Below are 288,358 nucleotides of genomic sequence, written 5' to 3' on the forward strand. Positions count from 1 at the left end.
GTTGCTTGACTGGCCCAGATCGATGTTAGCCCAATGAAAGGGTTCGGTCAGGAGCACAAGGGGGAACGTCTTCTGAAAGATGTTGTCAGTTCAATTAACCAACTAGCCTCTTCTAGCGCGTCCTCCTCCTCACACTACAGCGTCTCTCCTCTCACACTATGGACTACACAAAATGGCTTCCTGACCCCTGCCCTTTTATAGTCTACCCACACAGAGTCCAGTAGGGTCCAGAAGGTTCTGGAAAGCCTAAGGTTATCCTATGGGGCAGTCTAAGATGTGGCAGTTGGAAACAGTTAGGGCCCTCCATTTTGTGATTTACAGCAGTTTCCTGACAGAACAGGCCTCTGGGCCTGAGGTAAAAGATTATGGGGGGAAAAAGTACACCTATCCCCTTGACCAACACCTAAAAAAAAGTAGTGGACACAAAAATATTAAGGGGATGTGGGGCAAAAAGGGGACAAAATAAAGAATAATGAGGAGGGACTACGCAAAAAATCCAGACAGGTCTAACAGGCACCAATTGATGATCCCGTTGAAGGGGATTTCTGGGGAACATTAGAGACCATGGTAAATACCTTATTAGAACCTATAGTACAAAAAATATGTGGGGTGGAATCAAGGTTACTGAATTTAGAATTGTTGCTGGCTAACTTATTGAAAGTCACAGATATAGCGGATTTACAAAAGTTCAAAACCCAAGCTTGGATTGTGGATGTTGGAGTGGGAGGGAATAGTGGCAAGGAAGATGATAATGTGCCAGTTTTAGCAAATAGAAGGCCCCATGTTGCAGGAGGCCTAAATATTCCTAGGGCGGATACGAGAGATAAAACAGATTTAAGACAATATTCCGATGTCAGAAGTACCTCTCCTTTGCCCCAGTTAAACCTAAGGTTAGAGGAGGGGTCTTGCGTGCCTCTGAGTTCATCAACTATCGTTCTCCCGCCAGAAGCTACTCCATATGTAGTTATTCTGGGGCATGTTCCTGCCCTCCCACCATGAAAGAGTGAAAATTATGGGCAATTTTTGAATAAAATAGTGCACTGGGTTTCCCAGAACACCTTAGATGGAACCAATCTAACTAATCATATAATTATGGCACGCCGGGTTAGTTGGGTTGGTAGATCCAGTAAACAAGGGACGGGTGACTGCATTATCATTCATTTTGACAACCCCTACACTGCAGGCCGAATACTCTCAAGGGGTCTCAGTCTACAGTCAACAATGGGCACTGTAATTCGATTATTACCTCTGGGGTTCTTCTATAGGCTATTACCGCGGAGGGGTCCGGTGAGACCTGGCATGGAGGAAGATTATCAGGGGGATGGCTGGTCAAGGCCAAGACCCTTATATTACCCCGCTTTCTCAATGACACCGCAGATACTATCAAACAGGCAAAATGACACCGGGTATAGAGTGCCAGTACATAATAGATATGAAACTTTGTCAGGCATGGAGGTCTGCGATTGACTCGGGGAAACAGTAACTTCAGGAGGGGGAAAGGTTACATTAGGAGTTGATAAGGCCGAGCAACAAAGGGGGAGTCTGAATAATCTTATCTCTTGGAATGTAGCAGGGTTAGCTGCCAAGCTAGGGGACCCTAGATGGATAGCCTATGTAAAGCAATTTTCGAGAATCTGCTTACAAGAAACTTGGTCGGTGGAATGTGACCTCTTCTTGGAAGGCTATAAGGCTTATTTTGTCCCAGCTATTGCAACCAATAGGGGGAGACCAAGGGGGGGAATGGTCATCTATGTCTCCGTAGCTGTTGCATTTAAAATTTATATAGTCCCCACTTCACATCTAGGTATCCTTGTATTAACAATAGGTAGGGGGACCTGCACTGTGGGACTAGTAAATTTTTATAATTCAATCTCATCCTGCCCCGATGAAAGTAATATATCGGCTTTGAGTGTTTTTATTAATAACTCTATGAGTCATAGCCTACATAACCTTATGGTTGTAGGTGATTTTAATATTCATCCATGCGTTAACCCGTTACTGTCATGCATTTCCAAGCTGAGCTGTCCTCGAATGCATGGATTTCATTTTGAGCACTCGGGTGAAGGGGATCGGCTAAATGATATGATTAATGATCTAGATCTGATATCTACTATGGCTATGTCGGATCCGCATATTAGAATTATGGTACCCACGTTTAAGGGTCACGGGAAAGGGACTTTTATTGATTTTGTCTTAATTTCATCTTTAATGCAATCAATGGTATGTACTTTTTTAATTACTGAGAATGAATTTAGTGACCACAATCCTCTAGCTCTGCAATTAACCGGCCCTTGGGTAGTTAAAATAGGGGAAATCCCTAAATCGGGCCTATTGCGCCCAACTGAAGGAAAACACAGATTGAGATGGTCGCAAGTAACCCCGGAACTGATTTGTTATAATATTAAAGCTGCATGTGTGGATGAAATAGCCTTCTGCACTCAGGGGGGGCATCCACCTACAAAGATGTTAGTGGCCTTTCAGGCTATTACAGAAAAGGTGACTGAGTTGTTATCTGCACCAGTCAAGAAACAAATAAGTGTGGGCCCCAGATGGTTTGATCATCATTTCTCAAAGACAGCAAAAAGGCTGAGGGAAGTCTTAGCTATCAAACCCAGAGTTTGAGCTGACGTTACAGCGTGTCGTAGTGAATATAAAGCAGCTTTAGCTACACGAAAGGGAGCCTTAAGGGATAAAGCGTGGGGGGAGTTATTGAACCCTGAAACCCTCAGCAATAGCTCAAAGTTTTGGAGCTTGCTAAATAAACCACTTTTTGATCAAGAGTCCGGGGGAGGCCTTGAATGTTATGTATCTAAGGAGGATGGGAGGCCCACTATGAGCGGATGTATGCCTGTTCCCCTGAGCAGAATGACAGGCCGTCATCCGGTTCTACTGTTGTAGAAATAAAATTTGGGAGGGGTGAAATATTGGCAGGTATTGTAGGCTTAACAGCCAGCAAAACCCCTGGTCCCGATGGATCCCCCCAGACCTTTTTAAGGATGACCCCTCCTTTTGGGCTCCAATATTGGAGTCCGTTTTTTAACGCTGCGGCACAACACGGCTGCCCTCAGTCTTGGGCGACCTCTACTATAGTCCCCGTTTTTAAAATAGGGGACAAAAGCAGCCCGCACTGTTACAGAATCATATCACTTATAGATTCTGTGGTGTAGGTAGTGGGGATTGGTTCTCCTGCAGAGGCTCACATTATGGGCAGAGGACAATAAGATCATGTCTGATATACAGTATGGGTTCTGTAGGGGGCGATCTACCACTGCTCAGTGCCTCAATCTTTTCTTGATATTGAGTAAGTATACAGTGGCCCACCAGGGGACTATTCACCTTGCTTTCATGGACTTGTCCTCAGCTTTTGACTGTGTCAACAGGAAGAAGCTTTGGCAGTCCATGAGGGCAAAGGGGGTTGAGTGCGGTATTGTAGATTTCGTAGAAGACATACATAGGTCCACCAGAGTAAACGTCAGGTTCTCCCAGGACCTGAGTGTCACAAAGGATTTTAATATCAAAAAGGGAGTCCGTCAAGTCTGTATTTTGGCTCCCTTTTTGTTTAATTTTTATATTAATGGCCTAGATAGCGTCTTGAGGGGGTTGGGGGCTGATTGTCCCAGAGTGGGATGTCGTGGAATTCCAGTCCTGTTGTATACGGACGATGCGGTCCTCATATCCAGGACAGAAAGGGGACTACAAGCACTTTTAACTGCCTTTGATGCTTTTATGACAGACAGGGATTTAACAATGAATAATTTTAAATCCTACCTTATGCAGGTAGGGCGCCCTCCAAAAAAGAATTTTCAATTTAAGTTAGGAGACGCTAAAATTCCCCTAACTAGCACGTTCTTGTATCTTGGAGTCCTTTTTTATAATAAGCTGAAATGGGGCCCTCACATTCTGAAAAAGAAAGGGGACGTTGCCAGGGTGAATGCAGCAATTTTCAACTTTGCAACCAAAATTGGGGGAAAAGCCTACTGGTGCAATGCTGCAAGTTTATAAGGCTAAATCGGTGGACACTGCAACTTATGGCAGCGAAATATGGGGGTATAACATGGGAGATTGTTTACAAATTGCAGAGAACGTTTTCTTGTAACATTTACAGTGTGTCCCACGAGGAACATCAAACTTAGCTGTTCATGAGGAACTGGGGATCCAGTATGTTTGCGATGTATTATCCCTGCGCCCTCTGACCTGCTGGTTAAAAACGTGGTTAAACTCTGATATCCCCTTGACCCACATGATTTTAAAAGACTGCCTGTTATTGGACAACTCGTCTGCAGTACCGTGGTTGAACTATATCAGGAAAGGCCTTGTAGGTCTAGGGCGGGGTGAGTTATTTAATAACCCTGAATGTATCAATAAGGGGGATGTGGAGGCAATCAAAACGGCCTTACCTAGAAAGGAAACTGACAAGGGAAGCTAAAGAGGTACAGCAACCCAGCATTCAGGCATATATTATGTTAAAAACAACACCAAATACTGAGCTTTATCCTTTGGGTACCTTGTCCACGCACGAGAAATTCTTACTTACTAGGTTTCGTATGAACTTGTTTCATCACATGCTTGTAAGGCCAAAATGTCTTGTTTTTAATAAAGCGGCAGCTCCCTGCGGCTGCGACGGAAAGTCTCCACAGGATATGCTGCATTTTATGTTTTTATGTAAATTGTATGAATTCCCACGTAAACGCTATCTGGTCCCTCTTTTTAAAAAAACTTAATTTCTGTCAGCTTCTGCCAGCCATGATGTACCTACAATTACTGAACGGAGATTGCATACTTTTTATATTAGAATTTTTAAAATCAGTTGTTAAGTCCAGGAAGTTTATGGACTTGTAGTGAATTCTTTTTAAAATTTTAACTTATTATTTATTAATTGTATGCTGCTATGGAGGTCACTTCAAGAATGCACTGTCACTTTTTATTGCTGTCTCAATGTATTGTAATGATTTTTTATTTAGTGTTCTAAATTATTTATTGATTGGTTTTTTGCTGCTGACATTATCTTCCACAATGAATTTTTATTATGATGTATTTGTTTGTGTAACTTTTATGGTTTGTAATTCAAAACCGAATAAAGTTTCCTGAAATGAAATGAAACTAGTTCTTCAACCCTGAACACAGTAAGCGATTTCAGCTACCTCTCTCAAACTTCCCAAATCTATTGCAGGGTTTCCCAAAGTACCTTCTTAATGCTGGTGGTAGTAGGGGGCTAGCGCTAACAGGGCAGACATCACAAAGTGAGGCCCTACTCTCACCCTTTCTGAAGGAGGTAAACTTCTTTTTTTTTATTATTTCAAGTTATTATATAAAGCAATACAGTCATGGCATTCAGTACAATAATACACAAATTTAGAAATCACATTTCATATTCGATAGCAATAACAGGAATAGGAAATAAAAAAGAGATTTCAGAATATTTTAAATAGACCGAAGGAAAAAAAAACAGCGGGATAACATGATACAAAGTGAAAGAACCTGGAAAGTAACCTAAGCTGTTATGGGGCAGAAAAAATAAAAGGAGGACTACATTAAAAAACCTCGACAAAACATTTCATAATACTGCCACTGATCGCAATGGGCCGGTGAGAACATTTTAATCACACTCATTATTTAATCCATTCCTCCACCGGAACCCACATCTTAGAGGCCAACTTCCGCCTCCGCCTACCCTTTAATGAATATACTGAAAATTCCAGCTTATAAATTGCGAGCAATTTAGCTCTCCAGTTCATGAATGTCGGTGCCTCATGGGAAAGCCATTGTGAGGTTATACACAGCCGAATCATAGACATAGCAATAAACAAAAACGCAGAGGTATACCATGAGTTACCAATTATCCCTGAGCCGTCATGACCCATTATCACCATCTCTGGGGTCAAGGTACACCGAATCTTAAGTGTAGAATTAATAAAATGCTCTATGTCTGATAGAAAGTCAGACAGACTCAGACAGGAATAGAACATATGAATTGCATCTGATGCAAACAACCCGCACCTTGGACAATGGTCCCCCTTTCCACTGCCCCATTTTGCAATTTATGCAGGCGTATAATACAAGTCGAACATCGCCATATAGCTTTGGGTCCAGAGACTTCCAGACACCAAAACCTCCCTAGAAAACTCCAGGGCCAAATTTAAATCAACACCAGTCTTCCCCAATTTGCCTGCCCTCCTTAATCCTTGCGCACTCAAATCATCTGGATAACTGGAAAGTAAATACCGATAAACCATTCCCATTCTGGCTTTCTTTTGGATGAGTTCAAATAGAGCTAATTTATCAAATAATGAGGCAGTTCCATCAAGATATTTATACAAGAAACTTCGGACCTGAAGATATTTAAGAAAATCATGAGTATGTAGCTGGAATTTATCCTTCAAGGACGAAAAAGATAAAAACAAACCATCCCCAACTAAGTCCCCTATAACCCGCAGCCCATGAACTTGCCATCTATACATTGTCTGATCCTGAAAAAATAGGAGGGCGAAGTCGGGCAGCTTTAAATGGAGTATATAGATTATGCATAGACAATTTCTGCCGAATTTTCTGCCAAATTAAGAACATAGCTATAATTACTTTAAATCTGGTTCTTTTAAAGTAACTCGGATCCAAGTCGTCAACTAAAATCCTCTTGGCAGCAGTACCTAGGCCAATCTCAAAAATAGTAGGGCGATTGCATAACGGGACTTCAATACTATCCCCTAGAAGCGGCACTCCCAAAAATTGAATTGCTGACCAATAATATAATACCAGGTTTGGTACCGCCCAACAGCCTCGGTCCCGAGGGAAGCACATCCACTTGGCTGCCCTATGAGAGAGTCGATATCCCCACAAAAACCTGTAGCAGATCCTATCTGACTTTGTCAGACTGCTTTGCGAGAATTCTAAGGGTATTGTCCTAAAGAGATATAATAACTTCGGTAGTATTGACATTTTAAGGACACTACAACGACCATAAAGGGAAAGATGTAAATGGTCCAATCGTTCTAATTTAGTATTTACTGCATCTATTACCGAAAAATTATTTAAATCCGGAATAGCTTCAACTGCCGCCGTAATCCTCACCCCAAGGTACGTTGCTTCGCTAACAACTGGGGCCTCAGAGTGTGGCATATCTGATGTTTGAACGACCTGGGTTTTGGCCACGTTTACCTTATATCCGGAGACTGCGCCAAACTGCTCAGCAGATGCCTTAAGGTAACGAAATGCAGAAGAAACGTCCGATGTTAAGACAAATATATTGTCTGCATAGGCCAAGGCCCGGCACTCTGTATCCCCAACTCTTATGGGTGCAATGCTCCGGTGCCCTTCAATTTTGCTCAAAAACGGATCTATGTATAGGGCAAACAGCAAGGGTGAACAGGTACAGCCTTGCCTATCGCCCCTGCTAATATTAAAATACCCGTGCTCTTGGCCTGAAATACGGAGTGCTGCTTCTGGAGAGGCATACAATGGCCGAATAGCCTGGATATATTTAGTACTGAAGCCCTTCCACCGGAGCACAGCCCACAAGAACCCCCAGGAGACCCTATCAAACGCCTTCTCTGCGTCCAATAGGATAACCCTGAGGAGAGAGGTCGTGACCTGAGCCCAATCCAGTAAGGCAATAACACCCCGGACATAGTCCGCTGTGTCCCTGCCCGGATAAACCCCTGTTGACGCAGGGATACCAATGGAGCGATTACCTCAACTAGCCTGGATGCTAATATTTTTGAAAATATTTTAGAGTCACTGTTGATGAGAGAAATTATTTGAAAGGATGATGGGCTCAGCTCCGGCTTTCCCTTTTTTTAACAAAACAATTGTAGTCTGCCGCCATGAATCAGGGACCGTTCCTTTCTGTGCAGCCCTAAGAACAATAAGAAGATCCTGCTGAATCTCAGTTAAGAATATCTTAAAAAACTCCAACGGCACCGCATCTGGGCCTGTGGCCTTGCCATTAGCTAAAGCTTTGACAGCTAACACCACCTCCTCCCATGATATAGGGACCGATCACAATTTGTTCTGTTCAAATGAAATCTTCGAGGTATTCTGCCCCGATAGGAAGGCCTTGATCTCTGACTCTACCTGAGCACTCTCAATATCTTCTGAATAAAGTGCGCCATAATATTTTTGGAAGACAGCATTCACTCCCTCCTGGGTATCCTGCACAATCCCATTTTCATCCTGAATTCTAGCGACACAGCTCTGTACACTTTTCTGATGGAGCCTCTTCGCCAGTACCCTACCAGAATTTTCCCCATACTCGAACATCATTGGGCGATATTGAAGGTACTTAGTGGCAAGGTCCAGGCCGAAAGACTCCAAAAGCTTAGATTTAATTATAGCGACAGCCTGCTGGCAGTCTTCAACATCCTGGCCATTCTTGATTTTGGAAACTAATTCTAATTCTGCTAATCTAAGTTCCTCAAAACGACCATTCAACTGCTCTTGCCCTTGCTTCGACCGAAACGAAGAAAACTTTTAGTCTCTCCATGAACTGCAGCCTTTAGAGCATCCCAGACCACATGATCCGGGGCTGTACCCCTATTAATATCTAGAAATTCAATTAGCCATTTTTTCATATGTGCCTGATAAGCCTCGTCAAACAAAAGCTTCCTTTCAAAAGACCACTGCCTGGGAACATTCCTGATGCGGGGCCAAGAACACTCGACAATTGAAGATCTGATAGGATCCTAGGTGAGACAGAGACAGAAGAGATTTCAGCAAGCTGATCTGAAACGAGAAAATAGTCAAGCCTGACCAATTTATTATGGGGAGCTGAGTAGTACGTGTATCCATCGTCTATTTCATTATGTCGATGCCACAGATCCATCACCCCATGTTCTTGTACTAAGGCCTGAAGTGCCTTAAACACTAACTGGATAAATTAATATTCAAATCCTGACAAATAAGGAGTGGAAAGGGCCAGGTAGCTAGTTCTACATTTAGATATTTAAATACTTCAGGGCCATCGGTGTTAGGACAATAGATAGTACAAATAGTTAGCGACCTTTGACCCACTAGTATATCAGCTATAATCCATCTGCCCATTTTATCTTCTCAAACCTTTTTGCCAACCCCGACTCCTCTATTCTAAAGAATGGCCACCCCTCTGATCATAGAGGTCTGTTTGGAACTCGCTATTAAATCATAGCCTGGCAGCTTCAAACAATCATGCCTCCCCCATGGTATGTGTGTCTCCTGTATGCATAATACGTCCACATTCATAGAATGTACAATTTTGGAGAATAATGCCCTCTTTTTAGGATCATTAAGACCACATATATTCCAAGAACAAAAAACAAGTCTATCCTGCCCCCATCAAATCTAAAAAAAAATTGCCTAGGTTGTATTTTTTCCAAATTTGCAAACAAAATAACCATTATGCGGCAACATAAATCAAGAACTGAAGCCATCACTGCAACATCTTTCCAGTACCAGTGTCCTGTGAACCCTCTAGAACCCCCAACCCACTCCAGCCCTACCTCCAAAACATCGCCCACCCTCAACCCACCCAACACTTACAACACCCTTAGGTGGCAACAGGACCTTGGTCCATGTGATGGGAAGAGCTGGTTGCACATTCTCCCCCGGACTCCCTCACCCCCACAATCATAGGAGCTTGGGACTAGAGACAATTATATTCACAAAGGCTCGTAGACCACAAGGAAAGAAAAAACTTGTAAAGAAAATTTCAGAGTATATAACCCGAGCAATCACCCTTGCCTTTCCCCATCTCTAGCCCCTAGGCCCTCATAAGACTATTAAGTTTAGACACCTTCAAAAAAAAACACAAGGATCCTTAGCTATATAGTGCCCAAATATTCCTTAGCCTGAATTTCGGACAAGAAAAATCTTGTCTGTCCCTGATGGATAATTTTCAACTTGGACGGGAATAGCAAAAACGCTTGTGCACCCTTTGCCTGGAACGGGGATAACAACTGTCGGAGCTGCCACCTCCGCTCAACTGCGGCAGGACCAAAGTCTGGCCGAACAGAAAAATCACAGTCTTTCCCCCGCCTCTTTCTATCGGGCCTTGCTGAGTCGTATATCTTCTCTCTTGCCACGAAGTTATTAAGGCATATCAATATTGCACGATGTTTATCCCCTGATGTTCCGGACTTTTGACCCAGCTTGAAGGGAGATCGTTGAGCTTGCAGCACCTCCAGCTGCCAGTTCCACTGCTTTACTTCAGGAAAAGCCTCGGCAAACCACTCCACCACAAATTGCCTCACATCACTGCCTTCACGACCCTCAGGAACCCCTAGGATCTGGCGGTTATTTCTTCTGGCCCTATTTTCCAAGTCAGACAACTTCCAAAGAATATCCTCCTTCTGTGCACCCATCAAATCAGTTGCGCATTTTTGCGATTCTAAGGCATCCTCTAGATTAGAGATCCTCTCCTCGGCCTCTCATATTCTAGTTGCAATATCAGTACAGGTTTTAGCAACTCTGCGAATAGAGTTCTGGACTCTGCTGCAGACCCCCTGAGTACGAACATTTTCCTGTCGTGCCTCATCCTGATGCACCATGATCGTCTAATAAATAATCGCAAGTATGACTTCTCTGGGTGGCAGATCCGACTGATTAGGTAACATTGTAGAGCCGGCAGCTATCCCACCCCCCCATAACCATGGTGGGCAGAAAAAGAGTTGTCACCAAATGATAACCCCGGAATTTCAGGACCCTCTCTCACAGGATCCCGAGAGTTTGGGGCATTAATTTTGCGTAGTGTGAAGGGGCTCACTAAGAACCTCATTCAGCCGCCAATCTCCGGCGTCACTGCCATCGTCAGTCCATTCAGGATCATGGTCATCCTCTTCATCCAAAGATGAGCCAGTATGTTCCGAGAGAGAAAAAAAGTTATCCCCGTCAAGTTCCTTGGAGGATTCACTATCTTCAGCAGCATAATGAATTGTAGGATTAATTGCTTTTATAGCCAGACTGTTGGCTACAGGAAGGGAAAGCACAGGACTTGAAGCATTCTCATTTCACTGGACTACGTCTCCCATAGTTCTGTTCACTGGAATACTTGAACCAGATAGCAAAATTCCAATTCCTGAATTATCTTTATGCGCACTGTTCACAATAGACCCCTGTTGCTCAGCCACAGATCTCTCCCCAGAGCATCCCTGCACCAAAAGCCCATTGTCAGCCGCTAGAGAGCATGGTATAACTGAAGGTAAATGCCCACCTGTTTGTAGCCCTCCGGCAGTATTTGCAGGACCCGGAGATACTTGGTCGACTGCCCTGACTGCCCCGATCTCAACAGGAGTTTGCACTTTTGAAGACAGATTTATAAAGAGACCCGGCACTGTCTGTTTGCCCTTACCAGTTCCTTTGGAGTTAGGGCCATTGCAGGCGGCGCCTCCTTCTGCAGCCACATTTTCGCCTCCCCGTCCTGGCTGCGACGGTCCTCCTGCATTAGTCTGGACATCTGAACTGTTCGCGGACGCCGCGGCAGCGGCCGCCGTCGCAGATCCAGACCTCGCGGCAGCCACGGCGGCCGTTTTAGACATGACCTTTGGGGCCATGCTTCCATGCTTACACCTCCCGAAGCCGTACACACCAGGGACAGAGCACCGAAGAGCCGCCGCCAGACGCAGAACTGAGGGACACCAAAGCCAGTAGGTACTACAGGATTCCAATTCCTTGGTGGACGAGCAAAGAATCGCCCTTATCATGCCACTGCTTTTCGTCAGTTACACTGCAAGAAGAGGTAACTTGTAAATAACACTTTAGAGGCCCATTGAGGGGGATAATTGATCCAGGAGAGAAAACACCAGCTCACACGGCCAGACCCTCGGCCGCCATCTTGCCTCCTGAAGGAGGTAAACTTCAATTGTAGGATTATCAGACTGAAAGAAAACACAGAGGTGGGTAATCGAAGACTGAGACCAGACCACCATGACAAAAGCAACTAGCCGTAGTAGATTCTAAGCAATCTGGGGAACTAGCAAAAACTAGTACATTTCTTTAAAAAAAATGTAAACAAAACTTACAAAAACCTTGAGTCAGGACTGGATTCAGGAGTCAGAACTAAGTAGAAGCTTAGGTTACTCCATTATGCATAGATTTTGTAAGCAACACAACACAAGGCCTGATTCACAAAAGTAAAGTAAGTTATACTTTTGACGTTACTTCACTCTTGCAATGTAATGTTACGACTAGTAGTAACTTTGCAAGTAGTAAGTAACCCATATCACTTTAAACTTAGTTACTATTACTACTAGTTAGTTATTACTCTTAAAGTCACTACTCCAGAAGTTACTGGTGGTAGTACAGTTACACTGCAAGAGTAAGTTTACACAAAAAGTGTAACTTTACCTTTGTAAATCAGGCCACATAGTGTATACTAATCTAATTCTGCCTATCCTGGCACAAACATTGTTCTAAATAAGACTCTGCACTATGATGATGATATCCCTTGCATGCCTGAGTGGGTAAATAGGGCTGTCACGGTCTATTGTTTAGTTAAGAAGATCCTGTAACAGTGAGTTGGCATCACTTTCACCACATCCACCCCTCCTAGTGTGTGATCCATCTATGATCTACATTAATAAGTCACACCTCAAAAGATCACAGGCAGATTCGGCCCCAGCCACATTAGAAGCGGTGTGGTGTGCACGATAGTGCACTTTGTCCCATTCTTTGCGCATCAGCGGGCGGCCCAACTCCATCTCCCATCGGACCTGCGCCTTGGTGCGCTGTGTATGTGGACGCGTTATAATTAGGGCGTAGAGTTCAGAAATAAGCCTGCGGTCATCTTTCTTACAGACAACCCAGCGCTCTAGTTTCGTCATGGGGCGGGACATGTCCGCCACGTTAGAAGGCAGCGTGACCCAGTGCGCGACCTGTGAGTAAGGGAAGGCATCGGACTCGCGCAGCGCAAAGTATTCTCGACGGAGAGAGGAGAACGGGATCAGCCCCTCCAGATGAAAGAAGTGGCCCACCCTCTTACATCCCAGCTCCCTTCAGCGCTGAAACACCGGTGAGGCGCATCCCGGGGGAAACTCCGGGTTGTCCACTATAGGCGTCAGAGATGACGGAAAGGTGGTCCAACCCCGCCTGCGTGCCAGCCGATCCCAAGCGTCCATCGTTGGAGAGGTGACCGGCGATGAGTATAAGCCCCAATGCCCTGTGTTTACGTGGGAGCCACAGTTCGCGCCAAAGGTTGCGGCCCGCCACCGTCTGGTCCATGAATAGCCAGTGTTTGCTGGACATTGGTCTGTTCCATTCAAGGATAAAGCGCAGGCAAGAAGCCTGACAGTATGCCTCTACACAAGGGAGGCCCATGTCACCCTCGTCTCGGGGGGCCGTAGCCCGGGAGAACGCTACTCGGGGACGCTTATGATTCCACAAAAACGTGGTGAGCAATCTATGCAATTTCTTCAGTGCTCCTGGCGGGGGGCGCAAGGGCAACATCTGAAAGAGATAGAGGATGCGCTGGAGGATCGTCATCTTTATCGCCGCCAGTCGGCCGAACCAGGACAGCTGCATCCGGGACCAATCCGACACAGATTTGGCCGTCTGTTCAACAGGAGCCTGTAATTGAGGGAAACAGTCTGCGGAATCGTGGGTGCTAAACGCATTCCCAGGTATGGGATGTCCGTGTGAACCCACTGGAAATCAAAGTCCCTCTGAAGGTCTCGAACATCCTCCGCCGGCACTGAGAGGTTGAGGATTTGAGATTTGAGGAAGTTGACCTTGAAGCCAGCCACCGCTCCGAACTCCCGGAGCTTGCGAGAGAGGTGCCGCAAAGAAGAATGAGGTTGGCTGAGCAACAGGATCACGTCATCAGCGTAAAGGCTCACTTTGTGATCTTCAGCACCAAAGCGGATCCCATGTATGGCCGCATTGTCCCGGAGGCGTTGAGCAAATGGCTCCATGTAGAGCGCGAAGAGCAAGGGCGACAGGGGGCAACCCTGTCGCGTCCCGCGTGTGATGGAAAAATGCTCCGATCGGCATCCATTAGCCCGCACTGCCGCTCTAGGGGAGTCATAGAGGCAGCGCACCCAGTGTCTCCCAGCCCAAAGGTTTTCAGGACTGCGAACAGGTATGACCAGTCGACTCGGTCAAACGCCTTCTCGGCGTCTATAGAGAGGAAGAAGGCCTGCGTACGAGAACGGTGCACCGAGTCCATCAGGTGTAGGAGCCTCTTGGTGTTCTCACCCCCCTGTCGCGTAGGGACGAATCCCACCTGATCGGGCTCAATGATTCCGTCCATGAACGGGCTAAGGCGCGCGGCCAGGATACCGGAGAACAATTTCATGTCAATATTGAGGAGCGAGATGGGGCGGTACGAACCGCACTCCTTGGCATCCTTTCCCGCCTTGGGGATGACCGTGATGACCGCCTCGGCCATAGAGGGAGTCACCCTCCCCATCTCCCTAAAGGAATTGAAGAGGCGCGTTAAGAAGGGTGCCAGCACCCCACAAAACTTCTTGTAAAAAGTGGCAGAGAAGCCATCCGGCCCCGGTGACTTGGCCGTCTTCAAGCGCAAAATAGCAGAGATAACCTCTTCAATGCGTATCTCCGCGTCGAGAGACGCTGCAGAGCTCTGGGAGAGGGCGTGATTCTGCAAGTCGCCAGGTAGGCCTGGACCTGACCGGGTTCGGGGGGCTCACATGTATACAGCGTGTGATAAAAGCGTTGAAAGATCGCCGCTATGCGATCATCCGCAGTCTGTTCTACAGCCTGTGCGTCCCTAATAGCCAGGATGGCCACCTGCTGCGTGCGGGACCTCAAGCGGTGCGCCAGCATCCTGCCCCCTTTATCGCCGCTAAGATAGAACTTGTGGCATAAGCGCAAGAGTGCGTATTCGGCGCGGTCAAGGTCCAGATGTTTAAGCATGCGCCTTTTTGTCTCAAGCTCTCTCCAGACCCGTTGTGCCCCCGTTCGCATGTTGATAGCCTCCAACTCCTGCACATCACGCTCAAGCTCTTCCCGCTTCTCCTTGCGCAGTTTAGCCAGCGACGCCGAGACCGCTATACAGTCGCCCCTCACCACTAATTTAAGCGCTTCCCATACCGAGCTCAGTGACATGCCATCCACATCGTTAGTAGCGAGGTAATGTGTGATCCTGTCTCGCAGGCGCTCCACCACTGAGGCGGAATTGAGGAGAGAGTCGCGCAGACGCCAGCCCCCGGATGAGCGCAAGCCGCCGCCCCCCGCCACCCGCACAGAGATAAGAGCGTGATCGGATAAAGAGCGCGGGGCTATCTCCGCCGAAGAGAGCTGGGGCATTGGGGAAGCAGAAGCAAGGAAGTGGTCCAGGCGCGCGTAGGTCTTGTGGGCCGCAGAGTAATAGGTGTAATCGCGCTCTAAAGGGTGCAAGGTATGCCAAACATCATGGAGCCCCCCTTCCTGTAGCCACAGCAGACCCCCTTTGGATATGGCCCCAGTTTGGTGCGAGCGCGCTTCTGACCTATCGAGGGACGAGTCCATAACCATATTCAAATCACCCCCTACCAGTACCCAGGGGTCAGGAGATACTAGAGCATCCGCAAGAGCTGAGGTCAGGAAGGGTTCCTGCTGTACATTGAGAGCATAGAGGGAGCCCACTGTAAGGCGTGTGTCGCCCCACTGGATCCTGATAGCTAGAAAGCGGCCCTTGATATCCACCACCTGAGCTAATATCTTGCAGTGAGCTTTCGCGCTGATCAGTATCGCTACTCCCTGTTTCTTAGTAGTGCAAGAGGACCACATTTGAATTGGAAAACGTCTATCTTTCATTCTCTTGGTATCCTTGGAGAGGAGATGCGTTTCTTGCAACAAACAGATATCACTCTCCGCTCCCTCCAATAGTGACAAAATCGCCACACGCTTAACTGGGCTGTTAAGGCCCCGTACATTCAAACTAACAATTTTCAGATCCTTCCCCATCGTAAAAGCAAAACACAGATAGCTCCACTAAGGCTGGGCACACCACAACTGGACAGCAGATCATTCAGATTCAAAATGGAGGCATTTAACGGCTGATGCGAAGTCCCTCCCTCCCCAAGCCCCCCAACCCAACTTCCCACCACTCCGCCCCCCAGGAACCACCCCAGAAACAAAACCCCCAACAGTCTGACAGCACCATCCCGCTTAGTAGACAAGAGGAGGGAACAATAGTCCGTCACAGAAGTCCAAAGGGCTGGGGGCATGGACTTTACCCCACCAGCCACCCAGATCCTGATACAGGACAGTATTTTCGGAGAACGTGGCACTACATTACCCATCAAAGTCCATACTTCAGGTCCCTCCGACGCCAGCAATCATCCTGCAGAGATCAAGCGTCCAAAGACAGAGATCAGGACCCCTCCGGAGTCTCCGTCACCTTCGCCACAGAGGCCACTGCCGCCCCTCTCTCCTTTAAGCTAATGGATAAATCCGGACCTGAGGGTTTCGCTGGTTTGCCCACTGTCTGCCACTCCGCGGACCGACGACGCCGACGTGATGGGGAGGATGAGGCCTCCGTCTGGGCCTCCGCACCCTCCAGTCCCAACAGTTCACGAGCCGCCTCCAGGGATCGCACTTGGATCAACTTGCCCTTCCACTTGAAGAACAGTCGGAAAGGATGCCCCCAGGAGTAGGGGACCCCTTGTTCGGGTAGGAAGGTGGTGATCGGCCGAAAGACTCTCCGCTTGGCCAGGGTGGACGCCGCAAGGTCTTGGTATAGTACTGGGCGATGGTCACGGAACAGAAGAGGAGTGTGCTCGCGTGCTTTCTTCAGAATCCGTTCCTTAAGCTGAAAATCGTGGACACATACCAAGATATCAGGGGGAGGTGCATTGGATCCACGTGGGAGGCCGACTCTATGGACTCTGTCCATCTGAATCCCCCGGAGGTCTTCCTCTTGCAGGACATGGCGAAAGAGGCTATCGACATATTCCCGCAGGTCTGTCCCCTCTCCTTTCCACGGGACAGCTCTGATCCTGATGAGATCTATTCTCTAGATCCTCCGCATACGCCTGCAGGTCTAGGTTCTGCTCCGTGAGGCGTAGGACATCGTGTTGAAGCTGATGAATATCCTCGGCCGTCCCTAGGTCGTGCTCCTCCAGAGTTGCGACTCTGTCTCCAATGGCGTCAACATCCCTCCTCACCTCCCTTAGATCTGAGGCCAGCTGAGTCCTCAACTCCTGGATATCTTCCTTTATGGCCGTGAAGAGCTCTCGCATAAAGGCTTTGGTGGCAGGGGCTTCATTGTCATCTGGACTGTGGTGCTTATCGGCCACTGGCGCAGGCCGCAGCGGCGAGCTCTTCAGAACCCCATCTTTTGGGGGTTTATCCTTTTTAGGCCTGGTCGACGCCATGATGCTTCCTCGCCGCCGGAGCCCCCAGGCAACAGTCGTTGCCCCTCGGCAATAGTCGGTGCGCTGTCACCTCCTCCCGTCTGGCGCACCAAGGTTGCGGTTGAGGCAAGGCACCCGGAGGTTGCTTCGTGTGGCGGCCCCCTCTGTTCGAACACCACAGTCACAGGGCCAAACTCGTTAGGGGCCTCCCGCCAACGATGCCGCGCTGTTTCTTCAGGCCCGCCGGCTCCTCATCTCCGCCGCTAGGCCGGGGCGTCTCGGCGCAAGCCCGGGCGGGAGGGACTCAAATGTAGGCCCAGGGCCCTCTGTCGTAGGCAGGGCCCGGGGTAGCACGCTGTCCGGGGGACCACCAAGTGTATGGCGCGCTGTGGTCGCAGGCTTCGCTCACCGCATGGCTGCCCACCAGAGTCACCTCGCCGGCATTTCAGGCGCTAATCGCTCCCTCTTCACGGGTCTTGGGGACAGGCAGGTCTTTCTTTTGGGGCCGAGCCCTGACCCCCAGGTTCACGGGGCTGCGGACGTGCAGTGCGGTGCCCCCTGAGCTCGTCCCGCTCCCCACGCGGTGATCCGCTTACCCGGCTCCTCGGGATCTACTCGATCTCCCCCGGTGTTAGTCCGGGCAGCACCGCCTGGCCGCACCACTCGCGGGCCAGGGAAACGTGGGTGCACTATCAGGACCCCCGGCAGCGGTCCACCAGCTGTAGTGCGGCGCTGCGATGTCCGTCAGCTCTCTGCACGGGCCTTCTTGATTCCGGCCCTTCGCGCTGGGGAGTCCAGCAGCAGCCCGCCGGAAGCAGGCACCGGCAACACAAGACGCGACCCCGGTCGCGCGCCAATGGAAGGCCGCGCCCAGCAAGCCGATCTCGTTGCCTCCAAGCAGCCGCTCGCCTCGTGGAGAACTTCCAGGCAGTGTCCGGGCGCCCGGCAGCGGCCGCGGACCTCGGACAGGGAGCTCTGCAGGGCTAAAAACAATGCTATAGAGAAAGCGGCGTCGGAGGTAACGAGTAAGACGTCTTACTCCGCCGCCATCTTGGCCACGCCCCCCGTTTTATTTATTTTATTCTCACTACTGCGTCATTTGTCACTTCCACCACCCTCAATCCCGCCCTGCCACACCGCACCACTGCACTTACCTGTACGGGCAGCCACTGTGTTTACAGTAGTTCAGGAAGTTCTTAAAAACATGCCTGAGCCCAGCAGATAAATAGGACACACACAAACTACATAGAAAAAGAAGAAAATTCAAAACAAACTGGCTACTGGCTGAAATTCAGTGCGGATTCTTTCAAAGCAATACGATTACCCTGCCTTAAAATCCCAGCCACAAACTAGGGCTGGTTCATTTAGACCACTGCAGGCGATCCATCAAACCTAACAGGGAAACAGAGGTCTCATCTTTGTAAACCAGATTGCCTGCCATATTTAGGATTCTCAGCCTGCTCTTGGTATATTTTCGAGGAAAGCATTTTGACCAGATAGCAGGAACACTTTCATTAAAAATGAACGAAAAAAGTTCAGCCATGTCATTGCTTCCTACTTGGCATTCTTCTTTGTTTTCCAGAAATTCCCATAGCAGGAATTCGTTTCAGAAAAAAAAGCACTGTTCTTGAGGTGAAGTGAGTTTTTGTCTCGCATGAGGGGCATTGGTAATTTTCCCTGCTCTAGTCGTACGCACCCTAGGAGAGAGAATAAAAGTCTTTCGAGGGCCACTCTAAATTCTGCCTTTCAACTCCCCCTCACTGAAAAAGGTACAAAATCCTATATGAAGGTAATGTAGTAAACTACTTTGATGAGCTTAATAGACATCATTGTTCCATAGCAAAGAAGTATTCAATGATTGAAGACATATTGAAAGTAAAAATTGTAACCAAACGACTACAATTGAATTTACTTTCATTTTCCTGTGCTATTTAAATCGAGTTATGTCTAAGATGTAAGTGACTCAGAAACAGAGTGTATAAAATAGATGTAAAATTAAAAGAAATATTGGAGAAATTGCAAAATTCCCACAGCAATTGCTGTGATGTAAAACCAATCAGTCTTTTTAGAGAAGCAGCAACATAAATATGGGCTTCCCAAGGGAGAGAAAACTTGATTTTTCTAGCTCAATATATTAATCAGGTGCAGAGAGCTACTTAATACACCGATGTAAGCTTCATTTTTATAAAGAGTTTGGTCGAACAACCAAATCTGCAAGATTTCAACTTCATAGCGAATTATTTACACCACTTTAGCAGACTACTTCTCGTTATGGATTAACAAATATATATTCTGCATGGGCGTCAGGGATATGTTTTTAATCACTTTGTGTTTGACATTCATAGGAGATGTTGGTAGTGCTCACTTTCGGATATTTAAAGCTTCCCAATGTCTACATTTCTTTATTAAGTAGCATAATTATGTAATGTAAAATAAATGCATGTTAAGTGAGGAAAACGCATTTCCAATGTTGAAGAGGGAATCTGGGCCAGAGGGTGTTTTTTCTTTCTTATATTTATGGATATGAAGCTTCTGGAGAGAAGAGGAAATGGACATTTCACATAAAAAGGTAAACTTAAGATTTTAACTTTGTGTGAAGTATTTCTTTTTATTGAAAGTTGGAAGAAGGTCATTTTTCACTAAAAAAATAATAATTGAAAAAATAATATTTGCAGAGTTATGAAGAGTAGACAGCCTATAAACAAGGAATATCTTATTTTAACAAACTACTAGTATAAAGAGGGATCAATGAACTGAACATCGTTGTAAAGGAAAGCCTGTTAGAAATAAACAGAGAAAAAACTAAAGTCATGACCATAAGTCACCATTTGCGAGCACAACAACAATTTAAGCTAGGCAACATGAGCCTGGAGGGAGTCACAAACTACAAATAACTTGATCTACATATAGACAGCCGATTCGATTTTAAACCACATACCAATAATTTTATCAAGAAAGGAAATGGGTTGATATATGCTTTCTGCACCATAGAGAAGAGCTTAAGTGGTCCATCGTTTAAACCATTATTAACTATCATAAAAGCGAAATTCTTGCTGACCTTAGCTGCTACTGAAGTCCAATATGGCAAAGAAGCAGCAATCCTTGAGAAAATGCAAATAAAGACATACAAAACAGTTTTTAGTCTACCGTGAAATTCTTCTCCAGCACAGATCCGCTTAGAATTTAGAGTACTACAGCAACACTTAACATGAAGGCACGCGACAATGAAACTATGATAAAAAATCTGGTCAAACCGTCAGAACCCTCTTAATAGTGCCATTTGGAAAGCTCAGGAGAATAATCCTCGTTCAGCCTATAACAAGTACCTGCAGCTATCAATAAAGTCAACGAAGGTAACAGATCTTTGGCAACTGAACTTACTGTACACAACATTTCGACAAACATTGAATAAAGAAGTTTTTCTCGCTAATGGAAGACAAAACTATATTCAAAAAGTGCTGTCACCCATGGAAGGTACTGAAATCATATTCGATTTTACAATCTGCAGCATACCTGAGTATAACATACTCCATACACTTAAAAAAGAAACTGTGAGCAATACGCCTTGGGTCACTACCAACTAATGCTGATCAACCAACCTGGAAAATTAATGGCCCTCCATCTTGCACACTATGTGGTGCACCAAAGCAGGACTTTGTTAATTTAATCTGCATATGTGCCATTTTAAAACAAAATCAGCTTTTATTGCTAAAAAACCTTTTAACACTAGGGGCATTCGTACCTGCAGATCTGCCATAGTAAAGTGTCTAGATCCAAACAAACTGCAACATAACTGCAATCTGGTAAAATTCTTGCTTTTATACAGGAAATTAATCTGAACTAATATCTCAATAAGCATAATAGCACTTTATGAATGAATGAATGAATGATGACATTTATAAAGCACTGGCTTTCACTCCAATTGAGCATCTTGGTGCTAGGAACGGGTAGTCTGAGTGTCAGGGAGAGTGGTCTCTAAAGTCGCCGCGGTCAGATCAAGGATAGGGCCAAACTATCTGGAACTGTCAAGATCCAAGTTTTCAGTTTTTTCTTAAACATAGACTCCGTCTGTATAAGTCTCATTTTGGTGGGTAAATGGTTCCAGGCTTTTTTTCCCCAGTACCACAATAGATTTTCCTCCTCTGAACTTCAAACGGAAATGGGGGAGTACTAATAGATTTTCCTTGGAAGATCTCAAATTGCGTGTAGGTATATAAGCTTTCAATCAAGTACTGAGTTATTTGGGGCCATTTTGATTTACAGCTCTGAATGTTATCACAAGGATTCTGAAGAGAATTATCTTGTGTATTGGTAGCCAGTGAAGAATTTGGAGGGCAACAGAGGCAGATGACCTCTTTGGTAAATTAAGTACCATTCGGGCTGTTGCATTTTCTACAGTCTGTAACTTTTTCAGAGTACTTTTCTTCACTCCTGCATAGAGACTGTTACAATAATCTAGTTGTGATAGGATCAAGGCCACCGCCACAGATTTGCGAGCTGTGGCTGGAAGGAGGTCAAAGAATTTCTTCAGAATTTTTATCCAATAAAAACAAGTTTCTGCTACCGACAGAGCCTGCCGATGAAAGGAGAGGGAGGTGTCAAATCGGACTCCTAGGTTTTTGGCAGTGTCCACTGTGTTAGGAGGTGGGGCTGCGTCTGTAGGCCACCACATTTTGGGTGAAAAGTTATTACTTTTACGCAGCAACAGAATCTCCGTCTTTTGGCTGTTACACTTAAGATGATTGGACTTCATCCACTGGAAGACTGCGTAGAGACATTTTTGGAAATGTTCTTCTGCTGCTGTGGAACCTTTATCCAGGGTAAGAATGAGCTGTGTATCATCAGCGTGGGACACCGTCTCAATATCAAAAGATGATAAAAGGTCTAACAGGGGCTCCATATTTATTTTGAAAAGTGTAGGGCTAAAAATTGAGCCCTGGGGCACACCTGAAAGCAGCTGCTTCTCTGTTGGAGTATAATTGCAGAGTGTTACTGATTGTCTTCTGTTTCCCAGGAATGATATTAACCAAGCCAATGCTTTCTGTGAGATACCTGCTCTTTTTAGCTGTTTACCCAGAACCGCATGGGAAACAGTATCAAATGCGGCTGAGAGATCCAACAAAACCAGCACCGCCATCTTTCCTTGATCTAGTGCTAATTTTTGCGTTTCCGCAGAATGTAGTAGTGCTGACTCGGTTGAATATCCGGCCCTGAAACCTCATTGCCTGAGGTGTAACACGTTGTTAAAAAGTAGAAAATCATTCAATTGCCTATTTACAAGTTTCTCCGTTATCTTGCTTAAGCAGGGCAGTAGGGAGATGGGTCTAAGATTGGTCAGGGTAGTTTGATCAGGGAGATTTTTCTTTAGAAGTGGTTTAACCAAAGCAATTTTCCAACTGTCTGGTACTACAGCCTGTCTAAGTGAGGAGTTGATGACCTGATTAATAATAGGATTAATAGTGCCAATTAGTGCATGTAGAATTTTGGGGGGACAAGGATCACCTGGAGAGACTGATTTGCATGGCAGGATAGCCTGTCTGGACTGTTCCAGGGTAATTTCAACAAAATGATTTAACATTGGTCTATCATCTAAATTCTGATTTAATCTTCTGTAGATGGTGTATCTGTTAACTTAAAATCATTTTTAAGGTCACTGACTTTTTCCTCAAAGTAGTCTGCTATCAGGTCACATAGTTATTGTGACTGGGGAATTTCCTGATTGAACATCTTAGTGTGGGTAAAAGATTCTACAATTTAAAAAATCTTTTTTTGGTCAGACGCTGCCTGCTGAATGAGATTAGTGTTGTGACCTTTCTTTTCATGTTTGATCTTCCTATGATATTCTTTCAGCACTGCTCTGAAGATAGTAGGATCATTGTTATTGTATTGCACTCTCCATTTTCAATTGAGCTTCCTTCATTTACCTTGTCGCTCTTTAAGCTGAGGGGTAAACCAAGGGGCTGAGGTTTTCCCCAGGGAGGCTCTACTAAGTGTGGCATTTTGTTGGCTAACATAGCTGCCAATCAGTGAAAATATTAAAAAAGAGGAAAAGCCCTTGACACATTTGTTCAAACATTTTCTCTTCTGCCTGTAAACGTATCTTTGCTGACCATCAGTTTTCAATATGTATATTATACTTGTGACAAAATTGTCCAGACATGACTTTCTGTACTGTAAACATATTACTGATGACCAATGATTTTAATATGTATATTATATTTTTACAACATGTCTGGTTTTATCAAAATATTGTTATGGTTTTAATTAACTTAACAATAAAGATTCATTCATACTAGTATAATGAGAAGTCATTCACATGCCTCTAACTGTTATTAGAACAATGGAATGCTGAGAGCTCCACTGAAGACAATGGAGCAGCAGCGGCCTATATTAACTGGTATAGGCGTACTGCTCTCAACATTTCAAAGTCCTAATACACAGCATCTGCCTTTATCTTTCCCCTGCCTCTTGAAAAGATATTAATTTAGGCAGAGGAAAGCGAAAGCTAGAGGCCACGCAGGAGGACACAGGCAGTCTTCACCCTTCCCTCCTAAAGTAGCTAAGTTTCACTAGGGCTTCAGAAGGAGAGAGAAGTGAATGCTGCTCATCCTCTCGTCCTCCCTGGCTTGGGTGAACTACAAAAACAGCTCAGGCAAGCTGTGGAGAACCTGAGGCTGACTTCAGGCCCCTTTCACAGCTCTTGCTGTGAGTGCTCAACAGCGAACAGCAGTGCCCCCCGCATACACTGTTAGCTGAAGAACGTTAGCTGAAGAACATTCAGAGTAAGAGCTGTGAAACAAAGGCTTTGGAGTCTGAGGGGGATTCTAACCTCCTCAAGCTCTGAGATGTCTTTGTGTTTTTAATTGGAATATTCTGCCCTCATGGGACGGGATGTTCTAATAGCTTTTATAGCCTGCCATAGCTGGGCTATACCAACCGTTAAAGGCCCGCTCCCTATTTAAGGATTCTGGACTTTTACTTTATAGTCAGTTGAGCTTGTTTTATGAGCTGGGCTGCCCTGCTCATAGAACAAGCTGAAATGACTTTCGAAACAAAGCCTATAAGCAGAAATCAAAGAAAACTATGTAACAAGGTTACATTTTTTTGTGAGATTCAGGATTTTTCTTACATCTAGTTCAGCTTGTTCTATCAACCAGGCAAACCTATCTGAACTATAACCAAAGTAGAGGGAGTGGCCAAGATGGTGGCAGAGTAGGAGCCTTTTTGCGGAGCTCCGCCACCCGAGGCCGGAAAACAGTGGTTCCAGTGACCATGTGAGGTGTCGAATGGAGAAAATCCATGTTGGGAGTCCCAGATGACACGCTGCAGACTGACCTGGAGACCACTGGAGCCAGACAGGAATACTGAAATGCCCTGCAGTCATAATTGAGTGGCCCGGGCTGGGGTGAAAGCCAGTCCTGGCAGCAGAAGCTTGGTTCAAGGCGGTGCCTCAGGTATGAGCGGAATCTGTAGGTTTCACCAAGGGCTTAGGCTCGGGATCGGAGCTGAGCCCTCTGGAAACTGAGGGCCCACCAAGAGGGCGAAGATGGAGCTCTAGAGAGTAGGAGAAGACAGTGCCTCAGTGGGGCACCAGACTCGAAGCTGCAGCAGTCCCGGGCAGGCATAGAGGAGGAGCCTGATACTGTAATGACTGCCTTCATCTGCTCCTGAGAATGCAGGCCTAGTGACCTGAGGCCAGATAAGATGAGGAGTAACCGAGGTGTCGGAGCACACCGGGAAATACAGTAAGAGGGGGTGCAGCCTTGGGGCACATCACACAGGCTCTGTGAGACTAGGTGGGTGGGGATTGCTTTGGCCTGCCGGATGTGGGGTGCACGCATCGGCTTGCAAACAGCCAATGGCCAGCTGTGGGTCCCAGGATCGTTTGCTTGGATCTGGTTGGCTTATACCTTCCTGAGATGGTATCCCACCAACGCAAAGAGGGAGGCAAACATCAAAGACCTCTTGCAAAAAACGGGATTCAGAAAAGCTAATGGAAATAACCCTGATCTACCATCCACACACATGCAGGTGAGAAATACGGATCCGATCTGAAATGAGATTGAAGAGCCTGTCACTCACCAATTTCTGAAGCACTTATTTGGCACATTACGGGAAGAATTTTCAGGACTATAACAGGAGGTTGCTGCTGACATAAAGCAGGTCTGAGCTGACATCACTGAGCTGGGCTACTGAGTGGACTCCCTGGAGAGGGCCAGCAACCATGGAGCGGAGGAATTTAATGACCACGCACAGTAGCTGCTTGACCTGCGGTACTGCAATGAAGACCTTTGTCTGCACCTAGAGTACCTTGAAAGAAGGACCGATGCTCCAATATCTGCATCAAGGGAGTGCCACTTAAAGCGGATGCCAGGAAACTGGAGGAATTCATGACGCTGCTCTTCCGACATGTCGCCCCGACATTTGGCGGCAAGGAGGTTACCCTTGAACGCACCCATCGAGCCGAACGTCCAGCAGCAGGCCCAAGTCAGCCACAAGATATACTCACTTGCCTTCACTTCTACAGCAAAAATAATTCATTACGGCTGCATTGCAGGACATGGCAGTTGTGTCATATGAGAGCCTGCAAGTGGGCATATATAAAAACCACTCCCCCTCACACTCCAGAGGCTCAGAACCCTGAAGCCAGCTACCGCCTATCTCAGAGACAAAGGCATCCGCTATCAATGGCGGCATCCCTTCCGGCTGATCTTTATCTGGAACAAAGAGACACATGCAGTATTGGCCCTGAATGAAGCACAGGCTGTGTTGGGAGTCGAACTGGATACAGGAAGAATTCTGAACTGGTCAACCAGAGAAGCACTGACTTTGCAGTCACCGAAACTGAGAAGGCGACACCAGACGGAGAAGGATACACGTTCACGGCCCTCTGCAATGAAAAGCCAAAAGGAACGAGAAGCTCTCTTTGGACAGCTGCAAGACACAAAAACCGTGGAGAGCCCTCGAAGGAGTGACCCCAAGGTCAAAATAAACTGACTGCACCATCTCTACTTGCGTGTCAACTACAGACAAAGGGATGGGTCATGATCTTGGGCACTTCGGGCAGAGCCCCACTCTACACTACTAGTCTTTGACTATGGGGATGCCCCGTTGCCTGCCTCATGGACCCTTACACCACGGTGACTCTGTTGCCTATTTTTGGGCTGTTTCTTTGTTGTTGATCTCCCTACTGCCATTGTACTGTCTTGGTCTTCCTCTCTTCCTTTATCTCCTGTACCTCTTAAATGCATACCTCTTCCTGATTGACACTGGGGGCTTGAATGTTTGTCCCAGACACCTGGGGAACGTGCCATCTACTTGCACTACTAATACTATAAAAAGGAGCCAGGGGGATGATCAGGAGTCTTCTTTTTTCAGACTAGTCACACTGACCTGCCCAGCTGGCCAGGGACGCTGCTGGGGTGCCACACACATGGGAATAACGCTGAGGCCACTTAAGTGTCCTGCCCTTCCCAAAGCATTCTACAGTTGGGGACCTTACATAAGCTGGGCTCCTTTTATCTCCCTCATGTCTGACGCTTCCCTCCCTTGGTGTGGGGCACTAGGGGGTGGCTTTCTGATCCCTTTGGGGAGAGGGTCGGAATCACAGCACTCTTACACCCATTTGATCTCCAATGGTTCCCCTTAGGGCTTGTGCGTGAGCCTCAATGCATGAGGCCCTAACTCACCTGTGAGGCAGCGCGCACTCCTAACTCTGCTTAGAGACTCCCCCTGTGACATATGCTTCTTACAGGAAACACACCTAATATGTGCTGACTGGAAAAGTCTCCGGTCAAGATGGTTTGATCACCAGTATCTTTCTTTCATGCCAGGGAAAAAGGTGGGAGTGGCTGTCCTATTTTGGAATCAACAGATGAGAACCTTATAGTGGGGGAGAATTTATTGTAGTGAGCGACCACCATACTAAGGGGGGGCCATTCTGGGGCACTTCCGGACTTCACGAGACAGTGACTGACTGAGGTAGGACAGGTAGACATCTGGCGTTTACACAATCCCACTGCTAGGGAACACACATTCTTCTCAGCTGTGTATCAAACCTATGTCCATATAGATCTCTTCCTGACGTCCTTGCATCACACTAGCAACACTAGATGCCAAAATAGGGACAGCGGCACTCTCTGACCATTCTCCTATTACTCTCATCCTACAGTGGACTGGGGTCCAGAACCGTGAGAAGATGTGCAGACTAAACTACAAACTGCTCACATACCACTTGAATATCAAAAAGGTACAAGTGTGCAAAGAGACTTACTTAGACACCAACGATAATGGCCTTACCCCTGTCCCCTTGGTGTGGGTCACTTTGAAAGCAGTGATCCAGGGTCAGTTTATAACAAGAGCAGCTAGCTAGAACAGGGACAGGAGGGGCAAACGGGAACAGCTGGAGGGCCAGATCAGGGAAATGGAGGGGATACATCAGCGTATGGGCTCGGTCCAATCTAGACATCAACATACCACTGCACGAAACATTTAAAAGCATTGGACTTCGACCAGGCTGAGTATTTGCCCCCTGTTATGAAGGGGAACAAGGCCAGGAAACTCCTGGCACACCAAATCAGAACCGAAAGAACGAAATGCTGTATCACAGAGATCGAAGGTTCTCAAGGAGAGAAAATACAAACGGATGACCTTATAGCTGGTGAACACTTTTATACCACCCGCTACTCTGCTGACCCTCTTGACGAGGAAGCGCCAGTAATCTCCCTTAGAGGCTTAGAGGCTGCTAAAATGATGCAGAAATTCAAACGGATGAAGTAATGCGGGCCATTCGAGTACTTGCTTCAGGTAAAGCACCCAGGACAAATGGCTTTTCCTCTGATTTCCATAAATTTTTCTCACTTAGCCTTGTCCGACTGCTTACGCGGCTTTTCAACTCATTCAGTGGTGCCAAAGCCATTGTCCCTTCCATGCGCATGGCTACGGTTGTGGTCATACCTAGGCCGAGTAAGGACCCGACGCAATGTGCCTCATACTGCCCCATCTCCCTGCTAACTGTTGATTTGAAAATATTTACCTGAATTCTGCCTGTCCGACTAGTGCCATTCATGCAAGGTCTGGTGGATCCACACTAGTTTGGCTTTATACTGGAATGCAGTTGCATTGATGGGACCAGGCAAATGTGTCACCTTTTCGACAAGGCCCATCTCTCCCAAACGCTGGCTTTACTTTTATCGGTGGATGTCGAAAAGGCATTTGATCGGGTCCACTGGGCCTACTTGTGACTGGTGCCAGCCAGGTTCAGCCTAGGTACAAGGTTTTTTAATTGGGTGTGTTGTACATACAAGGAACTGGAGGAAAAGATCAAAGTGAACAACGTTAATTCTCGCTCCTTTAAGATCTTGAGAGGCACCCGGCAGGGGTGTCCTCTGTCACCCTTATTATTCGTTCTATATATGTTCCCTTTAAGGAACGTATCCGCCAACAAGGCAAAATCACCGGGATCTACATGGGTGACAGAAAACATAAGATCTCTCTCTATGTTGACAATGTCATGCTTTTCCTTACTCAGGAGTTCACATCCCTACAACCCCTCCCCTTATACGGGATATTGAAGAATTTGGCTTGGTGTTTGGCTTCAAAATAATATTACAAAAACACAAGCTCTCAGCTTGACTATGCCGAAGAGGGCGGAGTTTCCATTTGTGTGCCTCCAGATGGCATCACTTATCTAGGTTTGCAGATATTCCCTACGATTGAATGGATGGTCTGTGAGAACTACGCTGCCCTCTTGATTAATACTCAAACAGAACTAGAAACCTGGAGGCGACTTATGCTGGCCTGGCTGGGAAGGATGGCCGCAATCAAAATGACTTTACTTCCCGCCTCTTGTATGTGATGCAGACCCTTCTATTGCAGCCTCCCCCTCAGGTATTGGCTTAACTGCATCACCTGCTAGTAGACTTTGTTTAGGGTTGAAAGAGGGCCAGAATGGCATGCCTCTAAACATACTTGAAACAGGAAGATGGACGGCTAGGTGTTCCATGCCTAAAGCAATATTACCAGGCAGCCCAGCTGCGCTATATAGTGGAATGGTAGAGGCTTACATCAGAGAAACACTGGTGCTTCATCGACCGCGCAATTGCTGGCATCCATGTGTGGAAACTACCCTGGCTACCGAAACGACTTTGCCCAGCTGGGGTCTACGTCTCACCAGTTTAGAGAGCTACGATGAGCATTTTGGACAAAGTGGAAGAACTCCATAGCCTGTACATTCCTTTATAGGCCACCCAGAGATTCCCCTTGCCAGGGAGGAAAATAGATATATCAAATGGCAGCAAGCCAATTGTAAGAGGATGGATGACATCTTTGACACAGAGGGGATAATGGATTTTCCCCAACTCTCCTCTGACAATGGCTTGTCAAGAGAAGCCTACTGGCAATGTCTGGCCTTGTGGAACTGGGTCATGCAACTAGGGGTGGGCGACAAATTTTGTTCCGCTGGTCGAAATTGCGATAATTTGACATTTTCGCGTTCCGCGGAAAGCATGACAATGTCAAAATTTCCACAATCCGCATCTTACCGGAAATATTTGTCTTGTTTGCGGTGTAAAAAAATACATTCCTGCGCGCGCGCGATCGCCTCACCTGAATCCCCACGTTCGCTGACAAGTTTTCCGATTCGGTCTCGCACTCCACGAGATGTTAAAATATTGTTGCCATTTGCGCTATCTCGCAAGAGTTTGCGCCCACATTAACGGCATTTGTCGCGCGATCACGTCATTCGTCGCACGATCAAGTCTTTCTTCCCGCGATCATGCACCGCGAGAGTATGAGATGATTGAGTTCTCAAACACGTCATTCTCCACCGCGAGCGAGAGCATGAGGACGTGGACACGTCATATCGAACGCGACAAGGAGCGAGAGAACCCGGACATGTCCTATCCAACGTGACAGGGAGCGAGAGAACGCGATCGCATCATTTTGGACGTGCCGGCGGAAGTAATGTGATGCTCGAGAACTCTAACATGTGAAATTTTCAATTTGGAGAAGAATATCAGCTCTAGCAGCATGAAACCTTCTGCAAATGATGATTTGGATGAAAAAACTCCTCAGATTGACATTTGGCAGTCCTTTTTTAAAAAGGTAGGGAGAGGGAGGAAGTGCCACAGAATCTCCAACTTCCTGTTCCTGTCCAGCAGGCTCCTCCCAGATCTTTGTCTATTTCCTGGTCATTCTGCCTTTGGATTTTGAGCTGGAACGATCACTCTTTTTGTCTGCTGCATCTTTAAAATTGGATTTGAGGATTTTCGAATTGGATATTTTACAAGTAAGTGGTTGTTGTGTCTGTTTGATTGGGGGCATTGCAGTTGTTGCAACTACAATTTAATTTTGGTAACGATCATTCCTTTTTTTTTAAATGTTGTGGTTAGTAGTAGTGAGTAGTAGACCCGAGCTAGTCATAGCCTCATGGGTGTGTGCATGATGAAGCAACTGTTCCTTTGGTGTTATTTGAATGTATTTCATTTTCAAGCATCATTTAGGGCCTGGATGACATTGGATTGAGTTGGTGATTGTGTTTTTTTGGGGTGGGCTTTCTGTTGTTGGCCTGGCCTTGTGGCTGGTGGCCATTTAGAAGCCTAGGCCTGCAAGCTTGTCTGCCCTTGTCTGCCAACAGGCCTGCTTTCATCCAGTAGGCTCAGAGCAGGTAGCCACAGCTTTATTAATCAAGTGTTTCTGTGTGGTCTGTTGAATTTAGACATCATTTAGGGCATGGATGGCATTGGATTGAGTTGGGAAGTGTGTTTTTTGGTGGTGGGCTTTCTGATGTTGTTGGGCCTGGCCATGCGGCTGGTGGCCATTTTGAAGCCTAGGCCTGCAAGCTTTTCTGGCCTTGTCTCTGCCAAGACGCCTGCTTTCATCCAGTAGGCTCAGAGCAGATAGCCACAGCTTTAATAATCAAGTGTTTCTATGTGGTCTGTTGAATTTAGACATCATTTAGGGCATGGATGGCATTGGATTGAGTTGGGAAGTGTGTGTTTTGGTGGTGGGCTTTCTGATGTTGTTGGGCCTGGCCATGTGGCTGGTGGCCATTTTGAAGCCTAGGCCTGCAAGCTTGTCTGGCCTTGTCTCTACCAACAGGCCTGCTTTCATCCAGTAGGCTCAGAGTAGGTAGCCACAGCTTTATTAATCAAGTGTTTCTATGTGGTCTGTTGAATTTAGACATCATTTAGGGCATGGATGGCATTGGATTGAGTTGGGAAGTGTGTTTTTTTTGGGGTGGGCTTTCTGATGTTGGGTGTCTTAAAGACATGCCTTTGTTGTGTGTGTCTGGTGTGTATTGGTATGCAACGCACCCTCCAGACCTTTTTGGGGCCTGTGAATTTTCGTATTTGCATGTTGTTGCATTAAAAAGGCAGAACAGTGTGATTTAGCATGCATCCTTTGCCTGGCTTTTATAGGCCTTTTGTCAGCTCCTGGTGTTTCTCAGGCCCCCTGCTTGTTGCTTGTGATTTTTTGATTGTCCATGTGGCTGGTGGCCTTTCTTTGTGTTGGGAGGTATTAGTGTCCTGCTTTTGCCATATATGCCTGCATGCTTTTCCTATTGGCTTACTGCTTCCATCCATCCACCCATTTTGTCAGCAGCAGCTCCATGAATGATGTGATGCTCTAATAATTTAATGGCAAATAGGGTCCACCCCATTTCCATTACATTTTTAAATTGGTGGGTCTTATTCTCTTTTCTATCCTTCCTGAGAGTGTAGTGTGTCTATACACAGTAGTATAACATAGCCCTTGTTGACAAAGTCTCAGAAATGGCTAGACTATATCTTTTGTACAGTAGTAAGTAGCTGAACCACAACAACAAATGCAACATTTCACTGATGTTCTTCCCCTGGCTTATTTGCTTTTAGGTGCACAAAAAGCCAGAGGAGGAGGTGTCATCATCATCACCCGTTGTACTGCCAGCCAGACAGAAGTCCTGCTGCTCATCACGTCCACGTGTGAACACAACTTTTTGTGCATCTGCGTCCTAGCTGACATCTGAAGAAGATGGCCCCAAAGAAAGGTACCAGGTCCAGTACCAAGAAAGTTGTTGGTGAGAAGAAGGAACAGAAAAAGGAAGTGCCATTAACCACGACTGGTGTGCCGGCCAATGTTTTTTGATGTAATATATGACGTCATCAGCAGTGGATTGCGGGCACGCGAGTTATAGTTAGCTGAACTAACTATAAGGGGGAATTTCAATTGTTTTGTATGAGTGAAATGTCCAGCTAACTATAACATGTGTGAAACCTATGGTTTTTTCAGTGAATTTCTAAGGTTTTTTAAATGCTAATTCCTAAATATAACGTGGCTAAAACCTATGGTTTTTTCAGTGAATATATTTATAAACATATATATATCTGTAGCAGCCGGTAGAGGGAATGCTGCGGGGGGTGGGATGGGGCGGGGGAGGAGCAGGGTGGGGGTTGTAAACTACAGCATACGGCCGAACAGAGGTAAGTAAGCAAATAAATAAATAAAATGAATTTCATTGTGCGCGCTGCATTGCAAAATGGTGGGCTATAGAGCGCAAGTCTCTGCTGTCCTTGTAGAATGGAGTTAGAGACTATCTAAGGCTAAATAAACTTTGTAGGATCTGATTATAAGTAGGCTTTGATGGACGCACTAATTATTAAATTGGATACAAATCTGACACTGAATTGTTTGGAATTTATCAGATACCTAATTATAACATTTGGGAAACAAAATGCAAAACAACACAACTCTAATGTGTGGGTGTATCGAAAAGGTTGTCCATGCAGCAAAGTTTATGCGCATTGAGAAGAGCCGCCCTGGTGGAGGCTTCTCTGAAGGCACAGAGATCTCCACCTGGCAGGAAGATGCCTGTGATGGGTGTGCAGCAGTCTGCCAGGGCAGCGGAGTACAACTTTCCGCTGTCCTAGCAGAATGTAGTTGAGCCCTCCTAGGGATGGATAAGCTCCATCAAACAAGATTATGAGTAGGCCCTGTTGGATGCGCCAAGTATTGCATTGGGTACAAATCCAACACTGAGGTGTTCGGAATTTATCCATTCATATTTAAACATGGGAATTTTGATTCTTACCTAACCAAAATCTAAACTGGCTGGGTCTAAACTGGGGTGACATGGTGAGCAAAAAAATAATACATTTAACCTAGATCTCTTGACTGGGGGTGAATGTTTGATTTGTTCCACATTCTGTCCATCATTTGTGTGTCTATTGCTTTTTCATTTGTGTGTCTTTTGCTTCCTCACCAAAATCTGCATGTCCCAGTAACTATCAGGCCTTTTCCCACTGTAACTTTTGGTAGGATTGAAGGGCCACATGAATCAAAATAAAAAACGGTCGCATACGGTCAGATTCTCACATTTGGGATGCATCATTCCAAATGCAAAACTTGCAATTTAAGGAATCTCTAATTTGCGACTACTTAAATTGTGATTGCATTTAAGGAATCACAAATTGAGATTCCTTAAATGCAATGCATTAAAGTAAAAAATTTAGCGATTTCGGTAATAGGAGTCGCAAATTACCATCAATTTCTCCTTGATGGTAAAGTGCATTTTTCAAAGTTCCATTTTACACACACACACATGCCCTTAGGGCATTTGTGTGTGCACCATGTACTCATATACTGATTTCAGGGGTGCAACAGGGTAACCTTTTGGAACCTGTGCACCCTTTAAATTGCATGCGCAATTTGCGAGTACCTATTGGAACTCGCAAATTGCAAATGTAATTCCCATTCATTCCTAGGGCCCTCTAGGCCCATAGGAATGAATGGGAAGACATTCCTTAACTGCAACTCGCAATTTGCGAGTCTCAATTAGGAATGTTTAGAAATTGCTATTTTCTTTGCGATTTCTGCATGCATAGGCTTTTGCAATTCCTTATTTGCGATTCCTTAATATTCACAATTAAGGAATCGCAAAAGCCTACTCTGATGCATGTGCCCCGAAATGCTGAAATGTAATGGTGCATGCAATCATTATCGCACCTGGTAATTACCAGGTGTGACAGAATATTGCACCACTTGTAATTGTTGTGCTCAAGAATCACAATTTAACATCCCACTTGTAATAATGTCCTTATTCTTGGAGTGCTTTAGGCATACTCCAAAATTCCAGGAGTAAAGGCAGGAGTACACCAAGAGATATTCCCACCAACATGTTTGCAAATCGGGCTCTCAATCTGTAGGTTGACAGAAAGAGGCTACAGAACGATGATTTGCTGTTTTAGGAAACACCTGTGGGAAAGGTGACACAGCCACAGTCAGGTAGAATAACAGTTGCTGTAGCCTACACTATAAACTCAAGTATTGAAAATTAAATTACCCTTTTCTATAGAAAGCGCATCCAATGTAAATATTTTGTTTAATAATAGAACTGTTTAGAAAGTAATCCCAAGCTTGATTTGAATTCATCGTTTCCGTTTCGCAAACAATTTAACATCAAGCTGTTATTTACTAAAGTAACTTTTCTTAAGCAACTAAATGCTGGCTGTAGCAATCTTGAATTTAAATGTTAATTGATTCTAATTAGCTTTTAAGGAACTATAATTAGGGACATAAGATTTCAGTCATGAAGTCTGCCTGGCAAAGGCGTTTGGTGTAATTTGGAATAATTTGCTTATCGGGCATCCGAGGTCATTCAGACAGAAAGCGTCAAGTTAAATTTCACAGTTCAGCAAAGCAAACAGGCACACGCATACATTTCATAAATACACGTTTCTGCCAATGCAATCCAGCCTGTTATGTATGCTTGTCCAATTTCGCACTCAGGTAAGCTGTTCCAGAATTCTGTGATACAGTGGGTTGAACAATAAAACAAACAACGTATGATATTTATTGAGTCTGACGTACTGACACATGCATGCTGCCACCTGCACCATTTATTTACCCAGAAATATTTCCTCATAACGATGTGTGTTTATACATTATCAGCTAAAACCCAGTTGTCTTAGTTTTTGCTTCTATTAAAGCAAAAAACACTCAAGGATACAAACGTGATACCGTCGATGTCGAACCATATTGAACAACTGCATTGGAATTTGAAAAAAAGTTTATTCTGGAGCTGAAATCCATGCAGTACAGCTGAAGCAAGACAAATATCTATACATACAAATTGATGCTAAACAAGGATTCCAGAACCAGCATATCATGGCCATGTTCCTATTAAGGGGTCATAGGAGTAAATAAAAAAATATACAGCAGCGGCTCCTCCGCTAAGGCGAAAGAGCGTCACCCCACTGCTCAAAATCCACTGTTCTCTGAACAGTGTAAAAAAGGAAAAATAAAATGATAATACCGTGTAAAAATAAAATGATATTAGCGTAACGTTATTATCATTTTATTTTTACTACGGACTACTGAGACAGGTTAGGCCGGGGTAAGGCTGGGGTCACAGGGAAGAGGAGTGTTTGATGCACCATAAGTGTGCATGACAGTTTGGCTGGCCGTCTTGTGCATGGGTTGTGCCCCTTGGTGACAACCAATGCAAAAAAACATGCAATTATTGTGGTAATGAGTTCAGCACGTTATTCCTAATTATATGTTGAAACTATAAACCAGGAACCAATACCCAGAGGCAGCTGGAATCCCACTGCAGGGCAGTTCCTCTTGATATAGCAGGATATGCCAATTACTACTCCCGATTTTCAAGGAATATTGAAAGCCTGGACTATATTTCCTCAGCCCTGTTATGCTATATATAGCTTCACACATTGCTTAATGCTTTTAACTTCTCACTGCAGAGAGCTTTAGGGGTCTGGAAGTTCTATTGCTACTGATTGTGTAACATATACTTTAAGTTGGCTTTGGGACAGCGTCCTACTCAGTATACATGGATTTCAGCGTTATTTTAGCTCTCTGTTCCTGATTCAATAGATTATCTTCTTATTCTTGTGTCTCTCTCCACTGAAGTATTTTTATCTCATCGTGTATTTATTTGGGCCTAACAAAGCAAGCAAAAAACATTAGGCTTTCTAAAGTCAATTGTTAAATGTTGAATCCACACCCTAGTTATGATTTGCCTGCGGTAAGTAAAAGCACAATCACAATGATTTGACACTGTTTCCTTCCACTTTCAACAGAAGGAGACATTCAAGGGCATCTGATCTCTTCACAATAATCGAATATCTTGAGATTGAGGTGGCATATGGAAGACTTGTATCTGACTCAATGGACAGCTAGTAAAGGCTTATGTTAAGGCATCAGGGAACAGCAAGCATTTTTGTCTGACTCAAGAAAGGTCCAGTAAAGGCTTAAGACATATCAGCTTACTACAGCAAACATGTATGTGGGACTTAAAGGACCTCCAGGAGAAGGCCGGTGGCAGCTGTACATTCGCTGGGGCCCTTACACTCTTGGGCTCACAGACACCTAACCAGGTGATCTGCTACTGGATATACAATTCAATAAAACCAGCACATTTATAAATAATATTATACATAAAAAACAATGTCTAAAATTAAAAATGTTAAAATGCTCTTTAAGTTTGAAGGGATTTAAAACAGAAGACTGAAAATTAAATTTGCAACCTTAGCTTGATTTATGGGAGCAGCACATGTACAGTCAACAAAATCTAGTACGGATGATGGATTACCTCAATTGAAGCATTGATATGAGCAGATAAAAAGAGAGCATAGATTTGGTGCAAAAATGACTATGTAATATTTTAAATTCTAACATATTGCATCATAGAAATGAAAATACATTTTGACAATCTCTGATTACAACTAAAACGTTGATTTTTGAACTATTTTTGGGTGTTAAGTAAAATATTATGTAACTATTGCAATTGTTTGAGGTATAGGTGTTTCTGCATTTTTTATATTGTTTTGAGGTTCAAATCATAGCAATAGCTTAGGTCGGTTTCCCTGGATTCCAGTAGTGATTCAATTGGGATCTACAGCTTAAGCTAGTGCAGCCTGCTACAGCAGCAAACACTTATGTCGGATTTAAGGGAGCCTGGTAACGGTTCCAACAGCAGCTTTCTACAGCAAGAATTTTTGTCTGACTCAAATGACCTTTACCATTGATCTTTTACCAAATGTGAAGTTTACCACTCACATTTCAGGTGAGTGGATTTCCAGGTAAGTACCACGCAGGTAAGTATTTGTACTTTTACTATTCAATTCTTTACCATGCAGGTATAAATACATTTTTTAACATAAGTTTTTATGTTATTGAAAAAAAGTGGTTTAGATGGAGACAAAGGGAGGATAGAGTGATTGCAGGGTAAAGGGTTGGATATAGATAAAGGGATGTAAATGTGATTTTAGGATTTAGGAAAGGTTAGATGTGAGAAATTGGGTTGTTGGTTGAGTGGGGTGTTAACAATGTCAAGCAACAGTCACAATCCCTGTCAGGGTGAACCACAATATTCACTACATTAACCTGTGTTTAACCTTCTGGTAGCTTGGCACAAAAGCAGGCAGACTTAACTTAGCGGCGATGTGCAAAGTGTTTATGCAGCACACAAACACTAATAAAGTGAAAACTCAACACAACAAAAAACCCTCACCAATTTAGAACAATTGTTTACATTTTGACATATCCTGTGACACCAAAATATCAAACATCTGATTAGTAGAACCAGAGTTATGAATTTTTAAAGTTTAAAGTAAAAAGTAGGGACTAAAAGATCAAAGCACCAACCATGTACATTTACTCATGTGAGACCGAGCCAAAGTCCAAAAATATGAGCAACCGCAATGAAGCATGAGTTGGATCCAAAGAGTAGATTGGGCCCCGTTTGCACTTAGCTTCAAACTTAGAAGACATTTGAAGAAAAATGTCCAGAGAAGGTAAGGCAAGGCTGCAGGCTTTGTCTTGGGAGAGAGCGTGGTCATCGGAGAGCAGGTGGATGAAGTCGCAGTGAAGATTTCTTTATTAGGACTTAATCCCTTTTTTTTGGGAAGTCAAAAATTGCCAGCATGCTGAGGCTGGAGGCTGCAGCCAGCAAGAGTTCTATGAGGCCAGATACCCCTTTGGCAGGGGAACACTGAACAGGATTTGCTGCTGCGGAGAAGAACATAGTGAGAGCTTCTGTGAAGTTAGGTTGACCGCCAAATGCACCTTAGGTGGATCGATGAGCAAATTGGTCCTATTCTCCTCTCGCTTCTCAGAGCAGTTTTTGTCCAAACTTTTTGAAATCACAACTTTTGGATTTTGAATATCTGAGCACCTTTAGCACCACGATAAATGGTCCACGACTGGAGGGGCAACACTTGTGGAGCTATGACACACTCAGTCAGGGTCCAGGTGCTTGTTCAAGGTAGTTTGAACCTTTTCTGTCCCTGAGGCTTTGATCGGGAGGCAAACCAATTAACCCATGGAGTCACTGAGGGTTCAAGGACGGCTTAAGGCAGCAAATCATTCATCAGATGTATGCAGCAGGCCACAGCAGCAGGCAGTCCTCTGAGAGTCCCTCCACTGGTCCAGAAAGTCAACTGATGAGTGGATATGAGGCACCTATTTTCATACCTGGTACATCCTTTGAAGTATAAGAATTTTCTAGAGAATTTCCTTCGAAGTGCTTGAAGCTTTCTGATTCTCCTGCTCTGGCTTGAAGCTGGCTTCATGATCAATGTAGGGGTGGCAAGTCCTTTATGTGAAGGCACAGCCCAGCCTATCCAGTTGCAAGTGGGGCTGTTCCCAGTTCCTTCCTCACATCCTGCCAGTCCATGGTCCATCCAGTCACACATAAGTCCTCTATTATGTCGCTGTTTGGGAGAAATAAACAAAGTCCAACTGCTAACTACACCCAGTCATATGACCCAGGAACAGACTGCAGGCACCAAATAGTTAGGGCAGGAATATGCAAACTTTCAAAAAGTGCAATTTTCAAAACTGTAACTTGAGATCGACTTTACCATTAAAGAGGTTTTAATTACAATTTCGAAGACACCAAACATTACATTTTTACCTGTTTCTGATCAAAATCTAGCACTTATTAATTGTAAGAAGGCAATCGAATGTTATCATGTTTCAGAGGTAGACTTCGCAGTACTGAAAAACTAATTTAGGGTTTTTTCGCTGGGAAACATCCTTTACAACGAAACTTTTACAACGCAGTGCTTTTACAACGCAGCTTGTTGGAATAGTAAATTAAACTATTCACTATCCAGCACCCCAAAGCGCTATGCATTGTAAAGGTTTGCGTTGTAAAAACTGCGTTGTAACAGCATGCGTGGTAAAAGCATGCGTTGTAACGTCATACATCCTTTTTCGCTACTAGGACATGTAACAGTAGAGGTAAAGGAAGCTAAAGTAAAATCTAGGTTTAAGGGGTTGGTAGAGGTAAATAGAGTAAAGCTTAGTTTTAGAGATTATGGGTGGGTGGACATAAAGGGGGGTAAGTGTGATTTCAAGGTTCAGGGAAGGGAAGAGGTAAAGGTAGGTTAGGCATAAAAAATGGGAACTGGGTTTAAATAAATCACTATTTATCCCCAAAACAATAAATATGTGTGTGAACACATACACCCACACACTATATATACATATATACATATATGCAAAACCACAACGCTTCTTCCGGAGTGCTGGAACCCAAGGAAGTTGGCGCAGATGCCGGCGAAGCAGTCCGGTTAATCTAACATGTGTAATAAAACTGCATACTTGATATCTGGATCCCTTTGCCTTTTTGCCTGAGAGCGCAAGACAAACTTTTCTTGTTCTTTGGATATATATACATATATATATATATATTACCTACTGGCGGTCGCCAGTAGGTATATATAGTTAGGATTTTTTCTCTATGGGATTTTTGAAAATTCTATGTCTAATAACTTTGGCGTTTGTGGACGGAATTGGCTGAAATTTTCAGGAAAATGGCACATTTTGTTTCTGAGCAGCCCCTGAAAATTGGGGGGGGTTCGTCCAGGGGGGGTCGAGAAAAAAGGGGGGTCCAAAAACATGTTTTTAACATTGAGTTTTCCATAGGGCGGTTGGCCTCACTTTTAGCCCGAACAGCTGAATGGATTTGCACGAAACTTGGCAAAATTATAGGGACTGGTAGCCCGATGTGCCTTTTGTAGGTCTCAATATATGTGCTCCAGTGGATTTTGAGAAATTAACGTTTAAAAAAAGATATATATCTGTAACAGCGGACCGGGCAGCGCTCCGGTTTGCGGACTTTTCGCGCAACGGAGCTTTGTGAAGCGAAGCTGATTGGTTCTCCGGCGTCTGTAAACATTCCAAACAGTCCGTAGCGGCCGCCATCTTGTCTCTCGGTAGGATCGAGAGACAAGAGGAGGCCAAAGCGAAGGGGCAAATGACCATAAGGGGGCATAGTAGATTCTCGCTGACCCCCTAGGTTTGATATGGAGGTTTTAAAAGGGCCCCGCGGGGCAAAAAAAATAAATAATAATAATCGAACGGCTGAATGGATTTGCACGAAACTTGGCAAAATTGTAGCGACTGGTAGCCCGATGTGCCTTTGCTAGGTCTCAATATATGTGCTCCAGTGGATTTTGAGAAATTAACGTTCAAAAAAAGATATATATCTGTAACAGCGCTCCGCTTCGTGTACTTTTCGCGTTACGGAGCTTTGCGAAGCTGATTGGTTCTTCGGCGTCTGTAAACATTCCAAACAGTCCGTAGCGGCCGCCATCTTGTCTCTCGGTAGGATCGAGAGACAAGAGGAGGCCAAAGCGAAGGGGCAAATGACCATAAGGGGGCATAGTAGATCCTCCCTGACCCCCTAGGTTTGATGTGGAGGCTTTAAAAGGGTCTCGTAGGGCAAAAAAAAAATATATCGTTTTTTTAGTTTTTTTGCGTGGAGTGCGCCCGGTTCGCGAACCGGGAAGCGCCCCAGGGAGCGTACTTTCTTGAAAATTAGTGAAAAAAGTTAGAGTAAAATAATAATTGTGAGTGATCAGATGTAGGGTAGCTCTGAGAAGAGCTTTTGGGTTTATGGTACATTTAGGTACTTATAAGTAGGTACCAATGCACATTCTTAAATTCAGAATGAAAATTCTGTTGCCCTCATCTGAGAAGTGAACTCCATCTCCTCTGTAGATATCTTGCATGTAGTAACGCAAGTTATTGTTGTACAGGGAGCCCATTCCATGGTCTCTCATGTAAGCTGAAACAGATTTGTTTACATGCTTCCTCGATTTCTCAATTTGTGGACAAAATTGGTTCGACCACCTCCATTTTTGTCTTTGGCATATATTTGAATATACCAAGGCAGTCTGAGGAAAAAGTGCCATCAATTGCTCAAAGGTGTCCTTTAAAAGCATTTCCAGACCTACCCCAGTCAAAGTGCCCAAATCATTACCTCCACAGTGCACAATTAACAGGTCAGGTTTTGGCAAATGCATAAAGGTTTTCACCAATGGTATCAATTGGTGACATTTTAATCCTCTGTGGCCAAACCACTTAATTTCCACATCTTGTAAATTGAGGTTAGGTAAATTCCTGTTTTCAGCGTACCTCTGAGCCCAATAGATGTAACTATGTCCAACAATCCAGACAGAAAACATGGCGAGAGAAGGTTCTCCTGCAGTCAGATGAAGTGTGGCAATGAAATGGCAGTTGAAAAAATGAGAGTGTAAAATGAAAAAAACTGAGGAGTTTCTGTGTTAATGAAGCAGTAAGAGTGATTGGTGGATTTTGATTGCTGAAAACAGAAAGTTAGGGTGCATGGATGAGTTCGTTGAAAGATGTATTTTGAGTGGCGAAGAAAAAATCATTAAATGAAAGATTGCACTGGATATGCAGGTGCACTGAGAGTTCAGAGTTCAATTGCAACATTGTTGTGTGAACTTGGAAACACCAGAGGTCTTGCAAGAGGTGGTTGCTATGCAGAAAAAGCAGAGAGGGGGCAGAGGGGGGAAGGGTTTTGATTTGAAAAAAAGTGAGGGAAGAGTTTTGATTGGGTGACATGAGAGATATGTGTGAAGAATTACAGCATTTTTGTGCTTTTGATAGCTGCAGACTCTGGAGTGCATACCTTTTGCTCTGCTGAAGACAAATTGGTGTGTTTCTGAGACTGTTTTGAAACTCAAAGTATTTGCTAAGGTGAGAAAAGATTTCTTTAATTTAGATAGAAAATAGTGTGCTTTAAGGAGAAAAGTATGAAGAAAGTTGTGTTTTTCAAATGTTGCTTTGTCTCAAGTGTTTTACAAATAGATTTTGTTTCTTTGAGAAATTGTAATTGGAGAAAATGTGAAGTATTAGTACTGACAGGGTGTTATTGTGCATAGGAGCTGTGGAGTGTTTTCAAATTATGACTTGTAAATCGTTTTTGAGAAAAAGCAATGGTTTTAATATTGATGACAAGGACATAATGGTGTCTGCTTCTTTATAAGGTAATTGAGAGTCTCTGATGTTATTTTTCCCATTCAATGTAAGAAGTTTGTCTGTGGAGCAAATTGCTTGTAAATATGCTCCCACCTGTGCATGGCAAATTTAGATTTTGAATGTTTGCGTTACATAGGCATGTTAAAGGTGACTGAAACATGCTGCAAAGGCAATCAAAAAACGCTTTTATGTGTCTTAAGGACATTTTAAGTCATTTCCCCATGTGCAGTGTTTTCAAATTATGAGTTGAAAATCGTTTTTGAGGTAAAGGAATGTTTTCAAAATTTATGTGCGCCATATGCCCCCAAATTTCTTTTTCAGGGGTGCAGCAGGGTGTTCTTGAGACACCCCTGCACCCTCGGAAAAATTCGTAATTTGCGATGAGGTAATTGCTAATCGAAAATTGCACCTTCATTCCTATGGGCCTCCTGCTGCATGGAAATGAATGGGTAATTTGTAATTAGCAAATAGCTCATCGCAAACTAGGAATGGTAAAGAATCGCTATTTATTCCTTAAAGTTCGCTATTTAGGAAATGCAAAAAACTTTGATGATACATATGGCGGTTCATCTCTAACAAGATAAGAAGCATAGGGATAGATTTATGATGACTGGCGCATCACCAGGGATGTGTTAGTCATTCTGTGCCGCTGTTCCGTCACCTATGGTGTGCTGCATTTACAATGCGGCGCATCATGGGGCAAAAACAGCACAGATGCGTGACGTATCTGTGCCGTAAAGGTGGCGCATTGCTGGAGTTGTATCGCAAGTGTGATGAAGCTCCAGCAAGGCTCAGGGGTGCCCCTGTCGCAGGGTTTCTGTTCTCACACAGAACTGTGGACAGAGGATTGGAACCTCGGCGAATTAGGGTGCCCCAAAACTCACCTTAGTAATCAAAAACCCCTTAGCAAGCTAGGTACAGTGTCACATTGGATATAACAAACTCTCAATGTTTAGACAATCCAGAATATGAACTTATAGTACCTCAGGATACGTGGAACTCATGAAAAGTCGGTCGTTATATATTTCTTAGAAACCAGAACATGGAGTTAAGAAGAACACATGTGTATTTGAAATGTTTATTTACTAATGCCGTCTTCTCAGGCGTAGTATCTTAGATAATACAAGTACACATATTATCAGTAGCAAAATTACCAGCATAGTTACTAGTACATAAGAAGCGAATGGTGACAGTATGTTAACATGCTGTAAATGAATAGGAGTTAGCAACACTTATAAGCAGCCGCGGGCCGTGGAGGGAGTTACGGTGGGGCAGGGAGGCGGGGAGGGGGAGGGGCATGGTGGAGAGGGCTCCACCCTGCCCCTCCCCCTCCCCGCCTCCCTGCCCCACCGTAACTCCCTCCACGGCCCGCGGCTGCTTATATCTCACCCTCCCTAATACACATATTATATTATTTGCTAAGAAGGTCTCTTTGTGTTGGTTTAGGGCGTGCCCATACTTTAGTGTCTTAGATTTGAAGGAATCACATCAGCATACACCAGCTCTCTCTTCATGTGAACCGCATCAAGTGTTGTGTATGTGTGTTCGGCAAAGCAATATAAAACCCGCCTCATGCCCAGAATTGGCAGAAGCTGCACTTATGTTATGAGTATGAAGTCGTGGAGATCAGACCTCATAACAATTCTGTATCGTGTTGTTCTTGAAACTTCAGCACTCGCTGTACAGATATAGTTTAACAAGTAAAGCAGATAGTAGAGCAATAACATATTATTCTCATGTAAATCACGATGAACTATTAGGTTGAAAGCTAAAGCAACAACTAAGTGTCGTGTGCAGAAGTTGCAATAAAGGAAAAATGGCGTTTAAACCGGTAATGAGCCCATGCTAACTTAAGACGGTGTAAAGATATCCAGGATCTACATGACACCTCCCCATGATACGGAAACGAACTGAATAAGATAATAGAAGTGCCATCTCATGAGAGCAGATTGCAACTTTATATGTGCACGGTCCGCAAGGTAAAACATTAAAAACTAGCAAAATTTAATGCTAAAGAAAAATAAAACAGCCAACTACTTTATCGAGGCTTAAGCCAATTGGCAAGCTAAATAATAAAAACTTGACAAATAAGTCAATGAATTGTCAATGAAATGCTAGTACTCAGCATATCAAACATGAAAAAGGTCTATGACATAACTGTGTATGCAAAATAAGCTGCAACAGCCTCTAATAGGAAGTCACCGTCTTCATCCGAAAAGAGTTCAGCCATCCAATTTAAAAGCGGAAAAGAACATACGTGCTCTCCCAGCACCGGATCCTCTATCACCATCAGAGGACAGCTCGGTGGGTTTTCAAGAAAGCTCTGTTCCAAGAAAGACTGTGTTGCCGCCAGTAAATTCCAGGGACCAATTAGTCCATGCACCAATGCCACAGCCATAATCCTTTCGCCAGGACAAACCAACTCGTGAGTAATGATAGGACTCATCAGCTGATTAAAGTCGACGTCAGGAGAAACCGGTCCGCAGAGACACAAATCAATGGCCCAATCGAAATCACAGGTCAGGCAGTGAAATACAGGCTGGACACAGGTGAAGTAGGAGAATCGAAAAGATAATCCATATGCCGTGCTTAATATCGCCAACGGCATTGTGCCATAATATTCAAGCATGCGATTGCGGAACAGCGTCAGCAGCTGCAGGGCGGGAGCTTGCACAGGAGGGACATCCATATTTAAAAATTTAAAAAAGCACAAGAGCGTCCGTTGGTAATGCAAGTAAAAATGGGAATCCACCAAGCACAGTGGAAAAAATAGAATGAAAGAAAGCAGGGATGACTCCAAAGATTTTCTCAAATGAAGTCACGAGACCACTGGTAACAACTTTAAAAAAGTGCGCCAGGCCCTTTGTGGAGGACGCGTTAAAGATAGTCCGAACCATGTCGTTGAAATGCAAAGGCGAATCAGTATTTAAAAGGGTCTGCACCTCTGTACGGGTGTTCGCTATGTGAAGCACGAAAGTTTCACGGGCCGAACTCAAGGCCACCTCTCTCTGAGACAAAAGAGCTCTTATTCTTGCCATGCCGTTGAAATGTGCTCCCAAGGTTGGTATTTGTGGCCAGATTGAAAACTCCCTATGTTCATGTGTGGGAGGAAATAGAACATTTCTGCAGGAAATAACCCGTTCACTTACTGTTACGATAAAAGGAATACTTTTAATTAACCCAGAACAATCTTCATTATTGAGCATCAAATAACTACCATTTTCCAACAACTTGAACGTGGGGATGATAGCAGGAACTGGCGTGCCTTGCTACACGCAAGCCATATTTGGTCGGTGTTTGTTGCATGAACCGTGTAACTGTATGTGCGTACACATTAGTGAATGATCTGGTGTCTCAGTGCATTCCTCTCCATTCAGATAAACTTCTTGATCATCTTTGAAAATCTGTATGTGTATGGAAGCGACCAGACCTCATGAAGAAAACCACTACCTAAAGGTTCATAACGACCTATTGGTATATATTTCATACAATTTGAAAACTTATATAAAGCAAAAGGCAGCGTTATTAAACCGTGGATAAGGCACGTTGCCAAAGCAGCCAACCTTTTGGATTTATACTGGAAATGTTAAAGGAAGAATTACGGAGTAGGGCCTGTAAATCTTTAATGGACAACCGAGTAAAATTACTCCAACCATCATATTCCTCTAACTCCGGGATAGTAGGGGTGTTTAATTTTTTAGAAGTAGCCAATCCAAAGCATTTGGTCTGGGAAATTGTTTCATTCACAAACAACATATGATTTGGGATGAGACATGCACGGTGCAAAGCCTCAGTGCCTTGTACCTGCCAGGTTCGTGAACCCCAAACTGATGTAGATCCTGGATATCTTTACACTGTGTTAAGTTAGCATGGGCTCATTACTGGTTTAAACGCCATTTTTCCTTTTTTGCAACTTCTGCACAAGACACTTAGTTGTTGCTTTAGCTTTCAGCCTACCTGCGTCAAGATCTATGCCTGCTTCAAGCAGGCGCAGGGTTTTGATGCAGCTTTGTCCTATCTGATTGTAAATGCGGCACACTGTGGGTGGCAGAGCAGCGGTGCACGTTAACTGGTGCATCCCTGGGGATGTGCTAGTTAATATAAATCTGCCCCTTTACATTTAATTATGTGCAGGGGACACAGAGTCGGTGAGGTTTATCCAAGGTTAAGAAGAGATGAGTCCTGTTCAGTGAAAAATTGGAGATAGGCTTCACCTCCTCTGCTCCTCAGCATCGTTGGACATGGTTAAATAATAGCTGCAAAATGTTACTCTTGTTAAACAATTTTACTATTATAATCTCTGAGATTTGTCTCTTACTGTGCAACATCTCATTGTTGTTATCTTTCTTTAAAGATAAAGACAACATCAACATGAGCGACAATCAGCAATCAGTTGATTTCGACCTCATCATTGAACTCGTAATTGAAACATCAGTGGATGTTGATCCCTTGGATGATTTCAATCCTGAGGATGAAGAAGAACGTGATGAGGATGCAGATTTGTCAGAATTGTATGACATAGGATGGGAAGCTGACGTGCTTGAGCCTATGGAACTATAAACATTTATTTTATAAATTTATAATGAATAAAAAGTAAATATGTAAACCGTTTAATTTAAAAATAAAGACACCTTCAAAAACAGGTTATGTGTAGTGTCTTCAATAAAATATTAAAATATGGTCATAAACTTAGATCAGATTCATATATAAAACAGCACAGGTAAAATGAATATAAATTCCATTTCTTTTCTGCTATTTCTGTATTCTAAATTTGCCATGTACAAAAAATTCTTCTATGTAAAAATGTTAAGTAGTGTGTTAAGTTTTTGATGACTGTTATTAATTTACTGTTGGGTAATAGTGGTTAATAACATTTTTTATTATATTTTACCACAGATTCAACTGCAGATTATTTCAAGATTTCAAGAGAAGACAGAATTGAAGGATATGTGGGAGGACATTTCCCATGAAAAGAGCCTCAGCAAGAAGTTGTACAGTTTCAGTCTGAAGATGTTGTCGCATCGAGAAATCGGAGCTTACGAATGTTCTGACCGGTTGTCTTCAGCAAGTTTCTATGCCAAGTCCAGGAGTATCGTTTGGGCGAGTGTTGGTCTTGCTGCAACGCGTAATCGAGTTCTGAAACCTGTGCGGGAAATTGAGTATTTGGCGGAAAAGGAGCCAAACAGTACCGACATTTTGAAGAGCAACATGTTGGATACATATTATCCAAATCGAAGCAGTCACCTCGAGAATGTTTGTCTGTATGAGGTTCTGCAAAATTACATATTCAAGAGGAACATCAAAGAAGATACTGAGAAAGGAGTGTATGCTGTAATAGGAAGTGAGGGATGTCTGGTCAAGCAAAGAAAATGCCACTTGATAAACCATCGAAAATTGAGTGGCGAATCTCCTGAAAAAAAGGAGTTTTTCTATTTAGCACTTTTGCAACTTTTTAAGCCTTGGCGTGCAGAAGAGGAACTGCTTGGAGATTTCCTTTGTTACGAAGACTCATTCAATGCTGCGAAGGAGACCATAGAATGTCCTGCTTTTCCCAAATATGTAGAAATGTTGAATGTGGAAATTGAGCAGGAAGCAACGATTGCAGCCGAGATTGCCAGAGACAGTTCTCAGGACAGTCAGAGTTCTGCTTCATTGAGTCAGGATCCACTAGGAGGACCTCTTATCGAAAATGAAGCTGCCACTGCTATGAATGAAGTGGAAAGAGCCATGGCACATGCTCAGGAGGATGCGGTTAACGTAGAAGAGTTGGAAAGACAACTCAACGTTGAGCAGAGGAAAATATATGACGAACTTACCATGCAAATTGATCATGGATTAAGTCATGACAAGAAAGAGTGCTCATGTACGTCGTTGAAGCCTGTCCGACTGTATGTGAGTGGAGAAGCGGGAACTGGAAAAAGTTTCCTTATTAAAGCAATTTCATGTTATTTGCAGGAAAGGACAGAGTCATCGCTGTCTTGTGTTGTCACCGCTCCAACTGGACTGGCAGCACATAACATTAAAGGGATTACTTTACATCGTTTACTGATGCTGCCAGTGGAGCATGACAACAAATTAGAATATCACAAGCTATCTGGAGATGCTTGTTTTGAAGTTTCAAGAGTCTTGAGGAAAATGAAACTTCTTATCATTGACGAAGTAAGCATGGTTTCCAATGTCATGCTTGCCTTTGTGCATTTGAGAATGCAAGAAGTTCTCAAAACAGAGTATGATGTGTTATTTGGTGGCAAACACATCATTGTTTTCGGAGATCTACTGTAGCTGACACCAGTGAAAGGGCAACCTGTGTTCAAAATGCTCACGCATGAAGATACCAGGAAGTGCTTAGGGAGCATTGGCAACGTCAATATATGGTTAAACTTCAATTATGCTGAACTGCATGAAAATATGCGTCAGGCAAAGGATGAAGTTTACAAGACTATTCTACAAGATGTTAGAATTGGAAAAGTGACCGAGCATGGGAAAGAAGCTTTACATGCACGATTACTGACAAATTTATATCCAGACGAAGATGTTGTGCCTGAGAATATTTTTCAGAAAGTTACTGAGAAAAAATCTGGAATATGTTTGATGCCAACTCTTGCAGAATGTGCCAAATTCAACAACAAAATGTTGCATTTAGAAAAGCAAGAGATTGTGAAACTGGAAGCTATTGACAGAGTAGAGCATATGGGATCAACAATTATTTTGTCTGAGAATCTGAAAACAAAATTGGATTCATTAGAGAAGAGTATATCTAAAACTGCGGGTTTTGAAAAGACTCTGAATGTGTGCTTGAACTGCCGTATAATTTTAAGAAGGAATTTACATGTTGAAAGAGGTCTGGTAAATGGATCAATGGGTAATGTTGTTGATTTTGTGAAATACAGAAATAGAGATGGAATTGAATTTTTAAAAATTAAATTTGATGGCATTGAGGAAGTACAGCTAATTGCTCGTTGTTCTGCTAGATTTTTGCTTGTAAAAGACTTATATGTTCGTCGTAAGCAGTTTCCTGTTTGCTTGGCATATGCGGTGACAATCCATAAATCGCAAGGTTTAAGTGTAGACTGTGCATTGGTGAATATTGGCAGTTCTGTGTTCAAGGAGGGTATGGCATATGTGGCATTGTCACGAGTTAGAACTTTATCGGGATTGTACTTGATTGAGTGTGATGTCACAAACATTTGTGCGGATCTAGATTGTGTTAAGGAATACAATAGGTTAAGAAGAGAGTATGCGCCACATTTGCCTCAGTATCCTTTGTTTGAGAAACAATGTGGTAGGCCGGAAACGAAGAAATGTGACCAATACTGGGGAGGTTGTAGCAAAAAGACGAAAAGTTGATGAACCTGAAATTATAAGCAGAAACAAAAAGGATTCTGTTGAAGATGTTTTTGGTTTTCAATTTGAAAACAGTTCTGGTGTCAACTGCTATGCTAATGTAGTGGTTAATGTTTTGTTTTCTCTAGAAAATGTAAAAGAAGAGATTGTGGTCAATTCTGATCAAAGATTTTGCAGTTTGTTAAATTCTGTGTTAGAGAAATGTAGCACTGATAGAACAAACATAGAAAGTGTGTCTGAAATTCGAAATCTGTTAGACAGATGTTCAGGCCAAACACAATTCTCTCAAAATAGTCAGCAAGATTGTCAGGAGTTTTTAATGTATATGCTTGATGTATTGCATGATGAAGGTGTAGATGTAGATCACCTGTTTGGGCTTTCTTATCAATGGCAGCATGACTGCGAGAACTGTAGGGTATCAAGTACTACTAGTGTAGACTCAGAAAGATTTATATATTTAACTTTGCCAGACAGTAAATCAGTCTCTTTTAATAAGCTAGTAAAAGCAGCTGATCACAACATGGAGTGTAGCCAATGTAAATCTGAAATGATGTCCACATTATTTATACGAACATATGGCCAGTATGTCATTTTAATGTTCCAACGATGTAGGCCTGATGGAACAAAATTGACAACTTTAATTAAAAATGTTGTGGCTTCACAGTTGTCAATATCAGGAAGGACTTTTGTAACTGTAGCAATTATATATCATGATGGTCCTTCAATAACATCAGGACATTATACAGCTTATTTAAAGTGTAGAAATGGCTGGTCATTCTGCAATGATTCTGTTTTAATTTTCAAAAACAAATTGCCGTATGACCTTAAAAACTCTTACCTGGTGTTTTTAAAACCAAAATTTTAGGGAAAGAATCTCGGGATGTGCTCTGAGGAATTTCAAGAAGTTCTAATGGCTCCTACACGATTTGGCCTTGAGGATAAGTGTAGTACAGAGACATAACTTCTTACCATAACACTGGACGTCATGGAGAAATACGTGCACTTTGAATGAGTTCAGAAAAACTGTTTCTTTTTATAAGCTAATTGAAGTAGCCAATCAAAACATGGAGTAGAGGGAATGTAAGTCTGCAATGCTGTCTACTGTTTTACATTGCTTTGTCATTAAAAGTGATGTAGAGAATTAAATAATTGTACTAGTCATAAAGGTAGTGTAAGTCTGCTTCATAGTAAGCAGTATCAGTGTGATAGGAAATGTAGAACATGATTGAGCAAGAAGGGGAAGATATTACTAGTCCAGGATTGTGAAAATGATCTTCAACATTTTAATTGTGAAAGTTGCGGAAATACAACATGACGGGATTGGCTTAAAAGAATTCTAAGAGTTATAAATGGCTCGGACACGATTTGGCCTTGTGGAAACGTGTGGTAGAGAGCGAGAAGTCATTTATTGTATGTAACATGTTTTTGAAAACGATGGAGGTTTTCTTTCAGAAAGTGGCGGGTTGAAAGTAATAACAGCACAACAGAGTGTAAGCTGTTCATAGGACATCCTTGGCCGTCATGGAAAGTAAGTTTACTTTAAGGAGTTCTGAATTCTGATTTGTTATGTTGTATGGGTTTTTTAAACACAATCATTTTGATTGTGTTTTTTTTTCCCCGCTGTTATATGATGAATACCTTCAAGTCACTGTTTTAGTGAAATTTGATACATTCTGAGAACAGCAAAAATAAACCATTTAACATGTATAATTAATTCTGTTCTGTTTGCATTTATGATGTACATGTAGAACTGTGTAGGAGGCATGGAGAAGGTGAGGCTTCTGTAAGTGTCAAAGTTGTTGCATACAGTGCTCATATTCTACGTAGTCTTTTATATTTCATTACTTTCACTGTTTCTGACTAATCTAAAAATTTTTTTTTAAAAAGAACAGTAAGTATAAGGGAAGGAAACAGACAGTTATGTTAAAAGAAACACAGCTATAGGGAATAAACTAGGGATACTGTTACCCGCAATCCTCTGCTGATGATGTCACTGAGCATGTCATGAATGATGTAATATGTGACATCATCAGCAGTGGATTACGGGTAATAGTATCTCTAGTTTACTCCCCTATAACTGTCTTTCTTTTAAAATAACTGTCTGTTTCCTTCCCTTATACTTACTGTTCTTTTTTTTAAAAAAATTTTTGGGGTTCGCTTCCGGTTCGCGTACCGGGGAGCGAACTGGGAAGCAAACTAAGAGAAATAGAGGTTGGCACAGTTCCAAATATTGTACCAATTTTTTAATAACGGGGAGGTAGTTCTGAAAAGAACTTTTTTTTTAATTGTTTTAGTTGTTTTATATTTTTTTTATTTTTTTTATGAACATTTTTTTACTTTTTTTGAATTTTTCTGAACAGTTTTATATTTTTTGGGGGATTTTTTCGGAGGGGGCAACGAAAACGATTCATTGTAAAGGGCTCAACAGGAGCAACAAAACAAAAAAAAAGAATTTATTGTTTGGGGCGTTTCGGACAAACATGAGCATGATTGTCAATAGCTCTGTTGATCAGAGTGATGCTACTTTCTCCGTAGCAAATGAATCCACTGCAATGTACGCAGACTTGTTTTACTTCACGAAATCTCGTTTGTATATTTGGCACCATCTCCCTGCCCTCTGGTCCCGTTACTTCCGGTACAACAGATCTTCTGGCCATAATAGGGAGATTATCTAGGTCGTTACGAAACTGTGCAGCACTGTAGTTGTTAGGATGCCACCTAGTCATATGGCGATGCATTGTGTAGTTTCCGAAACTGTATTTTTTGTCGGTCCCTCTGGACAGTCTATCTTGACATATAAGGCAAGTTACGTATCTTGCATTTACTTTTTTCTGACCTTTGGGAATTTAAAAAAATTGCCAAATGAAGTTTTCTTTCCGGTGAGACGTCCTGGGCTCCTCAGGCAAAAAGTGCCTCTCTTCGTGCTCGTCGTCCTGTTCCTCTTCTTCCTCTTCTTGCTGAATTATAACTTTAGCAGGTGGTCCACTCTTCCTTGGATGTGGTGGAGGTGGTGGGGAAGCACCAGCTGAAGCTACTAAAGAAGCCATTGCTCACTGGTAACAAAGGGTCTTTCTCTCACAATGATGAAAGTCAGAGTGAGGAAAGAAGGAGGGATTTTCATCATTTGGGAAAAACAATAGTTCCCAACCAATGAAAAGTGTTCATTTTAGATTATATGACCTAGTCTTACATCATTAGGAAACCAAAAGTGAAATGAACCAATGAAAAGTGTTATTACCAAGTCACATGACCTGCTGTGTTTACGTTACGCGCTTTGCAGGGCCTCCCGGTTTGCTTCCAGAAACCTGCGCTTTGCGACTCGGTAAGCGTACCAGTTCGCTAACGTAGCACGTCATATGACGTATCACGCGACAACGCGAAACGTCATGCGGACGGGAGGTGTCACGATGTTGTTTTCTAACGCGGCAGTTGCGGTAAAGAAACGTTTACCGGCTTGCGGTCTATTTCGCGGCATCAAGGTCAGCTAACGGGAAGCTTCCCGATTCGCGAAGCGGGAACGAAGAAAAAAAACATATTGAAAAAAAAAGTTATTAATAAACATAAAATATATTTTTGGATTTAAAGAAGAATACATTTTACAGCTACAGATATTAGCTGTTAAAAAACCAATGAAATTCACTGAAAAAACCATAGGTTATAGACCATATATAGTTAGGAATTAGCATTTACAAAACCTTGAAAATTCACTGAAAAAACCATAGGTTATAGACCATATATAGTTAGGAATTAGCATTTAAAAAACCTTATTTTACTCACACAAAACCATTGAAATTCCATATATAGTTAGTTGCACTAACTATATATCGCGCACCCGCAATCCACTGCTGATGATGTCACATATTACATCATTCATGACATGGTCAGTGACATCACTGATGACATCACTGATGACAACATCCAGTGATTATGTGTTCGCGGACGTTACGCGTTACGGAGCTTTGTGAAGCGAAGCTGATTGGTTCTCTGGCGTCTGTGAACATTCCAAACAGTCCGTAGCGGCCGCCATCTTGTCTCTCGGTAGGATCGAGAGACAAGCGGAGGCCAAAGCGAGGGGGCAAATGACCATAAGGGGGCATAGTAGATCCTCCCTGACCCTCTAGGTTTGATGTGGAGGTTTTAAAAGGGCCCCGCGGGGCAAAAAAAAAAAATAATAATAATAATCGAACGGCTGAATGGATTTGCACGAAACTTGGTAAAATATTAGGGACTGGTAGCCCGATGTGCCTTTGCTAGGTCTCAATATATGTGCTCCAGTGGATTTTGAGAAATTAACGTTCAAAAAAAGATATATATCTGTAACAGCGCTCCGCTTCGCGTAACGGAGGTTTGCGAAGCTGATTGGTTCTCCGGCGTCTGTAAACATTGCAAACAGTCCGTAGCGGCCGCCATCTTGTCTCTCGGTAGGATCGAGAGACAAGAGGAGGCCAAAGCGAAGGGGCAAATGACCATAAGGGGGCATAGTAGATCCTCCTTGACCTCTTAGGTTTGATGTGGAGGTTTTAAAAGGGCCCCGCGGGGCAAAAAAAATAATAATAATAATAATCGAACGGCTGAATGGATTTGCACGAAACTTGGCAAAATTGTAGGGACTGGTAGCTCGATGTGCCTTTGCTAGGTCTCAATATATGTGCTTCAGTGGATTATGAGAAATTAACGTTCAAAAACAAGATATATATCTGTAACAGCGCTCCGCTTCGCGGAGATAAAATTATCTCTGTATTACCTAGCTGTTGCTAACACCAGTTAGCGACGGCTAGTAGGAGATAGCGACCATCTTGGGCCCCACTTTGCATGTGAGTGATATTTATCACTAATGACTTGCAAAGTGGGCATGCCAAGATGTTAGCGACTGGAAACAGTCGCTAACATCGCTATCTCCTATTACCAACTTTTGGAAATATTCGCGATAAGCGCGAATATCTCCAAAAGCTACCACCTGCCCTGAGCAGTTCTTAGCCATGTTATCCAATGGGAGGTGGATAACATGGCTAAGAGCATTAGCTCGATAATGCATGAATATCGCTGAGTTTTCAGCGATATTAATGCATTGCGGTCGTTTTTTATCGTATTTGCGATAAACCTTGATAATAGCAAGGTTTATCTGCGATAATTTCTGAAGATGCTTAGCGGTAAAAAATTTGTTGCTAAGCATCGTTAGGGATAAATATCGCTTAACTTTGGTAATATGCCCCAACGTCTGTTAACGTTCGATTCGAAGGAAATCAGGAAGTGTTGAAAAACATTGTCTGCGCCATCTTGCCTTTTTTCAAATGCCACACTTTTGTCGTGCACGGCAGTCATTTTAGATGCCTTGACCAGACGCACTCTCTGCACGCTGTCGATCCTTAGCATGGCTCCCCACCCTCGCAAGCATCTCCCCCAGGCAGTGGTCACCCCCGCTCTCTGTCTTATGCATCGGTAATAAACCACCCCCCATCTGCGCTGCTGTTCCCTGAGAATGATGGAGCGAGATAGAAAACAGAAATCTGTTTAAACTCGTGAAGTCACACTTCCATAAATAAATTAATTATGCTAACAATTTGTGCTATGTGTATGCTAATTCAATCTAGTTTAAAGTTGCATTTTCACAAAAGACACGTGGGAAACTAACATGTGTGCTCATAAATGTGCATTATGTTGCATTCTTATGTATGTGGAAAATAATAAATTAATCTTGTCTATTGTCATGTCATAACTAATAGCAGCTGTTTTTAAAATAATGGCATGTGCTTATTTTGCTTTCCTTGTCTATGTGATGTCATTTCTACTATTCTAGGTGCACATAAGGTTTTATGGATTCATGAAGACTGGTAGATATAAAATGCTGCTTTATTTGTGCTTTACTGCTAGGTAATTTAGACTAATGGGTTAATTATTAGCAATGATGGGAGGCAACAGAACAAACTGTATTTCTTTCATTAATTATTCTTTGTGTTTGTTTATATAATAGTTTTACAAGTGAAGCTTAGAGATGGCTGCAGAAAATTAGTACCCTTTTAAAAGTGGCGCAGGGAAGGTGGCGCAGAAAATTGACGCTCTTTGAAAAGAGGCCTAATGATGAAAATGGCTCACGTGAAAATAATTCTGAAAGGATGGAAAAGGCCTCTGAGCTTTTATTTTGAAAGGTTTTGGATTGAACTGCTAAAAAGATGACTCTTTGGAGAAATTTGCTAACGTTTGCTAACGTGCCACGGGAGTTTAGAGCTGACAGGCTCAAGGTTAAAAGGAAGCTTTAGCTACAAAATGTAGCAGCCTAAGGAAGAACTGCCAAGACTTCTAAATGAACAATGAACTAGTGAATTTGCCCGGGCATGTAAGAAGGAGGTGTCACAGTTTACTGTGGTACGAGGTGGCTCAGCCAATGAAGAACTAGAATTCGTCTGCTGGAATGTGAAAAATAGTTAGCTCAGCTTAATTTAGGGTATAAGAATAGGTTCAGAGAACAGATAGTTGGCTTACACTCGAGAAATCTGGAGGACGATGTTATGCTGATGGACTTTACACGTGAGGAAAGAAATTTTTATTAATTACTTTATTACTAGGTGATGAGGGTAGAGACAGAGAGATAGTTAGGATTTTGGAAATGCTTAATTTTACTTATTCCTGCTAATGAATAATAATTCTTGATTTATGCTCTTTTTATTAATACTGAATAAATCTTTCTTTATGACTTTTTCTAATGCTTGTTTAATAAAATACCAAAACCTAAGTTTTTCTAGATGTGTTTAAATAAACTTTCTAAAATGACAAGCTGGTCTTGATTATTGTAGATAGTTTAAACAACTATATTTAGATCTTATCGCCTCATGATTCAGTCGCTCTATTGTTGTTATGGGCCTAGTGTTGTAGTGTAAGTTTTGTGGTAGTAGATAGTGTCATTTGTGCAATATTTTGGTGAGAGCGCTGGATCAATTTCTGGTAGCAGAGGATGGTTTATATATGTTGTTTTTGACATACATGTTACATGCATGATACTTATATGTTGGTAAAATCATAGGATTAAGTTTTAACACATGTTGAGTTTGTTTATTTTGTGCTATGTGTGTACCGGTACAAAAACTGTGTGATGAGAAGGTAGTCATGCAGAATATCTGATCTGTTTCTGTGATATCGCCGAGTATCACTGTTGGTATCGCCGTGTACCAGAAGTATTGTCGCCGTGCAATACAGTGTTGTCGCCGTGCAACACAGTTTTAGGGCTAGGTGTGAATCTTGTATAGTGAGGGTTTTCTAAGAAATTAGAGCAGCATGAGAATAGGGACAAAGCGCCTTCCATAAAACTCACTGTGATAAGAGTATTAGTTATATTCGAGCTTGAGTGAAGGGCAGAGTAATGTCGGTGCATGATTATCTATAAACAGGTTAGAGTCCTGTACGGGTACATGTTTTATATCTATAAACAGGTTAGAGTCCTGTACGGATAACGGTGTTATTTTGCTAACGGTGCATGATTTCTATAAACAGGTGAGAGTCCTGTACGGATTTCATGTGTGAATGAAGTTAGGGAATTTTCAGTGTGAAAGTGCGTGATTGTTTTGTAAGGTATGTTCAAGTGGAACTCTTAGAACTGTCACTTCGCGGTGCGTTCAGAGGAAAATGAGTTCATATTTTTACGTGTTAGAAGGGTAGGGTAAGAGTTGCTCTACTGACAATTGAAAATTATCCTTAGTGAGAATAGCGCCGACTATTCCGAAGTGTGGATACTTGAATGTATGTAAACTATCCTAATTAGAGAAGCAGACAGATGAGTTTCGTTTTATGTATTCACTAAAATGTACCAAAAGTAATTCTAAGGTACTTAGGAATGTTCTAGGTAAAGTCTGTACCATTCTAAGACTTTCTAAAAAGTTGTGCAGTGTTTAAATACATTTAAAAGCTCTGCACGCTAATAAAATTCAATTCAAAAGTGTTCAGCATAGTTGAAAAGTATAAAAAGGTGAACTGTACTATTTTAAAACATTCAGGAGCATTTTAAAATGTTCTGTGTTAATTAGGCTATAATTAAAGTATTCCACGTTGTTAAACATTTTTAAATAAGTAAAAGGCGATTAGTATCCATTTTAAAAATATTCCACGTTTTAAAAATAATAATAAATTGATCTCCCTAGTTTAAAACGATTAAAATGTGCCCCGATCGAAAATTGTAAGGGAGGGGCTGTTTTAGGAGTGAGAACGTGTAAGGAGAGAGCCTGCAACTGCAGCAGCTGCTTACGTCAAAACAACCGCGCTCTGATTCGTTGAGGCCTAAGGCTCGTCATAGGGAGAAGACGCCCTGATTGGCTAAAGACGTCAGGAGTGTCTGAGCAAAGCCGCGCTCTGATTGGGCTAGAGCGTCGAGTTATAATTCAGTGAAATAGTTGATATATGTCACCACAAATATTCTGATAGTTTTATAAAATAAATTGCCCTTGATTTAATTTCTGCCTTGGATTAGGATTTTAATAAAAACGAAGCGTGATACATGAGCGTGAGGAGACATAGACTGTGGTACAAGTGTTTCCCTCGATATAATAACTCTGTTGTTAAAAGAGGAGTAATAAAGCTGATGCATGTGAAAAGCATAGCGCAATGTGCTAAAATCATATTTCATAAGGGAGGGGCTGTTTGCGAGTGAGCGCGCGAAAGGAGAGACCTGTAGAAGCAGCGCCGAGTGTGTAAAAGCCGCCGCGCTGCCATTGGCTAGAACGCCGTCGCGTCATAGGCAGACCCGCGCTGTGATTGGGCGAGGCTCCGTGAGCTGTGCTCTGATTGGATGAGGCTTCGTGGGTAAATGTCCCCGTATAAAATGATTGTTGTTGCTTATGATGGGTAGTTTCGAGATGTGTACTGGCCTCGGGCGTGGCATATACAAAGTGGAGCGCATGTGGAGGGAAACTGACTGCGGCTGTAAAGAGTGCTCGTCATAGAGGGAGACGCCCTTGTTTGGGCGCGTCATCACAAGGCCGCGCACCCATTGGTTGTTGACGCGTAGCGTCACACAAAGGCCGCCACCTCATTGGTTGAGGCTTCGTGAGCCTCGAGGTCGTCTAGGCTTGATTAAGGAAGGCTCCGTGAGCCGCGCTGTGATTGGGCGAGGCTTTCCCAAGTATAGACAAGGATCTGACTGTGACGTGTGCTGTCATGAGCTGTGACATGATTGGTCAGAGCTCCGTGTGTCATTTCCTCTTCTTCTTTTAGAGGGAGTGCTGGTGAGCGCTAATAGTGAAATCGCGCTACGCCTCCTGAACATAAATTTTCTTTAGGAGGCTTGGTTGAGGGAGATTTGTTTGTAGTTGCTCGAGAAGAGCCTTATCCTGATTGGCTCAGACGGCGCAGTGTCATAGAAGGGCTGCGACCGGATTGGTTAAGGCTCTAGCAGGCATTCTGGTTGGCTGAGCGCTGTGCAGCCATATGCTGATTAGTCAAAACACTCGTGATGATGCATATTGTTTACTTTTTACTGAAGATTTAGATTTTCCACATTATAAATGCCCAAAGCTTCATTTTAAGCTTCATTTTATTAATTGTTTTGGATATTTACAACACATTTTGCTATTAATTAGTGAATAAATATAACAGATATATTAGGATAATAGCATCAAAGGTGATTAAAGTGAGGACATTAATTATTAATTAATACAATATTAAGTAGTAGTGCAACATAATTAAATAAATAAATATTTCCAAGCATTTTACTAGTTACTGTAATTATTGGTGTAATTAGGAAGTTTGCGCTGTGTTCAAGGTAGCAGCAAGACATTATATGTAAATTACTTGTTTGTCAAAAGTAAGATTTTATTTACTAAATTATGGTATTTCAATTGATAGTTTTATAAAAGTAATTTATTAGCATTGAAACAAGCATGTTTGTAAAGAGTCATGAGAAAAGCAATTTAAGCAAGTAAATCAAAGTTTAAGAAAGTATTTTGAAGTTTAACATTTCTAAAACTTAAGTCCCTAGCTAAGCTAAATAAATGGAAAATAGAATAAAGTTCTTTGAGGATTCTTACGTGCTCAACACAATGTCCGACAGCACTTCACCCTCATCGGAAAGTCAGAAAGCAGCAGCCAGCCCATCCCTAGGGGCATGACTTTTTATACCTTTCTACGCTAACTAAACTACGCAAAGGAAAGTTTTCAGAAATCTTCGACGTCCCATTGGCTGAGAGTGACAAGTGACATGTCACCCACATTTCAAATCTTCCATTAGGTCACTTTTCTTAAGGACCATTGTCTTTTCCGAATGCAACCAGGAGCTTCCTAGGTTTGCAACAAATGTACAATAATGTTCTCGCTGCGTCCATTTGACTTCCGCGGATGCCAAGTTAAGGCTGACAAAATGTTCTTTTTCGACCTTGGCCACGTCCGACAGAATGATGATAGCACGTCAGTTTTTGCTTTGTGAATGCAGCTTTTGACGAACACTTTATTTCAGAATGGGCGTCTCGTGACTTTTGCAGAAGTAAATTTCAGCTTTTAGCAACTCGAGCAAACTAGGCCCAAAAGCAGGCAACTTATGCTTTCTAGTATAAAACAAACACAAGAAAAGTATTAATGTAAGAAATAATGTAAATTCTGTATCCACCCCAGGATTTACTAATTAATTAACCCACCCGATTAGTCAAATGTTACCTAGCATATGCAAACAAATAAAGCAGCGTTTATATCTACCAGTCTTCATAAATCCATGAGACTTATGTGCACCTAGAATAGTAGAAATGACATCACATAGACAAGGAAAAGCAAAATAAGCACATGCTTCTTTTAAGTTTGCAGCAGTTAGTAATGACAAATACGAAAACAATAAATTATTTTATTATTTTGCACGAACAAAAAGATGCAACAATTATGCACGTTTATGAGCACACATGTTAGTTCCCCCCATGTGTAAAGTTTAATCTAAGTTGTATTAGCACGACATATCACAAATCATTAATATTATTATTCATGTTATGGAAATGTGACTTCGCGAGTTTAAACAAAATTTTGTTTTCTATCTCGCTCCATCAACTCCCTCATCTGGTGATTAACAAATCACCACACCAGTACCCAAAATTTTTGTAATTTAAACTTCCGAGAAAATGATTCAAATTCATTTGTGTCAGTAAATTCTAAAAACCAGTATCTGCAAAATCCTCAGAATTTGCATAACGTTCTCTATGTAATTCCTGTAACTCAATCTCCCTTTCTTCTTCTTTTCTAAGTTTATAGATCCTTTTCTTCTCTTTCAACTGCTTCTTTCTTTTATGCAACAAACAACCTATTTTGGTCAAAATAAAAATGAATACTATTATAATCAAAGGTGCCAAACTCTTGCCAAGAATTGAACTCCCAATGTCATGAAACCAATTTCTAATTGCTTGAAATCTTTTTGAAAGTTTCTCTGTGAAATCATCTTCTTCTAAAGGAATTATTTCCGAATGCATTTGTGTAATATTCTTGATGTACATTTCAATATTCTTACTTTCATCAGGTGTATATATGTGCAACAATGTTGCACATGTAAGATGCCACAGACTCCTCCCTCTTTTGCTAGGAGTATGTCTAAAGCAAGGCGATCTTGAATTACCATGGATCTAATTGCAATAACTTCAACATTCACTAATTGGAATCCATCAGCTGTATCAGTTGACAATCTATCAACTATAGTGGACAATTTTCTGATTCTCCCTGCATTTAGGGTTATACCAACAAAAGGTATTACTGCTTGAAAAATATCTCCCAGAACTTCAGTAAAAGTTTCTCTTTTAACTCTATTTACATAATTATGAATTTTAAACAATCCTTCTGAATCTCTGTCAACATGAAACACTTTAGGAAAAACAATTCCCACATAACAAGTTCCATACCAGTGGTCTGGAAGGTTGTAGTAGGCTTTGTCACCACAAACAAAATAAATCCCAGGAAAGATTGGATCCTTTCCACCTTTGAATCCCCAACCTCCCAGTATCTTCACAGTTACTTGCACCTACAAAGTAATTATCAAAAAGTGTGTTATCTCTTCTAATGCAAAGCTTTCCACTAACTGGTTTGTCTACGTGAATTGCAATATTTTCAAGCATTTTGCCATTTAACTTTTCATCCTCTTTCTGCCAGAATCTTGATTTAGTCTGCTTGACTAATTCATTCCTTTTGTAAATTGCTCTTCTCTCCTCAACCATATTCAAAAATTTCTTTCCTTCAGCACTTAATTTGCAAGTTAGATTATTCTTATAAGCATACTCATATGTGAGTTCATTAGTAACAAGGAAAAATTCTCTCATTTGTTTTGCTTTCTTATGCTTATTTAAAGCATTTTCAATCTTAATATTTGCGAAAATCTCGTCAAAATCTGAATAGTAATATTCTAAGCGTCCTGTTTGATAAAATAAGCTAGTTAACACACTACATGTTACACCATAAGTGAGAGGAAGCATATTATATGTTACTCCCTCAGAAACAGAAGCAGGTAACTTAACGCAGATGTAGCAGTCTTTTGCATCCATTACCTTAACATATTCACTCAATAGCTTTGTGAATGTATTACTTGAAAAATCACTAATTGATTTATCTTGATGAATGTTAGGCTGATGATCAATAACTTTTGCAGATGTACTATGTTTAGTTTGGCTAACCAAAGCTTTGCTTGTTATGTTAACTTTGTGTAATTCTCTGTTCATCTCCAAAGGGATAATCACAGCTAAAACTAACCAGAGCAGAATTAAAATGAGCAGACACACCAGAGTCATCTTACAGCATCTCTTAAAAACAGAACACCTTGAAGTGCTCTCCTTAACATAAGGCATTTTTGGTTAGTTTAGCCTCAAAATAAAACAAAATAAAACAAAAATTTTAAAATCTAAATTTATATTTACACCCCCCTTTTAAAATATTTTTTTTTTTTTTTTTTTTTTTTTTAAAAACCCTAAACAAGATTTCTTCGACCTTATGTCATACATAAGTTTTCTTCAACTAAACAGTTTTTCTTCGACCTTGTGTCAACTAACTAATTTTCTTCAGCCTTTTGCCAAATTAATATTTCTGTACTTCAATCATTGTCACTAATTTCTTGGATTTCGTCTTCTTCTTCACTACTACCATATATGTCAATAACAGGTGGAATTATTAAATAAGTCCACTCAGGAGACTTGTATTTCTGGTTTGGTCTTATTATTCTTTTTCCTTTTCTCGACACCACTTCAATTTTCCTTCCAACTCCAACTTCCTTTCCAGGACTCTTTTGACTACTGATTTCTTCAACTTGCTCTTTTGGTTTCTTGATCAACCTGACTCTCAATCTTCCACCAGGCCAGTAGTCTGCTTTTCTCACGTACTTTTTTCTTGGTTCAGAATTATTTGATTCTGACTTCCAAGTCCTTTTCTTTCTGTTTCCACTTTCACCATCCGCGTCGCTTTCTTCAGTTTCGTAGTCTGAAATTTCAATTGACTCAGGAACTTCTCTATTCGGCAATTTCACTCCTTCAGGAACTTCACTTTGTTTTCGATCACTGGTACTTGGTAATTCGTCTTCCTCCTCTTCTTCAATTACCCCCAACTTCCCAGATTTTGGATTTCTGTTCCTTACTCCAGAGTTTATTTTCTGCCTTTCGATACTCTCCTGGTCTAAAACTTCTTTTTGTTCTGTTTCTTTGTCTTCGATGGAGACAATTGAATCCTCAGTTATCTTTCCCTTTATCAGATTCTCTTCACCTTCAGAATCTATTTCAATGATTTCCAAGTCTTTTCTTGTCAAATTTCCATTCACTGGCACAGTTTCCAGATGTCGACTTTCTTGTCGATCTTCAGAATCTGGATTTATTTCACCTTCTGTTTTGCCTTCTGCTTCAGAATCAGAATCATCTGTGGTATCACTTTCAACATCAGAATTCTCAGGAGTTGGTACTGGAATAGTATGACTAGGATGAATCCAGCGTTTCAATCCTCTGCACTTTACAGCATTAGTAGTGATCAAAATTATTTGCCTAGGCTTCTGCCATCTAGGAGCTAGACAATTTCTTCTCCGATGTACTTTCGTTCTGACCCAATCGCCAGGTCTCAGATCATGTGTCAAAACTTTTTCATTTGATTGTGCTTCAGTTCCCACCTGATTAGACACAGAAGTTACCATATCAGATAACCTTTTACAGTAATCCAAAATAGCACTGTCATTTATGCTCAACAGTTTACCTACAGGTACAAAAGCTTGCCTCATAACTCTTCCCATTAAAATTTCATGAGGACTCAAACCTGTCTTTTTATCTGGTGTACTTCTTAATGACATCAAAACAAGTGGAAGAGCATCAGTCCACTTTACACCTGTTTCAAGACACATTTTTCCAATTCTGTTTTTAATTGTTCCATTAATTTGTTCAACCACCCCAGATGCCTCTGGTCTGTATGCACAGTGTATTTTCTGCTCAATACTCAAAGCTTCGCAAATTAATTTCATCAGTTTGTTATCAAAATGGCTTCCTCCATCACTCTCAATAGTGACTGGAAAACCGTACCTTGGGATGATTTCTCTGAGCATCAGTTTTGCCACTGTAATTGAATCACAATGTCGTGTAGGGAAAGCCTCTACCCATCTTGAAAATAAGCAAACAATTACAAGAACATATTTCAAACAATTGTGTAAAGGCATTTCGATGAAATCCATTTGTAACCTGGTAAAGGGACCCCCCTCTCGACCAATTATTCCTGTCCCCACCACTGATTTTCTGTTTGGATTCATTTGTTGGCATGACAAACACCTTTGACAAAAAGATTCTGCAATAGTTCTGAACTTAGTATTGAACCATGTTTCTCTGAAAAGTCTAACCATAGAATCTCTTCCAAGATGTGCTGGACCATGATATAATCTAGCCATATCAGCAATCAAGCAATTTGGTAAGACCACTCTACCATCTTTGTAAACCCACACTCCATCTTCTTCACGTGGTCTACAATCTGATCTTAACCACAAGTCTTTCTCTTCATCATCTGCTTCATTTTGTAAATCTCTAATCTCATGCCATGTTTCTACAACTGTTGTTAGCATTAATGAATTTGAATCAGTTTCTTTACTCCTTTCCCGATTGTATGAATAATTTTTTCTTGCGCAGTATTTAGCCGTTTCATCTGCAAAGGCATTGCCCTTGGAGATATAATCAATTCCTTTAGTGTGCGCTGCACACTTAACAATAGCGATTTCTTTCGGCAATTGTATTGCTTCAATTAATCTCCTAATGAAAACTGCATTTTTAATTGGTGACCCTGCTGATGTCATGTATCCTCTCTGTGACCAGAGTTGTCCATAATCATGCACAACTCCATACCCATACTGACTATCAGTAATGATGGTAACTCTTATATCTTTTGATATTTCACATGCACGAATCAAAGCAATCAATTCAGCCACTTGTGCTGAACGAACTCCTTCAAGACATGATGCTTCTTCGACATCTTTAACTGTACAAACTGAATATGAAGCTTTCAAGACACCTCCTTCGGATCTTAAGCATGAGCCATCTACAAAATAGACAAAATCCGATTCAGACAAAGGTCTGTCCTTGATGTCTTTTCTTGGTTTAGTGCAGAATTCCATGACATCTAAACATTCATGTTCTGATTCAATGTCATCAACGATTTCAGAATCAGGCAGTAATGTAGAATGATTCAGATTCAAACATCTTGAAATCGAAACATTATCTGCTCCTAGTATGATTTTCTCATACTTTGTCAATCTGCTACTTGTCAAATGTTGAGTTTTACCTCTTGTCAGCAATATCTCTACTGAATGAGGTACAAAAACTTTCACAGGAAATCCCATAATGATCCCCTCACTTTGTTCGAAACTAATACTTGTAGCTGCAACTGCTTTTAAGCAACCTGGTAATGCTTTTGCAATGGGATCAAGAACTGCAGAGAAGTATGCAATAGGTTTCTTAAGATTTCCATGTCTCTGAATCAACACAGATAATGCACATCCTTCTCTCTCACTGCAATACAGTTCGAAATCTTTCTCATAATTTGGCATACCTAAAGCAGGAGCTTGGCATAAGCTCTTTTTCAGGTTTTCAAAAGAATCCATCTCAGCATCATTGAGAATAATTGGATCTTTTACATCTGACTTTGTCAGTCTTTGTAGTGGTTTTGCAATTACTGAGAATCCACTTATCCATTGTCGACAGTAACCAACCATTCCCAAGAACATTCTGACCTGTCTCTGTGTTCTTGGAGGTAACATTGCTTGAATCATTTTTATTCTCTCAATTGTTACTTTTCTTTTTCCCTTTGCAATTCTGTGACCAAGATATTTTACTTCTTGTTTGCAAAACTGTAGTTTTGCTGGGGACACTTTATGTCCTTCTTCTGCAAGGCGATTTAACAGAATTATTGTGTCTGTCACACAATTTTCTTTTGTCTTAGCAGCTATCAACAAATCATCAATATACTGCACTAACGTAGACCTACCAGGTAAGTCTAGGTTTTCTAATGATCTTTTTAACAGTTCATTAAAGATTGAAGGACTCTCTGTATAGCCCTGAGGGATTCTACACCATCCGAGGGTCTTACCTTGGAATCTGAAAGCAAAGATTTCATAACTGTCTGGATGTAAAGGAACCGTAAAGAAAGCATTGCAAAGATCAATGACTGTGTACCATTCAGCATCATGTGGGATTTGGTACAGAATTACTGCTGGATTTGGAACCACAGGACAACATGGAACGACAATTTGATTAACTTTTCTCAAATCTTGTACAATTCTAAATGTTCCATTTGACTTTTTAACTCCCATAATTGGTGAATTACAAGGACTACTCTCCATTTCCTTTAATACGCCTGCAGAAATTGATGGTTGCTAAGGGTAACCAAGGTAATATGTTGGTTGCTAAGGGTTACTAAGGTGTTATGGTATGGAAATAGGATCGATGTTTTAACACATGTTGAGTTTGTTATTCGTGCTATCTGTAAGCTATACCGGTATAGATTGTGTGGCGAGAAATTAGTCACGCAAATCATCTGTTCTGTTTGTAGTGATATCGCCGAGTATCACAAGAGGTATCGCCGTGTACCATAGTGTTGTCGCCGTGCAGCACAGTTTTAGGGCTAGGTGTGAATCTTGTATAGTGAGGGTTTTCTAAGAAATTAGAGCAGCATGAGAATAGGGACAAAGCGCCTTCCATAAAACTCACTGTGATAAAAGTATTAGTTATATCCGAGCTTGAGTGAAGGGTAAAGTAGCGTCGGTGCATGATTATCTATAAACAGGTTAGAGTCCTGTACGGGTACATGTTTTATATCTAAAAACAGGTGAGAGCCCTGTACGGATAACGTCGTTATTTTGCTAACGGTGCATGATTTCTATAAACAGGTGAGAGTCCTGTACGGATTTCATGTGTGTTCGAAATTAGGGAATTTTCCGTGTGAAAGTGCGAGTTTGATTTGTATTTTATGTTCAAGTGGAACTCTTAGAACTGTCACTTCGCGGTGCGTTCAGAGGAAAGCGAGTTCATAATTATACGTGTTAGAAGGGTGGGGTAAGGGTTACTCTACCGACAATTGAAAATTATCCTTAGTGTGAATAGCGCCGTCTATTCCGAAGTGTGGATACTTGAATGTATGTAAACTATCCTAAATAGTGAAACAAACAGATGAGTCCTTATTGTCATTGTTAATAATTAATTTACACTGAAAAGTGTTCTTAAAATGGCGCTGTGAAAAGATTTTGTGAAGGAGGAGTAAGCGCCAGGAGTGAGAAACGAGAAACCGCAGCTGCTGTGTACGTCACAGAGCCGCGCTGGGATTGGGTGACCTACGTCACAAACTGTACTCTGATTGGCTCTTGAGTCTCTGACGATCTATAGGCTAATTGGTTCTTCAGGAAAACTCCAAATTTATTGGTTGAGCAGAAAAGTGACGTAGCTCAACTGTCATTGGCTTGTTGGTGTGTTTCGCGCACGGATTGGTTGTTTTGCGGAACATCCCGGAAATATTTTACAAACGATTTTGTGAATTATATTTAACTCTTAAAAATGAGTTATCATTTTAAACATGTTGAGAAAAAGCCAACATTATTTCAGAAGTTTAAAAATTTATTTTCACCTGACAAGAAAATCGAAACGCGAGGTGGTAAACTACTTCATAAGTATAAAACACCTGCAGCGTACATGGAAGGTGAATATGGATATCATACTGTCTTATGGTTTGATAGTTGGAAACGCTATACTAAGAACGACGGTGTTTTAACTTGGCCTGATGATGGTTCATTTAATGTAAAAGTCTTGAGAAATTTACGAGAGAAAATGAATGCTCTTGTTCCAAAACCGAGACCAACTCAATTTGAAGCTTTAGTTGAGTGGGAAGATGAGATGTATCAGTTACAAAGAGAAGCTAGTGGAATTAAAAGACCGTCTAAAAATCCACCTTGGAGAAGGGATACTCATGAAGACAGGTTGCGAATGTGGAGACAGGGAAACATGAGTGAAGGATTGTATTTAATTCAGGAAATGGTAATGGGTACTCCTGCTGGGAAATCTATGGAAAATGAATCTGAAGATGCAGTTATGGAAGAAATATATACTACAGCTAGAAAGAATCAACCTTTGAGACCTCCTAGATCATGGTCTACTCCGGTGGTTTCTACTGAAACTTCACCGAGTGCACCTCCAATTAGTGAAGCTCCTAAACTTTATCCAAATAATTGTGAAATCATTGAAACTCCTAGAAGACCAGAATTTGATAATGCTCGAAATGAAGGTAGAAATTTTACAATGGCTCCAAGGGCAAGAGAAGCTCCAAAAGATTATACCAGAGAGGCAAGAAATGTTGAAGATGTCGATTCTAATGAATATTTAAGATCTAAAGAAGAATTAATTAGAAGAATGACAAAAGGCATGGAAGCTGTGACAGTTCCAGTAACGATTGGTCCTGTTCAGCCTGTATTTGACCAAAAAGAATCAAGCAAAACAGGTTTAACTATTCCTTTAAATGCAGAAATTCAAAGGGTAGCTGAAAAATTTTATTCAGACTTATCTGAAATAAACTCTTCTAGATCAAGAATGCCTGATTTAACCTTTAATGAGGATTTATCTCCAAAAACACCAATGGGTGCTACATCAGATATAGGGAGTCCTGAAGTCAGGATAACTACACCAAAACTTGATGTGGCTAAATTAAAAGCGAATATCGAAGAATTAATAATCGGAACAATCGGTCCAGATAGTTTAAATTACTATCGAGATGATGAACTACTGTTCATTTGCAAAAGTATTCAGTGGAAAACAAAAAATAAATATGATCAATTAGAGGATCTAGCAGCGGAACTTGAAATCGATGTGAGCAAACAAAAGAATTTTGCTAAACATTACAGATTAGACTTTTCAGAAAGTGACATTGAGAGTTTGAACTCAATGGGAAGAATACTACATATAAAAGATTTGATTGTTTATATCAAAAAGCTAGGAGAACTCAATAAGTGGAGAGTGAAATGGACGAAAAAGAAGGAAGATGAAAGATTGGAGAAATTGTCAAAACAATTTCCAATGAGAGAAATTGCAGGTGGAGGATATGTTCATGTCCCTTGGTCAAGACAGGACATACTGTTGTTTACAAATGACTTTCCAAAATTGAGGGAAAAACCAGTGGAATGGTACAGACAAGTGGATAGATTTATCAAAGTGTCAAAGGTTCTGTGGATTGATTTAGATGGATTTTTTGACATTGTCGTTCCATCAGATCTTTGGACAGAATGCAAAATATCAATTAGTTGGCCAAAAACAGAACCTGAGCGAATCAAAGAAACAGGTGCTCCAAATCCACTTGTAATGGATTTTTATGAAAAGGTGATTGTTTGGATGAAAAACAAAATTCCACCCAAAGAAGTTGATTGGGTTAAAATAGAAAGAACAGAACAGGAAACAAAAGAATCAGTTCATTCTTTTTATGAAAGACTACTGTTAATCTTTAAACAATACAGTGGTTATGAAAAACTAGATGAAAAAGATATGAGTCATTTTGTCTATAGATTTGTTTATGGACTAAAACCTGAAATTGGAGACATGATCAGAAATAGCATTGTAGGATGGCAATCACTTTCTGTGGATGATATTCTGAGAAAAGCTAAATATTGCAGTGATGAATTAGAAGTGAGACAGAAGAAGCTCAAGGAAAAAGCAATGTGGGCTCAGGTAAAAGTGGCTGAGCAACAGATTGCCAGCATGGGTAATAAGAACACAAATTTTGTTCAAACTGGAAATACAAACCAGATACAAGGAAAGTTTAAAGGTAATAATTTCACAAGGAAATTTAGCCCAAAGGTTGAGGAGTTGAAACAAAGATTACCTTGTTTTAATTGTGGCGAAATTGGACATTGGAGAGACGAGTGTCCTCATCCCCCTAAAAACTTAAAGAATCCCTTATTGAATCCACAGATGCAGAATGGTGTTGACCTGCAGCGACAGCTACAGATGCAACAGGGGTTAAACGAGTTAAACATACAACGACAGTTGCAGCAACAGCAACAACAACAGGTGAATAATCGTCAGGATCAATTGCCACAACCACCTTTTCCGAATTGTGGGGGAGTTCAAAAATATAATCCAAACGTGGGATTTCAGGGAAATGAACAGGTAATAAAACCACAAAAACAGCAAAAACAGCAAAGGGTTCAAATGCAAAATGCTTCACAACAGTTTTTATTAACAGAAAGTCAAGACAGTGATTCTGATGATTATTGCTGACGGTGCCCGGGAGAGGAGGAAGAGTGTGTTGTTGGAGCCACTCTTGAGGTTGACCAGTCTGGTCCTTTTGTAAACGGGAAAGTTAATGATGTAGACATCACTTTTCTAGTGGACACTGGTGCTACCCGTTCTACTGTTAGATCAGTGGAAATTGAAAACCTACCTCTCTCTGGGGATATCATCCAAGTTGTCGGAGTAAGTAATCAACAAATTAAAACTAACTTGAATCACACCCTGTGCCCGCCCGACACCTCCCTTTCGCCCTATTCACTACCGCACCCTCTGACACTCCTTTTCCTCTGTGTCCGATTGTCCAGGCCGGTCCTAGGCTATCAGATAGCCCTGCAGATGTAGTTTATGGCCCCAGCTGTAAAGAATCACCCCTCTTCAAAGGAGTTATAGTAGATCAAGGCCCACACTCGATGAGATCCGTCACAGCAGACGCGTTCCTATTATCTGAAAACCATCCTGTATTGTGATTGGGGAGGGGACCGAGCCTGGAGCGGAAGATTCCAGGGATGACTCTTTGTACATCAAAGTTTTTACAATTATGTGTCACATTAAAAATATATAGCACTCCAACAAAGTAGTAAGATTATAAAACTTTAATAACTTATAAATATATACAAGAAAACAAAAACAGTAATAACATATAAACATTTTTAGGGAAAAACAACGAAGTAGCGGTCGGCTGTGCGAATAGTCCCAACGCAGCACAACGTCCAGATTTCACTGATTTCGGAATCCGGCGTGGGGCGTCGCGGGGGTGGGTCATCAGTAGCAAACTGTTGTGCGAATAGTTCCAAGGCAGCAGAACGATGGCACCAAGGTGATGTCCAGTAAGTTGCCGCACTGGTTTTGGTATCCTACAATGCTGCTCCGAATAACGGCGTGGGGCGCCCCGGGGGAGGCGGCGTGAACGGGCCTCTCCAGGTGGAGTCTCGTCTGTTGTAGTGGGGCGCCCCTTTACCGTTTCAGTTGCCATTCCGTCCGCTTTTGGTCCACTGTGTCAAAAGCCGCAATTCAGCTGAGTTGCGCCCACTCTTGCGGTGCAGCGATAGGCGGCTGTCACAGGACTCTCAAAATGGCGGCAGGCTGTTTCCTTTTTGGGCCTGGTCCACTGAAATGGCCCTGGGACACCTTGGAAATCGGACGCTTGTCTGCTAGGTCTTGGACCCCATTCTCGAAAGCGTCCCCTCCGCCTTGAGGATTCATCAAAAGTTTTGGGGGCCCCCGACTCCTGCAGGCTTCTGGTGGGGAGCGGCTGCCATGATTGCTCGCGGAATGACTACGACGGAGCCACGAGATGGTGGTGCTTTCATGGTGACGCCAGCTTCAGTCTGAAACATCCAGAAACAAGGTGGGGCTTTCATCGTTTGGGAAAAAAAAAAAGTTTGCATCCAATGAAAAGTGTTGTTTTTAGGTCATATGATCAAGCCTTCCATCATTAGGAAACCAAAAGTAAAATGAACCAATGAAAAGTTTTATAAACAAGTCACATGACCTGTTATGCGGCATAGGGTATAAAATGCGGAGAAAATACGTTGGCACGTGAGGCGGCGTCAGTAGCGGACCGATGTGCGAATAGGCCGAAGGCAACACAACGCGCCAAGATCCGGATGGCACCGAGGTGGTGTCCAGCAGGTTGCAGCACTGGTGTGGCCATCCTACAATGCTGAAAGTCGGCGTGGGGCGCCCTGTTGGCCTGTGAGTTCGCGTCAGTAGCGGACCGATGTGCGAATAGGCCGAAGGCAGCACAACGCGCCAAGATCCGGATGGCACCGAGGTGGTGTCTAGTAAGGTGCACTGGTGTGGCCATCCTACAATGTTGAAAGTCGGCGTGGGGCGCCCCGTTGGCCTGTGAGATGGCGTCAGTAGCGGACCGATATGCGAATGGGGCCAAAGGCAGCGCAACAATGTTTTCTGAATAGAAGACACCACAAGGCGCTGAGATGCCAAGATCCGGATGGCACCGAGGTGGTGTCTAGCAAGTTGTGGCACTGGTGTGGCCATCCTACAATGGTAAAAGTCGGCGTGGGGCGCCCTGTTGGCCTGTGATATGGCGTCAGTAGCGGACCGATGTGCGAATGGGGCCAAAGGCAGCGCAACAATATTTTCTGTATGGAAGATACCACTAGGCGTTGAGATGCCAAGATCCGGATGGCACCGAGGTGATGTCTAGCAAGTTGCCACACTGGTGTGGCCATCCTACAATGCTGAAAGTCGGCGTGGGGCGCCCCGTTGGCCTGTGAGATGGCGTCAGTAGCGGACCGATGTGTGAATAGGCCGGAACCAGCACAAGGTGCCAAGATCCGGATGGCACCGTGGTGGTTTCATAGTTGAGAGGCACTTCATCTGCAGTGGGGCGCCGAGATCCGGATGGCACCGAGGTGATGTCTAGCAAGTTGCTGTACTGGTGTGGTCATCCTACAATGCTGAAACTCGGCGTGGGGCGCCCCATTAGCCTGTGAGATGGCGTCAGTAGCGGACCGATGTGCGAATGGGGCAAAGGTAGCGCAAGAATATTTTCTGAAGAGAAGACACCAGAAGGCGCTGAGATTCGGTTACCACCGAGGTGATGTCTAGCAAGTTGCCGCACTGGTGTGGCCATCCTACAATACTGCTCCGAATAACGGCGTGGGGTGCCCGAAGGGGGGGGGGGGCGGCGTGAACGGGCCTTCCTAGGTGGAGGCTCGTCTGCTGTAGTGGGGCGCCCCTTTACCGTTTCAGTTGCCATTCAGCTGAGTTTCGGCCGCTCTTGATGCTACAGCGACAGGCGGCTGCAACAGGACTCTCAAAATGGCGGCCTGTTCTTTGGATTTGGGCCTGGTCTACTAAAATGGCCCTGGGACACTTTAGAACTCGGACGCTCGATTTTTTTTTTTCCTTTCCTGTACATGCAAAAAAAGGTAAATTCCCGGTATGTTACACGCTTCATCTGCCACGATGTACTCTCCAGAGGAACCGAAAAAAAATATAGTTATGGTAACTATACCATGCATCGTCATATGGAGAGGTGGCACCAATTAATTATAGTGCTGCATAAAAGAGAGATTTGGAGGAGAACCCCCGACCGGCCAGTACATTCATCAAAGAAGTGGCACTGACAGCATCAGAGGCAAGGGAAATGGTCCCAAATATTTAGAACTTTGGAAAGATTAAAATGACATGTTTAGATTGTGGCAAATTAATTTCATGTGGACAGATGAGTGTTACTCTAATAAATACAGCATATGAACATCATCATAGTCGATGGTTGGTAGAGACATTTTGACTATATCCTGGACCTGCCCGTCCTCGCCCAAAATGGCGCCGGAATAAATGGGACTCGTAACTCCTTGTTGTGTACTGGTTGCAGAACCTTGAAATCACGAGATACGTATGCAATTTTGAAGCATATGGCGGGCGGGGACGAGAATTGATTGAATATTTCGACATCTCTATTGATATTAAGTTCTGATGTGTTATTGATTACTGTACTATTGAAAGTTCGAATTAACGTCACCCATGGTACTTGCCCGCAAATGTATATCTAGATAATTTTATTGTAACTGGCCCTGTCGTATTTTAATTATAAAATGTACATCCACCGATTCCGCAACTGTTAGACACCTTAGTTCTTGCAACCTAATGGCCCGCCCGTTACGTTCCTCTACAGTGTAAATGTCTACTCATCATATACGATTACAGTTTGCTCCGTGGCCGGCCCACGTGGTTATAGGCTCGTATTTGTATAATGACATTTTCACAATAAAGGTTTTTAAAAGAAAACATGGTAGTAGTATATACATTGGTAAAGTTTTTAATAATAGTCACTGTTTTAGAATCATTAAAAGGCAAGTGAAATAAAGCAGACCAATTACATGAAGGGTAAAAGGTATAATACGCAGGAACGCAGTAAAGATAAATGGTCAAGGGCTGTTGTGTTTTCTACTCCTGCAACATAAAGTGATCGATAAGAATCTCATATTCAGGCGTATCGGCGACTAAGACAGCAGGTCGACCCTCTTTTGCTCAACGGCTCCGTCATGGGACGAAGAAACGCTCTTTTTCTCGAAAAAAGAATATATTTTACTTGCAGGACAGTTGTAAATTTTCCGGGAAAGTACATTATCCTGGAACATTATAACATATATTTAAGAAAAAATAATGTTCGGAAGTAATAAAAAGCGTAATTTTTAGGTCATATGACCAAGCCTTTCATCATTAGAATAAGAAAAGTAAAATGAACCAATGAAAAGTTTTATTAACAAGTCACATGACTTGTTATGCTTACGTTACGCGCTGCGCGTCGCTCCCCGGATGACTTCCGGATGCGCTAACGCGGCGCGTCATATGACGCATTACGCGACAACGCAGGTCCAGAATATAGTCAAAATGTCTCCACCAACCAGCAGTCGGAACACAACCCCTTTCAGCAGGCTAAATAGTTCTGTTAAATGACAACAGAAGGGACAGGCAACAAGAACCATCAGTCAAAGAGGGGAGGGCTAGTTCTTCTCTACCGGGTTACATTGGGGCGCTACCGGAACTGATCGAATTGGTAGTCTACAGTGTTTCTGGATGTTTCAGACTGAAGCTGGGGTTAGCATGAGAGCACCACCATTTCGTAGCTCCGTCGTGGCCATTCCGCAACCAATCATGGCAGCCGCTCTTTATCGTTATTTTGGGCGGGGTGGGTGGCGGAGCCGAGCTGTTTTGCAGCCATCATTGTGTGGAGTTCAGTTCATCTCACTAGTTTTGTATTTGTCATGAAGGGTTGTTCCTAATGTTTCTATTTTAGCGAGGTCAAAAAGAGATCCCATTAGTGGCCTACTGATTTTGCTCGATTCCTTTTCTTTTTTTTTTACACGATTTTTCGTTATCTGCAAAGACTAAACAGAGTATTGCGACTCTGTGTTTGTTTGTAAATAGAGAATGAACCAAAGAGAACCAATTCTAAAACAGTAAATGCTTGGATAACAATCAATCAAATGGAAAGAGAAGCAGGCACGACGTATTACAACGGGGGCAAAGGCCTACGTTAACTACCTTTCACTATCTGCAAAGAGAGAGTACTCCTAATAGAAATGAGGGGGGGGGGGCACCATTCAAAGCAGATCAGTGTGCATAAACACGAAAATGTTTTCACTTACCACGTACTTGACATTCGACAGCTTATGATATTTGCTATTAAAAAACCATTGAAATTCACTAAAAAAAACATAGGTTATAGACCATATATAGTTAGGAATTAGCATTTACAAAACCTTGAAAATTCACTGAAAAAACCATAGGTTATAGACCATATATAGTTAGGAATTAGCATTTAAAAAACCTTATTTTACTCACACAAAACCATTGAAATTCCATATATAGTTAGTTGCACTAACTATATATCGCACACCCGCAATCCACTGCTGATGATGTCACATATTACATCATTCATGACATGGTCAGTGACATCACTGATGACATCACTGATGACATCTCAAATGACATCACTGATGACATCACTGATGACATCTCAAATGACATCACTGATGACATCACTGATGACATCTCATTTGACATTACTGATCACATCACTGATGACATCATTCATGTGATGATACGATGAACCTCTTCAGACTCTAATATAACCTTAGATACACTCAGTGTAAACAGACACTCACAGACTGTCACTCATCCATGGAGTTACTCACACACCTAGTCAGTCTTGCAAAGAATCAATCACACCTCCATTTCCTCAACTATATAGTTATACCCACCTTACTTATTGAAACATATACTAACACATATTTACTCTCTTATACAATCCCTGATACAAGTTCACAATGATCCATACAGCCACTCACACATTCACTGGCTCTTATGCACAGTTATTTATATATGTCAACTCTCACATGTACTGTGTTTTACATATGTACTTACTTTGACATGTAGCACTGAGATATCCATTCACTCACCAATACACTCATGCACACAGTCAACCGCCCATACAGCTGTTTCCACGTGCACTTTTGAACCCATACATCTAGTGAATCAACTGCTCACACATCTATGCACAGAGTCATACACCTCCCAGCCACCCACACACACACTCAGTCTCCCATACAAATACTTGGGCAACCAATCAATAACCCATATAGTTAGTCATATAGCTAATGATCAACACATGCAGCAGATTACAGAACAACAGACACAATGATGCACAAATTAAAACAGTTTAGTCACTAACCCACGCACTCAGTGAGACACATTTAATCACTCACTCATACAGTCAGTCATGCACCTACTAAATCCTTCATCCAGACACTTATACATCCACTCATTCTTCAATATGTAAGACATATTTTAACTTTACAGAAACATACAGTCACTGGATGTTGTCATCAGTGATGTCATCAGTGATGTCATTTGAGATGTCATCAGTGATGTCACTGACCATGTCATGAATGATGTAATATGTGACATCATCAGCAGTGGATTGCGGGTGCACGATATATAGTTAGCGCAACTAACTATATATGGAATTTCAATGGTTTTGTGTGAGTAAAATAAGGTTTTTTAAATGCTAATTCCTAACTATATATGGTCTATAACCTATGGTTTTTTCAGTGAATATATATATATATATATATATATATATATATATATATATATATATATATTACCTACTGGCGGTCGCCAGTAGGTAGTTATAGTTAGGACCTAGTTACCATAGGAATTATATTCCCAATAACTTTGGCGCCAATTGAGGAATCTTCGCGAAATTGTCAAAACTAACTCCTATGTCGAAAGTTTGGGGGTGATTCCTCAAGGGGGGCCGAGAATAAAGGGGGGTCCCAAAACGTGTTTCCTTTACGTTTTTTCCATAGGAAACTTTAGACAGGGCTACAGGTCGAACGGGTGAACGGAATTACCCCAAATTTGGCAGGGAGAAAGGTCTTAGTCTAGAAATCACTCTTTTATTAATTTGGTGTAAATTCGTTCAGTAGTTTTGGAGAAATATTGAAATTTACAGATATCGATAGTTGGGAATGCTGCCATCTGATTGGCTGAGCACGAGCTTGCTGCTGATTGGCTGCGAGCGATTGCAACTAGGAAGTGTTGGCTGCCATTTTGTGATTCCGTTGAAGCGAGTAAGGGGAAAAAAGTGGGAAGAGAAGGGTAAGAGCACTGTAACCTCTGTGGGGTGTTTAGGGTGTGCTATGGAGGGGGTGCAATGTGAAGTATTCACCCTTACCAGTGTGAAAGTGGTGGGCTACGGAAATTAAGTGAGGTATTGCGTAGAGTCTGATTATGCTAAGGTGAGCTGGTACAGGACTCGGCGATTAAAGCGTGAGCTCAAATTGTGTGTCTTATGCTGTGAAGTCATGTGCCGTGGCTGCTGCACTACACTTGTGGAAGTAGTGTCAGCATGTGTTTATAACTACTAGGACAAACTACTGACCCGTACTGGTCTGAAAGTTCAGGGGTATGTAAAATATGTGAGGTACTGTCTAGAGTATCTTGCTGCTAAGCGGAGCTGCTGTCGGACACGGGGATGAAAGCGTGAGTCCAAACTGTGTGTCATATGCTGTGAAGTCATGTGCTCTGGCCGCTGTGCCACATCTGTCCAAGTAGTGTCAGCATGTAGTTAAAGCTACTCGGAGGAACTTTTGTTTCGAACATTGTAACTTGTGTATGGTGCTTAGGGAATGTTATACAGGGAGTGTGAAGGTACATTCATACGAATCAAATCAATTCGGTATTTGTGAAGTACAAACTACTCACTCCTATGGGTGTGATGGCACTGGGGGCGCAAGCTGAGCTGTTAAAGGAGTCGGGGTAAAGTTGCTGAACTACTGACCCCTACCGGTCTGAAAGTGCTGGGTATGGAAATTAAGTGAAGTATTGCCTAGAGTGTCATGCTGGTAAATTGAGCTGCTGCTGGACTCGGGGATGAAACCATGAGTCCAAACTGTGTGTCCTATGCTGTGAAGTCATGTACTCTGGGCGCTGTGCTACACCTGTCCAACTTGTATATGGTGCTTAGGTGGTGTTGTATAGGGAGTGCGAAGGTAAACCAATACAGTAGTATTTTGTAAAGCACAAACTACTGACCCCTATGGGTGAGTAGAGCCGGTGATCAAACGGCGAGCTCTGTGCTGCAAAGTGAGATGGTGTGGCCGCTGCGCCACAGCTGTGCAGAGAATACATTTTAGTGAGGGTCCGGGAGTTGCCGTTACCTGGCCCTAAAATAATGGGGCTAAGTTGTAAGTTATAGGGTGGCTCTAAAAAGATCCCTTGTGTTCATTAGTTGGAGCTACATATAAGTGCGGATGCAGAGCTTCAAGGTATTCAGGAAAACTCGATTTCCCTGATCTGTGAAGTGTACTCCATCACTTCTGTAGATATCAGCCTTATCAAAACTTGATTTTTCAATCTGGGGACAACATTGTTTTGACCATTTCCACTTCTGTCTTTGGCATGTATTGGAATATACAAAGACAGTTTGAGGCAAAAGTAACATCAGTTGTCCAGAGGTGTCTTTCATAAGCATTTCCAAACCTACGCCAGTCAATGTGCCTAGGTCGTTTCCACCACAGTGCACAATTATGAGGTCAGGGTGTTGGAGATGCAAACAGGTTTTAACCAAAGGGAACAATTGGTGCCACTTCAATCCTTTCTGTGGAAACCATTTAATGTCCACGTTTTGTAAACCTAGGTCTAAGTCAATACATCTCTGTTCTGCATACATCTTACACCATAAAACATAGCTATGTCCAATGATCTACACTTGCATTTTGAAGGTGTGGCTGAAAGGTATGGAAAGATGTCTGTAGCTCATGCAGTTCCTTTGTAGAATAAGAGATATGTTTAAAGATGGGGAACTAGTTTTTTTACATACAAAACAATACCTGATTGAGAGATGAAAAGCATTGTTTTTTAAAAGTAGGGTGCACATTTGTTTTGTGGAAAAGCATGTTTGTGATTGGTTAAGAAAAAGCAGTTTGAACGTGGAGTATATATTATAGGAAAAAGATTGCTCAACTCAACCACACCTGCTACTTGCATTTTGAAGGCACTGTTTGAACTTAAAACAAGCGTGAACTTTTAACCTGCGCGTGCCGTTATATGGTCGAGAAAATATTGCAAAATAATATAGTTAGGTTTAATAAAAATTATGACATTTTAACCTGCACATGTTGTAGAATGTTCTAGAAAGTGTGTTGATAGAATATGTTGCACTGCTGACTTCGATGTGTCGTTGAATATGAAAAAAACTGTTTATATGGAAAATTTTTAAAAAAATTAACAGAGAGAAGTTTTGAAACGTAAAAGAATCAAGGAAGTATTCTAATTTGTTTGTTACATGTATTTATGTGTGGAGGAACAAAATAATAGAAACAGCACCAGGAAGAGGAAGAAGCAGGGAGTGGGGGGGCGGGGGAGATGGGCACAATGGTACACATGTACAATGAAGTACAACACAAGTATAGACAAAGAATGGAAAATATGAAACACAACAACACGGTTTTACCATGAACAGTGATCTCGGAATCTATTAGACCGCTGATAACCTGTAAGAAAGAAAACATGGGGACACATTTTTGCTCATCATCAGAGATCACTGTTCATGGTAAAACCGTGAGTTTTTTCACACACGACCATAGGTGAGGGTACGCCTTAGCTCGCGTATACAACCATGGTCTCACTATCCACAAGGTCCTGATGAATGCTTAGCATATTGTGCTAATACAAGCTGAAACATGTTCATATCGACCATTTTTTAGATTCTACCGGATCTTCCAGCCCCATTGTTCAGTTGGGATTGATCCGTCACCTGTTTTTATTAGTACCCATATTACCCAAAAAAAAAGAGTTTTTCAGGGTATATTTGGTTACTTTTTAAATTTGCACCACTTGACTTGCACAAAATCACAACCTGCTCCGCTGCAACTGCAGGCGTTGTAGCACACCGGAGCGGCACTCGGCTGATCCGGTGGGGACCCAATGATGAAGCATGTCTCCAACCAGGTTGGAGAGTGAGGGTCCTTCTCAAAACATTTGTGTGTTTCTTTCAGTGTGTTTATAAACAGTCATTCTTCTATTGTTTTTTAATATAACTCCCTGGGGGACTAAGAGTGCCTTTTTTCCCTCTCTCTCTTGTTGTCGGAAGTAACCTAGCAGCGTGCAGCTGCGAGAGCTTTCTAGCTTCTCTTTTGATCCAACGTGATCAACAATACGAGCTTTGTGTAAGCAACGGTATGGAGAATTTCGGCCTTTCATTTTCAAATGCAGAGGTGGACGCCCTGTTGGAGGACCCAAATCTGTTTGCTGATCCCTCAATAGCGCAAACGATATCCCAGACCACCGAATGGGACAAGCTGACTGAACAGAAGAGAAGTAGGATTAGGACAATCCTGCATGGCACGATTTTAGCATCCTATTTACGGAACAATGTTGCTCCAAAGGGTTTGTTGGTGACTAATGCACCTCGCATCTTCTTGGATGACATACAATTTAGGAAGGACTGGGCCCAGATTGCGTGGCACTGTACCCGCGACTGGATAGTCCTAATAATTAAGACCGCCCTTAGACTATCAGAGGCGATTCTAGTTGAGATACAGCTCACTGAAACCCATTTTAAGGCCACAATAACAGGGTACAAGAAACGTCTAGACGAGCTCAACAAAGAAATGAATGAGTATAAGGACTCTTTGGCCCAGTCTAAAACCCAACAATTCCAAAAAGACCTAGCCAAGTGGTCCTTTGACAAGGTATACCCCTATGTGAGTGCAACCTATACTCCTCCAACAAAGAGGTTTGGTAACACAGATGGTTCTGATAATGACTCCATAACCAGTGACTCTAGTGGGGGTAGTGCCAAATCACGCCAGAGAGGCAAAGGCAGGAATAAGAAACAATCCAACTTCACACAGAACTGGCAACAATTCCCCCAACCAGGGCTGGCCAACTTCCCAGGGGGCTATCACCCGGCTCATTATCATCCTATGATGGGCTGGAACCCCCCCCCCACCATTTGCACCATCAGGCTTCCACCAAAATATGTACCGCCCGCCTTTTTTATCACAGGGCCGGAGGGGCCGTGGCAGGGCGAAAGGGAACAACCAAGTACACTGGGAAGAAGACGAAAAGGTGGGAGACAACACCCGCATCAAAACTCAGGAGCGATGAGCAGGCCCGAGCAACCAATGAGCCTGGTAACCAATCTTTCTCAGATAGTTCTCACTGAAACAGAGAGTGCGCTCCTTGAAAAGGGCCTGGGATTTGTTCCTACGGCCCGTTTGGATTGTTTCAAGTTGCACTGTGAGCTGTCAGAATTTTTTCGTAAGCTCAAACTCAAGAGCTTCTTCGAACGCCAAACATCAGGAGATGATGAAAACACAAAGGGCGACACAGGGCTACGCCTTAAATCCACCTTTGTCCCTCAACCACACTGTGTACCACCAGAAATCCAGGCTTTCGAGCTAGCGGTTTTTAATGAGATCGAAGCCTTTGAGGATAAGGTTCCTTTTAAGAATTTGACGGCTGGGTCATCAAACCGGCAGACAAAGGCGGTGGGATTGTACTACAGGATGCAGACGCCTATGACAAAGAATGCCGACGTCTCCTTTCAGATACAACCAGCTACACTCCCCTCACACAAGATCCAACTACGTGTCTTCAGGCAACTATTCAAGAACTAGTCGGAGAGGCTGAAAGTCTTGGATATATCACTAAAAATGAGTCAGACTTCCTCACGACTAACAAGGGTATTTTTACACCTTACCAAAGACACACAAAAATCACCAACCTCCCGGCAGGCCAATTGTTTCAGGTATTGGCTCACTGTTAGAGCCTCTATCTCGCTACTGCGACTTCTTTCTAAAACCTCTCATACAGGCAACAAGCACTTACCTTAAGGATACCAAGAGCCTTTTGGCTCTTCTACAGGATATGGAACTGGAGGAGGACTCTATTTTCCTCGTTTCATTGGACATAGAAAGCCTGTATACATGTATTCCCCAAGACGATACCATCAAGGTCTTGGAAACCACACTGGAAGAAGCTATCTGGGAATACGTGACTCCAAAAGAATTTGTGATCTCATGTGTGTCCCTCGCTTTAAAACGAAACTTCTTCGAATGCAAAGGTGACCTCTTCTTACAATCTAGAGGGACTTCCATGGGCAGTACTTTTGCCCCGAGTGTCGCAGGATTATACGTATTTAACTTTGAGAAGATGCACATCCTAGCCGAGGACAATCCCTACCTTTTCCATCTGAATTTTTGGAGACGTTGCATTGATGATATCATTATCATCTGGCAGGGGCCGGAATAGAAGTTGCTTGAGTTTTTTACCTGTATAAATACCTGCGATCCTAACTTGAAATTCACACATTCATATCACAAGGATGAGATCGTGTTTCTGGATGTAGTGATATCGAGAGTAGGAAATACTCTACAGACTAGGACACACCACAAACTCATAGCCAAAAATAACTTGCTTCACTTTATCAGTTACCAACCCCGCCCCCTCCGAGAGAACCTGCCCTACGGGCAATACCTGAGACTACGACGAAACTGTTCTGAAGTGGCTACTTTCAAGGATCAAGCAAGTGACCTGACACGGAAACTGGAAGCAAGGGGGTACCCTGAAAGAATTCTGAAGAAAAGCTGTAAACGAGCCCTAAACCAGAACAGGGAAGCCCTGTTAGAGGACAAAGTCAAAAAGGAGGGAGAAATACCATTGACTTGTGTCACTACCTACAATAGCGCATCCCACATGGTTGCGAAAACCATTCGAAAACATTGGAAGATACTTGAGAGCAACGACCACCAATGGGAGTTACCACTGTTCTCATACAAAAGAGCAAGGAGCATCAAGGACTCCCTCATGCATACTCGCCCTAAAACTCAATCCTCAGACCAGGACAGAACTATTACTGAGGCATGGGGCCTACCACCTGTCACAGGACACTATCCCTGTGGATCATGTAGCGTTTGCCATTTGACGAAGCCCACAAAACAACTCAATCTTGAGTTGGGATCCATTTGGCACCAACGTTCTCACACTAATTGCAACTCAACGAACGTTGTCTATTTAATCACTTGTCCCTGTGGCTTACGCTACGTGGGAATGACATCAAGGAAAATAAAACAACGGGTGTGTGAACACCGGAGTAACATTAGATGTAGGAAAGTGTGCACTAAGCTGACTGAGCATTTTCTAGCTTTTGGCCATACCACCAATGACTTGTCCTGGACGATAATTGAGCAGCTTAAATCAGGTCCCCATGTACAACAAGCCCTTTTTGAAAGGGAACAAAGGTGGATTTATAGTTTGTCGACCATCCGTCAAGGGCTTAATGACAATATTCCGTTGGGCTCTGTCCTCAAATGAATCTTTACCTTATGAGTTGGTTTGTTTTCTACTGTAGCATACCTTATGGACCTATAAATAGGATCTACTAATCAAAGAAAATAGGCTCTTTATCACCCCTTGAGTTGATGGGCTAGTCCGGCTTCTCTTGTACCCTGCAGTCAAACTTGACAGAACAATAGGATGGGGCCGCCTAGTAAGCACCACGATACATCATACCCCCCTTGGGTTAATATGCGCAGAAAAATTTCTTTAACGCTTTTGACATCGATTTTGACATCACTTGACAGATAGTCCCTCCCCTAGGATTGCCAGTGATTTATAACTGTGTATAGCAGTGGCTATTCGCAATGGCATTGGTTTAACAACAGGGTTGACATACTGTCCCAGCAAACTATTACCATTGTTGGTTTCACATTGGTCGTTTACTCATTGGAGGGTCACTGAACAAAGTTGACTGATAATACTTTATTAGCTGACAATGATTACAATACGACGATCTAGGTCAGCGCTCTAGTTTAATATCTCAGTTTTTCACGCGTAATGACGTCTCTACCAACGCCGGCACACGTGACACGGAATGTTGTGCTTTTCTTCCGGGTTCTGCCGTGAGACCGGTAATATTCGGAGCCAGACGAGCATGACTAGGCGCCAGGAGGAGTCCCGTAACTTTGGAAGTAAGTGCGGTTTGTTTGTTACGGGGGATATGCTCTCTCGATAACTCGTAGACGATAAACGTCGTTTTGTTTACTTCACAGAACTTCCAGTCGGGCCTCCGGTCTGTGCTCCATGAAGTAACTTCTGTATTTGACTCAAGTACCGTATTTTCTGGCGTATAAGATGACTTTTTAACCCTTGAACATCTTTTCAAAAGTTGGGGGTCGTCTTATACGCCGGTGTCATTTAATAAGCAAGTGAATATAGCCCAAACTCTACATTTTAAAAGGAAAAGTAGGGGGTCGTCCTATACGCCCAGTCGTCTTATACGCCAGAAAATACGGTAAGCCCTTTTTCTCCATTGCCGAAAGCTTTGTATACACTGCTCTGCCTTAAAGTTGAGGGCGACCTTCTGCCTTACAGAATTGTGGCGCATAGGTTGATTTTCTTTCTCTTAATGGGCTATAGACATAGGGGTCTAACCGCCACTACTTATACGAGACAGTAACCAGTTGGCTGTTTTGTTCTCCATTTTACCTCACCAGAAGGGTACGAGGACAACGATATCTACCATTAAACAGTGGTGGGTAGTTTGGTTGGAATCTGGGCAGGAATGAGCTGACCTGTTACCAATTGCTTCACAAAGAATAGCGGTTCTGTTTAGGACGTGCATTTTTAATATTAAGAGACACTCGATGTTGATATTTCTAAAACCGCATAAGTAAGAGAAAGATAGTAATGATATACTGATGATGAGCAAAAATGTGTCCCCATGTTTTCTTTCTTACAGGTTATCAGCGGTCTAATAGATTCCAAGATCACTGTTCATGGTAAAACCGTGAGTTTTTTCACACACGACCATAGGTTAGGGTACGCATTAACGCGAGTATACCGCCATGGTCTCACTATCCACAAGGTCCTGATGAATGCTTTGCATATTGTGCTAATACAAGCTGAAACATGTTCATGTCGACCATTTTTTAGATTCTACCGGATCTTCCAGCCCCATTGTTCAGTTGGGATTGATCCGTCACCTGTTTTTATTAGTACCCATATTACCCAAAATAAAGAGTTTTTCAGGGTATATTTGGTTACTTTTTAAATTTGCACCACTTGACTTGCACAAAATCACAACCTGCTCCGCTGCAACTGCAGGCGTCGTAGCACAACGGAACGGCACCTGGCTGATCCGGTGGGGACCCAATGATGAAGCATGTCTCCAACCAGGTTGGAGAGTGAGGGTCCTTCTCAAAACATTTGTGTGTTTCTTTCAGTGTGTTTATAAACAGTCATTCTTCTGTTGTTTTTGAATATAACTCCCTGGGGGACTAAGAGTGCCTTTTTTCCCTCTCTCTCTTGTTGTCTGAAGTATCCCACTTTACAACCTCGTCTGCTACGGCCCATGTGCCAGGCCACACCAGAACACAGAGACACACTTACCGCCCTTCCTGCACACGGACTAGTCCGAGACACCCCGTTTACCTTGCCAGATAGGCACACCCCTGCGGTGACCTGTGTACACCGGACCAGCACACGTGTGTTGTGCTTGCAGGCGGATGCGTGCGCAGCTACATGTTCAGGGTCACTGCCAATGCTGAGGTGACATGGTAACGTCTGCTGCAGACAGCACACTGTGATGTTGCTGGGCCTGTGCCTATCATGCTAACACAATGATCACACAGACACACTTGCTCAGATGCGGGTTGGGGGGCGTTGGTGGTCTTCGTGTTGTTGTGATGAGTCTTATTGCCCTCATGGGTATCCCTGGATCGTGCTCATTGACTCAATGGCACGTGTGGGTGTTCTGGTGTGGCTTTTGGCTATGTTTCTTTTCATGCTGCAGGTAGTCGTCCTGCTTAACACCAGGAGAAAGCAAGTATAAAATTCCTGGTGGTAACGTGGGTTATCACCGTAATTAATTTCGCTTTGCAGTTGTGAAAATTGTGATGTAATTTTTTCGTGTGCAGAACATTATACAAACTGGGCAGTGTATCCCGTCAAGATGGAGCACCTGACACACTATTCCTAATCAATATAAATACAATGAGACTTCTTCATTGATTTTGTGTGTCCACTGTAAGTGGAGGCACTACCTATGTGCAATTTCATACAGGACTTTAGTACTTTGAATAAATTGCAAAGGTGCACCTCGTGTGTTTTTGCACAGGACGGCTATTTTGCATTTCGTTATCAGCACTTTAATGCAACTAAAGATGAGATAGATCTAACACCGTATTCAGAAGTTGGTGCAAACTGCAGAGATCAGCAGTATTCCCACAATAAGTGCTTCAAAATTTAACTCTATGGTGGATACCAGCAAATAACAGTAATAAGAACAAGAAAGAGTCACACAGAAGTTAAGAAAACAACCGAAAAGGCTAATATTTTTTTTTGTCAAACTTTTTTTTAATTAACATATATAAACCATAAACTATTTTAAAATTTTCTTTTTTTATTAATATATATATATATATAAAAAAGTAAACCAATAAACAAAATTTAACAAACATAATAGAAAAGAACAAGGTGGAAGAGTGCTGTGGGGACCATGGATGTTGACGACCAAGCCTGGAAAATAAAGCACGAAATAAGGACGTGTGTAATGCACATATCAAAGGACTGAGAGAGAGAAACAGAGAAGGATAAACAAGCCAGAGAGAAAAAGAGAGGGAAGGAAAGAAAGGGAGTGAGAAAGGGAGAAGGGAGAGAGAGATTGAAGGAAAGGAATGAAGAGAGTGAGAGAGAGAAGAGAGGGAAGTGAGAGAGAGAGAGACTGTCACCTCTGCGCATCCATGAGCAAATAATTACCTGGTGCCAGCGGAGTGTGCAGCTGTGGGCCGAGTTCACGTGCCCGTCAAAACCCCGCCGATCTCAGATGTGTTGCTGAGTCCTGAGTCCTGAATGGCGGAGACCACATCAGATACTCTGCCGATCTCAGATGTGTTGCTGAGTCCTGAGTCATGAATGGCATAGACCACATCAGATTCTGCGCGTGTCTTACAGATGTCACTGAGTCCTGAATGGCAGAGACCACATCAGCTTCTTCGCGGATCTCCCAGATGTCGCTGAGTCCTGAATGATGGAGACCACTACAGCTTCTCCGCGGCTCGGCAGATCTCACACATGTTGCTGAGTCCTGAGTCGTCAATGGCGGAGACCTCAGGGTTTGGTGCCGCTAAGCCTGTGGAACTCAAGTTCGTGCCACGTGGTGGTAGGCTACTGATGGCCGCATGAGTTTGGGGTGGCACTAACCCTATGCATATGAAGTCCGCACCAAGGGAATGGTAGGCCGCTCACGGCCATACAGCTGAGGGTGCGACTAAACTTCTGCTCAACTTTTCATGGACTCTTTATGGTTGAGACCCGTAGAGCGTTCGCCAGCACTGGCAACAAAGGATGTGACGTTGTCGATCTATTTTATTTGCGTGGTCACATGGCCTGTGCCGGATGGGTGTGGTGTGTGTGCAAAATAGCCCTCAGGGAGTGGTCGTGAGATGTTGAGAACTAGACCACTGACCTGCACACCAACAGCGAGTACACCTGCGACAGGTAGCCATGTGGGGCCAACATTGGAACGTAATGGGAGTGGTGTGGTGTGGTGTACGATGGAAGAGGGCAAGGATAGACACAATAATGTGGACGCCTCGTAGTACTGCGTCAGAGAGTTGAGCAGAATGGCCGCAGCTGTCCCTCTGCAAGCCTGGCTCCGAACTGTTCATAACTCACACTATATAAATATTGAAAAAACATTTTGTTATTCAGTCCATCAGCTGGCATCTGTCCGAGGCATTTGTGAAAACATAGCATAGTTATTTCAGTGAGTGATACCACTTTGACGCTCCCTCTATCCACATTAGCAGGTAACGTACCCTCTTCGCTCATTATCATCAAACCCCCAACAACCTTCTTGGGCCAGGAAATGTCCCTGTGCGGTTGAAGAAAGAAGAATCTTAGTCATGTATAGATTTACATATAAAAAAATTATTTAAAGAAAAGAACTACAAATTAGACTGAAGGAGTCTGGTGCTGTGGTTGCTGCCACGAAGTTGGGGTCACTATCGTTCAGGACTCAGGACACAGTTACACATGTGGGATTGGTTTGTGTTAAATAGGGTAGTGGTACCAGAAGCATTGAGTCTGTATGAGCCTGTGAAGATGGTTGATGTGGAAGGGTCGCACTGGAAGAAATGTGTCCTGCCTACTGGAGTGCGTCATGTAGAATCGGAACTGTATCAAATTGTGAGGCCTGCTGACCATAGTGTAGGCCAGAGGTAGTGATGAGGAAGGGCCCACAGGCATGTGCATACGTTGGTGGCCCCACTGGCCTGAGTAGTGCTGGTTCAGTGGCACCACTTGTCGGCACACTTTAATCTGTAAATACTCCTCACTAATCAAAGGGTGTGAGGTGTTGTGGTCGCTGCCATGAAGTTGGGGTCACTATAATTCAGGACTCACGACATATTTGTTTTAAAGAAGGTTAGTGGAACTACGTGTCGCCGGCCTTGCATAACAAAATATGTCTCACTGATCGAAGGGAGTGTGGTGCTGTGGTCACTGCCACAGACTTGGGGTCAGTGCGATTCAGGACTCAGGACATAGTTACACATGTGGGATCGGCTTGTGTTGAATAAAGTTAGTGGCACCACATGTCGTCGCTGTTGCATATGTTAATATGCGTCACTGTTTGAAGGGAGTCTGCTGCTGTAGTTGTCTCACGGAGTTGGGGGTCACTGTTATTCAGGACTCAGGACACAGTTACACATGTGGGATCGGCTTGACTTGAACAGAGTTAGTGGCACCACGTGTTGCTGGTCTTCCACAATGTAGGTCAGAGGTAGCGGTGAGCAAGGGCCCATAGCCATGTGCATACATTGGTGGCCCCACCGGCCTGCCTAGTACAGGTTCAGTGGCACCACGTGTTGCTGGCCTTCCATAAGCAAATATCCTTCACTAATTGAAGGGAGTCTGGTGTTGTGGACGCTGCCATGAAATTGGGGTCGCTGCCATTCAGGACTCAGGAACCAGTTACACATGTGTGATTGGCTTGCGTTGAACAGGGTTATTTGTCACCACTTGTTGCCGGTCTTCCACAGTGTAGACCGGAGGCAGCGGCCAGCAAAGGCTCACAGGCAGATGACGTTGAATTGAGCTGCACAGATTGGGAGCATTTGGTCTTCTTAACCCATTATAGTCTCTTACAAAATTTACTTTGCTACTAATCTTGAATTGTGAACCGTGTAACACCAGTGTAGGGTGCAGGTAGCGGTCAGGATGGGCGCACAGCCACGTGGTGTTGAGTTGAGCTGCACAGTTGAGGCGTGATCCCGGTGGGCCACACTGGGAGCAACATGTCTTGCAAACTGGACTGCGTCATCTGCAATGGCCACTGCATCTGAATTGTGAGCAGTGCTGTCCGCAGTGTAGATCGAAGGCAGTAGTTAGCATAGACATTGAGGAATGATTTTTGTCACTTCTTGACAAAATCCGAGGACGTACAATACGATTCTCTGTGAAATTAATAAATCAAGGCTGTATTCAAATTATGAATCCTGCTGCCCACAGTGTAGATCGAAGGCAGTAGTCAGTACAGACATAAGTCTGCGGTGCTGTGCCGCTGTGTTCGTAGTGGGCTTGTGTGGAGGAGGCCCACGGTCATGGCTGCGGGCACGTGCCAGGGTGAGTGCCTCCGCTCTGCAGACTTGTAGGTCTTCCCAGAAGTCAACCACTCCCAGGGCCTGGCCTATTTATTCATATTCCTACGCTGGAGTGGCGTACGTAGGATCAGCCCACACCTCTTCCGTTTCTAGGGGGGGAAAACACAGCTACGTGACCAAGATCTTCCCCACTGTTTGAGGTAAAATGGTTGCGTCCACTGTGCACTACAGTTCAAGTATCAATAGTATATCTTCACATGGAGAGGTTTGTGGTTTGCATAGTGAGGTCTGTGCAGCACATCAGCATTACACTTGGCATTGTGTGCATTAATATTGATGGGTGACTTGCCTTCTTCATATATAGTTTGTTGCCACATCTCCCAACATTCAGCTATGGTGCGGCTGAGGGGCCATGGTATTTTGGGAAGGTCCGTTGTCCTGTTTGGCGCTGCCTCGGTGGTAGTAGCGGGGGTGGTCCGGGGGAAGGTTCTGGTGGTGGTGGTGCTGGGTGTTGTGGTCTTGTTGGGTGTCGGAGCTGTATGATCAGTAGCTCTATCATGTATCGGTCTTTAGATGTGGCTGTAAGTTGGGTCTAATTCATGCAGTAGATAGTCGACCTCCTTACACCAGTAAAAGGTTGATGTTAATTTGTTACTGGTAAGTCAGCTTATCGCCTGCTTTTTGGATCTCATTGCAGATTTGGCTGGTTGTTGCAAATAAGTAGTCCACCCAGCACTGAGATATAACAAGTTTTTGGTATTAGGAGATCTAAACATACACTTCGATGAGACCGACAACAAAGAAGTAAATGCAATTTGTAAGGACCTTCTCGCACTAAATCTGACACAAAAAGTTGAGTCACAAACACATCAGGGGGCCACATTTTAGACCCGATGTTTGCCAATTGCACTGAGATTGAAAAAGGGACCAGGTCTCAACCTGATCGCATCGGGAGCAAGATGGCGGCTGTGTGAGGTAGCCGCGGAGTAGCAGTACGGGTGCGGCGCAGTAACCTCTCTCCCCCCATCGAGGTAGTGACTTACCGGGCTGAAAGGGAGATGCGATGACCGAGCGGGATGGCGGCGGAGTGATGCAGCCGCGGAGCAGCAGTGCAGGCTCGGAGCTGTAGCTGGGAGTTGCGCTGATGAACAGCGGTCTTTGGCGGTTCGGAGTGGCGGGCTTTGGTGCGGGGCGGACCGCAGACGGGATCCTGAGGCTGCTGCCCGTGGCTGCCCTGGCGTTCTGGAGCCGACGCCTGCAGCGCTGGGGGCGTGTCAGGAGCCGGCAGAAGCGGGCCGAGCGGAGTGAGGGGAGAGCAGCAGGAGGAGCATCTATACTTAGAAAACTGCAACAAAGACTGCATTCAGCCATCACTGCATTAATAATGGCCCCGAAAGCGACAGCAGGAGCAGCGGCAAAGGCAGCAGCTGCTGCAAAGAAGAAAGCCCAGGCAGCACAGGCAGCACAATCAACACAGGCAAAACAGACTGTACAAATGGTTGAAGCTGCAGCCACAAGTATGGAGCAAGCACAGCATGAGACAGCAAACTTATCTCCGTCCTCAGTGATCCCGAATATAGGTGGAAATGTTGAAACGGCGGCGCAAACCAAGAGAGGAAAATTGGCGGCACAGAGTTTACGGCAATCCCCCTCTATTTCGGAGCTGCTGATTCGTGGGGGTATGCACCAAAAGAACGCTGAAGTGACAGTGCGGCAGCCCTTAGTCCAGGAGTCAGTGACACAAAAATTTAAGGAGGTTAAAGAAGCAGGTATGGATCCTGCACTTACCCCCCTTCCGGATGAAGTAGAGGAGCTGACAAATGAGACGCTGCCTGCTGCTGTGCTGGCTGAAGAAACAGTTGAAATCGAGGAACAAGCGGTAGCTGACGGACTCTTGGTGCTTGCAGGTACAGATAAACAACCTGGTGGGGCTGCACCTGAAAGCGTGGGGTCTGTTGAACTCATTTCGTACATCGTACAATCAGTGCCTGTGCACCCCCCGCAGTCAAGTAACCAGCTGGAGATGACTTTGGGTCAAGCTATAAGGATTGAAGAAGGTGCGGGTAGAGTGAAGGAGAAGGAGATTACACAATTATGTCCTCCTCTAGCTCAGATGTCTCTCACTGGTGAAAGGTATATAGAACAAGAGAAGGACAAAGATAGTAGCGAATGTTTCTTCTCAGTATCAGAAGATGCAGAATGGTCTGATGAGGCGAGGTCCTCTGAGGGGGAAAGTATTTCAGGTTCCGATAGCGATTTGGAACAGAACCCCCCCCAGCACGGCTAAAAGACTTGTTGCCCATGGAAGCGCCCATACACAACCCATGTGTGATCTGGCCTGGGATCATTCTTCTGCTACACCCCTCCAGGGAAGTCCTAATACCGAGGCCCCAGCATCCTATCCTCCATTACTAGATGTTATCTACCAGACCATCCTTACGCACAGGGAAGAAGCTAGACAGGATACCCGGAAAGCACAGGCAGCTATGCGTAAGATGCAGGGTGTCGTTAGAAAACTGTCTAAAGCATACACTAATGTGGGGGATAGGGTCACTAACTTGGAGGAACGGATTGTGGCAACTGAAGCGGAAGCCGCTGCGGCACCATCTAAGGTAGACTCCCAGAGCGCTCAGGTTGTTGACATTCAGTGGAAACTGGAGGATATGGAAAATCGGTTAAGGCGCAACAACCTGCGCATCCTGGGAGTTCCGGAAGGGGCAGAGGGATCGGACATCAGAGTCTTTATGATCAATCTTTTTAAGGCAGCATTCCCCGAACTATCGGAGTGGAACTGGGAGGCGGAAATGCAAAGAATACATCGCACACCGTTTAGACCTCGCCTGGGAACTGGAAATAGTGACAAGCCGAGGGCAGTCCTGATCTTTTTTGGAAACTTTGTTCTTCGACAGCTTGTCTCCGAAAAGGCTCGCCCTGATGCAAAAAGATCTAGCGAGGGTGTGACCTTTTTTGTGAGACCGTATTTCTGTCACGCAACGGTCGAGACTCCGCCAGCTGATCAAGCCTCTACAGGACAAACATCTTCAAGTCTACTTAGTGAATCCAGCATAGTTAAAGATAATTAAGGATGGAAGGACTCTCTACTTCTCGTCAGAAGTAAAAGCAAGGGAGTTTTGGGATTTTTTGTAACTTAAATAAATAAGCTCGTATATCAGAGGGTTCAGTTGCCGAGGGGTTTAAAGAGGAGAAAAAGAGAAAAGAGTAAGGGGGGAAAAAGGGGAAAAAAAAGGAAAAAAAGAAATGCATATTGTGATTGCTCCTCTTTTTCCTTGTATAGATTTGTCCGGTTAGATAGCATGACTTTTTTTTTCTTTTTTTTTTATATAGGGATTTAGAAGGTTAAAAAACGATTTATGCTTAGGGCTGGTTAATTTATTTATTTTTGTCTACTTTGTCTTTTAGCCTAGCTTTAGATTCCACTTTTCTTTCTGGGTTTTTTTCATCTACTCTTGCTGGGGGGGTATGGGTGGGGGTAAGATATGGTTCACTTGATTGTTTAGGTTTATCTAACTGCTGCACCGCTGATTCGTGCTGCTACACTCAACCATCATCAGCTCAGACCTAGGTCTGAGTGCTTCCAGAGGGAGGGGGGGTAGCAAGGGGGGAAGGGGGCAGGAGGGCAGCTCGAGGTATGAGGGGGGTCACGGGTTGGGGGGGTGAGGGGGGGAAAGCAAAATAAAATGAGAATTTATGATACAGTGATTTCTGTAGTTTTTGTATTTTTAGGAAATGAAGCAAATGTTGCGGAAACAAACTTTTCCCTGTATTTACGGCAGGCAAGAGTAAGGCGCTTTTCTTACAATGGGTATGTCGAGCCTTAGTGTATATTCAATAAATATGGGCGGGTTGAACGACTGGAGGAAGAGAGCAAGATTGGCACAGTTTGTCAAAACTGAACCTATCGACATTCTTTGCATACAGGAAACCCACCTACCATGGGCTAAGAAGCAACTCCTTAGGCTTGAGGGCTTTAATATATTGGCATGCTCCACTCAAACCTCAACAGTAAGAGGGGTTGTGATTTTGGGGAAAACTATGCTGGGGATGGCGAAACGTGCTAAGTCTGATGCACATGGCAGATGGGTCCTGGCGGAGCTGGAGTGCGGCCTTACAATTTGCGGTATTTATGGTTCAAATCATGATGACCCAGAGGTCTTTGAAGTATTGGAAGTGGAATTGGCTACATGGGCAGCCCCCATCCTCGTGTGCGGGGACCTCAATATTTCTATAGATCTTTCTGCAGGGAGCCCGTATGTAGGTAGAAAACCCAGGGTATCTGCAGCTCTTCGGTCTATGATGATATCTCATGGCTTAACGGATGTCTGGGGGGCAAAAGAGCCTAACGACCCTTGCTACACATATTTTTCCTGTCCCCATCAGAGGTATAGCAAGCTGGATTACTTTCTTATTTCTTCCACGGAAATTAGTAAGATTAGTATTAGGAAACTCCCCAAGGTCCTTTCGGATCATAATCCGCTGGCAATCCTATATAATGGCATAGCATTGGTTAGGAGTCACAGGGCTTGGACATTCAATCGAAAACTCCTGTCAGACGCACAGTTTGTGGAATATATGCAAAAATGGACCATAGAATACTTCGATGCCAATCGATTTAGCGCATCAAGAAACGTTGTGTGGGATTCATATAAGGCAGCATTGAGGGGGGAGGTCATTAGTTACACTGCCAACTCCAGGAAAAAAGCTCAAGCCAATAGGAACAGGCTCATGGCAGATCTAGTAAAGGCAGAGGAACAGCACTGCCAAGCTCTAAGTCAAGGAAAGGAAGGCAAAGAGAGTCAAACCAGTATCTGCCTAATCAAAGCGGAAATACAAAAACAACTGGCAGAGAAAGCGGCAGCAGAATACTGGACATATAGGAGGAGAGTATATGAGACCGGTGAGCAGGTGGGGAAGGAGTTGGCGTTAAGGGTCAGGCAAGATTATACTAAGAACATAATAACTAGCATTCGAGAGAATGGACAGGAGGTTGTGGAACCTCAGGGTATCCTTGCAGTGTTTGCAAATTTCTATCAGACCCTCTAAAGGGAAGAATCGACTGGGGAGCGCCCACTTGGTAGATATCCGGACAATGGGCCCAGAGTGGGATCAGAGGACAGAGCAGATTTGGAGCTGGACATAACATTGGAAGAGATCCGCGGGGCGCTGTCTGAACTGGCCCCCAGAAAGGCCGCCGGGCCAGACAGCATCCCCCTGGAGTTGTATAAGTGTCTCTCGGTGGTGCTGGCTCCAATTTTGCTGGATCTATTTAATGGCATTATGGGTACGGGTAGGATTCCGGAAACATGGAAAGACACTACCATCATAGTCTTTCATAAAAAGGGAAAGCCAAGGGAGAATCCGGGGTCCTACAGGCCCATATCTCTGATTAACTCAGACAATAAGCTGTATGCAAAGATCTTGGCCGCACGGTTAGGGAGGATCATTGGGGGGCTCGTCTCGCCCTGGCAGCATGGGTTCATCCCCGGCCGGGGAACGACGGACCACGTTAGGAGAGCAATCTTATTGTTTGAAGCCCATGCTGCCAGGGGGAGAAGGGTCGCCATGATCCTCCTCGATGCGGAAAAAGCATTCGATCGTGTCAGGTGGCTATATTTGTGGGACGTCCTGACAGACAGAGGCATTGGCCCAAAATTCCAGATGGCTATGGAGGCTATGTACCGAGACCCAACGGCCCGCATTCAGTTGATGGGTCAGTGCTCTGATAGGATTCGGATTAGCAGGGGTACCCGCCAGGGCTGCCCCTGCTCACCAATCCTGTTTGCACAATACATCGATCCACTGATTTGGCAAATTCTAGGGAACGTGGGAATCTTGCCAGTAGTAACCAATGGTTTTGAAAGCAAAATATTGGCCTATGCCGATGATCTGGCAGTCACTACTCCAGAGCCAGTTGAGGCCATGCGGATATTGGTGGAAGTCACCAGGGAATTTGGCAAGTACTCGGGGTACCGACTGAATGAGTCAAAAACTCAGGTGATTTGCTCAAATGAGGTCATTAAAGCTGATGAAAGATACGTAGACTCTGCGACTTATCTTGGGGTAGTCATTAACGCAGAGACAGGCTCTATAGTTCAGGATAACTATGCTCCACTCTTAAAAAAAATCGAGGCAGAGTTGAAGCGGATAGATTCACTGCATTTATCTTTGAGGACCAATGTGCTAAAGATGACTATGTTACCCAAGCTCCTCTATTTGTTTAGATGCATACCTTTTTTAATTGAGGAAGGGTTATTAAAAAAGTTCAAGTCTATTTTTAACAGTTTTCTCTGGCAGTATGGTAAAGTCAGGAGGGCAGCTAGGTATATGACTCTCCCACAGGAACGTGGAGGTCTAGCAGCCCCTAACATAAGATTCTATCATTGGGCTTGCTTGTTGACCCAGATGTCTATATTATTTATGCCAGCACCCAGTAGAAGGCATTCGTATGACCCGACATCTGATCTATATGAACCTCCATCAATTTACGAACTATTGATGGGCAAGGAGGCGGTAGGGGCTCTGTTGAGAAAAACTAGCCGCAGATTTTTTAAAAAATCCCGGCATAAATGATTGCTCAGTGCCTGGGATCTATGGAAAAAGCTGCAGAAATTGCTTCATATGCCCAAGATCAATGAGTATACCCCGTTGTGGAATTCAGGGCATCTCGCAAATTTGAGCGTGGATGGGGGCTGGCAACAATGGGAACTACTGGGTATTCGGACGGTTGGAGATGTAATGCCAAATGGCAGCATATTGAGCTTTAACAGGCTTCAGGAGAAGTTCGGTCTGACCAACGGCCAAACTTTTAAATATCTCCAGATCTCCCAAACACTTAAAACTGTTGCCTCAGAAATAGCTCCTGGCCCACCTTGCCCAATGCTGGGATATCTGATAAGAGGAGGAGATAAGATAAGGAATATATATCAAGCCCTTATAGAAAGAATACCAGATGACCTCGAGAAGCACGAGGCTGCTTGGGCAGACAGACTACAAGATCCTGACACCGATCTTGATAAAGCTCTGGGGCTCGATAAACAAATATTGCGCTCCTCAAATCTGAAGGCTCAACATTTTAAAACATTATTCAATCTGTACTATACTCCCTCTAAACTTTATGACTGGGGTATGAGGAGTGATAGCAATTGTCCCAGGTGCCAGAAAGGCCCTGGAGATCTTTTACACATGTTCTCTAACTGTGAGAAGCTCAGTCTGATAAAAAATGAGATTGAGAAATTTTTGGAGGGGCTGCTAGGCATAAAGATGAGCCTATCCCCGACGGTGATGATTTTTGGGAGTGACAGCGATACGGCTCTAGTCAACAGGGAAACAGAGGCTTTTATTTTTCTGGCCGTGGCGGTATTACGCATTTTACTCGCAGCTGCCTGGAAAGATTCTAATGTCCCAACATTTCAAATGTGGTTGTCCAGACTTCTTGGTATACACAATATTGAATCCACCCTATATCTTTATAAGGGTAAGAAAACACGGGATTTCGGCAATAAGATGTGGGATCCCCTAAAAATTTGGAGGGATGGGCAGTTATAATTTAATGAGGCTGGGCCCACTCTTAGCTATATTTATTTATAATGTATGTGTAAATATGTATTTATTTGTATATATATTGTATGAATATATTCTAGCCCGTATCTCTGTTTTATAGAACTATTTTTACCAAGTAATACATCTTCGTTAATACTATGTGTATTTATTGTAAAGAAAACATTCTCTTCTGCTGCATCTGTTTTGTATCAATGAATTCTCAATAAAAAAAAATAAAAAAAAAAGAGATTGAAATAGGAACGCCATGGCCAGTTCCGTGGTCCGATCACTATTTAGTCCCTTTTACTTTGTTCTCTCAGAGGAGTAAAACACTATATCATAGACAAACAATAACTACCAGAAAGTGGGTTAAATTCAACTCCACCTCGTTCTCACAAACTCTTGAGAAACAGAAACCAATGTTGGACATAGACATTAATATAGCTAATGACCAGATAGAGGCTTGAATTACAGACGCTCTAGATGAAGTTGCACCCTAAGGCAACTGCCCCTAGGTACAATGACGAACTAAGAATGGCTAGGAAAATATGTAAAAAAGCCAAGCGAACCTGGAGGAAAAATTACTGTAGTAAATCCAAAGAAGATTATAAAAAGGAACTGAAAGCCTATCATTCACTGATTAAGAAAACCAGATGTGAGTTTTACACAGATAAAATAGACAAAGCTAACAATTCACATAAAGAAATGTTCATCATTCTAAAATCCCTTAAAATCCAAAAGAGAAGATAGCCGATATACCAGACACTAAAGAAATCTGCAACGAGATAGCAGAATTCTTCTCAAACAAAGTAACTAAAATACACAAGGCTTTTTTGGCTGAGGCACGGCTGGGTACTACCATTCACGCTGCCAAAACGGCGGCCTCAGTTAAAGTAACCCTGGAGAACTTTTCACTACCGGAAGGCATGGAACTAAAAACCATAATAAAAGGAATAAAATCCGGTTCGCCCAGAGACCCGGCGCGACCTGAGAAAATGATGGAGGGGATGGATACAATCCTACCTTACATCATCCTCCGCTTCTTCCAGTCGGGAATAGTCCCTAAGAAATGGAAGCAGGCCATTGTTAGACCACTCAAGAAGAAACCTAAACTAGACTACACCAGACTAGAAAATCTGCGCCCATTCTCACTACTCCCATTTGTGGCTAAAATCGCAGAAAAAAATCACAAATAAACAGCTAGTTGACCACATTAACATGAACACCCTGTTACACCCTCACAATCAATTTTTTGAACCGCACACTCAACAGAATCAGCACTATTAATGGTGACAGAGGCTCTGAGGAAACATGTGGATGAGTGGCAAACAGCCGCCCTGATCCTATTGGATCTCAGCGCGGCATTTGACATCGTCTATCATCCACTACTACTTCAGAGGCTAGAGACCTGCGGCATTAGGAGTAATGCCCTGAACTGGCTGACTTCGTTCCTAGCCGAACAGAGCTTCCAAGTGGCCCACGCACACACCTGTCGGATAGCTACCCTTCTCTCTCAAGGGGTTCCAAAGGGATCAATTTTAAGCCCCACACTCTTTAATCTGTATGTGGGACCACTGGCAGACTGTGTAGAGAAACACGAGGTGTCAATAGTGTCCTACGCTGACGACACACAACTAATTGTAATGCTATCCCAAAACAAAGATCAGGCAGCTACCCGCTTTGCAAACTGTCTAGAAGAAGTGGCTGTCAAACCACTGCCTCCGGTTAAATGGTAATAAAACTGAGGTATTAGTGGTAGGGAAGACACCCACCATCTGGCCATCTGCTTGGTGGCCAGAAGTACAAGGCCAAGTCCCCCACCCAAAATTAGAGGTGAAAAACCTTGGAATCTGGATAGACTCCAAACTATCATTTGACAATCAAATCCAGAAGGTATCGGGAAAATGCTATGGTGCTATAAAAATCCTTAGGAAAGTTATAGATCTACAACCAGCCAAAGCCAGAAAGACCATAGTCCACACAGTTATCACCTCACAATTGGACTATGGAAATGTACTGTAGTTAGGGGCCTCAAAAAAAGGCCTAGCCAAACAACAGAGGGCGCAAAATGCTGCGGCATGTCTGGTTCTCAGTCTCCCCAGGAGAACGAACACTCGGAAGACTCTTGACACCCTAAATTGGTTGCCAGTGGAAGAAAGAGCCATGTTCAAGGCGATGTGCTATTGCCATTGCATCCTCTCACACAAAGGCCCCAGATACCTGCAACCATTGCTGACTAAATATATCCCCCGACGTAACCTAAGGTCCATGGACATGGCTTTAGTGAAGGTGCCTAGAATTGTTAAAGCCCATACAGGAGCCCGTTCTTTCAGGTACTTGGTGGCCAAAATCTGGAACACTCTACCGTTCTCCACAAGATCGGAACCCAGTGAAAGTGTGTTCAGGAAACAGCTGAAGACGTGGCTGATCTCCAATACATATGAGGGAGGAGTGTAGGACCCACTCAAAAACGATAGGCACTCATCTGATGATGTCTTAGCGCGGGGACACACCGTTGGTGTAACCATGCGCTCTACAAATGAATAAATAAATAAATACAATTGGGAGGTGGTGTTTTCGTGTTTTTTTACACGGGAACGCCTACTATGCATATCATTAGCGTTATTTGTGGCTCTCGTTTGTGGCGATTTTGTTGGCGGAAGGTATCGATGGACGAGTGGTGAGATTTGCAGTTTTCACCAGGTTGAGAATGGGATGATAATTAAAAAACACAGAAAAATGATTTAATGAACTTTATAATTAGAAATTAGCATTCAAAAAACCTATGAAATTCACTGAAAAAACCATAGGTTTCAGGTACGTTATAGTTAGAAATTAGCATTTAAAAAAACGTTGAAATTCACTTAAAAAACCTTAGGTTTTACAGATGTTATAGTTAGGAATTAGCATTTAAAAAACCTTAGACATTCAGAGAAAAAACTGTGGGTTTTAGGGACGTTATGGTTAGTTGGACATTTCCCTCATATAAAACGATAGAAATTCCACTGTTATAGTTAGTTGAGCTAACTATAACTCGCACCCCCGCAATGCACTGCTGATGACGTCACATATTTCATCATTCATGACATAGTCAGTGACATCACTGACGACATCTCAAATGACATCACTGATGACATCACTGATGACATTATCACGTGAAAATCTGATTCACCTCCTCACACCTTAATACAACCTTTGATACACCCACTCTAACATATAGACTACCATTTTCAAAATAATAGAGACACCAATACCAGTTACTACGTAAGCTCTCAATGATTTCTGGAGTACACACACATCCACTCATTCACCCATACAGTCACTCATACATGCAGTGACTCATCAGTACAACACTATTATAGGCACTCATACACCTATTACATTACAAATAGCAAATAGCATTGTCCCGGGGGTTGGCACCCCGGGACACTACAGGACCCGGCCCTAGGGGGTTGCTGTCCCCAGGGCCATAAAGGGCTCCACAAGGCGGGGCCACGCGGCCCCCCCTCCATAGAAGTGCAAAGCCGCGGGAAGGTGGTGATCCCCGGGGCTTGGGGGTACATACCGGACCCCCAAATTTAAATATACACTGCTCCGGGGAGGTGGTGGTCCCCGGGGCATGTGGGGGGGCTAGTGCCCTACCCACACATTTAAAAAAAAATTTAAACTGAGCCCCAGGGAGGTGGTGATCCCTGGGGCTGCTTGGGGCTGCGTTCCCCCTCAAATAAATAATCTTGCCCAAGAGAGATGGTGGTCCCCAGGGCAGCGTGGGGGGGGGTTGGGGCCCCCCTAACTATTTTGTATACTAAGGTCAGGTTAATACAACTGAAGAGTTACCTTCTCAGAGTCTATATAAAGAGTTCCATTTGTGTCGGCGGGGCACAAAGAGGATGTTGCTAGTGTGAGTGGCAGGTCGTGTATTGGGAAAGGTCTTTGCTGTAGCCCAAAGAGCTGATTGCTACTGGAGCTTCATGTTGATTGATCCTCATGGGTGGTTGCTATCAGTATGATATGTAGTTCTTGCTTTGCTGGACATTAGGGATAGTCACTATCGGTGCCAAAAACAGGTCCTGCTGGAGCTGTGCATTGGCAGCCATCATGGGTTGACAATTCCTAGCACAAAAAGGTTAAGAGGAGCACAAAACAACTGTAATTTCAACTTTTCTTAAGTTGGAGTTCACACTGATGCCATCCAAGGGTCCAGGACCTGGACCACATCTCTTGGGAATCCAGACTCCCTCCAACAAAGGCCAGCAGCAGGGCTAAGGCAGGTCCAGTTGATGCTGGTGAGCTAAGCAGTGGCCGGACAGCTACTGAAAGCTTGTTGTGCCCCTGTAGCTCACACGGGACATGAGCCAGCTAACCCTTGGAGTCAGTCAAGGTAGCCTGGGTTCATGACAAGCAGGTCCAATCTATTTTTTTCAGTCAGCAGGGCAGCCCCACCTCCTCAGAGAGCAGGGCAGCCCTTCCTCTGAATGTTCCACAGATCCAGGTAGTACTGAATGTCCCATTTGTATATCTGATGCTGGACTTTATTTGGGGAAATTCCCTGACCTACCCCAGAACTGGTGCTGGTCAGTTCTCCCCCTTTTCCTGGTCGTGGCTTCAAACTGTCTATGGTGACAAAGTCAAGGGCTGTCCTGTTGTCAGGTTATTTTGTGTATGCATTAGGCAGGGCACTTTGAAGTGTAATTAGATCCGTGTATAGCTCCTCCCCAGCCATTTTGTTGCAAAGACCTTCTCCTACCACACATAGGCAGCCTTTGTCTCACTGTTTGGGAGCAATAAACAGCCCACAACAGCAGAGCCATTCACAGTCATGTGACCGAGAACACTGGCAATAGAGCACAGTTGGTTTGGGCAGAAAAAAGTCCAAATTTCTAAAAGTGGCATTTTCAAAATTGTATCTTAAAATCCGACGTAACCTTCAAAGAGGATTTTATATTATAATTCGTTTGAATGTAAACATCATATTTTTTATCATTTTCCCAAGTAAAATGAGCACTTATTAAGTGTGATAAGGCAACCCAGTCTTGGTCTATGGAAGAAATAGCCTTAAAATTTCAGGACATGTAAAACGTAAACCCACATGTCCTACTTTTTAAATACCGTGGACCCTGGGGTGTTTACGACATTCCATAGGGATGGCTTGTAAGTATTAAAAAGGAAGGCTCAAGCCTGGGAAAAGGTTTATTTTGCCAGGTTGAAATGGCAGTTAATAACTGCACTTGTGTTGCAGTGGCAGGTCCAAGACATGTTTTACAGTGCTACTTTGGTGGGTTGCAATATGAGTGCTGTTGCCCCCTAGTAGCATTTATTCTACATGCCCTGAGTACAGATAGTGTGATTTATTAGGGACGTAAGTGAATTAAATGTATCAAATAATTGGAGGCCAATGTTGCCATGTTTTAAAGAAAGAGTACAAGTACTTTAGCATCGGTTAACATGGGTAAAAAGGAAACAGAGTCCTAATGTCAATAAAAATTAGGTTAGCAGCATAAGGGAGTGAAAGCAAAAGAAAGGTTTGCGGGAATACCAAAAATATATGTGAGGCATAACATTTATAATACCACAAATTTGTGGTAAAGATCTATGATGTAATGCAATGGGTGTGTTGGACCTGTCAGCCTTCGGGTGGTCTTCCCCCAATTGTTTTGCCTTGCTCCTCCTATATATGATGAAATCTTTTTTGTTGGCCTTAGATCTCTGTACACTTTACCACTGCTAACCAGTGCTAAAGTGCTTATGCTATCACGTTTAAACATGGTAAAATTAGCTTACATTCATTTGGCACATTTATTTTACTTGAAAGCCCCTATTAAAGTGCTACTATATATACGATATGCACTATATGTACCTAGTGACTATAAATTAAATGCTACTACTTGGTTTGCTGCAGTTATAGTGTCACTCATGCAAGTAACCATTTTTAAAACATGTCTCAGTCCTGCCATAGAAGCCAGTGTGTACAGTTTTAAACAGCTATTTCTACCGGGCAATATAAATCTTTTTTTTATTACATATAAGTCATCCCTAAGGCATGCCCTAAAGAGCCCATGCGGCAGGGTGAACATGTACTTTTAAGTTTTACATGTTCTGATAGTAAAAAACTCTGAAATTCGTTTTCACTACTGCAAGGCATACCTCGCCCATGGAATAACACTAGGTTACCCTATTATATTTAATAAGTGATAGTGCTTGATTGGGTGCAGGTAGGTAATTCATGTTTGTGTCTGAGGAATTGTAATTTAAAATCGTCTTTACTGATAAAGTCTGATTTTAAATCACAATTTTGAAAATGCTACTTTTAGAAAGTTAGAATTTTCTTGTCCCAACCATTTGGTCCCTATAACTTGATCCTTTGTCACATGACAAGGTTTCAGTTGGCAGTTGGCTATTGTGTATCCCTCACAGACAGCATCACAATAGATGGTCTGGTTTTTGGCAGGATAGGCCATCTCTATCAGGATGGGGTGGAACTGTCACCTGGCATACTTGCACTTCAAAGGGACTGGCCCTGCTCAAACACAAAGGACTTCAAAATAGTCTAGTGTGTCCTCAGGTAGACTGGAACCAGGGCAGAGAGGCAGGAAATCCCATACACCTTTGTAGGGGGAAAAGTCTAAAGTTTCTGCTACTTAAAAGTGGGAACCAAATGTAAAAATGGGCTCCTCAGACCCACTCTTCAATACACTCCTGGACCTGTGGATACTAAAGAAGGACACCCTGCTGCCCAGCTGCCTGAGGCCTATCCCGCTTGATGAGAAGAAAAACTGGACCTGTTTCCTTCATCCCAGGATGAAGTGACTCCAAGGGTCAGCTGAATGATCTCTTGTTCTGAGCTACAGGGACACAATATGCTCCAGAGGACTCCCCTCAACTGCCTAGCTGACCTTCACACTGGTTGAGACTTCAGAAAAAGAAAATCTACAACCATGTTTTCTCCTTAATGGGCCCCTGAAATCAGACGGAACCCTTCAATTACATCATTCAAAAAGAGAAGTCAAATTGCTTTTGGTGAAAAAATTTGTACCCTAGGACCCACTGACTCATTTATCTATATACTAATTTGATGCAATGTCTTCAACCAGGGTTATCACTCTCCGTCTACGTCCTGGTTTGTCAACTTTTCCTGATTTGCCACGGGTATTGTTAGTATTTGTATTTCTTGGCTGTCCTGTTTCTTCCTGTCTAACCATTTCTAAAGTGCTCTGGTACTCTTCCAAGGACGAGTTTGCAGTATATAAAACTTTATAAATAAAAATATTTTTTTTCACATTTGTTTAATGGGTTGTAATTTTTAATGTGCAATTAATTTATTGTAATTACTGATTTATAATTTGGTAGCTGGCTGTTGGGCTTGTAGGATATTAGGACAGAAGTTAAGTGAATTGTTGTTTTTATTTAAATAATTTTATGATAGGTAAATGTGTAATTGTTTCTTAATTATGTAAATACTGTAATATATTTTAATTACTGAAGTTATTTTTGTATGGTTTAAATATAATTTATAATTTAGGAGCAGTTAGTAGAGTTTGTAGGGGCATAGTCTGGAACCCTATTTAAATGATACTATTTTTTTTTATTAATTTCCACATTATATAAATATTTAATTGGTAATTTAATATGTACACTATTTAATGGATTGATTGCTCTTCTAAGTAATTAAGTGCATTTTCAAAATTTTTATGTATTTTATGTATATAGTTCAATTGTAAATGAATTATGTAGCAGCGTGTTTAGATATTTTTAGGGGAATAGGGTTAGGTTAGAATAGGAATAGTAAACCTAAGCCTTCTAAAGTCCAACACTTTCCATGCTTTTGCTTATGTTAGAGTGGAAATAGTAAATGCATGTGTAATTCTGATTACGTTGGAGTTAATATAGTGAATTTAAATCCTCTGAAATAGAATAATGTCGTTATTGTTGCTTAGAATGAAGTGAGAATAGAAAATCTAACCCCACCAAAGTCCAAAACTGTCTCTACTGTTGCTTAAATTGTAGTAGGAGCAATACATCTAAACCTTTCAAAGTTTAATTCTCTTCTTGATGTTGCTTACATTGCAGAGGGAATAGTAATTGTCACCCCTCAAAAGTCCAACACTTTTCATGTTGCTTAGACTGGATTTGGAATAATAAATATAGCTCTTCTGATGTCCAACACTTTCTCTACTATTGCTTACATTGGAGTGGCAATACTACATCTAGTCCCTCCAAAGTCCAACACTTCAACTAATGTTGCTTAGATTGGAGTGGGAATAATACATCTAAATCTTCCAAAATCCAACATTTGCCAGTGGATGTAGACGGGACTAGCAAGGTGCTCTGAAGGAGTCAGGCATGTAAAAAGTGTGCACACGAGCAGGTGTCTAAAAAAGGCAGTACACCCATAAAGTAGAACTTATATGTTTGCTGAGATGAAGAAAAAGAAAACATAAACCCACTGCTGTATCAAAGAAAAGAAGTAACCAATCTCTTGGAACAGTGCCATGCCCATAAATCCCTGCGTGCCTGAATTAATATTCACATATTCCCCAATGGATGCTCCCAATGGCCAAGGTGGTATCATACTGCAAGTGGTTGTTGGGACTATAAGAGTCAGCAATGCAGCCCCAAAGAGCCTACACTGTCAAGAGATATTTAGATTTTTTGTGATTCTAAATCTTCCAGGAGGAAGAAACCCAGGGCCTCATTTATAAGGCCCCTTGTGGCACTTTTACGCCACTGAAGCGTCACTTTTTTTGATGTTCCAGTGGCGCAATGTGTCGCAGCATATTTACAAGGCCACGTAAAGCCAATGTTTTCATTTCTCCTTGATTTTTTCCTCTTTCTACGTTTGCTGCATCCTGCAGCACACATAGAAAGAGGAATGCACCTGATATGATTAATTTTGTGTAGAAAGGAGTACCTTCCTTGACAAAACAATCGGCCCCACAATGTAGGCGCCCTGGCACCATAGTGCAAGGGTGCCCACGTTGGCGCATGGCAGCCCACTGTGCACCAGCACAGGGGAAAAGAATAGGAATGTGCTGTATCTAATTGATAAAGCGCATTCCTGCCCTTTTGTTTTGATGTAGGGCAGTGCAGCAAGATTAATTACAACAGTGCTCTGCACCAAACTTTCATAAATGAGGCCCCCAGTATCTACTGATTGACGTGGAAACTCCCAACCAGAATTTTCCACAGCTGAACACTGCAATCTGTACATGACAAATGCGTCTCATGATTTGCTTGATTAAAGAACATTATAATAACTTTACTTGAAATAATGCAGAGGTTTCAGTGTGGCTAAGAAATTGAAAAAAGACTGTTTACTTACTATAACAAAACTCTTAAGTACTCTTCTAAGTAGGACATTAAAGGTCATAGTTGCATGTAGGAAAAATAGCTTTACAATCAAGAAGTTTGTTGAGACCATGTACCTGTTTTACCTAGCATCTAAAGTTTGCATCCCTTCCATAAAGGCAATTTCTCGTTTGATGTTGCGGAAGATTCCCACAAAGCTTCCTTATTAAAAAACACAGAGAAGCAACATATATGTATCTATATCTATCTATCTATATATCTATATATATATATATATATATATATATAGATATATATATATATATATATATATATATATATATCTATATATATATATATATATATATATATTCACTGAAAAAACCATAGGTTATAGACCATATATAGTTAGGAATTAGCATTTAAAAAACCTTATTTTACTCACACAAAACCATTGAAATTCCATATATAGTTAGTTGCACTAACTATACATCGCGCACCCGCAATCCACTGCTGATGATGTCACATATTACATCATTCATGACATGGTCAGTGACATCACTGATGACATCACTGATGACATCATCCAGTGACTGTGTGTTTCTGTAAAGTTTAAATATGTTTTACATATTGAAGAATGAGTAGATGTATAACTGTCTGGACGAAGGATTTAGTAGGTGCATGACTGAATGTATGAGTGAGTGATTAAATGTGTCTCACTGAGTGCATGGGTTAGTGACTAAACTGTCTTAATTTGTGCATCATTATGTCTGTTGTTCTGTAAACTGCTGCATGTGTTGATCAGTAGCTATATGATTAACTATATGGGTTATTGATTGATTGTCCAAGTATTTGTATGGGAGACTGAGTGTGTGTGTGGCTGGCTGGGAGGTGTGTGACTCTGTGCAGATCAATGTGTACTTGTATCAATGATTGTATAAGAAAGTAAGTATGTGTTAGTATATGTTTGAAAATGTAAGGTGCTCTATGTTTAACTGTATAGACAAGAAAATGGAAGTGTGATTGATTCTTTACAGGACTGACTAGGTGTGTGAGTAACTCCATGGATGAGTGGCAGAGTGTGAGTGTCTGTATAGGTGTATGAGTGCATATGATAGTGTTGTAAAGATGAGTGATTGTATGTATGAATGATTGTATGGGTGAATGAGTGAATGTGTGTGTAGACGTAGGAATCAGTGAGTACGTATGTAGTAACTAGTATTGGTGTGTCAATGGTTTCAAAAATTATACTCTGTATTTAACACCGGGTGAAACAGAGGTTATATTAAAATGTGAGGAGATGCATTGTATTGTCACATGAATGATATCATCAGTGATGTGGTCATTGATGTCAAATGAGATGTCATCAGTGATGTCATCAGTGATGTCATTTGAGATGTCATCAGTGATGTCATCAGTGATGTCACTGACCATGTCATGAATGATGTAATATGTGACATCATCAGCAGTGGATTGCGGGTGCGCGATATATAGTTAGTGAAACTAACTATATATGGAATTTCAATGGTTTTGTGTGAGTAAAATAAGGTTTTTTAAATGCTAATTCCTAACTATATATGGTCTATAACCTATGGTTTTTTCAGTGAATTTTCAAGGTTTTGTAAATGCTAATTCCTAACTATATATGGTCTATAACCTATGGTTTTTTCAGTGAATTTCAATGGTTTTTTAATAGCAAATATCATAAGCTGTCGAATGTCAAGTACGTGGTAAGTGAAAACATTTTCGTGTTTATGCACACTGATCTGCTTTGAATGGTGCCCCCCCCCCTCATTTCTATTAGGAGTACTCTCTCTTTGCACATAGTGAAGGGTAGTTAACGCAGGCCTTTGCCCCCGTTGTAATACGTCGTGCCTGCTACTCTCTCCATTTGATTGATTGTTATCCAAGTATTTACTGTTTTAGAATTGGTTCTCTTTGGTTCATTCTCTATTTACAAACAAACACAGAGTCGCAATACTCTGTTTAGTCTTTGCAGATAACGAAAAATCGTGTAAAAAAAAAAAGAAAAGGAATCGAGCAAAATCAGTAGGCCACTAATGGGATCTCTTTTTGACCTCGCTAAAATAGAAACATTAGGAACAACCCCTCATTACAAAACTAGTGAAATGAACTGAACTCCACACAATGATGGCTGCAAAACAGCTCGGCTCCGCCACCCACCCCGCCCAAAATAACGATAAAGAGCGGCTGCCATGATTGGTTGCGGAATGGCCACGACGGAGCTACGAAATGGTGCTGCTCTCATGCTAACCCCAGCTTCAGTCTGAAACATCCAGAAACACTGTAGACTACCAATTCGATCAGTTCCGGTAGCGCCCCAATGTAACCCGGTAGAGAAGAACTAGCCCTCCCCTCTTTGACTAATGGTTCTTGTTGCCTGTCCCTTCTGTTGTCATTTAACAGAACTATTTAGCCTGCTGAAAGGGGTTGTGTTCCGACCGCTGGTTGGTGCAGACATTTTGACTATATTCTGGACCTGCGTTGTCGCGTAATGCGTCATATGACGCGCCGCGTTAGCGCATCCGGAAGTCATCCGGGGCGCGACGCGCAGCGCGTAACGTAAGCATAACAGGTCATGTGACTTGTTAATAAAACCTTTCATTGGTTCATTTTACTTTTCTTATTCTAATGATGAAAGGCTTGGTCATATGACCTAAAAATTACGCTTTTTATTACTTCCGAACATTATTTTTTCTTAAATATATGTTATAATGTTCCAGGCTAATGTACTTTCCCGGAAAATTTACAACTGTCCTGCAAGTAAAATATATTCTTTTTTCGAGAGAAAGAGCGTTTCTTCGTCCCATGACGGAGCCGTTGAGCAAAAGAGGGTCGACCTGCTGTCTTAGTCGCCGATACGCCGGAATATGAGATTCTTATCGATCACTTTATGTTGCAGGAATAGAAAACACAACAGCCCTTGACCATTTATCTTTACTGCGTTCCTTCGTATTATACCTTTTACCCTTCATGTAATTGGTCTGCTTTATTTCACTTGCCTTTTAATGATTCTAAAACAGTGACTATTATTAAAAACTTTACCAATGTATATACTACTACCATGTTTTCTTTTAAAAACCTTTATTGTGAAAATTTCATTATACAAATACGGGCCTATAACCACGTGGGCCGGCCACGAAGCAAACTGTAATCGTATATGATGAGTAGACATTTACACTGTAGAGGAACGTAACGGGCGGGCCATTAGGTTGCAAGAACTAAGGTGTCTAACAGTTACGGAATCGGTGGACGTACATTTTATAATTAAAATACGACAGGGCCAGTTACAATAAAATTATCTAGATATACATTTGCGGGCAAGTACCATGGGTGACGTTAATTCGAACTTTCAATAGTACAGTAATCAATAACACATCAGAACTTAATATCAATAGGGATGTCGAAATATTCAATCAATTCTCGTCCCCGCCCGCCATGTGCTTCAAAACTGCATACGTATCTCGTGATTTCAAGGTTCTGCAACCAGTACACAACAAGGAGTTACGAGTCCCATTTATTCCGGCGCCATTTTGGGCGAGGACGGGCAGGTCCAGGATATAGTCAAAATGTCTCTACCAACCATCGACTATGATGATGTTCATATGCTGTATTTATTAGAGTAACACTCATCTGTCCACATGAAATTAATTTGCCACAATCTAAACATGTCATTTTAATCTTTCCAAAGTTCTTCTAAATATTTGGGACCGTTTCCCTTGCCTCTGATGCTGTCAGTGCTACTTCTTTGATGAATGTACTAGCAGGTCAGGGGTTCTCCTCCAAATCTCTCTTTTATGCAGCACTATAATTAATTGGTGCCACCTCTCCATATGACGATGCATGGTATAGTTACCATAACTATATTTTTTTTCGGTTCCTCTGGAGAGTTCATCGTGGCAGATGAAGCGTGTAACGTACCGGGCATTTACCTTTTTTTGCATGTACAGGAAAGGAAAAAAAAATCGAGCGTCCGAGTTCTAAGGTGTCCCAGGGCCATTTTAGTGGACCAGGCCCAAATCCAAAGAACAGGCCGCCATTTTGAGAGTCCTGTTGCAGCCGCCTGTCGCTGTAGCATCAAGAGCAGCCGAAACTCAGCTGAATGGCAACTGAAACGGTAAAGGGGCGCCCCACTACAGCAGACGAGCCTCCACCTAGGAAGGCCCGTTCACGCCGCCTCCCCCCCCCCCTTCGGGCACCCCACGCCGTTATTCGGAGCAGTATTGTAGGATGGCCACACCAGTGCGGCAACTTGCTAGACATCACCTCGGTGGTAACCGAATCTCAGCGCCTTGTGGTGTCTCCTCTTCAGAAAATATTCTTGCGCTACCTTTGCCCCATTCACACATCGGTCCGCTACTGACGCCATCTCACAGGCTAATGGGGCGCCCCACGCCGAGTTTCAGCATTGTAGGATGACCACACCAGTACAGCAACTTGCTAGACATCACCTCGGTGCCATCCGGATCTTGGCATCTCAACGCCATGTGGTATCTTCCATACAGAAAATATTGTTGCGCTGCCTTTGGCCCCATTCGCACATCGGTCCGCAACTGACACCATCTCACAGGCCAACAGGGCGCCCCACGCCGACTTTTACCATTGTAGGATGGCCACACCAGTACAGCAACTTGCTAGACATCACCTCGTTGCCATCCGGATCTTGGCATCTCAGCGCCTTGTGGTGTCAGTCAGAAACTGTTGTTGCGCTGCCTTTGGCCCCATTCGCACATCGGTCCGCTACTGACGCCATCTCACATGCCAACGGGGCGCCCCATGCCGACTTTCAACATTGTAGGCTGGCCACACCAGTACAGCAACTTGCTAGACACCACCTCGGTGCCATCCGGATCTTGGCATCTCAGCGCCTAGTGGTGTCTTCTATTCAGGAAATATTGTTGCGCTGCCTTTGGCCCCATTTGCACATCGGTCCGCTACTCACGCCATCTCACAGGCCAACAGGGCGCCCCACGCCGACTTTCAACATTGTAGGATGGCCACACCAGTGCGGCAACTTACTAGACACCACCTCGGTGCCATCCGGATCTTGGCGCGTTGTGCTGCCTTCGGCCTATTCGCACATCGGTCCGCTACTGACGCAAACTCACAGGCCAACGGGGCGCCCCACGCCGACTTTCAGCATTGTAAGATGGCCACACCAGTGCTGCAACTTGCTGGACACCACCTCGGTGCCATCCGGATCTTGGCGCGTTGTGTTGCCTTCGGCCTATTCGCACATCGGTCCGCTACTGACGCCGCCTCACGTGCCAACGTATTTTCTCCGCATTTTATACCCTATGCCGCATAACAGGTCATGTGACTTGTTTATAAAACTTTTCATTGGTTCATTTTACTTTTGGTTTCCTAATGATGGAAGGCTTGATCATATGACCTAAAAACAACACTTTTCATTGGATGAAAACTTTTTTTTTTCCCAAACGATGAAAGCCCCACCTTGTTTCTGGATGTTTCAGACTGAAGCTGGCGTCAGCATGAGAGCACCACCATCTCGTAGCTCCGTCGTGGTCATTCCGCGAGCAATCATGGCAGCCGCTCCCCACCAGAAGCCTACAGGAGTCGGGGGCCCCCAAAACTTTTGATGAATCCTCAAGGCGGAGGGGACGCTTTCGAGAATGGGGTCCAAGACCTAGCAGACTAGCGTCCGATTTCCAAGGTGTCCCAGGGCCATTTCAGTGGACCAGGCCCAAAAAGGAAACAGCCTGCCGCCATTTTGAGAGTCCTGTGACAGCCGCCTATCGCTGCACCGCAAGAGTGGGCGCAGCCGCCTATCGCTGCACCGCAAGAGTGGGCGCAACTCAGCTGAATTGCGGCTTTTGACACAGTGGACCAAAAGCGGACGGAATGGCAACTGAAACGGTAAAGGGGCGCCCCACTACAACAGATGAGACTCCACCTGGAGAGGCCCGTTCACGCCGCCTCCCCCGGGGCGCCCCACGCCGTTATTCGGAGCAGCATTGTAGGATACCAAAACCAGTGCGCCAACTTACTGGACATCACCTTGGTGCCATCGTTCTGCTGCCTTGGAACTATTCGCACAACAGTTTGCTACTGATGACCCACCCCCCGCGACGCCCCACGCCAGAAATCTGGTCGTTGTGCTGCGCTGGGACTATTCGCACAGCCGACCGCTACTTCGTTGTTTTTCCCTAAAAATGTTTATATGTTATTACTGTTTTTGTTTTCTTGTATATATTTATAAGTTATTAAAGTTTTATAATCTTACTACTTTGTTGGAGTGCTATATATTTTTAATGTGACACATAATTGTAAAAACTTTGATGTACAAAGAGTCATCCCTGGAATCTTCCGCTTCAGGCTCGGTCCCCTCCCCAATCACAATACAGGATGGTTTTCAGATAATAGGAACGCGTCTGCTGTGACGGATCTCATCGAGTGTGGGCCTTGATCTACTATAACTCCTTTGAAGAGGGGTGATTCTTTACAGCTGGGGCCATAAACTACATCTGCAGGGCTAGCTGATACCCTAGGACCGGCCTGGACAATCGGACACAGAGGAAAAGGAGTGTCAGAGGGTGCGGTAGTGAATAGGGCGAAAGGGAGGTGTCGGGCGGGCACAGGGTGTGATTCTCAGGGAAGAGCAGCGCAGATGGGGGGTGGTTTATTACCCATGCATAAGACAGAGAGCGGGGGTGACCACTGCCTGGGGGAGATGCTTGCGAGGGTGGGGAGCCATGCTAAGGATCGACAGCGTGCACAGAGTGGGTCTGGTCAAGGCATCTAAAATGACTGCCGTGCACGACAAAAGTGTGGCATTTGAAAAAAGGCAAGATGGCGCAGACAATGTTTTTCAACACTTCCTGATTTCCTTCGAATCGAACGTTAACAGACGTTGGGGCATATTACCAAAGTTAAGCGATATTTATCCCTAACGATGCTTAGCAACGATTTTTTTACCGCTAAGCATCGTCAGAAATTATCGCAGATAAACCTTGCTATTATCAAGGTTTATCGCAAATACGATAAAAAACTACCCAATGCATTAATATCGCTGAAAACTCAGCGATATTCATGCATTACCGAGCTAATGCTCTTAGCCATGTTATCCACCTCCCATTGGATGACATGGCTAAGAACTGCTCAGGGCAGTTGCTAGCTTTTGGAGATATTCGCGCTTATCGCGAATATTTCCAAAAGTTGATAATAGGAGATAGCGATGTTAGCGACTGTTTCCAGTCGCTAACATCTTGGCATCCCCACTTTGCATGTCATTAGTGATAAATATCACTCACATGCAAAGTGGGGCCCAAGATGGTCGCTATCTCCTACTAGCCGTCGCTAACTGGTGTTAGCAACAGCTAGGTAATACAGATATAATTTTATCTCCGCGAAGCGGAGCGCTGTTACAGATATATATCTTGTTTTTGAACGTTAATTTCTCAAAATCCACTGAAGCACATATATTGACACCTAGCAAAGGCACATCGGGCTACCAGTCCCTAATATTTTACCAAGTTTCGTGCAAATCCATTCAGCCGTTCGATTATTATTATTATTTTTTTTTTTGCCCCGCGGGGCCCTTTTAAAACCTCCACATCAAACCTAGGGGGTCAGCGAGGATCTACTATGCCCCTTTATGGTCATTTGCCCCTTCGCTTTGGCCTCCTCTTGTCTCTCGATCCTACCGAGAGACAAGATGGCGGCCGCTACGGACTGTTTGCAATGTTTACAGACGCCGGAGAACCAATCAGCTTCGCAAACCTCCGTTACGCGAAGCGGAGCGCTGTTACAGATATATATCTTTTTTTGAACGTTAATTTCTCAAAATCCACTGGAGCACATATATTGAGACCTAGCAAAGGCACATCGGGCTACCAGTCCCTAATATTTTACCAAGTTTTGTGCAAATCCATTCAGCCGTTCGATTATTATTATTATTTTTTTTTTTTGCCCCGCGGGGCCCTTTTAAAACCTCCACATCAAACCTAGGGGGTCAGCGAGGATCTACTATGCCCCCTTATGGTCATTTGCCCCTTCGCTTTGGCCTCCTCTTGTCTCTCGATCCTACCGAGAGACAAGATGGCGGCCGCTACGGACTGTTTGGAATGTTCACAGACGCCGGAGAACCAATCAGCTTCGCTTCACAAAGCTCCGTACCGCGAAAAGTCCGCGAACCGGAGCGCTGCCCGGTCCGCTGTTACAGATATACATCTTTTTTTGAACGTTAATTTCTCAAAATCCACTGAAGCACATATATTGAGACCTAGCAAAGGCACATCGGGCTACCAGTCCCTACAATTTTGCCAAGTTTCGTGCAAATCCATTCAGCCGTTCGGGCTAAAAGTGAGGCCAACCGCCCTATGGAAAACTCAATGTTAAAAACACGTTTTGGGACCCCCCTTTTTTCTCGGCCCCCCCTTGACGAACCCCCCCCCAAATTTTCAAGGGCTGCTCAGAAACAAAATGTGCCATTTTCCTGAAAATTTCAGCCAATTCCGTCCACAAACGCCAAAGTTATTAGACATAGAATTTTCAAAAATCCCATAGAGAAAAAATCCTAACTATATATACCTACTGGCGATATTAATGCATTGCGGTCGTTTTTTATCGTATTTGCGATAAACCTTGATAATAGCAAGGTTTATCTGCGATAATTTCTGACGATGCTTAGCGGTAAAAAATTCGTTGCTAAGCATCGTTAGGGATAAATATCGCTTAACTTTGGTAATATGCCCCAACGTCTGTTAACGTTCGATTCGAAGGAAATCAGGAAGTGTTGAAAAACATTGTCTGCGCCATCTTGCCTTTTTTCAAATGCCACACTTTTGTCGTGCACGGCAGTCATTTTAGATGCCTTGACCAGACCCACTCTCTGCACGCTGTCGATCCTTAGCATGGCTCCTCACCCTCGCAAGCATCTCCCCCAGGCTGTGGTCACCCCCGCTCTCTGTCTTATGCATGGGTAATAAACCACCCCCCATCTGCGCTGCTCTTCCCTGAGAATCACACCCTGTCCCGCCCGACACCTCCCTTTCGCCCTATTCACTACCGCACCCTCTGACACTCCTTTTCCTCTGTGTCCGATTGTCCAGGCCGGTCCTAGGGTATCAGCTAGCCCTGCAGATGTAGTTTATGGCCCCAGCTGTAAAGAATCACCCCTCTTCAAAGGAGTTATAGTAGATCAAGGCCCACACTCGATGAGATCCGTCACAGCAGACGCGTTCCTATTATCTGAAAACCATCCTGTATTGTGATTGGGGAGGGGACCGAGCCTGAAGCGGAAGATTCCAGGGATGACTCTTTGTACATCAAAGTTTTTACAATTATGTGTCACATTAAAAATATATAGCACTCCAACAAAGTAGTAAGATTATAAAACTTTAATAAGTTATAAATATATACAAGAAAACAAAAACAGTAATAACATATAAACATTTTTAGGGAAAAACAACGAAGTAGCGGTCGGCTGTGCGAATAGTCCCAACGCAGCACAACGTCCAGATTTCTGGACGGCACCCAGGTGATGTTGCCTGGGTGCCGCACTGATTTCGGCATCCGGCGTGGGGCGTCGCGGGGGGTGGGTCATCAGTAGCAAACTGTTGTGCGAATAGTTCCAAGGCAGCAGAACGATGGCACCAAGGTGATGTCCAGTAAGTTGCCGCACTGGTTTTGGTATCCTACAATGCTGCTCCGAATAACGGCGTGGGGCGCCCCGGGGGAGGCGGCGTGAACGGGCCTCTCCAGGTGGAGTCTCGTCTGTTGTAGTGGGGCGCCCCTTTACCGTTTCAGTTGCCATTCCGTCCGCTTTTGGTCCACTGTGTCAAAAGCCGCAATTTAGCTGAGTTGCGCCCACTCTTGCGGTGCAGCGAAAGGCGGCTGTCACAGGACTCTCAAAATGGCGGCAGGCTGTTTCCTTTTTGGCCCTGGTCCACTGAAATGGCCCTGGGACACCTTGGAAATCGGACGCTTGTCTGCTAGGTCTTGGACCCCATTCTCGAAAGCGTCCCCTCCGCCTTGAGGATTCATCAAAAGTTTTGGGGGCCCCCGACTCCTGCAGGCTTCTGGTGGGGAGCGGCTGCCATGATTGCTCGCGGAATGACCACGACGGAGCCACGAGATGGTGGTGCTTTCATGGTGACGCCAGCTTCAGTCTGAAACATCCAGAAACAAGGTGGGGCTTTCATCGTTTGGGAAAAAAAAAAAGTTTTCATCCAATGAAAAGTGTTGTTTTTAGGTCATATGATCAAGCCTTCCATCATTAGGAAACCAAAAGTAAAATGAACCAATGAAAAGTTTTATAAACAAGTCACATGACCTGTTATGCGGCATAGGGTATAAAATGCGGAGAAAATAAGTTGGCACGTGAGGCGGCGTCAGTAGCGGACCGATGTGCGAATAGGCCGAAGGCAACGCAACGCGCAAAGATCCGGATGGCACCGAGGTGGTGTCCAGCAAGTTGCAGCACTGGTGTGGCCATCCTACAATGCTGAAAGTCGGCGTGGGGCGCCCTGTTGGCCTGTGAGTTCGCGTCAGTAGCGGACCGATGTGCGAATAGGCCGAAGGCAGCACAACGCGCCAAGATCCGGATGGCACCGAGGTGGTGTCTAGCAAGTTGTTGCACTGGTGTGGCCATCCTACAATGTTGAAAGTCGGCGTGGGGCGCCCCGTTGGCCTGTGAGATGGGGTCAGTAGCGGACCGATGTGCGAATGGGGCCAAAGGCAGCGCAACAATATTTTCTGAATAGAAGACACCACAAGGCGCTGAGATGCCAAGATCCGGATGGCACCGAGGGGGTGTCTAGCAAGTTGTGGCACTGGTGTGGCCATCGTACAATGGTAAAAGTCGGCGTGGGGCGCCCTGTTGGCCTGTGAGATGGTGTCAGTAGCGGACCGATGTGCGAATGGGGCCAAAGGCAGCGCAACAATATTTTCTGTATGGAAGATACCACTAGGCGTTGAGATGCCAAGATCCGGATGGCACCAAGGTGGTGTCCAGCAAGTTGCCGCACTGGTGTGGCCATCCTACAATGCTGCGCCGAAAGTCGGCGTGGGGTGCCCCGTTGGCCTGTGAGGTGGCGTCAGTAGCGGACCGATGTGTGAATAGGCCGGAACCAGCACAAGGCGCCAAGATCCGGATGGCACTGTGGTGGTTTCATAGTTGAGAGGCACTTCATCTGCAGTGGGGCGCCGAGATCCGGATGGCACCGAGGTGATGTCTAGCAAATTGCTGTACTGGTGTGGTCATCCTACAATGCTGAAACTCGGCGTGGGGCGCCCCATTAGCCTGTGAGATGGCGTCAGTAGCGGACCGATGTGCGAATGGGGCCAAAGGCAGCGCAACAATATTTTCTGAAGAGAAGACACCACAAGGCGCTGAGATTCGGTTACCACCGAGGTGATGTCTAGCAAGTTGCCGCACTGGTGTGGCCATCCTACAATACTGCTCCGAATAACGGTGTGGGGTGCCCGAAGGGGGGGGGGGAGGCGGCGTGAACGGGCCTTCCTAGGTGGAGGCTCGTCTGCTGTAGTGGGGCGCCCCTTTACCGTTTCAGTTGCCATTCAGCTGAGTTTCGGCTGCTCTTGATGCTACAGCGACAGGCGGCTGCAACAGGACTCTCAAAATGGCGGCCTGTTCTTTGGATTTGGGCCTGGTCCACTAAAATGGCCCTGGGACACCTTAGAACTTGGACGCTCGATTTTTTTTTCCTTTCCTGTACATGCAAAAAAAGGTAAATGCCCGGTACGTTACACGCTTCATCTGCCACGATGTACTCTCCAGAGGAACCGAAAAAAAATATAGTTATGGTAACTATACCATGCATCGTCATATGGAGAGGTGGCACCAATTAATTATAGTGCTGCATAAAAGAGAGATTTGGAGGAGAACCCCCGACCTGCCAGTACATTCATCAAAGAAGTGGCACTGACAGCATCAGAGGCAAGGGAAACGGTCCCAAATATTTAGAAGAACTTTGGAAAGATTAAAATGACATGTTTAGATTGTGGCAAATTAATTTCATGTGGACAGATGAGTGTTACTCTAATAAATACAGCATATGAACATCATCATAGTCGATGGTTGGTAGAGACATTTTGACTATATCCTGGACCTGCCCGTCCTCGCCCAAAATGGCGCCGGAATAAATGGGACTCGTAACTCCTTGTTGTGTACTGGTTGCAGAACCTTGAAATCACGAGATACGTATGCAGTTTTGAAGCACATGGCGGGCGGGGACGAGAATTGATTGAATATTTCGACATCCCTATTGATATTAAGTTCTGATGTGTTATTGATTACTGTACTATTGAAAGTTCGAATTAACGTCACCCATGGTACTTGCCCGCAAATGTATATCTAGATAATGTTATTGTAACTGGCCCTGTCGTATTTTAATTATAAAATGTACGTCCACCGATTCCGCAACTGTTAGACACCTTAGTTCTTGCAACCTAATGGCCCGCCCGTTACGTTCCTCTACAGTGTAAATGTCTACTCATCATATACGATTACAGTTTGCTCCGTGGCCGGCCCACGTGGTTATAGGCTCGTATTTGTATAATGAAATTTTCACAATAAAGGTTTTTAAAAGAAAACATGGTAGTAGTATATACATTGGTAAAGTTTTTAATAATAGTCACTGTTTTAGAATCATTAAAAGGCAAGTGAAATAAAGCAGACCAATTACATGAAGGGTAAAAGGTATAATACGCAGGAACGCAGTAAAGATAAATGGTCAAGGGCTGTTGTGTTTTCTACTCCTGCAACATAAAGTGATCGATAAGAATCTCATATTCAGGCGTATCGGCGACTAAGACAGCAGGTCGACCCTCTTTTGCTCAACGGCTCCGTCATGGGACGAAGAAACGCTCTTTTTCTCGAAAAAAGAATATATTTTACTTGCAGGACAGTTGTAAATTTTCCGGGAAAGTACATTAGCCTGGAACATTATAACATATATTTAAGAAAAAATAATGTTCGGAAGTAATAAAAAGCGTAATTTTTAGGTCATATGACCAAGCCTTTCATCATTAGAATAAGAAAAGTAAAATTAACCAATGAAAAGTTTTATTAACAAGTCACATGACTTGTTATGCTTACGTTACACGCTGCGCGTCGCGCCCCGGATGACTTCCGGATGCGCTAACGCGGCGCGTCATATGACGCATTACGCGACAACGCAGGTCCAGAATATAGTCAAAATGTCTCCACCAACCAGCGGTCGGAACACAACCCCTTTCAGCAGGCTAAATAGTTCTGTTAAATGACAACAGAAGGGACAGGCAACAAGAACCATCAGTCAAAGAGGGGAGGGCTAGTTCTTCTCTACCGGGTTACATTGGGGCGCTACCGGAACTGATCGAATTGGTAGTCTACAGTGTTTCTGGATGTTTCAGACTGAAGCTGGGGTTAGCATGAGAGCACCACCATTTCGTAGCTCCGTCGTGGCCATTCCGCAACCAATCATGGCAGCCGCTCTTTATCGTTATTTTGGGCGGGGTGGGTGGCGGAGCCGAGCTGTTTTGCAGCCATCATTGTGTGGAGTTCAGTTCATCTCACTAGTTTCGTATTTGTCATGAGGGGTTGTTCCTAATGTTTCTATTTTAGCGAGGTCAAAAAGAGATCCCATTAGTGGCCTACTGATTTTGCTCGATTCCTTTTCTTTTTTTTACACGATTTTTCGTTATCTGCAAAGACTAAACAGAGTATTGCGAGTCTGTGTTTGTTTGTAAATAGAGAATGAACCAAAGAGAACCAATTCTAAAACAGTAAATGCTTGGATAACAATCAATCAAATGGAGAGAGAAGCAGGCACGACGTATTACAACAGGGGCAAAGGCCTGCGTTAACTACCTTTCACTATCTGCAAAGAGAGAGTACTCCTAATAGAAATGAGTGGGGGGGCACCATTCAAAGCAGATCAGTGTGCATAAACACGAAAATGTTTTCACTTACCACGTACTTGACATTCGACAGCTTATGATATTTGCTATTAAAAAACCATTGAAATTCACTGAAAAAACCATAGGTTATAGACCATATATAGTTAGGAATTAGCATTTACAAAACCTTGAAAATTCACTGAAAAAACCATAGGTTATACACTATATATAGTTAGGAATTAGCATTTACAAAACCTTGAAAATTCACTGAAAAAACCATAGGTTATAGACCATATATAGTTAGGAATTAGCATTTAAAAAACCTTATTTTACTCACACAAAACCATTGAAATTCCATATATAGTTAGTTGCACTAACAATATATCGCGCACCCGCAATCCACTGCTGATGATGTCACATATTACATCATTCATGACATGGTCAGTGACATCACTGATGACATCACTGATGACATCTCAAATGACATCACTGATGACATCACTGATGACATCTCATTTGACATCAATGACCACATCACTGATGATATCATTCATGTGACAATACAATGCATCTGCTCACACTTTAATATAACCTCTGTTACACCCAGTGTTAAATACAGAGTATAATTTTTTAAACCATTGACACACCAATACTAGTTACTACATACGCACTCACTGATTCCTACGTCTACACACACATTCACTCATTCACCCATACAATCATTCATACATACAATCACTCATCTTTACAACACTATCATATGCACTCATACACCTATACAGACACTCACACTCTGCCACTCATCCATGGAGTTACTCACACACCTAGTCAGTCCTGTAAAGAATCAATCACACTTCCATTTTCTATTTTTTCCATTTTCCATTTAAACATAGAGTGCCTTACATTTTCAAACATATACTAACACATACTTACTCTCTTATACAATCATTGATACAAGTACACATTGATCTGCACAGAGTCACACATCTCCCAGCCAGCCACGCACACACTCAGTCTCCCATACAAATACTTGGACAATCAATAAATAACCCATATAGTTACTCATATAGCTACTGATCAACACATGCATCAGTTTACAGAACAACAGACATAATGATGCACAAATTAAGACAGTTTAGTCACTAACCCATGCACTCAGTGAGACACATTTAATCACTCACTCATACAGTCAGTCACGCACCTAAATCCTTCATCCAGACACTTATACATCTACTCATTCTTCAATATGTAAAACATATTTAAACTTTACAGAAACACACAGTCAATGGATGATGTCATCAGTGATGTCATCAGTGATGTCATTTGAGATGTCATCAGTGATGTCATCAGTGATGTCACTGACCATGTCATGAATGATGTAATATGTGACATCATCAGCAGTGGATTGCGGGTGCGCGATATATAGTTAGTGCAACTAACTATATATGGAATTTCAATGGTTTTTTGTGAGTAAAATAAGGTTTTTTAAATGCTAATTCCTAACTATATATGGTCTATAACCTATGGTTTTTTCAGTGAATATATATACATGTATATATATATATATATATATACATATATATATTACCTACTGGCGGTCGCCAGTAGGTAGTTATAGTTAGGACCTAGTTTCCATAGGAAATCCGCAACATTCTATTGGGAATAACTTTGGCGTTGATGGACGGAATTGGCTAAATTTCTCCAAGTTAATTTCCATAGGGCGGTTGGACTCACTTTTAGCCCGAACGGCTGAAAGGATTTCCACCAAACTTGGCAAAATTGTAGGGACTGGTAGTCCGATGTGCCTTTGCTATGTCTCAAGATATGTGCTCCAGTGGATTTTGAGTAATTTAGGTTCAAAAAAATATATATATCTATATGCGTGCCCCGGTACGCGCACCGGGGCGCACTCCAGCGCGCTACGCGAGTTCACGAGCAGAAAGCTGATTGGCTCTCGGGTGTCTGTTAACATTCCAAACAGTCCGGATCAGCCGCCATCTTGTGTCTCGGTAGGATCGAGACACAAGAGGTGGCAAAAACAAAGGGGGAAATGACCAAAAGGGGGCAGGGTAGACCCCCCTGACCCCCTAGGTTTGATGTGGGGGCCCGGTTCCCGGGGGGAGCCCCCGGTACGCGCACCGGGGAGCGTACCGGGGAGCGTACCATGGGGAAAACCCAGTGAAACAATAAAATAATAATTTAAAGTGCTTAGAGGTAGGGTAGCTCTGAATAGAGTTGTTGTGTTGTGTGGGTGATTTAAGTACCAACATGTAGGTACCAATGCAGAGTCTTAAATTCAATGTACACCGTCTCCTCTGTAGATAATTTGCATGTAGTTACAGAAGTTATTGTGGTATATGGAATCTATACCATAATCTGTCAGGAAAGCGGATGTGTTGTGTGGGTGATTTAAGTACCAACATGTAGGTACCAATGGAGAGTCTTAAATTCAATGTAGACCGTCTCCTCTGTAGATAATTTGCATGTTGTTACAGAAGTTATTGTGGTATATGGAATCTATACCATAATCTGTCAGGAAAGCAGAAACAACATGGAGGCAGGAGATGAAAAAGAGATGTCAAATACACATTGGAGATAATATAGTGGGAGAAAGGAAGTAACTATGAGGAAAATTACTATGTAACACAAAAAAGTTGCACAGTATACTATAAGTCTCATTTTATATTATAATCATTTTGGTACTATTTCATGAAGTACCTATAAAAATGAATAATGTCTCGAACAATTTTTAATTATTAAATATACATTTATTGTTCTGATTTTTCAAAATTTAAAAGAATTTCCAACATTAGATCATCTGGAATCTCCTCATTTTGATTCCATGATTCTATGCTTTCAACACAGTCAATTAATTCTTGGTCCAGAGACTGATCCATAAATTCTAAGTCATCAATATCTTCCTCAGGATTTTTCTCAACCACAATTTTGAAAGAAATATTAATTGTGTCTTGTTTTCCTTCCATTTTCTTGCTGTAAATTGCATACAAAATAACTATATCAGTAGAGTTAGGGGACTGTTGGATTTAAGTTCAGACAGGTACCTCTGAGTTTTTAACAGTGAAGTTATCTTTGGGCAGTGTATGGTATCAGGCAGGAAGTAGAAATATAAAAAAGTGCATGTGATGAAGCCTAAGTAAATTCATAATTATAGCAGAGAAGCCTAACTCAATCCATAACTATAACAGAGAAGCCTATCTCAATCTATAACTATAACAGAGGGACAGTAAATAACTATCAGAAAACGTTTTTACAAATTAACTTAAAGTGCCCCTTACAAATTAACAACTTACCTTATAGAAAGCTGTTGAAGTTTTATGAGAATATCCTTTAAAGATGTACCTCAGCTAGTTGTAGTCAAAATGGCCGTATTTCCCTCTCATTTTTCATTTATATTCATGTACATAACCAATCAAATATCAGGAAATAAAAGTAGAAAATGAAAGTAACATTTTAATTGGTTCTAAATTCTAACACTTTATATGTGTTTTTGTCATGTAATTTACCTCAGGATATTTAGACAGGGCTACAGCCCAAATGGCTCAATGGAATTCCACCAAATTTGGGAAAATGGTAGGGACTGGTATGTAGTAGGGCCTATTCTATATTTGGTGAAAGTCTCTCCAGTGGTTTTTATGTAAATTAACTTTCAAAATGTTTTGGGAGCGCTTACCGGTGCGAGCCCCGGTACGTGCACCGGCAGCGCTACGGGAGTCCTCCATCTTGTGTTTCGGAAGAATTGAGACACAAGATGGAGAATAAACAACATTGGGAATGGGCAAAAGGGGGCACGGGAGACACTCCCTGACCCCCTAGGTTTTCTGAGGGGGGCTTAGGAGGCCCATATAGGCCACCCAAATTTTTTATTTTTTTTTATTTTCGCGGGGGGAGCGCCCGGTACGCGCACCGGAAAGCGTACCGGGGAGCGCACCGGAAAGCGTACCAGGGAGCGTACATTGGTGAAAAACAGTGAAAAAAGTTAGAGTAAACTAATCATTTTGAGTGATCAGAGGTAGGGTAGTCCTGAAAAGAGCTTTTGGGTTCTGTGGCTGATTTAGGTACCTACAAGTAGGTTCCAATTCACAGTCTTAAATTCAGGAGGAATATTCTATTCCCCTCATCTGAGAAGTGCACACCATCTCCTCTGTAGATATCTTGCATGTTGTAACGCAAGTTATTGTTGTATATTAAACCCATTCCATAGTCTCTCATGTAAGCAGAAACAGATTTATTCACATGTTTCGGTGCTTTCTCAAATTGTGGACAAAATTGGTTAGACCACTTCCATTTCTGTCTTTGGCATATATTGGAATATACCAAGGCAGTTTGTGGAAAAAGTGTCATCAATTGCCCAAAGGTGGCCTTTAAAAGCATTTCCAGACCTACCCCAGTCAAAGTGCCTAGGTCATTTCCACCACAGTGCAAAATTATGAGGTTAGGGTGTGGCAGATGGTAAAAGGTTTTCACCAATGGTATCAATTGATGACATCTCAATCCTCTTTGGCCAATCCACTTGATGTCTAAATTCGGTAAATCAAGGTTGTGAAAATTTCTGATAGCTGCATACCTTTGAGCCCAGTGGATGTAGCTATGTCCAATAATCCAGACAGAATACATGGTGAGAGGATGTTCTGGTGCAGTCAGATGAAGTGTGGGAATGAAATGGCAGTTGGAACAGTGGGAGTTTTCAAAAAAAATAACTGTGGAGTTTCAGTGCTCTTGAATCACAAGCAATGATTGCTGGATTCAGATAGTTGAAAACTGAAAGTTAGGGTGCATGGTTCTGTTCTGTGAAAGAAGTAATTTGAATGGTTAAGAAAAAGTCATTTAAAGAAACATTGCACCGGATAAGCTGGTGTATTGAGAGGTCAAACATCCTTGCTGAGTTCATTTGCAACATTGTAGAATAAACTTTTAAACCTGAGAGCTCAGTGAGGAGGGAGTTGCTATGGTAACAGGTAGAAAGGGCTGAGGGGGGGAAGGGTGTTGGTTTGAAAATAGAGAGGGAAGAGTTTTAATTGGTTAACATGAGGGATATATGTGTACAATTAGAGTTTTTCTGTGCCATTCATGGTTGTAGTGCCTGGAGTGCATGCCTTTTGCTCTGCTAAAGAAATATTGGTGTGTGTGTCTGACCCTGTTCTCAATCTCCCAAAGCATTTGTAAAGGTGAGTAATGATTCATTTAATATAGATAGAGACTTGTATACTTTATAGAGAAGAAGATCCGTTCCCTCACTCAGTCTCTCGTACCATCACTGTCTCTGTCCCCTCACTCTGTCACTACTCTTTCGTCATGCTCACTCCCTACAACTCACCCACACTCCCTCACTTACCTTTCTTTGCTGCTTCACTCAGACCCTTTCAGTCACTCCTTCCTTTACTCTCTCTGTCCTTTCTCTCTGTCACTCCCCATGTCTTACCCTTATTCACTTTTATCCACCCTCTTTCACCCCTCTTTACTTACACTCACTGCTCTTTTCTCACCCTCCCTCATCGCTGTTCCTTTACTCCGGTTCCGCCACGACCCCTCATTCCCCATCCTTTACTGTCATTCCTTTTACTTTCAACACCCACTCACATTCTCCCAGTACCTCTGCTTTAGTCTTTTTCCTCTCTCTTCCCTTCTTTCGCTCCCTTATTCATTTTCCTTTTCTCACTTACACCCTATTACACCTTCTCTCTGTCTTACTATGTAATAAACAGTCCCTCTGTGTTGCTCCCTCTAGCTCTCTTTCTCTTAACATCACTCTCTCTGTGTCCTTCCCTCATGCTCACTCTTTCTTTCTTTGTTTTTATTTTTTTTTGGGTGCGCGCCCGGTACGCGTACCGGTGCGCGTACCCTGGAGAAAAATGTAGCTTTTTTTTCATAAATTTGAGGTAGTTCTAAAAATAACTGTTTTTTTATTCTTTTTGTTGTTTTATATTTTTTTTGTTTTTTTGATTTTTTTTAACTTTTTTTGGCTTTTATGAACAATTTTATATTTTTTTGTAATTTGTATGGGGAGAAACAAAAACAGGGAATTGTAAATGGCTCAACTGGAGCAAAAAAAATCAGGAAAAAAATTAGGGTTTTTTTCTGCAGATGGGGTTCTCTCCTGCACGGTTGATTAGGTTTATACTTTTCTCGCCATACGAAATTGTAGTCCCGCAGTAGATACAAACAATTTTAAAATCTCCAAACTGGGTTTGGATGTTTGGGACCACCTCCCTTGCCTCTGGACCCGATGGAGTAGGTTGTTTGCTTGTTGAGGTTCTGGAAGAAGATTGGGGAAGGTTTCTGGATAGTTCTCTCACCTCTGCCGCAGAATAGTTGTTGGGATGCCTGCGTTGCATGTGGCGAATCATGGTGTAATTACCAAAAGAATACTTTTTTGTAGGGTTCCCCCTGGAAAGTTCAGTGCCACAGATCAGACAAGTCACTTTTGCTGCATTGACTTTCTTTTGGCCTCTTGGGAATTTAAAAAACTCCCACACAATGTGCTCTCTCGGTTTATAAGGGGGATTGTCTTCAGGCAGGAACCTCCTCTCCTCCTCCTCCTCTTCTTCTTCACCACCAACGTGGTGTTGTGGTGGTCCTTGTGGTGGTGGTGGCGGTGGTGCAGATGCTCCTGCTGCTGCTGCTACTGTAGCCATTTCTGAATGAATGGAAACAGGTCTTCCTCACTCAAAGAACAAAGTGAGAATGAGGAAAAAAGGTGGGGGCTTTCATCATTTGGAAAACAAAACTGTTCTGAACCAATCAAAAGTGTTATTTTCAGGTCACATGACCCGGGCTTTCATCATTTGGAAACCAAAAGTGTTCTGAACCAATGGAAAGTGTTATTTTCAGGTCACATGACCCGACGCGCTTACTCTACGCGCCACGGGGCACGCCCGGGGGCGCTTACGTTGCGCGATCTTATGCGCTCGGGCGCTTCCGGGTGCGCTTACGGCGTGCGCCATAAGACGCATCACGCGGCTACGCGATACGTCATGATGCTGTTTTCGTTCGCGGCAATAGCGCTAACGGGACTCTCACCAGTACGCGCACCGGGGCGCACCGCAAGATTGCGCTTACCGGTGCGCTCACCGGTACGCCCACCGGGATCGCTCTAGGCCAAAAAATAAAAAAATAAATAAACATGAACAATATACATAAAAAAAATAGTATTACATAAATATACAATATAGGATTCATTATAAAAAATATTATATTTCATAGCTATAGAAATTAGCTATTAAAAAACCTATGAAATTCACTGAAAAAACCATAGGTTTCACACCAGTTATAGTTAGGAATTGGCATTTAAATACCCTATTAAATTCACTGAAAAAACCATAGGTTTCACACCAGTTATAGTTAGCTGGAAATTTTACTGACATAAAACCATTGAAATTCCCACGTTATAGTTAGTTGGACTCACTATAACTCACGCGCCCGCAATGCACTGCTGATGATGCCACATATTACACCATTCATGACATGGTTAGTGACATCACTGATGACTTCACTGATGACTTCTCAAATGACATCACTGATGACATCACTGATGACATCTCAAATGACATTGCGGGCGCGCGAGTTATAGTGAGTCCAACTAACTATAATGTGGGAATTTCAATGGTTTTATGTCAGTAAAATTTCCAGCTACCCATAACTGGTGTGAAACCTATGGTTTTTTCAGTGAATTTAATAGGTTTTTTAAATGCTAATTCCTAACTATGACTGGTGTGAAACCTATGGGTTTTTCAGTGAATATATATATATATATATATATATATATATATATATATATATATATATATATATATATATACATATATATATATATATATATATATATATATATATATATATATATATATATATATATATATGTGTTCTAGTGACATAGATTTCATTTTATGCTTTTAACCCATTTGGGAAAAGTAATTCCTTACAATGATGCCTAGACCTGGAGTACCTAGCAGGACACACTGGTATTTCTGTGAATATGATCAGTGTTATTTCTTGTTGCAATAATTTATATTGCACTCTACTAGTTTCCATACCACATTTCTATTTCCTATCAACATGCCTTCATTTAATCATTTCCTGATGTTTTTTGGTCCCATTATGTCCCTTTGAATTGCTATGACTATGCTTTGTGTACTGTGTACTGTTATTTAATGGAATATTTAGTAGTAAATTCAGAATCTATCAATTATCAGTTCATTACTTATTCGGATACAAGAGATATCCATCAAAGTACAAAATAAAACCAGGACAGTACATACATGATTGAGAAGTTAAAATCAATAAGTGTGATAGACATGTTACTGTGAATACACAAAGTTATATACATAGTGCAAAAAATCAATTTGGCAAAACAGTCATAGACCTACAATTTAATTATTAATTCAGAGGTAATAAAATGTCAAGCATACAAACAAACAAGACTCTCTATACCGTATTCATAGAGGTGCAAAGCAGACAGCCAGTCTCAGGATGGTACTCACACGAAAAGTTAAATTTTCCCCATCGAGCATAACAATCTCCCTGTATGCTTCCCTAAAGTCAGTAATGTCATGGACCTTAGGGAAAGGGATCAGCAGCTGCTTACAATATATTTGATAAAAGTCACAGAAAAAAAAGTGTAGCATAGATTGGCTGCTGCGGTTACCACAAGGACATTGCACTTGCTCAAGATTAGTATTAAAACCTAGTGGAAAACAGAGAAAATATTTTAGGGTGCCAGCCCTAAGACAAAAGAACAGGCTTCATTCCCAGCGCTTGGTCACCTTTAAGAGATAACTAGCCGGACGTTTTGTGGGGGGGCCATCTGCACTTGCCATGGTTATATAGCGGGCAACCAAGGGTTTCAGAATTTCTTGGTCACGTCTCATGTTGCCATAATAAGCGTACAAGCCCCCCTCCATGTTCTTTTTGTTATTGCCTGCCATATTTCCTGGGTCTGTAAAAATGTGGGGCAAATTTGCAAGGCTCAGGCTAGCCTTAACAGCCGCCAGCCATGGTATGTCTCCACCCTTATTACATTTAAGACAATCAACTATGATATCTCTGGTCAACGTGGCTGCAGGATTTTGCCATACTTTCATCCAGAAGATCACTGGGCGGGTCTTAATGTAGTCCTCAATGAACGGTAATTTTCACTCATGATGGCAAACAAAGAAGGAAGAACTGATCGGTGCCCCCAAAACTCTCTGACAAAATCTATTTTCTTCTACCTGAATATTGTTACATCTTACATAGCCCCAAATTTCCGCTCCGTATGTTGCGGTCGGTAGGCACGGAGTTTTGTATATTTTCAAAAGGGGTAGCACTACCTCAGTTCTTCTTGGTCGAGGGAGGGGCAAAATCGAGTTAATAGCTTTAAAAAATGTACTCCTGCTATGTGCTAAATGGGCAGCCCATGAACCATTGTCTGCAAATACCAAGCCCAATTATGGGAAAGTGTTTGTGCATAATAGTTTTCCAGAGCCAGAATTAATTACATTTACAGAATATATTTTGGGGCAGCAACTCATTGAAAATGATTTTTTTAAATTGTGCACAGGTCCAGTTTATTCATAAAATCAACAAACCCCCCAACTAAAGGGTGCAGTGTACGCAGATTGTACGCATCATCTGTGTACAATAAGACGGGTAGTACTTTACCATTAATCATTGGGACATCCTTAGTCAATCTGGACAGATCATTGTTCAGCATGTTGATATATAAAATGAAAAGCAGAGGGGCCAGAACGCATCCCTGCCTGACCCCTCTGCCAATCGCGATATTCCCAGATACTTGCCCGTCCCTGCTAATCCTCACCCTAGCGCCCAGATCCTTATGTAAGTAGGCTAAAAAGTGTACTAAAGCCAAGTCCAGCCCATAATTTAAAAGACAATGCCAGAGACACGATCAACTTAGAAAATCGAATGCTGAGGTAAGGTCCATAAAGGCCAGGTAAATCGGGGACTGACGAACTACAGTATATTTACCAATTATCAGAATTAAGTTAAGGTATTGCTCTACAGTTCCCAATTTACTTCTGAAACCCAACTGACATTTATCTAAAATATATTCATCCTCAGCCCAACTCCTGATTTTATTAAATAAAACCCGCCCAAGTATCTTTAGTGTGTTATCTATCAAGAAATCGGTTGATGGCAACTAGGGTTAGACCTGTCTCCCTTTTTGAAGATTGTGACTATAATACAAGATGACCATGTGCTGGGGGTTTAGGAGTTTGTTATATTGTTAAAACCGTTAAGCAAAAGCGGAGCCCAGAATTCTGGCTCATGCTTGATAAGATCGATGTACAGCCCATTTGGGCCAGGGGCCTTGTTACCTAAACTTTGATCAATGGCATCCTCAACTTCGGTTAAAGATATCTCAACACGTGTGGCGGTTTGAAGATCTATGTGAAACTCATTCTGAGTAGGGGCTATGTATATTTTAGAAAAGTGAGCTACCCAGGCTTCACTTGTTATATTACAGCTCAGAGGTGTTAAGTTATTACCCAAAGATCTTATGTCTTTAACAGATTGCCAGAACCCATTTGTATTGTTTAAATTTGCAGCAGTGGCCAATATTATCCCATTGATATTTTAAGATCTCATCTTTCCTCTGTTTAACCACTTTATTGTAATGTTTCTTCAGTGATCCCACAAGACTTACATCCCTAGGTGTTGATGACAAGGCAGTCACTGTTAAACCACTTGATATTGTGATTACTCGTAGTCATGGGTTTTAAGATGATTTGTTTAACGCCTGTGCAAGAATGCACAAAAGCTGCTACTACCCCAGAATTAACGTCCATAGACGATAAACAGGTATCGACAAGTGAACAATAAGATGTTACCATGTTCTGAAGCACAATACTATTGTCCTTACCTTTATAAATGAGTCTCAAATTGTCAGTTGAGGATATTAAATTACTTGCTCCTGGTTCTACAACAGGGTAAACTCTAGGAATGACCCTAAACATAACCAAAGTTGGGTTATGGTCCCCGAATACGGTGGGTATAACCTCCGCTCTAACTAAAATATCTTCCAGCATGGCTGATATAAAAACTTAATCAATTATTAAAGCGCAGCCACGACCTCTAAACGTTGGTATTAATTGGCTGTCATTTTTGTTTATAGCTGCAATGTCCATCGCATTTAGTAACTCATAATTTAACAAGTATTCAAACTAATTCCAACCCCCTTCTACACAGATTTACGTGTGGTACATGAACAGTATTTGACATGGTCGCCCTGAAATTTGAACATTAAAATCTTCTCCTAAGCAGATTCCAGCTAATTTGGGGGTCCCGGATGTAATTTGTATATTTGTCACAAAATTAAGAAGATTGTCAACAATCATGTTTGGTACATTTAAAAAATCATTGTTATAAAAGTTAATAAAACAAATGGAAACCCCCGTGTGTATATCAAAGCTTGGAAATTAGGACTATTTGTGGGAATGATTTTAATACTGCCACCAGACTGAGTATTGATCCAAATAGAAAGGCCACCCAAAGGTCGCCCATATGTAGGAACGAGTGCACTAGTATTAAAACATTGAAAATCCTCAAGGTATACATCTCCTGGGGCCCATGTCTCCTGGAACATTAAAATGTTGAATTTATTTACCAGGTTAACCCAATCCTCATTATTTACTGTGGAGGCTAGGCCGGCAATATTCCAGCTTAGCACTGCAAGTTATGATGGAGGGGCTAAGAAGCATTGCTTAGCAAGGGGACCAATACTGATCTAATGGGGGGCCGGTTTGATGAGCGAAGGGATCTGAGGCAGTCAATCTAGTGCATCTAAGTCAGAAAGGGGGGTAAACCTATTTCACGACAAAAATGAGGAGATAACTGGTGTCTCATCGCTATTAGTGGGTTTATAGAAGTAACCAAGGAGCAAAGACCAGATGTCAGTAGGTGAAGAATTGTTATGCTCTCTTAGGCTTAATATAGATTTTACTAGAGCGGGCTGGCGGAAATTAACAACAATGCAGTCTCCTTCTATGGTCTTATTAGAAGGACCAACCCAGCCAACCCTGCGCACCATCAGAATATCATTGATGTTATACATACTAAACCCCTTGTGTTTTGCCAGCCAATTAACACTCTTGTTACGCAGTTGATCCCAAGACTCTAACTTATTTTTTTGTATAGGGGGCGCCCCTGCTAAAACCAAAACATAAGGACAGGTCTCCGGTGGTAGGCTTAGAACATCTTTTCTTGGGTGAATGGGCCCGCCATGAGTTTTACTGAGGGCAGTGTCCATATTCTGGGACTTATGTACTTGGCTGGTGTTATTTGCAAGGGCTATACTGGGAAGAGTGACAGCTCGTCAACTAGACGGCTGTGTATACTAGAAGTACCCACATGTGAGTTATTCCCCTTATGGACAGTAGACCCAGGAAGAATACATTCTTTGACTTTACGGCAAATGTCACAAGACCCAGTTAGCGTAGGCTGCACAGCAGTAGAAATTGGTTGTAAGGTACTACAAGTACTAGAGGTAAGTCCCTTCTGAGCCTGTGATTTGTCAGACAAGTTGGATCCATTATTAGGCAAGCTAGACTTGTTAACAAGTGATTCTAAATGATCCAGGCGCTTCCAGAGTAAAGCAAAGTTCCTATCGACAAGTTCATTAACACGCTCAGACACGGTGTCTCCAATGATGTTGATAGCAGTGTCTCCCAATGTGAAGTTATTAAAACGTGATGATATAGACTCCGTCTGAGTTTCGGTATGGGTTGGGTAATTAGGCATGGTAGTCAATTTTAAAACAGCAGGAGCACCAACAGTTACTGTGTCAGTCACTATATCAACTGTAGCCACTGAATTGACTGTTTCCCTTTTCCTTTTTGCCCCTGAAATTTCTGGATTCGGGGATATGGTCGCGTTTTCACCCGTATACTTATGGCTATTATGTAACAGGCTATTAGCAGTAATTGCAATCACCCTATAGCCCCCGATTGATTTGTTATCCTTAAAATTCAGAGGAGGGGTTGCTCATTTTCCTCACAGCAACTCTAGTTTGGACACACAGGCTCTACACAAAGCAAAAAAAGACTTTCATTTTCTTTGATTTCGGCAAAGGAGGGAACTATGGGATTATTTGCAGTAGAGCACACAGTACACGCTGCAAATGTTTATGGGGTAACTGGGAACATTTAACCCGATCGATTAGGCAGGATCCAGAAGTCACACCCACCCACAAGCTGGTGGCAGGCATAAATAGGGCACCCGCAGTACCCTACTAAGAAAACATTCTTGACCTGAGAAGGTTCGGAAGATTTCTGAATCTACCATCCTGAATGTTTGGAACTGCTCTCCCTCCTGTACCCAGGACAAAGTAGTGGACTCTAAGGGTCCTAAGGCTAACCTCCAATTCAAGCTACTCGGACACAAAAAGCTAGAATAGGTTTTTCCTGCAACTGACCAGGTGACCAGTTCCAATGGGACCTGCCATTAACTCTGCTTATGGCTTCTGTTGGAGTAAGGAGCTGCAGGATAACAGGACTGTCTAATGAAACCAATAGCCAGATTGTCAACAAGGTACTTTTAAGATACTCATTGTCTGCTGCAGTTTGGGCTTTACTATTCTACTAGAAGTGATGTGTACCCATTCAGCCAAATCAAGTCTGCAATCAATGGGTTAAAGTGAAGGAGGAGTTTCAGCACTTCCTTTGTCAAAAACATCCTGAAAGGAGTTGTAGCAGGCCAGTAGTTCCACAGAATTTTCTTCAATGGCAACAATCACATGTTCTGTCCCATGAGCAACATCGCTGGCTACAGAAGAGGTTGGTGTAAAGTCAGGTATATCCACCTGTAAACATTGCTCTCTACAGTATGGAGATATGAAGAGCGTGGATCAGGAGCACCAAAGAGTGTCAGGATCATGGATTGTAAGCCAGGGTATGCCTTCCAAACCCCTGAACTGTGGGGTATCAATGACATCAAAGGCAATAACCCCTTGATGGGCCTGATCTAGACAGCAGAATAGTATATCCATTGTTTTCAATGTTATTAGGCCAGGAGATAATTCAGTGCCATCTATTGCTCTTACCATTTCTGGTTTTGTCTTTCTTCTTAACTGCAGGGCAACTAATGGAATGAGTAAATTGAGCATCAATAAAATAAAATTTCCTTTAGTTCCCAAATGAACCATGCCATCAACTCAGACTTCTTTTTGGAAAAAGAGTAAGACTCCTGATAAAGTTACATGTTGGCAAGATTGTGGGAGAGAATGTCTTCCATAACCTCCTGACCTGACCCTTCCTCTATGGCCAGAAGACAGAGCTTCTTAAAGAAGCAGGTGTCTTGCCCTTCCCACAGTATAAGCATAGTTTCTCTTTTAGACTGCGTTATTTTTCTTCTTTACCTGGAAACTATTTCCATTGGTTCTTCCTCTGATTTTTTCTTTCTTTATGAAAGATGGAAGTGAAGATCACCTCAACATGAGAAAGGGTGATTTTCAAATCACTCCTTAGACCTCTATAGAATACAGAAGCTCACTTCTGCTCTGGCCACCCAGACTGTACAACTGGATGACTGAAATTACTTAAGTTTGTTAAAATATCCCAAGACCCTAATTTTAAGTCCATAAGCTCATCATTTACAGACTGCAAGACCAGTCAGCAGTCAAATATAGAGAATTTGCCCATTTACTTGAACAAGTGATACAGCCACAGAGACTGCATTCACTGATAAGTAGGAAATCAAAAAAGCCATCCACGTTTGGTTGTCGGAAAATGAAAAGGGTCTACATAGTAAATGAAGCTGAATTTGTGTCACAAATTGATGGAACTTCTTGGCTTATCCAGAATATCATTTGAGAGTGATCAAGGGCATAGGTGTAATAACAACCACAACTGTGTTCAGTACACTTGTTCCCACATCAGGTGATGGGAAAGTGACAGAAGTACTAGCCCCTGGATTCTGGACATTAAACATTCCTGGATCACTCTGTGAGGGCAGAAGGGGAAGCCTAGCGTTTCACTGGTCAAACTATTTTGAAGTGGGACATTCTAAACTCAGGAAGCTCCTAAATTGGTTTGAACCTTGTCTAAGGTCTGAGGGATAGAAACCAATGTGATGAGTAGACTATCGATTCTGCCTGTGCATACATGAAATCTAGGCCAGTTTTGTCAGTAAACTGGATTACTTACGCAAGTGCAGAACAGTAGCCAAAGAAAGCCCTACCTAGATGTGGTAACCATGAATGAGAACAGTGGCAAACCACAACAAGTTGAAGGGGAGGGGAGTTGAGAAGTGAATTCCAGGGAGGAGAACCTGCAAATGTTGACAAAGGATTAAACCCTGTTTTGGCAGATAAGATGCAAACAGTACTGGGCATGAGGGTCAATACATTCTCCAATCTCAAATTCTAAGATTTATAGGCCTACTTATGAGATTTAACGTGGTTGTTGGTGGAGCACCTTTGAGGGAAAGGAGGTGGGATGTGAAGAAAGGACTCTGAGCTGAGACCCTGTAAAGGAAGGGCAGAGTTAGCACATCAATGTTCATATATACAATTAAAGAACTTCCAATACTATAAACAAACATTTGTTCCACCTGAGAGCACTCTGTAGAAACACTCTAAATTTATCTCTGGAATGTCCTGTAAAACAGGATGTTGTCATGAAGCTGCAACCACAGCTTAGGGTAAACCAGATCCTTCACTGGATCAGTTATTGTTTACCCTGTATCAACTACTGTTGTGGTTCAAATCCCAAATATTATCTCAAGTAAGGTTTTAACTTCAGGCAGGGCAATATTTTCTATAGCACCAATTACTGACAAGAGTTACTTGGGTCTAAATTCCTTATGATATCCCAAAAGGAGGTATATTCAAACTGCACAGGGGTGTCTCATTATCCAGTGCGGCGGGCCCTCCAGTTGAGTTTAAGTTGGCCATGTAATATACTAAAGGATGATTTTACTGCTCTCTTAGAGCACACAAAACAAAGCTTTGCACAATCTCTTCTCCGAAGACATACTCTGTACAAAAAGTGTGAAAATACATCGAGTGGTGCCTCAAAGCAGAGATCATACTCAATAACTGACAGGAACAGGTGGGTTCACTCTTTATAGACAGGCCCCACACAAGATGGCAGTTGCCTGATTATATGATTATATGAATAGATGGGGCCTCCCTTGGGTACGCAGGAATGGGTGGTGCCTTCCTTTGGCTGCTGGGAATGGGCAAAATCTCCCGTTAATAGACAGGCCCTGCCCAATATGGCTGTTCTGGATGCAAAGCATAGCAAGACAACATTTGACCCAAGAATAAGGGGCAAGGAAGTGGAAGTGTCTGAAGCCCCAGTGTGTTCTTTTGCAAATGGTTGCCTTGTAAGATGGAAGCAGCTTGCTCCAGGCCTGCACAGTGCTTTTGTAAATACAATTAGGTCCTGACAGGAGTGATCTGAACATAGATTACAAAACTCGTCCCTTCAACATACTGCAAAGAGAAGTCTGACATCAAAAGTGATAGGCAACCTCTTGTAATCCAATCACTGTTACACCTAAATGATCATGAGCTGAACAAAGAAGATTATTAAGGAAAGGCCATTGAATCAGGTAGAGGAAAGTCACATATACAACAAAGCCATCCAATCTTGAACAAGTAGAATTCCAAAAGCCCACTATAAGTAACTGTAATGTATTGAAAACAATAGCACTGGTTAACAGAAAGCTAAAGCTGTTTGTAGTTGACACCTATTGTTATTCTTGCCAAAACCAAATATCATCATATTCAAATACAGTCTTTTATTTTGAAAATATATAAACACTCATGAGACCTAATAATGCAGCACCTGGAAACACAAATGCACTTTAAGCAAGCAGTCACAAATCTATTTTTTTTAGTCTTTGCATAGCAAAATGGGTTTTCTCAATCTTCAATAAGAAACAGAGAACATGTACATAATGGCCATGAGAAATGAAAGCTGAAAACACAAACAGCTTCGATTTGTGCTATATACAGGTACAGAAAACATCACTACTTTCCAGCACAGGTAGCAGATGGCATTGCCATACCTGACAGCTTTGGATTGGTATTCCCCCAGACTTTTGGTCTGCACTCCCTGATTTTTGCTCACATTAGGACTCTGGGCACTTTACACCTGCTAGCCAGTAGCAACATGCTTGTGCTTTCTCCTTTGAACATGGTAAAATAGGCATACATCTAATTGGCACCTTTAATTTACTATTTACTTGTATTGTCACTTGACTGCATTGATACTGGGCAGAAAGATTGCCATTTTACATACACACGTTTCTTAAGTAGCCTTCTTTTCCTACACAGTGACTTTTGACACATAATTGCTTGCATGACCTTGCAGGATTAGTTTCTCTGAAACCACATTGCTTACAATTCCACTTTGTAAGTACACTATCACAACACCTTAAATATTTAGTACAAGGTCTTAACACAAATTGTGCAAATGTTGTTGTTTGTTATTCATCCATCAGATGCCATAGCTTTCAGAAGAGGATAAACAATGACGGCCTGGCTGGGGCTTCGACACAGAAGCATGTAGATTGTTATTATAAGTACAAACTAATATCCATTTTAAAATCAGAGGAGCACGTTGCTGACACTCAATATCAGAGTCTTAGTTCAGCTGATTCCTGTTTTCACTCTGAGAGGAGGGATGTCCAACTTGTGACCAAGAAGGGGCTTGCCTATGCTTACCTTCAGGCAATGGAGAGTAAGATCATCCAGTAGGGGACTTTGGCATAATAACAAACCATGGACACTAGGTTAAGGGGGGTTTACTGATAGAATATCGATGTATAAAATATCGATGTCAAAAATATTGAAAAAAATATATTGACTCCCATACCTACACAGGTAAGTACAAAAATATAGAATCAAAAATATTGATGTTAAACATGTAGATGTAAAAAATATTGATAAAAAATATATATAACAATAAATAATATATTAAATATTAATATTAATGTTAACAAAAGAAACGACATTTAATATACATGTTTGCAAAATATTACAAATAAACTTAATTAAAAAAAAGAAACAGACACACATAATTTACACATATATATTTACCTTAAAATAAATAATAAACTATTATATCCAATTTATTTTAAAGCTTTACAATTATATAAAAAAAAATATATACATATATATACATATATATATATATATATATATATATATATATATATATATATATATATATATATATATATACCGGTTTGGCTCCCAGTTTGCAGACCCCTGGCGCTCCAATCTCCGGTGCTGTACTCCTCAGCCGAGCCAAGCCTTAAAATATTCTGCACACCTCTTCCATAGAAGAATTGAGTACGCACTCACAAAGTTCTTTTGCTTTTCCCAAGGTTTTATTTTGTCATAGTTTCCAGCATAAATCAGACAAAATGATTCCCTTGGGTCGTGTACAGAAGAAGCTTGGAATTAGCTATAACCACAATCAAATATAAACACATTAACTAAAGAAATTGATCAAAAATGAAGTTACATAACAATTTATTGAGACAATAAAAAGACAATTTATAATTACACAGGAAAAAATGTTAAAAAACAATTGAAACAATTAAAATACTATATACTTTTGTGACCAGCACAAAAATGAAGGACAGACAGAACTCAATTGTAAAACATACAAATTAGAGATTACAGAGCGTACATTCACAATTAAAATTTCAACAACCCCTGGTTTTATAACCTTACAATCTTATATACACCGGGGGGGAAAAAAGATGAATTGTACAGAAAATTGCGTCGACGCGTTTCGGTGGTTTGCGTATTATTATGTGCCACCTTTATCAAGACTATTGGTTTGTTGTCTGTCGTGTTACTGGATCCTTATGGTTGTCCTACAATAGATATACATACAATTAATTGACTGAATTGAGAGAACACTATACTTTACAGTAATTCACAGGTACAATGTCTAGCCTATTAATAAATGGTATTACTTAATGGCTGCTCTTTATACGTGAGTTATGTATTCTATTACTTCACAATTTTCTCTACATGCAAACTCTCTGGAACACAGGGTCCCTAGGTAGTTGGAACTTAATCTGGTTATGATATTTGAGACTTCTCTAGTAAAGACCTAGATTTCGACACAATGGTAGACACTGTTAGCCTAGTAGGCGTAGCTGGGTGGGGGCAGATACTAACGTCCTAAATTTCGACACAATGCTAGATACTGTAAGCCTTGTAGGCGTAGCTGGGTGGGGGCAGATACTAAAGTGGCATACTCTCCCTAAGTCAGAAGCAAGATTGTGCTTATGGGGTACTCTCTCTACTCTCTTGCTAATTGTAGAGTATTAGTCTATGCAAAATAGAAGAAGGCATAGACTTCACATCTGTATGTGAATGTATCGGCTGTATCTCTATTACTAAAGTTCAAAGAGACTCAAAAAAGCTTCGTAGTAGGTAAACACATTTAAAATTGTGTTTCGCTACTCAAGTTCTGCTTTTACCTGTTTGGTGGGATTCCTTATTATGTAGAAGATAAAAATTCTTTCAAGATGTGAGGAGATATTCTTATTGGGCGGTAACTATCTGGAGAGAAAAGAATATAAAACGGCTAAAATAAGTAGGAGGTGGAAAAAATCCTATGTCCTTAATATTAATTTAAACTGATTACTTGACATACCTGGAGGTTACTGATGATTCTCCTATCCAATAAGGATTAGAAATTTTTTTTAAAATCTGTAAATCTTCAGACACTTCTATGTCACTACTCTTTAGTTGTTCTTAACTTGTAGCGGGGATGAATATCAAGATCAATGGCGGTTGGCTTCAATGATCAAAACGAGTCTCTCTTGGGGGAAAAAAATGAAAGAGAAGGGAGTACTTTTAGACCTCAATTATATGAGACGGAGTAGATGGTTGTGGAAATGCGCATGGACTACAAATTTACCAATAGCGTCATCTTACCTATAATGATCAAAAAGAGATCTCGCAGTCGAAGGAATAATAAAGGCGCGGTGAGCTGCCTTTACTTTTGTGAGCGTTGGGGTAGTTTCTTAAAAAATGGTATAATCGTATCCCCTAGAGGAGAAGGGTAGAACAATAGTTCAATTTTAGTTCGTTAGATGGTGTGGCCTCTTCAAAAGTTCCCTTCCGAACTCGGTCTTACCTGCTGCAGCAAAAGCGTCCGTTCGTATCAGGTCTTCGTTTTCAAATGAAAGATTCTTAGTGAATCGCGGGCTTTGTTTAAATACACCCCTTTGTGCTGTGATTGGATAAAGCTGAAGTATTAAATGGTCCAATCATATGTGAGTGCTGTTGAAGCTGCCTATTTGCATGTTTGGGCTTACTAAGCGCTCTATTCTATTGGCTATCAGGAGGTTAAGGGGTGTGTTTCTTTGAAAGTTTAATACAGTTTCCAATGAGGTCCTCAAGGCGGTGGGAAATGTTCACGCTCATTTTAAGCTTAATGAACGTTCTATTCTATTAGCTATTAGGTGGTTGAAGGGTGTGTTTCTTTGAAATCTTAACACACTTGAGTACTTGGTACTTGGACTTGTGTTTCTGTAAATAGATTAAACATGGGAATAGAACACTTTTTAGTCTGCTAAAGGGATGGGGGCTATATTGAAAAAAATTTTACGTATTAAAGTTGTATATTATTGTTGATCCTATGTTATGGAGCTGAAAGGCAGGGAAGAAATTAGCTAATCACTAGATGGATATGTTTGTGATTGTTTAATCGGACATGAAAAATTGTCGCACGATATGGGTAAAGGACTTACTAAATTCCTGCTGATAATAAAGAATTCCTGGGAGATAAGAAAAACCAAAGGTTGGAGACTAGGCAGGAATTGGTGGATTATTATGCATAAGGCTCCCATGTATTATAAGGCCTGTTCCCTCGTCCCAGGGAATGGGACTGTGTGGATGTTGTTGGCGGATCCCAGTTTTAGGATTAAAAATCGTTGGGGGTTTATTCAGTATTCTTCACAGACATTTGGCCCAATCCTCTCTAGTATTAAGGCCCTTGTCTATTGTGTTAAGGTAGCAGAAATACCATTGCTCTCTTCTTTTTCTAAGTCTGTCTCCATCTCCCCCTCTTCTATTTTGTCTCACTTTCTCTAATATGAACCATCTAATGTCATCACAGGAATGTTTCTTTTCCTTGTAATGTTCTGTTAGGGGTGCATTGATTTTGGAGGTACGTATCGCTGACTTGTGTTCTAGAACTCTGATACGCAATTCTCTACCTGTTTCGCCTACGTAACCTAGATTGCATGGGCAAAGCAGCAAGTATATTACATTCTGGCTGCGACAGTTGTTAAAAGTAGTAGGTTTAAGGTTCTTGCCATTGTGTTCGAGTTTACTCCCTACAATGCATTGTGGACAAATGGAACATGTTCCACATTTGAAATTGCCTGAAGCAAGGTTTCCTGACAGAGTTAGTTGTTGTTCTTTTGCGATGGGATAGGTGTGAACTAGACTGTTTTTTATGGTCTTATTGCGACGGAATGAGAATAGGGGTTTGTCCAGTTGGATCTCCCTGTTTTGATTCAGTATTTTCCAGTTTTTGTTGACGATATTTTTAATTTGATTGCTCAAATGGGAATATTGTGTAACAAAAACAATCCTGTCTAGTGTAGGGTTTTTATTAGATTTCCTTTCGGGGTCCAAGAGACTGTCTCGGTCATAGAACCGTGCACGTTTCAGTGCATTTTTGATCAGTTTCTTTGGGTAACCTCTATTTTCCAGTTTAAGTTTGGTGTTCTCCGCGTGTTTATAGAAGTCATTCAAGTTGGTACAATTCCTACGGAGGCGTAGGAATTCCCCGAATGGTACGTTATCTTTTTGGGATTTGGGATGATTGCTGGAATATAGCAAGAGGGTGTTTTTGTCCGTAGGTTTCGTGTATAGTTCCACCTTAAGGATTCCCTCCTCTTCTTTAATGATGATATCTAGGAAGGTAACTTGTTGGTTACTGTGGTGGCCTGTAAATTTAAGATTGGGATCCCCCAAATTCAGCCACTCCAAAAAGTTAGAGAGGGTCTCACTGGCACCGCTCCAGATGAAAATGATATCATCTATATAGCGGTGCCAGCAAGAGATGTTTTCGAAAAAGGGGGCCATCTCATTATATATATGTTTCTCCTCGAAATTGCTCACATACAGGCAGGCCAGGCTGGGGGCACATGTGGCCCCCATACTGGTCCCCTTCACCTGTAAATAGAGATCGTCCTTGAAAAGAAAATAATTTTTCTTGAGGATCAAATATATGCATGACATTATAAAGTAGTCGTTACCTCCCTTGAGATCCTCCTGTTCTAGGATCGATGCTATTACTTGTATGGTGTCGTTCTGAGGGATATTGGTGTAAAGGGCTTCGATATCCAAGGTGACCAGGAACTGGGTCGCCTTGTTGAACCCTCTACCTTCAAACGTAGTAATCGCGTGGGTGGTATCTTTCAAGTAGGATCTCTGTTTTTTAACTATAGGTTGGAGGAAGAAATCTACGTACTGGCTTAAAGGTTCTAAAATGGAGCCAATACCGCTGATGATGGGTCTCATTGGTGGATTATCTAACCGTTTGTGTATTTTAGGGAGGCCATATATCGCTGGAATGACTGGATGGTTATTCAAAAGGAATTTATATTCGTTATCACTTATGTGGCCCTCTTCTCTCCCTTTGTTTAACAGTTCTGAGACTTCTAATTTTAGCGTATTTAAATCTGTCAGTCTGGCTTTTTTGTAATGTTCCTCTATATTGAGGAGATCTCTGATGTTCTGATCATAGTGATTGGTGTTATAAACAACCACTCCTCCCCCTTTGTCTGCCGGTTTAATGGTGAGCTCCTCACTGTTCTGCAGATTTGTTAGTGCTGCTCTTTGGTCTTGAGTTAAGTTGTTGTTTAATTTATTTTTGGCTGTTTTATCATATAGGGATTTAATCTCCATTTCTACCATATGTTCAAAGATCTCTACCTTTTTGTCCAATTGGTTAAGGTTAGGGAAGAATGTTGACTTAGGTTTAAGTCCTGTTACGCTCTCAGGGGGGTTGTAGTCTCGGTTTTCAAAAAAATGGTTAAGTCTGACCTTTCTAAAAAAGTTTTTTAAGTCACTTTCTAGGTTAAAAAGGGGATAGAGAGTGGTAGGGGCGAAGCTAAACCCTTTCTGTAGAACTTCTTCTTCTGTATCTAATAGAACCCTACTTGAGAGATTTATGATAGGGAATTCTTTTACCGCCAGTATTGCTTGTTCCTGGTGGTAATGTATTCTTTTGTATTGCTCTGAGGTGGATGGTTCGGGGGAGCATCCTGGCGATTGTAGCCTCTGAAGTTTCTGTTGCCCCGATATGGGCGTCTCCCTAAAAAAGGTTCCCTTTCAAAATTGCGGCCGGGTCTATTTTCCTGTGCTCTTTCTGGTTCTTCCTCGCTGCCTGATCCTGAAGTTTCTGAGAATGTAATTCTCCTATTTTCTCCTCCCCTAGAATATATAGGTCTATGTTGGTAAGGTCTATCACTCCGGGGTTCGTTTTTATTTGAGAAATAGTCTTTATTTGTGTAGGGATAAACTGCTTCTAATGAGTATTTCTCTACATCTTTTTTGAATTTTCTCAGTTTTTTGTTCGTTAAGTACTCCCTATATCCATCTACATCATGTTTTATTTCTTCTAATTTCTTTTTGGCGTCTTCAAGTGCTGGTGACTGTAGCACTTGTGCTTCCATTTTTTCTATTTCCTTACTCTCTATTTCTATTATTTCTTGTGCTGTTTCTATGATAAGTATGAGCCAATCTCTGCTACAACGATTGGCTATCATAGTCCAAGTTTCTATGAACTTCGGATATTCCACAAAAAGGCCTGGCTCATTTCTGACTTGAAGTCCAATTGGAATCACCCCTTCTTTAAGGTAGTCTATCAAGAATTCAGCGTGAAGTTCTGTTCTGATTAGTTTCTTTTTTGTGTTCAGGATCTTCACTAGTTGCTCATGGCTACTGTTATTAAGACTTTTATTGCTGCCACCTTTAGGATTGAGGCTCATGAGTCTATTATATTGGTCTTCAGAAAACCCGAAGGTTTTTAGTTTATCCATAATAAACAGCAGTTGTGGATAAACAACTTGCTAGAACTCTATGTTCTGGGTAAAGTGAGACTGACGCCTCTCCAACCAACTGGTTGTGCAGATATGTTATGAAAAGAGAGAGGAACCCCTTGAAGGAAACAAGGGAATTGGGGTGTTAAACCTAAATCAGACAAAATGATTCCCTTGGGTCGTGTACAGAAGAAGCTTGGAATTAGCTATAACCACAATCAAATATAAACACATTAACTAAAGAAATTGATCAAAAATGAAGTTACATAACAATTTATTGAGACAATAAAAAGACAATTTATAATTACACAGGAAAAAATGTTAAAAAACAATTGAAACAATTAAAATACTATATACTTTTGTGACCAGCACAAAAATGAAGGACAGACAGAACTCAATTGTAAAACATACAAATTAGAGATTACAGAGCGTACATTCACAATTAAAATTTCAACAACCCCTGGTTTTATAACCTTACAATCTTATATACACCGGGGGGGAAAAAAGATGAATTGTACAGAAAATTGCGTCGACGCGTTTCGGTGGTTTGCGTATTATTATGTGCCACCTTTATCAAGACTATTGGTTTGTTGTCTGTCGTGTTACTGGATCCTTATGGTTGTCCTACAATAGATATACATACAATTAATTGACTGAATTGAGAGAACACTATACTTTACAGTAATTCACAGGTACAATGTCTAGCCTATTAATAAATGGTATTACTTAATGGCTGCTCTTTATACGTGAGTTATGTATTCTATTACTTCACAATTTTCTCTACATGCAAACTCTCTGGAACACAGGGTCCCTAGGTAGTTGGAACTTAATCTGGTTATGATATTTGAGACTTCTCTAGTAAAGACCTAGATTTCGACACAATGGTAGACACTGTTAGCCTAGTAGGCGTAGCTGGGTGGGGGCAGATACTAACGTCCTAAATTTCGACACAATGCTAGATACTGTAAGCCTTGTAGGCGTAGCTGGGTGGGGGCAGATACTAAAGTGGCATACTCTCCCTAAGTCAGAAGCAAGATTGTGCTTATGGGGTACTCTCTCTACTCTCTTGCTAATTGTAGAGTATTAGTCTATGCAAAATAGAAGAAGGCATAGACTTCACATCTGTATGTGAATGTATCGGCTGTATCTCTATTACTAAAGTTCAAAGAGACTCAAAAAAGCTTCGTAGTAGGTAAACACATTTAAAATTGTGTTTCGCTACTCAAGTTCTGCTTTTACCTGTTTGGTGGGATTCCTTATTATGTAGAAGATAAAAATTCTTTCAAGATGTGAGGAGATATTCTTATTGGGCGGTAACTATCTGGAGAGAAAAGAATATAAAACGGCTAAAATAAGTAGGAGGTGGAAAAAATCCTATGTCCTTAATATTAATTTAAACTGATTACTTGACATACCTGGAGGTTACTGATGATTCTCCTATCCAATAAGGATTAGAAAATTTTTTTAAAATCTGTAAATCTTCAGACACTTCTATGTCACTACTCTTTAGTTGTTCTTAACTTGTAGCGGGGATGAATATCAAGATCAATGGCGGTTGGCTTCAATGATCAAAACGAGTCTCTCTATTGTGAATGTACGCTCTGTAATCTCTAATTTGTATGTTTTACAATTGAGTTCTGTCTGTCCTTCATTTTTGTGCTGGTCACAAAAGTATATAGTATTTTAATTGTTTCAATTGTTTTTTAACATTTTTTCCTGTGTAATTATAAATTGTCTTTTTATTGTCTCAATAAATTGTTATGTAACTTCATTTTTGATCAATTTCTTTAGTTAATGTGTTTATATTTGATTGTGGTTATAGCTAATTCCAAGCTTCTTCTGTACACAACCCAAGGGAATCATTTTGTCTGATTTAGGTTTAACACCCCAATTCCCTTGTTTCCTTCAAGGGGTTCCTCTCTCTTTTCATAACATAGTTTCCAGCATATCAGTAAATAAATCCGACGCGTTTCGCTACAAACCTGTAGCTTGCTCACGGTTAATACTTAGATATTTTAGAGCCCCTCCTATTTCTACGAGGGATCCGCCAAAACACTCTCTTCTCCATGCATCACTTCCTCTTTCGCAATGCCGGAAGTGACCTGGGAAATGTAGTTTTTTACATATATTTTGACTACAAATTTCAAATTCCTCACAATAGATATAATCTATGTACATATATTTTTACGATTTCATATTAACACTGCGATCTCTCCTTGCATTTTCTGGGTTGACATCCATACCATCTTTAGGGGAGGCCAGTTTTGGGCTCCTTTTTCAATGTATTTATAAACTACGATAGATAACCGTATTGTGATGTACACATATTATAATCAAAAACATTTTGGCCCTCCAGTGGGCTTACTAACCGTTTTAGATATAGATAGGATAAGAACCAAAGCTTGTTTATTTCTTGAAGCTGAGGTGTGCCGAAGCAGTGTACCATGAGCTCACGACAACATAGGGTTCTGTCTCCATTCTGAGTTGAACTGGGACGTCCATTGTTGTGCAGATAAAATAAAAACTGGACTCCCACCACAAGTAGCAGAACAAGCAGGAGCCCTCCAAAAACATTTTCCAACATGGAGTGTATGAAAGATGGAATAACTCCAAAATATGTCTGAAAGGAGCTAACCAGATCAGAACCGATACATTTAAAAAAGTGCACTATTCCTTTCATATCAGACCTGTTAAAGATTCAATGGAGTGGTGTCTGTATTTCAGACAAGGGCCTTGAACCTGGAGATCAAACACCTCTCTGGCTGAAGTTAAAGCCACTTCCTTTAGAAAAAGCATGGCTTTCAGTGTGCTCAGAGAATCAATCCGTATATGGAAACATTTATCGAAGGTCATAGCACTGCCTCCCTAACTCTGCGGGCAGGTGGAAACATTACTAATGTACAACAAGTCACTATGGAATTAACCGTCACTAGATAAGCAGTGCCCTGTTCCATTCCCCAGGAACCATGGTCATTGAGCATCAAATGGCTCCCATTCAAGAGCAGCATGAACACAGGTTGAATCATGGTAGCAGGAGAGCCCTTCAGATAACACAACAAGTTCATTACCTAAGCACTGCATGCCCCGTGGAAAGAAATATCTTTTCAAACTAAGGATCTGCTTAATACATCTTCACCTTCGAGCCACTAAGAAGAACTTATGTGTGCCCGTTCTTGCATCTAAACCTGACCAGTAATTCCCAATCCTCATGCACATATCCTTCCCCTAGTGCTTCATATCTGCCTGCTGTTGGTATTGGAGACAATATTGGAACGTCGTGACCTGTAGGGTGATGTAGCCATGGATTATCCAGTCAGTGGCTGGTGTCTTAGCCACAGTGAAAGGTAACTGGTCTTATTTTTCAGTGTGCAACATGGTATATATGGTATATTTCTCATCTCTGTGTGCCATTACTATCTGTCTTTCAGTTAGGTTGAATGCAGAAAACGGACTTGAACTCAGTTTATTCTGGAAATACTCTGCAACAAAGCTGATCTTCACATTTGCTAAAATGAAACACCATTCTATCAGTCATGAAGAAAAACAAAACACTTGAACTTTGCTTCGCTGTTTGTGTCATATTAACTGAAGTGGCAAAAACAATTTGATGTTAATTTTACAAAACTTAATGGTCTGATCTTGATAACTCATGGAGCCTGCCACTGCAACCTCTCTTAGCCACAAACGTGCATGAGCTGGAGTATTTGCTGTTGTTACAATACAATTTATTGTTTTGCCTATTATTTTTAATTTACCTCATTATCTGCCTGTAGAAGATTTTAAGTCCACACATTATTCTAAATCTTCCTTGTCTGCTATCAATAGTCTTACTGCACTAGATGTTAAAACCATCGACTTACATTCTTCAAAGGATATTATTTGACGAATATACTAGGCTATTGTTTTGGGTATGTTGACGCTATGGATGCTGGGGATCACTATGTTCATATGCAATTATCTTCTTGCCAAAGGAATAATGTACCATCATATTTCTTTGATATATGGAAGTTCTTGTATTTTATTTTATGGAACAGATAATTTCCAATATTATTATCCGAATTATGATTGAATCTTTTCAGAGATTTTTCTGATGAAACTTAAATCGACATGCTAAAGCTAAACTGCTCAAATGACTGGATATTTCTATAGGCTGACTCTATTATTATTTGTGACTTATGCACATCGACACAAGCTAGCCTGTGATTTGGAACGAGTAGAAAATAAATATATGGATTCAGTAGAAGAAAGCAATAGAGATATCAAGACTAAGGCTGCAAATTATTTGAAAGTTTCAACTTGGACACAACACGAAGAAGAACATACAATAGTAGGAAATACGGCTGCCCTAACTCTAGTTTGGCAACATAAAGGTAAATTCTGCATATTCATGAGAAGATCTACGACTGACACAAATTTTGTAGGTACTCGTGAATGTGACCATATATTTGAAATTCATGGACACTGGAAACGCTATTTAGAAGGAGTTGATCCTGTATTTCCTGGATTATATGACATGTGTGGGGAAATGCCTTTAATCACTGGCGTAGCTAGGGGGGGCGGTGGGGGCGGTCCGCCCCAGGTAGCACCATTTTGCGGGCGGCAGCCGACTGCGGCGGCCTTTATTATTTGGGGTCACTGACAGTAGTGATGTTCACCCAACACCCCCCACACCTACCTACAAGTGTGGCTGTGACTCCCTGAGCAGCACTGTCTGCATACGTGCAGTTATAAAAGTGCAAGCGCACCTGCTTGCAAATGTTGCAGTTACGCACCTCCCGGTGCGTGGTGTACCGTGTTTGATTTCTGGATGACAGGAGTGCTATAGGAAGCGATAATGTAAATAAAGCAGCTGTTACCCAGTAACACTGAAAGGCATTCAGTAAGTCGAACAGTCATGCATTTTCATTATGTCCATTAGGCAGCGCTCTTTACCCTGCGCACACTGCTGCAGTGCTCAACATTGCAGTTTAACCTTTCGTCCTAAGACTCTTCCTGTGTACTCTGTTTGGGAAGATAACAAGTAGGCCCTACAGTGGTATTAGCCCGAGGCAGCGGTTCACACAATTGCGAATGCTTAGAACTTCACGGGCCGGAAAGACAGCACAGTAGGTTACTGCACCTATTTCAAAGACGGATGGAAAATATATATATGTTCATAGTTACAGTTACAAGGACACTGCAACGTTCAGAGGTCGATAAATCGAGTAAATTGTGGTAGGGTGATTTAAATATTTGCAATGTACAGCGCTATGAAGGTACACGGGTGTGATAGTAAGCCCCATTTAGAAAATACAATGTATTATTAATACCACCGTACACAAAAATGGTGAGTTTTATCCTGTGTTTTAATACCCCTCACCTAAGGACTTCATCGACTTAGGGGGTGATTTGGTATTGATTATAAAATGACGATCTGTCTTTATGACGTCATCCCCAACCACTCCCCCCGTTTCCTCTCCCCACCTCGTACCACGGCCGTTTAGGATATCATTGCTTCTATGATGGCACTGTAAGACTGCTGCGTGCAGTCACCTAACTGGACCCACAGTCTTGCCCCGTGTATATGGGTTCCAGGGCCGTCAATCTAGTAGCGCGCGAAAGCGCTACCAGTGACGGCCCTGGACATCATTTTTGGCCAGCCCCTGCGCAGTGCTGCTAAAATACAGCAGTGACGCATGCCACCACCACGGGGATCAAGTGTAGTCTCGAGAGTGGTGGGCGATTTGCAGCAGAACCCCTACAGCAGGGGCCCTGCCACCACTGTGGAGTCTGTACAGGAGGAGAGGTAAGACTCTAAACGTCGCACCCATGCCTGGGGCCGACCTGGTGCCTCAGACTCGGAACACACCATCACTGGAGGGACCTTAGATGGCGTCCAGAGTTACAACAAAGCAGGTGCCCTCCGGTCAAAGTTCCTGGAGACCACCTGGGTTTAATGCTTTGCCTGGTGCCCCTGGGACAGGGGGTCTGAGGTCCTGTGAGAGAGCAGAGTCTGCTGCATACTGTATTAAAATGTCAAATGTAAAATTTGGCCCGTCATCTTACATGGTAGGGGTCCACATAAATTGCCTGCACTACATTGGGGTTCAATTTTGGGCAACAAAGGCTTTTCGGGTGGAAGTATGGGGTAAGGAAAATTGGGGCGTCATGGGGAGTTGTTTGTTGACATGCGTTTTTGTGTACTACACAATGTCCACAGGCTCCTTTTTCAGTTCTTGTGCCGCATCACACCTGCAGTCCATACCCAAAGTCACTATTGACGGCGCTCCCATTGCCCCTGGTTGGATTGGATTAATGATCACTTGCTACCCCCTTATGCCTCCCCTTTAGCTGATGTCTCTGAATGCAACTGGCTTGCTGGACCGTACTAAGCACTCCACTGTTTTGTGCTATGCCAAGTGTTTCCAGCGAGCCCTTCTTATGCTGCATAAGACTCACCTTTTGGGCACTCAGTGCACCTTCTTCTTTGGACTGTGAGGGCAGTAGTGATATTTGGAGACCGAGGTGATTGCTGGTGACGGGAAGTAAGACCTGAGGGGCGAGTAAATGTGAGAGCGAAGAGAACGTAAGAGAAAGATGAGTGACGAGAGTCAGTGTGGAAGTAAAAAACACTGGAACATTTTAGTTGAAATTCGGAAGGTCCTACATGTGGAGATGAGAATTAAGGTTAAAAATACAACTCGCCTGGTGGTATCTCTTCCTCGTAAGGAGTCTGTTGGTCTGCAAAGGGAAATCTGTCACATCCTAAACCAGTGCCCTGGGCCCCTCGGAGTAGTCACACAATGCCTGCAATATTGTACGTCCTGGGCCTATCCCCCAGGCGTGTGCTTTGCTGCTAGACAAGATCAGAACGGGATGAGCAGCCTCAGCCTTTTGAAGACCTTAACAGAGTGTGTAAGGGAAGTGAAATCTCTTGCAGTGAAAAAGCACCAGGGCTCACATATAAAGGAGTGTACTTAGTGTGCAGTGCGCGCGCAGCACAGCCTGTTTTGTATTGCACAGCTAGAGCAGTGAGACTTCCTGATGCACCCCTTAGCTTTGCTTCTTTGAAATAGGTACATACTGTGATAAATTGAATTTACCAAGAACGTGATAACAAAGGCTTTTATCCAGAGAATTTTGGTAATCTCTGGTCCATGACGTTGAGATAAGACTAGGGAACCTTTTAGCCATTTGAAAGTCCTTATTTTCCTTTCTTTAGTCTCCTGCTGAAGTTCCATCTATTGTACCCTAACCCTCTCTCACTTCTAAACAGTTTCTCCTCTCAACAATTCATTGTCTTTCTTTGACCTTCACCTAGCTCTTACCTAGTGTTATGTCCATCTTTTCCTTTTTTCCTTTTCACATAATCCCACACCTCTTTTGACTCTGGTTTTTATCTTACATTCACCACTCTTTCCCTCATATCTATCTTTTTGAGTTTCCTTTCACCTTAAAATCTTCCCCTTTGCCCAAGTTTCCCATTCCGGTGTGTCCTATACCTCACACACAACATAACCACATCACCCCAGCATTGATGCTCTGCCTTTATATTCTGAAGCAGTTAAAGAACCAGTTCCCGTTTTTTTGTGTTCCATACATACAACCTTCCATTGTAGAGGCACTTTCTACTTATAAGAAATGGTCACACACTACTCATGAGAAATCTGTGATCTAGAAATGCTGCCTGCTCCTACTAAATTAATTCCAGGTATTGGAAGCATGGATTAAAGCTCTGATAGTTATGGTCCTCCTCCTATGAAATTAGATAGCCTTTGAATTTCCATACCTTTGTCCTATACAGCAGCAGTATGGACTTAACTTAAGGGAGGCTGTCAGCTTAAGGTATCTCTCGTCCGGTTGTTGGATATGGGTGACAGTTGGAAGGACCTCGTGTTTTGCTTTCACCTGCAGTGGAGTAGAGCGTGGCATCATAACTTAAAACCTGCCAATCCACTGCCGCTGCTCTCGCCATCCTTTTTCTCCAGCACCCCCACCCCCCGGCTACCTGCCATGGTCGGCAATCTGAGGGATAGCCCCGGGCGCCAGAAGCTCTTGCTACGCCACTGCCTTTAATAGATTACCTGGAAGATGGTATAGAACCTCTTTAATGGGAATAGTTTTTACAAAAATGTATAATGTGTGACAAATTGATAAATCAATAAAAGAACAGCATGGGAGATTGAAAAGAGGTGCCCGTGCAACTAAAATTGTAGGAGACATTTGTGGTGCTTTAATATCTGCAAGAGTGGTATTAAATTCAAACAAAATTAGAAACCTTTCTACTGTAGTTGATAAACTAGCTACAAATGCACATGTAGGATTCATGACTATTGATGCTGAAATGGTTTCAATCCGTTCTATGGTTTTGCAGAACAGACTTGCTTCAAACACCCTTCTCGCGAAGGAGGGTGGAGCCTGTCCAATGTTTAAGGTTTAACAATGTTGCACATAAATACCTGACAAGAGTAAGGACTTAGGGGGTTACATCAAGAATATTACTGATCTAAAACCAGTGTTCTCCAAAGTCAGTCCTGGAAGGCCGGATCCATGCCATTTTTTAAGATAACTCCATTTATCTAAATGGGGATATGTTAAAAATCTGGCATGGGTCTTGGTCTCCAGGACTGACTTTGGAGAACCCTGTTATAGACAAACACCTGAAAGGGCTAAAAACTGACGGTGCCTAGGAATCAATAGGCACAGGATGTCCTGCTGCTCGCAGATGGTTGGGTAACATTGAAAGTGGAATTTTGGGAAAACTCTTGAGACCCATTGTGGTAATTGTTCTTTGTGTACTGCTGGTGTTTGCGACTCTCGTAGTGTGCAGACATATGGAATGAGAGGGGGTGAAAAGGGAAAGACTAGATGTTGAATTGGAGGAAAGACAAAGACCAACTCCAATGTAACTTTATTCAGAGTCATAAAAGAAAAACATAAAAACAATTGTATATAGAAAAGAAAGACAAAAAAATGTAAAAAAACAGGAAGAGTACAATTCATTGTAGGTTACACTTATGTACAATGTAAATGTGAGCTCCTCTTTTAAAAATTTGCATCCAATTCATTTTGCTTTTATATTCTATGATATAAACATAGGGACATCTTATTAAAAAGACATAATTACCAATTTGTAATTACTTGTTACTTTAAAGACATTCCCTGAGTTTCTTCCTTTGTTGTTTCCATTATTAATATACATGTACTCTGTTTTCATATTTGCTTCCGCATTGCTCAGCCTCCCACTATAGTTCCTTTCTCCTTTGTACGTGTACTTTTTATGTTGATCTAATATGTTTTTTCTAGCATAAAAAACGGCCCATAGGAACGATAACTTTCTGCAGCACAGTTCCAATGTTGGCAACGATTGTAAAAACAGGTATGCAGGGCGACATTGTACAAAGGACATTTGTCTAATGAGCCGGAAAACATATCTCTTTCTCTGTTCACTATAAAATTTGCAAAAAAGTACGATGTGAATTGTATTCTGAGGCATTCTATAGTCCCAGGGGCAATTTGAGAGGTGTGTCGGCCTGCCATTCATATTCAGAAGGTAATTCATCTGTAAAATAAATCTAATCCTAAACATGTTAAAATAAACCTATAACGAGCTTTTAAAATAAATTTAAGATATGGCTGTATATTAAAAGTAGTTAAAATTAATTGTTTTTTAGGAGGCTAGGTTTAAGAATTTCAGAAGTCAATTTTAGGGTTTCCAGATGTGCCATTGTTTCCATTTTTGAAAAAATTCTGCTAACCATATCCTAATGATTCTGGTTTCTCAAAGTACTCTGGATGAGCCATGTCACTAAAGAACCTCTGTATGTACGCCAACCATGTGGAGGGCCAGAACGAGGAGCGTCACTTCCTGGTGGCGACAACACTTCCGCCCTGCATCTACTCATTGCAGGTGAGCGGTCTAGTGCTCCCTCACCACCAGTATATAATGGCGGCATGGCGGAAGCGCAGCGGACGAGCGCAGCGGGAGCGCCGACTTCGCGCCAAAGTCGCGCACAAGTCAAGCCCGTCTGCGCCCGTCCGCGGCCGACCGGGCCCAGGGCCCCGTCGTAATGTCCATTTTATAACATACTCTGCTGGGGAGCTCACCACTCTTCAGGATCACTGGCCGCTATCAGAGTCAACCCGATGCCACATCGCCTCACTAGGACTTACCCCCTCTCCCTTGACTCCTTCGTCTCCCCCCCCTGCACTTCTCCCACCGCCTCCCTCTTTACTTGGTTCCCTCCCTCCCACTCCTTCTTTATCCATCATTTTGCTCAATACCAGGTCAGCGGTCAAATACCACCAAGAACTGTTTGTCCTGCTTGATTCTGAAAAGCCCGACCTACTGCTCCTGACCGAAACCTGGTTTTGTGACTCTGCCTTACCTGCTCTTTTGGCTGCTCTCCCCCCTTCCTATGTCGCTTTACGCGCTGACCGCCCAGTAGTCAGGACTGGTGGCGGAGTAGCCTTAATTGCCCGCTCGGATTATAATTTTCAATTTTTGCCCTCCCCCCCCATCGCCCCCACGGCACACCTTGTAGTTCGCTCTTTCTCTTTTACTCCTCCGATTACTTGTCTTCTAATGTACCGTCCACCCCAGCCCTCGCCTCTGTTCCTGTCTGCATTTCAAGACCTATTGGCCACCTTGGTGGTCAACCACGCCTCCGTCTTGGTGTCAGGCGATTTTAATTACTGGCCTTCGGACCCTTCAGAGTGTACCCCTTCTAAACAATTTACTGAATCCCTCCAGTCCCTGAATTTTGTCCCTCACATACTTGTCCCCACACATTCCCATGGTCATACATTAGACCAGGTCTGGTCCCTAAACCTCTCTGTCTCCCCCGTGACTGTATCTCCCTGCCCTTGGTCTGACCATGCCCTCATTTCCTTTTCTCTTCTTCTCAACCCCGCCACTAAGGTTCCGCTCGCCAAAAACACCTGGGCACGGAATTGGAATCGGGTTGATTTTCCTACACTGACCTCCCTGCTTCTGAAGTCCTCTCCCAATCTTTCAGGCCTATCTTCCAATCTCCAAGCCACTGCTATTAACACCTGGCTTGCTGAAAGCTGCGACTCGGTCGCCCCATTACGCCGTATTTCAACTCGACGACTCAAGGACTCCAATAGGTGGTTCAGTGACGACCTAAAGGAACAGAAATTGGCTGTACGGCAAGCTGAGAGGCAGTGGAGAAGAAATTACTGTCCTTTACTGAAAAACCAATACTCCTCACTGTTAACAGAGTACAAAAAAGCCATTTTAGTCACTAAAACTATGTATTTCTCCGCAAAAATCCAGTCAGCCGAAAATAAACCTAGGGAGATTTTTACCATAGTCAACGACCTAGCCTACTCTGATAGGGCTTCCCCCCAACTTCCGCCTACCCAGGCCCTGTGTGACCAATTAAATTCTTTTTTTTTGGATAAGATTGCAATCATTAAGGCAAACATTCCCCCGCCCTCTTCTACGTTCGTTGACCCTCTTCCCCCCACTGTTCAGTCCCGTCTCACTTCTATTCCTCCCTTCACTAAAGATCTATTTTTAGAGATGCTGCCTAAAGTCAAATCTGGCTCTCCAGCAGACATCTGCCCGGCAAGAATTCTACAACAGATTTACTCTGCCTGCCCCCAGCCCCCAATCACATTCCTCAATAGCTCTCTCGCTCAGGGAGTCGTGACCCCCGCATTCAAATCAGCCACAATTGTGCCCATTTTGAAGAAGTCTGGCGCTGACCCGTCCACTCTAGCCAACTATCGCCCCATTTCCCTACTGCCCTATTTGGGGAAGGTGCTTGAGCGCCATGTCACCTCGGTACTCAGCGCCCATGTAGAGGCAAATGGAGGCTTGGCGTCTCGTCAGGCCGGCTTCCGTCCCAGGCACTCTACCGAATCCGTCGTGGTGTCGGTCCTGGACAACCTCAGGGATGGCATGGACCAAAATAAACATCAGGCGCTGGTGCTCCTCGATCTCTCCGCCACTTTTGACACGGTGGACCATACCATCTTGCTTTCACGTGTCAGAGCGGCGGGAATCGAGGGCTCAGCCCTGGTCTGGCTATCGTCCTTCCTGAGGGACCGCACCCAGGCGGTTCGGATGGGGGATTTCACGACTACTCCACTCCACGTCACTTGTGGTGTTCCCCAGGGTTCCTCACTTTCTCCTTTACTCTTCAACTTATACATCTTTCCTTTAATTTCTGCGCTCCAGCAGCTGGAGGTCACCGTATATAATTATGCGGATGACCTCCAGCTCATCTTCAGTCTTTCCTCTTCTCTTCACTCTATTTCTAATTTCCAGTCTATCATGATTTTCATCAGGGACTGGATGAACCACAACCATCTCAAACTGAACCCGGACAAAACCGAGTTGGTTCTCACAGGTGGTTCTTCCAGTCCCTGGAACTCTCTGTTCTGGCCCCCTTCTTTTGGTCCTTCCCCCACTCCTTCCTCCACAGTCAAAACCCTGGGTGTTAAAGTAAATAACCAACTCACTTTACACTCACAAATCAGCTCCGTTGTCTCCTCCTGTTTCCTTATTCTCCGCACTATTCGCACTGTTTCTCGTTTCTTTTCCCCTCTGGCACTCAAACTGATCATGTCCGCCCTGGTGATTTCGCGGCTGGATTACGCTAATGCCCTATACAACGGCATCCCTGCGTACAGCCTGCGGAAGCTCCAGATGGTTCAGAACCAAGCGGCACGATTGGTGTTTGGTCTTGCGCGTTTTCATCACTCTACCCCCCTTCTCAAGGAACTTCATTGGCTCCCCGTTAAGGAACGTTCCCTTTTTAAAACTGGCTGTATGATTTTTCAGGTTCGCCAGGGCTATGCTCCCGCCTTCATTTCCTCTCTGATTAAAGAATATGCTCCAGTCAGAGAGCTTCGTTCATCGTCCAAATCCCTCCTTCAAATTCCCCGCTACAAACGGAAAAAGTGGGGAGGAGCCAATTTTTCAACTCTGGCTCCTACCTTCTGGAACTCCCTCCCCGGCCATTTACGATCTGCCTCCCATTATTCCTCTTTCCGCAAAGACCTTAAAACGTTTTTGTTTAAACAAGCCTTTCCTCTGTAAATTGTGCCTCATGACTATTTCTTGGGCCAGCCATCCACAGCTCCGTTTTGCTTGACCTTGTCTTACAGCGCCAAGAAACCGCAGGGTGTATGCTGCGCTCTAAAAATGTTTTAAATTCAATTCAAATTCATGTGATTTATGAGTAAGAGGCAGATTTTAAGCAGTCCAGATTTTGTGCCACGGCAAAACTGGTTCCAACTGAATCGTGTCTGCCACAAAGGGAGCACTGAGTTCAGTGTGGGATATATATACTGAGGTACTTTTAGGAGTTGGCGAAAGGTATCTTAAAAAATAATTTTCTATTATTTGCACACCTTCACATTTCTTTTAACCCCATATAAAGCCATAATGGGGCACTTTGCTTTATAAATCTTCAACATCATTTCAGGAGGGTTTGAGCTCAATCGTATTGCAAAAGTTTTGAGAGCCCAACAGGCCTTACTGATTAATTTCTGTCTATTGTCAATAGCATTATTCCATAGACAGGCTGCATCAAATAGAACCCCTAAATAGGAAAAGGAATCTGTGAACCCAATTTTTGTTTCAGTTATGGTTATCCCTACATTTTGGGGCCGATTCCGGTCCGGTAAAATAATCCGGCGTACGAATCGTATTCGTAGCCGATTCCGTACGAATGGGAAACTACCGTCCGACCAGCGAATTCCGCTACGATTTGCTACGACCCGTACGAATGACATTCGTTTACCCGTACGAATAAGCCTCGTGCAGACCACCGTACGATTCGTTATCAGTCCGTACAAACTCACTATTCCGATTCGGAACGAAATGCCTGAGCGAGATACGTACGGGCCAAAGTATTCACGCTTCAACATTGATTCGTACGGAACATTCGCCTCACTACAAGCTCCACCAATACATACTACACGCACACCCCTTGGCCAAGCCTACGCGTACCCCCCCACCCGCCAACTGTCCGTACCACTCACTCGCACGCACAAGTACGACACGCACACCCCTCGGCCAAGCCTACGCGAACCCCCCACCCGCCAACGGCCCGTACCACTCACTCGCACGCACAAGTACGACACGCACACCCCTCGGCCAAGCCTACGCGAACCCCCCCACCCGCCAACGGTCCGTACCACTCACTCGCACGCACAAGTACGACACGCACACCCCTCGGCCAAGCCTACGCGAACCCCCCCACCCGCCAACGGTCCGTACTACTCACTCGCACGCACAAGTACGACACGCACATACCTCGGCCAAGCCTACGCGAACCCCCCCACCCGCCAACGGTCCGTACTACTCACTCGCACGCACAAGTACGACACGCACACCCCTCGGCCAAGCCTACGCGAACCCCCGCACCCGCCAACGGCCCGTACCACTCACTCGCACGCACAAGTACGACACGCACACCCCTCGGCCAAGCCTACGCGAACCCCCCTACCCGCCAACGGTCCGTACTACTCAAACGCACGCACAAGTACCACACGCACCGCACGCACACATAACGCCAACACCAAAACGACCACAAGGACCTCGCTAACGAGTCGCACTACCACACTGGACATGTCTCCTGTGTACACACCTTTGACAATCAATGTCCTGGTCACAGCCAAACAGCCAAACAGAGGACAACACCAACACCCACCCCATATAACACCCACCCCAACAATTCAAATTAAGCCACACCCACCATTTGACCAATAAAAGGGACCTCACATACAACCCATCATCCTTTGCAACATACCCATTCTTGCGAGGAAATTGAGAGCACACAAACTATTGCAGCCACACACCTTCACACATACACCCTATCTCATCTACACCCACACCACCCCCTTCACATTCTGACCCAAACACCCTCATTCATACACACCATCAACCCCTCAATCACATACACTACACACCATGACCACACACAAGAATCCAAAATTCACTAACCCGGAGATGGAGATGCTTACTGATGAAGTCATCAGAGTCGAGCCGCAGCTGTTTGGCGCATTGGTCAGACAGACCAGCCAGGCAGAAAGAACACGCCTGTGGGAGAGGATTGTAGACCGGGTCAATGCTGTTGCACCCATCAGGCGCACCAGGGATGAATGCCAGGCCAGGTGGTACGATCTGCGGAGGATGGTGAAGAAGAAGATGGCACAGGATTAAGCCAATGCACACCACACTGGAGGCGGTGGTCCCCGCAGACCTCCTGTATACCAGCCCTGGGAGGAGAAGGTCATGGTCCTACTGCCAGCGGTGGGAGTACATGGAATAGAAGGAGCCATTGAGTCTGGTGAGTGTACAAAAAACACAAGTTACATGGGTAGACTAACAACAGTGCCCAGCAGCATGGGGTGGGTGGCCATGAGTCCAAGCAGTACACTACCAAATGGTGGTAGTTGGAAGGGGGAGGCACATAGGGTGCAATGTGTAGGGTAAGAGGCTGCTCTCATGCCATATGTCCCAGGGACACACACAAGCATAATGACCAATGCACAGGGATAGGTAAATATCACACAAGATACTACACCACAGCTTCTAAATATTTACTATTTGCTGACACACCTTACAGAGATGCATAATTTTGTGACAAAGTAAGGCAGTGTAGCTAGAGAGCAAGCACAATCTACCTGTCTCCATCCCTGTCTCGCCCTCTGTCTCTGTCTCCCTCTCCCTCAGTCGCCCTCTCCCTCTGTCTCCCTCTGTCTCTGTCTCCTTCTCCCTCTGTCTCCCTCTCCCTCTGTCGGCCTCTGTCTCTGTCTCCCTCTGTCTCTGTCGCCCTCTCCCTCGGTTGCCCTCTCCCTCTGTCTCCCTCTCCCTCTGTCGGCCTCTGTCTCTGTCTCCCTCTGTCTCTGTCTCCCTCTCCCTCTGTCTCCCTCTCCCTCTGTCGGCCTCTGTCTCTGTCTCCCTCTGTCTCTGTCGCCCTCTCCCTCGGTTGCCCTTTCCCTCTTTCTCCCTCTGTCTCTGTCTCCCTCTGTCTCCCTCTCCCTCTCCCTCTGTCTCTATCAGTCAGTGTTCGTCACTCTGTCACCTCAACGCACATCCCTGGGGCACACACACAGTTGCACACAAGCACTGCACAGGCCTCACAAACTCCATAGAGCAGAATGTTAAGGGATGTCTCACAAGTACCAGCAAACATCTGCTATGTGCCTGTAAGACACCCACCATTTGCTGTCAACACTGTACTGTGTCAGGACACACATCTCAGAAAGCTCTGCAGTACACAATGGGCACAGGTGTAGGCAGCACAAGTCCCTCCTGTGCTCATTGCAAACACAAACACCAGGACAAGGTCACACATCCTGTGCACCAACACAAATCCACCATTATGGCAGCATGCCACATGAGGGGACAGCCATATCATGAACAATGGACGCTTGCAATTCACAAACAAAGTAATAGCATGGCCTGTTGTACACACCCCTTACAGAAACTCATCCCCGGGGGACAGGCGTTGTATTGCAACACTGTCCCAATTGCCATGTACCACAACAAAACACGTACTCATATGAATATGCATACAACTCATACATGCACATAACAGAAGCTCCAGTCCATTGTGCCTCTCTAAAAAAGCACGTGCCCCATCTCATTACCTTTGTGGATACACATAAGTACCAACATGGACATGGGTATTGACAAGGTGATGCGTCTTAGAGAAGTGCCAAGTTCTAAAGCCATGATCTAGAAGTGGGTGTACAGGTCCAGCGGTGTTGGCATTGTTTGGCCAGCATGGAACAGCAAAAGACATCCAAAGTAGTAGCTGACATGCTAAATAATGATGCTCTGTCTCTTACATCAACATGCTGTATCTAAACTCTGTGCATGCTTGACGCACACATAAGAATTTTCACCGTATCCAGGATGTTGTGTGAAACTTACAAATGCTTTACACGTGTGGTGCCGGCAACACAAGACACAGCAATGGCTGTGTCAGTCATTGTCAAGAGATTGGAAGAATGTAAATACCCCATCGTACAATTGTTTTTTCCACCACTAAATACACAACTGTACAATGTCAACAATGTATAGCTTGTGGAACAGTGATGCTGATAATGGATAACCAAACCACATGTCACTTGATATTGCCTTAACAGTGTCTGTCTCTCCCACACACAGGGCAACGTGCGGATCTCCCCCCCAGCCAGGGGGGCCAAGGATCCCAGTCCCAGGCTCAGCAGGACCCAGACCCCACCGGCAGCGCCGTCCCTCAACGCACTGTGGATGACCCCAACCAACCTGGCTCCTCTGGATCCCAAACCCCTGCAGCAACTGTACCAGCTACATCTCTGCCAACCACCGGACCTATTCCCACCACATCCCAGCAGACAGGTCAGAGCCCTGCCCATGATTCACAAGAGAGCCAGTCTGAAAATGAGGGACACCCTTTGTCGGGCGCCCCTGAGGTTGGTGACAACCTCCACCCTCCCAGCACTCGGGGGGCCCGTCGATCGGATGTGCCCACAAGCGCAGGCCGTGCTCATGTGGGTCAGGGTGGTGGGAGTGGCGCAAGGCGGAGGCGAGAATCTGGCCAGTCAGCTGCAGGGACCGGTATGGCTGAACTCAGTAACATCCTTGAGGCATACCGGCGGGACACCAGTGAGGTAAGCCAGCTTGCAGAGACCCTCAACCAGCTCAGAGAACAGCAGGCAGAGCAAATAGCCAGGCAAGAGCTGCATTATGGACGGGTGGAGGCACACCAGGCTCAGCTCTTGATGGTGCATAGGGACATTGTCCATGTGCTACGTCAAATGGCTGCCAACATGCAGCCCCCTCCCTGTGTCACAAGGCCAGCAACATCACGGCAAAGTGCAACACCAGCCACAGGGAGGGAGGAGAGGGAGGAGGAGGAACCCTCTGACGTAGCGTCCCATGCACCGTCCATGCCTGCACATGAGGCTCCCCCAAGGAAGGTGGGTCGTCCACGGCGAAGACGTTGAGGGCCTGTGGCCCATGGACTTCTCCCAGGACACTGGACCTGGCATATAGCCCCTGGGTGCAACAGCATCCCCTATGAGACTCTCCCACATGGACTTGCTGGTCACAGTCTGCCCAATGATGTCAGGCACTGTGGCCTGGACTCTGTTGACTGAAACTGTAAGGCATCTCATCTCCAGCTGTGAATTTTGGATTCCCCCCTTTCTGTACAGCACCTATTCACGTTTCATGCACAAGATCACCCAATAAATAATGTAAACATCATACGCATTTGGTGAGTAATCTTTGAAACAGCATACATGTATATGTGTCAGCAAATGTCAAAAATGCAAGGTATACAACAAACAGCAGTCATCCACACACTTGGATCAGAATCTGAGTGAGGACACACATTGGTCAGAAATTTCCACAAACTACATACATGGATGGTAAGACACACCTGTGTGGGACAGTCAATGCTGGAGGGGGGATTGAATCCCAATACTGCTAGCACAGGCAGGCCCAGGAGAGTCACTTTGAGGAGTACATGTCAGTGTCACAAAAGTAGTAGTCCATGTAGGGAGTACCTACAACTGTGTCCTCAGGTATGTGAGCTACCATCAGCATGATGCATTACTGTGTATGTGATTAATGCCGCACAGGATAACGGTGGCAGGACAGACTGTGGGCAATGGGCTGGAGCACTCTAGACAAGCACACCTGATTAGGTGACCTACCCCTATGGAGCTACAAGTACTATACTACTGTAATGGGAGCAACGCATACAGAACAACGACACACATCAGAAAAATACCTACCCCTGAACGGCCAAATCACCCCACACCCAAGAGACAGGGTCATGGTGTGTGTCCCATGTGCCAACTTGACTGACTGTGACAGCAATGTTGAAGTGGTGTGAGCATGTTGTGTCCTGGCACGTGACTGTAAGCTAACAGTTTACTGATCTAGTGGTGTTGACAAGCTAACACTGTACAATATCGTGCCTATGTAAGGTGTGTGTGTGTGTTGGACACGGCACATGACCTGGTGGTACGTAGACCCAATGTCATGTGAATCTGCATAGTCGTGCCAATATGTGTTGCACACACACGCATAGCAGCAGCTATGGCTGAGTACAAAGCATTTTTATAGCACGACGGTGAATGTCTGGTGTTGTCTGTGTGTAGGGTGGCAGGAGCATGCTCTATTAATGGATGGAAGGAGGGTCATCCTGTAGGTGTCTGTGTTCCTGGATAGTGTGCGCTGCATGTTGGCTGTGTATGCAGCTGCAGCAATGAGTGAAGACATGACGGCAGGAGGGGTGTGACTAATTGCTAAACAAACACATAACACAAGGGCACCCGCAATGCACAAAGTGACATGTGGATGTGAAGGCAGGGGTGTCTGCCTCACTCAGGATCACTGACAACAAAATGGCACAGTAATCACCACACATCACAGTCACTGGATCAGGGCCCTTACGGTCAAGTGGGGCACAAGACACACAGCGTCAGCAGGTGTATACAAGAGCTAGTGTGTTCAAATCCAAACTGCACCAACAAAGACATCTACCTCACACACAACATAGTATTCTAGCCTTCACCCACCCCATGCGTGTGGTCAATATACAGTTACACACCTAACAAGCATGAGGTAACTACGTTCAAAATAATATATGTGCACATTAGACGGACATGTGTGTTGAGCCACAAGCAGGCACTATATTCTGTAGGAGTCAGACGTCATGCACAACATGATAATTTACATTGTGAGCCCATGGAGCTTTCACAAACATACATGTGCATTGTCAATAAGTCCAATTTACACTAATCATGATGTCACCTGTAATGGCGCTTTACGAATACCTACAAGGCTGTCAACGACTGGCCATACCTTTCTTCATCAGAGTGGTGTGATGCTCTAAGGGTTCCACCTCCAAATAGCCCATTGGTCTGAGTACAAACAACAGACACAAAAGGGTGATCAGGCGAGGGAAGGAGAGGATGGGAACTGCTGGGAGGGAGACCTGAAACAGAGGCAAATAAGCATTAGGACAACATTCTCATGTCACAGACACTTCAATAACCTCATTAGCTACACTGTACCAGTCACACCTGTGAAGTGTACTGTCTGGTGAAAAATAATGATGATTAATCATGCCATCACATGAGATACGATGCTGTGACACAGACACATATAAACTGGGACAGTCTGTCATCCATTAGAGTCATGTGTAACGCTCACAAGTGAGCACCCATGCAAAAAGATCTATGTAGTATAAACACATTCCCAGGCACAGATGAGGTGGACCTCAGTAACAAATGGAAAGATATGGAAATCCAACTACCGCTAACTCTAAAGTCTGTATCTGATATTGGTTAGCCATAAGGGCCATGTAGGCTAACTTGAGCTAATCCACTACAGCTGTTAGTTTCACATATGATGAGGAAGCTAATGATCGACATGCAATGAAGGCACTCTGTAGCCAGTCTTTTGGTGTGTCAAGTATGCATCACAATGCTAAACATGATATGCATGTACAATAAATATTAAGTGCAAGTGATGTCCATCCAAGCTACATAATCAGACCCTACCATAGCACAGTAATGGTGCCGGCGACCAGAGATTCATGTCAATGACCGCACTCCACTGGTGCAACACAAAAATTCACATATGCATCTTTCACACTTTTTACTTAGTCATGCTAAACATACATGGCATCATGTGCATCTAAACATCACTGCTACTCACTGTGAAGGCTGGCGTAGCAGTATTCTCAAGCAGCACTGAGGTAACGACATGACAGTGACATGATATACTGCTGCAAGGGGCAATGCATCCATGTTAACTGATTCACAGGACAGTTGTCTTAAGATGTGGAACATACACTGGGCAACACGGACACCACATGGTATCATGGTAATCACACTGGACTGCCCCACAAGCTGGAGGTGAGGATCCAGTCACATTCTAATGCACACAGTGAGGCTGCAATCCCCCACAGAGTCCGTGGTTGTGACCTCTGACACAATGTCATGCCATGGTATGTGCAATGTTGCTGTGGCAATGTCTACACACATTGATGCATTCACCAGAGTATCAAAGTACAACAGATGACAGAAGGGGTGACTATCCTGTCATGGGAGTGGCCATACATGTCATAAGGTACATAATGGAGTAGCATGTATGCAAGGTGACACTACATGCACATGAACATGTACCACACGTTTCGACACATACCAACGCTAAACAGCCTCATATGAGTCCTTACCCAAATTGACTTCTCCACATGTCGAAGCATGCTCCGTTGATGTGGCTGACGTTGCAATCATAATGAGCAGTAGCAGGATGACCACGATGTACCCCAACGGACAACAGGCAGGGCGAGCTGTGGATGAGAGTGGCACACAAGGGGTCAAGTTCTGTATAATGTCATTTTGTCAATGTCTGTTGAATAGCCAGGTGTAGTATGACAACTGTACATTCCAAGTGCACACATAGCACGTATGTGTGTAGCATTACAACTGAACATGTGACACAGCACAACACACATCCAAGTGATCTTGCTTACAGTCTGTTGCATACACAGCATGCTACCCATGCAACTCTATAGTCCATCTTTTACATAAAAGATGAAATGACTCACCATCATGAAAAGAAGTTGCGGATGAGGTGACCGCGGATATCATCTTCACCCTCCTCGTCACTGGCATCCTGGCCAAGGCCTTCATCCTCAACGGGCGGATGTTCCAGCTCATCAGGATCCAGGTAGAGTGGCACAGCCTTCTCCACTGCCATGTTGTGTAGCATGCAGCACACGGTGAAGATGTCACACACCTTGCGTGGGCTGTATTGGAGGGCTCCGCCTGTCTTGTCCAGGCACCTGAACCAGCTCTTCAGGAGTCCGAAGGTCCGTTCGATCACCTGCCTGGTCTTCACATGAGCATTGTTGTAACGCTGGTCTGCAGCTGTCCTGGGGTTGCGTAGCGAAGTCATTAGCCACGGCATGTTTGGATATCCAGCGTCTCCTGCAATTTGACATCATGTACCAGAGTGAATCATATGATGCAGATCATGAAGTTGTGACATACTGACATACAGAGCTCACAGTGTATACTCACCAACTAGACATGCCCGGTGGTTGTGCAGCTGCAGCATCATCTGTGGTACCCTGCTACGCCTCACGATGAAAGCATCGTGGCATGATCCTGGATAACGTGCACAAACATGTGAGATAATCATGTTGGCAAGACACACCACCAGGGCATTTATCGAGTGGTAGTGTTTCCTGTTGCGATACGCTTGCTCCTGAGCCTGTGGTGGGACAAGAGTAACATGTGTACCATCAATTGCACCAATTACATGTGGCATGCGGCCCAGGGCATAGGATTCCCCCTTGACATCTGTCAACTCTTCTGGAGTAGGGAATGTAATGAATTCATCCAGGTGCAGCAACATTGCTCCCAAAACATCACCCAATACCCGGCTAAACATGGTCTGAGACATCCCTCCCACATCAGCTATGGTAAATTGGAAGGTACCTGTGGCAAAGAAATGGAGGGCTGCCATCACCTTTACCTTGGGTGTCAGTGCAGTTGGATACCTGTGGCGTGGTTGTAGGTGAGCCTCAAGCCTGCCCGTCAGGTCCTTGATCAACTGTCTGCCGAAACGATATCGACGGATGCAGTTGCGCTCCCTCATGGCTTCCAAGTCAGGCAACGGCCTTTCCAGAGGCGGTGCCCTGCAAGACACAATTGTAAGGAAATATCTACAACTGTCTGACTAAGGCTATAACAATGTACATGGCACAAGCAACACTGCTTCAAATAATGTAGACAATTTGGAGTGTGGCGTGGGATACACACTGATGCCAGCTCCCACACACTCCTCCGTGGAGAAGGAAAATACCTGTAGTGTGTGGAATGGATGTGACATGCATACAAACGATCAGATGGAAAGGTCTTAGTGAGCATGACAATGTATCATGTCAGTGAGACACGTCAAGTCAATGTCAGTAGGAGGTTGTCTGCACAGCCAGACGGCTGACTGCAATACACACACACACCACATGTGCCATCATTTGCACTGTTCAGCCTTAGTCATGTTGCGGTGTGTACTTTCAGTGACAATTACATGACCATCATCATACAGCATAATAATTACATTTGTCACTGATGGTCTGTGATGCCATCACACATGTGAACGGGTCATTAACACACGTGGCATGGTGTGTGTACATTAGTCAGCCTGCCATCACAGCAAGGACACAACATAGATGCTCCTACAGCAGATGCAGAGAACTTTCAAGGACTAGTTACTTACCTTTTGTAAACCAATATCTGTAAGGAACAGTAGGCAGTAGCAAAGTGTCACATTTCAATACATACATAGCTTAGGACGAATTAGCCTCCCTGGGTGACATCGATCTGACCAGTGAGTGGTGGCTATCCAGTCCACACCGGAACAAAACCAGTGTTGTAGATTGGCATCCGACAAGGGCGTGGCCACGTTTTGGCCGTACCTACAACGCAAACACTGGCAGCTGTTACACAAACATATCCCACAGAGAATGTGGGTAGCAGGCAAAGATGGATGTCAAGTAGCTAAACATCACGCCCAGAGTCAGGGAGGATGATGACATCTTTGCGTAGTGCCTGTACCTCTTGGATACCCTCTACAGCGTAGCTAACGGGAATGTGTTCTGTGGTTTTGAGGCCTGGATGCAGATGCTTCCTGGGATGGGGTGGTAGGACAGGGAACATGGTCAGTCCGGGTAGGGCAGTGGGAGTCTGACAACGTGCCTATCTACAGACAAACATGCTGCGTGGCTGTACATGCTTGCCAATATACATACAGTACTTTCATCAAGATAGGCCTGCAGAGGCACAGCGTAGCGTTAGTGTAGTTGAAGGACCTGAGTGACAAGTTGGTCCTCACCGCAGCAACAGGGAGAAAAGGGCCATGGTTCCAACCGCCCACATAAACACTACACTGAACGTTGCCCAATCATCCAAATACATCTTTTGAGTTGAGACATCACCAGTGTCTGGCTAGGTGTCCACAACACTCGCATCCCCCAGTCCACCTGTCCTGTGGTCTTGGGACTGACACTCACGTGCCAGTGGGTCTTCATTACCCTCCCAATACTCATTAGCGCCAATTGTAATGAGGTGTGGCCAGCTCATTGATGTTTACATTCCCATGCAGCATTAAGAGCGGTGTTCTGCCACACAGTTACCACAGCGGAGCCGTACAGTGTGTGGTATCGGGGCCAGCACCACCCCAGAATGGCGCCACGGCTGACACCTGGGGGAGATCTGGCAGTGAGGTTGTGAGTTGAACCAGCGGGGACCAGGATGAACATTCCGATCATGTCTGTCACAGCGGTTCTGGGACGTATGCACAGCCTGCGTCCGTCACTCAGCAAGTGATGGCGTCAGGGGCATATTAACAGAGGCGCAACTGCCCCCAGACGGGTACGGTGGGCCAGAAGCTGACGCATAGTCAGTGGGCGGGGTGAGGGACATCATGGACATGAGGAAGTGCACTTACTCCTCCTGTGTCACATGCAGGGCTGTGACCGTAGGTCGTGGTGCTGGCTACGACGGCTGCAATTCTGATGGAGCCATGTGGTCGCAGTCACCCTAATCCCATGCAGCATTGCACTTGCATCGTGGTTATTTGTTAATGCAATTACACATCTCTGACTTCTTTTGTTTACCTGACGAGTTTGGCCTGGGGAATGATGTACTAATAAGGGGCTCACATGTCTCCACGCCCACACACATGCACTCGTCCTACATCCCAACCATGAGCTATTGTGGTGCTGTGCCAACTGCTGGAGTCTGAGTGGCTTGTGGGACATATCACACCTGGATTCATATGTCTGGTCCCCGCAATTGGAGCAGCTCTTGTTGTTGTGCCTGACGTGAAAACCGTGGAGACACAGACGGTGAGGGTCACTCACCAACATGAGGCGTTTTCAATCCTCACAGGCTTTGTAAGTGACATCCCTATTGGCACGGTCTTGAGTATGACAATAAAAGGTAAATGCTCAGAAGTGTTAGTACAATGATTTAGGGTACAAAATGTGTAAGCTTTAACTTAGACCGGACCTGCGTTGGTGTTGAGAAACAAACAGAGGACCTGACGTGTGCACGCAGAGGTGACATATGACTACTCAGAAAACGTCATCAGGGCACACACAACGCCAAGGATACTTGCAGAGCCAGAGTATTTACACACCAACACACAAGTGTACGGTATTACGGAAATTGCCATGTCCAGGATGACATGTGGGGATATTGTGAGGTGAGTAATACGTTACTGACCTGTTCATGGCATATGCTTACAGCATGCACAATGTAGCACATGGCACACACATGACGTGGTCACACAGGGTCATGCTGTGCGGCTATGACACCTCTGTGACAGTGGGCATGTTCCTGTCATCATGTGCCAGTTCCCTGTACTGAATTGTGGCCCATTCGAGTGTTCATGTGCCTCGCTACATGTTGCTGACGTTAATCGGGTTGAAATTGTTGAATGCATGTGATGCACATGTGCATCATGATTGATGACATGTTGTGCAAGCTATTCACACATCAACTGAGGCACAGGGTCACAATCCCTGTGCTTCTTCAATGTCTGCCACACCTGGCACATACTGATGTATGTGTGCCATGCTGATGTATGCATCCACATCGTTGACATGAGTGTAGACTACATCCCTGCTGTGTGATTTCCTGGTGTAACTCTCCCAATGGTGACATGAAGGTGGACAGGGATGCAGCCTACACAATCGTTCACAATCGTTCACTTGACCATGTCTGTCGCAATGTACCCCAATGGTACGTGCGTGCGTACGCATCGTTTCCCTATCGCAGTTCGGCTCTACGCGAGCTAAGCGTACCCCAATGGTACGTGCATGTGTCGGCCTCGTTTCCCTATCGTAGTTCGGCTCTACGCGAGCTAAGCGTACCCCAATGGTACGTGCATGTGTCGGCCTCGTTTCCCTATCGTAGGTCGGCTCTACGCGAGCTAAGCGTACCCCAATGGTACGTGCATTTGTCGGCCTCGTTTCCCTATCGTAGATCGGCTCTACGCGAGCTAAGCATACCCCAATGGTACGTGCATGTGTCGGCCTCGTTTCCCTATCGCAGTTCGGCTCTACGCGAGCTAAGCATACCCCAATGGTACGTGCGTGTGTACGCATCGTTTCCCTATCGTAGTTCGGCTCTACGCGAGCTAAGCGTACCCCAATGGTACGTGCATGTGTCGGCCTCGTTTCCCTATCGCAGTTCGGCTCTACACGAGCTAAGCGTACCCCAATGGTACGTGCGTGTGTACGCATCGTTTCCCTATCGTACTTCGGCTCTACGTGAGCTAAGTGTACCCCAATGGTACGTGCGTGTGTACTCATCGTTTCCCTATCGTAGTTCGGCTCTACGCGAGCTAAGCGTACCCCAATGGTACGTGCATGTGTCGGCCTCGTTTCCCTATCGCAGTTCGGCTCTACGCGAGCTAAGCGTACCCCAATGGTACGTGCGTGTGTACGCATCGTTTCCCTATCGTAGTTCGGCTCTACGCGAGCTAAGCGTACCCCAATGGTACATGCGTGTGTACGCATCGTTTCCCTATCGTAGTTCGGCTCTACGCGAGCTAAGCGTACCCCAATGGTACGTGCATGTGTCGGCCTCGTTTCCCTATCGCAGTTCGGCTCTACGCGAGCTAAGCGTACCCCAATGGTACGTGCGTGTGTACGCATTGTTTCCCTATCGTAGTTCGGCTCTACGCGAGCTAAGCGTACCCCAATGGTACGTGCATGTGTCGGCCTCGTTTCCCTATCGCAGTTCGGCTCTACGCGAGCTAAGTGTACCCCAATGGTACGTGCGTGTGTACGCATCGTTACACCATTCAATGTGTAGCATTGGCAATGGCAATGTCACCGTACTTGTGTGTGAATTTTAAAAAATGCATAGGGAACAACTAGGGGAACAGTGTACTGTTCAAAATGCAACCAGGTTGTCATGGATACGGAGTGTTTTTAAACTCCTACAGGTGTCCTGGAAGAATCAGTTAGGAAAAAGTATACAATGTTGCAAAAGTTGTTGTTCAGCTCTGGCTCTATTTTCAAACCATGCATATGTGTGTCATGGGCTTAGGTGTGATGTGATTGGATGGAACATAGGATGCAAATTATGGTGGCCTATCACACACTACTCCTTGGACTCACAGACCCTCTGCAGCACAGATATAAGGCAGCATGTGGCTGTGAGAGGGCACTTGCCTGCACAACATTGGTGTGCTAACCACAGCTGCTGTCTCTGAATCCTCTGGACCCTGATTAGCTGAACATGGAGAGGGCACCTGCATTCACTGATGGTGAGAACAAGGCCCTGCTGGATGCCCTCCTGCCAAACTTCAGCAAGCTGTATGGGAGACCAGAGGATCAGGTGAGTGATGTGTGCAATACCTTGGAGTGTGCACCTGTTGTGTGTGTGACATCATAGCCACTGTGTAGTAATAGTGGATAGATGCAATCTTGTTGTGAGTGAGTGCCAGGGTGCACAGTGTTGTTAGAAGAGAGTTATTTGTTGTAGTGTGGTGTGTGACAGCATGTCATGTGCTGCATTGCACCCAGATATAGCATATATTGTTCAGTGAGTGCCATGCTCAAAGATTGTTTAGCAGCCCTCATGTCATCTGTAGATTTTCAATGTCATGCAAAGCAGTTGTGTTTGCACACAGGCCACATACTCCTGGACAATGATGCAAATGTGTGTGGCATACGATGCCCTGTTGTCCTCATGTATTTTGTGCACATATGGGTGTCTTGGGAACATGCACCAGGTATACTGATGTTCTGTATCTTTACATTTGTGACAGGTATCTGCCTATGAGAAGGGTGAAATCTGGGTGGACATCGCCAGGGCTGTCCGGAGAGAGGGGGGGCCTCGCAGGAGGCTTCGAAACATAAAGAAGAGGTGGCAGGACATCCAGTGCTGGAGCCGCCGCATCGCCCGAGTCCAGCTGAAGCTGGAAGCTCCACGCCGGCATGGCGGCAGCCGCAACCTCACCCCCAACATGCTCCGGGTCCTGGAAGTGGTGTTCCCAGACCTCCATAGGCAGTTGCAGGAGGGACAGCAGCACGAAGGGGGTATGTACATGTCTGTTTGTAGTCATGTGTGTGTGAAATCGTACCTGAAGAGCTCGAAGGCATGGTCACACTCCCATAGTTTGAGTGGTGTGGTCAGACAGGCAGTTAATGCATTGGAATTTGATTGTCCCTCTGTCAGCAGCTGCTTCTTTACATGCCTTGCCCTACTCCACATTAGAGGTTTGCTTTGGCTAATGCTTGTTTTTGACATCTACTCCTATGGTGCAGTGTCTCAAATTGCATCTTCCTTTGCACATCATCATGTTTTAGGGGGGTATGTGACACCTGTTCGTACCTTACATGTAGCACCACATGTGCACTATGTCTGCCCTTCTTCATATTGTGGCACTGTTCTTGAGTGTCAACAAGTGTTTTATGCACACGTCTGCCTCAGTGGCCTTTGTCCATGGTACACTTTCAAATTATCTTGTGTTAGCTACAGGTGCACAATGTACATGTGCTATATTTTGGGCTTCTGCATACTCACACTGGGCAGTGCGTGTGTGCATATTCTCAACATCTGTTGCATGTTCTTTGTACATAGTATTGATGGTCTGCCACACAATGTGACTTTGGATGTACAAAGCGGTGATGGCAGTGTGAGGTGATGGAAGACTTGTTTCAGGTCCCAGGATGGCATCACATGGCAGTTCGCCCAGGACTTTTCTAATGTGGCACAGAGTCAAAGCGAATCAAACATGACCAGGTCTTGATTTGGGTGGCAGGGTTGGGTAATGAACTGTTATGCATCATCAGCTATCCTGTTGTCAGGCAGTGGATCATGATTGTGTCTCTCATACAAGTATTTTCCTTGCCTATACCTTGTCTCCTACCTTACATTGAGCGTTGTGTCTCTGACATTTGTCCACAAGTAGAATTGTCATTATGCAGAGTTCTGTGTCATGTGACTCATGATGCATGCCATGTTGAGGAATGAGGCCAAATGATTTGCAGCTGATATGTCTGATGTGTACAGGTGACTGATATGTTTTCATTCTTCTCCTTGCTCACAGCATCATCATCTGAATCTGGAGGAGACACAGGCGCGGACCAGGCGGAGGGACACACCGACAGTGCCACCTGCTTTGAGGTGTCAGAGGGAGGCAGTGGCACAGAGTGTGAGGAGAGTCTGCAGGCCGGACGACATGTGACTGACACATCTTACCATGCCGACGAATCCGAGACAGACTCTCAGGAGGGGGTGGAATATGCAGCAATGGTCACTCATTCATCTTTGGCTGCCCTCCCCTCCTCCAGTCCCATCTCCAACCTCCCAATCCTTGGTGTGCCTAGGGTCCGTGCTAGCCCCCGTGTCTCCTTTGTTCCCGGCACCGCAGCCCCTGCCCCTGTGTCCCCTGCTGCTCTCAGTGCTGAGACAGTGGACCTACTCCGGCAGATTGCAGTAGGTCAGACATCCATGCTGTCTGTCCTCCATGGACATACACAACTGATGACACAGGTGGTGTCGTTCATGGAGGGCATGTCATCAGCCATGTCTGATCTGCGTCGGAGTGTGGCTGCCATTGAATCAACACTGACGGCACCTCTCTACACCCAGCAGCATCTGTCCCCCCCCTCCTTCAGAGCCATCCACCTCTGCCTCTCACATACCTACACAGCATACACGCACACGCCACAGGTCAGACACACCCAGTGCACACACACAGCATAAGAAGCTCAAAGCTCCACGCATACAGTCTCAAGGGCAAGTAGGCACACCCACAGGGAGAGGGGAGACACCTCACACACGCATCCACACACCCAGTAGGACAGACTCACAGCCCTGTACCTCCACCCCCAATGTGTCCCCGGGTTCAGGTGGTAGTTTTTCCGCCCTGGCTGAGGTGTGCAGCCAGGTTTTTGAATCTACTTTCGGCGATGCCCCAACCAGTGTGGATGAATCCACTACACCTGCACCCACTCCACCTGTCCTTCCCTCTCCTGTCCATGCGGTGCCGGAGGATTCCACAGATGGTGCCCCCATAGTCAGCACAGCTGATTAAACGCCATGTGCAGGCAGGTTTGGGTGAGATGACACCCATGGAGGCACAAACTGTTGCAGAGACTCTATTGGACTGGCCATTGGCCTTTAATGAGCGAGGACTCTCATTTGCTTTTCTTTTGTGATTCCGCTGAATAAAGCTAATTTTTTCCTTTTCAGATTTGTAGTTTGTGTGATGATGTCTGTGACTGCTGGGTGCCTGGGAGCTGGTGTGATGTTCAAATTTAGGTCTACTAAAATGTGTCTATCTCCTGAGGGTAATGAGTTTGACAATGGTATGTTTTTGATGTACGAGCTGGGCAGTGGTGGGCACTCTGATGCTGGGCAGTGGTGGGCACTCTGATGCTGGGCAGTGGTGGGCACTCTGATGCTGGGCAGTGGTGGGCACTCTGATGCTGGGCAGTGGGGGGCACTCTGATGCTGGGCAGTGGGGGGCACTCTGATGCTGGGCAGTGGGGGGCACTCTGATGCTGGGCAGTGGGGGGCACTCTGATGCTGGGCATTGGGGGGCACTCTGATGCTGGGCAGTGGTGGGAAGTGGTGGGCACTCTGATGCTGGACAGTGGTGGGCACTCTGAAGCTGGACAGTGGTGGGCACTCTGATGCTGGGCAGTGGTGGGAAGTGGTGGGTACTCTGATGCTGGGCAGTGGTGGGCACTCTGATGCTGGGCAGTGGTGGGCACTCTGATGCTGGGCAGTGGGGGACACTCTGATGCTGGGCAGTGGGGGGCACTCTGATGCTGGGCAGTGGTGGGAAGTGGTGGGCACTCTGATGCTGGGCAGTGGTGGGCACTCTGATGCTGGACAGTGGGGGGCACTCTGATGCTGGGCAGTGGTGGGCACTCTGATGCTGGGCAGTAGGGGGCACTCTGATGCTGGGCAGTGGTGGGCACTCTGATGCTGGACAGTGGTGGGCACTCTGATGCTGGACAGTGGTGGGCACTCTGATGCTGGGCAGTGGTGGGAAGTGGTGGGCACTCTGATGCTGGGCAGTGGTGGGCACTCTGATGCTGGACAGTGGGGGGCACTCTGATGCTGGGCAGTGGTGGGCACTCTGATGCTGGGCAGTGGGGGGCACTCTGATGCTGGGCAGTGGTGGGCACTCTGATGCTGGGCAGTGGTGGGAAGTGGTGGGCACTCTGATGCTGGGCAGTGGTGGGAAGTGGTGGGCACTCTGATGCTGGGCAGTGGTGGGCACTCTGATGCTGGGCACTCTGATGCTGGTCAGTGGTGGGAAGTGGTGGGCACTCTGATGCTGGGCAGTGGTGGGCACTCTGATGCTGGGCAGTGGGGGGCACTCTGATGCTGGGCAGTGGTGGGTACTCTGATGCTGGGCAGTGGTGGGCACTCTGATGCTGGACAGTGGTGGGCACTCTGATGCTGGGCAGTGGTGGGAAGTGATGGGCACTCTGATGCTGGGCAGTGGTGGGCACTCTGATGCTGGTTAGTGGTGGGAAGTGGTGGGCACTCTGATGCTGGGCAGTGGTGGGAAGTGGTGGGCACTCTGATGCTGGGCAGTGGGGGGCACTCTGATGCTGGGCAGTGGTGGGCACTCTGATGCTGGACAGTGGTGGGCACTCTGATGCTGGGCAGTGGGGGGCACTCTGATGCTGGGCAGTGGGGGGCACTCTGATGCTGGGCAGTGGGGGGCACTCTGGTGCTGGGCAGTGGTGGGCACTCTGTTGCTGGACAGTGGGGGGCACTCTGATGCTGGGCAGTGGGGGGCACTCTGATGCTGGGCAGTGGGGGGCACTCTGATGCTGGGCAGTGGTGGGCACTCTGATGCTGGACAGTGGTGGGCACTCTGATGCTGGGCAGTGGTGGGAAGTGGCGGGCACTCTGATGCTGGGCAGTGGTGGGCACTCTGATGCTGGGCAGTGGTGGGCACTCTGATGCTGGGCAGTGGGGGGCACTCTGATGCTGGGCAGTGGGGGGGCACTCTGATGCTGGGCAGTGGTGGGCACTCTGATGCTGGACAGTGGTGGGCACTCTGATGCTGGGCAGTGGTGGAAAGTGGTGGGCACTCTGATGCTGGGCAGTGGTGGGCACTCTGATGCTGGGCAGTGGTGGGAAGTGGTGGGCACTCTGATGCTGGGCAGTGGTGGGCACTCTGATGCTGGGCAGTGGGGGGCACTCGGATGCTGGGCAGTGGGGGGCACTCTGATGCTGGACAGTGGTGGGCACTCTGATGCTGGGCAGTGGTGGGAAGTGGTGGGCACTCTGATGCTGGGCAGTGGTGGGAAGTGGTGGGCACTCTGATGCTGGGCAGTGGTGGGCACTCTGATGCTGGGCAGTGGTGGGCACTCTGATGCTGGGCAGTGGTGGGAAGTGGTGGGCACTCTGATGCTGGGCAGTGGTGGGCACTCTGATGCTGGGCAGTGGGGGGCACTCTGATGCTGGGCAGTGGGGGGAAGTGGTGGATGTGTTTGCTTTACACCAGTTAGACAAACGTTGATATAGCAGTTGTATGTCCCATACGTCTATTGCACTGGTGTTGTGCGGTGACGTACCGTACCCCGCGCTGGATGACGTACATGCAGCACGTATTACACTGGTGGAGTGCGGTGACGTACCGTACCCCGATGTCGATGACGTAGGTGCGGTACGTCTCCGTATTACACTGGTGTTGTGCAGTGACGTACCGTACCCCGAGCTGGATGACGTACATGCGGCACGTATTACACTGGTGGAGTGCGGTGACGTACCGTACCCCGAGCTGGATGACGTACATGCGGCACGTATTACACTGGTGGAGTGCGGTGACGTACCGTACCCCGAGCTGGATGACGTACATGCGGCACGTATTACACTGGTGGAGTGCGGTGACGTACCGTACCCCGAGCTGGATGACGTACATGCGGCACGTATTACACTGGTGGAGTGCGGTGACATACCGTACCCCGATGTCGATGACGTAGGTGCGGTACGTCTCCGTATTACACTGGTGTTGTGCGGTGACGTACCGTACCCCGAGCTGGATGACGTACATGCGGCACGTATTACACTGGTGGAGTGCGGTGACGTACCGTACCCCGAGCTGAATGACGTACTTGCGGCACGTATTACACTGGTGCAGTGCGGTGACGTACCGTACCCCGAGCTGGATGACGTACATGCGGCACGTATTACACTGGTGGAGTGCGGTGACGTACCGTACCCCGATGTCGATGACGTAGGTGCGGTACGTCTCCGTATTACACTGGTGTTGTGCGGTGATGTACCGTACCCCGAGCTGGATGACGTACATGCGGCACGTATTACACTGGTGGAGTGCGGTGACGAACTGTACCCCGAGCTGGATGACGTACATGCGGCACGTATTACACTGGTGGAGTGCGGTGACGTACCGTACCCCGACGTCGATGGCGTAGGTGCGGTACGTCTCCGTATTACACTGGTGAAGTGCGGGAGTGTGTGGCGCAACGTACCCAGACATGATAGTCGTGCAATGGAGATGTGCCCGTGTGGCAACACGTACAGGTATGTTGGAGTTCGTTGTACTCACCTTCTGCGCCGTCGTCGGTTTCTAAATACGAGGTGGTGGGCGTACAGGATAGGGATGACACGGACGATGGCGTTCATGTCCTGCTTGTCGTGTACCGGGTGCCGGTTTTGCCGGAGTGTGGGTTTACGGTAGTTTATAGCTCTCGTAGCAAAAGAGCTGTACGGAGTGTGTTCAACACGGATCGTACTTCCTGGGTCGGAAGGCGCGGTCTATTTACGTACGGACGCTGCGTGGTGCGTCAGCCGACTGCAATTCGTATGGATTTCCGATTTGTACGGTGTTTTTTACGAGTCGTACGGAGTGACGCTTTAATTTGTGATCGTACTTGCTGAATCGTACGGGGACGCCTACAGGTGCGATTCGTACGGGGAAAAACGCTCCGAACAGCAATTCGGAGCGCTTTTTACCGGATTGTAATCGACACCTTAGTGTTTTTTCCCACATTTCATAATGTATGTCTTTGATTGGTTCACTTGGAGGCCCAGTTCCTTCATGTAATCAACAAAGCTAGTAAGCAGTGACTGTAAGGTCAGAGGGGTGCGAGCCATAAGCACTGCGTCATCGGCGTAAAGGAAGGGCGGGACAGGGCATGTACCTATTTGTGGAAGATCTTTTACAGCTGCCGCTAACTCCTCCCCCACACTGTTAATGTATAGTGAAAACAGGAAGGGGGCTAGGACGCATCCCTGCCTCTTCCCTCTATCCATACCTAAAGTCTCTGTACATTCTCCTTTGGCGCCATCCCTGACCTTGGCTCTGCACTCTGTATATGGGTCTCTCAGAAAAATAATATTCTGGATCTCAACCCCCATGTCCTTCAGTTTTGACCAAAGTTTATCATGGACCACACAGTCAAAAACTGATTAGAAGTCTACAAATGCTAAGTAAAGCATACCCTTTCTCATCTTCACATACTTCCCAATAAATATGATTAGGTTAAGACTCTGTTCTATTGTGCCAATCCCAGTGCGGAAGCAGTATTGCAGAGCAGACAGTTTCTGATGTGATTCTACCCAATTCTGTAATCTCTCCAGCTTTACACGTCCTGCAATTTTAGCTAGGGAGTCAATCAGGGAGATTGGCCTGTAACCGGTAACCGGTGGGATTTAAGCGATCTCCCTATTTATAAATAGATAGCCCTCTATAAAGTGTAGTCACTCTGTGGTTTGTATTTTGCTCCGTAGCCCTGCCACATTCCAGAATAAGCAGCCCAACACTTTTGTTAATGTACATTTTGCCTTTAGTGTTGGGTTATCTGTAGGGTCAACAGGGGAACTACCTTCAGCCAGTTGGGGGTCTATAGCCTGTGTCAACTGAATTTCCTTGGATGTTGCCATGGGGGTATTCCCATCAGTGGGTGTGACAAAGTTTATCTGCTTACTCTTCCCTCCAGCAAAATAGGCCTTACCCTTAAGTCAATCCAGGCCATCCAATGTGGAGAGACAATCTATTTGAGGTTTTAATAGTGTAGTTTGGGAGCCTCGGTCGGTGCTCTATGCTTGAAATGTGGACTAAAGTTGTTCCTTCGATGTATTGGGTGATATAAATAACTCAGGGGGCAAGGGAAGGTTCCATTCCCATCTGCGTTAATGTGCCCTGTTGTATAGAGGACAGTCTCTACTAGCTCAGGTGATCCAAAGGACAATACCACACAATCACCAATCTGATATTTTGCCCCTCCCTACCAATTTCACTCTCCTTGCCATCTTAAAATTGTTAAATAGATGTTCAGTTAGTCCTGAACTCATGCCCAGCCAGTTTAAAGATGTATTTCTCAGGGAGATCCAGTTATCCTTACTATTTAAGGTTGGGGGGGACATTTATCAATACTACCACATATGGGGTGGCAGCTGGTGGGAGGTCCAGGCGATCTGATATCCATTTTACTTGCTCCATATGGTCAGCAGTAGGTACTGTAATGACAAGTGCTGGACCATGATCACCCAGTACACTGAGTCTATATCAGGGGGGAACCCCATCCCGTTTCATCCCCATCGTTCTTTTACTGCCAGTGTGACTAAGGGACCATGAGGTGGAGTCTGGTCGCTCCCTGTCATCATTAACTATCATGGTTATAGCTTCAATGACAGTTTCAGGGGCAGGCTTGTAATCTATATTTTGTAGTGTATTTATCTTTTACCCAGCAGAAAAGATTGTCAGGAATTACAGGCAAGAATCCGTCATTGTTTCTACTTTAATTAGCCTAGATTGTATTGCCCCTAGGGTCTTGTTCGCGTGTTGGTCAAGGTTTTTAAGTGCCTCCACCAAGGTGTCCAGTTTACCAATAATTACATTGTAATTGGAATCTAAAAGGGTTTTATCTAAGTAAATTTCAGTTTGAATGGTCGCTGTGATTGAATAATTCCCTTCTTATTGCATATTGTCTCTCTGCCAGGGTGATTAGCTACACCCTGGTTTTGGATTTTTTTAACACATTTGGGGGGGTGAGTTTGATCTTGATGAGGTCACGCAGTCGGAAATGAGTTGTATACATCCATTTGCCTTGTTTGCTCCCTACCCCCGTGTTCTCCTTTTAAGAATACTTTGCGTCTGTCGTACTTTCGGGAAAAACAGTGTCGTTGACCAGGACCTGAGCTGTCGTAGTCTGGGCCTGGGCAAAATCATGCATTGATTTCTCAACAGTTAGACTATGCTTCCTAATGGCCCCATAGCCCCTGTGATGTATTTTAACAACAACATTTGAGATTTATCCAGAGAATGTGCTTCTCCTACGGTGGCTGAATGCTTTTTTTTACCCATAATGAATCAGTATGTATTGTGTTAAATTTAACATCAAAGTTTTACCCAACAGCTTCGCGACTCACCCTTTGATACAACAGTTCGAATAAAATGTGAAGAATGAGTCCCTCTCTTTATCACTCTTTCTCCTTCAAGGATCAAAATATTTAGCCTCGCGCTCACAAAAAAGTACCTTTAAGTCACTGTCACTGGATGAATGCTTACTCGTGGGGGATATCCTTGATAGAACAAAATTAGGGGGTTGGCCCAGCCCCGCTTCCGCCTGTCGCCGACGAGTGCAGGACGGGCCCGTGCCGCGGGGGTGAGGCACCGCTTTATTCGCAGGATTGAAACAGGCAGAACAACGTTGCACCCTGGAACTTGTAGTTCCTACCAGGGAGTTCAGGAACCTCAGTCAGTATGGGCAGCAGGAGGCAGGTGTTGAGCCCTGGGACAACTGTCCACCAAGGTTTGGAGTTTTCGGTTGAGCCCACAAGGGCAGCAGCATGTGTCTAAAGCAAAGTCAGATTCGGCATCAGCGTCCCTGATAGAAAAAGTCAATACTATGACGAAATGAAAGCTCTGCAGGATTCCAGATGAAAAGTAATGAAGACAACTAAACTGTGATATGTGACATCTGATAACACACTGATTTGATGGCTTGATTTGCCATCAAAGGGAAATTGATGCAGTTTAGAAACGGCTCACTCTCTGCACGAAACATAAACTTATAATGGGAACGATAACTGACACTTAAACTGAATGTGCACCTGGCACACATCTAAGAAACTGACAATGATTGTGAGAAGGCATGCAGTACATGCACCGTATGAGTGTTAAGGTTCTAGAAATAGTGGAAAAATGACATAATGTGTGCCTACATGTTTAACAGTTGATTTTCGTATAAGTCAAAATTATGCTAAGCACTCTGAAGGAGTTATGTATTTTGTTTTATCAAAAGTGATCCTTCTGGAATTAATCAAATATTAAGAATGGATATATAAAGCTTTAATTGTAATGCTTTATTAGTCTTTACTTGCAACTACAATGATTTATATGCTTGATTTAAATGTGTAATTGTCACAAAGCCATTCTTCTATTCTCTTTGAAAGGCACTATTGAAACATTGGTACAAAGCTACTATCCAATTAACTACAAAGCTAAAGCTTCACTGACATTATCTTTATATCTGTAGAGTTTCACATTTACCAAAAATAACAACATTCTTTCAATGAACGCACATATGGTACACATATATGTTTTGTAATGTAGTAACAGACTATAGTTGCTATTGAACAATTTAATGAAATAATCCATGACATTGACTGCTTGACAAATGCATTTAATGAAATCACACATGCCTATGTTTATTGATTCATTCATTTATTGTATATCAATTATGCTATATTGCCCTTTAATGTATTAAGTTGAATTTATTTTTTAGGCTTGAGTTTCTCATGATGTCTCTGAGAAAGCATTTTATCGCAGGTCTCACTCATGTAACATTCTTGTACTTTCCCAGGTGACGCTAGAAGAGTTGATGCATATTGTGTTAGAAAATTGATACTTTCATAAGAAATGGACCATTGCGACTAGCACACGAGAAAGGCCCAGCAATTAATGGATTTTTGTGAACTAACCTGTGTGTATGAGATGGACAATCGTTTCCCATGCTTGGTGTGGGATAATTCCTAGCTGTTGCTAATTTTGCAGCGGAGTATTACCCCATGGATCTGAGACGAATAATGGTGTGACACAGTGGATGTCACATCCAGACCAATGTACTATAATATCGAATTTTGCAGTAGGGAAGGCTTTGTCTTCTTCTGGTTCTTCATTCAAACAGTCCTTGGTTCTTTGACAAGACCTCATTCTTATGCTGAGAACTCTGCTGACTCCCTCCTGCCCTTGCAAAGGACAGAAAACACTTGCCTAGCGGACTTTCCTTGGCCAAGCCATAACTTGCAATGCCCTGCCGAGGTTTCGTTTAACCGGTCATTCCAGACCCTTATATGTACTGTACTTTCCTGTGGACCTTGGAAACGATTACCCTTTAGACTCTAATTCATGTGTAGTTTTATACTACACCTGTAATTGAATTATTTCAGACTGAGTTTTCTAAATGTTGACTGTTGTCTTGCTTTACCATTATTAATGATATCAACTCTAATTGAAACTCTTTAATGTCTGAGTTTGCTACATTTCATAAATGTTCTTTCCACTGGGACTGTGCCTGGGATACTTAGATTACTAATGTATAGCAGAGATAGTCATACATTGTTCATATAACATCAGGTTTTGTTGCTGATGTTCTGTATTGTGCTAGCAGGGTTGCTAGTCTGTGTGATTCTAAATTCAGACTTCCTGTTGCCATTCTGTACCTTCTCAGTATGGTCCTATGGGTAAGATCTTTGAATGTAATCTCTAATCCATAAGTTGGTTACCAGTTCATGGTCCTTATTGGGTAGCCAGCAGCTGACACCCTAGTTTCCCTCAGTGCAATGAGCAAGATTCCTGGGGTGACCAAATGCAGACACGATAAAATATATATAAGTAGAGAGGGATTGTTTGAGCCCGGTAAAACACTGCATCAAGTCCAAAACTGGAGGTGTCACAGTATAAGACAGGCCCCTGTGGTGAAGGGACCCCCTGGCCTTTTCAAGGAGGGTCAAGGAGCCCCAGATCAATAAATATCTGCGAAATAAAGGAGACTCAGAGGCCCCCATCACATTCTGCGGGTGGCCTTATTTTGCTTGGTGCTACTGGGAGGAAGCGAACAGCTCTCCGCCTGTCCCACTTGAAAATGGGCATGGACAGAAACTGTATTCTGGAAATCCCTATCTGTGAGCTCAGAGGCTGTCTCAATAAACATAAGAAGATAAGAGGGAGATAGGAGCAAAAGCGAGAGAGTGATGGAAGCCCTTAATGCACTGTCTTAATCGCGGGGACTGAGGGTGAGGGTTGAGGGTATCGAAATGTATAACTGATTTGTTTACATGGCACTGTTTGCATGGCATTTTACTGTCATAACTTCTACAATGCTTCAAAATGTTCGTATAAGTGTTTTCTGGTACCTGCAAGTATACTGTTTTTATTAGTTGGAGTGTTTGAAACTTGAAATGCTAAAAAATACTTGTATTTTAAAAAAAAATGCACTCTAAATACCACCATCTTCCCATCCCCTAAGCAACCGGACTAGCTCGCAAAAGAGTACAAATATAAGGGGAGTGGTAAAGAAGACGTGCAGAGGAGGCTTGAGTTAGTGTAGAGAGCAGGTAGGAAGAACTCCTCCCCTCCAAGTCTGGTGCCGGAGACTCAAGGAGGCCCCGGCCCGTCTAATGAACAAATGCGTTGCCGCAGAGCTGAGTGCCTGTTTCAACAAACAGTCTCAAGTACTCACATTCACGCTAGGATTTCTCTGAATGCGTGCATGAACGGCACACAGTGCAAGCAGGAAACAAAGAGCAGTTAACGACTCTCTTTGTTTCTGACTCTTGCTGAGGGCAGTTCATGTTTCTGAAATTATGAATTATACGTATGCGGTTAGACAATGTGCATGCAAAAAAAGTGTGCTCAGCTCTGTTTTGATCCAATGCAACTACACATGAAATACCCCCTAGCAGGGTCACAGCAAGTAGAAGGCAAGCTGCCCCTGTGGAGCACCAGAGACTATTCACCTGAAGCCATGACTGGTATCATAGCTTGGTGAATTCCCAAAGAAAAACCTGTAATATGGCCTGCTACTCTTCTACAGTCCAGTAACAAGACCTGCCAACCACAGACCACTTATGAGGGTGAAGACCCCTCAAGCATGCCAGAGCTCCCACCAAGAGCTAGTATGGAAGGCTCATTCCGTTTACCCTGTGCCACTTCTGAGGGATGGGAGATCTCCTGGCCAAGGGCCAGTACAAAGGGTTAAGACTGTTCATCCTCTTCCAAAACACACAGCCTCCAATTCACAGGCCGGTCCTGAGAGTTTGGGAACTTCCCCTTCACAGGCATGTACAGAGAGCTGTGATGTCATTCCATTATACCCCAAAACAATGGGCCTGATTACGATAGCGGTGGGAACGCCATTGTCAAGCCGTCGGTGCCTGCAGCACACGGCGCAATGCAAAACATACACATTGCAGCTGCGGAGAAGGCGGTCACAGTTACTTGTCTGACGAGGATCACTCTGTTCCTGGTCATGCTTGTGCCTCTCCCTACCTCCTTCAACTCACTCCATATCCTCATTAGACGTGGCCTCACTGGTGGTGCAAACCAAGTTGTACTTACAGTCGGCGGAGATGAGATCAACCTGGTGAATCCTGTACCATATTTACAAAGGAGCATTAAGCCAGAAAAAGTGGCTTACAGCCACTTTGTAAATATGGTGTAGGGCATTTTGCCACTGGAACGTCAAAAATAGTGACATGCCAGGGGTGAAATGCCCTCGTAAATATGCCTCCCTTTTTCCCTACCCATTCATGTGCACTCCCCGTGGCAGTCAATACCTGGAGAGACTGAGTGCAAGCTTCCAGAGCAGGGAGGAGGAGTTCAAATGAAAAACAAGACTTGAACTTCTCGAATAAAACGTGACTGTCTAATAGGTAGACCCAGGAAAATAGAGGAATCAATATGAGAAGTGGACCTTAACACTAAAGTGAGGTGTCAGAGTCTGAGCAACAATCTGACAAGATGACAATGCCCCCCCACACACATAAACAGAGATGGGGGTCACCATTCAAACTAGCAAGTGCTTGAATAGACCTTCTATGAGCTATCTTCGGTAGTCGCCAACATTCTTAAACTCATGGTCTTTGAAGAATTGTCAAGTCTATTACTTCCGAGAAATCCTACAAATCGCAATAAAGTTTTCTCAGACTCAGGATATAAGCAATCCTTTATTGCTTTCACTCTTGCATACACCTGGTGATCGAGTCACTGCTTAAGAGCACACCCTTGGCTGTTAGAAGCATGCAGCTATAACCCTCTCCCTGGGTTAAAGACTGACTGATCCCAATCTTTTAAGCCACTAATGGAGCTCAAGCCGCTTCTCCCACAAACAAACTCAAGAAAGGGAAATGACAGGTATATTCAGTAGTGCATTGGCACCCCAATCTTCTCCACAACTACTGGTCAGATTGATAATTCATATGTAAACTGTAATATACCTGTCTCCTCTTCACTGGCAAAGGAGGCAGCCAGTAGCTTAGCAAGGGTATCATAGTCCCCTATGCAAGCCAGGAAAATGCCCCTATCGATTACTTTGAAAGTAAAAAACAGATATATTTGGGATGATGTGACCTAGGCCCAGGTGCCACTGTGCCTGCTGCACTATTCATAGCTATGCCCTTGGGGGCAACTCTTCTGCAGTATTGATACGCCTTGCTTGCTCTGCCACCCAAGGCATGATAATAAGGGGAATGTAGACCATCTTTGGACATTAACTATTTTAACTATTTGTTCACCCAGAAAGATGATGTGATCACAGCTCTACATTCCTTTGCATCATGTAGTTGAAAATACCAGGGGGCTTATTTACAAGCCCCATGCGCCACTTTTTGCATCACTTTTCCCATGTTAAAAGTGACGCAAAAGTGGCGCAAGGGCCTTGTAAATCTGCCCCCAAATATTTCATGCAAAGTGGGTAAATGTGACAGGAACCCCTATGAATCAATGCGAAGTCCAAACAACTAATATAGCAAGCCATGACTTAGCATGAAATCTAGCACCACATTAAAGCAGGTGCAAAAAGCGGTTTCTAGAAATTACACATTGTACACGATTAACACTTGGGCAATTGTCTTGGCGTAGAAAACTGTACCAGAGTCAGGCATATCACTCGGCCACCTTTGCACCACAGCGCAACACGGCCTCATTTGCAATTGAATGGGCCACGAACCCAATCACTCACAACTCGTAGTTCAAACGGTAGTGTACAATTCCTTCCCAATTACACAGCACGATGCTGCTATGTTCCACACAGTTCTTAGTAATTTATACAAACGCAAAAATAAGACCATTTTTTTCTAAGCGTTTAAACTATTTGATTGATATTCGCCTTCTTAGTTGGCAGGCATGTTGATGAAAAAACATGAAATAATGGCTTTCTGGTTTGTGTGGAGATTTATTTCCCCATCTAGTTTCCCTGATTCCTCCTTTTCTTGCTAAGTCACGATGATTCACGCAGCACCCGAAATGGCCATACATTCTAGATGTTTGTAACTAGATCAATACATGTCAATTAACAGGCACCTTCTAGGAATGCGTCCCTCGTTTATCATATTAACAGAATGTAAGATGTGTCATTTATCATTGTAGTTCTTCTGCAGCGGGCTTAGCCGTGCATTGTATATCTTCACACTGACTGCACAAGCCAATCCTTAACGCAATCAGCAAGACAGATGGAGGAAAGGTTGATGAGGCCTTATCCATTCATCATGATAGAGGCTGCTGATTCAGAAATGGCCGAAAAGCTAAAGTTTGAAAACTTTGAATGATGACTAACATTCATCATTGATTACCCTGAGATGTGGCCCATTGGCGATAATGTGTTGCACGTGAGGGATGCTGATAATTCAGAGTAAAGTTAAATGAAATGGATATATATGCAAAGACATTATTTCCGCCATCGTCACATCATTTGTTTACTACAAATAGGCTGAGTGTGGCTCATGATATCGAATGACTGGTAAGGAACGGCATTATAGGCCCCCACATCACTTATCTGTCCCTTGGCTGTCCGTGGCACGTGCCTTCAGACGTCTCCGGTGCAGAGTTCACGCCCCCATTCACTCTCATTCCACTGCCGAAGGGTATCCAATGATGGCTTGGAGACTGTGGGCCCGATTTATGCACGTGCTTTTCCGTCTTACCTGTAGTAAACTTATGTGGGTGGAGCAGTGGTCGAAGTGGGGGGAAAAAAGTCGGGGAACTCTGGGCGAGAATCAGAGGGCAGGAATAACCGAAAGATTAGATCAGTGGGCGGAGTCAGAGGTGTTCCAGAAAGAGCAAAACATCCCAATTTGTACTATTTGTTTCCCATTTAATTAACCAGTTACAGCTTATTATGTTATTTAATTGAGCCAATGAATACACGTTTATTTAAGGTTTAATATGAGTTATTGACATTAAAATACATTCACAAAGTGGGATATGGTTCTAATCACAGAATGTCCCAAATACGCTTAACAGTGAAATCACAAGCCTTTTGTCTCGGAGTCATGCAGTTTCTGTCATCAGCACTTCTCCTCCCTTTTTCCACAAGAGCAGTTCAAATATGAATGGCAAAATATCCTAGTTTGCACATAATTATGGCTCTGCCTTATTTGCCACATAATACATCATCTGCTGCATAATCTGACGATTTTAACTAATAAATTGTTTGGAGCTCAAACGGATCAAAAGTTACAAAAAATGTGACTTGTGCTGCTGTGAAGTGGACTGCCCTTTGCAAAGGCTGACTGATCACCTTTCTCACTGCTGCAGTTTTATGTACCACAGGTACTAATAAGGCAAAATCTTTGTGGAGACTGCTAGCATGTGTAAAAATGTCAAAATAATAAAGTATCAGAAAATTGACAGCTCCTCTGATACCAGTGTAGTGTGTCAGAGCACTTCGCATCATACATATTACACAGAGACAATCAATCAAACGAGTGTAAATCACTTTATAGGAAATGTTACATAAGGCAAAGGACAACAAGGTGTAGGAGTGACATGACAACCATACTAGTAGGCGGCATCGTTTAACAGAGATTGGGCTGGAGAAACACAAACTCAGAATTTAAAACGTAATACCATGGTTGGGGGTTCTCTTTAGTAATCAGAATTAATTGCTATCCAAATGAACCCCTATTTGCAACATTAGGATAATCAAAGACTGGGGCAAAAACATAACGCTCTTATTTATACTTGCAGTTTGCATGTAGCTCTGAAATGACAGTTAATAGCTCACTGTTCTATGTTAGGATTTTAACTTATTAACTACAAGTAACAATAGGATCTCTCCGACAAAATCAGTAACCCACTAACCTATTTACATTATGTGCACTGTGTGACCTGAATGGTACATGTTATTAACAGCAGGCACATTAGCCCTCTGTACTTCCTTTCCAAGAGTTAAAACTTCCACTAGACAAAACACCATCTCTCTCTACTAAGAACATTAATCACCACTGTTATCATGACATTTTTATTGCTGTTGAAAATTGCTGGAGGCCAGGAAGGAGGCAGAAAGTGCTTTTAAAACCATATTATACTTGCAATCAGGACGCCCCCACCAGAAGTCAGCGCCCGATGCGGTCACACTGCCTTATAGCCACCCTGTCTGCTCAAGGGTCCTGTGACCTCAGTGACAGAGTCACTGTCACTCTAGGGTGTGCTGCTTCATAGGCCTGCCTGCAAGACTGGAGGTGAACTTCAGAAAGAATTGTGGTGAACAGGCCTTCAAGGTTAACTCACACTTGCTACCGCTGGGGTCAACTTGCTGGTGCTAAGACACCAGGGCTTTTAAGATTTTGCGGGGCCTTCTAAGGTCTAGCATGGGACTGTGTTCCCTCAGGAGAGTGGTCTGGTGGACTTTTCCTGAAGGCTGAACCTGATTCCCCAGTTCCAAATTTAGCGGTTATGACCATAGTGGCACATCCTTTCCCCACTGAACGCCATACTGCCCCACTGAGAGAAACTCGCACTGCCTTCAACTACATCCCAATTGTGCCCCGCTATAAAAACCTGGATGTGACTCAATTCAAATTACTCACTAGACAAGAGCAATATGCTGGCTAAAAACTATTTAACAACATACTAGAAAAAGCAAACACAAATAGGAAATGCAAGATTAAGTAAAGCATGTTAAATGTAAGCAGGAACAGCATGGTTCCCTTAACGCTTTTACACACACTATTCTGAAATCAGTGAGTGCTTTTGCCTGGAAAGTTAAGGCCATGGCTACAGGGCCCAGAAGGGACACGTTTCAATGCCCAGTGCTTATATCCTTACACAACGTAAGCAGTATGGTTTAAAAAGAGCACATTCGTGAACAGACTGCCACTGTACACATTTTGTTTTCAAATCCACTAATCAAACAGGTATTTCTGTACTTCCAGTAATGGTGCACTTTGCCACCCAGGAAAAACAATGTTGTTCAAAGAGAGACAAGAAAACAAAAGTAGCGCTTCACTGGCAAACACTGTAAAGTGGTGCTAATTTGTTTGGGTGTGAATAAAATCAATCTGGCCACTGTGTAACCACTCTATCTTGCTTCATTTATTTATTTATTTTTCATATTTTGAATGTTTTATTTCTCTCCATCTCGAGGCTGCACTTAGAAATTGAAAAATTTCAGAAAGAGATGACGTTTCCAGCAAAAGTGTTTTCCTTTTTTGGATCCATTTCACAGGGTAACAAATAAACCAAAGGAGGAAAGAGAGAGTAGTACCTGTTTCTTGAAGTCACAGTTTTCTGTAAGTGACAAGGTGCTAGACAGAAAGAGAGGGAATAAGAGCGGGGGGGAAACTGTCAGCGGCAGGGCAGGAGAAGTGTACACTTTTCGGTGCAAGAAGAAAAAGACAGAGTCATTTTCCTTCTCTGCCCAACCCACCTGTCCCCAAAAGCTGAACCTTATCTATTGTCCTTGCTGATTTCTGCCATCCTGGGATGCATGTTTAAAATAAGAAAGTAGGGGAACTGAATCTATGAAATTAAAGAAGTATGCCGATCTCATTCACTTTGACCACTGCAGTGGAGTCTCCTCATGGCACACAGTGGCCTTATGAAACATGCGGGCGCCCCCCTGCAATGAACATGGAGGGGCCCCCCTACGAAGTCAGTCAGGACTCACAGCCCAGGATTATGTGCTGAGGGGGCCCCATGGAGCACATGGCCTCTTAGCACCACAGGGGATGTGGGGGTCCATGTTATACCACTGAGGGCACAGTCTACGAACTCAGGGCAGAATCTCCACCGGGCAAACTGCAGAGTGCACCCTACGGAGATTCCGCCCCAGTGCTGAAAGTCCGTACTCGTAAATTTACTGCTCATAAGTACGTTTTTGAATCACGTGCTTAGCCTAAAAAATGCAAGGAGAGATTGTCAGGTTCAGGATGATTCCAGACAGAATTCCAATACCTCAGGAGCGAAGCTGATGCCTCAACCTTCCCTAAGATTGCCTCCACCACTGTTACCCAAGAACTATGCAGGGATGACAGGCAACCCCAGAAAAGGAAGAGACCAAGTCAGTGGTCTATCCGCTGGAGGAGTTGTCAGGTAGGAGGGGTTGCTACTAGCTGCAGTGGAAACAAGAAAAAAGAACAACACAATGTTACTCTATTTTTGTGCATGTACCCAGTAACATTCCCACTAGAAATAATATGGTGTGTGTGCTGTCCCACACTTACCCTTAACATCCATGCAGCTGAACTTTAATAACGGTGACCCAACAGTTGTGACTTGGTCTCTATATAACATAAAACAGGTTCCACAATGTTCCAATGAAGCTGCGCCTCTAACCAGGCCGGGTCACCCCCTTGCTCCTCCTGCCGCCCCCTGCTCCAGCCTACCTGCCGCATCTTTTCCCGCATTTTCTTCCCGCCGCCACAGACGCCCCCCTGGTCCCACGAGCGGCCCAGCCACTGCAGAGCCGGCCGCTCGCCCGTTCCCGCCACTGCTCGCCCAGGCCCCGCCCACCACCGGCCCATTGGCCGAGCTGCTCCCGCCGCCGCCCAGCTGACCCGCCCTCACGTCCCCCTTCTTAAGGGGACAGCTAGGAGTGCTCGGGAGTGACCGCTGCGCCTCTAACCAGGCCGGGTCACCCCCTTGCTCCTCCTGCCGCCCCCTGCTCCAGCCTACCTGCCGCATCTTTTCCCGCATTTTCTTCCCGCCGCCACAGACGCCCTCCTGGTCCCACGAGCGGCCCAGCCACTGCAGAGCCGGCCGCTCGCCCGTTCCCGCCGCTGCTCGCCCAGGCCCCGCCCACCACCGGCCCATTGGCCGAGCTGCTCCCGCCGCCGCCCAGCTGACCCGCCCTCACGTCCCCCTTCTTAAGGGGACAGCTAGGAGTGCTCGGGAGTGACCGCTGCGCCTCTAACCAGGCCGGGTCACCCCCTTGCTCCTCCTGCCGCCCCCTGCTCCAGCCTACCTGCCGCATCTTTTCCCGCCTTTTCTTCCCGCCGCCACAGACGCCCCCCTGGTCCCATGAGCGGCCCAGCCACTGCAGAGCTGGCCGCTCGCCCGTTCCCGCTGCTGCTCGCCCAGGCCCCGCCCACCACCGGCCCATTGGCCGAGCCGCTCCCGCCGCCGCCCAGCTGACCCGCCCTCACGTCCCCCTTCTTATGACGCCCCCAGAGCGACCGCGCAGCGGACGCGCGCAGCGGGAGCACTGAATGAGCGCCGAAGGTGCGCCAAAGGTAAGCCCGTCTACGCCCGTCCGCGCCTGGACCGCGCCCAGTGCCAGGACCCCTGGCCCTCGCAGACCCCAGCCCACCCGCCGGACGTACGACGCCGCCACCCTCAACGCACTCAACTCCGGCCGATCCCCGGGATGCTACCGAGCCACCCCGAGACACACCCACGGACCCTTCTGCTGCAACGCCTGCAAGTTCACCTGCAACCGGACTCACGCCTCACCAGCACCCACCAAGCCGACCTCCAGCAGCACCCACCTGAAGTGCATCCTGCTCAACACCCGCTCCATCCACAGACACGCCATCGAGCTCTGGAACCTGCTCGACACCACAGCCCCAGACGTCGCCTTCCTCACAGAAACCTGGATGAACGCCTCCTCAGCGCCCGACATCGCCATCGCCATCCCGGACGGCTACAAGATCATCCGGAGGGACCGCGTCAACCAGACAGGAGGAGGCATCGCCATCATCCACAGGAACACCATCCGCATCATGACCAACACCGACGACACCCTCGCACCTGCCGAACACCTGCACTTCCAGATCCACGTCAACCCCAAGACCACCCTCCGAGGCACCCTCATCTACAGACCCCCGGGACCACCCACCCAATTCAGCGAAGACATCGCCGACTTCATCAGCCCACACGCCCTCCCCTCCGCCGACTACATCCTCCTCGGGGACCTCAACTTCCACCTGGAGAACAACAACGACCGCAACACCACCACCCTGCTGGACAACCTCGCCAACCTCGGGCTCAAGCAACTGGTGACCACCCCCACCCACTACGCCGGACACACACTCGACCCGGTCTTCTCTTCCAGCAAGGACATCACCTTCAGTCACGCCACGGGACTCCACTGGAGGGACCACAGCTGCGTCCACTTCAGCTTCAGGAGGACCACGTTCCACCATCACCAGCAACAGGTTCCCCGCAGAAGCTGGAACAAGATCACTGCAGACCAGCTCGCTACTTCCCTGAGCAAGAACCCTCCCGCCAGCTCAACGAACCCCAGCCAAGCGGCCACCAACCTCACGAAGTGGATCAGCGACTGCGCAGACGACCTCGCCCCTCTGAAGACCCCGCCGAGCAGACCCGGCAGCAAGAAAGCCCCATGGTTTAGCGACGAACTCAAGAGCTCCAAGAAGAACTGCAGACCACTCGAGAAAACCTGGCGCAGAGACCCAACACCGGACAACATGACTGCCCTCAAGCTCGCCACCCGAAAACACCACCAACTAATCCACGCCACCAAGAAAACCGCATTCAAGGAACGACTGGACAACAACGCACACAACAGCAAGGAACACTTCAACATCGTCAAAGAGCTCTCCCACCCCAACGCCGGAAACAATGACATCACCCCTTCACAAGACCTCTGCAACTCCCTCGCCTCCTACTTCCACAACAAGATCGCGGACATACACAACAGCTTCAGCACTCAACCGACGCACGCCACGACTGAACCACCGCCCCCCACCACCACCCTCCGCGCCTGGACCCCGATCAGCACCGAAGACACCATCCACACGATGAACTCCATCCACTCCGGATCTCTGACCGACCCCTGCCCTCACCACGTCTTCAACAAGGCCGACGCTGTCATCGCACCCCACCTGCGGGACATCGTCAACACCTCCTTCGACACCGCTACCTTCCCGGAGAGCTGGAAGCATGCCGAACTCAGCGCTCTACTTAAGAAACCATCAGCCGACCCCACCGACCTCAAGAACTACCGCCCCATCTCGCTGCTCCCGTTTCCGGCAAAAGTCATCGAGAAGACCGTCAACAAGCAGCTGGCCGCCTTCCTCGAGATGAATGGTTCCCTCGACCTCTCGCAGTCCGGCTTCCGGGCCAACCACAGCACCGAGACCGCCCTGATCGCAGCTACCGATGACATCCAAGCCCTGCTCGACAACGGAGAAACAGCGGCCCTCATCCTCCTGGACCTCTTCGCGGCCTTCGACACTGTCTGCCACCGTACCCTAGTACAGCGCCTCAGCAACATCGGCATCCAGGAGAAGGCACGGGACTGGATCATCTCCTTCCTCGCCGGAAGGGCACAGAGAGTCCGCCTCCCCCCGTTCAGATCGGAGGCCACCGAAGTCATCTGCGGCGTTCCCCAAGGCTCCTCGCTCAGCCCAACACTCTTCAACGTCTACATGAGCCCCCTCGCAGCCATCGCATGCCAGCACAACCTCAACATCATCTCCTACGCCGACGACACCCAGCTGATCCTCTCCCTCACCAACGACCCCGCCACCGCCAGAGCCAACCTGCACGAAGGGATGACAGACGTAGCCAAATGGATGTCGAACAGCCGCCTGAAACTGAACTCGGACAAGACGGAAGTCCTCATCCTGGGATCCTCACCCTCCACCTGGGATGACTCCTGGTGGCCCCCCGCCCTGGGCAGCGCACCCAAACCAACAGACCACGCACGCAACCTGGGCTTCATCCTGGACTCCTCCCTCTCCATGACCAGACAAGTCAACGCCGTCTCCTCGTCGTGCTTCAACATCCTGCGCATGCTACGTAAGATCTTCCGGTGGATCCCCACCGAGACCAGGAAGACGGTCACCCAGGCCCTCGTCACCAGCCGACTGGACTACGGCAACTCCCTCTGTGCCGGAACCAACGCCAAACTCCAGAAGAGACTCCAGCGGATCCAGAACACCTCAGCACAACTCATCCTGGACATCCCCCGCCGCAGCCACATATCCGGACACCTGAGAGATCTGCACTGGCTCCCGGTCAACAAAAGAATCACCTTCCGGCTCCCAAACGCCAGCTTCGATCGACCAGCCACGCACTCGCCGCCGTCCCCCGCATCCGAAGTGCCACCACAGGAGGAAGGTCCTTCTCCTACCTGGCCGCCAAGACTTGGAATTCCCTCCCGGCCCACCTCCGCCTGAACCAAGACCACCTCGCCTTCAGGAAGCAGCTCAAGACCTGGCTGTTCGAGCGGTAGCGGACCCCCCACCCCCCAGCGCCTTGAGACCCTCCGGGTGAGTAGTGCGCTATATAAATGCTTTGATTGATTGATTGATTGATTGATAAACAAACACCACTAAAGATCTGGTGGTCAGGAGCAATAACAAAACAATGGTTTCCAAAAAGAATGAATGTGGCTAATTCCAAAAAGACCACGAAGGCTGGTTATGGCGGCATATAACATTTGATATGTCCGAGCTTAAAAAATGTAATCCGTACAAGAGTCTGGCAATAACTAGGGAAGGGGCAGCGTCTCTCACACGCTGTTCATTTGTTTGCACGAAGTATCCAATAAAGTTTTCCAGAAGCAGTGCAACAAAAAGGATAGGAAACAAACAGGAACGCGTCGACCCGTTGCCTTCACGGGGACACTCACCTCAGTCACAAAAGAGGTTTTCAATGAATAAACAAACTTCAGGATTGAACCCGACCCTGACACGACGAGAGCATCCAAGGGCAGGCAGGAACCCGACCCAGACACGCCGAGAGCTTCCACGGGCAGGCAGGGAGGAAACACGAACAGATACGGTAATCCGAAGAGGAATCAGGAGGGCGGGCAGGGAGTGAGGCGCTCTACAGGATCCAAGGGGAAGTTGCTGGTAACACCGATAGAGCAGCTTGACACGAAGAGGAATCCAACAGGAGTAAGGGAGTAGGAAGGAAAGCCCAGCGCCGCCATCATCGCTCTAGGTGCTTAAGATCCTCCCTTCTTGGTCAGCTGATCTGCCTCAGGGCACTATGGGACAACACACCACTCCTCCCAGTGCATTGCATTATGGTACTTGTGGTGCAGCCTGTGATCCCCTTCTAAACGTCCTAACAGAGATTTAGCAGATCAAATGACGATAACAAGGTTTTTACTTGAACTCAAGTGAATCGGATCGAAATTACGATGCATTTCCAGCAATAGTCCAGGGCTAGATATAAAAGTGCAGGCGTTCTAGAAGGTAAGAGAAGCTAGAGTTGACTATAATGTCATTTATAATTCAGTAAGAACATCCCAGTTTTAAATTGTAACCCACCCAATATTATGTTATGTGTGGCTCCCTAATTCATATGTCTGCTTTCAACAGATAAGCACTAGATAGAGGAGGTATGCAGAACTTATCCACACCTGCCTCAGCTTCTGTCTGATTTTACACCTAGGGGAAGATTTTCAAAAATGTTGTGCACGGTTAGCATCACAAAATTGATGCTAGTCAGCACAAAATGTGCTTTTTCTGATTCACTTTCCAGTGCAAAACTTGTTTACTGCTGGAAAGTACCAAAAAGTGACGCAAAGGGAAGTTGCTGGTAACACCGATAGAGCAGCTTGACACGAAGAGGAATCCAACAGGAGTAAGGGAGTAGGAAGGAAAGCCCAGCGCCGCCATCATCGCTCTAGGTGCTTAAGATCCTCCCTTCTTGGTCAGCTGATCTGCCTCAGGGCACTATGGGACAACACACCACTCCTCCCAGTGCATTGCATTATGGTACTTGTGGTGCAGCCTGTGATCCCCTTCTAAACGTCCTAACAGAGATTTAGCAGATCAAATGACGATAACAAGGTTTTTACTTGAACTCAAGTGAATCGGATCGAAATTACGATGCATTTCCAGCAATAGTCCAGGGCTAGATATAAAAGTGCAGGCGTTCTAGAAGGTAAGAGAAGCTAGAGTTGACTATAATGTCATTTATAATTCAGTAAGAACATCCCAGTTTTAAATTGTAACCCACCCAATATTATGTTATGTGTGGCTCCCTAATTCATATGTCTGCTTTCAACAGATAAGCACTAGATAGAGGAGGTATGCAGAACTTATCCACACCTGCCTCAGCTTCTGTCTGATTTTACACCTAGGGGAAGATTTTCAAAAATGTTGTGCACGGTTAGCATCACAAAATTGATGCTAGTCAGCACAAAATGTGCTTTTTCTGATTCACTTTCCAGTGCAAAACTTGTTTACTGCTGGAAAGTACCAAAAAGTGACGCAAAGCAGTGCACACCACTGCTTTGCATTACTTAGCAGTAATGGAGAGTTCCATGGGTGGTACATGGGCGTTCCCATGCATCCATCCAGGTTTTTAGATTCTAAACACTATCTACTAACTTTAATAGACAGGGTTAAGCACCACAAAAGTAACACCACCTAAAAGCAGGCATTGAAAGGAGAAATGTGTTCATTTCTCATTGTTATTTCTGACTTTGCATGTGGGCTGCACTGTACAGCAAACATACAAAGTAGGGCTTTTCTAGCTATAGTATTTTGTACTGGAAGGGTAACCGTCCTGTGCAAAACCTATGGTAGATTCAGGCACGCACCCTAGCAATATGGCGCTAAGTTGTGTGCCTAGCGCACACAGGCTAAAACCTGTGCCGGCGCTAGGGAGAGGGGAGGAGAGCACAATATCTCTGTGAATGTGGCACTCTCCTGCTCCCTCACTGTCACACAGTGTGGTGCAGCCTCTTTGGCTGCTGTGCTGTGCTGCGCTCCATGATTCTTTCAAGAATTTGGGCCCTAGTGTATTGCCACCCACCCCCACAAGGCTGTGTGCATCCCTCGCCCCCACCTCCTTACCAAAAAGGAAGAAAATAATACCTGGCATCCTGCCTCCTTTCTGTCATACCCCCAGCATAGCATTACCTCCTCCCAAGTAATATAAAAAAGAACTTGGTGCCACAACACTCACCTTCACCACCGTATGTATTTACTCTACCCCGTGACCAAAATGTAAGAAAAAGCTGGTGTCCTACCGACAACCCACACAACCCGCTCTTCAATTCCTCCACACAAATAAACAAAAACAGATTGCATCATGTCACCGTCCCACACTGCGCTCATCAGCTTCCCTCCACCTCCTTGCTCGAAGCTGTGCTCTCTTCTCTTCTTGGGACAGATAGCCAGCGCCACACAAAGTGTCTCTCAGATCCTGGCCAGTGCAGCCTGGAATAACAAATGGCTTCACAACAGTGGTAAAATAACTTTTGTTTTTTCACTGCAGTGACATAGTAACAGCAAATACACGGATTTAGAATCTGGTATTCAAGCAACTAGCTCTCAATCTATTTGTCACAATACAAGGTGTTGTGAAATGCATACGATGTTTTTCTTGATTTATACATTTTCTGAAATAACAAATATGCTAGTTACATTACAAAATGCTTTTAGCAGTGCTCTGGGACTGTTATATGTTTGTAAGAGTCAAGTATTATGTTTGGTCATATCAATGTTCATAACATGTAGATTAAATTCATGAAATGAAACGTGTGCATATTACACTCAAGAACCGGTTTGATTTGACTACAGAACCCGTAGAGGATTCTCACCATCCCCAGACCACACACCTTCCACACGAGGGAGATTCATTCTGACATTCCTATATTTGTTTAGCACAGTAACAACCTAAAAGACAAAAAGGCCCCCACAAACTTTAAAGAGGAATGTAAATACAATGGTTGCGACAACTACAAACATACAGGGCCATCTGACAAACAGTAGAGAGGCCATAGACTGATGTACACAATCACTGAGGTAGACCTGTAGCATAGGCACAGTACCACTGTCACAGCGGATTCTCCCACCAATATTTTTATTCACCCAAGGAGTCCACTGATATGTGAACAGACCCATACCAGGTCAGGATGGGTGGTCATTGAAAGAAACTGTTAATCATTAACAGATGGTCTGACATAAGATACTGTTAGACATCCTACGAAGGAACTTGGATTTGTATGGTGTGTTATGCTCCCAGCACAAAATAAGGATTAGAGTTCATCTATTTCTCTTTTGAAATGTGCCTTTTGTAGGAAATCCTCCTTTTCTGTAGGGTCACCCCAGAATTGTCTGTACCATATCTTTGATGGACTTTATCCCTGCTAAAAGGGAGTGGCGTGCCTTAGCTCTCCCCTTAAACATAGCTACATTGGCACATCCCTAAAAGATTTAACTTCTCTTTAAGTTCCTAATATAAAGTATATAGGGCCTCATTTATGAGAAATGACACATCGCTGCGTGAAAGCAGCGATGCTTCACTTCTCAGTGCGCACTCCTTGCCACATACCTGATGCATCATATTTAATGTATGGCGCATCATGTCGCAAGGAGTTACAGATACGTCAGTATTTCTGACGTATCTGTAAGCGCAAAAGTGACGCATTGCCGGAGTGTGTCACAAAAGTGATGCAACTCCAGCAATGCGTCCTTTCACATGGGGCAAGTCCCATGTGAAAGGGCCTGCGTCAGTCTTACGCCTGCTGTGAGGCAGGTGCAAGATTGTGACGCAACGGCGTCTTAGAAGCGAAGCAGTGAATTCTCATAGATTTCACTGCGTCACTTCTACGAGGCTTTTTGCGGGGGAACGCCCGCGCTGCATACATTATACCTGACGCAGGTATAATATAGCGCAGGGGTTCACAAAGTGACGCATCTGCTAAATGCGTCACTTTGTAAATAGTGCGCAACAGGAGGCATGTTTTACGCCGCCTATGCATCACAAAAAGTGACGCATCGGAAGCGCAAAACTGACACAAGGCCTCATAAATGAGGCCCATAGAGTGCACCCAAGGCGTGAAAGGTAAATTGTACTATTTGTGCCATCCACTGAAGTGAAAAGATGCCTTCATGCCTAACCTTTGTAGCCTGACAGCAGCGGCTTGAATCCTGATGCACAGACGTGTCAAAATCACCCTTTGGCAGGTAGGAAAACCTGACTTTAAAAATCAAATAAGTCACTCCTAAACAAACTTTCCTTCCCAAGGTAGGGTGCATAATATATAGGAGTCGAGCATGTGTGACATTAGAAATGCAGGTTCTCCCTGTGACTAGGCCCACAACAACATTGTCACTTGTCAGGCTGTAGCTGGCGGTACACAGTCAAAATATCGAGTTTAAATTTTCGACCTACCAAAATATCGTGATTGAAATTTCAAAGGTACAGAATATCGATGTCAAGAATATCGTAGGACAGAATATCGACCCAAAGGTAAGTAATATCGAATTTATCTATATCGATGTAAGTAATATCGAAGTTAGTAATATCGATAGCATATATAGCGATGTAACTAATTTCGATGACACTAATAACGATAATTGTATTATTTTTATTATGTATGTGTTATATGTTTCTGTTAAATATTTAAATTAATTTATATTATATGTGTATTATTTTTATATATTAATACATTTATTTTTAAGTAAATTATATGTTTTAGTACCGGAGCGGGTTGTGGGTTTATAGGGGAATATGTTATGTTAATTTCGATTTATATAGCGCCAAATCACCGACAGGTCTCTTAGCGTTTGCTTTGGGAACCCGTCCTGGCTTTCCCTGCGAGATAACCCCTACTGGGCATCCCCAAGGTGAAGACCAGGCATCCCATTGCAGTGGGGCCGTAGTGGAGATTAAGCAACCTATTGCCCAGAGTTGCAGAGTGTGAACCCATGATTCGAGTAGGCACCGAGGCGAGAATTATCGAGTCCGTGGACATTTTGAGCTCAAGACCCTGCCGCGTCGGGAATTGAACCCTGGTGCCGGGTCTGACCTCTGCATCAGGGTCTGCCTCCTCTAACCAGTGAGCCACACTTCTCCACTATAGGGTGGGAAGTAATTTAATTGTAAATAATTAATGATTTTTTATGTATAAATAATTTTTTATTTAATTATTAATTGGCAATTAATTATTTTAATTGATAAATTAATTATTTAATTGGTAATTAATGTTACATTTTTAATAAATGTTATGTTTTAGTACTTGAGCGGGTTGTGGGTTTATAGGAGAATAGGGTGGGAAGTAATTTAATTGTAATTAAATCTTTTTTTATGTATAATTTATATTGTAATTACTTATTAATTGGCAAATCATTTTTTTAATTGATGAATTAATTATTTAATTGGTAATTAATTTTAATTTAAAGTAAATGTTATGTTTTAGTATTGGAGTGTGTTGTGGGTTTATAGGGATATTGGGTGCGAAGTAATTTATTAGTAAATATTTAATTATTTATACATTTTTTGGTATGGATAATTAATGTATTAATTAATTATTAATTGGCAAATAATTATTTGAATACATAATTAATTTATTAATTGGCAATTAATATTTGTAATTAGTAATTATATTTTAATCAGTAGAAAAATTCATCAATTAATTGGTAAACATTTTTTTTAAAAAATTAATTTTGTATATTGTTTCTTTATTGTTTTATAATTATGATTGACATTAATAAAATATATATTATTTTTATGATAAATAGTTTTTTTTTTAAATTTATTTTTTGGTGAGTAATATTTGATAATTATTATTTATTGGTGTTTGTTGTTAATTTATTGTCAATTAATTATTCAAATGTTATTGGTTATTTTAATTATTAATAGTTTTTTATTGATGTTGATGTATTAAAAAAATGAATTATACATTATTTCAAATATAAACATTAATTATAAGTATGTTAAAATAAAAATTCTACGCTATTAAATACTTTCCCTACTGTTGCACCCTTTGGAGTTGGAATAGTAATTTTTCCCCCTACGCTATCCAACTCTTTCCCTACTATTGCACTCTTTGGAGTTGGAATAGTAATTTTACCCCTACGCTATCCAATGATTTCCCTACTGTTCCACCCTCCGGAGTAGGAATAGTAATTTTTACCCGTATGCTATCCATTGATTACCCTACTGTTGCACTCACTGGAGTGGGAATAGTAATTTTTACCCACCCGCTATCCAACGCTTTCCCTACTGTTGCACTCTCTGGAGTTGGAATAGTAATTTTTCCCCCTTCGCTATCCAACTTTTTCCCTACTGTTGCACTCTTTGGAGTTGGAATAGTAATTTTTACCCGTATGCTATCCAATGATTACCCTACTGTTGCACTCACTGGAGTGGGAATAGTAATTTTTACCCACCCGCTATCCAACGCTTTCCCTACTGTTGCACTCTCTGGAGTGGGAATATTAATTTTTCCCCCTACGCTATCCAACTCTTTCCCTACTGTTGCACTCTTTGGACTTGGAATAGTAATTTTACCCCTACGCTATCCAATGATTTCCCTACTGTTCCACCCTCTGGAGTAGGAATAGTAACTTTTACCCGTATGCTATCCAAAGATTACCCTACTGTTGCACTCACTGGAGTGGGAATAGTAATTTTTACCCACCCGCTATCCAACACTTTCCCTACTGTTGCACTCTCTGGAGTGGGAATAGTAATTTCCCCCCCTACGCTATCCAACGTTTTCCTTACTGTTGCACCCTCTGGAGTTGGAATAGTAATTTTTCCACCTACGCTATCCAACGCTTTCCCTACTGTTGCACCTTTTGGAGTTGGAATAGTAATTTTTCTTTTTACGCTATCCAACGCTTTTTTTACTGTTGCACCCTCTGAAGTTGGAATAGTAATTTTTCTCCCTATGCTATCCAACGCTTTCCCTACTGTTGCACTCTCTGGAGTGGGAATAGTAATTTTTCCCCCTACGCTATCCAACATTTTCCCTACTGTTGCACCTTCTGGAGTTGGAATAGTAATTTGTCCACCTACGCTATCCAACGCTTTCCCTACTGTTGCACCTTTTGGAGTTGGAATAGTAATTTTTATTTTTACGCTATCCAACGCTTTTTTTACTGTTCCACCCTCTGGAGTTGGAATAGTAACTTTTTACCCATACGCTATCCAAAGTTTTCCCTACTGTTGCACTCACGGGAGTGGGAATAGTAATTTTTACCCACCCGCTATCCAACGCTTTCCCTACTGTTGCACTCTCTGGAGAGGAACTAATAATTTTTCCCCCTACACTATCCAACGCTTTCCCTACTGTTGAATCATTTGGAGTTGGAATAGTAATTTTTACTCTTACGCTATCCAACGCTTTCCCTAATGTTGCACCCTCTGGAGTTTGAATAGTATTTTTTACCCTTACGCTATTCAATATTATTTATATTTATTTATGTATTTAATATGTTACATAATGTTGTATTTAATTAATTTTTAAAATATTGAAAGTATATGTAATTGTTTTTATTTATTAAATATAATTATTTATTATTATTTATGTTATAATATTATGACTGTTGATGTTTTTGTAATTTAATGTATGTGTTAACATTTTTTAATTAATTAAAAAATATATATATAATATTATTAATTAAGTATATATTAAATATTGTATGTTTACATTTAATTACATGTTTAATATTAAATATGTATTATTTAGTCATTTTAAACATTATAACATATTTTTAAATAAGTTCAAATTATATATAAGTATTATTAACTTATTTTAACTTTTTTTAATTAAAAAAAAAACGATATTTTTAATTACGATATTTTTAACATCGATATTTTATTTTCAATATTTTTTTACTTACCATGTTGTAGATAGGGTGTCGATATACTTGCCTTGGATATTCCAACGTCGATATTTTGTCTGTCGATATTCTGACCCTCGATATTCTGTCATAGATTCGTAGCTGGCATATAGAAAATTACTAATTAAGCACATTAATCTATAACTTTTGACCTTTACCAGCTACAGAACCCAGTCAAAGACTTATTTTTTAGGTCTAATAAAAATTAAATCCAATGGTGAAGTAGAATGTATGTTCATATATGGGAAATGTATCTTTTAAAAAGATGCCTTTAACATCGCTTGAAGCTGCTGGAAACTAATATGAATTATTTCTTGACAAGAGCCGACCCTCTGACCTAAATGTCAAAGGAGTCTGCAGAAGTGAAGCAGGGACCATTAATCCCTCCAAAGACTGATCACTCAACAAACAGAACAAGGATATTGCATACTGGAAATAGCCTCTCAGGGAAGGGTGTTTGGGATTAGAGAGAGAGATTGGGTTGTCTGCAGATTTTCTAGAGGATTAGGGAATATCATGGTCTGGTCATGCCTTTTAGAACAGCCCCCTAATACATGTCCTCAGTCGTGTCACACTGAAAATGATATATATTACAATGATATAATATACTGTGATATTTGTAACTATGAATATAATTTTTGTTTTTAAACGATAGTCTTACTAGTGTAAATAAAAAATGTAAAAAGTGATACTCTGACCCACTATATTTTTGACATCAGAATTTTTATGGCACAATATTTGAGTCCCACAGTATTCTTTGCACAATATGTTGTTCAAGGGATAGTTGAATACTTAAAAAATTGTCTGACATGTATTTCCATCAGAAACATAAAAAATTATGAAATGTAAAATCGCTGTTTAAAAATGGATCAAATTATTATTGTCTAGTTGCACACTTTTAAGCAAACATAACATTATGGCAAACATTGGATTGAACCCTCTACTTTAATAGTGAGAGTCAGAGACCCTAAAAACTAGGGGCCAGATTTATAATTGTATTGTGTTGTCCATTCGTTATGCATGGTATCACAAGATTTACCTAGCATTACAAGGCCACCTTACATGGCCCGCATTCCTTGGTAAATCTGAAGTAACTCAAGGCAGCACAAGTCGCTTCCTAGCATTTCTCTCCCATGGGAGGGCATTCCATGGGTGGACAGTGGGTGTTTCCATGCTTCCATCCATGGTTTTTGGCACATTCCCAGATTTACCAAGACTAGTAAACCTGGAAATGCGTCAAAATACTAAGCCTTCCCTAGGGAGGCACAACAAGGTGAAATATATTAATTTCTCCTGGTTGTTTTCTCTTTCTAAGCACTTGGAAAGAGGAAAACGTGGACGATAAGTAATTGACATAACTCAAAAGAAATCCAACACCAATTTATAAAAACAGAGCTTATTTTTATATAAATTTAGACACACAAACAAAATGAATACAAGGGGTATAACCAGAGTTATCAATTTTAAAGTGTCCAGAAATTCAGCACTTTGTAGAACTGTCAAACTTTACTATTGAGGTCAATCGGGAACATTGCATGTGACGCTCGGTCACTTGCGGGGTGAGTTCAATGGAACCCACTTGTAATTAAGGTCTTGTGTGTCCACAGACCAAGAAACCAACAGTCAGAACAATTACACATTGCCCAGGAAATCCGGGTGCAGGATGGCCTTGGCTGCACTTGATGCTGAACGGGGAGCCAAAGGAGCTGTCAAAAACACATTTTTAGCACTTGGTCACTTGCAGGTTGGGTTCAGGGGAAACCCTTGGGGGTTAAACTTGGAGGGGCCCTGTGACCAGGAATCAGCAGGCAGAATAGGTCTACCTATCTCGGTCATCTGGCTATCTTTTGTGCTGAATGGGAGCTGCAGGGGATGTCTTAACCAGGCATGCCAATGCAGACAGGTTTGGGATGCAATTATTCAACAACTGCACCAGCTGAGTTTTGGCAATGCAGGATGTTTCCCTCTTCTTGGAGCATCAAGTAAAGCAGTCAGTAGTCAGCCAGACCACCAACAAGCCTCAGCCACGGCAAATGCAGCAATGAAGCAAATCTTCTTCCAGAAGAAGTGTAGAGGGCATAGACTCGATGAGGTTCAGGACTAAGCTTCCAGGAAGGCTCCTGGCTGTTTAATTTCGGGCTGGTCCTCGATGGAGCCTGGCTGAAGGTCCTTCTTGGTTTCTGGAATTGCAGTATGTGCCTGCTTACTGCAGAGGACTAGTACCTCTAGTTCCAGGGAGTCCTGATAAAGTCTTTTGGTTACAGAGGGGATCACCATCCATTTGGAACTGGTCTCTGGTCCAGGATGAATTATTACCCAGCTGATGCAGGGGGGCTTCCACAGGTGCAGAACTCTTTGTGGAGTTCTGCCTTGTGTAGATACAGGTCTATTCTTTGTCTTTCTTCTTTAGAGCAGATCTGGCATTCTGATGTCAGGGGTGCCTCTTACATTAATAAAAGGGTGAAAAGCAGGACAGGTAATCCAGAACCCTGGCCCCCTGCACCAGCGTTCCAGCACCTGCACATCCAGCATTTAGTAGATTGCAAAGGGTAAAAGCCCAGAGGCTGATGCAGCTTCTGCTCCTGGTTATGCCAACTCCTCTCTCTTCTCTCCTCCCTCCCTACCCGCCCAGCTCATATTTCTCCCCCATTAACTTGATTCTTCAATTAACGAATACAGAGTTTGTACATGTGCATATTTGCTTACTCTTATCAATCTAATAGTAACATGTAGTTATTTAGCATATCATATGGTTCATTCCTGGATTTTTATTGAATTTTTATTTAATATTAATTAAATGACATTTTGCATAACAGACTGATGACAGCAGGAAAACACAAACAAACATATTGAGCTCATTCCAGACATATACAGAAGGGGTCATACACTCAGAACACATGATACAGCGCACTTAAGAGCCATTATTTCACAAATAGCACAATCGCTATTTACTTACAGAAGTATTACTAATGTGAAACTACGTACCACATAGACATTTAAACACGTGATTAACCCACAAATCAACACTTAGGACAGAAACAAAGGAAAGCCCACAGACTGTACTTAAACCAAACCATTTGTAAATACTAGTTGTAAGTCATATTTACAAGAAGCGCTTCTCAATAGTATTCCAAAAGACTGCAAAAAAAACAGCCCAACAAACTGTTTTATTTCCAAGAAGCCAAAATACACTCAATTCATTAGCTTTGTCTTGTATAACACCAAAAAAGCGCTCTGCATTTCTCTATTCATAAAAGTGCGCAGAAAAGGATCCTTGTTTGTATTATTGACATATTTGAATTCCCTGCGGATACAGAATCACCAAGGAAGAAATATGTTTTTATACCTAAACCTATTTAGGTTTTCCCTCAGGGGAGCCAGCTAATTCACTTCACATCTCACTATGGTACCTCCAAAAAGCAGCACATTCTCCAATGTGTGCTTGAAAGAGGCATGCCAAAAATAGTGCAAAATATGCAGTATTATAATCAAAGTAGCACGTAAAGTACTCTTGTACTATGTGCCGTTCAAATCAATTCAAAACAGAGAAAAATCTCCTCATTACCTGCCTATTTAAATTGCAATTTAGATATTACCTACATACAAATACAAATATTGGCCAATCATACTAAATCAAAGCCACAGTAAGCGTTACTAAACTACCTTACCAATCCAAGGCATCAAAAACCAACAGCAAGCGCAGCAGAACGACTCTTACCAAACAAATGGTTGTCCAAATTCTAACTTCCAAGTTCTGAATGACCTAACTGTCTTTTTTAGAATACTCACGCCAAAAAGGTTCTCAGTCAGGAGTCACATCATGTGGAGGATCAAAATCAGGAAGATCAGAAATATACTGGGCTGCAGAGACAGAGAATCCCCAGAATCTCCGTGTACAGAGTAACTCCTTAGTAGAGTCCTGTCCTGTCCTCCACAGTAGATTTCTGTCTCCTGACCAGATCACTCCTTAGATAGCCACTTCTCTGATGAGCCCCACATTGAGCGCCATTTGTAGAAAATAGAAACCTTCTCAGGGGTCCCACTGATACTTGGTCCTTTTAAACCACCAAAAAAGAAATTGGCACAGAATCTGAAATATAAAAGTAACATCTTTATTAACCTCAAATGAGGGAGACTACGTCACACAGATGCCTTAGCAACTGAATGAGGCAGTCTGAGGAGTACAGAAAACATAGGCCTTATATATGCTTAGGGTTACATAGTCAGCATAAGACCAAGGGGCAGTCCTGGCACATGTAAGCATGCAAAATGACTAATATGGGCATGCAAGATCTGCTTGCTCAACAAAGTGGGAGGAGAGTTACTTCTCCATACAGCAGTAAAAATAGCCTGACAATTCTACAAGAAGAGCAGGTGCATTCTACTAGCTAGGCCCTTCTGAGCATGTGTGAAGGTGGAAGATACTAGATATAGTTCGTTTCTAGGCAGATTACAAGAGCAGTCAACACTGAGGGAAGGCAGAGCACATGGCAAGCACGTGGCAGCACATGGCAAACAAGATGGCTGCCAGAAATACAAAATGGCTTTCAGCTCATGCTAACAAATCCCTGCAATATTTAACACCCCGCCCCTGACACTCTGATCCATATTTGCTTCCATTTTTGCTGGCCTAGCTGCTGTGCCTTCCCCACTCTTTTTGTATCTTCCCCCCACCCTTGCACCCCAATCAATGCCACGACGACGCCCTGACCAGCAAGGTTGACTCGAGACATCTTGCATGTGTCTTGTGATAGTGTGAGGCAGGGGGCCTCAGAGGAGCAGGTGGGCTAACTGTGAAAGTGTGGCCTTTCACATGGAAGTGGGGCCCCCCTGTCTTTCAGCTGAACGCAAGGCCCTGGGCAGCTGCCCACACTGCCCATTCCTAGCACCGGCCCTTTTACAAAATGTAATTTTTTGAAAGATTGTTTATGTGCAAGAAGGGTCACCTTCCTAAACGTAAACAATCCAAGGCGTTTTGCTTTTTTATGTGTGCTGCACAAGGCAGCACACATGGAAAAAGCAAAAACGAGGAGAAATGAAGCATTTCTCTTTGTTTTGCCAACTTAAGACCGGGTTTACCTTGGTCTTAATTTTGGTGCTGCCTCCTATTTACGCTGCCCTTGTAAATAGGGGTCAGTATCAAAATCAATGCCCACCCCTTTCACGCTAGGGATAGCATGACAGGGGGTCTTATTTACAAGGTAGCGTTAAGCTTATTATTTTATTCAATTTTACCTATCTCGTCATCTGTCGACTTCCCCATCCACCCCGCTCCCACCCCCTCCCCCTCTCTTACCGATGCTGGACGCCACTGCTTTATTGTAAGGGTGTGCTATTTCTGAATAAATATAGGGAACATATTCAGGGGCTTATTTACAAGCCTCTTGCGCCGCTGGTGCTTCACTTTTAATATGGGAACAATGGATTTACCGACGGCGCTAGAGCCTTGTAAATAAGCCCCTCAATATTTTACATGTCTCGATAAATATTATTAATTGAAATAATTGAAGAATATTTTGATTGTTAATTAATTTGAATGCTTAGACTGGCACTTTTCTAAGGCCCAATCGGAAACAAATATATGCATACTTTTTTATTCATCAGATTGAATTTCCAGCATTTAAAGGGAATGACTATTAACATTGTAATTCATTTGAAATCTTTTGTATCACTAACAATGTCCCATCCATATTTTGTACAAACATCTATATGATTAGTTATAAAGTAATCTTAAATGGAGGAGACGAAAAAGCAAATTACATGGATACTTCAATTAAATTTGAAAGAACACACAGTTTGAAAGCGTTTTTAAGTAAACCCAATGTTCCAGAAAGTTCAGTCAATCAGGTTAATACATGCAGACACCACACATGAAATTAAATGCCGGAAGCTTTCATGCTGATGTACACTCCACCAGGAAAACAAAGGCATCCAAGTGAAAAGCTTTGAACCTAGGAAGGCGGGTTCCTGTTTGAAGAAAGGATACTTTTTTGCACTTAGAATGTGTTTTCAATTGTGGCCCCGCAACCATTCACCAAAGTATGTATTGATTATAACACCCCTTCGAGAATTCTGATTATATTATCCTACCATGTTTCCCTTGAGTTGAAAGGGGCAGCACTTCTTGTTCCATTGTGTGGGAAATTACTGTAATTGGTGTTTGACCTTTCTGATGTAGACAGCTGAACATTACACTGCTGGATCTTCTCATAGAATCAATTATTGTAATTACTACCAAATGGCACCGAGCAACAGGGCACAGACAAGAGAGGAATATTAACAAAGGAGGAGGAGAATAATGACATTAAAGGTAAATCAGCATGTTTTCCACAAGCTGCAGGAAAGAACCTTGCTAGGCGGACATGCATTCATGCCAGTGTAAGAACAGGCCTGACAACTTAAACATTTTTCTTTCCATGAGAGGAGGGGGCTCCTGGAGAGGATATGGCCAGTAGTTGGGACAGGGCCTTCACAGTCTGAGGCTTTGAAGAAACGTTGGAGGGGCAGGCCTTGGAAAGGAAGGTGGCACCCCTGCTCTACTCAGAAACAGAAACGTTTCTGAAGTCACCTCTCATGTATTTTTGATGGAGTTTTTGAAACCCATATTGGATTTCTTAAGAACAAAGCCTCCACATCTGAGCAGGAAAGATGTTTCTGCAGTCAACGTTCCTGCTCACCTGGGCCCATTTTACTGAACTGCCCCAGGGGCGTAGACACTTGTGCAACCCCTTATGTAATACAGATAACGCTGATGTACAAGAACCCTCAAAGCTATTGAGAGACGACGTTCACTCATTTGCATGGAGGCATTGCTCCATGCAAATGAGGGAATCTTTTTGCCTCTGCACCCGCACTGTATTACCGATGTGGGTGTAGAGGCAAACTTGCCTTCAGGAGGAGCACTGAAAGTGCGCCATAAAAAGGTGGCAAAGTTTCAATAGGCAGGTTTAAACAGCTGCCCCATATTTCTCTTGAATGCTCTGTCCTAGGGGCAGCACAAGTTTGCGTCTGCCCTAGCGGCAGTGGGGGCAGATTTATGAAGCTTTGCACCGCCGGTGCGTCACTTTTTCCCATGTTAAAAATGACGCACCGGCGGCGCAAGCCCTTCATAAATCTGCCCCGTGGTTCCTTCCAAATAGGCCGCACCTTTCCTGTTTGCTCCCAGTGCACCTGCTTTAAAGTACACAGTGGGACAAACAGGAAACGTGTGCTTTATCTGTAATAGGGTACTTACTTGGTGCTCATTGCGTGATATTGACTTTTCACCCAGTGGCCATATTAAGTCAGCTGATATCATGTCTCACACAGTGGCACCATGTGAGTTAGCAGGAGTTTAAAAAATATTAGAAAATCTGGTTTATTTGGGGCGCTGCGCTGAAACCTGTGCTGTATCACTGAACATACTTGTGAGCACATCTACTGATGGCTATGAAAATTTGGAATTGTTTAACTGTTTTGAGTTAAAACATTTCCCCAACTTTGTTTAGTTGGGTCGGATTTTGTTAGTGTACCATTTGTGGAGTTAAAGTGTGGTTTGGTGGCCATCTGTGTGGTATGCTGTACTAGGTGGCTTGTGGTAAGTTGGGTTAGGGTCTGGAATAGCTAAGTGTTGAGTACTCCAGATGAGAATGTTATAGTTTGAATTGTGTGGGAGTTAGACTTAAGAGCTGCTCACTGATGGAAGGGGTCTGATGAACTCGACGCAACTAATAAACCAATTGCGTAGACATCCCTACTTTTTCTCATTGGCTACGACTGGAAAAATCAACCTACACTCTAGACCCCAACATCACTGAATTTATTGCAAGAACATCTAGACCCCAACATCACTGAATTTATTGGCAAGAACATGCGAGTAGTGTTTGCCGGCAGATTCATCCCTGCCTAGATGCAGGGCTTTACATTAATGCCATTTTGGTGAGGGTGAGTGCAACATGATTTTGATCTTTGTGAGGATTTCGGGTGTGCTTTGGCAACTGTAAAGGAGCTAAGAGAGTAACCTGGGGGAATCTGAACACTTGGATTTTGAGCAAGAGATGTTGGATGCTAGGGCACGAGACATTGGTGGCTTGTGCACTGCATTGCTGGCTCAGGCTTTCGGGAGAGTGTTCACCATGTGTTACGCGGTGAGCTTAAAAGTTTCGGTCCCGAACCGGGTGCATCGGCATCTCGTATGCTGCTTCACTGGCTCGTATACAAGGTGATTGTGTGATACACAGCTAGATTGCCTCACCGTACGGAAATCTGCACAGCATTCTTGAGCCCTGCATACCCAGGATTCCCTTCCGAACCTACGTCAAGATAACAAAACAAAAGCTTCCTAGTGGCACCTGGACCCAAGCACTAACATTACATCAGCAGCCATCTTACTTTGGGCTTAGTTGAAATTATTGAAGGCGCACGTCGGCATGCTGCACCCGGGCCCACCTTCCTGTAACCAACATCAAATTGCTGCCAGTGCACTTACAAAACTCTCAGGACACTGTTTTTCCCTGTGGCAGCCCACCTGGTGCTGCGTGAGGGAAAAAATGAAATTTCCTGATTTCCTTAAATTGTACTTTTCCTGATACATTGAGCAGTGCCATCTCATGTGAATTGACTTGTGCTAGTGGTACTGGTTTGCCCATGTTTCTTTTTTACTCTTTCTTCTCAGCTTGAACTGATTTGTGGTAACATTTTGAATATTTCATCACATACTGGTGAGTGCAGCTAAGTGGATGGCAAACTTTCTCTGTTGGGACATAACTCTGGGTTACTCGAGTACCTGGTTGGGTACTGGTGATCTGAACTGACCGGGAGTGCGTGTGAGAATATAAGTGAGTTTGTGGGCTAGTGATTGTTTATTGTTGCTAATATGCAGAACGTTACAGCACATCCTTTCTTCCTTTCATCTCTGGGTGAACCTGTAATTCCATGGTGGAGATATAAGAAGGTTTTTATTCACAACGCCATGGTGTGTGGTACTTCTCTGGGAGGGAAGAGGAACATGTAATTACATATGCATTGTTTAGGTCCACAGGGGCAGGAAGTATTTGAGCACTATTTACAAAAGAGAATCGTAATCTTGGAACGGAATCACTTTGGGAGAAGGATGCAACATGTTGAGTGTTTTATAACAGTAGTGAGGAAATTGGCATCCACATGCACGTTTAGTGCGGCAAATGATGACAGGTTGCATGAACAATTCATGTTTGGATGTGTGTTGGACAAGGCAAGGGATAATCTTTGGCTGAAAGATATCCCCACACTCAATGAGATATTAACAACAGCAAAAATGTATGAGCATTCATTTGAGTGTGTTGAAGTTGTACGCAATAAGAAGTCTGGTGATGATAAAAAAGAAGCAGTACAAGTAGTGAAATGCAAGGGCCTTCTGACTACCCCTGGTAGGCTAGAAGAGAGGGTGGTGAAGACAACTCAGATGAATTGCTTTAGATGTGGGTATATAAGGCATGTGGCAAATTTCAAAGAGTGTCCAAGATGGAAGTTCACATGAAAAACATGTGGCAAGAAAGGTCACTTCACATACTGTTGCAGGTTGGTAAATAGTAGGAATAAAGTGAGAGGTTATATATGATTCTGAGCCAGAATGTGAGAAAATAGTTCCACAAATAAAAAATGGGAAGTATGAAGGACCAAATGAAAAGGTTTGGACAAATGGTTCCTCTGTAAGGGTGCTATTCTGTTCTCGAGTGAAAATACATTAATACCCAGGAATCTTTTTGAAGAGAGTATAAAGAGTTCAGTGACCCTGCTGAAACCTGATATCAAGCCCAAAGCTTATAGAGGACAGACTATCAAATTGATGGGCTACTTTTGGAACACAATTGAGTTTTGTGTCATAATAGTTCTGTCTAAAATGTATGTGTCCTTCAAGAGTGAGTCCTTGATTAGCTGATTTCAAAAGAGAGATTAATAAATATTTTTGGATCCAAATTTAACACATTCGGTTGCAAAAGAAAGGGTCATGGTGTCAGGCTTCCTGCAACAGCTAACCTCTATTGACTATCACAATATATCGCCATGACTCATATCATTCCTCCCAACACTTATGAATAAACAAACGTCTTGTACCCTGACTTTTGACCATATTGCATGTTGCTGGAAATAGCTAGCTGCAGCTGATAATCCCTGGTTTGTTTGAAAAGGCTTGATAGCGTTTACAAATGGTTTACCATGCATATGCAAGATCAGGGTTCAGGTGCCGCGGAAACATCCAGAAAATCCACCAGTATTAGCATCAAGCAAACAACATAGATGACCTCAACGTGAACTTCCAGAAGACAGCCCTCATCAAATGAATCCCCTGAACCAGTTCCTTCCTATAAGCAATTAGAATGCGACCTTTGTGAGCATTCTAAAACACCTTCTAGAAGACAGCCTCATTAAATTAATCATCTGCAACTGCTTCTTGCGATAAGCAATTAGAATGTGACCTTCATGAACGTTCTGAGGCAGTCTTATTTAAAGAGCGTCCACACTCCTCCCCTTCGCTTAGCCTCTTCGCCTGCCACTTACCTGTTTCTCGGCTTCCAGGACTCTCTCTTGCTAGCTCCCTTGATCCAACTGCTTCGACCTCACCACAAATAATGTCCTGCATTAGTCTCACATCTTGATGGAAAAAAGAACATGAAGAAAATGAGAGACACATTAACAGACATGATTTCACTACGCGCTGAGCTCAGTCTCAACATCGTGCTGCAAGAAAAGGCAACCAATGCTTTTGTTCAACTTGTACATACTGTTGTCAGGGCTCTGCCAGAGAGGACTTGCGTGAAGCTAACCCCATCCAAATTTGCATTTGGGTTTGATGCTGAAATCATACTCACCACAGTTTCAAACATTTTGATAAAAGAACCTCTAAGGACAATCTAAATGGAAACAAAACAACAACAAAACTAAAGGTTGGTTGGGATTTGAAAAGCTTTTGTGAGGTGAAACCTTAAGACATAGACTTAATATTAGACTAAAGTCTTATTATTTGTTTGTTTATAGGTACCATATCTGCCAGTACCATTCATCAGACCGGGGAGAATGACTGCTGCAGTTTTGCTGTTGATTAGACAAGCCATCCCAACCCCTTTCACCCTGGGATTTTGCGCCGGAGCAGTGTCTCCTCCTATGAAATGAGGGCAAGTGTCAGGAGGATTTGGGAACTAGCACCACCGCCCCTTTGAAATCATATGGGATCCAGGTAGGTGGCTTATGAGAGAAGGCTAAGCTGATCCAGCAGATAATGCAACACTTAAGGAAGAGTTGCCATGAGAGAGGACACATTTCACATGATAGACGTCTACTAAACCCAAAGATAGTTGCCCCATTTCGACCCATCCTGTGTTAGGAGAACCATTTCAGAGAGGGGCATTAACATCTTTTGACCAGAATCTGAATGTATCTGTCTCTACACCCAGTCCTATGCCCTTAGTAGCTCCAGAACGCTTTCATGGTGACAGAACTAAATTTACATTCTTTAGGAGTCAATGCCAATTACATTTCCTATCCAAACCTCAAGCAGTCCCCAATTATGTTGCTAAAGTAGCCTTTGCAGTCTCTTATTTGGGATGTGTATCCGCTAACTGGAGAATTCTTTACTAGAAACAAACCATCCCCTTTTGTAAAACTATTCTGATGTTAAGAATGCCATGACCAAGTTATTTGCAAAGCGATACAAAAGGGGATGATGGACGGAGCATTTGAACAAATCAAACACTCACCCCCAGTCAACTGATCTGGGTTTAATCCATCACCATTCTTTAGTTCACTCAGCCACCCCAGTTCAGACATGGCTATATGCAAATCAGTCTGACCCTGTGCCTTGTGGGAACAGTCCAGCCCGAACTGCCAAGCCATGTCTTCCCTGGACCGGAAACAAGCATCCTGGGACCGGTTTCGGATTCATAATCCTCATCAGCCAGGCTATCTTGAATCCAGTGGCCAAGTGAACAAGGGACTCACGTCTGAGCATACCCTGCCACACTTAGGGCGAACAAAGCGATACAAAAGGGGATGATGGACGGAGCATTTGAACAAATCAAACACTCACCCCCAGTCAACTGATCTGGGTTTAATCCATCACCATTCTTTAGTTCACTCAGCCACCCCAGTTCAGACATGGCACCACCCCCTTTTGAATCAAGTTATTTGCAAAACATGTTTTTATCAAGCAAGTGACAATGAGTTATTAAACCTATGACAAGGTTCAAAGGACTTGCTGACTTACATCTCTACTTTCAACCAACTGGTGGCGGAAACGCTCTGGGAGAAAGATAAAAAATATCCTTATTCTGTCGAGGGTAACGAGATGACCTTAAAGATTCCCTCTTGCACATCCTTGATCTGCCCGATGATTGTGCAGAATTTATTGATCTTCTGGTTGAGCTAGATCACTGATTGGGCAAGCGAAAGACTGACTTATCTTGCAGTGACACCAGAGTAATTGTTCTCATAACCGAGAAGAATGAGTCATACAGTAAGTCTCTTGATACTGAACCTATGCAGATAGGAGGTATAAGGGGTCGACTATCTAATGAGGAAAAGGAACTTAGCCACAAATTAAGCCTAGGTTATTATTGTGGCAAAAATGGTCATTTCATTAGGGAATGACATGCAAAACTAAAAAAGACTACACTGGCTAGTGTAGCGGTCGATCAAGAACAAGGAAACTAAGGCTCTCAACCAGAAGGTAGATCGTCTCATCAAGAGAAGCAGTACAAATCTCACAAAGTCTAACTAATGTAGGAACACGATTTCCATAGCATCTGACTATGTGAATCACAATAATCCTATCCCCACAGCGGAGGCACATAATATCCGTTCTTATTGACTCAGGGGCCACAGGCAATTTATTTGATGTGACTCTAACTGCCAAGCTCAGGCTCACAAAAGTTCCCAAAGAAAAACGTGAGCCTGTGCGAGCAGTAGACGCTACAGAGTTGTCTTCTGGACTAATGTGTTTTTAGACAGAGGCTCTAACCATAGTTTGTGATAATGGGCATACTGAACGACTTATCTTTGATCTAACAGGCACTCACACCTTTGAGGAAATTGTGTCCGTACCTTGGCTTGAACACCATAATCCAAAAATCAATTGGGCACTGTTAGATATGGAGGTCTCTAGTTGGCAGAGGTAGGTACCTTTGACCAAATGGGGACCCTTGCGTCTAGTCAGGGTAAGGGGCTACACTCCTGAATTAATCCCCGCTCACCCCCTTGGTAGCTTGGCAGGAGCAGGCAGGCTTATGTCAGAGGTAGTGTATAAAGCATTTGTGAAAACATACAGTAATACAGTGACAACACTACAGATGGACACCACACAGGTTGTATTATAAAAATAAGTATTTTTAAATAGACTTAACACAAGACCAAATGACAAAAATCCAAAATACTGAAATCAAAAATAGACTTTAAACTGGTAGAAAATAACTCAGTTCTCTCAAGTTGTAAATGCAACACTTTACTCTCAATGTACCTTTGATGCGTAATGCAAAGAAAACAAAAGGGTCACAGGGAAGGTGATGCGTCGTTTCCTTACACTCAGGGGAGTGGATGCGTCCATTCCTTACTGCTAGGCAGGGGAGTTGATGCTCGCTTCCTTACTGTGTGGGGAGGTGATGCATCGGTTTCTTACTGCTCTCCAGTGCGATGCGACAAGATGGCACCTCTATTTGATACTCTTCTCCAGTGCGATGCTACAAAATGGCTTCTTGGTTACGGTGCGACAACATTGGTGCAATGCGTGCACGCCTGTTGGCCGTGCGGCGACTCGGTGATCTTTGGAGCTGTGACAGGCTCTATGATGCGCTTCTCCGGTGATGCGACGGTGACCTCTGCGGCAGCACGCTTCTCCGGTGATGTGCCGCGCTTCGGCGATGTAATAATGGCAGCGGCGGCTCGCTTCTTTGGCGATACGACAACAGCTGCTGCGGTGGCAACACGCTTCTCATTGTTGCATCGCACTTCTAGCACCAAGTAACACACAGTCTCTCAGTAGGCCCAGCACAAGAGCAGGCACTTCAATACCCAGCAAGGGAATTCATGGGGTAGCTGGTTGGTGAATTCTTGTATCCCTGAGACTTCAGTCAGGAGGCAAGCTCTAGTTCAAGCCCTTGGAGATTCTTCTTCAAGTTGATAAAAAGCACACTCAGTCCTCTTCTCCTTTCCTTGGCAATGAAGCAACCACTGCAGGCCAACCCTAAAACATACAGCAAAGGGGTAGTCCCCTCATTCAGATTCCTGGTTCTTCTTCTCAGCAAAGGTTTGTTTTGATTCTCAGAAGTGATCTAAAACTCTGGGGTCTGGGTCCCCTCTTTTATACACCAAAATCCTTAGTCTCTGAAGGCAGAGAGTGTCTGTGCCTTGTCCAAATCAGTTCCGTTCAGTCCTGGAGAACTTTGTTTATAGGACTCCTTCTCTTCCTTTGACAATGTAGGCCGGGACATCAAATGCACCACAGGAGGTTGAGCCAGCCTTGTGGAAGGCAGGCACAGCCCTATTCAGGTCCCAGGTGCTCCCCTTCCCTCACTCTACATGTGAATGGGTATATTTAGCCCTGTGCTGGCTCACCCTGGCTCCAGGAATACATCAGCCCCTGTCTCTCAAACTCCATACAAGGAATACACAACCTAGCAGAGGCAGGCTTGGACAGTAAGGAAAGAAAATACCTACTTTCTAAAAGTGGTATTTTCAAACACAGAATGTTAAAACAAACTTCACTAAAAGAAGTATTTTATAATTCTGAGCTCAGTCATACTAAACTCAAATTTCTACATAGTTCCCTGAGTCAATTAGGATTATATGATGTTATATTCATAATGCCCATTCTGGCCTATGGGGAACAGGTAGTCTTGCAATAGTGAAAAACAAAAATGGCTGACTTTCACTATCAGGACATGCCACACACATCAGGGCATGTCCTACCTTTTACCTACAATGCACCCTGCCCTTGGGCCTACCTTAGGGGTGTCTAATATGTATAAAAGGGAAGGTTTAGGGACTGGCAAGTGGGTGCACTTGCCCAGTCAACATGGCAGTACCAGACTGCACGCAGACGTTGTAATGGCAGGCCTGAGACACACTTTATAATCCAGCAGCATTTGATAAAAAAAAGCCCTGGGCATACGCAGTGCACTGTACTAGGGTCTGACAAGTAAACCAAAATAGCAAAACATGGAACCACTGATTAGTCCATCAATCAATTTACAATAGGGAGCACTTGCAGTGTGGCACTGAATAGCAGTGGCACAGTGCCCAAACTCATCTAAAACCAGCAAAAACATAAGAAGCAACAGCAGAAAATGGAAGGGAGACCCACGCCAATGGTGCCAGGTCTAACTGGCACACTGCACCATAACCTTGGACTCACCATTCTGCACTACTACCTACTACCAAGAGGGTCCAGAACTGGGAATACCTCTATATTGAGCCTTGGTCCACGGTACAGAAATCCTTAACCTACCCAAAGAATACAAGGACATTCAAGATGTTGCTGACCGAAGGAAAGCTACCCAACTTCCCAAAACAAAGCCTTTGATTGCCACATAGATCTCTTCCAGGGAGCAACACTGCCCTGCAGCAGAATTTACACGTTGACAGAACTTGAAATTCAATACCTACTCAAATATATGAATGAACTACTAGAGATAGGTTTTATGTGCCACTCCACGTTGCCTGTGTCTTCCCCACTCTTCTTTGTACCCAAGAAGAATGGGAAGTTGAGGGAATGTGTGGATTATAGGGCAGTCAACAAAGTGACTAGAAGGATCTGCAATCCTCTCCCGTTAATTCTAGTACTACTTGATCGGGTCAGAACTTCAACTATTTACACAAAACTAGATTTATGGGGAGCTTACAACTTAATTCATGTACGAGACGGTGCTGAATGGAAAACCGCCTTTAGGACTAAGTTCGGGCTGTGAGTATACTATTATGCCCTTCGGGCTATGTAATGCTCTTGCACCTTTTCAATATTTCATTACCAAGGTCTTGAGGGAGTTTTTGGATGATTGTGCAATTGTCTACATAGACGACATTCTGATTTACTCATGTTCAGAATAAGAACATGTACACCATGTATGCACCATCTTGTATTGCCTTAAGGAAAATGCGCTCTCTGCTAAATTAGAGAAAGGTTCCTTCCATATACTGTCAGTAGAGTTAATGGGGTATCACTTATCTCCTGCAAAAAGAACTATTGATAGACAGAATGCAGAACAATGTCATACATTCACCCCAGTACAGAGATCTGGGCCTAAATACATGTTGTTTTTGCTCACCATGCCATTCCAGTTTGGACCCAGCCATATGCAAAACAGTCTTGACCCTGCACCCAATGGGAACATTCCAGCTCGAACTGCCAGGCCAGGTACTCCCTGGACTGGAAACAAGCATCCTAGGACCGGTTTCGGGGTTTTTACCCCTCTTCAGCCAGGATAGCTTGATTCCAGGTGCATGAAGCGCACGGGACTCACGTCTGAGCATACCCGTCCCACTCAGGGTGACAAATGCAAAAAGAACTATTGATGGACAGAATGCAGAACAATGTCATACATTCACCCCAGTACAGAGATCTGGGCCTAAATCCCCTTTTGTTTTGCTTTGTTTGCCCTAAATTGGCAGGGCATGCCCAGACGTGGGTCCCTTGCTCACGTTGCCACTGGATTCAAGCTAGCCTGGCTGATAATGGCTGATTAGCACGAAACTAGTCCCAGGATCCTTTTTTCCGGTCCAGGGATGACATGGCTTGGCAGTGCGGGCTGGACTGTTCCCATGAGGCACAGGGTCAGACTGATTTGCAGATGGCCATGTCTGAACTGGGGTGGCGGAGTGAGCTAAAGAATGATGATGGATTAAACTCATATCAGTTGACCGGGGGTGAGTGCTTGCATTGTTCAACACTCTGTCTATCATCCCCCTTGGTTTTGCTTGGTATCACTTATCTCCAACAGGCATCACTATGGACCTCAAAAGGGTAGAATCCATTACCAATTGGCCAACTCCAACAAATGTCACAGAAATTCAACAGATACTTAGCTTTGCCAATTTGTATTGTCATTTCATCTAGCACTTTTCAGAGATGGTGGAGCCCAGAACACAGCTGCTAAAAAAGGTTCAATCATTCGCTTGTTCTCCAAAAGCCAACCATGTGCTGAAAGTGTTGTAAAGTAAATTCACCACTGCATCTATCCATCATGCATCCCAATACAGACCAGCAATATTGCGTCAAAGCTGATGCTTTGCAGGTAGCAGTAGGAGGAATTTTATCTCACAAGAACCTAAGAACTAGCCTCATGCGTTCCATAGCCTTTTATTTCAAAAACCTTTTACCAGCGGAGCAAAACTATATGTTAGCTTAAAGAGAAGTTCTGACCATCAAACTGGTGGTCAATGAACGGAGGCATTACCATCAGGGGGCTAAACATACAGTCACAATATTCTCAGATCATAAAACTGCACAATTCTTTAGCTCTGTTAGGGCTCTAAAGCCCCATCAAGTAAGATGGCTGCATTTCCTTAGTTGGTTCAATGTAATCATCACCTATGGCCCAGTGACCAATCAGTTACAGTCTGATGCTCTTTCTAGACTAGGGTATGCTCACTGTCCCTATTCCACATCAGACTCCCCTACTATCATTCCATCAGAAAATATAGTCACAGTCAGAGAGGGGGGCACCTTTATGGAGGACTTACATGTAGAATATAAAAAACTAAATGCCAAAGATTGGCTCAAAACACCTAACCATACTATCACAGACAAGCTGTTCCTTCACACTCAGAAACTGTACATCCCTTCTATAGAATTAACACGTTAGGTAATGCAATGTAATCACAACACAGCCTTAGCAGGGTACCCAGGTATAACGAAAACCAGAAGGAATTGTCAAAAAACCTTCTGATGGAACAACATGCAGAAGGATATACAAGAATACGTATCTGGTTGCCCAACTTGTGCAATGAACAAGACCACCCACATTGCGCCTACAGGTTAATTACAGCCTCTGCCTATACCCCCAGTTCCTTGGCACACCATTAGTCAGTCTGGATTTTATTACTTACCTTCCAGCAAGCAATACCTTCACTACCATTTTAGTAGATGTTGACATGTTATAAAAAAGGCACATTTCATCCCCCTCAATAAGGTACCCAATGCCACAGAATTTATTCAAATATTCATTGATCATATCAAAAGACTGTATGGTCTACCAACTAAAATCATCTCAGGTTGCAATGTTCAGTTCACATCTAAATTTTCCCTTCCCTACTGTCAACGTGGGCTGGAGTTGGAATAGAAAAGTAAACTATTCCACTATCCAGTGCTCTCCAGCGAAAGTCAACTTTCGTTGTAATCCCCGCGTTGTAATGGCATGCGGGGTAAAAGCCTGCGTTGTAATGACATACAACCCTTATGAATAAACAAACTTCTGATTTTTGACCATATTGCATGCGTCTGATAATAGCTATCTGCAGCTGGTGTTCGAAAAGGCTTAAAAGCTTTTACAAATGTTTTACCATGCAAATGCAAGGTCTGGTTTCAAACTCCATGTAAAAATTCAGATAGTCTGCCAGGTTAAGCATCAAGCAACCGCCATGGATGACCTCAATGTGAACCTTTCGGAAGACAGCCCTCATCAAATTAATCTCCTGCACTTGTTCCTTCCTATAAACAATTAGCATGCGACCGTTGTGAACATTCCAAAACTCCTAGAAGACAGCCTCATCAAATTAATCATCTGCACCTGTTCCTTGTTATAAGCAATTAGAATGCAACTTTTGTGAACATTCTAAAGCTCCTTCTAGAAGGCAGCCTTTTAGAAAGTGTCCTCTTTCTGCATGGTTGCCCCCACTTGTTGCTGAATTTCTGATGTACTTTGACTGAGTGTGCCCTGGGCTCCAGTTAATCAGGTACCCAGGGCCTAGGCTCTTTTCCTAAAACTGCATTGAAGCCTAAAACCCAATTGGCATCTCTGGTCACAGGTCAGTCCCTTGCAAATGGTACCACAGGTACCCAGGGCACTGTGACCAGCGAAGGCCTCTAAGGGCTGCACAACTTATTTGGCAACCCTTAGAGGTCCCGTACCACTACACACACACACACTGCATTTGCAGGCTGTGTGTTTTGGTGCAGAACAAAGTAAAGAGTCACCATGGCACACATCTCTATGTGCCATGCATACAACCCACTGTCCTGGCATACATCAGTCTAGCTGGGTTCACTTTACCAGTGGTCAGGGTACAGGTGCATGAGCCCTGTGTCTATGTCAATTCTTAGACATTGTAAGTGCAGTGCTGCCATTAAGAGTATATGGTGCTGGGTGCTTGTCATTACGAACTCCACAGCACGATAATGGCTACACTGAAAACTGCGAAGTTTGATATCAAACTTCTCAGCACATTAAACCCACACTGATGCCAGTGTGGCATTTAATGAAAAATGCACATAGAGGGCATCTTAGAGATGCCCCCCGAAAACTAATCCACCACTAGAGTCCAGGCTGAAAAGCTGCTTTCAGCTGCCACACCAGACATGTTTCTGGACCCCTGGGTTGAGAGCCTGCTGCTCTCTTGGCCCTGAATCACTGCATATCCTGGGATGAGGAGCCAAGCCTCCTTCTCCAGGATGGGCCGGGTTCACGAAGGGGAAGCTTCAAAGACTTTCCTGCCTTTGTATGCTTCCCCAGGCCACTTGCTGCTTTCAGCAACTGGTCCCCACTGGTGGGAAAAAACGGTGGGAAAAACAAGTGAGGAAGAGAGGTGTGCCCACCTCTGCCAACTCCACCCCTCAGGTGGGGGAGGCAAGGGGGAGCACAACTCTCCGTCCATGCCATCTCAGTCAACCAGGGACAGACTCCTGCTCCCCTCCCACTGGAGGGTGACATAATAGGGGGTGCACCCACCACAGGGAAGGGCCAATTTGTCCCTGCCTTTTACCTACCTGTAACACCCCTAAATCTAGTATTCATGGGCACCCTGAACCTTGCTTCCTCAGACAAAAACCTGCGAACAGCTGTGCCGAAGCTAACAAGAGGACGATGCCCACTGACTTGGCCCCAGCCCTACTGACCTGTCTCCACCTCGAACCTGCTCCTGCAGAATCCCGGTGTGTCCTGCAGCCAGCAATCTTGAACACCCAGGAGGACCTGCCTGCCTTCAAGCACAAAGACTTTGTCTCCCGTGAACACCGGATTTGTTTACCTGCAACCTCTGGCTCCGGCTGGACACCGCAAATCCGCCCCACTCTGCACCCGCTGTCCATAGCCCAAGCTCGAGAAGGCAAACACCACGAGGAGGTTACCCTGTCAATCCTGACCTGAGATCCGGTGACCCCTGACTTGCCTCAAGCCTCCAGCCAACACCTGAAGCCTAAATCCAGAAGGCCCCTCTAACCGCAACCAGGAGCTGGTAAGAAGATCCAACCCCAAAAGGCACCCCTGCACCTGATGACCCACCACCTCGTGTGCCCAAACCAAGGGTGCCTAACCAACCCCTAACTTCCCAACTAACCTCTCGAAGTGGTGGTCACACCCAGAAGACCTTCATCTCCCTGCCTGCCACGCTTTTGCAAACTGGAGGTTCTCCATTGAAACCACCAAGACGTCTGACTTCGAAACCGCACCCTGCACCCAGCCACCCTAGTGCGGTTGAGGGTGCACCATTGGTGCTAATCTGTTTCCCCATTTGCCATGAGCTAAAGTCCAGAAGCTTTTCTCCCACAGCCGAGTGGCCTGCTAGCCAGCAGCCACCAACCAGAGGCCCCCTATCCCCTATTGGATAACATTGGGCCTCAGCACTCTGCACCCAGCCGCCCTAGTGCCGCTGAGGGTGTAACAAGAGTGCATCCTTGACCCAGGTGTTTATTAGAGCGTCATGACAGTTCTTCTTCATTACAGAGAAAGGGGATGACAGCCCAGCATTGGGGTGTATTCCCTTTGGCATCCCATTATGAGTGAATGCTGTCAATAGATCTGCAAGAGTCAGGGAAGCTCAAGGTAGAGGGTATACTTCGTTAATTGCAGATGGTGAATCTATATAGATGACTGTTAACAGATTAAACAGACGGTGAAGGACACGAAATGAATACGGTCCGTATGATAAGCCAGGCAGCAATCCTGGGCGTGATTGTGAGTCGGGATCGAAACATCTATGATAATACATGGTTCAGATCAATCAAGTCTCTTGGTTTAAATCAATAAGCAAATGTGCTATTTACCAAAGATATTGCTTACTTTGTCGTTCTGACCACTTTTCAGTATATCTGTACACGTAAATGGTCTAAATATCGAATCCAAAATATCGAGTCACCTAATATCGAGTCCAAAATATAGAATGGACAAAATATCGACTGGACAGAATATAGACATCCAAAATATCGTTTTGAAGGTAAGTACTTTAATATCAAATTTAAAAATATAGACAGTCAAAATATCGAAGTACATATTATAGTTGATTAAAAATATGGACTTTTTAATAATATCTAATTTTTTTAAGTGTTTTATATGTTAGTTTATGTGTGAAAAGTGTATATTTATTTGTAATTTATTGTAAGTAATTAATTTTATGTTATTTAATTTTTACGTAATTTAATTCTGTAGCGAGTTGTGGGTTTATAAGAGAATAGGGTGGGAAGTAATTTAATTATAATTAATTAAATATGTTAATTATTTAATTGGTATTTATTTTGAATAATTGTGAATTCATTTTTAATTGATTATTATTTAATTATTAATTGATAATTAATTAATTATTAATTGATAATTAATTTTTATTAATTGATTAATTGATAATTATGTGAATAATATTATTTTATTTTCTGTAGCGGGTTGTGGGTTTATAGGGGAATAGGGTGGGGAGTAATTTAATTATAATTAATTAAATATGTTAATTAATTAATTAATTGGTATTTATTTTTAATATATTGTCAAGTAATTTTTAATTGGTAATTAATGATTTGTTAATTGATAATTAATTTCTATTAATTGATTAATTGATAATTATAGGAATAATAATATTTTATTTTTAGTAGCAGGTTGTGGGTTTATAGGGGAATAGGGTGGGAAGTAATTTAATATAATTAACTAAACATGTTAATGAATTAATTGGTATTTATTTAAAATAAATTGTTAATTAATTTTTAATTGGTAATTAATTAATTCTTAATTGGTAATTACATTTTATTAACTGATTAATTTATAAATATGTGATTTATATTAATTTATTTTCACTAGAGTGGGGATATTAAAATTTACCCCAATGCTATCCAACGCTTTCCCTACTCTTGCACTCTCTGGAGTGGGAATAGTAATTTTTACCCAATGCTATCCAATGCTTTTCCTACTGTTGTACTCATTGGAGTGGGAATGGTAATTTTTACCCTTACGCTATCCAACGCTTTCCCTACTGTTGCACTCACTGGAGTGGGAATAGTAATTTTTACCCCTACGCTATCCAACGCTTTCCCTACTGTTGCACTCTCTGGAGTGGGAATAGTAATTTTTACCCTTACGCTATCCAACGCTTTCCCAACTGTTGCACTCACTGGAGTGGGAATAGTAATTTTTACCCCTACGCTATCCAATGCTTTCCCTACTGTTGCACTCTCTGGAGTGGGAATAGTAATTTTTACCCCTACGCTATCCAACGCTTTCCCTACTGTTGCACTCTCTGGAGTGGGAATAGTAATTTTTACCCCTACGCTATCCAACGCCTTCCCTACTGTTGCATTCTCTGGAGTGGGAATAGTAATTTTTACCCCTACGCTATCCAACGTTTTCCCTAATGTTGCACTCACTGGAGTGGAAATAGTAATTTTTGCCCCTACGCTATCCACGCTTTCCCTACTGTTGCACTTCCAGGAGTGGGAATAGTAATTTTTACCCCTACGCTATCCTACGGTAATAATATTGTGTATTTTTTATTAATATTATGTGTATATATATATATATATATATATATATATTCACTGAAAAAACCATAGGTTATAGACCATATATAGTTAGGAATTAGCATTTACAAAACCTTGAAAATTCACTGAAAAAACCATAGGTTATAGACCATATATAGTTAGGAATTAGCATTTAAAAAACCTTATTTTACTCACACAAAACCATTGAAATTCCATATATAGTTAGTTGCACTAACTATATATCGCGCACCTGCAATCCACTGCTGATGATGTCACATATTACATCATTCATGACATGGTCAGTGACATCACTGATGACATCACTGATGACATCTCAAATGACATCACTGATGACATCACTGATGACATCTCATTTGACATCAATGACCACATCACTGATGATATCATTCATGTGACAATACAATGCATCTCCTCACATTTTAATATAACCTCTGTTTCACCCAGTGTTAAATACAGAATATAATTTTTGAAACCATTGACACACCAATACTAGTTACTACATACGCACTCACTGATTCCTACGTCTACACACACCTTCACTCATTCACCCATACTATCATTCATACATACAATCACTCATCTTTACAACACTATCATATGCACTCATACACCTATACAGACACTCACAGTCTGCCACTCATCCATGGAGTTACTCACACACCTAGTCAGTCCTGTAAAGAATCAATGACACTTCCATTTTCTTGTCTATACAGTTAAACATAGAGCACCTTACATTTTCAAACATATACTAACACATACTTACCTTGTTATACAATCATTGATACAAGTACACATTGATCTGCACAGAGTCACACACCTCCCAGCCAGCCACACACACACTCAGTCTCCCATACAAATACTTGGACAATCAATCAGTAACCCATATAGTTAATCATATAGCTACTGATCAAAACATGCAGCAGTTTACAGAACAACAGACATAATGATGCACAAATTAAGACACTTTAGTCACTAACCCATGCACTCAGTGAGACACATTTAATCACTCACTCATGCATTCAGTCATGCACCTACTAAATCCTTTGTCCAGACACTTATACTTCCACTCATTCTTCAATATGTAAGACACATTTTAACTTTACAGAAACATACAGTCACTGGATGTTGTCATCAGTGATGTCATCAGTGATGTCATTTGAGATGTCATCAGTGATGTCATCAGTGATGTCACTGACCATGTCATGAATGATGTAATATGTGACATCATCAGCAGTGGATTGCAGGTGCGCGATATATAGTTAGTGCAACTAACTATATATGGAATTTCAATGGTTTTGTGTGAGTAAAATAAGGTTTTTTAAATGCTAATTCCTAACTATATATGGTCTATAACCTATGGTTTTTTCAGTGAATTTTCAAGGTTTTGTAAATGCTAATTCCTAACTATATATGGTCTATAACCTATGGTTTTTTCAGTGAATTTCAATGGTTTTTTAATAGCAAATATCATAAGCTGTCGAATGTCAAGTACGTGGTAAGTGAAAACATTTTCGTGTTTATGCACACTGATCTGCTTTGAATGGTGCCCCCCCCCCCCTCATTTCTATTAGGAGTACTCTCTCTTTGCAGATAGTGAAAGGTAGTTAACGCAGGTCTTTGCCCCCATTGTAATCCGTCGTGCCTGCTTCTCTCTCCATTTGATTCATTGTTATCCAAGTATTTACTGTTTTAGAATTAGTTCTCTTTGGTTCATTCTCTATTTACAAACAAACACAGAGTCGCAATACTCTGTTTAGTCTTTGCAGATAACGAAAAATCGTGTAAAAAAAAAGAAAAGGAATCGAGCAAAATCAGTAGGCCACTAATGGGATCTCTTTTTGACCTCGCTAAAATAGAAACATTAGGAACAACCCCTCATGACAAATACAAAACTAGTGAGATGAACTGAACTCCACACAATGATGGCTGCAAAACAGCTCTGCTCCGCCACCCACCCCGCCCAAAATAACGATAAAGAACGGCTGCCATGATTGGTTGCGGAATGACCACGACGGAGCTACGAAATGGTGCTGCTCTCATGCTAACCCCAGCTTCAATCTGAAACATCCAGAAACACTGTAGACTACCAATTCGATCAGTTCCGGTAGCGCCCCAATGTAACCCGGTAGAGAAGAACTAGCCCTCCCCTCTTTGACTGATGGTTCTTGTTGCCTGTCCCTTCTGTTGTCATTTAACAGAACTATTTAGCCTGCTGAAAGGGGTTGTGTTCCGACCGCTGGTTGGTGGAGACATTTTGACTATATTCTGTACCTGCGTTGTCGCGTAATGCGTCATATGACGCGCCGCGTTAGCGCATCCGGAAGTCATCCGGGGCGCGCAGCGCGTAACGTAAGCATAACAAGTCATGTGACTTGTTAATAAAACTTTTCATTGGTTCATTTTACTTTTCTTATTGTAATGATGAAAGGCTTGATCATATGACCTAAAAATTACGCTTTTCATTACTTCCGAACATTATTTTTTCTTAAATATATGTTATAATGTTCCAGGCTAATGTACTTTCCCGGAAATTTTACAACTGTCCTGCAAGTAAAATATATTCTTTTTTCGAGAAAAAGAGCGTTTCTTCGTCCCATGACGGAGCCGTTGAGCAAAAGAGGGTCGACCTGCTGTCTTAGTCGCCGATACGCCTGAATATGAGATTCTTATCGATCACTTTATGTTCCAGGAATAGAAAACACAACAGCCCTTGACCATTTATCTTTACTGCGTTCCTTCGTATTATACCTTTTACCCTTCATGTAATTGGTCTGCTTTATTTCACTTGCCTTTTAATGATTCTAAAACAGTGACTATTATTAAAAACTTTACCAATGTATATACTACTACCATGTTTTCTTTTAAAAACCTTTATTGTGAAAATTTCATTATACAAATACGAGCCTATAACCACGTGGGCCGGCCACGGAGCAAACTGTAATCGTATATGATAAATAGACATTTACACTGTAGAGGAACGTAACGGGCGGGCCATTAGGTTGCAAGAACTAAGGTGTCTAACAGTTACGGAATCGGTGGACGTACATTTTATAATTAAAATACGACAGGGCCAGTTACAATAAAATTATCTAGATATACATTTGCGGGCAAGTACCATGGGTGACGTTAATTCGAACTTTCAACAGTACAGTAATCAATAACACATCAGAACTTAATATCAATAGGGATGTCGAAATATTCAATCAATTCTCGTCCCCGCCCGCCATGTGCTTCAAAACTGCATACGTATCTCGTGATTTCAAGGTTCTGCAACCAGTACACAACAAGGAGTTACGAGTCCCATTTATTCTGGCGCCATTTTGGGCGAGGACGGGCAGGTCCAGGATATAGTCAAAATGTCTCTACCAACCATCGACTATGATGATGTTCATATGCTGTATTTATTAGAGTAACACTCAGATGTCCACATGAAATAAATTTGCCACAATCTAAACATGTCATTTTAATCTTTCCAAATTTCTTCTAAATATTTGGGACCGTTTCCCTTGCCTCTGAAGCTCTCAGTGCCACTTCTTTGATGAATGTACTAGCAGGTCAGGGGTTCTCCTCCAAATCTCTCTTTTATGCAGCACTATAATTAATTGTTGCCACCTCTCCATATGACGATGCATGGTATAGTTACCACAACTATATTTTTTTTCGGTTCCTCTAGAGAGTTCATCGTGGCAGATGAAGCGTGTAACGTACCGGGCATTTACCTTTTTTTGCATGTACAGGAAAGGAAAAAAAAATCGAGCGTCCGAGTTCTAAGGTGTCCCAGGGCCATTTTAGTGGACCAGGCCCAAATCCAAAGAACAGGCCGCCATTTTGAGAGTCCTGTTGCAGCCGCCTGTCGCTGTAGCATCAAGAGCAGCCGAAACTCAGCTGAATGGCAACTGAAACGGTAAAGGGGCGCCCCACTACAGCAGACGAGCCAGGCCCAAATCCAAAGAACTGCTGTCTCACAGGCTAATGGGGCGACCCACGCCGAGTTTCAGCATTGTAGGATGACCACACAAGTACAGCAACTTGCTAGACATCACCTCGGTGCCATCCGGATCTCGGCGCCCCACTGCAGATGAAGTGCCTCTCAACTATGAAACCACCACGGTGACATCCGGATCTTGGCGCGTTGTGCTGCCTTCGGCCTATTCGCACATCGGTCCGCTACTGACGCCATCTCACAGGCTAATGGGGCGACCCACGCCGAGTTTCAGCATTGTAGGATGACCACACCAGTACAGCAACTTGCTAGACATCACCTCGGTGCCATCCGGATCTCGGCGCCCCACTGCAGATGAAGTGCCTCTCAACTATGAAACCACCACGGTGACATCCGGATCTTGGCGCGTTGTGCTGCCTTCGGCCTATTCGCACATCGGTCCGCTACTGACGCCATCTCACAGGCTAATGGGGCGACCCACGCGGAGTTTCAGCATTGTAGGATGACCACACCAGTACAGCAACTTGCTAGACATCACCTCGGTGCCATCCGGATCTCGGCGCCCCACTGCAGATGAAGTGCCTCTCAACTATGAAACCACCACGGTGACATCCGGATCTTGGCGCGTTGTGCTGCCTTCGGCCTATTCGCACATCGGTCCGCTACTGACGCCATCTCACAGGCTAATGGGGTGACCCACGCCGAGTTTCAGCATTGTAGGATGACCACACCAACTTGCTAGACATCACCTCAGTGCCATCCGAATCTTGGCATCTCAACGCCTAGTGGTATCTTCCATACAAAAAATATTGTTACGCTGCCTTTGGCCCCATTCGCACATCAGTCCGCAACTTAGACATCACCTCGGTGCCATCCGGATCTTGGCATCTCAGCGCCTTGTGGTGTCAGTCAGAAAATATTGTTGTGCTGCCTTCGGCCTATTCGCACATCGGTCCGCTACTGACGCCATCTCACAGGCCAACGGGGCGCCCCACGCCGACTTTCAGCATTGTAGGATGGCCACACCAGTACCACAACTTGCAAGACACCACCTCGGTGCCATCCGGATCTTGGCATCTCAGCGCCTTGTGGTCTCTTCTACACCGGAAATATAGTAGAAAATATTGTTGCGCTGCCTTTGGCCCCATTCACACATCAGTCCGCTACTGACACCATCTCACAGGCCAACGGGGCGCCCCACGCCGACTTTCAACATTGTAGGATGGCCACAGAAGTGCGACAACTTACTAGACACCACCTCGGTGCCATCCGGATCTTGGCGCGTTGTGCTGCCTTCGGCCTATTCGCACATCGGTCCGCTACTGACGCAAACTCACAGGCCAACGGGGCGCCCCACGCCGACTTTCAGCATTGTAGGATGGCCACACCAGTGCGGCAACTTCCTACACACCACCTCGGTGCCATCCGGATCTTGGCGCGTAGTGAAGCTGCAGCAGCTGCAAATAAGCTTCAGACAGTGTTACAACCGCTGCTCAGAACTCTCAACTATGACACCACCTCGATGCCATCCGGATCTTGGCGCGTTGTATTGCCTTCGGCCTATTCGCACATCGGTCCGCTACTGACGCCGCCTCACGTGCCAACGTATTTTCTCCGCATTTTATACCCTATGCCGCATAACAGGTCATGTGACTTGTTTATAAAACTTTTCATTGGTTCATTTTACTTTTGGTTTCCTAATGATGGAAGGCTTGATCATATGACCTAAAAACAACACTTTTCATTGGATGAAAACTTTTTTTTTCCCCCAAACGATGAAAGCCCCACCTTGTTTCTGGATGTTTCAGACTGAAGCTGGCGTCACCATGAGAGCACCACCATCTCGTAGCTCCGTCGTGGTCATTCCGCGAGCAATCATGGCAGCCGCTCCCCACCAGAAGCCTGCAGGAGTCGGGGCCCCCAAAACTTTTGATGAATTCTCAAGGCGGAGGGGACGCTTTCGAGAATGGGGTCCAAGACCTAGCAGACAAGCGTCCGATTTCCAAGGTGTCCCAGGGCCATTTCAGTGGACCAGGCCCAAAAAGGAAACAGCCTGCCGCCATTTTGAGAGTCCTGTGACAGCCGCCTATCGCTGCACCGCAAGAGTGGGCGCAACTCAGCTGAATGGCGGATTTTGACACAGTGGACCAAAAGCGGACGGAATGGCAACTGAAACGGTAAAGGGGCGCCCCACTACAACAGACGAGACTCCACCTGGAGAGGCCCGTTCACGCCGCCTCCCCCGGGGCGCTCCACGCCGTTATTCGGAGCAGCATTGTAGGATACCAAAACCAGTGCGGCAACTTACTGGACATCACCTTGGTGCCATCGTTCTGCTGCCTTGGAACTATTCGCACAACAGTTTGCTACTGATGACCCACCCCCCGCGACGCCCCACGCCGTTATTTGCTGGGTGGCAACTTACTAGACATCACTTTTGTGTCATCTAGATTTCGGCGCGTTCTGCTGCCTTGGAACTATTCGCACAACAGTTTGCTACTGATCACCCACCCCCCGCGACGCCCCACGCCGGAAATCTGGACGTTGTGCTGCGTTGGGACTATTCGCACAGCCGACCGCTACTTCGTTGTTTTTCTCTAAAAATGTTTATATGTTATTACTATTTTTGTTTTCTTGTATATATTTATAAATTATTAAAGTTTTATAATCTTACTACTTTGTCGGAGTGCTATATATTTTTAATGTGACACATAATTGTAAAAACTTTGATGTACAAAGAGTCATCCCTGGAATCTTCCGCTTCACGCTCGGTCCCCTCCCCAATCACAATACAGAATGGTTTTCAGATAATAGCAACGCTTCTGCTGTGACGGATCTCATCGAGTGTGGGCCTTGATCTACTATAACTCCTTTGAAGACGGGTGATTCTTTACAGCTGTGGCCATAAACTACATCTGCAGGGCTAGCTGATAGCCTAGGACCGGCCTGGACAATCGGACACAGAGGAAAAGGAGTGTCAGAGGGTGCGGTAGTGAATAGGGCGAAAGGGAGGTGTCGGGCGGGCACAGGGTGTGATTCTCAGGGAAGAACAGCGCAGATGGGGGGAGGTTTATTACCCATGCATAAAACAGAGAGCGGGGGTGACCACTGCCTGGGGGAGATGCTTGCGAGGGTGGGGAGCCATGCTAAGGATCGACAGCGTTCACAGAGTGGATCTGGTCAAGGCATCTAAAATGGCTGCCGTGCACGACAAAAGTGTGGCATTTGAAAAAAGACAAGATGGCGCACACAATGTTTTTCAACAATTCCTGATTTCCTTCGAATCGAACGTTAACAGACGTTGGGGCATATTACCAAAGTTAAGCGATATTTATCCCTAACGATGCATTGCAAAGATTTTTTTACCGTCAGAAATTATCGCAGATAAACCTTGCTATTATCAAGGTTTATCGCAAATACGATAAAAAACGAGCGCAATGCATTAATGTCGCTGAAAACTCCGCGATATTCATGCATTACCGAGCTAATGCTCTTAGCCATGTTATCCACCTCCCATTGGATAACATGGCTAAGAACTGCTCAGGGCAGCTGTTACTTTTTGGAGATATTCGCGCTTATCTCGAATATTTCCAAAAGTTGATAATAGGAGATAGCGATGTTAGCGACTGTTTCCAGTCGCTAACATCTTGGCATGCCCACTTTGCATGTCATTAGTGATAAATATCACTCACATGCAAAGTGGGACCCAAGATGGTCGCTATCTCCTACTAGCCGTCGCTAACTGGTGTTAGCAACAGCTAGGTAATACACATATAATTTTATCTCCGCGAAGCGGAGCGCTGTTACAGATATATATCTTGTTTTTGAACGTTAATTTCTCAAAATGCACTGAAGCACATATATTGAGACATAGCAAAGGCACATCGGGCTACCAGTCCCTAATATTTTACCAAGTTTCGTGCAAATCCATTCAGCCGTTCGATTATTATTATTATTATTTTTTTTTGCCCCGCGGGGCCCTTTTAAAACCTCCACATCAAACCTAGGGGGTCAGCGAGGATCTACTATGCCCCCTTATGGTCATCAGCCGTTCGATTATTATTATTATTTTTTTTTTTGCCCCGCGGGGCCCTTTTAAAACCTCCACATCAAACCTAGGGGGTCAGCGAGGATCTACTATGCCCCCTTATGGTCATTTGCCCCTTCGCTTTGGCCTCCTCTTGTCTCTCGATCCTACCGAGAGACAAGATGGCGGCCGCTACGTACTGTTTGGAATGTTTACAGACACCGGAGAGCCAATCAGCTTCGCTTCGCAAAGCTCCGTAACGCGAAAAGTACGCGAAGCGGTGCGCTGTTACAGATATATATCTTTTTTTTAACGTTAATTTCTCAAAATCCACTGAAGCACATATATTGAGACCTAGCAAAGGCACATCGGGCTACCAGTCCCTACAATTTTGCCAAGTTTCGTGCAAATCCATTCAGCCGTTCGATTATTATTATTATTTTTTTTTTTGCCCCGCGGGGCCCTTTTAAAACCTCCACATCAAACCTAGGGGGTCAGCGAGGATCTACTATGCCCCCTTATAGTTATTTCCCCCTTTGTTTTGACCTCCTCTTGTCTCTCGATCCTACCGAGAGACAAGATGGCGGCCGCTACGGACTGTTTGGAATGTTGACAGACGCCGGAGAACCAATCAGCTTCGCTTCACAAAGCTCCGTTGCGCGAAAAGTCCGCGAACCAGAGCGCTAACCGGTCCGCTGTTACAGATATATATCTTTTTTTAAACGTTAATTTCTCAAAATCCACTGGAGCACATATATTGAGACCTACAAAAGGCACATCGGGCTACCAGTCCCTACAATTTTGCCAAGTTTCGTGCAAATCCATTCAGCCGTTCGGGCTAAAAGTGAGGCCAACCGCCCTATGGAAAACTCAATGTTAAAAACACGTTTTGGGACCCCCCTTTTTTCTCGGCCCCCACTGGACGAACCCCCCCCAAATTTTCAAGGGCTGCTCAGAAACAAAATGTGCCATTTTCCTGAAAATTTCAGCCGATTCCGTCCACAAACGCCAAAGTTATTAGACATAGAATTTTCAAAAAACCCATAGAGAAAAAATCCTAACTATATATACCTACTGGCGACCGCCAGTAGGTAATATATATATATATATATGTTTTAACAGATATGATTGTATTAATTTTTTTATAAGTTAAATTAATTATGTAATAATTTTAAGGTAATTTAAGTATTTTTAAGTATATTTTAGCTATTTATTTTTAATAATGTTTTTTATTTAACATTATTTTTCACAAATTCGATATTTTTACAATGTATATATATATATATAAACGATATTTTGGACTCGATATTTTGGTACTTACCTGTTTGTAGATAGGAATTCGATATTTTGTCCGTCGATATTTTGGCGTCGATATTTTGGGTAGTCTATATTGTGTCCATCGATATTTAGTCAGAGATCCATCTGTACATATCTTCACTTTGTATCTATGCACCGCACCACTATCACTGAGCACGCAATGTCATTTTAATACATGTCACTTCAATATTGTATCTCACATTGACAGCCCTTCACATAAATACTTGTAAATATATATGATAGCTCGAATTTACATAAAATAATATTTGTGCAAGCATCTACTAGCCAGTGTTTGAATTTTTGTGTTCCAACACCATTGAATACGTGTGCTGTTACCTAATTGAAACTATTGCAGCATTTTTCTGATTTATCTATATATCAAGCAACCATTCTTTGATTCTTTTCAATTTTTGTAAAACAATTGTTTCCTCCCCGACAGAACCATTGTAGTTTTGCATATATTATAACTCGTGCACAGAAGCAAAGGGAGTCACTCATTTGCATGGGGTCATACCGCCATGCAAATGAGGGCACACCTTCTGGTGATAGTGCTGGTGCTACTTGTGTGCCAGGATAGTACCAGCACTATCTGTAGTACCAAATGGGCCGCACAAGCTTCTGCTGCCCTTTCTGTGATACCAAAGTGTCCCAGGGTGCGCAAAGAGGGTGCACAAGCCAGTTGCGCCACCGGGACACTTTCCATATTATGGCCCATGGTCCTTGTATTGAGATCACTGTGGATATTGTGGGTCCCATTAGTTTGTTGGCTGGTGATAAATTTGTTATCACTTGCATGGATGCTTTCTCAGTAACCTGAACTTAAGGTGGTGAATTTAGTGGAAACACATGGTGTTATTTTGTTTCTGAAGGAACTATTTGAGAGGACTTTCCTGTCTCTTTGTTGAAAGGCAATGGTGTGCGTTTGATCTCTAAGATGTCAGATGAATTTTTGAATGAGAGGGGTATCAAGTATAGAACAACATCTAGCAGCCAATGGCATTATTGAGCTCTTTAATAAGGTTGTCAAGGAGTTTATGCAGCAGGTTGTGGCAAATGGTGTGAATTGGATGGAGGAACTTAAAAGAAAGGTTTGCATGTATGAACAGATTAACTCCCCATTCTTCGACAGGAGTTATACAGTTATGAGGATGGCTGTAAAGAATACTAATGTCAATGTTGGGGAAGGGGTGAAGATAAAGAACCCAAGAAAACCAATAAGAGTCTTCAAGCTTTTTAAAATTGCAATCACAACTGAAGATCAATGAATTTGGGTGGAAGAGTGCTATACAAAGTAAACCTGTCATTAACACTGTCATTGACACTGAGTATGATGATTCGGTTTCCAGGGGCAGGCAAGAACCTGTGAATGTTTTTGGTGGCAAATTGCAGACTGTCAAGCTGAAAAGTAGGAGACCAGCCCATCTTGTATTCTGTATGAACTTGTAACTTCTTGCAATGTATATAGTATTCGTTTAAGCTTAGCTTTTAGAATATAATGTGGCATTTAACTGTTTGTTTTGTATTAACCGTGGGAGGTATGTTGTATGCTGCACTAGGTGTTTTGTGGTAAGATGTGTTAGGTTCTGGAATAGCTAGGTGTTGAGTGCTCCAGTCAAAAATGTCATGATTTGAACTGTATCAGAGTTAGAATTAAGAGCTTCTCTGTGGTGGATGGGTTCTTTTGTACTGGACGCAACTACTTCAATAAAAGAAGATAATAATCCAATGTATTCATTTCTTTATTTATTTAGGCAATTTGTAGAGCGCACAAATACCCATGGGTGTCTCGGCGCTAAGGAAGGCTGGAAAGAGGAGTGACTGGGAGCGAGTGAATTATTGGTTAAAGAGCCAGGTTTTTAGTTGCTTCCGGAAGGAAAGCAGGTTAGGAGTGGTCTTGATGTGAAGGGGAGTGTGTTCCATATTCTAGCAGTGGCGACGGTGAATCTTCTGTCGCCCCAAGAGCTTACTTGGTTCTGGGGACAGAAAGCAAGTGAGCTGCTGATGAGCGAAGGGGTCTACTCGGCATATAGGAGCAGTACGTTTTTTTCAGGAACTCAGGTCCTGTGTTGTGAGTTGCCTTGTAGGTGGTGCATAAAGCTTTGAACTTTGTTCTGCTCCTGATAGGTAACCAATGATACTGTCGCACCACCTTGGAGATTGATTTAAACTTGGGGATGCCTGATAAAATCCTTGCCGCTGCATTTTGCACCATTTGTAATTTGTTGAGGACTCTTTCCTGGGCATTGATAAGTAGAGCATTACAATAGTCTACCTTGGACATAACCAGCGTGCTAATGAGAGTCCTGCCTGCGCTGGATGGTAAGAAAGGTAGAAGTTTTTTTTATCATTCTGATGGTATAGAATGATGATGAGACAACTGCATTTGCATGGTGCATGAATGATAGCTTGTCGTCAAACAAGACACCTAGGTTTCTGACCTTTGCGACGTGGGACAGAGTTAAGCTTAAGTCAGACGACCACCAAGTGGAGGACCAGCTAGGGAAGAGGTTACCAAAGATCATCACCTCCATCTTGTCTGAGTTAAATGTAAGGCAGTTGTTTGCTATCCAGGTGCTTATTGCTAGCTTTCCTTCTTGGAAGTTTGCTGCGACTGTCCTTCCATCATTATGACCCGCTAGCACTAGTTGTGTGTCGTCGGCGTATGAAGTTAGTCGCATGGCATAGGACTTGATGATCCATACCAAGTCCGACAGGTATATATTAAACAAGGTCGGGCTCAGAGATGATCCCTACAGAAAACTGCACGGGAGTACAAACGAAGGAGAGTTGAAGTCGCCGAGAGATACTAGTTGGGTGCGGTTGGATAAAAAGGAGGCCAGGAGGGCCTTGGCTCTGTCTCTAATACCTATGGCTGAGACACGGTCGATCAGGGTTATGTGATCGACCGTGTCAAATGCTGCTGAGAGATCCAGCAGCACCAGGACCGTGGCACGCCCAGGGTCGGGTATCATCCTGATTTCATCGGATGCCTTGGTGAGGGCTGTTTTGGTGCCGTGGCCTCTCCTGAAGCCAAACTGGGTGTCATCCAGGAGGTTGTTTTTTTCAATGAAATAGACCAGCTAAGTGTTCATCAATTTTTCAAAGATTTTTGCAGGAAAAGGGAGACATGAAATGAGTCTATAGTTTTTGGTCTCTGTGGGGTCAAGGTTTTTTAGTAGTGGTTTAATAACAGCTTTTTTCCAAGTGGAAGGGTAAATTCCTGTCCTGAACATTGAGTTGCAGATGTTTGCTAGGTTAGGGCCTTTAATGTCGGAAATGGGTTTCAACGTTGTTGGGGGGCAAGGATCATTAGGGGAACCAGATTTGATGGCAGAGATAAAGTCGATAATTTGGTCTACCAGGCTAAATTCCAAAAAGGTAGGGGTAAAGTTATCATCGGTGGGGCTGTGTTCCAGGGGATGGAAGAGATTTTGTTGTTGTTAGGGACAAATTGTTGGTGCTGGAATGTGCTGAGAAGATAGCGTAGATGAGGCTGACTTTTTCTTGAAAGAAAGTGGCCAGAGAGTTACAGAGAGTTTGCGTGGGGATTATGAGGGATTTGGTCCCTGGCCCTGATAGCTTGATCACAACCTGGAACAACTGTTTAACTTAAGAGTCTTGTGCTGTTTCAATTTGGTTGAGGAAGTACTTGCTATTCTCTGTGATTGGAAGGAGTTTGTATTTAGACATGGCCTCCTTGTAATGTGTCTTTTCTATGGTGTTATAGTCTCAACGCCAACGTTTTTTTTAAGTTCCTGGATTTTAGTTTCTCCAGTCTTAAAGCCTCAGAGAACCAGGGGGCATGTGGTGTTTTTCTATTTTTAGAGGCATTGAAAACAGTGTGAAGCCATTGTTTGTAGTTAGTGGCTGCCTGTTCAGGATCGTGTGGTAGATCTTGTTGGATAGACAGTAAGTATGCTTTGAGGGCATGCGGTGAAATGCTACCCCAGGTCTTGAACTGTTTGAGGTGGAGCTCTGGCATGACTGGGGGAGTGGCTTTCTATCTGGATGTTGAAGAGTACAGCAGAATGGTCCATCCAGGGTAAAGGGAGGACATTCTCTAAAGTAATAAGGTGGTTGTTGGAGAACAGCCCATCTAATGTATGGCCGGCTGAGTGTGTGGGCATTGTTACTAGTTGTGGGAGTCCTATCGCCTCGAGTTCGGCTAGGAGGGCTGAGGTGCCGTGGTCGCTGTGGGCTTCAAGATGAAAATTGAAGTCTCCCAAGATGGAGAATTTAGATTCTCCTGCTAATGGTTCTAGTAGGTGCTCCATGGATGAGATACATTTTGTACGTGGTCCAGGTGGACGGTAGAGAAGGATGCCTTTGAAGGAGTGGGAGTGGGAGAGTGTTATCATGAACATAAAAGCTTTGCAAATTTTAGTGGGGATTAAATCTGTTCTAACTGAGTTTTGTCTTGGTGAATGAGAGCCAGTACCCCGCCTTTTTTGCTGGGTCTGTCGAATCTACGGACGGAGAGGCCGTCAGGTGTTGCGGTGGAGAAGTCGGGTCCGGAGGAAAGACCGCTCCAGGTTTCTGTTAAGAATAGGAGGTCTACTTTATAATCTTCTATGAGGTTCAGTATTTCATACTTGTGTTTGGGGAGGGAGCAAGCGTTTATAAGTGCAGCATGCGATGTTCCGTGTTTTGTAGAGAGCAAGTGAGTAGAGATGGGTAATGGCCTGTCATTAGTGTCTAATGTGAATAGGCAATTGGGGCAGCAGGCGGTGGGCTGGGTAGATAAGGTCTCCAAGTTGAGGCGGGGGCTGGCCTGATTATTATAAATGGCACCTAGAATATTTTTTAGTTGCCTGCTGGTGTAGGTAAGTGCTTTATTGTGTAAATCTGGATTGGCATGGCCAGGGGGCATGGCCCTGGGCCTGATCCAGGCTCGGACGGGAGCAGACGGGCTTGCCTTTGCCGCCGGCGGCGTGCCTGCTGCTCGCGCCCACTGGGCGTGGAGAGAGGCATCGTTTTTATGGGGAGAGATCAGCTGAAGGTCAGCTGACTTGCCTGAGCCTATCGGAAGTTGTGAATCACTTCCTGTATGTGCTAGGAATTCCCTCCACAACAAACCAAAGAATGGTGGTGGACCGGGGAAATACACAGTTGAAAGCAGGTTAAAAAAACAAGTAAGTGCTAGCAATATATCAGCAGCTTGTTTGCAAAGTGCGAGTGACATAGTACAATTACATTAAAAAACGAGTGAGCTTTAAAAATAGCACAGGTGCAAAGGAAGAGGGCCCTTTCCCAGGTGCTCCTGGTCACATTGTTAGTAGGGTGACTGTCTCACCTCAAGCGCGTCCGCTGCGTGTAGAGAGAGGCATCGTTTTTATGGGGAGAGATCAGCTGAAGGTCAGCTGACTTGCCTGAGCCTATCGGAAGTTGTGAATCACTTCCTGTATGTGTGGACGTCCCTGGGATTTTGTTGTTGTACAGTTTGTGGAGTTAAAGTGTGGTTTAGTGTGCAGACTGCTTTGCTCCAATTGGCTCATGCGTCCTTGGTTACTGACTTGTCAGATTTCTTATAGGTCATGTAATTTTACATTCTTATTTTGATGACTTCTATTGCCACATTCTTTGCAGGGTTTTGGAGTAAGGTTTCCCCACATTGGTAGTTATCAGTATCAGCAAAAAGCATATAGCTAATAGGTTTGAAATGTATTATTTTCCGAGCATACTTTGTGATATTTAGGCACATTTCCCCACTGTTTTGTAGCCAGATTAATTGGCCAGTATACCTCCGGCCGTGCTGCAATTTTCCTTGGTGTCAAATATTATTTCCTCTTAACTTGACTAAATTGCCAAAGCTGCAACAGCTGCCAAACATCCTGGAATCTACAGGGCAGTAACGAGCCTGTGCATATATTATATTTTGCACAGGCATGCAGGAATTAAAAGAAACCAAATCGAGAGGTTCCCCCAAAAATTCGCAACAAGCATCGGCAAAATCAATAGATCTGACTTGAATTTCGATTTACAAGACTCGATATTTGTAAGATTTGATATGGCAATGTTTGCAGGTCGCAGAGTGATCTAAGTCCCGGCATCAGGAGGGAAGAGTCTCTGTGTACCCCAGGAGCAGTGTCTCAGCAGGAAGCGAAAAATGCCACATAAAACACATATTGTGTGAGCATTATCCAGGGGTGAAAGTGGAGAGAAGTGTTAAAGTTACAAATGTGTATTGTGAGTTACTATATTTTTGGGAAACAAAGCATTCAATGCGTGTTGACTGACTGTAATTTTCAGAGGTAAAATAGTCCTTCATGCATCCCAGTGGAGGTGGGAGGGAACATCAAACAGCCAATAGAAAGATGGTGCAACTAAAATACTCCACTCGGGTAAACCAAGATGTGATTAACCGTTTATAAATCCAATGGCTGCAGGTCCCTGAGCCAAAGAGCCAAGGGCTGATGGAGGCTAACTAATGTAGATTGTATACATTTTTTAAGCAATAGGTCTTGGCTTGCACAAGACCTTAAAAGGGAGCAACAATAGTGGTATTTAAGGAAACATTCCCAAAAATGAAAATATTCATGACAACATTTGCAAACACGGAGCAAAAATAGAAGGGTTAGGGGCAACATTTGCAATAATGGAGCAATAAAGGAGTATTTAAGGACAACATCTGCAAAACATAACTTTACCTGCCAACACAGTATTGTTTAAAACAAATGGTGGTTGTCAAACACTTTACAGACGTTTCAATGAATTCTTGTTGAGAGTTTCAATGGCTTCCTTAAAATAGATTGCAAACACCGACTATGAATTCGAAACAACCCAATACCATACAACTTAACCATTAAACCTACTGAATCGTTTTCTGAACTATGAGCAAACATTTATGTCACAGATTCTCTGAAAGTGTAAGAATGTATCCCACATTCTGCAACTCGTGACCACTCTCAGCTGGACGCTTCAGTGAGATATAAACTCGGCCTGGGCATAGCTCACTGAGTTTCACTGTGTGAAATTCCACCAAGTTACTGACGAATTCTGCCAAATTCCGCTGAGTTCTGCAAGGCAGCAGAGTATTGCTCGGCCACCCCTTGTGAAGTCCCCTTGGATTTTGAGGGTAGTTGGGGGGCAAATAAACTCTACCGCTGCCACCAGAAAGTCCCACACAGTGGGTTTGCTGAAATCTCATTGGAGACCTCTCCCCCTTTCTCTACTGCTCTGCAAGTGCACATCCTGTCACACTACTGGTTGGGGGATGATGTCCCCTTAACTGCTAAGGGTCATGGGGGGCAAAGAATTGTTCCACCAGCAAGTCTCACACAGCGGGATTACTGAGATCTCATTTTTCAACCACTCAGAAAATGTGCCTCCTGGCGCACTGCCATTGGTGCCAATTCACAAAAATGTCAAGGGTAGCGGTGACATCATACACCATTTGATCTGAATAACATCACAAAGTGACATCATCATGACCTTTGACTCTAAAGTGTCCCATGAAGCGGTCACATGATCTTGATTAGATAAAAATAATTGACTTTGCTGAAGTTCCATAATAACTGCATGACTATTATAACAACACAAATCTCTATTTTATATGGCAACCATGGGGCCGATTATGATTGCGGTTTTCCGCATCCTCCGGGCCGGCGGAAGCCACCGCCGGGCCGGAAGATGCGGAAAAACCGCTGCGGAGCCTCCAAAGACCCACCGCCATATTAGGATGGCTGGTGGGTCTGGAATTCCGTCCGCAGCTTTTCCGCCGCGGTTGCCTTCCGACTGCGGCGGAAAAGCTCTAACATGGCTGGCGGTGTCTGATAGACACGGCCATATTAGGATGGTGGCAAAGACATGCTTTTCCGCGGCGACTTTTCTGCCGTGGAAAAGCATATGGACTTTCACTTCGGGGGCCCGTTGCGGGCCCCCTGGGTGTAGGGGGGTTGTGGGGTGCACATGGGGGGTACCTATGGTACCCCCCTGCATTTGCGTGCACAATGCAGCAGGCACTGCGCGGTGCCTGCCGCTTTGTGCATACAAATGCGATGCATGCATTTTTCACCTTGCGGCGGGTGCAGCTTGAAGCTGCACCCGTCGCAATGTTAAGGATAGAGGATGTGACCGCCACCCTGGCGGTCACATCCTAATCTGCTCGGAGGGAACGCCGCAGCCCTGGCGGATGTTCCCTTCTCCTCAGAGGTCGCGGACGGACTCAAGTCCGTCCCCGATCATAATCGGCACCTGTATTAGGGTGTGGATAACCTATTCCTGGGGAACCTTACCCTTTTCACTTTGTATTAAAGTAAAATATTATGCGGTTGTTATTTGTTCATCTCAAGAATATATAGTGCCACAAAACACACTACTGAGAGACTAAATTATGTTAAGACTTTATTTAAAAACATACTTTTTCATATATTCACAATAATGTACAATAGCAAAAATGTGTTTTAAAATGTGCATTTCATCATGGGCGCCCCAGGCCAAAAATGTCATACAATATGGCAGCGCTAGAATGTTGCTATTAATGCTCTCCTTAGATCATGGGTGGCTGCTACGTTAAACATTACCTCTGGTATGTCAGGCTCAGCAATATGGTTGCCTCCTTGCCAATTAGCTACAATTGAGCTCCCTTATGCCAAGAAATACTACTTATGTGCCAGTTCTAGCACTGTGCCATGGGTGCCCCAATGCCAATAATTTTCTCCATTACATATCGCGTGTATAGTAGTGCACACTTATCACCCATGTGTCTCAAGGCGCTAAATAACAGATGTTTAATGTTTCCCAACTAAATGGTTCTCATTTTATCGACCTGAAATGGATGAAAGGCTGAGTGGACCTGCCGGGATTTTAACCTGTGGCCATGAGGTTGAACAAAAGCCTTTGAAGTGGATGCATTAGTCCACTAGGCTACCAGACGCGGCTATTCTGTTTTCATGGGTGTCCCCAAAAGTCAAGTATTATCACTTGAATGTCAATGCCAGCATTTTGTCACAGGTGCCTGTCATGCTAAGAATTTATTTAGTAAACCATCACAAGCTTTTTGCAGTGGTTGCCTCTATATGCCAAGAATGACCTTCTGTATGACACTCCCAATGGCAGACTTGCAAGCATAACACCACATTGTGTCTCAAGCTCAAATCATTCACTCAAATTATATTACATTAAATTACATAGCGGTGTACTCGCATGTCTCCATAAACAGGATGTTCAGTAGCCACTGCCACCACAAAATGCTGGGTTAGTAGAGTCATCATTCAAAGGCCCAGAGCACTTGGGGATAGGACTAACACTAGCCCAAATACACTGTGTTCTTTAATCTTTTAATAACTGCAGCAAATATTGAAGCCTATAAAAAGGAGCCCAAAACAAGCTTTGAACACTGAATGAAGGTAATACAACCACCACTGTCACTGTTGGCGGAGAAGCCTTTTTTCAGCATCTTTCTGTAAGCAAGTAACTGTGCTTGCTTCTAATCCACATAAAATATAAAGCTGGTGAGCTACAAGTTTCTGTGTGGGACAAGGGCCCACCACAAAAACCCCACCACACCCCCAAACAGGAAACAGTCAAGTGCATATACCCATAATTTCTCACAATCTATATACAACTGGACAAACACTGATCTTGTATTTGTTCATGCACACTTTGGTGCTTAGGTCATGGTCAGCTCACTGACAGTTGTATGACAGAATACCTAGAGCAACAATATCAACATACTCAGAATATTGTGTCAAAAATATTGTTCACAAAATATTGAGTTTGCATAATTTGCATGTAAATTACCAAAATAATAAGTCAAATAAATTGTGGAACAGAATGTCAATAAAACTAAGGTATGCATATCAAAAGATTCTTATTTATACCGTTATATTTCATTTATTTAAAATATTAAAATACTAAATAATATAATTGGAAATAGTTTAGTAAATAATGTAAATTAAATATACACATTTATATACTTTCAAAAGTGTAAAACAATATTTAAAGAATTGAAAAAAAAAATATTGCCCAGTTTTGTTGGTTAGACACCTCCAGGAATGGATGGTAAAACATATTCGATTAATGACTCTGTCACAACACTTTAAATTCCTGTGATGAAAATCTCCGAGTTCTAAGGTGTCTACCATAATTATTCCTCCTCCAAGCAATCAAGAATCCAGGCTGGTTAGGCCAGGCAAACCTGGCTTCCAGCTTATCCATCCAGGGAAACGTACAGAAGGCAAAGGACACACAGAAAATAGAAAGCTACGAAGAGCACCATATTGCCAAAGCCATTGAAGACCGATATGGATTCAGATCTAGTCCATATTTGCAGCCTGAGTTTCTGAGCTAATTCCCTTTATGGTCCATCCTCCCTAATCCCTTTCTGTCCAGAAATGTTTGGGGCTTTACTCTTCTTCACGGTATAAGTAAATGGAAAGGGTACAATACCAATTATACAATTAATGGAGACTAGTAGAAGGGTTACTATACAAGGAACATTTTTTCCACATGGAGAAAAAAATTAGCATATATATTTGCAATTGCTCTTTGAAATTACTCATGAAAGCCTATATATATATTTCTCAATGTCAATACATTTCACTGGATTTTTCCAGGACAATTGGTACCTCCTACGGACTTCTGACCCTAACCTTCAAATTTTATGAACCATTGATGAGGGTATGTACATCATGTGTAATGAATGGAGGATGTGGTTAGGAAAGGTATGGACGGATTGGAGACATATAATGACGACTAGTTTAGATTAGTACTTAGAGGAGAATAAGCAACAGCATGATCATGCACGTACAATGCCAACCTGTAGAGTTACTAAAGGAGTTTCCCGTTGGTGCTTTGGTCCTTAGCTGTAATTGCTGGTCCAGATAATTTGGGGGACATTGAGAGAATGAGGGGAGAGGGATGCAACCAGAAGAACAAATGAAGAAGCTGTTGGTTATCAGAGGTACTCTCATATATGGCACACGTGGGTGCTGTCAAAGATGAGTGTGTTTATGTTGCTTTGGAGGTGCTAGAGTAGTCTGTCCAGGACCGAGGTTGTACTTTTGTTTTGAATGTTTGAATGTTGTCACCAAATTTCATGTATTATCGGACTGCCTAATACATATCAAGGCATTGTCTCATAGGCAGAAGTAATCTATCAAGAGTACTCAATGAAGTTGTAAGATGTGCAGAGTCAAGTGACATAGGGGCATATTATCAAGGACGCGTGATACAATATCGCCGCTTTTATCGGCAGGAAACTGCCAATAAAACGGCGATAATGGGCTTGATAATATGCTCTATAGAATTCCTATCGAAGCCCATGTTAGAGCTTGGCTCCAGATGTAGGTTGTACCTTCTGGGCATCTCCTTAACTAAACTCACATTCCCCCAGTTTCCATTACACATGGATATTATTATGTACGCATCACACTTTGAGTACAGGCCAAGGTGTTTGCCCATATCCTGTATCCATTCCCCATTGCACTAGAACCCACTGCATACAGCATCTGACTATGACTGCAGGCTGCACTCTGTAGATTCAGAGGGGAGCAGAGCTGGGTGCAAGCGGGTAGAGTTGGAAACTGTGCGATTTCCTTGTTGCTTGATGTACATATATGATGCCTTTTGTACATGTTTCTGTGGAGATCAGGGTTAGTTACACAATTAATGCATAGTTTGACTTTAATATGACTAGTTTAGATTTTGTCCTCATTATTAGAATGTAATTTTAACTTATAAAAAGTGCTTAAACGTCTGCAGTGCATTGAAATTTCAAAACATGTTAACATGAAGAGCTTTGATTTAGCTTGCTCGGAAAATCTTCAGCTCTGACCTTTAGCTAAGAAAGGAATGTTTCTTCTCCATTTATATAATTTACAGCCTGTAACCTGTTTTATTGTATTTAGTTGCTGTTTTGAACTAAGCCTCATTTATTTTCTAGGGTAGAGAAAACTGGGAAGCACACATTTTTGTACAATTGTAAAATGTGTAGAATGTTTTCTGCCTAAATAATACGTTCTTTTTGGAGCTAATGTTAATCTGTTTAGTTAAAATAAAATGTTTCTATAACAGAAAGTTAGGAGATTAATTCATTTAGGGTGATATTCATGTGTCACAATAAGGATTTCATTCACCTGATGAATGCCATGTGGATGCAGCCAGAGGTGGAGATGAACTTTGAGAAATGTTGTATTGCAATTTGGTGAAGTACAAAGAACATGCCACAGTCTTTCCAACATCTAATCTTTTATATAAACGTGTTCCTAGTTTAGGAGAGCAAGATTTTTTGGCAGAATTATTGCAGACTGTTTTGTCGGACATTTTCAAATTCAGTTTTAAGAAACTGCAGAGCAGGGGAGACTTTGATGGTAGCATAACAGTGTTCAGACAAAACTGAACAAGGGGAGACAAAATCAGCTGTGATGAGGGCCGATTATTTGTAGGCTATGTTTTAAAAGCAGAGCTTTATGCTTTGATTAATTAGCTTTGCCAAGGTTTATTTGCTCTATGCTTTATTTCTCTTTATAGGAGATTTTGCATTTATTCATTATTGATGTAGCTTCATGCTAATCTCAGTCTTTCTTTTATTCTTTAACTCTTCAAGAGCTCTGACTGACATTATTTACTCCTCACTTTCTTAGAATAAAAAGTATTTCCTTTATAGAACATGGGGGAAATTATGATATGCTCTGTACTAACTTAATTTTTCATTTGTAAATTCTGTAACCTGATTGTTATCTGACTAATGAATGAAGATTCAGAGAATCTTAACTTTTGATTGGAAAATAAATCCCTTTAACATCACTCAGATCTCTTATTATTTACTAAAATATGTATTTACATTTTATTATTTGCCTATGTTTTTGAAAGAGGCCCTTTGGTCAAAATTTGTTGGCAAAGATTCATCACCTTGAGAATAGAAAAAAGCGCAAACAAGGCTAATGATAATTAAAAAATAATGGTGCCACATTTTCAAAATTTTCCAAAGAGAGATTACCGTGAGATTTCCGTGTTAACAGGGGCTTGAGAAAGTGGCCACAGTATATCATAAAACCTGCACAATTAAACTGAAGAAAGTTTGCTATTTAGAAAGTAATAATTATTTACTAATATTAAAAAAGTATAAGAATTACCGTAAAAATCTTCAGTTCGAGGGTTGCTTTGGTTGTGATGCATAACGTATTAAACACCTATTCACAACTTATATTGATCAAATACTTTCCTAATTCACTGCTCATGACCTAATCGATAATAGACAGCATCTGAAGAAACATCACTGATAACATCAATAATGGCATCTCATATCATATCCCTATTGGTATCATCAGTTACAACAAAAAACCACTGTTACAGCAGGAATGCTTAGTGCAGGTCCTGATCAAATGACATCATACCTAAAATCTCTACTGTCCCATAATATATTACATGAAAAGAAGATATAAGGCTTTATTACCAGTGATTGTTACTGTGTCAAGGTAAAAATGTAGTGAACATTTCTTCTGAAACAATACATAAGCCCTGATAACTGTTTTTTTGTGTTCCACAGCTTCTCTCTTCAACCACCTAATTTTCATAAAGTTCTGATCCAACATCAACTTGTCAGTGGCAGTTATCAAGCCTGGAGACGTGAATAATGAATATCTAACCAATTCTGCAGTAGTGGACTTAATTTCACGGAGTCAGGGAATTTCATAGCCTAGATCACAAGATAGGCCAAACTCGATCTAATCCTCCACGATTTTCATCCCTAACCTCATGAACATTATAGTATAGGCTGCTCGGACGAAGTACTAGAAGGTGTCTTCAGACTTGCTTCTCCTCCCAAACCAGACTTCCTACCTCACAGTACCCCAAAAATAAGGTGATATTTCCAATTGTAAATTTTCAGTAATGAGGCAATGGGCTTATTGCAGATGTTGAAGGCTTGCCTAAAATAGTAATACTACTGATTAAGAAAAGTGTTGCTTCCAATTACTGGCAGAATCAAAATTTACCCACAGAAATGGAAACTGACTAACTTTACCAATTGGTTTATCCTTCACTGTTATACATCAAAACCTCAGCCTTTTGGGGCCACAGGCCATAATGAAGTTTTCAGACACGTTTGTATCATGATCCAAACTCTCCATGAAAAAATTAGGAGTATGTTCTAAAATGAAAGCATTGTCTGCATACAAGAAAGCAAGACTGGTCTTTCTTTTAACAACTGGCATGCCCAGCCCATTTTTTATCAAGATGCCTTTAAGATTGTTAATATATAAAATATGTGATAACACACATCTCTTCTGTACACCTCGCAGAGCCTGAAAGAGTTAGTGCATTCCCATTCCCATTCCCAAATCTGGTTATGGTAGATAGATCACAATGCAGCACATGGAAGATGTCCACAAAATTGCGTTCCATTCCTATATGTTGAAGACAGACCGTATAGTTACTCACTATCAAGGGTAGATCTATCTATTGTTCAACTGTCCCCAGACCCTCTCTAAATGCATACTGAACTTCTGATAGGATGTCGATGCTAACATTCTATCAAGGACAATTCTAAAGACTGCCTTTACTGTCTAGTCTAATGGAGAAATCGATCAGTGGCAACATGGGCATGGCAGTTGCCCTTTAAAAAAATATACTATAATGGGAGTGTGCCAAGGCTGGGCAAGCCCAGCTTTACACACAGCATCTAGAATATTCATGATTAGTGGTGCCCATACATCAAAATTAACTTTAAATAAGTCCATGGAGACCGTGTCCAGGCCTAGGGCTTTATAAGATGGGCTTTTGTTTAGGACATTTCTACTTCATGAAGATAAAACTGATCTGAGAGAGGATAGGAAGGTGCTTCCCAGTCAGGGCCTCCACTGTCAAGGTCCGGGAAGCAATATAGTTTCTCAACTTGAGCAACCCATTCTTCAGCTTTAATATGCAAACCCTCTGCTTGCATCAAAGTTTTTCTTAACTCATTTGAATTAATGGCCTTCCAAAATTACCTTGTATCCTTTAGTTAACAAGTGATGACTAGACTTTCCCATGCTTCTTTGCAATTATTTTTCTTACTTTTCTGCGCAAACTCATAAGTCACTCTGCGGCTAGCTATTCCTCTTCTGTCTCTGAGTTGACAGCTCAGTGCCCTGCAAAGTGTTTTTCTTGGCTAGCTTGTAGACAGTAGAAAACCATGCCAGGGGGTCTGAGTCCATAGTCCAGGCTGGATTCAGAAAAAACATCTTTGTACAATTACCAATTTGGTAAAAGCATTAATAAATTCCTTCGAGCTAAGATCCAAGGATAAGCACAGGTGAAAATATTCCACATTACATTTTAATAGTCTACTCAGTAGCCCAGGAAGCATCAGTCTTCCACACTAGCGTTAATACTTTGTCTTTGATGTCATTTGGGTAGCCCATCTCACATTGTGCCAACATTGTCTTTGGGTACTTCTAAAGTGATCACAAGGGAATTATGGTCACTGAGGTACCCACTCTCATCTCCCCCACCAGAATATGACATCCAAAGTTCCTAGACACAAATAGATATGTGATAATGGGCAGTAAGCCCTCCCAAGAAAAGTAGATATCCTACAATTATTGGTCCATCTGAAGTCTTTAACATTACACATATCATAAGTGTTCAAATAGTTGAATTGATGTTTCCTCTCTGGTCGGCAGTATATACAGTAACTTTGGGGTCTTCTCCCATGAAAGGATTTTGAAACATCAACCTATTCCCTATTTTAGCATTGAAATCTCCCTGAATCAACAATCCAAAACCTGTAAATATATGCAGAGAATGATTTCTCAGCTTCTCAAGGAGCTCTAAAAAGATCTGATTAGCAGCAGGTGAAAAGTCATCATTTCAAAAATGAATGAACAAAAAAATAAAAACTACACTTCCATTTAAGCAAACATACCTAAATGAGATCACTGCTAACCAGAATAGGTTAGATACCAAGTTTTAAACATATCTTAAACTAAGTAGTTAAACCTACTCTATGCTCTTCCTAAGGCACTGGCAGAGAATACTGTCATAGGTAAGTTGGCCAATTCTCCTGAAGCATAAATATATCAAACTGACAAATACGTTTTAGCTAGTTATCCAATTTAGTTTTGTTGAAATGTTTGTTCTGTTCCAGCTGGGTGTATTTAAATCTGAAAACATGTTTTGGCTAAATCTTTGCATTGTGCTATTTTCAATATTTATTTACAACATTTTCTAAGTATGGTGTTGTTGCGAGCTCTGTCATGCAATGAATCTAAGATACTGCCTGTCGAACATTGTTAACCAAATCCAATCCGAAAGTGGGGGGTAATGATTAAACAAACAAAGGATCTTGGGCACCATGAGTTGGTACAGACAGGGGGTGAGTCGTGGGGCAAGAAGTTCTGAGCTGCCGGTTGTATTTGCAAATATAAGTATCTTAATAGGCCTAGGTAGTATTAATCTTTTTAGTCTTTTAATCAGTAAATTTCTCACCAGGTATGGGTACTTGAAATTGATAATGATAAAGTCATCGCTGTTTGATTTCTACGAGGGGCCAATCCAGACCACCCTATTGACCATCAAAATCTATTTATTTTTGCTGATGTTAATTCTGGCATTTTTACCTAACCAACTTTGTTTTACCTGAGCCATGAAATCAACCACGTTAGGGGGCAGTTGGTGTACATTAACCAGAACTGTAACACAGGAGCAGCCTGTGCAGGTAAGAGCGGTGGGGCAGGGTGGGGGTACCCAACAGATGACGACAAGGAAACATTTTAAATTTACTTACTTTCCCTTCCTTGTCGTCTGATAAGTCGCCACCCCAACCAACCCCCACCCCGCCCCACTTGTCTTGCCTGCACAGGCTTCTCCTGCTATATATAACATATGGACAAATAGCTGGTAGCATGTTCATTACAGGGGGGACCTTGGGAATTTACGAGTGAGCTAAAGGCTGAGTATCCTCAGTGACCACACCTTCTCATAAAGAGTTGAGGAGCCCTGCCTAACCTACCCACAACAGAGTGTGCAGTTTTTATAGGGACAATTTTTCTAAATGGGGCTTCTGGTTCTTGCATCAAAAAAGGGGGAATGGCAATCCGAGTGTTGGCAGTGGGCACAAGGCTGGGAGCTAAAAGAACCACATTTTCCCCACAGCCCCTAAAAATACCAAGACTTTCATATACTGGATAAATGCTGGTCTTCAAAAGAGATTTACATGTTGCTCTGTAGAAATCAGTGATAGCCCTATATAGTCAATCAATCAATCAATCAATCAATCACTACATTTGTAGAGCGTGCTACTCATCCGTGAGGGTATCAAGGCGCTGAAGTGGGGGTACTGCTACTGCTCGAATAGCCAGGTCTTGAGGTGTCTCCTGAAGGTGAGATGGTCCAGGGTCAGTCGTAGGTGTGCTGGGACGGCGTTCCATGTCTTGGCTGCCAGGTAGGAGAACGATCTTCCTCCGGTGGTGGCTCTGCGAATCCGTGGGACGGTGGCGAGGGTGAGGCTGGTGGAGCGGAGCTGGCGGGTGGGGGTGTGGAACGAGAGGCTGTTGTTGAGGTATTCAGGGCCCATGTTGTGAAGTGCTTTGTGTGCGTGGGTGAGCAGCCTGAACGTGATCCTCTTGCTGATGGGGAGCCAGTGCAGGTTTCTCAGGTGGGCGGATATGTGGTTGCGGCGAGGGATGTCGAGGATGAGTCGTGCGGAGGCGTTCTGTATGCGCTGAAGCCGTTTCTGAAGTGTGGCTGTGGTTCCTGGGTAGAGGGCGTTCCTGTAGTCCAGTCGGCTTGTGACGAGGGCCTGGGTGATCGTCTTTCTGGTTTTGGTAGGGATCCACTGGAAGATCTTACAGAGCATGCGCAAGGTGTTGAAGCATGAGGACGAGACTGCGTTGACTTGCTTGGTCATCGTGAGGGAGGAGTCCAGGATGAATCCCAGGTTGCGAGCGTGGTCCGTGGGTGTCGGTGCGGTGCCCAGCGTCATGGGCCACCAGGAGTCGTCCCAGGCGGATGGGGATTGTCTGAGGATGAGGACCTCCGTCTTGTCCGAGTTGAGCTTCAGACGGCTTTGTCGTGTAGTTCCTATAGTACCCATGCAGGACATGCACATTTGGATAACATAAACTGTGGGATTGGTGGCAGACTGGTACCATACACCTCCACCGAGAAATATTAGCCTATTTGCATATGAGCTACCTCACAGTGCTACTATAATCTTCTCTTATCGGGATGAGAATAATGTCTGTCAACCTCAGAACATCACAACCCTGATCCCCCAGGATTTTGAAAACAATGTACTACTTTTCGCTCAGTCGCTCATGCTCACTTAGTTTCTCTCAGAGAGTTTACACAGAAGAAACAGTCAGCATGTTACAATAAGTATCTATTGCACAGTTGTTCTTCTAGTGTATAATATATGTGTTGCAACAACCGTTAGACAGTAGCAGAGATATATGATCAACAGTACAGTGAATATAAAAGGATAGTACAGTTCTACCATATTGCAATAGTCATGAACCCATACATGGATATAAAATTCATGATAAAAGAAAGCTTGCATACTCCTACAATGCCTATCTAGATGTACTTAAGTGTACCTAGCATGTGAGTAGGTGTGAAGCCAAGAATCCCTCTAGGATTTAATCTAACCCCATTACCTGAAGTGTGAGAAATGTTGGAGCCCTTCTTGGTCTTGAGTTGGACACCCCTCAAGGGATGTTCAGACCTTTGTAAGCTGGAGCGTCTGCATGCAGAAGCCTCAGCGTCTCTGGTCGGTGTGTCGGCCTTGAAGTCTCTGTTCCCTCCATCTACTGTTAGCAAGAGGTTATGTATTTATACAGAAAAGTATATAGAGTCCCTTTGTCCCTTGTTATTGTGTTAGACATTGTTGGGTATGAGGATGACATATGTGATGAAACTTGTACGTAGATATTAGGAAGGGGGTGTATAGCCCCTGCTTGGTTTCCAAGTAGCCTTATGTATATTCATTCATACTGTGTCAATCTAAAGATTAAGTCATAGAACACTATTATTCAGGTAATCCCTCCTTCTGCACCCAGGCCTAGAACTAGGTAAAATGTTCAGTCCATAAAAGGTGTTCAATCCTTAAAAGGCTTGCTACTGTTTAATGTAGGGGAGATGATGTAGGTGAAAGGGTATGATGTTACCCGGACCTATATTAGTTTTAGAGTCAATATAGATGTTATTGTGGGAGCTGTTTATTCTGGAGACTTTGTGGGAGCATCAATGCAGAGACTCCTCTCCACTAGTTCAATGTTTTTAGATGTAATGTCCACTGCACATTTTAAGAAGCAGTCAATTGATGAACCGTTGTGTTAATTATCAGATTTTCACCCATTTTGCGCTTATTCATTAATTTTGCATCCCAGGTGAAGGATAGGTGGCACAGCCTCACCTCTTCCGGGTGCTCATAGGTGCAGAGGGGCCTGGTTTTGGCCTGATCTTCTTCTGGTCTTTGCCTGAACATAGCCTGGGTACATCCCATGCTGTGGGGCACAATAGCGTCCTCTTTCCCCTGCAAGCCCCAACTCCTCCATCTGGGGCTAGAGCAAAGTATTCTGATGTATGGAGATATTAATGCACTTTGCAGTAGCTTCATAACTGATGTAGCATTTCTTATTTCAGTGAAGTTCAAAGAAATCCTCCAAAGAACATAATCTTCACTTATTCCAATTCAACTTGTGTTTTTTTCATTAAACACAATAGTTTATTTTTCTGTGGTGTATAATTCCGAACTCATCTAGGCATATGCTCCTTTCACAGGAAAAGATAAAAATCATTAGAACAATTCAGTAAATGTACAATCAAATAAAGTGCATTCGAAAATGAATGTCTACCAATGTAAACAATCATCTGAAGCAATATCAATGGCTATATGTTAACTTTCTACATATCGCTCCTTAGGGCCTAATTACAAGTATGGTGATCCTCAGGACTGCCGTACTCGTGGTGGAGGTCCGACCGGTGCCACACTGTGGGTCTGCAATGAGACCACCGGCTCTGATGGCTTCAAGAAACCAGCTGGTTCGGTGGTTTGAAGCCAGCATGAATAGGCTGACGGGGCTACTGCTGGTACCGCCGGGCATATTACGATTTGCCTTTTCACCACCGTTTTCAAGGCTGTGAGCCCACCATGAAAAGTGTGGTGGAGCGATAACTAAGGAGGGTCTAACAGGGCCCTCTGCTGGATCTGGGCCTCAGCATGCATGGTGGGGGGCACATGTTGTGCCCCCATAATTGCACCCCTGTTCCTGCATGGTGTGGCATGAATGCCACACCATGCAGGAACGTGCTGCAGGCACTGTCTCAGTGGCAAGATGCATTTTAGGTTCTCCTTTGAGCCTCTCAGCCTACTTTTGTGAGGCTGCTGCAGCACTGTCTGCCTATCATGGAATATACTCATAATCCGGTGGGCGGGCGCACTTCAGAATTCCTTTAGAGAAGAAAGGTCCTACTGTCAGTGCAGCAGTGGTGAGCCAACAGAAGGACCACCAAAATCGTAATATGGCCCTAAATCTGGAAAGCAACCATCATAGCAACCGCTGATAGGCACCACCATTGCTGAGCTAAGAACCAAGTTTACCTTGTATCCTTGTGTTTCAAACAAGAAATGTTTTGCATAGATTTGTGTGAATCTGAAATGGATGTAAACTTTGCATTTTGAGAGTGTAGTTCTTCTGAAGTTTTTATAAGCATTCATAATCTTAAAAGCATATCATAAAGCAACAGATTAACATATTAATTTGTATAATATGTAAATATGCAAACAACAAGCAAAATCAAAACTCATTATGATACTTCCAAAGGTCATTATGGGGTTTGTTGTTCTTTCTAGTTTACAAAATAGCAGTTTACGACTAATACAATGAAAGTCCAATTGTATTCTTCTAAAACTGATTCAAGGATAAGTTTATCTTTGTGGTTCAAAAGGGCAGCAGCTTACATTTCACAAAAATTAGAACAATGATACTTGTCATTTTACCCTATTCGATTAATTGTTCCAACTGGCTCAAATTAAAAAAAGGTCCTGTTGCAATTGTTATCTGTTTTAATTGTCACCTAGTGCTGTATTTAACATCATCTGGTGCATTCTTGTCCTTTTCTTACCATGGCAAACTTTTGGCTGCTTAGCGCCAATGCAGGTACCCATGTGTCACAGTGCAAGAGTAACTGCATTGTAGGTAGCATTGCTGTTGTGCAGGAAGGGAAACCTTCTTGTACAACAACTGCATAGAAAAAGGGAAAAACAAGAAGCAACAAAGATGTTTGTCCTTATTACGCCTCCTCTGGGGACTCAAAGGATTTTGAGGCATTCCTAGGTCTACCACTAAATCTGTGAATGCACCAAAACCCATGGATGGATACGTAGAAAAACCCATGTTTCACCCATGGAATGCCTCTCTGGGGCACAGTAACACAAGGCAGCAATTTGCGTTGCCTTGATATACTCCAGATATATCAAGCCATGCAGGGCCATGCAGGGTTGCAAGGCCTGATAAATCTGACTTTAGTGTTGCACTGCCCTTGTGTCCCCTTGCATGACGCAAGGGAAACGTAACTCTATGATAAGTATGCCCCTTAGTATTTTAGGTATTATTTACTCACAACTTTGATATCTTATACGCTGCTCAGTACAATGTTGTGCAAAATGGTATTTGATATTGTAAGCAGTTGGTTTGTGTTCACCAATTTTTGCCACATGGATATTTAATCACATATAAAACTTTTGGCAGTCACATATCTTTAACACTCAAACGGAAATTCATTGTCTGCACGTTCAAAATTCATTTTCAATGGACACAGGTAAAAATGTGTATTTCCCCCATTTTTGATAGATTTCTGGCATGTACCATGTTGTAAATCCACTTTAAGCAGTTAAGGCCACATGTATGACCGCCAGATTGTGCGAGTTTTTAATTGCGACTTTTTGCAACTTACAGTTAGGAAGTCGCAAAATGCAAAGTACTAATGTGTCTCAGACACATTTAGCAATTCTTGGAGGGTTGCAATTGGCCAACCTCATTAATATTCATGAGGTAGGCCGCACTGTGCGACCTATTGGGAATCCCTAAAAACACAGGAATGGTTGCCTGCGGGGGACTGCAGACCACTATGTATGGGTTTGCTTTAAAATAAAGCAACGTTATTTTTTTAAATGCACTTCAAAAAAAAATGAAAGATTTGAGTTTCATTTTTCAAAGAAGAGGCAGTGTTCCATGGGAGAACTGCCTGCTCTTAAAACGTTTTTTTGCAATCATTCTTAAAGATGAAGAGGCACCCTGGGGATCGCTGATGGCTTGCAACTGGCTTCCACCTACTTGAAGTAGGTGGTTGAATATGAATTGTTTGCGACTGCATTCCGGTTGCAAAACATTCATACATCCCACTGTGTCTCACTCTTACACACCCCTTTCTAATACCGGCATGAAAAACCTTATTTTGTGATTTTGTCAATAGGATAGAAAACTCACAAAATAGGGTTTGTACATATCAAAAGACTATTTAGCGGTCGCAAACGTCCCTATTCTCCTTTTGTACATGCAGACCGAAATCTTTGAAATTTCTTTTTCTAGCATAGCCCGTAAGTGGATTTTCTCTTGCAAACACCAGTAATGTTGGCAAATTCCAAAATTTAGACATGATTTTCAAAAAGTGGTGTAATTGTGTAGAATATGATAACATCTTTTTTTTTATTGTTTTATATAATGCAAACTAGACCCAAAAATATTGGAAATCAGAGCGCTCTACATGAGCATCAGCTTTGTTACAGAAGGACACATTCATTTTTGATAGGCACGGAAAGATTAAGTGATTATCCCAGAATCATAGGATGTTAAGCGTCGTTGTCAAGACTTGAACCCAGATCCTCAGCTTTGAGGTCTACCACTCTAGCGGTAAGGCTACATCCTCTCCCCAATCTTTTTCAATCTTGGTTTTGAATTCTCCGGGTTTCAAACCTTGTTGAGATGTAATATAAACAATTTGCAGGTGGGCTTCTTTGACTCAGAAAGCTTTTCCATCTGTCTTTTCATATACAGCTTTGGACTAGCTGCAATTGTCGGTATTATAGTTGACTGAAAGACAACATTTCAAGTAATATTTTAGAGTGAGATCTGTGTCATTAATAAATTGCTCCTCTCTGTCGACTTTAAATAGAAGTCTGTTAGTAATTTTTAATTGATAGACATGAATGTTTAAATGTAATTTGTATTTTTATTTTACATACACAGAATTTTTTGAATGACTGTTTTTCTTCTGAAGGAGGAAACACTGAAACGCCGATAATATTTCACTTTGTATGCAATATGCAATACATGATGTTAAACAAAAGAAGCACAAGTTGAAATACGAGATTATTTTATCTTGAGAACTACTTTTAGCAAATTTCAAATGTAAAATGTAATTACGATCATTGCTATTACCTAACATTGTGAATACAAGTAGGGAATAGCAGAGTCACAATTTGCGATTCCCTTAGCACACATATCAAGCATTTTCTAAATTTAGGAAATGCTATTACCATTGACTTCAAGTTGATGAAAACCATGTGCAAATTTTTAAAAATGAATTTTTCAATGTGCCATTTAGCTCACACATGTCCCTAGGGCATGTGTGCACTTTACATGTGCACATTTGTGTTTTTGGGGTGCCTTAGGCCCCCGGGCACCCTTGGTATTTCATCACCTAATTTGCTATTACAAACTAAGTAATCACAAATTAAATGATGCAAAAAAATTGTGGGTCTTTAGGCCCATACCAATGAGAGAGCGCAAATTGAGAAAAAATGTAGAAGTGCACCATATTTACAAGAACGTTGCATTATTTTAGTAAAGGTACATATAAGAGGGTAGAACATATAGAGTGTAAATATATTAGAGTGCCTAATTTGAATAATAAGACATATATCTGTGTGAAAAACTAATATAGAAGTGTGTAGTGATGTTAGAATGATGTTAAAGTCTCATGTTATGTGGCAGTATGAATAAGAAATGTAATTCGGTAAACCATGAAATGTGTAGGCCACATGGCAATTCACAGAGAATGAATAGTGCTGCTACACTGTCACGAGATATGGACTTTAATATTTGTATAATCTGATGTATTTTTAAACATAGAACTGGAATATATGTTTTATAGAAGTGTTTTACTTATTCAGTGTGGTAGTTAGAATACTGTTTGAACAAAGAAAATAATGTCTGCAGGATGTATAGGCCTGTTTCGTGTAATCCAGATAGGCCTGAAAAGACAAAGTCATTCCTTTTGATCTGTATGTGCTCGTTGAAAGAAAGTCGTGCTAGGCACTAACTGTGATTCTTGGTACATGTTTTACGACCTAAAGATATGATGGAGGTCGGAATTTGGGGCCCATAGCAGAAGTGTCTATTTGCAGGTGCAAGGAGCTCTAATCAGTATGGTGATGAATAGGCCCTTGTTCAGAGGAGCCAGGCACAGGCCTGTAGGAGTCTTGAGGAATTTCCTGGGGGTACCGTCCTGCCTGAGAGAAGCCTGGGAAGCAAGGTCAACTTTAACGAAGGGTCCAGAGGAGTACCAGCATGGAATTTGCCGCCAGAACCGACACCACGTGAGGGGCGTCCCGAGGGGCGTTTCAATGGGAAATGTGATTTTGTATTAGGGACAGCACCCCGGGGTGGAGTTAGAACAGAGGGTCTGAGGAGCCTAAGAGAGCGGATGGGTAGGCAGATAGGTAGACTGCAAGAAATCAATTCGATTCAGAGACTAAGGGAATTGTGTGATCTTCTTTGGAAGTCACCACTGCTGACACCTTTTTAGGTTAAGATCTGTTAAGTAGGGATGTCACTTAGTCTAGTGTAGGGACAGTCTAACCAGAACTTTTCCTTTCTGTAAATGACTCTCAAGTTGCAGATCATAGTTATTATTGCAACTCTGTTAACATTTGAATTGGCTTTAGTAATATTCTTTGGAAGATTAAGAGCATTTAGAGAATATTTGTTTATATTAGTACCTGTGTATCTTTTGAATCTTATGCTGAGAATTTTGTATCTTCAGCTGTTTTTGGCTTTACAATAAACTTTAAAAACTTATTTTTAGTAAGTGGTTCTTGGAGTGGTTTAAGTTCTTATTTGATTGATCTAGTAGTGGGTTGCCTTTTACTCAATGACAGGTACCAACGATCCAGTCGACCTGAACTGGGATCTGGTATGATAACAACAGACCAGAAATCCCGCGTTAACAGTTGGTAGCAGAGTGAGGATGGTTATCTTCTTGAGAAAGGTAACCTAGACTAGGTTAGTTTACCCCAAGGCCCCTAGAGATCGGGAGGTGGCCTGCCGAAGAAGGTGCTGACGGCGCGAGAGAAAAGCAGCAGTATCGAACGGGAGTGAGTATAACAAGGGTCATGCGTGAACAGATTGCGGTGTTTTGTGTTGTATTTGTATTGTAATGTCATGCGGAGTTGAATGCCTGTAGTGTGAATGTGAGAAGGTTGTGAGCGCGCGCAACCTGGTAAAATCTTAAGTTCGGAGAAGAGCTTGAGTGTATCGAACACCCAGAGTAATTGTCGACCAGAGTAAGGGGGTCATGAGGTACCATTGATCGCCCGCAGGACCGAGATAGGGGGAATGCAAGAGTGAGTGTGTGGGTAACGGACGCAGGTCGAAAGTTACTGTGTGCAAGTAACCTATCAGAGAAGGCGATTGTCTGGACGTACACGGAAAGACACTTCGTCGGTTAAGGTGACAATTACAGTTAGGCTGTGGACGTACAGCCAAGAAAAGTGATCGCTTGGTCGGAAGTAATCATTTTTCAGAGTATGAATGGGACGCATGCATGACCGCGAAGACGAGCTGAGAAAGGAGGGGAAATGCTGCGAAGGGGGACGAGTGACGTTGGAAAGAGCCGCGCTGAGATAGGGCGGTTAGTGAGGAGCCACGACGTGATAGGGCGGTTGGTGCGCCGCGCAGTGATAGGGCAGCTAGCGAGAACAGTGCTGAGATTGGTGGATTGTCGTCAGGAAGTAAACAAACCGGAGAAAATAGAAAGTTGTAGATTTGAACATGAAGTGTTTTAAATGTTTGAGGAATATTTTTAAGAGAAGAAGGAGAGCGTCTTTTTACGGGGAAGAGGCACCGCCAGAGGGTACACCGGCTCACTATATGGCAGCGAATGTTGGTTTGCACACTATATTGTGGATTGGGGATTGGAGCAAGCTTACGGAAGGGAATGAGGAACTGCCGTTCCCAAAGTATGGGACGTTTAAGTTAGAGGTGTTACATCGGCTAAAAGCAACCATGTCCTCATTGAAACCTCAGCCTAGACCGACACAGTTTGAGGCCCTTAACGCATGGATTAGGGCGGCGCACGACAGGAATCTGAATAGGCGCCAAGAAAGGCTGACACGATCGGTAAGAGCAGTGCGAGATTCCAAATGGGATGAGGACGCCAAGAGGTGGAGGGTACAGACAATTGAGGTAGATAAGTTATACCCAGTGAGAGAGGTGGCAGGAGAGAAGAGGGTTATGGACGAGGATGAAGAGAGCGAGTCGGAGGACAATCTAATAAATAGATTGTTGATAGATAGACCACCTCCAGACAATAGGGAGACGGAAGGTGCGGGGCTCCCAAAGGAAGACAGGGTTGGCATAGAAGGGTATAGGCCACTCCCTATAGCGGATTGGGTACCTATCAAAGATGGAGAGTCACCTCAACCTGATACAGTACAGAGAGTGGTTGGAAGGATTGCAGTGCAGAAGACGCCAACATCTGAGAGAGTTGAGTCTTATGAATTACCAGATGCTCTACAAGTACCCGTTACCATAGGACCTATACGGTCGATTTACCACCCAGAGAAGGGGAGAGAAGAAGAACAGGCACAGCTAGATAGAGAAAGAGTTTAGATGGAAAGGAGGAAAAACACGACAAATGCCTGGAGGCAATTGGCAGGACCAGTAATGTGGAACACCCCATTAGATTCAGCAGTGGGTCCCGTAATAGATCAGGGGGGTCAAAGAGGACCGATGGACCTGAGGGGACCACGGCCGAAAACCTATACAGAGCTAAGAGCAGACTTGAGAGAATGGGATGGGTCCACAGAAACACCAAGCAACAGGTCCAGAGCAGAGGCCGAATGGGGAAGTCAAGGCAATGGAACAGTGTCTCACTGCGGGGCAAGTGAAAGCAGTCAGGAGCGTGAGGGTCAAAGTCAGGAGAATAGAGGAGTTATGCGTCACATAGACGGAAGGGATGGACAGGAACCAAATAGAATAAGTACGGAATGTGGAGAGATGTCTCGTCTCTTTGAAAAAGGTGGAGACCAAATGGTACTGGAGTATAGGGAAAGGTTTAGGTGCACTCACCACGCACCCAATGAGAATATACAGCACTGGAGTCGTGGGAACAGTGAAGGGTCTTGCCATGCGCCGAGTGCTCAGAGACCTCAGGCAAATGGGGATGAAATGGGGAATAATGGAATGCTTTGCCAACCACCTAGAGAAACCAGTCAGGATGGGGGATGTGGGACTATGAGAGGCAATGGGGTGTTTCATCATCCACCCAGAGAGGATGGAATGGCATGGGATCTGGAGAGGTGGGAGCATGGGAAAACTCCCCGTAACTCACCGGAGCCTAGACGTAGGACTAGGAGCTGGGATGGGAGAGATGTGAATGGACCTCCTAGAGCTGATGTACTGAAAGCTGCAGTAAAAGCCAAAAGACTTGATGTCACCAGCTAAAAATCTGATTTGGGTGAGATCATAGATGGTACACTGCCTTTAGAAAGGATTGATTTATACGAGCAAGATGAGTTGCTGTTCATAGCAAAGGATGTTACTCGGAAGGCAAGAGCAACTCATGAGAAACTGTCTGAACTGGCAGACAAGTATAGGGTAGATTTGTCCAGAACGAAGACATTGCAGAGTAACCATAGGTTACAATATACAGATCAGGACTTAGACGAAAAGAGGACAACTGGATTGAGAACACATATAAAGGAACTGATAGCAGGAATAAGAGCATGGAGAGATCTGGACAAATGGGAGGAGAGGTGGTCCAAAAGGGGTACTGTTAGACGGAGCACGAGTGTGATGACTCCGGAGGGAAGGCTAATGCAGATGGAGGCATTCCCTTTGCGAGAAATATCGAATGGGAATTATGTACATGTGCCCTGGAGTAGAGGAGACTTGGCTGCATTTACCAACTCATTTCCGAAGTTAAGGGACAATCCAGTTGAGTGGTACAAACAGGTAGAAAGGTTTGTGAAAATCTCAAAGGTATTGTGGATTGATTTGAACACCTTATTTGACATCGTTGTCCCAGGAGATTTGTGGACAGCATGCAAGGTTAGTGTTGAATGGCCAGCTGCAGAACCAGAAAGGAATGCCCAGACTAATGGACCGTCAGAGACGGTAATGCTAAAGTATGAAAGGGTAATAACTTGGCTGAAAGATAAGGTGCCACCACAAGACATAGATTGGGTAAAAATAGACCGAACAAGACAGGAGCCAAAGGAGACAGTTCATGAGTTTTATGAAAGATTGTTGAAAACATTCAAACAATACAGTGGGCTCGATGTAATGGACCCCAAAGATATAGGACAGTTTGTATCAAAGTTTGTTTTGGGATTGAGACCTGATATTTGTTTGATGATTCAGCAACATTTAATTTGCTGGCAGAACAGACCACTGGATGAGATTTTGCGGTATGCGAGATATTGCAGTGATGAGATAGATTCCAAGACAAAGAAACTAAAAGAAAAGCTGATGGTGGTACAGATACAGTCAGCCGGAAAGGGCGGACAGCAAAAACAGGGAATGGTGACAATGGGACGGAAGTCGAATAGTCAGAATAAGGATAATGAGGAAAGCCAGAGACCTAGAATAGACTTTGCCACGTTAAAGAAAACGACAAAGTGCCACCAGTGTCACCAGGTGGGACATTGGAGACGCGAGTGCCCTTATAACCCTGAAAACGGAGAACTAGAGTTAGAGGAGGATGTTCAAGAGATTCCAGTTCAAGGGGTAACAGTTCCAAGAAGCAAGGTGGCCAAAGGGGGGACTTCGGCTCCGCGAGCTCAGTTTCCACAGCCACCAAAGATTGCGACAGGGGGAAAGATCTATAAGCAAATGCCTCTTTTCTTTGAGGAAGAAAAATGTTACTACATAGATCCCTTGACAGGACAACGTGTGAGCAGAGAAGAGGACTGTACCCTCGGGGCAGTTCTAGAGGTGGATCAAAGAGGACCGTTTGTTGAGGCTGAAGTGGCAGGGTGTCCTACCACGTTTTTGGTGGATACCGGAGCTACTCGATCAACTTTGAGATCAGCAGTGGTTCCGGACCTACCAATGTCGGGGGAAACAATTCAGGTGGTAGGAGTCGCAAATAGGAGAATGACTAGCCCTTTGACAGAACCAGTGTCAGTGAAAATAGGGAATTACACAAATGAACATCAATTTGTGGTATGTGATTCTAGTCCTGTGTGTTTGCTAGGAAGAGATTTATTGTGCAAGCTGAACTGCACCATATACTGCACACCTCAGGGTGTGGAGGTACAGACCGCAGACGATGATGCTACCTTTAAGATTGCCAATTCAAGAACATATGTAGAATTGTATCCTACTCTGACTGTGGAAGACCTTCCTTGGGACTTAAGAGATGCTGTCTCATCTGAGGTATGGGATTTTACTGGGGAAGAGATAGGACTGATCAAAGGGGTGGAACCAGTGAAGATCATGGTAAAACCAAATGCTGAATATCCGAGAACGCCTCAGTATAAATTGTCCCAGGAGACGATTGCAGGAATAAAACCTGTGATTGATTCCATGATTCGACAGGGAATACTGAAAGAAATCGTGGGCAGTCCATGTAACTCCCCGATTATGGGTTTGTAGAAACCTAGTGGGAAGTTCAGGATAGTGCAGGATCTTCGAAAGATTAACAGCATTATTGTTTCATGTTGTCCAGTGGTACCGAATCCATCGGTGATACTGTTTCAGATACCATTCCAAGCTGAGTGGTTTACAGTGATAGACCTTTGTCAAGCCTTCTTTTCAATTCCATTAGATGAAGAGAGCCAGTATCTTTTCGCGTTCAAAATGGAGAGTCGCGTCTTAACATGGTGTCGAATCCCACAAGGGTTCACAGATAGCCCTTCAATCTTCAACCAGCTGTTGAAGAAGAATCTTGAAAGTCTAGTACTACCACAGAACTCGGTTCTGGTCCAGTACATAGACGACCTACTTGTTGCGTCAGGAACAGAGGAAGCTTGCAGGGAAGACACCATTGCTTTGCTGAATCATTTAGCTGAAAATGGACACAAAGTATCCCCGAGCAAATTGCAGTACTGTCTGACAGAAGTACAGTACTTGGGTCATCGGATAGAGAAGGGAAAGCGCAAGGTGTCTCCAGATAGGATAGAGGCCATCATGAAAATGAATGCGCCTACGACACAGAGAGAAGTTAGGATGTTCCTAGGAATGGTTGGTTATTGCCGACAGTGGATAGCTAACTTTTCACTGAAAGCGAAACCTTTACAAAAACTGACGCACAAGGAGGTGAGTGATCCGGTATCATGGGACAACGATTGTTTAATGGCGTTCCTGCAGCTGAGAGAGGATTTGTGTCGTGCTCCGGCTTTGGGAATGCCAGACTATGAGAAACCATTCTCATTGTACTGCTGTGAAAGAGAGGGATGTGCGTTATCAGTGTTGGTGCAGGTACATGGGAATGCCCGTAGACCAGTTGCATACTTTTCGGCTACTTTAGATCCGGTAGCCGCAGCGTTGCCCGGATGTCTCAAATCCGTTGCTGCAACAGGTGTCAGCATTGAACGTTGTGAGAACATTGTGATGGGACACCAATTAGTGGTGTATGTACCGCATTCTGTAGAACTGTTAATGACTAGGACCAAGACGCAGCACTTGACCAATAGTAGGCTCACGCGCTATGAACAAGTTATTCTTGCTGCAGAGAACGTGACCCTTAAGAGGTGCTCTGTCTTGAATCCTGCTACACTGATGCCACTTCCTAATGATATTGAAGGCGAAGACTGTGAAGATCACGATTGCCTTGATGTGACTGAACTATGCACGAAGCCCAGACCAGATATTGTGGATGAGCCATTGATCGACCCTGATGAAATTTATTTTGTTGATGGCTCATGTTTAAGAGACGATACTGGTCGGTTGAGAGCAGCTTATGCTGTGTGCACCATTACTGGAGTTGTGGAAGCCGCTTGCCTGGAAGGAGTACACTCCGCTCAGGTAGCAGAAATTATTGCACTGACATGTGCGTGTATAGCAGGTAGCAAAAAGAGAGTCACCATTTATACCGATAGCCAATATGGTTTCGGTGTAGTTCATGATTTCGGGCAATTGTGGTCTCAGAGGGGTTACATGACCTCCTCTGGTTCGCCAATCAGAAACGGGGAATTTGTACAACTGCTGTTAGAAGCATTGCAGGGTCCAGCTGAAATCGCAGTAGTCAAGTGCGTAGCCCACACTAAAAATACAGATTTTGTGTCACAAGGAAATAGATATGCAGACGAAGTTGCCCGCTACTGTGCGGAGCAAGGGTATACTTTCACGGAGGTGGAAGTAGGTGGGGCTAAGGAAAAGACAGAATTAAACATGATGTTAGAGACCGTTGATACTTGGGAAGATTTGAAACAAATGCAAGACAATGCACCTGAGTCTGAGAAAAGGTCCTGGGAAACAGCAGGTTGTGTGAGAAGTGAAATGGACTTTTGGGTTTCAGCAGATGGAAGAGCAGTGTTACCGGAAGAATTAGTGAACCCAATGGCACGACAGATACATGGTCCAACACACTTAGGAAGGGATGCCATGCTGAGGGTATTTAGGCAGACTTGGTATTGTCCTAAGTTTAGGATTGCAGCAGAAGCAGTCTGTAGGAGATGTGTTACATGTCAGCAACTGAACGAAGGGAAAAGAACACCAGTTACCATGAGTCACATTGGGAGGTCTGGGGGGCCTTTCAACAGAATGCAATTAGATTTCATTGAGATGCCAAGAGTCAACTGCCTCAGGTATGTTTTGGTGGTTGTATGCATATTTTCCAGATGGGTCGAAGCATACCCTACACGTAGGTGCGATACACTCACAGTAGCAAAATTGTTACTTAGAGAGTTGATCCCGCGCTACGGGGTGCCAGGTTCTCCGGAATCTGATCGAGGAACACATTTTAACAGTGAAATTGTGAAGATGCTGTGCTCTGCATTGAACATTGATCAGAAGTTACACTGTAGCTATCGACCAGAGGCTTCTGGTATCGTGGAGCAGATAAACGGGACATTGAAGTGCCGAATTGCTAAAGTGTGTTCATCCACTTCCTTAAGTTGGCCTGATGCTCTGCCTTTAGTGCTTATGAGCATGCGTAGTACACCCGACAGGAGGACAGGTCTCTCTCCTCACGAGGTGCTGATGGGGAGGGCGATGAGACTTCCAACTGTCCCAACAACTGCTTTGCTGAATATTACAGATGACCTGATCCTGGACTACTGCAAAGGACTGTCTGACGCCATTCATTCTGTGTCCTTCCAGGTGCAGGCTGCTGAGGTCCCATCTTCCAGAGATCTGTGCCACGACCTGTGCCCAGGAGATTGGGTCCTGGTGAAGAAGCATGTCCGGAAAAATTGCCTAGACGTGCGTTGGAGAGGACCTTTCCAGGTTATCTTAACAACGAATACTGCCGTGAAGTGTGGAGGATTGCCAAATTGGATCCACGTTTCCCACACCCGAAGAGTTCCAGCACCCCTGGAAGAAACAGCTCCTCTCGCAGATGAGAATCCAACTGAAGACAGTGAACCATTAGAGGGGATCAGTCAAGCTGTGGGGGTGTCTGAAGAAGTTGGGAGCGTTACGGATCCAGAAGAGGAAGGACAGGACGGCAGTGAAACTGAAGTCGCTACAGAAGGAGAAAGTTGCTGTGAATGCGACTCAGAAACAGATCAAGTCCAGAGTGATCAAGAACCGAGTGGGAGGGCAAACAATAGGAGAACAAGACGTGGAGCAGCTACTTGGCCCGAAGGAAGAAGAAGGTCAAGCTTGAAGCCAGCTCGAGAGGAGACTCTTGCTCCTATATCTGAAGACTCGGATCTGGACGAAGGTGCACAGGGCCAAGAACAGGAAGGTCCAAGGAGATCAAGGAGAGTGCGAGTGCCTTGCAGAAGATACTCTACTCCTGAGTGGACCTACCTTGCTACAGATGTCCGAAGCACGCAGAACCGGGAGGGTGAGGGAAGTGACCCTGATCAGAATTGACCCCATCATCACGGTGGACATAAAGTTGCTGATACCAGGAGTAGAGGTCGAAGGGTTGCTGACACTCAACATCGTCTACCCTCCTCTCCTGAGCGGAATAAGAGACTTGGTTCTAAATACAGTAGAGTTCCCACCTTGCAGTTCAAGGACTCCAATACTTGAGGAGCTCCTTCTTCGCTTGGAGTTATTAGAATGTGTAATGAGAGTCGTTGGAACACGCATAATTTCGGATTGCTAAAAGACTTTGCTAAAGACCTTTGTGTAAAGCTGTGTAAAGAGAAACTTCGCTAAAGATTTGAAGAGACCTTTTGAAAAGAATTTGAAGCTGCGTGTTACTGCAAAACTCAAAGACTGATTGCGGAGGGAATCATCAGTTTCCAGGTGTGGTTCGTGAAGAGACATTGTGCAAAGAAAAAGAGACATTGTGCAAAGAAAAAGAGACATTGAGGAGAAGGAAAAGACTTTATGCTGAGAACGAAAACCAGAGCTACACTGTTTTGAGATCATGGAGACTGGCAACCCAAACCGCAGGACAAAATGCATAGTAGGCACACTTTTAGTGGGAGTGATTTTTCTTATAGTTTTAGTAGTTACTATATCATATGTAGTGGGACATGAAAACGAAGCAAAAGCAAGACAGGAAGCAGAAAGAGTATCGACACAAAGGCCTACCACTGTTGCTGGGGAAAAAGGGGAAAATACTGAGAAAGAGAAAGCTTCGTTAGATACTGAGATTAAGAGATTACATGCAGATGAGTCCAAGGGGAATTTTAAATCAAATGCTTATGCCAAATTGCTTTATGAATATATTGATGCCATGGAGGCGAAGAACTGCTATGTCTGCATGCAGTTGCCAGCCTCTGTAGACGAGGGCATCAGGTATCATCACCTTCCATTGACTTATGGAATATCATGTAGTTTGTTGTTGAGCATATTTTATGAACGTGAGGGGTTCGAGTATTACTTCTCGAACTTTGACTCGGTATTGCCGGAGGTGCCAAATTATAAACACCTCAATAAATGGGATTATTACAAGAGTGAAGACAGGTTACAGAAATTTTTCCTTCCATGGAGAACATTAGATACTTCACATGCCCGAAGAAACAATTTGACTTGTAAAGTGTCCGAAATTGAGAAAAAGTTCATAGGGCAGGTGGATGATCGATATAGAAGACAAAAGATCCTAAAAGCTTTAGGACAATAGAAAACAGATTGGACTCAGGAAGAAAGGGAACACCAAAGGAAGGGTAGCAATGGTCCAATAGCGTTAGACCGAGAGAAAAGGGGAAAGTTGTGTATACACAGGAGTCAAACATATTATGAGAATGTGTTTGTGGGAGAAGTCAGTTGTGAACATGCTTTCCAATTGGAGTACTACTCTAAGGACTTCTTGAAGGAGATACAGGTGATCCCAAATGTATATTTTGTTTGGGGAAGAAATGCATATGTGAAACTACCAGATAATTGGTACGAATCATGCTATTTGGAAATTGTCTTCCCCAAAATATACCATGCTGAGGATTTAGAATCTAAAAAGGGAGGGAAACAAGCTAGAGACAGAAGAGATGTCAGCACTGAGGAGGTAGTTGGAGATGTATTCGGTGCTGCATTTTCTCTTTTGGGAATAATACTGAATGACATCAAGATCAGAAGATTGGCAACAGTTGTAGATAGGTTATCCGCCAGTACTGCTAGATCTTTAATGCTGGTGGAGGGAGAGATGCACTCGATAAGGGCAATGGTTCTTCAGAACCGACTTGCTCTAGACGTTCTGTTAGCCAAAGAGGGCGGAGTCTGTAAGGCTTTGAAGGTCCAGGAATGTTGCACTTACATTCTAGACAATTCAAAACCTCTAGAAAAGTACATACGAAACATTACTGAAATACACCATGAGATAGAAGATTTGACCAAGATAAATGTGTGGGAGAAAGTAGGTCAAGGAATGGGTAAAGTTGGAGGGTGGTTTGCCAATCTAGGAAAGAGTTTTGTTTGGTACATATTGAAACCCATCATCATATTAGTGATTTGTGTAATCACTTTGTGGGGATTGGTGCGACTGTACAAATGGTATAGAGCAAACAGGTTGCAGAGATCTATGAGAGAACAAGAAAGAAGACTGACTGCGATGCAGGATACTCAGTACAGGAGTTTGAAGGCTCTAGAGACGATGAAACGAGGGGGTATTGCAACAACTTCAGTTTGAAAGATTCATATCTTGGATGGTGATTTGATAGTGATGACTCCTGAAAGTCATCAAAGGGGGGACTGAGAGAGCGCAAATTGAGAAAAAATGTAGAAGTGCACCATATTTACAAGCACGTTGCATTATTTTAGTAAAGGTACATATAAGAGGTTAGAACATATAGAGTGTAAATATATAAGAGTGCCTAATTTGAATAATAAGACATATATCTGCGTGAAAAACTAATATAGAAGTGTGTAGTGATGTTAGAATGATGTTAAAGTCTCATGTTATGTGGCAGTATGAATAAGAAATGTAATTCGGTAAACCATGAAATGTGTAGGCCACATGGCAATTCACAGAGAATGAATAGTGCTGCTACACTGTCACGAGATATGGACTTTAATATTGGTATAATCTGATGTATTTTTAAACATAGAATTGGAATATATGTTTTATAGAAGTGTTTTACTTATTCAGTGTGGTAGTTAGAATACTGTTTGAACAAAGAAAATAATGTCTGCAGGATGTATAGGCCTGTTTCGTGTAATGCAGATAGGCCTGAAAAGACAAAGTCATTCCTTTTGATCTGTATGTGCTCGTTGAAAGAAAGTCGTGCTAGGCACTAACCGTGATTCTTGGTACATGTTTTACGACCTAAAGATATGATGGAGGTCGGAATTTGGGGCCAATAGCAGAAGTGTCTATTTGCAGGTGCAAGGAGCTCTAATCAGTATGGTGATGAATAGGCCCTTGTTCAGAGGAGCCAGGCACAGGCCTGTAGGAGTCTTGAGGAATTTCCTGGGGGTACCGTCCTGCCTGAGAGAAGCCTGGGAAACAAGGTCAACTTTAACGAAGGGTCCAGAGGAGTACCAGCATGGAATTTGCCGCCAGAACCGACACCACGTGAGGGGCGTCCCGAGGGGCGTTTCAATGGGAAATGTGATTTTGTATTAGGGACAGCACCCCGGGGTGGAGTTAGAACAGAGGGTCTGAGGAGCCTAAGAGAGCGGATGGGTAGGCAGATAGGTAGACTGCAAGAAATCAATTCGATTCAGAGACTAAGGGAATTGTGTGATCTTCTTTGGAAGTCACCACTGCTGACACCTTTTTAGGTTAAGATCTGTTAAGTAGGGATGTCACTTAGTCTAGTGTAGGGACAGTCTAACCAGAACTTTTCCTTTCTGTAAATGACTCTCAAGTTGCAGATCATAGTTATTATTGCAACTCTGTTAACATTTGAATTGGCTTTAGTAATATTCTTTGGAAGATTAAGAGCATTTAGAGAATATTTGTTTATATTAGTACCTGTGTATCTTTTGAATCTTATGCTGAGAATTTTGTATCTTCAGCTGTTTTTGGCTTTACAATAAACTTTTAAAACTTATTTTTAGTAAGTGGTTCTTGGAGTGGTTTAAGTTCTTATTTGATTGATCTAGTAGTGGGTTGCCTTTTACTCAATGACAGGTACCAACGATCCAGTCGACCTGAACTGGGATCTGGTAAGATAACAACAGACCAGAAATCCCGCGTTAACACCAACAAATGTATTACTATTACCTAATAGCGATTACCTAATTGCGAATCTTTAGGAATCAATATTAGGTAATGGCTATTTTCTTATATACCATTTTGCATTCCTTAAACAGCAATTACCTAAAATTCGCTATTTAAGGAATGCAAAATGGATTTTTGATACATGTGGCCCTTAGTCTCTCTCTCTCAGTCACTCACTTTCAGTGCTTAATTTGTAAAATATGAAGTCCAGGTGCTCAAATGTTTGACGGATGCCACACCCACTTTTCCCTGGCTTCACCTACTCCCTCCACTGACTCCATCCACTTATTTTATTGGCACTGCTAAAAGTAAGATTTAATACCCAATCTGAATTGCAGCAAGCTTAGTGAGTCTTCCTCATAGTAAGGTTTTGATAGGAGGTCCCAATCTTACACATTTGAAAAAGAAACTTTAATTTAATGACATTTAGGAGTAAGAATTGGAGGCATAAAGTATTATAGAAAGCTTTTGTTGCAGGCCACACTAGAGAACTATTTTTGACAAGAGCATTTTCAACATGACCTTGTCCTAAAAATTACAAATATTGCTCAAAAGTTGGGAGAATAATGTAGAGGGCACTTTAATAAAGGGTGATGATTCAGCTCAAAACATATGATTCAGACATTCTTAATCCACAAATGGGTGCAATGCCTGATATTTATATGTTTCTCTCGTTTTCATTGCTTGGTTTTTCTCATCAGAAAGTGTCATTCAAAGTCGTTGGAATGACAATCATATTTACACTGAATTGAATAGACTGAAATTATGAAAATGGCACTCATAGGAATCTGAAACCTTGAAGCTAAATTTGGAATCAGCACCCATCAGGAAAGTATCTGGGATTACAGCTTAGGTTTATGTTTACTCTTGTTAGTTATCAACTTTTCTGTTAAACTGTTAAATATACCCAACTGTTGTTATAATATTATTGGTTTGGGTATATTTAATTTGCAAAATGTATCATATGCATTTTTCTATTTTGATTGTTTTGAATGTTTACAGTACATAGAACCAGCACCTTTATATAACACATCACTATGGTTGATATGTACTTCTACAATATTTATAATTTTCATGAGAATAACCGATATGATCCATATGTGAATACATTTTTTGAACATGACATTATTCAGTCATTATTATTTAGTAATTTGCTTTGTGGGAACAGACATGGTGTGGTTGTGGTTCATTTCATTCTGGGATGTCTTTCGGCAATTTCATCTCGAACTCTGGCCTTTATACCGATTCGGTTGGGTTTTTAACAATGGTGACGGGTTTCTTTCTGAATAGCCAGATCTACGCCCTTTTTGTATGCCGTTTAGAAATGGCCGACATGTTTCCTTGTAATTTTGGAACTATGGTATTACAAACATTTGCGGGATTGGTAAATAAGGTGACTTTTGCAAAAATACATATGTGCTTTAGTTTTGGACCAGTTATCACCCTGCGAATTTATGCTGTATTTTCTTCAATAAACTCTTTTTTTTTTTCGTATACATAGTCCGACGTATTGCGTATTTCCCATTTCAAAAAGGCCAACATGTTTTCTTGTCGTATCGCAACCATGGCAATATACGTATTTACGAGGCTAGAGATTATCTTGTTTTTTCAAGCACACGGATCTGTTGTAGTTCTAGTTTAGTTGTGTTTTTTGATTTTATCTGGTATTTTTGGCGGCAGACTATTTTAGTCTTGCTGTTGGATATATTGCTCATATAGATAGATCCATTTCACATTTATTTTGAATTACAAAATGGCCAAAAAGTATTTCTGTCTGGCTGCAACCATGACGACATCGGCGCTTTCGTCATATTCCTACACAGGTGCTTTGGTTTTATCAATTTACTAGTGCTATAAAATGGGTCGGTTTGCAAGAGTTATTTTGCTGCTGTCAAACCGTCCTCTCTGGCTACCACGCCTGGCAATGGTGAGTTTTGACTGTAGCTGCAGCTAATTGGGGATGTGTTTTGAGTTGGTTACTTCGAGTTAGGGATAACTTTGACCATATTATTACGATTTTTCTTTAACTGTGAATTCGATTCAATGTTTTTTAAACTTAGGTTCTTTTATCAATCTTGTAGATTGCAAGCATTACGATAATACTTAATTAATTTTCGTTTTTTTTCTATTTTTACTGTTTTCCTCCACAGTTCACACAAGACATAGTCTGAATATGACAGGTATATTTAATTTGTTTAAACGCCGTTTATCTCTTAAATCTTTTGGGAAAAATACATCTGGAGATATTTCTGTGTATTTTTGGATAATATGTAGAATTCACGGGGGTTTCGCTGATATTATACTCTATTGAAGAGTTAAGGATAAGGTTACATTTTGAATTTTGATCAGTTTGAGTACGTATTATTTTGCATAACCTTGAAATTGATAATGTTTGTGATACTCGTAAAATTTAAGAATATAGGGCTAGATGTAGGTAAGTTGTATTTACCGATTCATAAATACCGAATTTTACCGATTAGGTATTTATGAATCGGTAAATATGAAGGGGGGAGATGTGGGTATTTCCAGATGTGGAAATACCGAATCGGTAATATTCGGTATTTACCGATTCAGTAAATACCTAATCGGTATTTCCTATTGATTCCTATGGGCTGTGAAGCTCATAGGAATCAATGGGAAATACTGAATCGGTAATTACCGAATCGGTAAATACCGAATTCTGCAAGGGTGCAGGGGGTGTCACTTTGACACCCTCTGGCACCCCAAAAATAGGCATGTGCACCATGTGGCACACAGACATGCCCTAAGGGCATGTCTGTCTGACACATGGCTAGGTGTGCATGCACACATGTGCATGCACACCTGAATTCGGTATTTTAACACCCAATTGGATTGGGTGGTAAAATACCGAATTTGTAGGGCCTTTGGGACTCTGAAGAGTCCCACCTACATCTGAAAGTTTGCGAATCGGTAAAATTACCGATTCGGTATTTTACCGATTCGGTAAATTTACTGATTCGGTAAATTTACAGAATCAGTAAAATATGCCCCCTACATGCCAATTCTTAAATACCGGTCGGTAACGGCCGAAACCGGCCGTTACCGACCGGTATTTTGGTTCCTACATCTGGCCCATAGACCGTAAAATGGTTTCTATGCTTAGAAATACCATACAAGAGGCATAATATCTGATGCTGAATTGTATCAAAGGTTATTAAATTGCAATTTTGATACAATTGGATTGTTATATATATGTAGAGGTTTGATCTTACCAGGAAATTTGATTCAATTGATATTGTGTCTTGGATCTATATGTTTTATTTCCCCATATTTTATGGCTGTGAACTGATTCTAGGGAACTCATGATGAGATGTGTGAATTGTTGTGCTACTTTATCGATGTTTTCTCATATGTCCTGTTCCTGATTCTTAATACAGCCCACTCTGAAAGGAATTGCAATATATATGGTTCCATCTTTTCATTTTTTTCATATTTTCTGCTCCTACGTGGTTGATCCGTGATACAGTCCCATTCTGAAATGAATTGCAATATACATTGTTTTGTTTGCTTTGGGCAAATTATATTTTTGGATGAAAACTTATTTTATGTCATTATACTTTCCTTTTAGATGACAAAGACTTATAATTTCATGTTACCGATATATGAGATATGAGTAATTGTTTCACATTAGAACTAATACAGACAGACTATTGAGGGATGTATGACATTACAACGCATGCTTTTTCCACGCATGCTTTTACATCGCAAGTTTTACAACGCATGCCTTTACAACGCATAGTGCTTTGGGGCGCTGGATAGTGAATTATTTAATTTACTATTCCAACTCTAGTCCCCGTGGATAGTTGGGAAGGTGTTGGATAGTAAATTAAATATATTCCCTATCCTAGAGCGCCCCCCAGCGCAATGCGTTGTAATGGTTTGCGTTGTAAAAGTTGCGATGTAAAAGCATTGCGTGGTAAAAGTTGCGTTGTAAGTGATGTTTCCCCCTATTGAGGTATGTGTTAAAAATCTATCATATTAGACAAATTACAGAGTTCGGGATACACAACTTATATGTAAGTTTCTACATGTTTTGTGAACGATTAATACAATGAAATATTATAGCCTCCTAAAGAAACTTCTTTGAGACTATTATCTCTGAAGAAGACTATATTGCACTGATAGTTTGTTCTTAGAAGCATGCCTTCCTTTTCAATCCATTTAAGACCTTTTTAGTAATTATTCAGCTTTGTTTTTTATCTGAACATGTTATGAATTTCAGTATGGAAGCTAACTCTGAACGGTTTGAAATGCCTTCAAATAATAGGATAATGCTTGTTTTTAATTATGTATATATGTGTGTATATATCTCTGTTTTTAATTAGTCCATGTTTTATTTTTAGCCCTGAAGAAGTCTCGTTTCCGAGACGAAACGCGTTGGCTAAAAGAGAAATTACGTGTGTATTTGGATTTAACTGTCTGGATCAAATAGTAAAGAATTCATTCCGATCATTTCTGGAGTCCGGACCTGTTCATTACGAATCTTCTCTTGGGATTCACTCAGCATAAAAGGACTTGTTATGATACTTTACTGATGGGTGCTGATTCCAAATGTAGCTTTTTTGTAACTTGGGCGTCTGTCCAATAGGGAGTAAATAGGGTTGTATTCCCTGGTTTCATAAGCACCATCACAAGACCAGCTAGCCACTTATGTCACCAGGTGCAGTTCTTTTTGCCTTGACCCTTTAGTGTTATTTTATGTGAATCTGAAACCTTGGCAGCTATGTGGCAGGTGTCAGTGTCACTGGGCGAAGGGTGCACTGCAATGAGAGCAGAAGGACTTCACTGGCAAATTAAAATCTCCACTGTGAGCCCTGCTGCCAAGAGAAGAGCACTTCCTTCCAGGCCTGGCTGTTCCCTATTTACTCATCCCCGGCCTCTGCTGCGCGGCAACCATGCTGCTCCCTGCCCCTTTCCTTTGATCCCACACTGGTAGTGTGTGGCAAACGTGTGGAATACAGAAAGAAAAATTAAACTCATATTGTTTTATATACTTTTATAAATTAGGTATTGATTGGCTGAGTGGAGCAGCACTGTTTGTGAAAAAAAATATGTGGATTGTGAGATTTGTTTTTCTCTTGAGTCACTTGTTATGCAGCATTAACTCACTGGGGTAGTCGGGTTGGAACTTTGTTACAGACTCATGGCTGTGACTGACTTCATATAGTATCTGTCCCCTCTCAAGCATTATTTTTCTGAAAGCATCACTACATCACACTGGTGTGTGCCATGCGGTGTGATTCACTTCAGTGCTTTTCACGTCCTTTCAGAGATGTCGGTCTGTGATTGTCCAAGTGAAGTTAAGTGGGCCAACGTTTAACGTATGTGATTATTCTAAGCTTTTCCTCTGATTCAATTAAGCAGAAAACATTCTGTTTTTATGGTTATGAATTTGTCTTCACACAGACCTCACTTGTTCCTTGAATCGGGAGTTAGAAGGGCCAGAATTGTCTATGGATTATTTTTATATGAATGTGTTTTTGCATATTTTAATTTATATTTATGATTTTTGAATTTTGTTTTCTCTGTCATAGAGATTGCTAGGTATTAACGGATATGTTATACATGACTCTTTCTAACTCCTGCCTGGCCTGGTTTGGTGTGTGGATTTTTACTTAATGAAGAAATAATGATAACATTTGTAAAAGTGTTTAATTTCAGGTGGAATGTCTTCTCCTTAATTGCACATTCTACATTCATAGCAATTATTTAAATCATTAATATTCCCAGATAAAGACAAAGCCCTTGTATGAGAACAGAGGCTTAAACGAAATGCGAAATTCAGTTTGTTTTTTAAACAAAGACCAATTAGTATGATGAATAATTCACATTTTATTTTAGGATCAGGTTTCATTGGACTTATAAGATTTCATGACACTTTATTACAGTCAGAAGGGCATGCAGAGCCAAGTGTGCTCCGAATGCAAACTCAAAGTCGGAGCTCTGATTGAAAAGAGATGAAAATGCTGAACATCGACAACTACTGCGTCACTCACAGCACTGCAGATTTAAAGTATCTGGTCACCAGAGTACTGCCACACTCTGCTAAACTCTGCACAGAATGGGCCTTCAGGACCTCGGGCCATCCAGAAAATCAAACACATACCAAACGGGTCAGCTGCTGGCAATAGAAGAACATCACTGAGGCCAAATTCGCAAGGGGGGACCCAGGGGGAGCAGGGCACAAGCTGGTCTCTTCCTGGGCGGTTTCGCACATGGGAGCGGCCGCACAGGTGAGGCAGGGGATGATTAGCGCAGCCGGCGTGTAGCGGGTGAAGTTATGTAGAGGGGCGGGCAGGGCTGGAAAACCACTGTGCTCTCAGGAGGTGGGAGGTACAGAGGAGGTTTTTGTATGTGGGACGGGCTTGGAGGTTAAGGGGTGGGGCCCTGGGCCAGCTGACTTTTGTAAATAAAGCAGCAGTGAAGAGCAAGTTCCGGAAGAGCGCTATGGCCACAGCTGTTAAGCTGGGTCAGCGCCAGGAAGCCCCTGCTGCCCAAGTGAACCCTCATGTTGATTTGACTGTGCAGGAGCACCCACAATTACTTAATGTTCAGGGCATGCTTATTTATGGAGCCCTACCCCAGCGTTTAATGGCGCATTCTCCCAGGCTGTGTCATCTGAGTTTTTACCCCCGGACCCCATGGGGGTTTGTCACCTGGTGCTGTATGCCCGGAGCAGGGTGGTTTTCGGGCAGGAAAGGTTCTCAACAGTGGGATGCTTTGGCACCGGCCTGACCTTACGGGCAGGAAGGAGTTGGGATAGTGGCCGGGATGGTCCCCCCAGGTGTGGGTACGAGCACGCATTTTCTGCAGCAAGTGGGCGCAGGACAGGTGGTAAGGCAATTGGCCCCTCCTGCTCTGTTGTTGGGGCAGCAGGGCACGCCGGTGGGCGGTTCTTTGTGCCAGGTCCCGCAGGAAGGTGGGGTTGGTCACTGGGAATGGGTGGATAGTGGAATTTCGGACATTGGGGCACAGGGGGGTGGAAAACAGGGGAAACAGGGTACTCCTGGTGTGAAGGAAGCTGCAGGGTGGAGCGGCTTGGTGAAAGCAGTGCCAGCTTTAACAAAATAGGCGGCTGGCAAAAGAGCGACTGGGTCAGAGCATGCTGCGGCTCTGCCATGCGGACGCTCAGCGGGGGGATATCTGGAGCGGATTTTCCCTCTCATTCTTTTCCACCACAAGCTCCACAGAGTATTCAGTGGGAATGTTATGATGGGGGTGTGGGGGGCAGGGAAATGCCCGGGGTAAGTGGGGACATTTCTGGGTGAATTGATGATTATTTAGTTTTGGATGGGGAAAGTGATGGTCTGAAAGAAGGGGAATTGACAGATGGGGGTTCTGGGGAAGTGGGAAGAAGTTTTTGAGAATGGCGATGGATAAGAGGGGGGTGTCGGGGTGCAACAGTGTTTTTATTCTTTTGCAGACGTCAAAAGCAGACCGAGCAATTGTAAGGGACCCTTTGAATGTCAGTCTGCCACACGTCGATCATCAGGACTTGCAGCAGAAAACCTCACAGTTACCGAATGGTAAGCAGGGCTGGTGGTCGGTGTGGCCACAAAGGGGTCAAACAAAGAAAACTACCAGAACTATTGGAGTTGGGGGAGACAAGGATGAGGGTCAAGTTTCTCCGGGGTCTGGTCAGACAGCTGCCATGCAGGACTAGGCAGTGGTGGGTGGAGGTACTGCAACTGTTGTTATGAAGGACAAGGCATTGGGGGCAAATGACTCAGAGGCTGGGGAGGAGGATATGAATATTCATAAGAAACTGCCTTACATGGGGATTGGTGTGCCATTAGGCTCCCACCTATCGGAAAAAAGGACAAAAGCAGGATTTGACGACACAAATTTGTGGATGTTTTTAAGTTGTTGCATCGGGACATTCAGGCAAAAAAAGGCTCAAAGGAGGAGGAGTGGGAACTGGCCAGGAGACCTAGGGTCCCTAAAACAATTGAAAACTGGACTTCAGCATTTCTTATTTATGCTAGTATATATTGTGAACAACACCAGGACAGAGCAATAGCGATGTTTAAGTACATGGACATCATAAGGAAAGAGTTATTTTGAGGGATATGCTTGGCTGTCCTATGATGAGGAGTTTAGAGCACGCATGAGCATTTTCCATGACGGACCTTGGGGAGATGTGGACTCGGAGTTGTGGTTACAGTGGATGGCGTCGTCTCAGCCGCCTGCGACCACTCATACCGCCAGTCGATTGCCTGTATCCTATCGGCCCTTTCAGTTCCGTCACACCTAGCCAGGGGTGGGGTTTAGTGGCAGGGGTCAACCACCTGTTTTTGGAGCCTGTTGGAACTTCAACAGAGGGTTTTGTGATCGGCAATTCTGTCAATATAAACACGAGTGCTCACACTGCGGGGGCAGCAATCCCCTTACTCAATGTTTCCCAGGTCAGAGATTTGGAGAGCAAGGATGGGGGCAGAGGGGCAGGGGGCAGACTTTCCAGTTTGTACTAAAGGGCTCATACACCAGTTAAGCTGGACGTCCTGGCACGTTGGCTGGGAGATTACCCGGACACGGATGCAGCTTCCAGGTTATTTTGGGGTTTCAAAGATGGCTTTCGGATCAGTTATCAGGGGCCCCGGCAGAGCAGGTGGTCTGATAATTTGAAGTCAGCTAAAAAGTTTCCAGAGGTTGTTCAGCAGAAGTTAGAGGCTGAGGTAGAAGCAGGCAGAGTAGCGGGCCCCTTTGCTCATTGTCCAATGTGTCCCCTGATTGTCTCTCCTCTGGGCGTGGTGCCTAAAAAGAAAGCTGGGGAGTTCCGTCTCATTCACCACCTGTCGTGGCCGAAGGGCTCCTCCATTATTGATTTTATATCCCCTGTGGATTCCAGTGTGTCCTACGCTTCTGTGGATGGTGTGCTGAGATTGGTCAGATCAGCAGGGAGAGGGGCGCAGTTGGCTAAAAGTGACATCCAGTCTGCATTTCGGCTCCTGCCAATACATCCTTCTGATTTCAAATTATTAAGCATGAACTACCAGGAACAATTTCATGTGGATAAGGTTCGTCCCATGGGCTGTTCAGTATCTGTGACTTATTCGAAACATTCAGCACCTTCCTACAGTGGCGCTTTACTTACATTTGTGGTCATGAACACGTTTGCCATCATTTGGACGATTTTATGTTTATTGGTGTTCAGGATACAGGGCACTGTCTACAGGCTTTACAAACTTTTCAGGATTCGCACAGGAGTTAGGTGTGCTATTGGTGCCTGACAAAACTGAGGGTCCCAGTACAAGAATGCCATTTTTAGGCATTGAAATTGACACTATTGCCATGGTAGCAAGGTTGCCGGCCGAGAAAGTGCAGAAGATTTCAGCCTTTTTGTCTTCGGTGATTGAAGAGCGTAGATTGGAGCTTAGGAAGGTGCAGAAGTTGTTGGGCTACCTCAACTTTGCGTGCCGGGTGGTTCGCGCTGGGAGAACATTTTGTAGGAGGTTGGGTATGTCCATGTCGGGGGCTTATCTCCCTCACCACAGGGTGGGTCTTTCGGCAGCCACGAAGTCTGACTTGTACGTTTGGTTGCCTTTTCTGGCAGACTTTAGTGGAGTATCTTTGTTTTTTACAGACAAAGATATGATTTGGCAACTTCAGATATACTCGGATGCTTCTGGTGCACAACGTTTCGGTATATTCTGGGGAGGGCGTTGGTGCGCCGAACGCTGGCCATAACATTGGTTGCAGCACGGTCGCAGTATCGCCTTTTGGAGTTTTTTCCTCTTCATGTGGCTTTGCATGTATGGGGCGAAGAATTCCAGAATAGACCTGTTTTGTTTAATGTGGGCAATAGAGCGGTGGCTGACTTGATCAATAACCAAAAGGCCAGGGATTTGAGAGTGTTGCGGCTACTACATGCCTTTATGCTCAAATGTTTGCAGCTTAACATTGTCTTTAAAATACTGCATATCCCAGGAGTCAGTAATTGTATAGTGTACGCTCTCTCTTGTTTGCAGTGGGCAAAGTTTCGCAGGCTGGCTCCTGGGGCAGATGCTCACAAGACTCAGATCCCTCAGTGTGTCTGGGCATGGGGGGAGTGAGTATTTTTAAATTGGTTAAGAAATCAGTAGCGGTCTCAACAAGACGGGGCTATCAGCAAGCCTGGGACGATTTCTTGAGTTATGGTAACTCTGTTGCTGCAAGAGGGGAAGCGGTGTATTGTGAGAGGTTTTTATTGGGTTTTGTGTTACACCCGATAGATAAATGATTTTCACACACTACTATTTCTGGCAAGTTAGCCGGGATTTCTTTTTATGGGCAGTTGAGGTGGGGGAAGGATCCGGTTGGAGGGGTGCTAGTGAAGAGGGTTCTAAGGGGTCTCATTAGGGAACAGGCGGGTAGGAAGCAGCTACGGCATCCTGCGACATTTTCTTTGTTGCAACGGATGGTGGTGCAGTTAGCTGAGTCCTGTTACAATGAGTTTGAGTGTTGCAAGTTTAGGTTCTGTTTTGTTTGGTTAATTTTTGGGGCTTTTAGGGCATCTGATTTGCTAGGTTTACGCAATAGGGTTGGCATTAGCAGTGCGGAAGTTTTTATTGAGGACCACAGTTTGAGGATTTGGTTGCGGGCTTCCAAGACGGATCAATTGGACAGGGGTAAATGGGTTTTCTTGAACAGGAGCGGGGTGGGGGCCTGCTGTCCGGTAAGGGAATGGGAGGTTTTCACAGCTTCCAAATTCTTTTACTCCAGGTGCCATTTTTTGTCATGGGCAGGGATGTCAGATTTCCATAGCTCAGTTGTTGGCGGTGATGAGGAAGGTACTCCTTGCTTTGGGTGAAGACCCTCTGCTTTTTGGCACACATTCTTTCCGCATTGGGGCGGCAACGGAAGCTGCCAGATTGGGGTGGTCTAGGTCAGCCATACGTAGGATTGGGAGATGGAGGTCTAAGTGTTGCGAGAAATAATTGAGGAAATGAAGTTCAGTACTAATTTGCTTTCTTTTTGTTAATGCTTGTTTTTTCACCTAGGTCAGCTTCCAAGGCTTGTAAGTTTGAAAAAGACTATTTGGATTGTAGGACACTCCTTCGTGAAGTGGGCTGCTGTTTACTCGGAACAACAGATTTGTGGGAGATCATTGGGCCTCTCCAGTGCTCGACATGAGGTGGTATGGAGGGGGAATGGGGGAATGCATTGGGTTGGTTTGTTTCCAATGCTGTCTATGATGTGCCTGAAAGGAGGGAGCCCTCTGGATCTACTTGTCATACACCTTGGGGAAAATGATCTTGTGGCCTTGTCTGGCCTGACTCTAATAAAACTGATGAAGCTGGATCTTGCCACTATCAACTCTATCTGGGTTGACACAACTGTGATATGGACTGGATTCATAACGCAGCTTCACTGGAGAGGGGCAAGGCACAATGCAGCTTTGAAAAAGGCGAGACAGAAGCTCAATAGAGCAATGACTCTTTACTGTGAGGGCATTGGAGTCAAGGTGCTATCACATCCTTCCATACAAAGCACAGAGGGACATCTTTTCCGTGAGGATGGGGTACATTTGTCTACAATGGGGCTGGCCTTCCACTTACACGAATTGAGGGATTTGCTTGCGGAAATCTGGCAGGAGAATATATGGTACTCTAACACAATGTTATAAAAAAACCTTCCTGTGTGGGGCAGGAAAACTCTATTCGGTTTTCCTGGTTGGCAAATTTTTGCTGGGGGTGTGGGCAGCCTTGAGATGGTTTGTCCATCCTCAAAGGGGGGAGGTGGGGTTACACAGTTACGGGGAAAAGGAAATGAGAATGAGGGGGAGTTATCAACAGGGGTCAGTTCTTATGGGTTTGTTGGGGGGGTCAACATTTTGGGGGGTTAGGTTGTAGATAGTTTGGTATAAGCTTGGGGATTGGATTGATAATAAAATTGCGAAATGTGTTTTGAGAAAAAACAAATGGCACCTTGTGGCATCTTGATGTGTTCAATTATCATCTAGGATCTGAAACACCGTGGTGTTCGGGATTCCAGTGAAGACAGTTAAGACCCAGGCTCTTTGATGAGATGAAATATATTCTACCTTCTGCATGTGAAGCCTCCTCATCATTATACTGGCGACGATTGGAAAAAGGTACCTTAAGAGCCTGGAGTCCTGCGGAATGCAGATCGTGTTCTCATCTCTTCACGGAAGGCATGTTCATTTCAAGAAATGATCCGATGAATTGGTGAAGTGGTCCAAAGTCACTCAGTGAAAACCGTGTGTTTGGAGTACACACGGTGAGAGACTTAGACATTTTTGAACATTTTGCCAGCAATCGGAACTTTGTTTGAATGCGCATGCGTTGCAAGTAAAGCGCATGACATCACGACGTGGGCGCCATACTTTGGGAAGCAATATTAATACGTGGCTGCCATCTTAAATTGGGTTATAGTCACGTAACGTCACGGCCATTTTAGGGTGCATTTTTGTGTCAAGTTCATTGCGGTGAGACGTTAAGGATAAAAAAAAATCGTATGAACTGGAGGGCACTAAATGTATCTCTTATAGTGTCGAGTGAAATGCGATGCAATGTTTTAACAACAAAATCATTGTATGTACTGGATGGCACTAATTTAATTCAAAGGAAGTGAATCGCATGGCAGTTATTATATGTTATTTATAATACAAAGGAACACTTCACAAAGTTAATAACAATATTCTGGTGTGTACAACATAAACTAATAATCACACCAAATTGTTAAGATTTTTTAAAGAACTGGAACATCTTCAACAAATGTTCAGCTTGAAAAACAATAACACTAAATGTTATTTAGTGTAAATATTTTGTTTTAAATAACAATAACATAGTCATAAGATATTCCATATATCTTGTTGTTTATCAATAATAATTACATTTTAATGGAGAAGAGAATATTAGTGCTCCTGCCCCTTTTCTGTCATCCCCAGGAGAACCTATTTTGGAGTGGAAACATTGGAAAGAAGGATTTCTAGCTTATACTGAAGCCATCGGTGGAGATGATTATACTGATAAACGAAAGTTAGCAATTTTAAAGCATTGTCTTGGTGCAGAAGGAAGACACGTTTTAAGTCATCTGCCACCTAGTAATAATCAAATATCATCATCTGAAGATGACACTGATGTATTTGATGAGGCTATCAAGCAAATGGATAAGCGTTACATTAAAAAAGTAAATGAGGTTGTATCTTGTCATAAATTTTTCAGCAGAGGACAACCTGGTCACAAATCGATTATTTCATTTATGAATGATTTAAGAATTTTGGCGTCAAAATGCAATTATTCTATTTTTCACGATCAAATGCTATGAGATCAAATGGTACATAAGGTTGCTGGTGTCAAGCTTCAGGAGAAATTGCTAGCTGCAGAGAGTCTAACTTTGGACAAGGCTTTAGATAGTGCTCATTGTTTTGAGATATGAAAATTGGTCTAAAAGAACTTGCTGAGCAAAAACTTTCTGAGGTTAATGCAGTTAAAAAGAGCAATCCTGAAGAATCAAATTGTAGCAAAGCAAAATATAAAGTTTTGATCGAAAAGGTCAAAATGATGAAAATGTAAAGGAAGTTAGAGGTGATATTGATGATGAGGAAAATCCTTTAGCTGTTTATGAGGTTAATAGCAATGCCAAAGATGCACCATACTGTACAGTGGTTATTGGTGGTAGAAATGTAAGAATTATGGCTGTTTCTGGTGCCAGACACACACTCATTGGAGAAGAATGGTTAAAGAATTTTCCGACATATCCTTGTCTCCTCCTGACATAAAGTTAGTTGGATATGGTAGGAAACCCATTGATGTTTTAGGAATTTTCACAACCACTTTAAGCTTCAAAGGCAAAACTATTTCATCTAAATTATATGTGGAAAAAGATGGTTCTTGTCTTTTGGGATGGCCTCAACAAAGAGATTTAATGATCACTCTGGATCCCAATCACCCAGATCAGGTATTGGAGTATTCAGATTTGATTTCACATGTAGACTCTGTCCCGGCAGAGGAGTGAGAAAGGAGATTTCCTAATGTGTTTTCATCTGCAAAATTGGGTCTTCTAAAAAAATGTGTACATAAAACTATTCGGAAAAAAAATGCTGTACCCAAGGTTCATAAAGTTAGGAATGTCCCATTGCATTTAAGACAATCGGTTAAAAGCAAACTTCAAAGATTGTGTGATCTTGATGTAATCGAAGAAATAGAATCTTCAGAGTGGTTATCTCCAGTTGTAGTAGCACACAAACGAAATGGTAAAGTTAGATTATGTGTGGATTTGAGAGATTTGAACAATAATGTGTGGGTTGATAGACATCCGTTACCAAATATTGGTGAGATGTTCAAGAAATTGAAAGGTGCATCCATATTTTCCACTCTTGATTTATCTAACGCCTACCAGCAAATTGCTCTACACGAAGATAGCAAACATCTCACTTCATGTATTACTTCAGAAGGTGCTTTTAGATACAAAAGAATGCCCTTTGGTTTAATTTCCGCATCATCAGTTTTCCAAAGAGTAATGCACAATTTATTTAAGAACATTGAAAACGTTTTGTATTTTCAAGACGACATTTTAATTATTGCTTCTAATGCATCTGAACACACTGATATTTTACACAAAGTCTTATGCATTTTACAAGATAATGGGCTGACACTTACTAAAGAAAAATGTAAATTTGGTGTATCATCAGTTGATTATTTGGGTCATTCTAAGGACAAACTTGGCATTTCTCCAATACAAAATTTGATCAGAGCCATTGAATCTGCTCCTGATCCAGATCAGCTCAGATCTTTTAGGACTTGCTGAATATTACGTAAAATATATACCATTATTTTCTGACAAGACTGTGCATATGAGAAATTTAATGAAAAAAACACATCATTTTTGTGGGACGACAACTGTGTAAATGAATTAAGAGAACTAAAAAAGTGTATTTCATCTGCTCCTGCATTGGCAACTTTTGATAGCATATAACTCGATAATTGTGTCTGATGCAAGCAATGTGGGCATTGGTGCGGTATTGATGCTAAATCAAAAAGCTCATTTGGTCACCATAGGATTTGCATCTAGACCATTAAGGGGTACAGAATGTAAATACTCTACTTTAGAAAAAGAAACACTTGCATGTTGGTGGGGGATTAAATATTTTCGAAAATATGTGTATGGT

The sequence above is a fragment of the Lissotriton helveticus genome, chromosome 4_1 (assembly GCF_964261635.1).
Source record: "Lissotriton helveticus chromosome 4_1, aLisHel1.1, whole genome shotgun sequence".
Classification (NCBI taxonomy): Eukaryota; Metazoa; Chordata; class Amphibia; order Caudata; family Salamandridae; genus Lissotriton; species Lissotriton helveticus.